Below are 274,470 nucleotides of genomic sequence, written 5' to 3'. Positions count from 1 at the left end.
GGCCCTTACCCACATTTTTTTTGAAACAAATCCCAGACATTATATCCTCCCATCTGTAAATATTTTAGTAGTAATCATTCAATGTTTCATTTTGCTTTTTTCACTTGTAGCCTAAGGAAAACAAAGATAAATAATTCAACTAAAAAGATTTAGCTATTCTGATATTGGCAACGAGGACTGATTGGGAGGGACAAAGGATGCGTGTCTATAATCTACAGCATCTGCCCAGCCAGGGAGGCTCAATGGTTGAGGTTTGACCTATGAACCAGGTCAAACCTCAACCATTGAATGTGGCAAACAAGAAATCCTCAAGGTTCAATTCTTGGTCAGGGCATATGCTTGGGTTGCAAGCTCAGGCGTGCAGGAGGCAACTGATCAATGATTCTCTCTCATCATTGATGTTTCTATCTCTCTCCCTTCCTCTCTGATATCAATAAAAATATATTTTAAAAGTTTTTTTTAAAAGCTACAGCATAAATTAATGAAGAACTTTACTAAACAATCTTTTCATCCCTCCCCCCATCCTTTTTGCGATAAAGTACAATGAACCCAATTAAAATTCCACATGCTATCTATACAAACTGAATTACATATAACACGGACCGGATCACAATGTCTCTGCACATGAAAAATACCCATAAAAACAAATTTTATTTAATATAACTAAATCCCATGGCAGTTATTAATCACCTCCAATATTAGCTTTTTTGTTGTATTTTTTCCATTGATTCTTAGAGAGAGTGGGAGGAAGGGATGCGGGGAGAGAGAGAGAGAGAGAGAGAGAGAGAGAGACTTCCGGACCGGCTGGGACTTGAACCTGCAACCCAAGGTATATGCCTTTGACTGGGAATTGAACCCACGATCCTTCGATGCTCAGGCCAACACTCTAACCAAAGACCAACACTGGCCAGGGCTACAATATTAGCTTTTGTTGTTAATCCTCACCCGAGGATATTTTTCCATTGATTTTTAGAGAGAGTGGAAGGGATGGAGAGAGAGAGAGAGAGAGAGAGAGAGAGAGAGAGAGAGAGAGAGAGAGAGAAACACTGATTGGCTGCCTTCCACATGTGCCCTGACTAGGGCCAGGGATCGAGCCTGCAACTGAGGTACATGCCCTTGACTGGAATTGAACCTGGGACCCTTCAGTCGGTGGCCTGATGCTTTATCCACTGAGCCAAACTGGCTAGGGCTCCAATATTAGCTTTTTAAAAGGATTTTTCTATAAACGCCCTTGGACAGATTTTATTTATTTATTTTTGAGATAGAGTGAGAGAGAGAGAAAGAGAAACCAATAGGGGTTCCTCCTGCACGTGCCCCAACGGGAGATCGAACCCTCAACCTGGGTATGTGCCCTGACTAGGAATTGAATCTGCCACCTTTTGTTGTAGGGAATGATGCCCCAACCAACTGAGCCACAGTGGCCAGGGCGGACATATTTTATTTTTTTTAACTTTCCATCTAATTGTCTATTGGTCCAATATTCCTTGGAAGACAGATTACTTATTTCCTTCCCTCATTACATTAATTTATGCTGCAGTGTCATGAATGGTGTCATCCCCTCTGCCCTTTAGAGAAGAGCAGTATAGAGGAGGCAGCATGAAGCCCAGTCCAAAAAAAGAAATGTGGTAAACAAGAAATCCTCATTATTCCCATGTTTACCATATATGGCATATGACACTCTGGTAGAGAAACTCACATTATAAACTGTAGGGCCAGAGACTGTCCTCATTAGTTTTATTTATTTATTTTAAATCTTATTGTTGAAAGCATTACATATGTCCCCCCTTTTCCCCATTGACCCACTCTCATTCGTTTTATAACCCCTTAGACCAGTGGTCGGCAAACTCATTAGTCAACAGAGCCAAATATCAACAGTACAACGATTGAAATTTCTTTTGAGAGCCAAATTTTTTAAACTTAAACTATATAGGTAGGTACATTGTTATTAACTTAATTAGGGTACTCCTAAGCTGGCCTTTGCTAAAAACTCAAGGGGCCAAAGAGCCGCATGTGGCTCTCGAGCCGCAGTTTGCCGACCACTGCCTTAGACTATTAATTACAATTCTGGTCCAATACACTATATCTTACTCTGGCTCTACCCTGCAAGGTAGATTTTATTGTACTAAATTGCAGGTGAGAAAGCCAAGACTTAGAGATACTTACTCAAGATCATATACTTCAATGTGGTGGAGCCAGCATTAATTAGGGTTATTTGGTTGCAAACAAAAGAAATTGGCTAAGTTTATCAAAATAAAGGGGGGGGGGGCATTAATTAGAGGTATATTGAACAGCTCACAGGATGAATATGGATCTGCAGAAAACAGGGCTGGAACCAGGACAACAAGGATGACTCCATCCTGCAGTGAGAAAGTGTGAACCTTTTTTTCATCCTTCTTTCATTTTGTTCAAAATTCAAAAGTTCATGGAAAGAGACTTCAGTTGATCTTTAACTTCAGAAGGAGGGCAGGACATATAATTTACTATCCCATAAAGAAGGCCCGAGCCCTAGCTGGTTTGGCTCAGTGGATAGAGCTTCGGCCTGCGGACTAAAGGGTCCCAGGTTCTATTCCAGTCAAGGGCACATGCTCGGGTTGTGGTCTCGATCCCCAGTAGGGGGCGTGCAGGAGGCAGCCAATCAATGATTCCCTTTCATCATTGATGTTTCTATCTCTCTCTTCCTTCCTATCTGAAATCAATAAAAATATATTAAAAAAAAAAAAAAAAGAAGAAGAAAGAAGGCCTGGGCTGTGAAAGAAGTAACTTCTCAGAAGGAATTCAGTGTGCAGTTTTGAAGGGTGAAATGGATGCTGGGTAGTAAAGAAAAAAATTTTCTATGGTGAAAACTTAAATGCGAATCTCCTTTCAAGGAAGGACCCGTTGCCCCAGCTGTGGTAGTGTTGCTTGGAGACAGCCTTCAGCTGTCAGCCTTCCAGGAATTGCAGAGCCACCTCATCCATACCCTTCCCAGGGCAGCCCATATCATTGAAGTTGGGGTGTTAAGGCCTGGTCATTTCAGTTTACTGTTGGGACAGTTCTCTAGGGACATTTTCGCTCCAGAGCTCCCTGTGGGGCTGATTGAGGCTGTATCTGAGCCTGCAGTACAACTCAACATTTTTCTGTACCCATTCCCGCTCTCCACCTCTCACTCCCAGAGGTCTTGATGCCAATAGCATTTTAAAAAATAAATGTCCTGAATGCTAAACTCAGTCTGTGTCTGCTTTCTGGAGGTCACAACCTGTGACATCTCCACTCAACAATTCATATGTCCCCAAAGTCCCAACACTCTTACCCCATCCACCAAATATAATTATGCTTCATTATGACTTTTTTTTTTCTATTGTGTGGCACCAAAAACAAACCAACTAGGTCAACTTGTCTCACTGAAGAAAGAAGGATCCACCCTAATACTAGACAAAAAATGGTCTGGGTCAAATTTAATAAAAGATGGGTGTCAGGGACATCTTGAGGCCTTCCTAAGGGATTTTCAAGGGTAATTTTGACTATATTCAACTTTCACCTTTTATGCTACCGTTAAAACCTCACCCATGTGAGACACACCCTTTACATTTGTGTGCATTGCAGTGGTACAGCATTAACTCATACCAAAAATTATGACATTATAAAAAAAATGGTGGATGAAAGTACAGGGGAAAATCACAGAAGTTCTTATTAGAGTACTTTTGGGGTTCTCTGTTCATAGGACTCTGTAGCAGCGCTGTCCAATAGGAATATAATAGACATAAGTAATTTCAAAATTTCTACTTAGTCACATTTTTTAAAAAGTAAAAAGAAACAGGCAAAATTAACATAAATCATTTAACACAACATATATCCAAAATATTGTCATTTCAACATGTAATCTATATAATAATTATCATTGACCTTTTTACATTTTTTTCATACACTGTATCTTACATTTACAATGCATCTCAATTTGAAGTGATCACATTTCAAGTGTCACTTATGGGTTAGTGACTTCCTTATTGGATAGTGCAAGTCTCAAACATTTCTATCTTATATAATAAAGAACTAATATGCTAATTAGACTGGACAGCAAAATGACCTTCCAGAATGACCTGCTGGAATGACCAGTGGGTGGGGGGTGGGGCCAGTGAGCCTGCGCCACCAGGTCAGCCATGGCGGTCCCGGCACAGAGGTGGCAGGAGAGGTGGTGGCGTGGGCCTGTCTGGTCCTGGTGCTGCACCTTCCACAGAGGTGGCCACAGGGGAGCGGGCTTAAGCCACAACTGGACATTCCCCAAGGGCTCCCAGGCTGCCAGAGGAATGTCTGACTGCCAGCTTAGGCCCCATGCCCCAGGGAGTGGGCCTAAGCTGGCAGGTGGACATCCCCCCCCGAGGGGTCCCAGACTGGGAGAGGGCGCAGGCCAGGCTGAGGGACCACCTTAGTGCACGAACGTTCGTGCACCAGGCCTCTAGTTTATATATAAAAGCCTAAGTGACCGTTACGACCAAATGACCAGAATGACCGGAACAACTGGTTGACCAGTCGCTATGATGTGCACTGACCACCAGGGGGCAGACACTCAATGTAGGAGCTGCCCCCTGGTGGTCAGTGCACTTCCACAGCCAACCCTTCCCCCCAAGGCCAGCCAACCTCCCATGGCCCCTCCCCACAGCCACCAGCCTTCCCCCTCCCCAATCGACCCAATCAGGGGGCCAACCTCCCATGGTCTTTCCCCCCCGCCGGCCACGCTCCCCCCACCCCCAATAGGCCTTGATCGCTGGCCAGGCCGAGGGACCCTACCCATGCATGAATTCGTGTACCGGGCCTCTAGTTATCTTATAACAGAGAAATCTCTCATTTCTCTGGAATGTTTGGTCTAATTAGGTAACCTTTGAGGGAAAGATGTGTAAATATATGTAACTCTGTATCAAAACTTTGCCTGCCAGACCTCAGGAAGATTTCCATGCACCCTAGATTAAAAAGTGGGCAATGGTCTGCCTGTTGGCAGAGTGGAAACCCAAACCCAGCCCTCAGCAGAAAGAGGCAACATCTCCTAGGGCAGAACATGAATCAATAGTTTCTAAATCCCCAACAAGCAGTGAATCATTAAAATTTATTCAGGGCAAGGATAATTCACAGTGTTTTCCAATCAAGTCTGTAAATTACAGACAAGAAGTCTATTCTTCAAGTCTCAGTGCCTTTCATCCTGGAGGAGAAAACAGCTACAGCTGATAGAGAAGGCATGAAAAAATTCCCTTAGTATTGAACTGTTGACTTAATTTAAAACAGCACACTCTACTTTTTACAACAAGGTAAATGAATGAAAGTATGAGCTCAGTTTTTACTGCTTTGAAACAAAATTGAAATATGGAACTGAAAACAGCTTTAAGAAAAATGAGACATTTTAAAACCTTGAAGTCCATTCTACTGATTCTGTGTCTATATAACACTAGATGAAAGGCCTAATTTATTAATATACCACACACACACACACACACACACACACACACACACACACAATTTGGCATCTAATACAGAAATCTTGAACTAAAAATACAACATAAAAACTTTCCCATAATTAGTGAAACCTGCATGGTATTGGCAGCAGCAAACTGTCAAACTGACCTATTTGAAAACAACTTCAAAATCCACAGCACACAACCCCATAGGAAACAACACTACTGCAGATAAGCTTGAAGTCAAAAATTACAAATCACATAAGGAAATACATCACTAAGAGGGAGATTAAAACAGGGAGAGGTAGAAACAACAAATGGGAAAAATGTACCTCCAAAATTCAAGATACTAGAACAATGTAAAGAGATTTAAAAATAACTTTCTTTAAAACATCCAAACCTGTAGAGAATTTTTATGAGTTTATTTGAGCCAAACTGATGACATATGCTGGGGAGCAAGATCTCAAATGATCTCCTGGAGATTTCTTTTTTTTTAAAATATATTTTTATTGATTTCAAAGAGGAAGGGAGAGGGAGAGAGAGATAGAAACATCAATGAGAGAGAATCATTGATTGGCTGCCTCCTGCGCGCCCCCTACTGGGGATCAAGCCAGAAACCTGGGTATGTGCCCTGACCAGGAATCCAACCGCAACCTCAACCACTGAGCCACACCGGCCAAGCTCCCCTGGAAATTTCTTGAGTGAGAGAATAGAAGAGCTGATATTCTAGGTCAGCAATTTTAAACATTTTTTTTAATCTCATGACCCAAATAAACTAATAACTAAAATTCTGTGACACACAAAAATATAATTTTTGCTGATCTGACTAAAGAAATAGGTATAATTTTGATTCATTCACACCAGATGGCTATTGTTGTGTTAGCTGCTGTCATTTTTTTTATTTGACAATCTCAGGGAAAAGTAGTCAGTGCTCTTGATGAAACAGTCAGACAGTGACACTGCTCAAACTGCCCTGAGCCCAGGCTCCATGTGGGCCTCTTCTCCTCATCCCTCCATTCAGAAAAAGAAAAAAAAAATTCCAGACATGAAAAGACTGAAAGTTTACTTTTTACAGGTTCTTGCTGAACGAGCTATTAAATGATATACTTAGGAAGAAAGAAACCGAACTCTGAAGGAAGGAGTGGGTGCCAAAAGCAATTGTGAGCAAGGGAACTGGTAAACATATTGGAAAACCTACAAATAGCTTTAAAAAAAACAAACAACTAGCTAAAAACATATCAGGAATTAAAATAAAAAAGAAAAGAGGCAAATATTCTATGTGCAGAGTTGTAAAGTCACTCCATGGTGCCTAGAATATTACAAATACATGAAGATCTAGTTTTTCTTAATTCTTTATTTTAACAAAGTTATTTTCTACCAAATTGTGTGTTTTTTAACATGTCTTTAGATAAATCTGTAGGTATCCACTATTTCCACCCCATCTCCAAAGACCTTTTATTATAAAGGAACAACAACAAAAATCAACAGTCTCATCAAAAGACTAAATTTGAAATGTCATTCTGTATGCTACAAGGCACATTATTTATGTGCAATCCAAATATTTTAGGAAAGGGGAAAAGAATTCCATTCCACTCCCAGGCCAAATTTGTCTCTTATCTTAATTCCATCTAATACACAAAGCAAATGTCAGATGAGATCTAATCTAAATCATAGCATTTGGCTTTAAAAATCTTTATTAGTGATATTGTAAGAACCCACAAGATAGGAATGATTTTCTGGAACCATTTTCTCCTATGGAATGTGACATTCTCTATTTTTTTTAAAGTTTATTGATTTTAGAGAGAGAGAGACATCAATTTGTTACTTATTTATGCATTCATTGGTTGATTCTTGTATGTGCCCAGACAGGGGATCAAACCCCCAACTTTGGTGTATCAGAACAATTCTCTAACCAATTCAGCTACCTGTCCAGGGCTGACATTCTCTATTTCCTAAGAATAACAGTAGAGATTTTTCTAATCAAAATTCAGAAAGATATGACTTGAAAAACATCTGTTTACTTCCCAATTGTTGATAGATATGTATTTATTATCATTTTATTGTTCATATTTTTAATCTTTTTTTCTCCTTTTTCTTAAAGAAGACCTTTTAATGTTTTTTTTTAATGTTTTTTTATTTTAGAGAGTATTGAGATAGAAACATCAGTCGGCTGCGGGAATCAAACCAGTAATCTCTTGGTTCATGGGTTGATGCTCAACCATTGAGCCACACAAGCAGGGCTGCTTTAACATTTCATGTAAAACTGTGTTTGTGGTAATGAACCCTTTTATCCTTTTCTTGTCTGGGAAGCTCTTAATATATCCTTCAATTCTAAATGAGCGCTTGGCTGGGTAATCTTGGTTGTAGGTCCTTGCTTTTCATCACTTTGAATATTTCTTGCCACTCCTCAAAGGCCTCCATTTTTTTTTTCTAAAGGCCTCCATTTTTAAAAGAGGGATGGATATCTTTGTGTAGACATCAGCTTCTGTGTATCTCCCTCTGTGTAAAACTCTAGAAATTGTGTTTGAATTATAAAAAATACATATCTATTTCTGTGCCTTTCTTTCTTTGTATATTTCATGTCTCTATCTTAAGACAAATCAACAAGGGTTTCTTTCTTGGTTCCTCTTTCTGCTTTTCCCTTTTTTGCTTTTTTTTCTGTCTCTCCTCTCATTTTCTTTCTTATCGTCTCTCTATTTCTTTCCCTTAACTTTCCAATATTGAAAAACATTTTTACTTTTTCCATATTTGTTGATTTTTATTTGCAATCTCTTTTTCAACACAATTTACAGACTCATCCCCATTCTGATTATATAAGTGCTAAGTGGCAGAAAGGTCTAGAATAATAACTACATCAAAACAAAGAGGCAAAGCTATGAAAGAAACTAAGTTGCGTGCAACAGTTCTGTCTATGACGATGGGGGATGTGTCAGGAAATAATACAGAGTAAGAAAAAGTAATTGGACAGTTTTAGCTAAAGTTCTTTCGATCATCTTTATCTTTAGCTCCATGTTTAAAGATACTTATGATCTCAATGTAATTGAAACTTCCGTTTTTGTCAATGGGTGCTTCTCTGTACAGCTCCTCCACTTACTTCTCTCTCAACCTACCTCCCACCCCTGTCAGCAGCTCTCTCAGATAATCTTCCTGAGTGGTGCCAGTTGCTTCTTCATCAAAGCAAACAAACGCATTGCTGATGACATCTCCAGGATTTGTGCCATTTAACTTCTCACCAAACATCATGAAGAACATGGTGAAATGTACAGGCGCTGGAGTCCGCTGGATTCTTCCCTAGAAGTATGTGAAACAGTCAACATGAGTAAGTGGCCAATAAACACTGGCTCACCTTCTCACTCAAATAGTTTATGTTCTTTGTTCTTAATTTTGAAAGCAAATAAATGGAATATTTTCTATTTCTCTAAAAAACTTGCTTTATACTTGGCAAACCTGAATTTACTTTTTCTTCCATTAATAATTAGTTGGGGTTTTGATGGAAATGGTTTTCCCACCCATCACTGTCTAGTACCCTATTAGACATTAATAGAAGTCAAATAAGTTTGCATGTAATCTCTTCTTATACATTCAGAGTGCACACTGGCCTATTAAAAGCAATTCTTGCCCTCGCTTGTTTGGCTCAGTGGACAGAATGTCGGCCTTTAGACTGAAGGGTCCCGGGTTTGATTCCGGGCAAGGGCACATGCCCAGGTTGCAGGCTTGATCTCCAGTGTGGGGCCTGTAGGAGGTAGCTGATCAGTGATTCTCTCTCATCATTGATGTTTCTATTTCTCTCTCTCCTCTGTCTTCTTCTCTGAATACAAATATTTTTTTTTTAAAAAAGCAACTCTTTGAGCACTTTCTGGTAGCAACTTTAACTCAGTGTTTTACCTCCTTAGTTGACCATACTTTCATGTAATGGTTATTAACATCCTGCATAAAATTCGAGCAATCCCTTTTACAAATCTAGAGAGATGGATGGACTTCTATAAACTCCAAGCAATTTTCATAAATATAACTTCTTTTAACAGAGAGATAAGAGTTAAATAGCATCCAGTTAAAAGTGTATTCTTGGGCAAGGGCCTAAAGAATTTCAATTTGGTGTTTTGGGTTGTCTTGATGTTGACTGTTTTATTCTTTTTTTAAATGTGGCTATCAGTTAAAGGACACTGGCTGAGTGCTCCCACAGAGTACTAAGAGTACTTTGTCACAAAGACAAATCACACATACTCTTTTTAAAATATATATATGTTTTTATTGATTTCAGAGAAGAAGTGAGAGGGAGAGATAGAAACATCAATGATGAGAGAGAATCTGATCGGCTGCCTCCTGGATGCCCCACATTGGGGATTGAGCCTGCAACCTGACCAGGAATCAAACCATGACTTCCTGGTTCATAGGTCAATGCTCAACACTGAGCCACGCCACCAGGCCACACACTCTTTTTTTAAACCTGTTTTCTTGTCATTAACGTGGGAGATCAGAGGTTTTTTTACAGGCTTGCTCTGAGGACCCAATGAGATTACGTATGTGAAAGTGCAGCCTATACTGGAGCAGCTCAGCCTAGTTACAAAATAATGCCTTTGGGATACTGTCAGTCGAGGGAAGGACAGAAATAATCATCATTGCCCAATTGGACAGGGGGAGATCTTTGAGCTCAGACCCAACCAGGGTTGATTTTTCTTTCCAAAAGAATTTTTAGGGTACACATAGCACTCAGATTAGATGATTTAGGCCTGGAGATATGGGCTAGTGGGAGGAAAGAAAGAAAACACAATATCATAGGGTTGTTATGAGGGCAAGTAAACATACAATAAAGATTAGCTATTATTAGAGAGTAGTAAATACTGTACTGTTTGAGAAAGACATCTAAGTAGCTAATGAAAGGCACTAATGCCCTCTTACAGAACTAAAAGCAGGCAAAATAGCCTCAAAATTATCAGAAAGAAAAAAATACAAAGAAAACACAGAGAATCTACTGAAAGACAGTAAAAATGAAGATATGCCAAGGAAGCATAAAAATAGAAAACAGAAGATTACAGAACTAAAACTCTACATAATAATTAAAATAATAAATGTGAATGAGATGAACTTAATGAAAGAAAAATACTCAAATTAATCAAACAAACGGAGTCTATAAAAAGCCACATATAAAATCAGAAATTAATAAAGCCTAATATTGGTGATAATGGAGCAAAGCTATCCTGGAAAAATAAATTGGTATAACATTTCTGGAAGGAAGTTAGCCTAATTATATCAAAATGTAAAGCATTCATTCCATTGTATTGAGCTAATCCACTCTAGACATTAGCCTGAGGAGAAAATTGCACAAAAGCAAAAACCTGAGCTTAGGATGTTTATCATTGTGCGTTTATGGTGCAAAAAAAAAATGCAAACAACCTAAATGCTCAACAATAGGAGACTGATTGAGTAAAACATGGTTTATAAATATCCTGCATGGTAGGCAAACATTAGCAATCATGGTGTTAGTCTATAGTTATTGGCTTGGATATCCATCCAGTACATTCTGAGTGAAAAAAGTCATTACAGAAGAACATGTAAGTCATGATCTCATGTATGTGAAACTATATATACAATTCTATGTGTATATATTGCATAGAGATATCTAAAGGATGCTCACCAAAATTGTTATGGCTATTGCTCTGGATGGTGGGATTTGGGGGATGATTTTTATTTCCTGTTTTGTACTTTATTTTAGGTAAAAACATTGGTTGTGAGAACACTGTTTTTGTGTACTAGTATGTGTCTAAAAACCTATACCCCTTTAAAGCCACTGGGTCAGCCTATGCTTCATTCCTGTCATCCTCCCAATTATAAGCTTTAGGAAGGGGAACACAATGGGTGGCTAATAGGAAAGTCATGCCCAGGCAGGTTTCCTGCCTGGCGAGACCAACAGGGACTAGTCAAGTAGAACCAGCCATCTCTAGGACAGTAGTTAAAGCAACTCTTGCCCTGGCTGGGTAGCTCAGTTGGTTAAAGCGTTGTCCCCCATACGCCCAGGTTTCGAGTTCAATCCCTCCTCAGGGCACATATAAGAATCAATAAATGGAGAAACCAAGATGGCGGCATAGGTTAAACACCTAACCTACAGCCTGGCACAACAATTTCAAAAACACAACTAAAAGTCAAAACGGACATCATCCAGAACCACAGGAAAGCTGGCTGACTGAAATGCCCACAACTAGAGGGAAAGAGAAAACCACAAAGAAAATCAGAGAAGCCATAAAAGCTTGAGGTATGGAGACACGGGCGGAGACACGAGCCCGCGCGCGTGCGGGGAAGACGGAGCCGGAGAGGAAGGGGCGGCTGACGGCCTGGCTGGCGTTCTCTGGTGGGAAGGAGATAAAAGCGCCAGATTGTGCTGAACCCCAGCTCCAACTGCACTGAACCCCAGTTCCGGGCGAAACCCTGGGAAGCCGGGCTCAGGCTGGGGGAGTCTGGGCTGTGGGGCGGAGGCAGAGGAGTTGCGCCAGAGCCGCGCACGGGAATGTGCGCAGAGGAGGGACTGTTGCCTGTGCCGCTGGATTGCCCTAGCGGGAGGGAGACAAAAGCTCCTGACCATGCTGAACCCCAGTTCCAACTGCACTGAACCCCAGTTCTGGGAGAGACCCGGGGAAGCCAGGCTCATGCTGGGGAAAGCTGGGCTGTGGGGCAGAGGTGCAGAGAGGCGGCGAAGAGCAGAGCACCGGAGGCGCGCACGGGATTGTGCGCGGAGGATGGGCTGTTGACTGTGCCGCTGAGTCGCCCTGGTGGGAAGGAGACAAAAGCGCCAGACAGCGGTGAGCCCCAGTTCCGACTACACGGAAACCCAGCTCCGGGCGAGAATCTGGGAATCCAGATTCATTGGGGGAGAGACTAGACTGTTTGGCAGCGCGCGAAACTCCAGGGCGCTTTTCTCTCAGAGGTGTTTGCTGGGAGTTCAGAGGGACACTGAGACACAGGAACCTCATAGGGCGGGGCTGACGGGAAGCCAAGGCAGTAGGCTCCGCCCTGTAACTCCGCCCCATCCAAGCTGAACACAGAGGCTTTTACAATTTTGCAAGTCTAGTTGAATGGGGCTGTCTCCCGGCATAGACACAGCTGATCCTCACAGCCAATTGGACTGGAGGTCACATCCTCCCAGTGTACCAACAGCATTCAAGGCTTAACAACACCAAGACTTTGCACTCAGCCCACAAAGGGGGGTATCAAGAGCGACCACCTAGGGAGATTGGGGAAGCTGAGCGATAGGGAGGCAGCCAAAAGGGGAAGACACCGAAACAGGTCACGAATATAAGGGATGCTGTAATTCCTGCTGAGGGGCCACAGGCAGTAGCTGACCTACACTCCATTGGAGACCCAGAAACGAGGGCATCTAGTGGTCGGTGTGAGATGACACCAGATTTCAACCACTCGCATAAGGGACACATTCAAGAGGCAGACGCAGGGAGCGCCAAAGCTTTGCTGCACCAAGACCCGGCACATAAACGTGTCTCCCGCACAGCAACTCTTCCTTTATAGACACAGAGGGTCCGCACAGCCAAGTGGCCTGGAGGACAATTCCTCCCAGTGACACCAACAACAATCAAGACTTAACTATACAAACAAGGACCAAGATGGAGGCATAGGGCAGAAGCCTGATTGCTGCCTACCACAACAATTTTGAGACTACGACGGGAGAGCAGAGCAGACACCATCCAGAACCACCGGAGGGCTGACTGAGCAGATGCTCTACAACTAGAATAAAAGAGAGGGGTACGCGGGATGAAGCTGATGCCGGTGACCCAAAGACCACACTTTAAAAACTACGGCTCAGGCGACACAATGGCGGCCTGGAACGTGCTCGGTGCAGTTTCCCCAGCGGTCTCCGGGTGAGGGGAAGGCTCCACTCGCTGCCGAGCACGGACAGACGAGCCCCTGGGAGACATGGGGTGGGAGACTACGCGCTTGCTGACCTCCGAGTCCTTCAAGAATCTCAACGCCCCGGAAGCGGCCAGGTGCGCACGCTCGGCGACCGGCCACCGCTGCAGACCCAAGGGCCGACGCAGCCACCCCGGACCAGCCCGCCGCCGTGCACCGGGCACACCGGAGCTTCGCCGAGCCCGCTGCCCAACGAGTTCTGCAGTGGCTGCCCTGGAGCTCTGAGAAAATGGCCGAAGGAATTGCTGAGAGGGAATTGACCAACAGGAATTGGGATCAAGAAGACGAAACCCCGCTGGGTCCCGGATCTGGGTGAAGCCGCGCGCCCCTGGATCCGGGTGAGCCTGGGTCCCGGGTCCGGGTGAGGCCGTGGGCCCCTGGATCTGGGTGAGGCCACGCGACCCTGGGTCTGGGAGAGGCCACGCGCCCCTGGGTCCGGGTGTGGCCATGCGCCCCTGGGTCCGGGTGAAGCTGAATCCTGGGTTTGGGCGAGGCCGTGTGCCCCTGGATCCGGGTGAGGCTGGGTCCCGGGTCCGGGTGAGGCCGTGGGCCCCTGGATCCGGGTGAAGCCGTGCCCCTGGGTCCGGCCGAGACCAAACCAGAGGGAGTCGGACCTGCATTACCACCATTTGTCCACCATTCAGAGCTGAGGGGTCAGTACCAACATGTACTCATAAGGAACTGGTGGACATTGATATTGGGTCTCAAAAGAACTGTTGGTCCAGAAAGAAACTCACTACAGACTGATTCATTTGCCTGTCAGCATAACTATTATTGCTCCTCGCACATTCAATTCCTATAAGTATATCTCTAGTGACACATGATTTCGCTCATCTAGGGGAAATGATGAACAACATAGACTGATGAACAAGAACAGAACCAGAAACAAGGAGGCATCGATCGGACTATCGGGCCTCAGAGGGAGGATAGGGGAGGGTGGGGGGAGGGGGGAGAGATCAACCAAAGGTCTTGTGTGCACGCATATGAGCCTAACCAATGGTTAAGTTCAACAGGGGGTTGGGGCATCCATGGGGAGGGGTGTGGGAGGGGAATGGGGGGATGAGGACAAATATGTGACACCTTAATCAATAAAGAAATTAAAAAAAAAAGAATCAATAAATGAATGTATAAATAAGTGGAACAACAGTTCTGGCCTGGGGGCTCTGTTGGTTGGAGCATCATCCCATGCACTAAAAGGTTGTGGGTTCGATTCCCGTTCAGGGCACATACCTAGGTTGCAGGTTTGATGCCTGGTCAGGGCACATATGGGAGGCAACCAATCTCCCACATTGATGTTTCTCTCTCCCTCCCTCTCTCTCTCCCCTGACCTTTCCCTTCTCTCTAAAAATCAATAAGCGTGTCCTTGGGTGAGGATTTTTTAAAAAGTGAAAAAAGATTGATATCTCTCTTTCTCTCCTCCTTCCTCTCTAAAATCAATCAATAATTTTTTTTTTTAAAAGGCAACTGTTAGGACAGGAGTCAAAGAGTTGCTGAATGCAGGCCCTTCTCTGTTTGTGTGTTTGTTTATAACAATTTCTTGGCTTCTATGGTGTCTATAATAGAGCAACTAGGATTTTCCCCAAATTAGAAATCTTCAGCGACTAAGTTCTGGGACTTCCTGAGGCTGCTCTGTGCTGTCTGTCGGCTGAGGGTTCCTGCAGCAGTGGCTCCGTCTGTAACAGTGAGACAGGGTGAGTCTAGAAGGAGCCTCCTAATGCTTTTATTTATTGTTTGACTCTTAAAAAAAAAAGCATCAATTACTTTTGTACAAACAACCAAGCTAAGCTATTTTGTAAAGGATAGAGTGGTCAGCTGTGTCCCAGTATGGTAAGTTCTGAGACCAGACGGGTCCACTGGATGCAGCACAGGGAGGTTCGTAAGTGACCTGGTCAAAAACAGTGTCTGTGTGGTGGGGTCAGGGGAATGGCTTAAGAGAGAGAAGGAGTGAGGAAGTGGAGAGAGTAATTTTGGACAACTATTTCTGGAAGTTTGGTCATGACAAGAAGACAGGACACACAGCAATGTGTGACTGAAGAAAGGAATGGGGCGGCAGGAACAGGTATTTAATTTTTTGTTTGTTTTTGTTTATTTTTTAAAATATATTTTTATTGATTTCAGAGAGGAAGGCAGAGGGAGAGAGAGAAAGAAACATCAATGATGAGAGAGAATCATTAATCGGCTGCCTCCCTCTCGCCCCCTACTGGGGATCGAGCCCGCAACCCAGGCACGTGCCCCCGACCAGAATCGAACCCGGGACCCTTTAGTACATAGGCTGATGTTCTATCCACTGAGCCAAACCAGCTAGGGCTGTTTTTGTTTGTTTTTAAGATGGAAAAGAGCCTTAAGGGCCTGGCTGGTGTGGCTCAGTGGTTGAGCGCCAACCCATGAACCAAGAGTTGCTGGTTTGATTCCCAGCCAGGGCACATGAGTATGGGCTCAATCTCCAGTAGCAGGTGTGCAGGAGGCAGCCAATTGATATTTCTATCTCTCTACCCCTCTCCCTTCCTCTCTCTAAAATCAATAAAAACATTTTTTTTAAAAAAAGAGAGAGACACATCGATCTCTCTTTCCTTCCCCTTCCCTCCCTCCTTTCCACTCTCTCTAAAAGTCAATGGGAAAAATATCCTCATGAGAGGATTAAAAAAAGAGAGATAGAGTGTGCCTGTAGATAAGAAGTGGATGATTCAGCAGGGAAAGGGCATGCTTACTCCATAGTGGAAGGACCTGGTAAGAGGGGAGGGGGTGAAAACCAGAGCACCAGGAAAGGAGTTGGCCTTAAACAGAAAGAGGAATGCTGTAACTGTAAAGGAGGAAAAGCCATGTAGAGGTCAAATGGAGAATAGAGATTGGAATAAAGATGGGCCTGCAGGGGCCAGTACCACCATACAGTTTTGAACTGGGAGAGCTCACCCTGTTCGACTCTAAAATGGGAAAGCTGTCTGTGATGGAAATGTTCATTATCTTGACTGTGGTGGTTTCACAGGCACAAACACACATTAGAACTCATCAAATTGTACACTTTAAATCGTGCAATTTATGGTACATCAATTATACCTCCATAAAGTTGTGAAGAATTTCTTTTTGTGCTTTTAAACTGGCATGCCTCCGACAACAGGGGGCGCGGTTGTGCACCACAAGATGGAAAATGGTTTTCCTGTGTTTTCGTTTCGTGGTTTTGTTTTTCCTGATCTTTTCTCGGATAACAGAGCTCTTATTTACAGGCATTAAAAGAAAGCAATTAAGTAATTATAGGCATGAAGATACAGGCAAATGGATGTGCAAAGGTTAGAGTAAAGCCCAGAGCTGCTGAAATATCTCAGTGCCGGAGTAGCAAGCATTTATATAGCAAGACAAAAGCATTTCTTCACAGTCATATGGGAGCCAAGTATAGGATTCTCTGATGGCAAAGATTACAGTTGCTGCCTTCCAGAAAACAGGTTTGCTCCCCGTTTTTGTGAGTAGGCCAATGCCGAGACAGACATCACACTAATGGCTGATTGAAGATGTGAAGGGTACAGAACTGAGTAGAGGCTTTTTGCACACATGCTAGTTTGAGGACTTTCCTGCAGCCTGGACAGAGGAACCCTTGGCTCCTGACCAACAAGATCATTGTTCTCTCCTCTGTTAACTCCTCAGTGTAACATTTTGGGGCAATTAATTGCTTTTCTTTGGGTCTCTGTTTTCTCACCTGCAAAAACAATTTGATAGTCTTTGCCTTTCAGAATTAAAGTGAAAGATTCTATTGAAAAAGTAAAAGGAACTGTCTGTAAATGAGAGATCTTAATGCAACTACAACAATAGACAACACAAGATGTGCAAAGGTTATCCATCCCCTGGGCCTCCTCTGCCTCTTCCAGATACCTGTGGCCAGTTTTGTTCATTGAGGACGTGGTAAATGACTCCTTCCTTCCACCCAAGGCCCAATCCACCTTACCTATCATAACACCACCATGGCATTATTAGCCCCTCTTACAGCTGTGTAAAAAAGAGGTATAGTTTAAGCGTCTCTCCTTGGGTTACAAGCTAATAACACAGAAGAACTGAGATTTGAACCCAAAACTCAAAGATATACATATATTTTTTTATAGATTTCAGAGAGAAAGGGAGAGGGCAAGTGAGATAGAAACATCAATGATGAGAGAGAATCATTGATCAGCTGCCTCATGCATGCCCCCTACTGGTTATCAAGCCCACAACCCCGGCACGTGCCCTGACCAGGAATCGAATTGTGACCTTTTGGTTCATGGGTCGACGCTCAACCACTGAACCACACTGCCTGGGCTGTCTGCTATCTTTTAAAACACTAGTGTCTCGGCAGTGCACTCAGCGGTCCTGCAGATCTTTCTCTTGGGTCAATGGTGTTTGAGCTGAGCAGACCTAGGGATGCTCCTTCTTCCAGCCTCCCACCGCCTGCCAACTTCTCTTCCAGTTGTAACCTTCAGAACCATCTTCTGCCTCCAAGACCAGTCAGCATTATTTATTGAGCTTAACTCCAATTGCCTAGCAACCATGAGCTCCCAGATTCCTTGGAATTTTTCCACCACGGTGGAGGCCACTGTCAACCACCTGGTCAACCTGCATTTGCAGGCCTCTTGCATCTACCTCTCTCTGGGCTATTTCAACCATGACTATGTGGCTCTGGAGGGTATGGGTCACTTTATCTGAGAGTTGGCCAAGGAGGAACTGAAGGGTACCCAGAGTCTCTTGAAAATGCAAAACTAGCATGGTGGCCACACCCTCTTTCAGGACTTGCAGAAACTGTCCAAAGAAGAACCTGAACCTTAGCCCTTTTGTGTGTGTTTTTTTAAACCAAGCCCTTTTGGATCTGCATGCCCTGGGTTCTGTCCACACAGACCCCCCATCTCTGCAACTTTCTGGAGAACAACTTCCTAGATGAGAAGGTAAAAGTCATCAAGAAGAAGGGCAACTACCTAACAACCTCCACAGGCTGACTGGCTCCCAGGCTGGACGACTATCCCTTCGAAAGGCTCACCCTCGAGCATTATTAGAAGTCTTCGGAGCCCAGAGGCCTTGAGGGTTTCCTCTGCGTCCCCTGGCGTCAGGATTGTACCTGAGCCTCTCCCAGTAGCCACTGGGCAGCCTTTTAATCACCCTAGAGCCCTCTCCCATGCTATGGACCAAATGGAAGCAAAAAAACGTTTGCAGCAACAAAACAAAACAAAACACGCTAGCATCTCTACAGTAGTCATTCGTCACATGTGACTATTTAAATTAAATTAATTAAAATGAACCCAAATAAAAATTTCAGTTGCTCACTAGCCACACATCAAGTGCTCAATGGCCGTGTGTTGCTACCATATTGGACGGCACGGATGTAGCATTTCCCATCCTTACAGAAAGTTCTAATGGACAGTGCTGCTGGCATATTACTGTCATGCATCAGGAAGGTACAGTTAGGCAGACGAGACACTTACCTTTACCTGAGTCTGTCCCTCTTTTATCATTATTGTCTAATTCTGAATACGCTTTCTAGTCTCCCTTAAGTCTTCTACCTGAGCATCCACAGGGCATGGCTGTGGCTGGCCTGCTGGCTCTGCCAGGCACCCAGCACACAGGGAAGACGCCAGGATTGTGATGACAAAGACTGATCGTGACGCTTTGCCCAAGCCCCTCTGAAGCAATCTGTAGTGACAGTAACAGTGTAGGAAGTGGACAGCCTGTTTCTGCAAACCTGCTGCATTTTGGCAGATCCGTCAGAAGCAGAAAGGATAAAGGGAGAAAGCAAGAAGCCAAGTGAGGGGGAAGAGAGTAGTAGTCACTAAAAACTTGGTGATCAAATTGTCTTCTTAGTTCTTCCAGGCACAAAAGTTTATCTTTCAAACCATAAAGGAGACAGATTTCACGTATATTCCTACACGTGGGAGGAATTTAATAGTCGCTTACTCTCTTAAAATACGAATCAAGCATGAATTTATACAATTCTGGATCAAATTATGTGTTAAAACTGCATCCTCCTGATGACGAAGACCCTAGAATTAGCGTTAGAACGACATGGCGCTCTAAAAAAGGTGTGTGTGTGTGTGTGTTGTGGGGGAGGCCATGGATGACTCTCACCTTACCTGCTCCTGTCAACACCTATCCTTTTGTCCCCACTTGGTACCCTTCCGCAGAAATCTTGTATACCCATGGGAGAGTTATCTGAGGATCGGTAAAGCCCTTGGCACTCTTTCTGACATCATACCATCTAAGCCACAAACTGTCCACCGTGTAATTGTAACAAGTTTCACCTGCATTGCGTCTCTGGCTAGTTTCTTTCATTCCTTTGTGTAATTTAGGAAGTAGCATTTTCAGAACACGATAAAACACTCCCTAAGTAATTTGGAGGTACTCTTTGGCAAGGGTCTGCCTCCCTCCTGTGAGTGTCATTTAAAAACACTGCCTCTGGATTCTTGGTCCTTAATTCGAAACGTTTGGAGCTGCGTCAGCCCTTCCTTTCCCATCGCGAGCCCGTGGCCTGGCTCCAGAGAACACTAAGTGTCTTCCTCTAAGTATCCAGGCTTGTTTTGGTTTCCTGCGACCGCGCGGTGGCTCTCTGCACTGCTGCAGGCGGAGCCCACGGGGGGGGGGGGGGGGGGGGGCGGGGGGGAAACAGAACCGGGCCTCTGCGCCCCGCACCTGGAGAGCTTGGAAACCACTTGGAGGAGCGCTGGGTGGCAGGCAGCAGGCCTCCCTGGGGTTCCCGGTCCCCCCCCCCCCCCCCCCCCACCCCCCCACCGCCCCGCCGCCATTGGGATACAAATGACACTGGAAGCCTGTGCTATCGTTTCTCAAGGGTCTGGCACCTTGCTCTGTTGTCCCAGTGACTCAGATGATAATTTTCCAGGCTTTCTAACTAGGTCAACAAGCTCTGTTTGTCCAGAGAGCTCCCCTGGAGGCCACGCTAAGAAAAGCAGGCTGATGGGGATGTTTGACCAGGTGATTCTCTTTGCTGGCTTTTAGCCCGAGGAAATATTATCAGTCTTCAGTCCAGGTTTGGAGAGTTAGCAGTTGCCCAGCATCTGGGCTGCATTAACATACGCCAGTGTTATTAAGTGTTAACCACACTGCAAACGGTGGCTCTTGCCATTGGAGAACCGAACAGATGACTTGGGAAGGCCCTAAACCAAGAGGCCCACCTCTTACAGATAAGGAAGACAGCAAGCCTGTGCTCTCAATCTAGTCACAGAAGCTTCCATTCATTTTGTGAGTGTCACCTGATCAATTTCTTTATTTATTAAGCAATGGAGTCACACGGGGTCAGTATTTCTGAAATTTGTGAAGTTACAGACCCCAAGAACATATCTGAAGACTTACAGACCCAAATTTTTATAATTTAGGCTTAAAAGTTTCTCACAGAAGCATTATTCATACTGGCCAGATTGTGGAAACAAACCAAATGTCCATCAACTGGGTAAATGATGGGATGCAATGGAGGAAATATTCAGCCATAAAGAAGAAATGAAGTGCTGCCTGGCCAGTGTGGTTGTGGTTGAGAGTCGACCTATGAACCAGGAGGTCATGGTTTGATTTCCAGTCGGGGTACATGCCCAGGTTGTGGGCTCGATCCCCAGTGGGGGAACGTGCAGGAGGCAGCCAATCGATGACTCTCTTTCATCATTGATGTTTCTATCTCTCCCTCTCCCTTCCTCTCTGGAATCAATAAAAATATATTTTTAAAAAGAAAAAAAATGAAGTGCTAATACATGCTACGACATGGATGAACCTTGGAAACATGCTACATGAAAGAAGCCAGACACAAAAGGCCACATGTCATGTTATTCCATTTATATAAAATGTCCAGAATAGACAACTCCAAAGAAACAGAAAATAGAGTAGTAGTTGCCAGGGTCTGGGGGAGAGAGGAATGGGCATTGGGATTTTTGGGAGGTGATAAAAAGGTTCTGGAATGATATAGTAATGATGGTTGTGAATCATCAACCTTGTGAATATATTAAAACCCACTGAATTGTATATTTTAAAAGGATAAATTTTATGGTATTTGAATTATATTTCGATTTTTAAAGTTACATGATATTATTTTAGTTGACTGTCGGGTACCAAGTAAATTTTTCTGGGACAGTGAATCCCAGATTCACTTATGATGTGGCTAGCCAGGTGGTCCAGTGTTTATGTTAACTTTAGATGATCATGGAAGAATATCTAAAATTAAAAACATTAATAGATCATTTCTGGACCCCAAGAACTCATCAGTGGAACTTCCAAGGGTCCTAAACCCCAGTTTGAGAAACATTGGCCCAGATAATCTCCCAGGATTTGTTACCCTTTTACATGTTGTGTGATGAAGACTTTTCCTAAGGTGCTTTCTGAAGACAAAGCCTGGACAGGGACACCTTGGAATTGGCTAAGCCGTGGTAACAAAAGCAAATTACTCCATCTCCACTCCAGGTCGTTAATTAAATATACTGTGTGTTCTACGAAGATAGAAATGCATAAGCCCCATGATGAGGTGAAAAAGGAGCTTGCTACCAGGTAATTTCATGTGGAAAATTCTGAGGAAGGCCTCCTGCTGGGGCCTCACTTGGGTCCTAGATTGACCACCCCAGATTTAAATACCCGAGACCTTCCAAAAGGGTACCTAGCAACGGAATACACATGGATGTTGCCAACCTAAATCAGAGGGGAGGGCCTGTGGGCATTTATGTAAGCAAGGGGGCTTTCCCACATAGTCTGGGCATGCGCAAAAGTCGAGTACAGGATATGGTTCAAGGTTGGCTCTTCTACTTAATAAACTGCAGGACACTGTCTCGAGTCTTTGATCTGTGGTTTAATCACCTAGAAAAAAAAAATCAGAAACTATCTCACTTCTTGGACTGGTCATTCAGATGAGTTCATTTCATCAAACTCTTACTGAGCACCTGTTTCTCATGCATTAGAGACTGAGATAGTGTTGGGAGGAAACCAGTGTGGCCCCTGCCCTTAGGGAGTCCATAGCCTGGTGGTGGAGACTATTATACTGTTATGGGAAGAAACATTATATTTAAAAGATTTTGAGAACTATTGAGTACTACAAAATAAATAATAATAGTGTATCTTGATTATTGAATACAAGTTAATAGTTGATCTGATTCCTGGCTCTGGTATTTCTCTAATAAGAATATTTTTGTAGAATTAAGCATGAGGCAGTTATTGAATATCATTTACCTGGAAATGATTCACCATCTCCCATTAAGACATGTTCATGCTGTGCCCACTAGGTGTCTCATTATTTTGCAAAAAAAAAAAAAATGGAAAAAGCACATTTCCACCTGTGCCATGAGTCAGCTTGGCCAAATTCTCAGCTACTTTCTAGTAATCATTGTGTAAAATGCCAGTATGTGGCTGCCTCTTATTTGAGAAGGGAAGACATCTTTGTGGATCTTCTCCTTCTCAAAACCCACGAACCTGCAAACTTTTTCCCTATGAAAGCCAGAACTAGGAAGACCAAGTAGGAATTCTTCCACAAAATGGGTACTAAGACCTTATAGGCAACAGCACTGAATCTTCACTGTTTTCCTGGCCTACTGTTTAGCTGTCGTCTGCATATGAACTGACATCCCCAAACCACATAATATACTTACTATCTGTGTGCCAGGCAGAATGTATTCTTCCTTATTCAATTCAAAAAGAGGTCTTTTTCACAATACAATCCAGGGTCTCTTTTAACATTGTGAATTTCAAGTTTGTAAATGATACACAACTGCTTATCCCAATATTTTCATCTTCGTTGTGCATGAGTTTTCTTTAGATGGTCTATGGCAGAACTCTGTCTAGGAGCGACATCAGAGAGGAAGGCACCAGATAACAAACGGGAGACTGATGCCTTTAAAAATCTATTTCAATTTTAAGAGCTCATCACATCAGGCTTTCACACGCTACTAACGGGAATGTAAATTGATTCAAACTTTCTGCAATGCAATTTGGCAGTATCTTTAAAACATGCATCTAAAAGTTTACGTCTGTCAGAATCTCAAACGGAAAGGGATTTCATGCAGGATGACTTTAACAAAGGAACTACTTGCAGGCCAGGTTAAGGGAGTAAACAAGGGATGCTGAGGCACCTGGAGAAGAACAGTGGGAAGCTTTTACCATTCATAGGGATAAAAGGACAAAGGTTGGAAATAATCTTATGAAATCTGTAAGAGCTGGACGGGTAGAGGAGGGACCACCAAGAAAGGGGGCTGGGCAGGAGATGGGGTGGGGCATGCAGCCGCTGCCTCAAATCAGGAAGACAGAGGAGGAGATACCCAAACTTCTCTTTCTTTTGGCCCTCTCATCTCCTCCTGGTGCCACCCATCAAATCCCAAAAGGCAAAGGATCCTGGAAATGCAATCTATAAAAACAGGATGAAGAAAAGCAGAGAAGGGGTAGGGTTAGCAATGGCAAATAACCGGCACAATCCTATAATAACATTTCTAGGAATATATCCCAGGGACATAATCAAAAATGAAAGCAAAGAATTATGCAAGGACATTTTTCATAGTTGTGTGTAAGGCTGAAAAAAGTGAAAACAAGCTAAACATCTATCTATATAATAGAGGAATATGCAAATTAACCCAGACGTGTACCGTCACAACCAGACAGCAGGGACCTGAGGCTGCATGGCGCCAGGCGGGGTAAGGGACCTCAGGCTGCGCCCCCCCCCCCCCCCGTCCCATGGGGCTTGATGGGGGACGTCAGGCCACGCTCCCCCCACCCCAGTGCCAGGCCCGGGGACCTCAGGCTGTGTCCCCTGCCCAGTGGGGCTTGATGGGGCATATCAGGCCGCACCCCCTGCCCAGCAGGGCTTGACAGGAGACCTCAGGCCATGCCACCCCCCCACCTGGTGGGGCTTGACGGGGACTTCAGGCCGTGTCCCCCCACCCCAGTTCCAGTCCGGGGACCTTAGGCCATGCCTCCCGCCTGGCAGGGCTTGACAGGGGACCTGAGGCTGCACCCCCTGCCTGGCTGGGCTTGATGGGGGTGGGGCCGGCCAGGTATGGGTCTCACCTAATGGGGATGGGGTCGGTTGAGTCTGGGTCTCCTGCATTGTTGAAGCACGTGCAGGTGGTGGGCAGAGACTTGACTCTGGGTTCCGCAGCGCTCCCCAGACTCTGACAGGAGGGAGATTTTCATATACATTTTACTAATTTTCTTTCATCTCTGATACTTCTATTATAGAGAAAGGGCAAATAGCAATATTAAAATATTTCCTCTAATTAATTCCCTTTTAATGTGCATGAATTTCATGCACCGAGCCACTAGCTCTGTAATAAGAGACTAGATGGATAAATGATAGTGTATCCCTACTTTGGAATATCATTGTGCCATTATAAACATTTTGGAAGAATCTGTGATGATATGCAGAAATGCTTACAGTGGCTCAGTTGGTTAGAACATCATCCCCATATGCCAAGGTTGTGGGTTCAATCCCCCATTAGGGCACATACAAGAAACAACAAATCAATGCATAAATAAATGGACGAGCAGGTCTCTCTTTCTCTCTCTCTCTCATCAATAAATTGAAAGAAAAAAAGGCCTGGCTGCTGTGGCTCAATGGTTGAGTGTCAACCTATGAATCAGAAGGCCATGGTTCGATTCCTGGTCAGGGCACATGCCCAGATTATAGGCTTGATTCCCAATGGGGGATGTACAGGAGGCAGCCAATCAATCAATAATTTTCTTTCATCGTTGATGTTTCTTTTTTTTTAATTTTATTGATTTTTTTACAGAGAGGAAGGGAGAGGGATAGAGAGTTAGAAACATCTATCAGCTGCCTCCTGCACACCCCCCACTGGGGATGTGCCCGCAACCAAGGTACATACCCTTGACCGGAATCGAACCTGGGACCTTTCAGTCCGCAGGCTGACGCTCTATCCACTGAGCCAAACCGGTTTCGGCTCATCGTTGATGTTTCTATCTCCCTCTCCCTTACTCTCTGAAATCAATAAAAAATATATTTAAAAAGAAAGAAAGAAAGGACACAAATGTGTACGGATAGTATTAACTCAATTCCATGAACACCTATATGCAAAGGGAAAAACACCTAAAAAGTTAAAATATTTATTTTTTTATGATAGAACTACATTTTTCTTCATAACTTTCAATGTTTTTCCTTTTTCTTTAATATTAAATTAAGCATAGGATACTTTTGTGGTCAGAGGGAAAAAAATCAATGCCAAAAGGGAGAGCTTATTTTTCATTGAAATAGATTCTGCTCAATTTAAAATATTAATAAGGACACACAGTTGTTTAAGTAAATTAAAACCAGTGACATGAAGGGTAAACTTCAATCTGTGTCTCTGTTATCTGTGGTGGAAAAATGTCAGTCCATTTCTACATTACATCAAATATCTAGATATTAGATGATTTTTATTTTTGACAACACTTTATACTCTTCACTTGAATGGCAGGTATCATATTAATTTGGCTTTAGTTGGCCTCATCCTTATCTTGAAATTCTGGAAAAGCCAAGAAGTTTTAATAAACCAAATGATGAAATAATAATGTTCTCTCTTTTAAATGTTATAGTATAGTGTTCAGTATAATTATTAAACTATACTTCATTTTTATCAATTAGGCAAGTAATACACAAATACATTCTTGTGTTAAGGATTCAAACAGTTTAAAGAATACAAAAGTTTCCCTGCTCACACTTGGTCTCCTACTCTTAGGTAACCTATTTTCAATTTGTCTGTAACTCTCAAGACATTTGCTTATTATTTACATGCATAGATATGCATATAGAAATATATAGTTTTTTCTAAGTAACTGATGTTATATTGTATATATTATTCTGCAACTTGCTTTTTTCCCCTCATGTTGAAGTTCCACTTTATTTTTTTTCAATGGTTGCATAGTTTTCCATAGTTTGGATATTTCACAATTTATCTGACCACTCCTCATGTTGATGGTTATTTAGGTTATTTAGTTATCTGCTATCAGACAATGCTACAGTGAAAAACCTTGTACATGCTTCTACGTACATGTATATGAGCATTATTTCTCTAAGGGAGCTATTGAAACATGAATTTGTGGTTTGAAGAGGAGATGCACTTAAATTTTTACTTGGTACTGCCTAGAGGCCTTCCATAAAGCTTCATCAATTTACACTTCCAATAAAAAGATGAGAAGATGCCAAGCCTCACTAATAATCAGGAAAATGCAAATTAAAATAACAATAGGACACCATATTTGCCATATTGGTTTCAAATTTTTGAAAGATTGAAAATGCAAAGTATGGAAGAGATTAGAGACATGTCCTCATATAAAGGTTGTTTTTACAATCAACATCTACGTGTTAGGAAAGGTTCCTTGGAGACTTATTAAAAGTGACTACACTAGACTGTTATGATAAATAAAAGACATTTCTGTAATAGGATTGCTGATTTTTATACATGCTAATAGCAGCCCTGCTGTTAACATGTATTCACCCAGAGCATTTTTATCAGGTATTGTTTTGTAATTACTGATTCCTTAATTTCCCAAGTAGATAAGAAAGTCTCCATTTTAATAATCACATTTTGGTTTACAATTTTTACAGCACTTTTCCATAGGTTATTTAAACTGATATCTGCCTCAGTGACCCTGAGGTGCTATTTCAGATGAGAAAACTGAGGCTCAGAGAAGTTTAATAGTTTCCCAGAGTCACATAGCCAGTTATAAGTGGAAGGGCAGAGGTCTTCTGACTCCCAGTTCTATTAGCTTTCCACTTTCTCAACTGCTTTTAAAATGAGACACTGGCCCAGCTGGTGTGGTTCAGTGAGGGGCATGCAGGAGGCAGCCAATCGATGATTCTCTCTCATTATTAATGTTTCTATCTCTCTCTCCCGCTTCCTTCCTCTCTGAAATCAATAAAAATCCATATATTTTTTAAAAGACAGTTTCTTGACTCTAGAATTAAATAAATAAAAATAAAACGAAGGACACTGGAAATCCTCGTCCTCCCTGTCTCTTACTTGGAGTTCAAGTCATCCAAAAGGAACCACAGGGGGCAGCCTCGTGCAATGGAAGACATAATAGGCTGGAAGACTGAGAAGTGGCTTTTTGTCTACTCTGTGTTCCTCCTAGCTCTGTGACCCTAGGCAAGTCATTTGGCCTCACTGGGCCTCAGTTGCCTCTTTAGAAAAATAGATAAGATGCTCACACTTACTAATATTGAAAGAAGAGGTGATACCTACAGTTCCTCCTAGTTGTAAGATTTTATTTTAGCTAAACTTAGACTGGTGCTCCTTCTCTGCTCATACATTTTATGAAATACCATTTTCTGCAATGGGTTTATAATCTGCAAATATAAACCCAAAAAGGAAAAAACGTACCATACAATACTTGCTTTGATTGAACTCTAAAAATGTTTGCTTCTTTCTTTCTTTCTTTCTTTCTTCCTTCCTTCCTTTCTTTCTTTCTTTCTTTCTTTCTTTCTTTCTTTCTTTCTTTCTTTCTTTCTTTCCTTTCTTTCTTTCTTCCTTCCTTCCTTCCTTCCTTCCTTCCTTCCTTCTTCCTTCCTTCCTTCCTTCCTTCCTTCCTTCCTTCCTTTCTTCCTTCCTTTCTTTTCTTTCTTTCTTTCTTTCTTTCTTTCTTTCTTTCTTTCTTTCTTTCTTTCTTTCTTTCTTTCTTTCTTTCTTTCTTTCTTTCTTTCTTCCTTTCCTTCCTTCCTTCCTTCCTTCCTTCCTTCCTTCCTTCCTTCCTTCCTTCCTTCCTTCCTTCCTTCCTTCTTTTCTCCTCCTCCTCCTCCTCCTCCTCCTCCTCCTCCTCCTCCTCCTCCTCCTCCTCCTCCTCCTCCTTCTTCTTCTTCTTCTTCTTCTTCTTCTTCTTCTTCTTCTTCTTCTTCTTCTTCTTCTTCTTCTTCTAGTACTATTAGGTAAACCCCTTGTTGAAGGCTAGGGAAACCCCCAGGGACCAACAGTAAATGGTTTCAGGTAACTGGCTGTATCTGTAAAGATGTTTTCTGCCTGGATTTCTTACCACTTGGCATGATCCAAATCCCACCTACATTTTTTGTTGCCTATTATTACAGATTTTCCCTAATTCCAATAGTGTAAAAGCTTCAACCAGAGTTGTTCCTTGTTGTTCCAACTTCCGTAAGCCAAAGTTTTTAAGAACTGAAAGGAGTCTTAAGAGATCATTTGCTCCTGTTCTCTCTCTTTGAACAGATAAAATATGTTTTCCACTTAACAGGAAGTATCTGATGCCCAGAAAGCCTGTGACTTATTCAAGGTTTCACAGCTAGCAAGTCTCCTCATACAGTACTTATTCCATTCTTAATGCATGACAATTTATTGGTGATCCTGACTCAGAAAGTCACAGTGAACGTCAAAATGAGTAAACCATATGATCATTGGTTGTTTTCATTTTATCACACATCACAAATTCTTCTAGTTCTAACCACATTTTGATGCATTATTTATGAGAGCCATCTGGCAACAGGTTTGAAGATAAAACTGTGGGATTTTAAAGTGTGCTGCATTTTTCCATGAACACACTGTATAACTTGGATCTATCTTTTACCTGCTCATCAGTTATAACATGGAGCGACCCAATTTGTTAGCTGCATTTTTAAAATTGGGGTATAATTTACATATAGTAAAGTGCACAAATCTTAAGTGTACAACTAAAAACATTTTTACATGTGCATACACCATGTAACCACTGCCCAGATCAAGTACAGAGAATTACCAGCACCTCAGAACACCCCTTGCGCCCCAAACCACACTCTAAAGGTAACCACTATTTTAACTTCTATCACCAGAAATTAGTTTCAAAGTTCAAAAAATTCCGATTTTGAACTTCATATTAATGGAATCATACAGAATGAACTGTCTTCTCCTCCTCCTCCTCCTCCTCCTCCTCCTCCTCCTCCTCCTCCTCCTCCTTCTTCTTCTTCTTCTTCTTCTTCTTCCTCTAGAGGAAGGGAGAGAGAGAAAGATCAATGTGAGAGAACATTGATTGGTTGCTGACCAGGGATCAAACCCGCAACCTAGTAGGTATGTGTCCTGACCAGGAGTTGAACTCACAACCTTTTGGTGTACAGGATGATCCTCCAACCAACTGAACCACTGGCCAGGGCTGTCTGCTTTTTTTAATTCAACATTATGTCTGTGAGATGTTTAACTGCATTCTAAAACACAATCCAGCCCTAGCTGATTTGGCTCAGTGGATAGAGCATCAGCCTGTGGACTAAAGGGTCCCAGGTTCAATTCCAGCCGAGGGCACATACTTCAGTTGCAGGCTCGATCCCTGGCCCTGGTCATGGCGGGTGTGGGAGGCAACCAATCGATGTGTCTCTCTCACATCAAAATTTCTCTCTCTCTCTGTCTCTCCCCCTCCCTTCTAATATCTCTAAATAATAATAATAATAATAATAATAATAATAATAATAATAAAACACAATTCAGCCTGGTCAGTGTGGATCAGCAGTTGAGTATCAACCCAGGAACCAAGAAGTCACAGGTTTGATTTCTGGTCAGGGCACATGCCTGGGTTGCAGGCTTGATCCCCAAGCCCCAGTGTGGGTTGTGTAGGAGGCGGCTGATCAATGATGTTCCTTTCTCATCGATGTTTCTCTCTCTCTCTCTCTATTCCTCTCTCTCTAAAAATCAATAAAAACATTTAAAAAATAAAATGCAATTCACTTTCTGGCTCATATACCAACTGTACACAGGTACATGTAGTCTAAAAAAATGCAGTGGAAAAAAGGACTTTTTAAAAATGACTAGAATAGAATGATCTATAATGCTTCTGTCGCTTTCTGCTCTTGCATCATCAATTTCCCTCTTCATCTTTGCTTTTAAATGGGCTCCAATCCATCCAAATATTCTTCTTTTCTTCTTCCATTAATGGATAGGTAGCTTATACAATTTCTTTTTTACTTATTTATATCCAGCATTCACCATCAGTGTTCTACAATCATTGGTTTAAAAGCTGGAAATGACTTCAAGCTACCATCTGACACACATCTCTCTCATCAGAAAAAAAACACACATTATTATCCTTTGTTTTTAGATTTAGCAGATATTTCCTAAACACATAATTGCTAATGTATTTTTCTAGGTATTATATGGGAGAGAGGGTACTACAAAAATATAGCAAGCATGAGACCTATCCTCATGAACTTCCAGCCTAGTACAGATATCTACATGAAAGCTCGTAAGCTATAAAGTATCAAATTACACCATTGAGATAAAAGAGGAAAATGTTCTGTGAGAGCTGAGGGAAAGGTAACTTCTAGCTGGGGTGGTGTTAAAAAGGCTTGGTAGGTGAGTATTTGCATTAGGAGGATTACTAAGAAATAGGATGCCATGGCTAGGTAAGTTTAGTTATGCAGTGAGGTGGGGGGAAGGCATTTTAGATAGAGAACTGTAAGGAGAAGGACATTGAATTGGGAAATCATGTAGCACGACAGGGAGTGGCCGGGCAGTTTGACCCAAGAGTAGGGTAAGTGATGAAGAAATTGGAGCCCAAGATGCTTGTGGATTACCCAAGGCGATAGCACTATTGAAGGTGGGGGAGGGGGAGCTAGAATGGGGACTGAATCCCAGGCATCTTCTTTTTTTACTGTTTTTCCCATAATTTGATCAAAGTAACATTTTAGCCACTGCATGCTTTCCTTACAACAGCCCATTATATATTGTCCACGAATTAATTGACTCAACATTTATTGAATATCTCCTACATGCAAGCACAAATGGACTCTGTGGTCTCCCTGGACGATTTGGTATGTGTTATAAAAAAATTTCTTTTTCCCATTTGGGGACTAGGGCTAATATAATATTGGACTAAAACTGATTTCCTTTCCCTTTAATTGCTAGAGCTTTACTGAGTTATATTTCAGAGCAAATACTATACATAACAGAGAGAATTAAATAAACACACAAAAGGATCCTCTGTATGATGTTTTTCTACATGACATCAGTATACTTAGTCTTAGCATTGATTACACATGGTTTTTCCATAACTACTTTTATTTATGCTTGAGCAATGGGGTAATACAGGAGGATCTGAAACCTTCCATTCTTAGGCGAAAGTTCAAAAACATTCCTAATATTGTAGTACCACAAGGCTCACTTCCTTTTAGCTTATCAACCACCAAAAGACATTTCCCTTGTTATGTTTAACGTAACTATGGGGATGCAACTGACATGCATGATTCTGGCTTAATGTACTCATTTTCTGAGAAACATTAAGAAAATTGTGGTCACGGTTAAACCTTTAAGCGACTTAAGTATTTCAGTGTAAATCTAATATATGCGCTAGTAAAATTCATGAGGGGATAATTAAGTACAGGGACTATAGATTCTTTATAATTCCACTGAACTATTCCTAATAAAGATTTGTGTTAGAAAAAAAAAGGAAATTATTATTTGAATAAATGAGGCTATCAGATACTTTAGAAATTGCTGGGTATATAAAGTTGAGTTTTGAGAGTTCTATTTCCAGGCATATGGCAGGCTAGACATTTAGACTGCCCTTCCCACTGAACACAATTTTTTAACAAGGCTAAATTTTTAAAAATTCCTAAACATTTAAAAATCACTGAAGCATGAACTAGAATGCAAGGAATTATCAGCTCAAAGAGAATAGGAACCCAGACAGGTAAATAGACAACACTGTCCAGATGTATAACAACAGGAGGCACCATTCACAGCTGTTCACCTAAATGATGCCTCTGCAGTTGCTCAATCCTATGGCCTTGAAGTCACTTTGTTCAAGCTGCTGAACTTCAACTTTGGCTTCATTAAGGGGGAAACAGAAGCAAAAGCCTAAGGCTTGAAGAAACCCATGGGAGACAATCTTCCCAATAAAGTTAGGTGGATATAAAAAAACTTACAGCCCTGGCCAGTGTGGCTCAGTTGGTTGAGCATTGTCCCATGCACTGAGAGGTCACTGGTTCGATTCCCAGTCAAGGCACATGCCAGAATAGCAGGCTCGATCCCTTATAGGGGGCATGCAGGAGGCAGCCAACGATGTTTCTTTCTCTCTCCCCCTCTCCTTTCCTCTCTCTCTAAAAATCAATAAAACGTATATTTTAAAAACACATACACACACACACAAAAAAAAAACACCCAAAAACCTACATACCCATTCATCCTCAGACAACTACAAGGAAAATTCCCATGGTGCTAAGCAGAACCAAGGGCCAAAAGATTCTGTCCCTGAAAAAAACGTAACCTTGATCTACAGCCAACAGGTTTTTAAAAAAAGCCTCCAGACATTACAATAAATTAAATAGATCCCAAGTGTATAGAAGAAACAAATGCAAACCTTCTCTAGAGGAATGTACCGAAAAAATCCACAAATTATTTTCCAAGGAAAATGAGTGGCTCACAGTAATAAACACTAAGCACCCAAAGAATAAGTTACTATGGGTGAGAACCAGCAGGAACAATATCCAATAGAAACAAAAGACAACTCTCACAAAAACTTCAGATATTTGAATTATCAGACACAGAAGATGAAATAACTATATTTTGTTTTTTAAAAATACAAAGTGAAAAACACCTATTCAAAACAAGAAACTATAGAAAATAGCCTAGTAGATTAAAAAATTAGAACTTTTGAAAATGGAAAGCACAGAAACTGAAATCAAAACACAATGGGCAAAAAGATTTGAGTATACTTCACCAAAGAAGAGACATAAATGGCAAATAAGCAATGAAGAGTTGTTCCACACCATCAGTCATTAGGGAAATAGAAATTAAAACCATAATGAGATACTACCACATACCTGTTAGAATGACTAAACTAAAACAATCTGAAATACCAAGAACTGGTAAGAACAGGGAGCAACTGAATTCTCTCATACCTTCTCATACATTGCTGGTAGCCAATGCACAATTGATACAGCTGCTCTAGAAAAGAGTTTGGCAGCTGTTGTGTTTGGCTTTTTTATATATATATATAAAGTTAAACAGAATTACTACAGACACAACAATCTCACTCCTAGGTGTTTATCAGAGTGAAGTTAAAATATATTCACTCAAAAACCTGAACACATGTTTAGAGTAGCTTTATTTTTAACTAGAGGCCTGGTGCATGAAATTCTTGCACGGGGGTGGGGTGTCCCTCAGCCCAGCCTGCACCCTATCCAATCTGGGACCCCTCAAGGGATGTTCAACTGCCCATTTAGGCCCGATCCTGGTGGGATCGGGCCTAAACGGGCAGTCAGACATCTCTATCACAATCCAGGACTGCTGGCTCCCAACTGCTCGCCTGCCTGCCTGCCTGATTGCCCCTAACTGCTTCTGCCTGCCAGCCTGACCACCCACGAACCACTCCCCTGCCAGCCTGATCGATGCCTAACCGCTCCCCTGCCAGCCCGATTGCCCCTAACTGCCCTCCCCTGCCAGCCTGGTCACCCCTAACTGCCTTCCCCTGCAGGCCTGATCCTCCCCAACTGCCCTCCCCTGCAGGCCTGGTCCCCCCAACTGCCCTCCTCTGCAGGCCTGGTCCTCCCCAACTGCCCTCCTCTGCAGGCCTGGTCCCCCCCAACTGCCATCCTCTGCAGGCCTGGTCCTCCCCAACTGCCCTCCTCTGCAGGCCTGGTCCCCCCCAACTGCCATCCTCTGCAGGCCTGGTCCTCCCCAACTGCCCTCCTCTGCAGGCCTGGTCCCCCCCAACTGCCATCCTCTGCAGGCCTGGTCCCCCCCAACTGCCCTCCCCTGCAGGCCTGGTCCCCCTCAACTGCCCTCCCCTGCAGGCCCGGTCCCCCTCAACTGCGCTCCCCTGCAGCTCTGGTTGCCCCCAACTGCCCTCCCCTGCTGGCCTGATCGCCCACAACTGCCCTCCCCTACTGGCCATCTTGTGGTGGCCATCTTGTGTCCACATGGGGGCAGCCATCTTTGACCACATGGGGACGGCCATCTTGTGTGTTGGGGTGATGGTCAATTTGCATATTACTCTTTTATTAGATAGGATAACCAAAAGTTGGAAACAGCCCATATGTCCATTGACTGAAGAAATGGATAAACTATAGTACATCCATAAAATGGAATACTACTCAGCAATAAAAAAGGAATAAACTCTTGATACATACAAACAATGGATGAATTCCAATAGCATTTTGCTTAGTGAAAGAAGCCAGGCTCAAAAGACTACATAGTGCATGATTACATTTACATAACACTCTAGAAAAGGCAGAACTATAGGAATATAGAGCAAATTGGTGGTTGTTTAGAGTTAAAAGTGGGGTGATGGTTTGATCACAAAGGGGTAGCACAAGGGAATTTGGGGGTTTGTGTCCCATATCTTGATTGTAGTGGTAGTTTTACCACTCTACACATTTGCCAAACTTATTTAACTGTATGTTAAATAACTAAAAAAAAAACAACAAGATTGTCAGACTGGGTGTAAAACATAGGGTCTGACAATCTCTGTGGGCCTAGAGCAGAGTTTGCTCAAGAAAAAGTTCAGTTCTCATTCTGAAAACTCCTATGAGATTATCTCCCAAACCTCATTAAAAAGTGAACAGTTTTTCTATTTTTAGATTGCTAACATCTAGCAGGAAATAAAAACCAATACACATCAGAGTTAAATATACTTTAATATACCGTAGTTTTGTGTATCTTATACAACTGCAAAACATATGGAAACTAAGAATCAAAGACTCTTTTAGCCCATTGTATTGATTTCAGTTACTGTGTTTTTCATTTCTGGAAGTTCTAATTTTTAAAAAATCTACATGGCAACTTTCTATAGTTTCTTATTTTGAAAAGATGTTTTCTACTTTGTATTCTCTTTTTTAAAAAATCATCTGAAGCAGTAAAATGAGTCCCTGAGTTTTTCACTTTTCATCCAGCTGTTTTGCCATCAGAGAGCTAACTTTAGAAGGCGTAATCTTATAAAATACAGTATAATTAAGAAAAATAGGTTTGGGGTTGTTTGGGTTTTTTTTAGACTTCTAATTCAGAGTTGTACAGGGTACTTGGTTTTCTGAACCAAGCCAGTATCCTGAGAATAATCTGAACCATTAATCTAAGGCTAAGCCACGAAACGTTTAGCTAAAGAATCATAGTTAACTTCTGCAAGAGTTGAATTCCAGCTTCTTTATATTAATGGACTTTAAAATTAAAATAAAATTGCAAATAAAAATTTTTTCTCAATCCATGAAAAACAATGTGGAAATCATAGTGTGTGATGGATTATCCTTCCCTGAAAATTGAATGATTACATTTGCTTTGTTATGCATGCAAGAGGGATATGCTTGCCTACTGTTGCTGAAGACTGTAATAGCTGCTTCCCTTGCTTTCTTTTTCTGACAGGAATAGAATCATCAGCAATATGGAACACATTGCCACATTTTTTGAGCAATGGTCTAACCCAAACCAAATAATTTTGTCCACAAAGTCCAGACTAGTTTTCCCCATTTCTCAAAATTACTAGAATTGAGTGCATACCAAAATCCACTTTTTGTTGTACCATCCATGTATACACAGCCACAAATGCAAGCTATTCTACATTTTTCAGGTCAAAATTAGGCCATCTTTTTTCATTCTGTTACAATGACTTTTCACTTATTAACTATGAAACAAAACAGATTAAGAGAAGACAATTTCATGTAACTCCTCACAGGTCCAAGTGCTGTATGAGGAAGGATTTAAGTGTTGAGAACAGCTTATTCAATGATGAGTTTCCAATAAACTACTTTAAAAAATCTTAATGTATAGAATAATTCAACCAATCCCAAGGCCACCTAAATAAGTTATCTGAATCAGCCAGGAAACCAAGAAACTTCTATAGAAAAAAAAAAAAGACCAAAGGAAATTGGCATCTTATATTGTCCTAGAATCATGCTTTTCTTAGGCTTTTGTGCCACCTAATTTTCATAAAACAATGCTCCAAGTAACACAATAAAGCTGCTAAATAGATCATGAGACCACTGTCTGGCTGAACATAGCTCTTGGTGGTTAGGAAGCCATATTACTGAACTGCTGGCCACTGGCTTGTGACATTTATAAGAACCCTGACAATTTACCCACAAAAACTGAAAAAAAAAATTTTAAACCTTTCTTCAAGCTTCCACATTAAAAATGATCTTACGTGTGTAGGAATGGAGAAAGATGTGAAAAAGTTACTCTTGTTAGGCTGGCTTTGAGTAGACACACCATGTTTACTAAATGTTTTGAGATGGTTAGATTAGCAGTTCTAATGACAACATATTGCACCTTTATCACAAGCCATGTGCAGACTAAGGAGAATTTTCACTCTATCAGAGTGGCCCACATGTTGCTATTTGTCACTTCAATTTCTTATCAGAAATAAAATTGAAAAAAAGAAAACTTTGAAACCCAAGCAAGTCATCTGTGGCCAGAGTAATGAGGCCTCTTGCAAAAAGAAAAAAGATTAATACATTTTTGAGAAACAGGCTTTGGTTTTAGAGAATTAGTGCAGCTGTTTAATTCATTTGCGATTGCAGCTCAAGTATATAGACATTTATAGTAAATTCTTAAAAATTTATGCCCTCAGTGATTTTATCATTTTTAAGAGAAATGAGAAACACTATAGTAGCTACCAAGTAGTAGCATTTATTTTCAGCATTTTAGTGACTAAAGCAGCACTTGTAGATAATAGGGTTATGTCTTAGTCATAGTTCTATACTGAATTTTATAGCAATTAAGAATGCTTTGATATAGACAGGGTACAGGGTCACTTAAAGAATAATATTCTCCTAAAAAGGTGATAGCTTTCCTTATAAGAAGCAACATGTAAAGTCCAGCAGACAGGGTTTCACTTATTCCATTTGATTGCCCAAGTTTTCAACTGGGCAGTATTCTATTTCAAGGCCATTCTGTTGCAAAACTTTGCTGTGTGGTTTTGACATAGCTCTGTCTGTTGTAAACCGGAGAGGACAGGAAAAAAAGAAAAAGAAAAAGAAAAGAGTACTCTACATAACTTTTCACTTGTTCACCTGAAGGTATTATAGTAGGTAACTGATTTTTAAAACAAAAAATTCTAAGTTCTCTGAACTTCTACCCTGAATGAGCCCTGTTTTTACTAATATTTAAGGTGATACTGCAGAGACTCTAAAGTTTAGGAAAAACTGGATTAAGGACAATTAAACCATCTAAATAAATGATTGTCATCTTTATGAGAATTATGAAGACCAATGCAATAACAGTTGATCATCACTTATCAAGTACTGAAAAGGTATGTAATCCTATGCAATTCCTCTCTTGAGGTTTCAGAATTTGAGATGGGGTTGAGGGATAAAAATGGGGGACCAAAAATGTATCATCTAAAATAATTACCTTGTGTTAAGGTTATTTTTGGCTGATGGAAGAAAGGGCTTATGCCTGTGGAATTTCTTTTGTAAATGATTGCTTATGTGGATATATATAGACACTTGAATGTTTTTGATGATGATAATAATTAACAATCATTCTATCCAAATACACAGGTTGTTATAAGCTATGTAATTAAGAACTGGGACAACATATACTCACGAAATAAATGATAGGCAATGTGATGAAAGAGCTAAGAAGTCCTTCAAACAATTATAGCCATGATCATAAAATACTCAAAAAGAGGAAATGATTAAGATGTAGTTGGGGTTGTACTTGGAGTGGAAGGAAGATAGTTAATTGAAAATTAAAGGACAGGGTTTTCCCCCTAGTATTCCCAAATCTGGGCTAGGATTTGCTAATATCTTCATGTCTGGGACTTCTACTCTAGTCTTATCCTATACAAAAATTCCCTTTCTTGGTTCCTGTAAAGTTATGGATGTTTGTTTTTTTTAAAGGACCTTACAAAAGATTCTCAGAGGCATCTACACAGTTCTTGAAAAAATTAGCATCATAACTTTCCATTCTAAGGAATTTAACTAGACCAAAAAGAAAAATATTGAGTGAGGTTTCTTAGGCCCTGGATCTGAAGTTTCCCTGGAACTATAGACTAATAATCAGGGTCCAAAGGCCCCATCTTTTCACAAACAAAACGTATGTCACCGACATCTCTCCTGTTCCAGTTCCAGAAAGTGACAGATCTCACTCTGCAGGTGCTTAACATCTTGTTAAGTACACTGTCTATGAAACCTCGTTCATAGACAGTGTACTCATTCAAGTCATAAGTCTTCTTACAATTCAAAGCAGTGACAAGAGCAAATTATATGAGAAGCTATTTTATTCTAGTTAGTGTAGATGTGTTCAGTCTAGCTCAGCAATTTTCACCTTTTTAAAAAATCTCATGGCACACATAAACTAATTACTAAAATTCTGCAGCACACCCCAAAAAATATTTTTTGCCAATCTGACAAAAAGAAGAGTTTAATTTTCCTTCATTCACACAGGATGACTATTGTTGCTTTTGTTGTTGTCATTTTTTTTTATTTGATATTCTAAGGGAAAAGAGGTCAGTGTCCCTGACTAAATAGTCAGGTATTGCATGTTTTAAAAAATCTTGCATCACACCAGTATGCCTGCTCTGGCACACCAGTTGAAAATTGCTGATCTAGATGAAATTCCAAATCAGCTTCTGATCCAGTTATTCACAATCCTTGAATTTCTTAGTTCTGAGGACCGAGATGGCCATAAGCGATTCTTCTTCAAATTTTCATCTGCAGCTATTTCAAATAGACTCTAACCTCCAAATTTTCTTGTTTCAACTTCCCTGTGGTTTTGGAAATTCCTACATATCATCATTTAGAGTTATTTTACATCATTGTATTTCCTTATAAATAGACTCGCTGTGTTCTCATCTCTAGGTATGAAGATTTGTTTCATATTGGTTGCTTTTATACATGGGATTTACTAATATTCTAAAAGTTTGCTTTTCCTTAAATACATGCACTAGTTGAAATATTAATAAAGATTCTGCATTAAATTTTGTAGATCTCTTAGCACATGTTCTGTAGAAAGATAAAACCCAACCTAAGTAAGTAAAATAGAGGGTCAAGTCAACAATCCAGCAGACTCTCCCAAAGCCGCAACCACTTCTTACCCTAATTTATAGTTTCATGACTTGCCACACTTTTATTTTGCTTACTTTTTTTTTAGTTTCTTCCTTAGGTCTATCCCTTACATATGCTTTTGGATAATAACACTAACCTCTATTGAATTCCTCCTTCTAATGTAAGTTGGCCAGTTTCTCTTGAACTCTAAGTGCCTCATACAAGGTGGGACAAAAACTAGTTTTACAGTTGTTCATATGGAAAATAATACAATACTTAATAAATAATATACAAGAATAAACTGTGTTTCACATACCCACAACTGTAAACCTACTTTTGACCCACCCTGTATGGGTACATGGGTTTCTTTTCTCACTTTTCTATATGTTTAAAATATTTTTAAATTACATTTTATTCAATGAATTATTATTGCAGAAAATCTACACACAAAAGCAAGGCATTTTTAACTTTATCTTACCATCAGGAAGTAGTGAAAGCACAGTTAACAAAGTCACTTCCTCTTATACAAGAAATTTGGTCAAAATTTAATGGCTCATGAAATACAGACATTCCAGTTACAACTGTTTGGTTGATTTCCTGTAAGTTCTTTCTTTTCTTCCCCTATTTTTATTACTACTAAGTTCTATGTAATAAGAACAATACAGGAATCTTTCAGGAGTTCATCAAGTTCTGTTGACATTCTCTTTTAAAAGTGTTGCAGTAATTAAGTATGAGGAAATACAAATCCCTACTTGTGCATATGTGCAAGAGTTTCTCTAGGTACAGGGGTTTTCCAGCTTTTATGGCCAATATACATGATGAGAAATAATTTTACTTTCATATCCTGTACATGCATATATGCATATATCATCACAGGCCAAATTGCCCAGGAAGCAGATCTGAGACAGAAATTTTGTGTGGGGGATGTTTATTGGGGAGTGTACCAGGATCAGCACCTGTGGGGGAGTGAAGGAAACAGAAATGGGCAGGGAGTTTTGGGATCTACTGAAATGACTACAAAGACCTCAGGTGATCCTGCATCGGCTGTGGTGATCCAGGGTAATTTCAAATTGGGGCAAAGGGATCAGGCCTTTATACACCTGCATTGATCAGTTACTGAATACAGCCAACCCAGGAAGAGAGTGTGACCTTGGGCAAGTAGCTCTCTTCCTGGAGGGGGAACCAGCAAAAAGCTGTTGGCAGTCAACTCTCCTAGCATCTGGGTGAATTAACACTTCAGTCCCGGAGAGGGAGAATCTAAGTGGCACACAATCCTTACTCTGATATTTTCTGTTCTATTTCATTTGTTAAAAATGTTTGTTATAACCTTTAAATTGATTTCACAATCCACTAATGGATCATCAATCACAGTTTCAAAAACAAAAAAACAAAAACCCTGCTTTACAGTATATAGCCAGAAATAAAATTGCTGTATCATAAGGTAAATGCATTTTTAATTTTACTAAATACTGCCAAACTGCTTTCTGAAAGGGTTGGGGCATTTGATATTCCTACCAGCAGAGCATGAGAATTCCAGTTATCTACATCCTCAATAACCGTTGGTAATGCCAGACTTTTTAATGTTTGCCCATCTGATAGATGTATTATTGGGTAATACAGCATAGAATCTGAAACCCAACCTTTGGTGAAAGTGAAACATTCTGAATATTGTAGTGCACCAAGACTTACTTCCTGCTAGCTTATCAACCACCAAAAGGCATGTGCATTTCCCTGATAATTAGGTAACGTTCAATTTTTAGTCTTGCAAAATAGAAATCTAGTCTGGCAAAATAAATCTTTCAGTTTTGTAATCTTTGCTATAGCACCTAGCACAATGCATAACAGATAACAGTACAAACTAAAGTACCTGTAGCTTGAATGAGGGAATGTGTGTAGGCCCATGACATTGAAGATTTCACCTATTTTGAATCTCTGAGGTAGTATGGTTGGTAGAAGCCCATTGGCCCAGGAATTGGCCCAGAGGCCTGGACTCTGGTCTAGTCCACCCATGTGATTTGGTAAATTCATTCCACCTTTTTTTTTTTTTTAATTAAAAAAATTGTTTTTTCAATTACAGTTTACACTCAGTATTATTTTGTACTAGTGGCCCAGTGCATGAATTCGTGCACATTGAAAGGAAATTACTTAGAAGAAATATTTTAATATCGCTATTCGCCCTTTCTCTATAATAGAAGTGTCAACCAAATTCACGATCAACAATGACAGATGGAAACACACATGTGTGATTGGTGCCAGCAAGACCTTTATATGTATTACACATATGCAAGTCAACTTAGCCTTTTATATATATAGAATAAACTTGCTTAATTAGACCTGCTTTCTGATTTAGCTAAACTGTTTCCAGCCCAGTGAAGCACCCCAAATTCTCTTTTAGGTAACTGTCAGCAACACGGCAGTAAATATCAACATGAAGCAGATTATTATTGTAGATCATGCAGAGAGGACAAATGGTAAAATATTTCACTGCAGCAGTGTTTGACTATATTCTGCACAGTGAGAAAACCTGAAGTCATTTTCAAGGTCCACCACTTCTTACTTCTTTTCAGTCGGGTCAAGTTTCTAAGCTTTCTAAATCTGTATTTTCCAGCTAATGAAAAGAAAATAGAATTCCACCAAGTCTCCTATCTACCTACTCCAGGACTTCTGTGAGGATCAAATGAGATGAGGCATGGGAAAATGCTTCACAGACATTTGGTTACAGTGTAAAATGTTTCTAACTGGCTATAAAGCAAATTGTGTTCTTGGGCTGAAGAAACTCCAGTAGGCTAGTCACTAGGGAAAGGAAGCCAAGCATTGCTATGTGACATCATACCCAGATGGACACTTAGCATATGGTTTGATGGCTAGTTTCAGGTTTATAGCATAGTGGTGAGACAATCATATATTTTACAAAATGTTCCCCCTGATATTTTCAGTATCCACCTGGCACCACACATAATTATTATAACACTAGAGGCCCAGTGCATGAAATTCGTGCACGGGTGCAGTCCCTAGGCCTGGCCGGAGATCAAAGCGCAAGCATCTGGCAGGGAAGGGCAGGTCCCAGCTGACCTCTGGGCCCTGGATAGCACCTGGGCCCCTGGGCCACCACGCACCCGCCTCCGCCTGAGTCATAGCGCCCGAATCCCCACATGGAGATGCGGTGAGTGCGGCTGGATGCCATGGGCTGGGGCACAGCATGGACCTCTGGGCCCCCCAGTGGCGCCACATGGAAGCTGGGTGGGCAGCACACTCTCTCCTAGCTGGCCTTGCAGACTGGCTCCTGTGTGAACCCACGGGGAGCCTGACCGACCCCTGTGGTCCCTGCAGCTGTGGCCCAGCTCACCCAAAGGAGGCTGCGCAGGTGTGGGGCGTGTTCCTCATGGCCACCCAGTACCTGAGCATGGGGGCTTCCCCAGCACACGAGCCCTGGCATCCCGGGGGAGAGTAGCAGGGGGAGTGAGAGCGAGCTTGGCGGACACCCCGCATTCTCACTGCACCTTTGTTCCCATCACCCCCGCCCCCAGGTAGCTAGCAAGAGGTTGCAGCACTTTGCTGATGTCCACCATGTTCCGTGCCGACCCCTGGTGGTCAGCACACATCATAGCGAGTGGTCGAACTCCCGGTTTCCAGGTTGAATTCCCAGTCGAATGACCGACCGCCTGAGGGGACAATTTGCATATTAGGCTTTTATTATATAGGATTATTGACTGTTTTTCACTTCAACTTTATGATCCCCTGTTTCTTCATCTCCAAAATAAGGATTTCCTTGTGTATTGAGCTTACTTCATGGGAACTTTGGAATTCTGAGTTGTTGGAACTCATAGGTATTTATATAGTCAAGAAATCAAAGAACTGGAAATCTAGAGATATGGATTCCAGTCCTAACTCTCCTCCACTTTTGGATGAATATGACTTTGGAAAAATCACAAGTAGGCAAATGGTCACCTGTGGAAAATAAAATGGTCACTAGATGATGGCTAAATTTCCTTCCTACTCAAAAATCCTTTGTTCTGGGTCAGAGAAACATAAACTCAGTTTATGAAATTGTCATTCCGATAAAGCCATCATGACATGGGTCAGATTGGTACATTTTAAATCCATTCCTAATTGCCTCCCCCATCTCAATGGCTCTATAATGCCATCCACTTACCCCTACCCTTATCCAATTTCCCTACATGTTACCTGAACTCCACTGTTGAGATTTTCCTTTGCAACCAACCACCATTTTTATTACCTTGAGTATTTCAATTCTTGCTCCAGACCTTGTAGCAAACAGAGCCATACACTATGCGATCATCAGGAGAATGTGATAGAAGAATGTTTCTTGTCTCTTTTCATAACTTCACGAATTCTCTTTTATCATAGAGTTTGTTTAAAATGAGTTGTATTGTTATATACTCTCTTCAAACCAACATCAAGGATTCCATGGCTCTCCTTTCTTCACTGTACCCTCCACTGCCTTCCAGACAGCACTGCACAGGCAGGCAGGAGTTTGCCAGCACTGCCTATTGCACCATCTCTAAAAGCCTTTCTTCCATTTCAGTTCCAATACATTCACATAAAAGCCTCATATCAACTTTCTTCTGCTTCCCTTTTAGCAGAATTTTAAACTCCATAGTGACTATTACGAAATCTAACTTCTATTAAATCAATAGGGTGATGTTTATTAAATTTTAAAAATGCTGTTAAAATAATTACAACAAAATATGAAAACATGCAGGGAGGGCTATAAGCAGAGAAGGTAGAGGAAGGATATCTGTTTCTAAGAGATAGTAAAGTGATGCTGACACTAGAGAGCCCTTAGGAGTGGCTTTGAAGATCTTCTTTTTTTTTTTTTTTAATTTAGATCTTTATTACTAACAGTCTATTATTCTCCAAATCCCAAGTAAGCAAATTGTTAGAGTTTTTCCCCTTCTGGATTAACTTTGCCCTTAATATAACTAACTCAATATAACTAACCAATCCATCTCTTTGTACACATCTGTGTGGGAAAGGGAAACACTGTGCTTATGGGTTGCTTAAATCTTTCTCTCAATTAAGAGCCTGGCATCTTGAGTCTGAATGTGTTCGGAATGAGAGGCTGTCTCCAATATATTGGAAAGGGGCAGGGGAGAATGAAGCATAGGCCCTGATGCCCTGCTCTTCTTAGGTAATATCAAGAGCGGACACTGATGAACTTTTCTACTGAGAATAGAATGAAAAGAGAGAAGAAGGCTAGCAGCCTCATACTATATCTAGAACAACTGATCCTATTTCTTCTTTAGAAAGATCAACCTGGCAACAAAGGGAAGGATAGATGTAAGAGAGAGAGAGACAGGAGATGGGGAATCCAATTAGTTGAGTGCAGCAAAGTTTCAGGTTAAATAAAATGTGTGTTTGAACTAGCTCAGTGGAAATGGAGATGGAGAGGTAAGGAAGGACACAATTGATGTTAAGCAGGTGGTATCAATTGGTTTGATGGCTAAGTGTTAAAGAATGAGGGACAAAAGGGGAGTTGATTACTCACAGGTTTTAACTTTTGTGACTGGTGCATTGTGGGTACTATTCAAGAAATTAAAGAATATAGGAGAAACAGGTTTGGGGTAAACATAATGAGTTTACCTTAAAAAATGTTGAGTTGCAGAAATACTTGGTACTAAGATGTCTGGAGACAGTTGAATACACAATCCTGAAGCATAGAAGAGAGGTATGGACTAAAGATGTGTCTGTTCCTAGCCTGAAGGATTATATAGAAAACAGAAGTTGTGGGGGGTTTTTTGTGTGTGTGTTTCAATTGCAGGTGTTTCCCCTTGCCAGCAGGGTTCCTTAAGCCTTGACAATAAAAAGAGTGTTCCTGTTGTCTACCCTTGCAGGATGCATGTCTGGGCCAATCAATAAAAAGAAAAGAATTACGGTGTCTGATTTGTTCAGCTTAATGTTTCCCAAATATCCTTGCTGTAATAACAGCGCTGTGCTGAGTACATGAGAAAAGCTGACTCATATTTCCTGCAAGTCAGCACAGATATCCATCCTTCCAAATTATTTGAACCTTTGGCCATTACAAAGACAGTCAAAGTGCTGAAACAATTTATAAATATCTCTTTCACTTGTTGAGAACAATTCTAAAACATCTGTTATAAAGATTCAGAGTAAAAAAAAAAAAAAAAAGGCTGTTACTGCCTTGTACCACCCCCATACCCCAAATAATGATGCCTTGACATTTCATAGAAAGTCTAGGTTCTCTCAGGACTGGTTCAAAATTCATCTATTTGTCACCTTCAATCCCCACAACCAGAATTAATCACTCAACTCCCTAAGGCTCCCCAGGAACAAGTTCATCCGTCTATTGTAGAACTTCTGATAGTTGCATCTTATTTTAGAGTCACACGCCTGGTGCTTACCTTTGTTTTCCTTCTGTGCCCAACACAGTGCTTTGTGTATAAATACTGACTGAAGTGAATTTATTAAGAGTTATAAAAATGCGTTATCATTTAAAAATGATAGGACAGGGTGCATACTTGACTATGGACAATGACATTTAAAAAGACACACTATATAAAAATAATTTTATTTTGCAGGTTATTGAAAAACTAAAAATGGAATTTAGAAGGAATTGTTGAGAGAGGTAAAAGCATTCACTTGAGGAGGATGTTGAGAGGCGATCATTTTTAAATTTGTGAAAAAGAGCTCAGTCAACTATCTGACTCCTCAGTTGGCCACCAAGAGGGTCGAGACAGCAGCGGCTCACACTGCTGCAGCGCTCCTGTCCCTGGACACTCCTCTCAAGTATCATGTTTAGAGTTTATCAGTTCAACATGACGTTTCTCACTATTATTTTTGCAAGTTGTTCAGATGATTTGTCTTTCAAAAGTATTTCGTCAGATTTGTGTTAAGAAATAAATTGATCATTTGACGGCATTGCTAATAAATTTCAGTTTGTGGATGGACTACACTGGAATGCCATTCTAACACTTTCACAATGAATAGAATTTGTCAATGTGTGTTCTGCTTTGGGACACATCCAAAGTGTTTCTGAAGGACCATAAGTGCCTGGTGGGAAAGCTTTCTCAACCTTAAGGAAGCCCATGGCATAGATATCAAGAACCGCTTTTTGGAAGGCTCCAGGTTTTTATTTAAAGATTAGAGGCCCAGTGCTCAAAATTCATGCACAGGTAGGGTCCCTAGTGGCTTTCCTCTCTTCCCCCCCCCCCCCCGCCGCTCTTCCCCCCCCCCCCGCCCCCGTCAAACTTCCGAACAACTCCCAGTCGAGAGGACAATTTGCATACTATGCTTTTATTATATAGGATGTGGGAAATTTCTGGCATAGCAATTAAGGTGAATAGATTTAACAGGTGGAGAGGATTAGGCTGTACAATAGCTTCCAATGTTGTTACCGGTTTCATAGGTCTTTCTTCCTGCATTGTTCAAACCACAGTGTTTAAAAATAACTTCTAGGAAATAGCCATATAGAGTTCCAGGTGCAAAAAATGACCTAATTTCAGAAATGGCATGGGGCCCAAATTTCTAAGGCATATTTTTCTATCTGGCCTGTATCTGCATTGTTAGACTCAGTTGCCCAAATCTCACTTGAGTTTCAAGTTTGTTTAACTGTGACTGTAGTGACATATCCGTGGGATGTTTAGAGGACTCATGAAATGACTGTTAAGGAGCTTTGAGATTCTTAAAGGCACTTTCTGAGCATGAGGTCAAGTACTGCTTCATGTTTTCTACTGCTTTTTAATATGTTCTTTCAGAAAGTGTTTTCTTTGACTGAGGAAAAAAATACAATTAAAACCTTTTCAACTTTTGAAACTTTTTAGAATACCATTCTGTAAACTGTGCTTGCAACTATGTTTATAATATTTTAATTGGTATGCTGTAATGTAGATGAAAATGTTTGAATCTTTTTGCCAATTAAAAAAGAGAGTGATTTTTCCCTGGCTAGGGTTCTCAGTGGTTAGAGCATCATCCCAGGCACCAAAGGGTCCCAGGTTTGATTCTGGTCAAGGGCGTGTACCTGGGTTGCAGGTTCGATCCCCCCCCCTCACCCCCCCCCCCCCCCCGTCAGGGCGAGTGCAGAAGGCAGCCAATCGATGTGTCTTTTTCACATCAATGTGTGTTTTTTTCTCTCTCTCCCCCTTCCACTCTCTCTCTCTCTCTCTAAAAAAGAAAAAAATATCAATGGAAAAAAATATCCTCGGATGAGGATTAACAAACAAATAAGAGTGTTTTTTGTTGCTAGTCAAATGTTTTGATACAACAAGCTACTTCTCAAAGAGGAATTGACCTGTTAGGTATCCCAACAATTAAAACCAATAAAAAGCTAAGTCTGCATCCAATGGTGAAAGGATGGGAGGTTCTCAATTGGACTTTTACAATTTCTACAGCTTTATAGAGATACTAGAGGCCCGGTGTACGAAATTCATTCATGGGGGGGGGTCCCTCAGCCCAACCTGCACCCTCTCCAATCCAGGACCCTTCGGGGGATGTCCGACTGCTTCTCGAAATCCAGGACAGCTGGCTCCTAACCTGCCTGCCTCCCTGATTGCCCATAATCCCTCTGCATGCCTGCCTGATCACCCCTAACCACCTCTGCCTGCCTGATCACCCCTAACCACCTCTGCCTTGCCCCGCACCTGGGACCCAGGGTTCCCTCCTCTGGCCAGTCACAGGCACCCGGGACCCGGGCTTCCTTCCCTCTGGCCAGCCACAGGCACCCAGGACCAGGGCTGGCTTCACCTGGGCCGGCCGCAGTTGCAGGGGACTGTGGGCAGGCAGCTTTGCCTGGGTCGCAGCCACAGGCACCCAGGACTGTGGGGTGGGCGGCTTGTCCCTCGCCCGGGCCACAGCCTGGCTGGTCCCCATTCCTCTCTCAAAAGCTCAGTTGTGCCTGGCCGGTCCCCATTCCTCTCTCACAAGCTTATTTGTCCCTGGCTGGTCCCCATTCCTCTCTCGCAAGCTTATTTGTCCCTGGCTGGTCCCCATTCCTCTCTCGCAAGCTCAGTTGTGCCTGGCTGGTCCCCATTCCTCTCTGATGTGCTTATTTGTGCCTGGCTGGTCCCCAATCCTCTCTTGCAAGCTCATTTGTGCCTGGCTGGTCCCCTTCCTCTCTCCCCAGTGTTGAGTGTCTGAGCTGTTACAGTGTGATGACCATTTGCATATTAGCTCTTTACTATATAGGAATATAGGATAATTGACTTACAGATGACTACACATGTTTAAAGTATGCAACTTGATAAATTTGACATAGGTCAAATGAAACCATCACTACAATCTTGATAGTGGACATATCCATCATCCTCAAAAGTTCCTTTGTGTCCTTTCATGCTATAACCTCTCTCTTGCAATCTGACTGGCTATAGCCATGTCCTCAGGTTGGGTTTAAAAACACTGTGGATGACATGGGCAAGAGGAGGAAGGGTCCAGCCTGGAAAAGAAATTTAGTTTGAGCCCTGGCTGGGTCACTCAGTTGGTTGGAGCATCGTCCCAATGTGTCAAGGTTTCGGGTTGGATTCCGACCCCCCTCCCCCCCCCGCCACCAACTTCCTCTCTCTCTCTAGAAATCCTTAATCAATAAACATTTTAAAAAATTAAAAAATCCCTGGAAATTTTAACAACAAAAATAAATTTAGTTTGTTTAGTGGAGTTAAAATGCGGCATCTAGGACGTATTTTTAAAAAAAGGCAAAAAGGGAGTAAAAGGGGGTATCTGTAAGAGTGTCAACAATAAGAAATAAATTTTAAAAAGTTATCAACTCAGTGTTTTCAGGTCAAAATCTTGATCTTTTGAAATTCATAACTTAATAGAATGCTTGGTTATTTGAAATGTGGCAAAAAATTCTTTCTTTTTTATATTTTCTATTTTATTATTCACAAAAGTGATTTTTAAAATTAAATTTAGCCAGAGATGAAATTACTTATTTTTTAATGAAAATTAATAGCATTAAAAATATTCATTTAGAGTAGGTGTGTATGAATGGAGGAACAGGTTGTCTGGGTCATTTTGGAGCATACATTTACAAGACCCTAGAGCACATTTTATTGCCATAGAACACAGTTTTTAAGTGCTAACAATTCATCGATCCTATATTAGTATTCCTCATTAGTGTGATGTGTTAGCCATCCAAGCTAACAACTTATTTCTTGGTGGTGGTTTCAAACTTATATGGTATGGTCCATTGAACCCTTCAATGGGAGCCAAGAATTCTGTTACTCACCAAGGCCATTTGCCATTTTGAGGTGGGAAGGGGGGCCTCACCACGTACCTTTAAAAATACATGTTTTAGAAAGTAGAATAGGAGTTATTGGTTACTGAGCAGAGTTTCCGTTTGGGATAATGAAAAGAGTTCTAGAAATGGACAGTGGTTGCACAACAATGTGAATGTACTTAATGTTACTTAACTGTACAATAAAAATATTATATTTTGTTACATATATTTTACAATGATGACATTTTAAAAATTCATGTCTTGATAGCAAATTTTATTAGAAAATGCAGAGCTAAGCACTTAAAAATACAGTTGAAAGTACAAGAAACTACACATTTATAACAGTTCATAATATTTTCCCTTGTAGCACATTGTGCAAAATTTAATAAGACTGACTGGTTTGGGTGATTACTTGTAATCAATAAAAAATGTACTTCTCAAATAGCATTGATTAGGCAATATACCCAACATTAACATAACATACAAAACACTTAGAAACAACTTTAACAATTTTCAGTGACAGTAGTATTTTTCTGTACACACAGTCTCACACATTTCTTTTTAACAATAAGGTAATTGAAGATTGGAGCATATAATTTGACCAACTTAGTATTGAAGAGGCTGTTGTTGTTGTTTGCTTTGTCAGATCTAAAGCATCACTATTCCCAACTCCCTTGCTCTAACAGAGTTGTTCCCTACTCTTCAATAGTTGTTTGTTTTTTTTTTTAAATATATTTTTTATTGATTTCAGAGAAGAAGGGAGAGGGAGAGAGAGAGATAGTAACATCATCGATGAGAGAGAATCATTGATTGGCTGCCTCTTGCATGCCACACACTGGGGATCCATCCCCGGAACTGTGACTTCCTGGTTCGTAGGTCAACGCTCAACCACTGAGCCACACCAGCTGGCCACCCTTCAATAGCTTTTAGTTGCAATTACAATAAAACCCAATCTTGTTTCTCCTATGTCTTCCTAGGCCCTAGGGGAATGGGTCTCTCTCATCTCTCCAGTGTGATGCCAGGTTCCTCTTTGCACTATGCATTCCCCAGCACCATGGTTTCCACTCAGTTCCAACAGCCAAGCTCCTCGTTATCACAGGCCCTTTGCACAGCCATTCCCACTGCCTTAAATATTCACTCTTCATTTCTCACATTACTGGCTCCTTCTCATCCCTCAGATGGTCCTTTCCTCACCACCTTTTTTTGCTTTTAAAGCTATCCTGTTGATAGAATTCTGTTTATAACCTTTGTAACATGTTTCCCCTCCAAATGTGATGGAGTTTTGTTGCCCCTCTTTCTTCCCACTGTCAGTTCCATGAAGGCAGACCTTGTCTGTTTCTCTAGCCGCCTCAAAGCGTTTGTTTCAATGAATGTTTGTTGACGGAATGAGTGAATACTATAATGGAAGCTATGGAGATAGGAAATAGAGCTATAAATTTGGTTAGTAAAAGAGATCAATGCCTATGCTGTGCAATTTAGGAAAACTCACTTGAAACCAGAGGGACATTTAGAGTCCTTTTTCTTCCTCCAGTTGTCCGTGGAATAATATCTAACATTTATTGAGTACTTTCAGGCACTATGCCAAGCGTTTCACATGTGTTACAGAATTTAACCCTCGGAGCAACCCTGTAGCGGTAACCAACCTTTATTATGCTCATTTTTCAGAGGCAACTTGCCAAAAGCTACTTATGGTGGAGCCATAGCCAGGTTTAAGTAGGCCATATCCCATTAATTCAATGTAATCTACACCCCTTCCGCCAACAATAGGTGTTTTATCTACACACTTTTCAGAGAACCCCACTGAAGCTCCCATTTTATCTGACCTTCAGTATCTTGGGACCGAAACCTACTAGGTGGTTGCTAACCCCTGAGCGGGTTTCCTGGGGAATCTAAGCACCCTCGGTGGAGGAGCGGCCGCTCGGATGCACGGAGCTCTGGCTAAGCGCTGCACGGAGCTCTGGCTAAGCGCTGTCAGGACTCCCGGGGCTGCTGCGGAGAAGGGAGCTAACAGGTCCGCGGGTCCCAGGCAGACCCCTGGCCCTCCGGACGGCGAAAAGAGAAGGGAAGGTGTGTCTCGCCCACGCCCGCCTCAGGCTGGGGATCTCCAGACCAGAGGGGGAACCACACGGCGCCTTTCCCCCCAACAACACCGCGCGTCACCGGCTGAGCCCCGCCTACTTTCTCACGCAATCAGTCTCAGGCGCTATGGCCCCGCCCCCTGTGGCCGGACCTGGCCCGCGATTGGCTCTTGCGGGCGGCGATGACATTCCCCCACCCCTTCCGTCACTGCCAAGATGGCGCTGGTCGCAGCGGCGGAGTTAGCGGCGGCTGGAGTCAGAGAAAGAGGCGGAGGCAGCAGCGGCCGCAAGGGGAGGGGGAGTCCCGTCTGACTGAGACAGAGGCAGGCCTGGGCGGGCGGGGGTGCTGCGCAGGGCGGAGCGCTGGGCTGGGGATGAGCTAAGCAGGCTCGGAGCACCGCGGCATTCAACCCCTCGTGTCCCGCGGCCGCTCGTGAGGGGACCGGGCACCGCGTTCCCAGCTCGACCCGCTGCTCGCTCCGGAGCCAGCAGTGAGGTGAGTGCGGGGGCGGCAAGGCGGGCAGCGGCGGCATGTGGAGCTGTCACAGCCCGGAGCGGTGACAGCCGAGGGTGCGGGAGCGGGGCCAGCCGGGCTCGGAGAGGTGGCGCGGCTGATCGCGACCTCCGCCCGGGGGCTTCTCCGAGCCCGCCGTCCTCCGCGGCTCGGTCCGCTCCGGGATGGCGCGGCGGTGCGGAGAGGAGCACTCGCGCCTCTGCCTCGGAAGCGTGGAGGGCTCCGCTGTTTTCATTGGGATTTTCTATTCGCGGCTGGCCTGGGGCTCTTGTTGTTGGGCGGTGGGGGTGGGGACGGGGGCGGTGAGAGGGGAGGTCCCGGAGCTGGGATTTTGACAACCCCGTTACGTAAGACGGAGGTGGCTTCCCGGAATCCCACCTGCTCGGTCTTTTAAACCGGCGGCTGCGGGAGCCTGGCGGGGCCCCAGAGGCCCGGTTTCCTTCCCAGGGGTCTGCTTAGTCGACTCCGACCAGCGTGAGCTGGATCTGCGTCCAAGTTCGCTAGTTTCCACCTCACCCCGCAGTCTTTTATTATTTTTTTTGGGGGGGGGGGTGTTGAAACGATAACTGGTTGCCACCATTCCTTTTGAAGTTTCTCGCATTCGGCCGGGGGGGGGGGGGTGGAATGGGGGGAGGAGAAAAAAATGAAAAAACCTTGTGACCTAAAACTGGGTCGCAGCGACAGCTTTTCATTATCGTGCTTTTAAATGACAGATGTGCTGGAAGATTTTTGTTATTGTCTCAGTGTGCTTTTCATACAAACGCATGGTTACGCCTGCAGCCCGAGAGAAGGGTTTTTGTTTCACAGGACAGTTATTTCTTGTTTGCAACAGCAGGACAGGCATCAGTCAACAGGCATGTATTTATTTAGGGAGAAAACGCGTGCCAGCCATCTAGAGACCCGTGAGGGCACAAATTGTATCACTCCGTTAATATGTTATTCTTGAAAATGTGTTACACGTTAATGAAAATAGTAGCCCAAATGTCAAGAAGCGATTTTATAAGATTACAAGCTGTGGCTTGGTGTTTATAGTCACTATTTTCTGATTGCCCTACTCTCCTCTTGGTGGAAGGAGGCGGAGACACCTGTAAACAGCGTAGCCCAGGTTACACTAATCTATTGAGGTATATTTGAGATTACTGTAAAAAGTAGTCTCTGGGAGACCTACCAGTAAGATTAGGTAATAAGTAAGGACTGTTGGGCAAATTGTTCAGTTTATGTTTAGAGAATGTGGTTCTGGGATTCAGTTTTTGAAATTTAAGTATACAGAATTTCTGAGCTATTTGAACCCTGTTTGAACTTATAACGAAACAAAATATTGTATTTGTCTCCTTTTATAAGAACTTTCATTGGAATTAAACATTTTAGGCAACTTCTACATTATTTTTACAATTTTCCTTTGGAATTAAACATTTTAGGCAACTTCTACATTATTTTTACAATTTTCCTTTGAAAATTGCAGCTCTCAAGTAGGAGTTCAGAATAGCATTTATCATCATCATTGCTATATATACTATATGTTACATAATTTTATTTTTCTGAATGATTAAATATAGATCTACATCATTGTGAAATTTTATAAGAATGTACTTGTTAGGGAAGTTAATTGATCTTGACACAAGTCCATTACTGGGAATAAATGAGTAAATTTTGGCCTGAGTTTTGAATTTGCGTACACAAATTTACACTCTTGAAAATTGGTAAGCGATATAATTTTTTTGTTTGTGCAAGAGAGGCACAAAGCTGATGTTGATTTGTTCTGAACTTTTCCATATGACTTACCACTGGCTTAAATAGTTATTGATTCTTAAGCTTCTGGAGCTGTTGGCCTATCTATTGCAACTTGAATAATATTTGATTAGGAGGCTATAAGAAGGAGGAGCTAGAGTATACGACATTTATTACTTTATTCAAACAATAAGAAATCATGGCAGAATTTTAAATGAAAATTTATTTTCTCATTAAATGATATTAGTTACATTATCTTTTTGTTTGCAGATATTTTCTAAGCAGTCTACTTACTGTGAAAACCTGAATTTAAGCACTGATACACAAAGATTTTTTATATATTACAAATCTGTGATTTTCCTGTTTAAATTGATGGTTTATTATTCTAAGTGGAAAACAAAAGTGGTTCTATCAGGAAAATTGACTTGTTCTTGTCCTCTCTGATGTCAGAGACTTTGTGGGACTTTCTTCTTTCCCACCAGATGTGGAACAAGAGAATGATTCAAGAAAAGTTGACAAAAATGCCTTCCTTTCTTGTTTGTTTGGTTTTTTTTTAATGCCCTAGATTATTGCTCAATAGAATCTGTGGGTTGGGGAGAAGTCAAGCACCACACATTTTATTACTGTATATCAGTTACCACTTTGAATCCTAAAACAGTGATATAGAATTTTATACATAAGAAAGTATTTTTTTGTTGTTGTTAATCCTTACCCTAGGATATTTTTCCATTGATTTTTTTTTTAAGAGAGAGTGGAGGGGACTAGGAGAGACAAAGAGAGAGAAACATTGATGTGGGAGAGCCACATCGATTGGTTGCCTCCCACACTTGCCCAGATCAGGCCTGGAATCTAGCCTGCAACCAAGGTATGATGTGCCCTTCACCGGAATTGAACCCCGGGACTCTTCAGTCTATGGAACAATGCTCTATCCATTGAACCAAACTGGGTAGGGCTACATAAGAAAGTATTATTTTCTATAGTGTGCTACTATAATAGTGAAAAATTTGTAACAGTCAAAATGCACTATAATAGGATAGTGAAATTAATAATAATTCATGTAATATATGAAGTTTTAAAAAGTCATATATTAAAAAATATTTACTGACATGAGAAAGTTCAATTGTTGAGAGAAAAATCAGAATATAAGGAAATATATACAGTGTTATTATTTATAACACTAGAGGCCCGGTGCATGAAATCGTGCACGGGTGGGGTCCAGCCGACCCGCTCCCATCAGGGCCAATTGGGCTGGGCCGGCTGGGGGGAGGGGGCGTGGGAGGTGGGCCGGCTGGCCCCGCCCCCTGGTTGAATTCCTGGTTGAACTCCTGGTCGAGGGGACAATTTGCATATTAGCCTTTTATTATATAGGATGTCACATCGTATATGGCAAAATGAATGGCAAGTATACATAAAATATTAAAAGGTGTTGTCTCTGGATAAGATTATAGATAATTTTTATTTTTGTGTTTATACTTTTCTATGTTCTATCTTTTGAATAATATTACTCTAATAATCATAAAAATGACATTAAAATATTTTCAAGGGTCATAAGAGAAAATCCTGAAAGACCCACATAACCACAGCTCCAACAGAGAAACTATCTTATGGTTCATATTAGAAAAAAAAAACTCTCAAAATGTGCTTATGCAATATACAATAATGGAGACAGCTGATAATTTAGGTGAAGGCATTCTCCTAGTTAATAGCACCAACCTGGTAATAGTTTTAAGTATGTGGATGCTGTTTGGGTCTTACAGTCAAACTGTTCTGTGTTGACAGTGCCACCTATTGATGGACTTCTTGACTTAGTCTTTTTCTCATTGCCTGATCAGTCAGTAGTAGCAGTTTTTGAATGTTTATGAGGTGCCAGGTACAGTTGACTCTTGAACAACATGGGGGTTAGGGGCACAGATCTTCCATGCAGTAAAAAATCTGCATATATCTTTTGACTCCCCAAACTTAACTACTAATAGCCTAATGTTGACCAATAACATAGTCAATAAACACATATTTTGTATGTTATATATATGGTATAGTGTATCCTTACAATAAAATAAGAAAAGAAAATGTTACTTAGAAAATCATAAGGCAGCGAAAATACATTTACACTATGTATTGAAAAAAATCTGTGTGTAAATGGACCCGTACAGTTCACACTCGTGTTGTTCAAGGGTCAGCTGTATTTTGCCAGTCACTGAGGACACAAAGGTTTATGAGACATGATTTCTGTCCTCAAATTGTGGTTGAGAACACTTTCTTTTCTTCTTGGGCTATCAGACCATATTGTGTACTCTGTTTTTCCTGTCTCACTGCTCAAGGCCTGGCACTTCAGGCAGTATCTTTCTCCTGGTGCTCATATAACCTCTTTTAACTTTCTTTATGGGAAAATATGTTCTGAGTTCCAGACAACCAATTTATAAGTAGATTTTTGGGGCATTACTTGATTGTATGTTGGGGAAACTTAATATTCACAAAGGCTGCATATATATTCATCTGTGGATGTTATTGTTATTTGTAAATTGTGTGACAATTTCTTAGTACCTTATTCTTGCATCCTCTTTTATTTTATTTTTTTTTGTATTTTTTTTTATTGAGGTATTATATGTGTACATATCTTACCATTACCCCCCCACCCCACACCCATACATGCCCTCACCCCCCAGAGTTTTGCGTCCATTGTTTATGCTTATATGCATGCATACAAGTCCTTCGTTTGATTTCTTATCTCCCCCACCTCTCCCTAACTTTCCCCCTGTAATTTGAAAGTCTGTTTGTTGCTTTACTGTCTCTGTATCTATCTTTTTGTTCATCAGTTTATAATGTTCTTTTGCATCCTCTTTTTAAAAAGCAAACAAATAGAAAGAACAGAGAAGAGACAGACTATCAAAAAAAATGAGGTGGGCCCTGGCTGGTGGTGTGGCTTGATTGAGAGTCATCCTGTGCACCGAAGGGTTGGGCTGCAACGTATTTTTGAAAAGGAAAGAAAGGAAAACAAAGATATCAAAGGGATTTTCCTGTTAGTACTGTTTTCACTGAGGAATAGTGAGTCATCAAAATATATAATAAGAGATACTGTTTCTGATATACTAGTACTTGTAGTATCTTTTTTAGATCCATGTAAAAAGACATTTTCCATATGTATGCTAGTACACACACACACACACACACACACACACACACACACACATCCTACCTAATAAAATAGTAATATGCAAATTGACTGCACCTCCGCTATGCCAAAACCACGCCCACCAGCCAAAGCCACACCCACCAGCCAATCAGGGCGAGTATGCAAATTACCCAACAAAGATGGCAGCTAATTTGCATACGCTGAGGGAGGGAGGAGTGAAGACTGAAGACAACTTAGAAGGAAGAGGGAGGAAAAGCGGAAAGCAAGGTGGCTGCCAAAGGGAAAGCCCGGGCGGGACGGAGCGGGGCAGAGCGGGGTGGAGCTGGGCGGGCGGCAGTGGCGAGTGGGTGCAGGTGCGGCGGCCCGCAAAGGTGGCGGCAGCGGCAGCGCACGCGGCCCCAACGGCCGCTTGCAGGATTCTTCCTGCAAATGGGCTACTAGTCTATATATATAAAAGCCTAAGAGACTGTCCAACCGGTAGCTATGACACGCAATGACCACCAGGGGGCAGGTACTCAATGGAGGAGTTGCTGAGCTGCAGTGCCTTGGCAACTGTGGTTCTCAGGTGACTCATCCAGAACCAGAGAGCTGGGAGCCCGATTCTGGGGTGCATCACAGGAGAACTGCCCTCTCACAATCTGGGCCCCTCGGGGGATTTCAGAGAGCCAGTTTCTGCCTGATCCCTGCAGGCCACGCCGAGGAACCCAACTGGTGCACAAATCTGTGCACCAAACTCACAGTTTAGCTATTTTCATTTCCAAATACAAGCTGAAGTATGGGGACTGGTAACTTACTAAATTTCTTTTTATTTATGTATAATAGAAATGTACACTTGAAACCTATGTGATCTTATTAATCAGTCACCCCAATAAATTTAATTTTAAAATTTTCTTTTTGCTGTAATATTGTTTTATAGGGAATACATTTTTATTATTTTGAAGTTTTAAAAATACAGAAAATTATAAAAATAGTAAACATGCATATACCCATCATACAAAATCTTAACATTTCCCCATTTTTGCTTCAGATACATGTTTAATATAAAAGAAGTCTGTATATTATAGTTATCACACTGAATTCTAGAAGAGCTCTGTATAATTTTATACTGTTTTTGAACCTTGCTGATCAAGTTAAAGTCACATTTGTTTTCCCCAATTTATCCTTTCTCCTCATATTCCTTCCCAGAGGCAATTGTTATGATAAATTTGATGTGTATCCTTACAGTTTACCTTTTAATAAACTACACTAAGTGGCCAGATTATTATGATCTCTGAATGCATAATAATCTGGCCACTCAGTGTGTGTGAATATATATATATATATATTAGAGGCCCAGTGCATGAATTCGTGCATGGGTGGGGTCCGGCCAGCCTGGCCAGGGGGAGGGGACATGGGCGGTTGGCCGGCCTGCCTGCTGGTCGAACTCCTGGTCGAGGGGACAATTTGCATATTAGCCTTTTAATATATAGGATATACACCAAGTGGCCAGGTTATTATGCGTTCAGAGATCATAATAATCTGGCCACTCAATGTATTTACATAAAAATTACATGGCATTTCTTTGGATGCTTTTTAAAAAAAATTTTTTTTTATTGATTTCAGAGAGGAAGGGAGAGGGAGAGAGATATAGAACCATCAGTGATATGAGAGAATCATTGATCAGCTGCCTCCTGCACGCCCCCTACTGGGATTGAGCCCAAAACCTGGGCATGTGCCCTTGACCAGAATTGAGCCCAGGTCCTTTCAGTCTGCAGGCCAAGGTTCTATCCACTGAGCCAAACCAGCTAGGGCTCTTGGGATGCTTTTGAGGAGTGTGGACTTTGGAGCCATATTTCCTTGGTTTGAATCTTTATTCTGCTTCTTAATAATTTTGTGACCTTAGGAAAGTTTTTAAATCTTTTTCATGCCTCTTTGTCCTCATCTATCAAACAGGGATAATAGAAGTGTCACCCTCATAAGATTGTTGTAAAAAGTAAATGAGTTGATTTACAGAAGGTGCTTAAAACTGTGCCTAGAACTTTTTTTAAAAAAAAAGTGCTGGTAAATTTAAGCATCTATTAATATGATCTGTCATGGTATGCATATTTTGAAACTTGCTTTTTAAATTTTACTTTTTTGTTGTTCTTGTTAATCCTCACCCAGGGATATTTTTTCCATTGATTTTTAGAGTGAGTGGAAGGAATATGGGAGGGAGGAGAGAGAGAGAAACATGATGTGAGAGAGATACATCAATTGGTTGCCTCCTGCTCACGCCCCAACTGACCAGCGCTAGAGATCAAACCTGCAACCCTTTAGTGCCCGGGTCAATGCTCTTACCACTGAACCATGCCGGCCAGGGCTACATGTTTTTTTTTTAATCCTTACCTAGGAATAGGTTTTTATTGATTTGTAGAGACAGGAAGGGAGAGAGAGAAAGAGATACATCAGTTGATTGATTCTAGCACTTGGCCCAACCAGGGATCGAACCCGCAACATAGGTATATGCCCTAAATGGGAATTGAATCCTCAACCTTTTCGTGCATGGGATGATGCTCCAACCAACTGAGCCATCCGGCCAGGGCTAAATTTTACTCCCCGCTTCCTCCAATCCTTGTTGGCCCTACAGGAATAGTTCATTTGTTTTGACTGGTATGCAATGTTCCATTCAATGAATATACTGCAATTTATTATTTCCTATGTTGATGATTCCCCCACCCCCTTAAGTAGTTATTTATTGGCAGTGGGCTGGAAAGGGCATTAGTGTTGGCATACACAGACAGCACCACACAACCAATGTCACAAGGGAGGCAAGAGTGTTGGGAAAGAACAGCCTGTTGATGAGCATTTAGATTGTTTTCATTTCTTATTTATTATAATTATTTATTATAAACAGTGCCTTATGAACATCCTTGAATCTCTGGAAGCAACATGCCAGAGTTTCTCCAGGTCATATACCTATTGTCAAATTTCTGCATTTTAGGATATAAGCATCTTTTATCTTCACAAGCTATTTATAGGATATTGACACACAAGTTCTGTTTCTTCATATCCTTACCAGCAGTTAGTGTTGTCAGACTTTTAATTTTTTTTCCTACCTGATTGGTGTGAAATGGAATTTTATTTCTATTTTCTTTCATCTTATCTATGAACATTTTTTTGTTATCTATGCAATGATTTGCCTATACCTTTCCTTTATACATTGGGCTGTCTTTTTTTGTTTGTTTGTTAATTCTCACCTGAGGACATTTTCCCATTGATTTTTAGATAGAGTATAAGGGAAGGGGGGAGTCAGAGAGAGAGAGAAACATCGATGTGAGAGAGACATATCGATTGGTTGCCTTTTGGACATGCCCTGACAGGCTGGGGATCGAGCTTGCAACTGAGGTACGTGCCCTTAATTGGAATCAAACCCAAGATCCTTCAGTACACGGGCCAACACTCTATCCAGAGGTAAACCAGTGAGGGCTGGGCTGTCTTTTTCTTACTGATATGTAAAAAGTCTGTGTGCCCCACACTTCAAAAGGCCAAAACTCAAAATGTCAGGTTTTGGAGTAAGGAAAAGTTTATTGATTGAGAAGGCACCAACTGAGAAAATGGGAGACTTGGTGGTGCTTCAAATACATCTTAAGGAAGTGCAGAGTTCAGGCTTTTTTTATGTCAAGGGAAGGGGGAAATCTGAGGGGCAAGAGGTGATTGACTACCACAGACATCTGGGCACCAGCAGGGGTCCAAGGAAATTGTGCTTAGTCTACTTGATCCTAGTTGATGTGAGTCTGGTCATGAGGTTCCTGCAAATCTTTGATGAACAGCACATCTCTTATCTCCTTGGAAGAGGCATTTTATGGTAAGGGGCTGTTTTTGTAAAACTCAAGCTGCAGGCAGAATTCCTGTAATGATTAGCATGTCTATATGCAAGAAGCTATTAACCTGATAGCCAGGGTAACAAAGCTGGCTTGAACATGATGGAGTCAGAAAGGCCGAGCATTTATTTCAATGTGTTACAAGAGGTTTTTTGTTGGATAGTTAAAAATGTTAGTGAAGTTTGTTTTTTGAAGTTTCTAAATCTCTTGAACAATGACTATTATGGACCCAAGTTATTGTGAATTTTATGCTATAGTATATTGTTACTAGTGAACTCTCCAATGTGCTTTCTTTAAAAAAAAATATATATATATATATATACACACACATATATACATACATACATACATACATACATACATATATATATGTGTGTGTGTATATATATACACATATATATGTGTATATGTATATATATATATATACATACACACACACACATATATATATATGTATGTATATGTTTCAGAGAGGAAGGGAGAGGGGAGAGGGAGAGAGAGATAGAAACATCTATGATGAGAAAGAATCACTGATTGGCTGCCTCCTGCACGCCCCCTACTAGGGATGGAGCCTGCAACCCCCGCAATGTGTCCTGACTGGAATCCAACTGTGACCTTCCGATTCATTGGTCAATGCTCATCTACTGAGTCACACCGGCCAGCTCCAATGTACCTTCTTAAAATATGTATAGTTACATTCCTCTCCTTCTGAAACTATGAAGAAATGTTTCAGTAATGTTCTGTAAATAGATGTTACCTAAAACTATTCAAACTTTGTGGACTCCAAAAACCAGGTGGAATCTTTATTAATGTAATTAGTGCCACAATTTTGCTTTAGTCCAAAATTTGACTGGCCTCTTGCTGGAGAATTTTCTGCTCCTAAAGTGCTTACAAACTAAGAAATAAAAATGTATACATATGAATGTGTACTTACATGTACAATATTATAAACTGCTCATCAATGTTGAGATTGTTTTGCACAATACTAACTATATTTCTATTTTGGTCCAACCTACTATACATCACTTAAAGGACTAATATCAGTCTAATTAAGGCAATAGCTTTATTCTTATAAACTTAATTTTAGAATTGTCATACATTTACAGAAAAGTTGCAGTGAGTTACCATATAGCCTAGATCCACCTTTCCCTATTGTTAATGTATGACTTTTCTATGTTACATTTGTCACAGCCAAGGAACCAACATTGGAATATTGCTATTAACTGAAACCCATAGCTTATTTGGATTTCATTAGTTTTCACCTAATGTCCTTTTTGGGTTCCAGGATCTCATCCAGAACAACATTTCATGTAGTTGTCATGTTTCCTTTGGCTCCTCTGGGCTATGGCAGCTTCTCTGATTTTCCTTGTTTTGATGACTTTCGCAGTTTCAAGGAGTATAGGTCAAATATTTTGTAGAATGTCCCTCAATTTGGGTTTGTCTAATATTTATTCAGAGTTAGCCTGAGGTTATTGGTTTGGGAGGAGGATGACCACAGAGGTAAAATGCCTTTCTTATTCCATTGCTTCAAGGGTACATACTATCAATATGGTCTATCACTGATTTTTTTATTTATTAATTTTTAGAGAGGAAGGGAGACGGAGAGAGAGAAACATTGATGAGAGAAAAATGTTGATTAGCTGCCTCCTGAACGCCCCCCCCCCCACCACCACCACCACCCCACTGGGGATCAAGCCTGCAACCTGCTTTTCTAACTTCTCCGCCAGCCGGCTCTCCTTCCTTCTCCCCTGGCCCCGCCTCTGCTCCTCCCTTCTCCCCTGGCCCCGCCTCCGCTCCTCCCTTCTCCCCCAGCCCCGCCTCCGCTCCTTCCTTCTCCCCTGGCCCCGCCTCCGCTCCTCCCTTCTCCCCTGGCCCCGCCTCTGCTCCTCCCTTCTCCCCCGGCCCCGCCCCTTCTCCCCCGGCCCCGCCTGCTCAACTTCCTTCTCCCCCGGCCCCGCCTGCTCAACTTCCTTCTCCCCCCGGCTTGCTTCTCTGCAGCTTTGCTCCCTTCTGCAGCTCTTGGCTTCTTTCTACGCTGTCGCGATATACAAATTAGCCGCCATCTTTGTTGGGATAATTTGCATATTCGTCCTGATTGGTTGGTGGGCGTGGCTTGGCTGGTGGGCGTGGCTTGGGCGTAGCGAAGGTGCAGTCAATTTGCATATTTGTCTATTATTAGATTAGATCATTTGTATCAGTATGGACTATGGACACTCATTTTATAGCTTTGGGTTACAATCCTACACTACTTTATTTTGTGGTTCAAATTGTTCCACATCTTTCATGTTTGCTCCTGTGACCAACAGGATGTACCCCATTGTTTTGCATTTTGAATACTTCCTTACTTTTTTTGCTCCAGGCTCATATATTCCTTACCTCCACCCATTTCTCCAAGGGTCCCTGGTTACTTTTATTAGAGAATGATGCTAGAAACCAAGATCTGGGCAGTGGGGCTGCTCATTGCAGCCTGGGTATCATTGCTTCTAGGCCCTATCAGTATACAAATCTAGGAAAGACATACTAACCCACATATTCAAACATGTAACTATTTTTCTATCTATCCATCTTTATCTATATGAAGCTAAACATGAGTTCATACTGTTATCTTTGACTCTACTTCAGTACCACATGTTTCCTTTCAGCCTTACCCCTTCTCTCCAAAAGTGAACGGGTAAGGCTAGCTCTCGCCAGACTGTCTGGGATTGACATCTGACTTTGCTGCTATCCTATATAATAAAAGTCTAATATGCAAATAGACTGAAAGGCAGAACAACTGTACAACCGGTTGCTATGACGTGCGCTGACCACCAGGGGGTGCGCACAGAACATGGCAGGCATCCGCAGCAGGCGGCAGAGCGTGGAACACAGCGGGCGTTGGCTGCAGCGGGATGGTGGAGCAGGTGAGCCGGGGCACCAGACCAAGGCGGGGTGCCGGTCGCTGTCATCGGGGCGAGCCTCTGGTGGTTACTGAAAATTCTTTGCTCCTGTGCACCAAGGTCCCATGCACCACGGTCCCGCCCACCGCTCACACCCGCTGCCAGCACCTGGCACCAGCCCCAATTGCTTGTCGCCATCAGCAGGTGTGAGCAGCAGCTGCTGGCCCCAATTGCCCCTCAGGGCTTCTCCACCTCTCCCTGGTCCTGAGGGATGATTGGGGCCAGTATCCGCCTCTCGCACCCACTGCCAGTGATGGTCCTGCTCGCAACCGCTGCCGGCGCCCAATGCAGGTCCCGATTGCTTGGCGCCATCAGTGAGTGAGAGCGGCGGCTGCAGGCCCCTATCGCCCCTGAGGGCTTCTCCACCTCCCCCTGCTCCTGAAGGGCGATCGGGGCAGCAGCTGCTGCTCACATCTGCTGATGGCGCCAGCCCCACTCGCACCTGCTGCTGGCACAGGCCCCAATCGCTCCACGCCATCAGCGGGTGGGACCGGGGCCGGCGCTGTCAGCACGTGGGAGCAGGGGCAGCAGGAGTGGGGCTGCCAGCAGACAGGGGACCAACAGGGGACCGGGGGCTGCGGCGGGAGGGACCAGATGGGGGCTCGGAGGATGGGCTGAGACCCGCTCCTGTGCCCACCACAGGCTTGTGGCCCACAGTTCCTTTCAAGGTGCACTGGGCCCCTAGTGTCTTCATAAGATTGTTGTGAAGCTTAAATTTGTTAATACAAGTAAAGCACTTAGAACAGTTGCTGACACTTAGTAAATGTTCAATAAATTACCTATTATAGCTACTATTGCCCTTGGAATGCTTTTAAAAAATATTATATGTTTTTTAATTGGTTTTAGAGAGAGGAAGACAAACATCAATGATGAGAGAGAATCATCCATCAGCTGCCTGCTGTGGGCCCCCTACTAGGGACCAAGCCCACACTGAGGCATGTGCCTTGACATGGAATTGAACCGTGACCTCCTGGTTCATGGGTCTACGCTCAACCACTGGGCCACACTGGCTGGGCTGGAATATTGTTGTTTTTTTAAATCCTCATCTGAGGATGTGTTTATTGATTTTAAAGAGAAAGATATGGGGGAAGGGTGGGGGAGAAAAACATCGATGTGAGAGGGAAACATCAATCTGTTGCCTCCTGTACTCACCCCAATTGGGGATTGAACTTGAAACCTAGTTATGTGCCCTGACTGGGAATTGACCCATAACCTTTTTTGGTGTATGGGACCATGCTCCAATTAACTGAGCCACCTAGCCAGGGCACCCTTAGAATGTTTTAATTTATGTATCTGTGTCCCCTGCCCACTAGTCTAGAATTAACAAATGAATGAACAAACCAACTACCCTGGGTTTTAAAATGAAAGATACAGTCCTAGCTTTTGAGACTGTCATGGCAAGTTGACCATTAACCTTTCTCTGTAGTAGCTCCAACATTTGGTGTTCTGTCACAAATTTGAAATTGGCATTCATGGTGATTAGCATTTCTTACTTAATTCGTTATTTAAATTTCAGCACAATTTTTTCATTATTAGCATTGTTTAAACTCTAGGAATGCCCTCTATTTTTAATCTTCATATAGTCTGTACTGTAGCATTTAACTAGCCTTTCCTATTTTGGATTAAGGTGTGAGGGTGATAACTCTATGAAGATTGTACTTGTTATTAATTTGAGAGATAAACTGAAGCATGTTATAGAGAAAGATTGAACAAGGGGGCAAAATGGGGAAATTGGAAAACTTACCAACTACTTCTGAGCCAACCCTGCACAGTACCCCTTCACTGTGGTTCAAAATAAATTCTCAGAAAGGGGGGTTGGGAAGATGGGTGGAAAGATGAAGGTATTAAGAAATACAAATTGATAATTACAAAATAGTCACAAGCGTGTAAAGTATAGCATATGTATTGTAGTCAGTAATCCTATATAATAAAAGCCTAATATGCAAATTGTCCCCTCCACTGGGAGTTCAAGACCAGGGGGTAGGGCTTTCCAGCCAACCACCCACGGCCCCACCCTCAGGTCAGCCTAGCCAGATCGGCCCCTCCCACCCCAATCGGGGTGGGCTGGCCGGACCCCACCTGTGCACGAATTCATGCACTGGGCCTCTAGTATTGTAATAACTATGTATAATGCCAGATGGGTATTAGACTTTTTAGGGGGATTACTTTGTAAATTATATAAATGCCTAACCACTATGCTGTACTCCTGAAACTAATATAAAATAATATTGAATGTCAACTGTAATTGATAAATAAAAGAAATAAAATAAACAAAAATAATCATTAAAAAGTAAAAATAAATAAAATTCTCAGAATATTGGACACTAATAGTCAAACATAATTTCAATATACATTCTAGGGACAATATAAGTCATTAAAAATTATCAATCCCTCTGCCTTCTTTCATTATTATAAACAGTTGAGACATGTTTATTTAAAATCTTTTTTATAGCAATCACTTTAATTTTTCATAAACTTTTCTTTTTACCCTAAATTTAATGTCTTCTTCCTTTTTTTGAATACCAGAATTTGATAGAAATATATTTTGTTTATTTTTATCTCTGAACTTGCTGTTACATTTCTAGATTTTCTGTCTTCCAAAATTTTGATTATGTGAAGCAAACTAGTCAGTTTTTCTTACAAATGTAAGTTTCCCTTGTTTTGAACAAAGGAACTATGCAGTTACTGATATTCATTCTTCTTCAATATCCATATGAAAACTTACTAAAGAAACTTTTTTATAGTTTGGGATGAAAAAGGAAACTTCTTACTAACAAACTATAAAAACAAAATAGAAAACCTAATATGTCAGTCTTATTTTAGAAGCTAAAGTCATCTAATGACTTCTGTTGGGAAATGCATCCTTTTTTATAGGTCACTGCCTTCTACCGCTGAGTATTTTAGTTGAAAATTCTTTGAAGTGGCTTGTTTTTAAGATAAGTGGTGTAGATGGATGGGAAAAACTGTAATGATATTTAGGCTTGTCTGATAGGACTGGCTATTATTACCAGAAAAAACATCCCCAATTACTTTTTGGTCAAAATTGTAGTAAGTACCTAGTATTTTTATTTTTAAAAATAATCTGTTCTAATAAGCTCTAAAAGATTCTCTATCCCTTGTAATCTCTCACTTGTTTCTGAACTTTGAAATAGAATTTAATCATACTGACTCACACTATGCTGAAATTGGATTTATAGGATGTTGTTTGAACCTGTTAGGGTGGTGAGTATTTTTCATTTTCTTATGCTGAAGAATGCCTGAACATACCAATGTAATAGCCATTTTTTTTAACAAGCCCCACCCTCTCCGTGATTAACTGGCCTTTTGCTATTCCTGCATGACCTTTCCTTTTTTGAGATTTTAAAATAAAATTTCTTTGGTTTGTAAGTACTAAAAACCACATTCAAACTAATTAAAAGGGGGGAGGGAATTAATGTTAATGGCAAGGATACTGGGGATTTCACAGTACCTAAAGATAGAAGTACAGCCAAGCTTCATGAGGGGGAGGGGAACCAAGAACTGGAAACTTAACACAGGCAATTCGTTATTTTCTCACCACCCTGGGGCAGCATGGTCTCTCTGCTTCTCCCTGTTTGCCCACTTCATTTTTCTCTCTCCACATGTTGTCTTTTACCACTGTGCATGGCTGAACAAGTTCTCTAACTCTTAAATTCATATATTTACTCATGGTTCTGTGATCACATTTATACCCCTGGGAGAAAATGTCTGGTCCCATCAGCTATGGTTGATGAAATTAAGGTCTTATAGAACATTTCAGGCCCCAATTTTATGGTAGGGGAGTGGATGCAGGGCATACAACTCTCAGAAGGAGAGGTATGTAGCCAAATATATATCCTAAAAGATGGTGATTACAAAGGAATACTGAATAATACAAAATAAAATTAAGGTGTGTTTTTTTAAATAAAAAAGAGACCACTCATTGGATTTTATAAAGTAGTAAAGAACTTAAATTATTTCATCCCTGATCCATAGGTGATTATTGTGAGAGCTGTAAAAATATCTCCTCTTTTCAAATAAAAACCAGTGGAGCTGATTTTTTAGCTTCTACATACAGAATTTGAAGTTTGAGCCATGCTGTTTTATGAACACAAATAACTTTATATTTAATAATACTAGAGGCCCGGTGCACGAAATTGGTGCATGGGGGTCCCTCAGCCCAACCTGCACCCTCTACAATTCAGGAGCTCTCAGAGGATATCCTACTGATGGCTTAGGCCCACTCCCCGTGGTTCTCTGCACTCTGCGGGGCCTGGAGGTTTCCCTGCAGCCATGGAGATGAAGCCCCCATGCCCTGCTGTCGCTCTCTGCCTGCTGCCGCCATGTGCCATGTGAAGGAAGCCCCAATGCCCTGCAGTGTGCTCCGTCTGCCCGGCCTAGGGGCTTCCCAGACACGGACACACTAAGGAAGCCCCCATGCCCTGTTGTCCAGGCTCTGTCTGCGGGACCTGGGGGTGTTCCCACCGCCACAGCGCTAAGGAAGCCCCCAAGCCCTGCTGTCTGGGCTCTGTCTGCCATGTCTGGGGACTTCCCTGCCACTGCCCCACTAAGGAAGCCGCTATGCCCGGCTTTGCAGGGCCTGGCGGCTTCCCAGCTGCCAAGATCAGGAAGCCGCCATGCTCTGCTCTGCTGGCACTGGAGTCTTCCCAATCGCCTAGCGACCATCGGGAAGACTCCCTGCTCTGCTCCTCAGCTGGCTCCTGGCAGCTTCCCGATCTTCACGGCGACGGGCCCTGGTCCTCCGCCGGCTCCTGGCGGCTTCCCGATCGCCACGGCGATGGCCCTGCTCCTCCGCTGGCTTTTGGCGGCTTCCCCATCGTCGGGGCGACGGCCCTGCTCCTCTGCGGGCTCCTGGCGGCTTCCAGATCGCCATGGCAATGGGCCCTGGTCCTCCGCTGGCTCCTGGCGGCTTCCAGATCGCCGCTGCAATGGCCCTGCTCCTCCGCGGGCTCCTGGGCTTCCCGATCGCCACGGCGACGGGCCCTGGTTCTCCGCCGGCTCCTGGCGGCTTCCAGATGGCCGCGCAACAGGCCCAGCTCTTCTGCAGGCTCCTGGGCTTCCCCATCGCCACGCGACGGGCCCTGCTCCTCCGCCGGCTCCTGGCGGCTTCCCCATCTTCCTGGCGACAGCCCTGGTCCTCCGCCGGCTCCTGGCGGCTTCCTGATCGCCACGGTGATGGGCCCTGGTCCTCTGCTGGCTCCTGGCGGCTTCCCCATCTTCCCGGCGACAGCCCTGCCAGCTCCTGGGCTTCCCCATCGCCGCGGCGACGGCCCTGCTCCTCCGCTGGCTCCATGTGTGCAGGGCCTGGCGGCTTCCCGATGCCGCAGCACTAAGGAAGCAACCATGCCCTGCTCTCAGTGCTCTGTTTGCTGGTGGGACAGTCCAGACACTCCAGCAGCGGGGCTGAGGGGACTGGGCACCGCCATCTTGTGGGTATGGGCCACCATTTTGTCGCGGAGTGACGCCTAATTTGCATATTACTCTATTATTAGATAGGATGATTATTAATACATCATGTACTTTTCTATTCAGGAAGCATTTACTGGCTGCTGTCATTTACTATGCTAGGAACTGTGCTAAAACAGGTATTTACAGAGATGGAAATGTAACATTGCCTACTTTCAAAGAAATCCTAATCTAGTTTCAAAGAGTACACATTCACAGAAACAAGTATAGTATTGGTGTTATAATCATAATATAAATATGTATAGGATACTCTTAAAGCATATGAAGAGAGAATGACATTCTGTCCTGGGGAAAGAGGTTAGGGAAGGCATCAAAGAGCAGGTCTCAAATATTGCATAAGAGTGGCCATTTGAACAGGGACATTGTCACAGAATTGAATTTGCATAGGTGGTGTGAAGTTTGGTATGACTGAAGTAAATTTTTACACCATTTAATTTAATGAAACTGAAATGAAAACTTATTTTTCATAACTGTCCTTCACATGATAGTGAACACTACTTTTTTCAAAGGTGGGTTGTAGATTTTAGTTTACTAAAATAATTTTGTTCTATAACTTTTTAAAAAAATGTATGTTTTTATTGATTTTTAGAGAGGAAGGGAGAGGGATAGAGAAATAGAAACATCCATGAGAGAGAAACATCATCGATCGGCCGCCTCCTGCATGCCCCCTACTGGGGATTGAGCCTGCAACCTGGGCATGTGCCATGACCGAGAATCAAACCAGTGACTCTTACTTAGTTCATGGGTCTACACTCAACCACTGAGCAACACTGGCAGGGCTTGTTCTATAACTTTGATGTCATTTTCAAGAATGAGATGTCACTGATCATTTGCTTTCAGTCTCCTTTATCAAATTTTTCAAATAGTGGTTGATTGGAGTGTTGCCCTGATACACCAAGGTTGTGGGTTTGATCCCCAGTCAGAGCCCATACAAGAAGCAATCATTGAAGGTATAAATAAGTGGAGCAACAAATCTCTCTCTCTCTCTCTCTCTTTCTCTCTCTCAAACCGATAAATTAAAAAAACACATATGAAGATCCAAATTTTTATAAAAGTAAGCAATGAAAACCATACATAGTGTAAACCTAATATTAACAGATAAAAATGATCTATATCATATTGAAATCTTTTAATTTTAGGTGAAAGAACATACACTATTTTGTAAAATATTTTACATCAGGTTTTTTTTTCTCCTGTAGAATGGTACCTTCCTTTAAGCAAAACTAGTGTAAGCAGTTGGCAGAATGCTTTGTGCTTCACCACTCTCAGTTAACACTTTCTCTTTTCAATTCCTTTATTCACTCAGTCATGATTCCTACACCACCCCCATTACAAATAACCAACCAACCAAATGAAAAAACTCCCCCAAACCCAGAGCTCCATAGTTGACTGTTTTGAGAAGTGAATGAGGTAGGTGAGGAAAGAGAAAAGGGAGGCAGTTTTGCAGCTGCAGCAGTGGTGGTGGTAGGTGGCTATGTTTCAAACATGAGGCTCATTTTCATATAGCAAGGTCAGAAATACCATCATTATCACTGGTCACAAATTGTGATTGTTTTCTCATCCCCTTCAAATCTATCAGTCTGCTTTTTGTCCTTCAAATATGCTTTTGATATACTGTGTAGGAAAGAGGTAATGAACATAAAAAAGAAAAGGTTATAGTCCTTTTACTTGTTGCTCCTTTTGTTTGGAATGCCCTTTCAACTCTCTTTTATTATTCTACTCATATTTCAAGATTTAGATGGTATCTTTTTCTTTTCCAACTTCTCAAGCCTAAACTATGTGTCCTTGTAATTTCTGTGACCACTCACGTTATATAGACTTATCATTTATTGAAACGTCTTGTTTACTTGTCTGCATTCTCCATTATACTCCTATCAGGCAGGGCTATATCTTATTTGTCATTGTGTTTCCAGTGCCTAGTGCAGCACCTGACACATGGTAGGGTTACCATTTCAGGATTCTTGGATGCAAACAACAGAAATCAACACTGGTTAACTGAAGCAAAAGAAAATGATTTTATTAGAAGGATATTAGTTAGCTTACAGAAATGATTGGAAGACTGGAGAACCAGACTCTGAGAACAAATAGGAAACAAACCAACCAGCCATCCTCAGTGCTAGACCATGGCCAAAGTTATGCCACGGAAATATCCTTTTTCTATTTAAGATACCATTGCTCTTCTGCAGGACATTGGATGCCATTGCTGGAACACTGCCATGGGTGCTGTATGTCACTGTTCTAAAATGAATTTTAAACTGTCTTGTAGGAAGGGAGTTCAGATGTTAGTATTAAAAAAAAAAAGACATGTACTTTTCAAAAAACTTTTGATGAATAATTATTAGATGAATGAATAAGAAAATCAGAGTCATAATTTCTGTCTTTAATTCTTTACATTATCAAGCATTGAAGTGAATATGGTGCCACTTCTGTAATCTAAAACAAAATCAATTCCAAACCATAAAATAAGCAAAAGATAAGCAAAATCAGCAAAATTCTGATTTTTAAAATGATACCTCATTGTTAAATTTAAGAAAATTATTTGAATTAAATTTAAACTTTTGGTGCTCCCTTTTTTTGCAATACCCTAAGCACATGCTTATTTGATTATCTGATATTCTAACACTGGATATAGTCAGGATTTGAATTTGGCCTACCTGATTCCAGAACACTTAACTGCTATTTTTATAGTCTTTGTATAGTTGTATTCAATACTGACTTAATTTAAATAAAAACAATAAAATAATATCTTAGAGACCTCAGAGGAATGATTTTGCCTGAAAAATTTTTTTTTATTTCTAAACCATCTTACCCATCAAATATAAGGTTGTATTAAAACCACTTTGGAACGCTGGCATTATGTACCAGACACATAGGACATATACTCTATATCCTAATATATAGGACATATACTGTATATCCTAGCAGTTTTATTTGTAGGTATTTTTAAAAAATGTATAAACTAGTGCATCATGATATGTATAATACTTTATACATGACTTTGACATTGGAAACAAACCAAATTCTATTAACAATAGAGTGGATAAACAAAATTATGATATATTTTCAAAATGAAAAACTATACAGAAATGAAAATGAATAAACTATGCATATGAGTATAACTAAATCTCAGAAACATTGTAGAGTGAAAAAAGCTAGACCAAAAGAATATATATGAATCCTTCCATGTTCCATGTATATAAAGTTCAGAAATAGACAAAATTAATCTAATGTTAGAAGTCAAGAGAGTGTTCTTTTGGGGAAGGTTAGAGGGGGGTTGGGGACTTCCTGTTACTGGTAACGTTCTATTTGTTCACCTGGGAGGTTTTTTATAATGGATGGTATGTTCACTTAATTAAAATTCCTAGAGTTCACTTTTCTCTAAGTACGTTATACCTTAATTAAAAAGTAAAAAAATAAAATAATCAGACTTGCATATGGATTACACAGCTTGGGGAGCATGTCTCAGCAAAATTCCTAAAGTTTTATGTAAAGTTTTATCTGAATATCTGTATGAGTATTTTAAGGGAGAGACGATGATCCATAGCACAGATCAGATTCTCAAAGGGGGGGAGGGGGGCGCGGGGAGTGCATGACCCAAAAAAGGTTAAGAACCACATGTCAAGGCCTGTATATTCAGAAAAATTGTTAAACATTTTTTTTTATGAAAAGCTTGTTTTTATAATGTGGTATATCCTTGCCTGTGTAATCAGACTGTGTTTTGGGTACCATCTCTCCATTTTCTTAAGGATTTTGCTTTTACAGTCATCCTCTTTTTCTCCTTCATCCCCATTTTCTCTCTCTGATGAATGTTAGTTAATTCCTTTTTTTTAAATTCCTCTGTTGATACCATGTCTTCTACCAACCACTCCATTTCCCTCCCCTTCTTCACATCAAAATTCCTACAGGATATGTATTATCCTTTCTTACCTTACATTCTCTCCTTAGCTCATTCCAGTTAGGCTTTCTTTCTTACTAACACTTTACTGAAATGGATTTTCTCAAAGTCACAGTGATTTGAGTTTTGCTAAAACCAGTGATTAAACATTTCTCTTTGGAAGGAAGTTGAGTGAGAGCACCTCAGGCATAGAGAATTGATTTAATCATATTTCTTATTTCATGGTACACTTTCATCGGCCTGTGTGGGGCCCTGCTTTAATTTTATTTTATCCTCCTTTATTCTCCATCCTCACTCTCATTTCCTTTATCCAAAAAGGTATAAACTTTAATGTGTTTAGCATATCAACCTGAATATATCTTTGAAAACTATAGGGCTGTTTTGAATGTGTTTTTAATTTATATAAATGATATTTTGCTGTAGATACTTTTGTTTCCTATTCGTTAAAAAGTAAATTTTTTTTAAATTATATATATTGTCCTAGCCAGTTTGGCTCAGTGGATAGAGTGTTGACCTGCGGACTGAAGGGTCCCAGTTCGATTCTGGTCAAGGGCATGTACCTCAGCAGGCCCTGGTTGGGGCACGTGCGGGAGGCAACCAATTGATGTGATGTGTCTCTTTCACATCGATGTTTCTCCTGTCTCTCCCCCTCCATTTCACTCTCTCTAAAAATCAGTGGAAGAATATCCTCGGATGAGGATTAACTAAAAACAAATTATGTATGTTGCTGTTTACATCTATTTAATTGTTTCTGACTGTTGCATGGTATTCAAATCATGGTATCTGCCATATAATTATTTCTTTACTTATGGACACTTCAGTTTGTTTACTCATTATTCAACATATATTGGCCACATACTATTTCTAGGCACTGTTGTAGGTGTTGGCAGTGACTAAAACAGAAAAATACCTACCCTCATTGAACTTTCAATCTTGTGGAGAGAGAATAAATAAAATGAACAAGTAGAACATGTAATATGTTAGTGAAAAGTAATAAGGTGAGAAAATTAAAACAAGGAAAGATAATATGAGTGTTGGGTGTGGGAAGTTGTTGAAATTTTAAATAGGGCAGTCATGGAAAGCCTCACTGAGAAGGTAACTTTTTAGAAAGAATGACCTGAAGATGTAGCTGCTGGGCTGGCATAAGGCAAGGCTATTTCAGGGAGACAGAGCAGGAACTATAAAAGGCCCTGAGACTGGAATATGCCTAGTTTGTTCAAGGATCAGTAAGAAGGTATGTTACCTCCATGCGTGCTTTCTAAGAGTTCTTTTAGTATGCTAAACTTTGTCTCTTATTATTTTTTATAAAATATTTTTATTGATTTTTAGAGAGAGAGGAAGGGAGAGGGAGAGAGAAACATCAATCAGCTGCCTTCTGTGTGCCCCCCACCAGGGATCAAGCCCACAACCTGGGCGTGTGCCCCAACTGGGAATCGAACTGGCAACCCTTTGGTGCATGGGATGACACCCAGTTGAGCCACACCAGCAGGGCTTGTCTCTTATTATATTAGGATTTATTTCTGCTATCTTGTGTTTTCTGCTTGCCCTAGACTTTTCCTTTCTTTCTCTTTTACTATTTTCTAAAGATAAATAAAAACGTTGGTGTCAGTTTGAAAGTTACATATTCTTCTGATGGTTATCCTTTACTTAGTCATACTCGTATTTATATTTATTTTTGTCTGTCAATTTATTAAGTATATTGATTATCTGTATCTTCTGCCTGAACAAGACATGTATTTTAGTAGGCTCTCACAGTCTTCTATTCTTCCCTCCTCTCTGCCCCTAGCATGTTAGGTTTCTCTAGCCTTTTGATCTTCAGGATTATTATGGATACTAGAGGCCTAGTGCATGAAAACTCATGCACTGGAGGGGGAGTGGGGTCCCTCAGCCCGGCCTGCCCCATCTCACAGTCTGGGAGCCATCAGGGGCGGGAGGCGACCCAGCGATCAGGGGAAGGCGACGTCCCCATCACACCTCTGCTGCTGCCACTGCCGGCAGCGCAAGCCTCGGCCAGCCCTGGTTACCTGAGCCTCAGGCAGCCCTGGGTGGCCGGGCAGCCGTCATCCGAGGCTTGCCTGCGCCTCAGGCATCAGCTGGGCAGCCACTATCCTTGGCTTGCCTGCACCTCGGGCTGTCCCTGGGGGGCTGAGGGGACTGGGGGACTCTAGAGGCAGGCACGCGGAGCAGCCGGGCCCACCTGGGGGTGGGCCTGGCCTTGCTGTGCACCTGCCGCCCTAGCAGGGCTGAGTGGACTGGGCGCCGCCATCTTGTGTCTGTGGATGCTGCCATCTTTAAGGGTGTGGCAGTCAATTAGCATATTCCCTCCTTATTGGCTGTGGGTGCTGCCATCTTTGAGGGTGTGACAGTCAATTAGCATATTCCCTCTTTATTGGCTGTGGGTGCTGCCATCTTTGAGGGTGTGACAGTCAATTAGCATATTCCCTCCTTATTGGCTGTGGGCACCACCATCTTTGCGACGACGTGAGGGTCAATTAGCATATTCCCTCTTTATTAGATAGGATACTTTTCTTTTTTTTTTCTTCCTTCCTTTCTTCCCCTGACTTCCATTGTTTACTTAGCAACAGTGAACTTTGAAATTATTTACTCATCCTTTCTTGCCATATTTTAGTGTCCCCTAGTTTTGTTTATCTTCCTATTATAATACTAGAGGCCCAGTACATGAAATTCGTGCACGGGTAGGGTCCCTAGTGGCTGCCAGCTGCCGGCTGGGGCCTTTCTTCCCCCAGCCGCCGGCCAGGGCCTCCCTTCCCACAGTTGGCCAGCTGGCCCTGCCCCCTGGTTGAACTCCCGGTAGAACTCTCAGTCAAGGGGACAATTTGCATATTAAGCTTTCATTATATAGGATATTCTCTCACAGTGTTTCACTCTAAAATTCTGAGTCTAAGGTTATAAAATTTAAGTGACCTTTAGACCAAAGTTTGATTTTGTTGTTGTTTAGATGTTTTCTTCGTAAACCATCTGAGTGCTTATATTTCTAATATCTTTATTTCACCCATGCATTTAAATGATAGTTTAAGTTTCCTTTCTTTCAATATTTAAAAATATTACTCCATTATCTTCTTGCATCCAGTGTTAGTGATTAGAAGTCTAGAGTAAGATTTTTTTTTTGAGTGGGTAAACTACTTTTTATATCTAGGAATTTTTAGAATTTTTCACTTTGAGATGTTTTTAGGTGCTTAAGATGTCTAGGTAGTTTTTCTTACCTGTTATACCAAACTGACATATTTTAATTCTTGGAAATTCTTGGTGATTATTTCTGAAGTATTTCCTCATCTCCATTTGTTTTTTTCATTATGTTCTGAAAGTTCTATTATTTAGATATTGACTCTAATTTTCCTACCCCCCATATTTGGGGAGGGTTCAGAGCTAATTCTTTTTATTATTTTTCCTTTTAAATATGCTTTGTTTTCTAGAGCAGTTTTGGATTCACAGAAAAATTGAGCAGAAAAAACAGCAAGTTATCATATATTAGTGGCCTGGTGCATGGATTCATACATATTGAAAGGAAATTCATTAGAAGGTGGCCGGCAGGGCGGGACTGGGCGAGATGGGCCGGACACGCCCTGGAGCCAACCTTCCACAGTCCCTCCCTGGCTGGCCGCACCTGGAGCTGGCTGCACCTGGAGCGGCGCCGTGGCTTAAAGGGTGTGTGCAGAATGAGCAGGGTCCCTCCAGCAGGTGGGGTCCCTCGGCCTGGCCTGCAGGGATCAGGCAAAAAACAGCAGTTTGACATCCCCGAGGGGTCCTCGAGTGCGAGAGGGCATTCTACAAAGTTGCTGTCGCTCAGTGGCTCCTGTGTTGAGCGTCTGCCCCCTGGTGGTCAGTGTGCGTCATACCTACCAGCTAGTCGGCCAGTCAGACGGTTGCTTAGCCTTTTATATATATAGATGGCTGCCCCCACACAGACACAGCTTCCCTCACAATCAACATCCACAACAGAGTGCTACATTTGCTACAGTCAGTGAACCTACACTGAAACACCGTTGTCACCCAAAGTTCATAGTTTCTATTAAAGTTCACTCTGAGTTGTACATTCTGTGTGTTTTGACAAATATGGAACAACATATATCCACCATAATACAGTATTATACAGAGTAGTTACACTGCCCAAAAAATGACTTTGTGCTCATCCTATTTATTCCTCCTCCCTAACCACTGGCAACCCTTAATCTTTTTACTGTCTCCATAGTTTTGCCTTTTCCAGAATGCCATATAGTTGGAATCATATACTATTTTGGATAACAGTCCTATATCAGATATGTATTTTTCAAATATTTCCTTCCAGTCTGTGGGTTGCCTTCTCACTGTCTTAAGCCTCCATATTTTAATACTTTTATAATATACTAGAAGCCCAGGGCACGGATTCGTGCACCAGTGAGGTCCCTCAGCCTGGCCTGCGCCCTCTCTCAATCCAGGACCCCTCGGGGTATGTCGGACTGCCAGTTTCGGACTGATCCCCGATCCCCACAGGCCAGGCTGAAACCAGCAGTCCGACATCCCCTGAGGGATGTAGTCGTGTGTGAAGCAGCAGGCAGCTGAGGAGAAGCCTGCACTACTCCATTTAACCCGGCCCCACTGCACCTGCCACCACCGCTGCTCGCTGCTCGGTAAGTTCACTGAGTGGCGCTCCCGCTGTGGGAGTGCACTGACCACCAGGGGCAGCTCCTGAGTTGAGCATCTGCCTCCTGGTGGTCAGTGCAGTCATAGCGACTGGTTGACTGGTCGTTTTGGTCGTTCAGTCGCTTAGGCTTATATATATACTAGAGTTCCAGTGCACGAAGATTTGTGCAAGAATGGGCCTTCCTTCCCTTGGCTGCTGGCACCACCTTCGCTCCTGCCAGAGCTCCGGCCCGGAGCCGCCTTTCCGCCTTCCCAAGTTAAATGGACAGAGGACCTGAATAGACATTCTTTTAAAGAAGAATACAGATGGACAATAGGTATCTGAAAAGGTGCTCAACATCACTAATCATCAGAGAAATGCAAATCACAACCACGATGAGGTATCACCTCACACCTATTAGAATGGCTCTTATAAAAAAGACAAGAAATAACAAGTGTTGGCAAGGATATGGAAAAAAGCGAACCCTTGTGCACTGTTGATGGGAATGTACTGGTAAATTGGTATAGCCACTATGGAAAACAGTATGGAGACTACTGTATGATCCAGCAATTCCACTTCTGAGTATTTGTCCAAAGGAAATGAAAACACTAATTTGAAAAGATATTTGCACCCTCAAGTTCATTTGCAGCATTATTTACATTAGCCAAGAGATAAAAACAATGTGTCTATTGATGGATGAATGGATAAAGAAAATGTGTGTATACTTTATATTTTGTCCCCAAAAAATGTATACACACTTTAACAGATGATAGCTCAATTTTGAAAATGAAATGTATTTCAATAAACACTGCCTTTATAATTATTCAAAGTGCGTGTATACATTTTTGGGGGACACCCAGTGTGTGTGTGTGTGTGTGTAAATATATACATATATATATCACATTTTCTTTATATGTTTATATGTGCAATATTCAGCTATAAAAAAGAATGAAATCTTGCATTTTGCAACAACATGGATAGAACTTGAGGACATTATGCTAAGTGAAATAAGTCAGAGAAATCAATGATTCTCATCATCAATGTTTCTACTCTCCCTCTTCCTTCCTCTCTGAAATCAATAAAAATATGTATATATTTTTAAAAAGCCCAGCTGGCGTGGCTCAGTGGAATACCGTATGATTTAATTTATATGTGGAATGTAAAAAAAACAAAACAAGTTCATGGATGCAAAGAACAGATTGGTAGTTGCTAGTAGGGGATAAGGAGTGGGAGAAAAATGGGTGAAGGGAGTCAAAGTTACAAACTTGCAGTTATGAAATAAGTCATGAGAATGTAATGTACAGCATGGTGACTATAGTTGATAATACTGTATTGCATAAATGACAGTAACTAAGTTGATCTTAAAGGTTCACATCAGAGAAAAAATTTGTGGGATGGCGACCGGCAGGAAGGTAGGGAGAGAGAGAGTGTGAGTGAGGAACCCATAGAGGAGAGTGTAGATGTGTGTGGTGTGTGTGTGTGTATGAGATAGGGTCAGTTAGATTCTGCAGGTCTTCCTAGGGGCTCCCGAACAGGGCAGCCCTAGACGGCGGAGCCCCGCGCACAAAGCGGACACTTCTCGGCGGCTGGTGCGGACGCAGAGACCACGCCATCTTGGGAAACAGAGCTGCCCGAGACTCGGATCCTGGCTTCTGACACAAACCAGGACCCTGCAGCCACTGGGGACAGAGAACTGCTATCACAGCTTCAGACAAACAAACAAGAATCCAGACTTCCCGGCAGATTTCCGTGAGTCAAAGAGCCTATCCCCCTCCTTGCAGGCGCTGATAGCGCCATAGTAACTGATAGACCCGCCCCTCCCCCAAGCTGCTGAGCGCCCACAGGTGTGCGGAAAGCGCCATAGTAACTGATAGACGCGCCCCTCGCCCAAGCTGCTCACGCGAACAGACAGCATCATAGTAACTGATAGACCCGCCCCTGGCCCAAGCTGCCGAGCTTTGCGCAGGGACACGCTCCCTCTTAGGGAATTTGGCGCGCGCTCGCGCACGGGACAGAAGCAGCTCCCCGTCGGGGAAATCTGTCAGTGCGCACAGAGGGCTCCCCTTCGGGGAATTTGGGGGAATTTGGCTCGCGGGGCACAGCTCCCCCTTCGGAGATTCTTAAAAGCGTGCACAGAGGGGCTTCCCTTTGGGGAATTTGGCGCGCAGGACGGACTCCGCCCCCCTTCTGGGACTTTGGGAGAGTGCACTGAGCCGGCTCACCTTCAGGTTTTTAAGAATGTGCGCTCTAGCCGGTTTGGCTCAGTAGAGAGAGCACACACAGGACTCAGCCCCACTTCAGGGAATTTGGCACGCCGGACACAGCTGCCTGGGATCCCTGACTCACAGCGCATTCACACTAAGAGCCAGCGACCCCAATTGTTGGTGCGTGCACACACAGGGACCCTGATTCTCAACAAGAAACCGCACAAGGCAACAGAGACTTTGACACTCGAGTCTTGGTGCAGACACAGGGAAACTCTGACTCCTGGCACATGCTAAGGATCTCATTCTCGGCACATACCAACAGTGTGGTGCAGACAGGGCCCCTGATTCTAAATGTGCACACGAGACCACACGGAACACTGGGGACACTGATCCTGGGCAAGTCTGGTTCCCACCAACCAAAGACAGTCACACGTCCTAGTGTCAGAGCACTTCAGTGAAACTAGGGTGGAGCGAAGTCCCCACAGCACACGACCCAGGTCCACGCAAACAGAAGCTTGAGCTTTCTGGTAATAGCCAGAATGGGGAAACGAAATAACTCACAGAGGAAAGAAAATGTGGAGTCGCCAAGAAAGGAAATTAGTGAAAATGAAGCTTGCAACATGACCGAAAAGGAGTTCAGAGTAATGGTCATGGAATTTATACATCGGATGGATGAGAAAATCAACAACTTATGCAAGAATCAGGAAGAAATGAAAAGTGATATAGCTACAATCAAAAACACCATGGAAAGTTTCAACAGTAGATTACAAGAAGCAGAGGACCGAATTAGTGAGTTAGAAGATCAGGTACAGAAACAAGCTCAAGCTGAACAGCAATTGGAGAAAAAAATTAAAAAGCAGGAGGAAAGCCTAAGGGAGCTTCGGGACAACATGAAACGAAGTAACATGCGTATAATAGGGCTGCCAGAAGGACAAGAAGAGCAGCAGGGATTAGAAAATCTATTTGAAGAAATAATGACAGAAAACTTCCCGGATATGGGAAAGATAAAAGTTACGCAAGTAAAGAGAGTCCCAAGCAGGATCAACCCCAAAAGACCCACACCAAGACATGTCATAATTTCAATGGCAAATATAAATGATAAAGAGAGAATCCTAAAGGCGGCAAGAGAGAGACAGAGAGTTACCTACAAAGGAACACCCATCAGATTGTCAAATGATTACTCATCAGAAACACAACAAGCTAGAAGTGAATGGAAGGAGGTATACAAAGTGTTGCAAAGCAAAGGACTGAATCCAAGAATACTATATCCAGCAAGACTATCAATCAAAATTGAAGGGGAAATCAGGAGCTTTGCAGACAAAAAAAGCCTCAGGGAGTTTATCACCACCAAACCAGCAATGCAAGAATTGCTAAAGGGAATACTGTAAAAAGAAGAAATAAACAGGTAAGAAGGAATACAGACACAAAAATAGATATGACTGCAAACAAATACCTTTCAGTAATAACTTTAAATGTAAACGGACTAAATGCTGCAATCAAAAGACATCGAGTAGCTGAATGGATAAAAAAACACGACCCATATATATGCTGTCTACAAGAGACCCACCTCAGAACAAGAGACTCACACAGATTGAAAGTGAAGGGATGGAAAAATATCTTTCAGGCAAATGGAAATGAAAAAAAAGCTGGGGTAGCAATACTTATATCTGACAAAATAGACCTCAAAGTAAATGCCATAACAAGAGATAAGGAAGGCCACTTCATAATACTAAAGGGAGAAATCCAACAAGAAGAAATAATTCTGGTAAACGTATACGCTCCCAATATAGGAGCACCCAAATACATAAAAAAACTCCTGGAGGATATCAAGGGAGAGATTAATAGCAACACAATCATAGTAGGAGACTTTAATACCCCACTATCACCACTGGACAAATCCTCTAAACAAAAAATCAGCAAAGAAACAGCAATCCTAAATGACTCACTAGACCAGATGGAATTAATTGACATCTTCAGAACATTTCACCCCAAAGCCACAGAATATACATTCTTCTCAAGTGCACATGGGTCATTTTCAAAGATAGACCATATGCTGGGTCACAGGCAAAGTCTCTTCAAATTCAAGAAGATAGAAATTATATCAAGCATCTTCTCAGATCACAGTGGCATAAAACTGGAAATCAACTACAATAAATACAATCCAAAGAAATCAAACACATGGAGACTAAACAGCATGCTATTAAACAAGGACTGGGTCACCAGAGAGATCAAGGAAGAAATAAAAAACATCATGGCAACAAATGACAATGAAAACACAACAATCCAAAATCTATGGGACACAGCGAAAGCAGTCTTGAGAGGGAAGTTCATAGCTCTACAGGCCTATTGCAAAAAACAAGAAACAATGGTAATAAATTACTTAACCCTACAACTCAAAGAGCTAGAAAAAGAGCAGCAAGAAAAGCCCAGTGTAACCAGAAGGAAGGAAATAACAAAGATCAGAGCGGAGATAAATGACATAGAGACCAAAGAAACAATACATAAGATCAACAAAACCAAGAGCTGGTTCTTTGAAAGGATAAACAAGATTGATGGACCTCTAGCCAGGCTCACCAAGAAGCAAAGAGAGAGGACCCAAATAAACAAAATCAGAAATGAAAGAGGTGAAATAACAACAGACCCCGCTGAGATACAAAGGATTGTTACAAAATACTACGAACAACTCTATTCCAACAAACTGGACAATCTGGAGGAAATGGACATATTCCTAGAAAAATATAACCTTCCAAAAATCAATCAAGAAGAATCTAAACAGCTCAATAGGCCAATAACTATGGACGAAATTGAAGCAGTCATCAAAAAGCTTCCAGCAAACAAAAGCCCGGGGCCAGATGGCTTCACAGGAGAGTTTTACCAAACATTCAAGGAAGAACTAAAACCTATCCTCCTCAGACTATTCCAAAAAATTCAAGTGGAAGGAACACTTCCAAGCTCCTTCTATGAAGCCAGCATCACCCTAATACCAAAACCAGATAAAGACAACACAATGAAAGAGAATTACAGACCAATATCCCTCATGAACATAGATGCCAAAATCCTCAACAAAATTCTAGCAAATCGGCTCCAGCAGTACATCAGAAAGATCATACACCATGACCAAGTAGGATTTATCCCAGGAATGCAAGGATGGTACAATATCCGCAAATCAATAAACGTGATACATCACATAAACAAATTGAAAGATAAAAATCACATAGTCATATCAATTGATGCAGAAAAAGCATTTGACAAAATCCAACACCCTTTCTTGATAAAAGCTCTCAACAAGGTGGGAATAGATGGCTCATACCTCAACATAATAAAAGCTATATATGATAAACCCACAGCAAACATCATACTCAATGGACAAAAACTAAAGACATTTCCCCTAAGAACAGGAACAAGACAGGGATGCCCACTCTCACCACTCCTGTTTGACATAGTACTAGAAGTATTAGCCATTGCAATTAGACAAGAAGAAGAAATAAAAGGCATCCAGATTGGAAAAGAACAAGTAAAGCTGTCTTTATTTGCAGACGACATGATATTGTACATAAAAAATCCGAAAGACTCTGTCAAAAAACTCATAGACTTAATAAATGAATTCGGCAATGTAGCAGGATACAAAATTAACGCCAAGAAATCTATGGCCTTTCTATACACCAATAGTGAACTTACAGACAGAGAGACTAAAAAGGCAATCCCATTTACCATCGCACCAAAAAAATTAAGATACCTAGGAATAAACTTAACTAAGGAGGTAAAAGACCTATACACGGAAAACTACAGGACACTGAAAAAAGAGATAGAGGAAGACGTAAACAGATGGAAGAACATACCATGTTCATGGATTGGTAGAATCAACATCATTAAAATGTCCATACTACCCAAAGCAATCTATAGATTCAATGCACTCCCCATTAAAATACCAACGGCATATTTCACAGACCTTGAAAGAACTCTCCAAAAATTCATCTGGAATAAAAAAAGACCCCGAATAGCCACAGCAATCCTGAGAAAGAAGAATAAAGTAGGAGGGATCTCAATACCAGATTTCAAGCTGTATTACAAAGCCACTGTTCTCAAAACAGCCTGGTACTGGCACAAGAACAGACATATAGATCAATGGAACAGAATAGAGAATCCAGATATTGACCCAAACCACTATGCTCAATTAATATTTGACAAAGGAGGCATGAACATACAATGGAATAAAGACAGTCTCTTCAATAAATGGTGTTGGGAAAATTGGACAGATACATGCAAAAAAATGAAGCTTGATCACCAACTTACGCCATACACAAAAATAAACTCAAAATGGATACAGGACTTAAACATAAGACGGGAAACCATAAAAATACTAGAGCAATCCACAGGCAGCAAAATGTCAGACATATGCCAAAAGAAATTCTTCACTGACACTGCCCCTAGGGCAATGGAAGCTAAAGAGAAAATTAACAAATGGGACTACATCAAAATAAAAAGCTTTTTCACAGCAAAAGAAACCATCAACAAAACAACAAGAAGGCCCACTGCATGGGAGAACATATTTGCAAATGGCATCACTGATAAAGGTTTAATCTCCAACATCTACAGGCAGCTTATACAACTTAATAAAAGGAAGATAAATGATCCAATAAAAAAATGGGCAACAGACCTAAATAGAATCTTTTCAAAAGAAGACAGAAGGAAGGCCAAGAGACACATGAAAACATGCTCAACGTCGCTAATTATCCGAGAGATGCAAATCAAAACAACAATGCGGTACCATCTCACACCTGTCAGAATGGCTATCATCAACAAATCAACAAACGACAAGTGTTGGCGAGGATGCGGAGAAAAAGGAACCCTCGTGCACTGCTGGTGGGATTGCAGACTGGTGCAGCCACTGTGGAGAACAGTATGGAGTTTCCTCAAAAAACTGAAAATGGAACTCCCATTTGACCCAGTAATCCCACTCCTGGGAATATATCCGAAGAAACTAGAAACACCAATTAGAAAGGATATATGCACCCCTATGTTCATAGCAGCGCAATTCACCATAGCTAAGATTTGGAAACAGCCTAGGTGCCCGTCAGCAGATGACTGGATCAGAAAACTGTGGTACATCTACACAATGGAATACTATGCTGCCATAAAAAAGAAGGAATTCTCATCATTTGCAGCAACCTGGGAGGAATTGGAGAACATTATGTTAAGTGAAATAAGTCAGTCAATGAAAGAAAAATACCACATGATCTCACTCATTTATGGATAATAAAGAACATTATAAACTTGAACAAAAAGATAGATACAGAGACAGTAAAGCATCAAACAGACTGTCAAATTACAAGGGGAAGGTTAGGGAGAGGTGGGGGAGATAAGAGATCAATCAAAGGACTTGTATGCATGCATATAAGCATAACCAATGGATGCAAAACTCTGGGGGGTGGGGGCATATATGGGAGTGGGGTGTGGGGAGGGCAATGGTAAGATATGTACACATATAATACCTTAATAAAAAAATTGGAAAAAAAAAAAGGTTCACATCACACACAAAAATTTTTTAATTTCATAATTATGGTGACGAATGTTAACTATACTTATTCTGGTGATCATTTCACAATATGTACAAATATCAAATCACTATGTTGTGTACCTGAAACTAATATATGTTTAAAAAGCAATTTAAAGGAGTCTGTGCTGAAAGATAATTTAACATATGTAGCTTTAGGAAATACACTGATACATTCCATTCCATTTATACCAAAGGATGATCTACTAAATAGATTTTACCCGTTTTTTTATTCCAAGTTTTCTTATGTATGTGTGGAAAGTAGAGCAATAGTTGTGATGTGTTGTCTTAATTAGCAGAACTTTGCACTTAAGTGATGCTGGTTTTATATGTCTCATTCTCATAATAGGAAATCTATTAATTCTAATAATGGGTCAGTTTTTTCTTAAAGTTTATGAAATCAAAGTAAAGGTTTTGGAAGTTTATTTTGTCAAAGGTGAAATATTTGATATTGTAAACGCTACTGTAAATTAATCTAAAATTATCAACATTGAAGAAAATCCTATTTGTTTTTTTATTTAAAATATTAAGTTTAGTGGATCATTGTTTATGGTAAGAAATGTTCTTACTATATTAAGAAAATCATGTAGCAGAAAACGTATTTGGAATTTATTGTAGCATATTCATAATTCATAATTGCAGCTAAATAAGCCTGATAGTCTATGAATAAGCCAGGAGCTATAATTTTCAAAAGTTAAAAGTATTTTTATATACATAGAGTATTTCAGCTGGAAAATTTTTGTGTTTATCTGATGTTGATTTTAAGAAATGTTTCAGCAGGTCACTAATATATATGTCACTCCATATTTATTGACTGGAATTTTTCAGTGAATCTGAGGTAGAATGGTGTCCTAGTTTTTGTTTGTTTGTTTGTTTTGTTTTGTTAATCCTCACCTGAGAATATTTTTTCCATTGATTTTTAGAGAGAGTGGAAGAGAGAGGGAAAGACAGAAAGAAATATCAATGTGAGAGAAACACATTGATTGGTTACCTCCTGCAGGAGCCCTGACCAGGGCCCCGGGTGGGGAGGAGCCTGCAACCAAGGTATAAGCCTTTACTGGAATCGAACCCGGGACATTTTGGTCCGTAGGCTGACGCTTTATTCACTGAGCCAAAATGGCTAGGGCTAGTTTTTAAAACATATATCCATTCTGACCAGTTTTAGCAGTACAAAATGTAATAAGATTGTATTTAACTTTATTTCTCATTCATTCTTTTCACCCATTCCCTTCCAAGACATTTTATCAAATCTTGACTCAAATAATTTTGGCCCTTTCCACCCTTCTCTCCTACTTTTCAAAGACAAACCAAGTTAGGTAAATCTGGTGTCTGTTGCTGCTGCTGTTTCCTTGTCATCTATATATATAAAAGCTTAATATGCAAATTGTCCCCTGGGGAGTTCGACCGGGAGACCGGGGGTTCAATCGCTCGCTATGGCGTGCACTGACCACCAGGGGCAGCGCGGAACGAAGGAAGGCCCCTGCCGGTAGCCGGGGAAGGGAGGCCCCAATTGGCTCTGATCTCTGGCCAGGCCTAGGGACCCTACCCATGCATGAATTTTGTGCACCGAACCTCTAGTTAGTAGATAATCCACATTCGTTAGAGCTGTGGTTTCTTCCTCTTGATGTAATTATGATTACTGCATTTCACCTTGCTTTCCTGCAAAAGCTTTTGACTCTTACTAAAACTCCTGCCTGTGCAAGTCTTCAGCATTATGAAGCTAACCCACAGTGATTTGTACAATGCAGTTGGAATGGTTATACTCTAAGACTTTGTCAGTGGCATCATCTTTCCATTTGGTATTTAAAATTGCTCATAACTACAACTTACTAAATTACTCAACTTTGAAGAAAATATGATAATGGCATATTGAATCCCATAATACAATATCATTTATTATCTTGGATAGAAGTCCTGGGTTCCTTGATGAGATCTCAACCATGTTAAGGATTTGATATAACTGATTTGATTTTAGTATAAATATTTAAAGAATTTGTAATAAAGGGAAAATACTTAGGGTGTTGACTTCTTTTGTATATGGAAGTTATTTGAGTTTATATTTAATTTTCTTAAATGTGTATATTTTTCCTGTAGGAATGAGATACTATATCTAATGCCCCAGAAGTGGTATGTTTTTCTTTCTCACTCACATTGCTTCTGTATATTTACTCATAAAGTCATATTTCTTTTATTTTCTGTTTTTGTCTCCATTATCTGCTCTGTGTGTATGTCTATTCTTGACTGAAATGTGTTTTCTGAAAGAGCTAGTGTTTGAAAATTACTTATTGGCTCTTAACCATATGAAAACAATATATGCAAGAATTTTGTTTGATAATTATTATTGTTAACAGAACTTTAAGACACTGTAGGGGTAATATTTGATTGGAATTAATTTAAGCTCAATTCTTGTTCCTTTCAATACAGTATTTCTCAAACTCTGAGGCTTGCAAAATTCACAAATTGAGATCTGGCATCATTTTCAGAGAAAGACCTTCATAATGAGTAAGTAGTTTTTGTTTTTTATTTTGATTTATTTCTATTAGCTGTCTTCTGTATTAAACACTTAAAGTTTAATTTACCATATTTCTTAACCAAATTTTGGCACATATTCACCACATAATGATTATGAGTAACAAGTGACACAAGAGAACTTATTGAAAGATGTGCCCTTGATCAGTATTAATTACTATTTATTAGAGATAGCAACCTCAAATGTAAAGAACACTTGATTAGGGGACTTGAGTTCTTGTCCAGGTTGCCACTTACTAGATAGGTATCCTTAAGTTAACACCTTTTGTGCTTCAGTTTCTTTGGCTATGAAATGAAGGCTTAGACTATGACTAATAATACATTTCCTTTCCCTCTAAATGTCTATTATTCCTATCTTAACTATTTTTTTCAATAAATCAGGGGTTGCTAATCTTTCATAAGGGTGCTGTCAAATTACAGTTATGTTTTGATTTTTGTTGTTGGTTTTTGCTTGGGAACTGGTATTGAAAGGGGAGGTGCTTCCAAAGTAGATCTAGGAGACAAGTAAGCCTCCCTTGCTCAAGAAGTTTGCTCCATATAGTCCAACAATTTGGATTAATAAAACTTACTTTTAAAAAGTCAAGTTTGCCTTGTGTGGGTTTAACCTTTTCAAAAGAAAGTTAAATATGATATACAAATAAGGTTTCTTTTCTTTCAAAATTTCCAGAGAATGCTGATGCTGAAGGAATGTCAGTTTTCAAGGAAAAGGGACAATAAAATAAGGATCATCATGTTTGTGCATAAGGGACTTTGGGGAGAAAATGGTAGAGAAACTTTGGGCATAGTGGAGGCACACACTTGGAATCTGGAAGGGGGATAGGAAAAAAGATAGCTGGAGGTAAATACAAGTATAGAAAGAGATGTGGAAACGTAGAACTAAATAAAAAATGCCTTGAAGGCAGAGGCTATTGCTTTAATCAGTATCATCACTGGCTCCTCGAATAGTGTTAGATCTTAGTAAGTATTTATGAAAAAATTATTGAATGAATGAATCAATTAATTCTTGAATAAATTTCTAATTTTGCCTAAGGTCCTGATGGTTTTGGTTTTTGGTTACTTGACTCAGATCATCTAGTTTATCTATATCCTACATTTAACAACTATAATATTTAAGGCAATTGAAATTCAGAATATTGATTCTGAATTATAGAAAAAGACATTATGTTTAAGTATAATATGCTTTAGAAGGATTACAAAGTGAACTGTTCATTCATTTAATAAATATTTTTAAGTACCTATCTACCATACTTTGGGACTAGCTGGGAATGGAAAAATAGGGTGTTGGTTACATTGTATACTATTTCTATTTGATGGAATATTATGTAGTCATTTAGTATAATTATAAATATTATAGCAGTTTAGAAGATGCTTATTAAATGAATAAAATATATAAGTATTTGTATTCTATATTATAACTGTGCATGATAAGAGGGATATTTTCTGTTCTCAAAAGAAACTAGGAAACATTGTCATCTATAAGCCATATTTATTATTGTGTATGGGATTATTTAATTTTTCTGCTCTTTTGTATAATTCATAAAGTTTAAATGAAAATCCACATAAATTTAAAATCTTTGAAAAATATCATGAACATATATTGACTGGAAAGAGGAAATACTGTAGTGGATTGTTAAAGAGGAAGAGAGCAAAACTACTTTTGAAGGACAGTAGATAGATTGCCTTGGTTGGAAGAAAAATGAGAGATGAAGTTTAAAAAAGATGAGATTGGTGGTGTCTAGTTTAATTTTGATAATGTAAGGAAAGATGAGCTGAATTAGGTTATTACCTGTGGAATTATGTTTAAAAAAATTTATTCTAGCTTATATAAGTGAACTGGAGTAAGAAGTAATTGAATGGGTCCATTGATTTATAGACCATTTTATATGTATCTTGAATTTGTGACTCTATATCAGGTATATTTGCTCACTTTGCCATTTCAGTAAGAGTTTATAATTTGGTAAAACTTTTATGTACAGATTTTTTTGTTTTTCAAAAATCTTTAAAAGGTTACCTTTGATTTCCACTCTTGCCTTTTTTTATCCTTAGGATTAGTCTAAGTAGCAAATGCTTAACTATTCTGACCTAATGGAACTATATATAAAATAAAAAAGGATTTGAATTGATTGAGCAGAAATTGAAAGGAGGAAAACAAGTCTCCAATAGTTGCTGAATAGGTAAGAGCTTTCTTATAATGATTTCTTAATTTTATTCTGATGAACCTTTAAGGAATAGAGAGGACATCCTTCTTGTTTGCTATTATCAAAGAAAATATATTTAATTTTAAGTGAAATACTAGCTAAGCAGATGTCTGAAATTTTAAGAAGATGCCTATAAAAATTTTTATAAGCTAGTTCTTTAAGTTATCTGTATCATGTTGAACAAAGAAGAATTAAAAACAGTAATTGGTTAATAATGTGATATTACGTATTATTACTTCAGCTTTAGTAAAGTTGTTTCAGGGTTTTATATTATTGTGAATACTTAGTGAACTGTTGGATTAAATGTTTGTTTTGTGTGGCTCCCAGTTTCCAAAATGAACTTAAAGAAATTTACCTTAAAAAAAAAAGAATGAAAGAAACAAAATTATCTTCTAATTGTTTAACAGTTTTTGCTCTGATGTATTGAACTAAAAGTCCAACCACGTTGTGTGTGTGACTAGGAATGCTTTCCTCAAATGCTCTTTCCAAGTCATTTCTGGTCACTTTTGCCACCATTTTGTCATTTTGCCAGCATTTAGTCATATCTATTTAGTATTTTCCATAAAGATCATAAATTTCACATGCTTTAATAAAATTACTAGGAAATAATTATTCATTTCTGTATTAAATATTTTTAGTATTTTCTTTAACTTGTAATTTTTAACAATGTCTTCCACCTAGCTTCTAAATCTCAAATTTACTCTAAAAACAGTTGATTTAAAATAAAAAGTAGAGTTGCATTTTCAGTATTGTAGACTTCCTGAATGAATTAAAAAGCATTCAGGTCTTTTAAGAAGTCACCTGGAAATTCTCCAGTTATGTTTTTGACATTACATACTTTGTCAATTGTGCCTTAAAATATTTTGCAGGCCTTTCTAACCATTCTCCACCCCCAAATGAATAACAATAACAACAACAAGACAAGAGAACTGGAGTGATATAAAATTTACTTTTTTGTTAATAAATGTGTGAGAATTTTATCACCACTTTAAAATTAATTATTCTTATAATGAAGAACAATAACTTGTTCCTTTTTAGTAGTTATTTCCTGTATTCAATTATGAATGAAAACAAGTTACTAAAATTTGTGAGCAGGAAGATCTAACAAAAACAAATTTTTCATACAAATGTCTCCCAAATATCTGCTTATTAGTATAATAGCTATTTATTTTAGTGGCTGAAATAGTAGCTTTCAAAAGACCTTATTAAATATATATGTAAATATGTTTCCATGATAGTACTATTTCCATTCTCTTTCCTTTCTTTCGGAAAGGAAAGAGAATGGAAATAGCAAGACATAAAACTAATATACGCAATAGTGACTATATGCTTTAGTTTAAACAACATGAAGTTGGAAAAAAAGAAAGTATTTGAATCTCTTCATTATGAAGAGAGGAAAGTGCTCCACCAAAGTAATTTTTAAGAATAGTGTCTATCAAAAGCTTATCATTTAAAATTCATGGACACATAAAACCACATAAGCACTTATAGAGAGACTGGTTATGTAACTTTTGACCTAGCCATTCAACTTCAATACAGTAAACCTATGATTTTGTAGACTTTGCTTTAACGGACTTGGATTTAATGGACCAAATTTCAGGTCCTTATGTCATATGTGAAAATTAACACCCTGTTAATTTTAAATGCTTTTAACCAAGATTTACTTATAATTAAATTAACATCTTATTTTTTTGTTATTAATTCACTGTTACTTTTAACACATTTTAGAGAATAGGTCATATATTGGGAAAAAACCCTGTAGTAATTTTTCTGACATAAATAAATATTACATATCTACAACTATAGTCTACATATTTAAATACAAGAATCACCGCTCATAAATAATATTCAACGAATGATTAGCACGTGATCACACCGCATCACGTGAGGTTAATTGTTTCTGTTGTGTGGTTCCCACTACACTAAGCCATGCCCCAGCTGCGTGCATTTGTTTACTCTTGATGACTGGCAAATGCATGCATTTACTAGACCTACTTGTTATAAATTTAAAGTTACTATAATGCATATAGAAAACTTTTCTGTGAAATTAGACTTTTCATACATACTTAATTTTAATTATACAAATGGGTCTACATAAATAAAAACAGGTAAACTATTTTGTCAATTTTAAAACATATTTTTTTTATTGATTTCAGAAAGGAAGGGAGAGGGGAAGAGAGACAGAAATATCAATGATGAGAGAGAATCATTGACCGGCTGCCTCCTGCACACCCCACACTGGGGATAGAGGCCACAACCCAGGCATGTGCCCTGACTGGAAATCGAACCGTGACCTCCTGGTTCATAGATGGATGCTCAGCCACTGAGTCACTCTTGCTGGGCTAATTTGTCAAATTTTTAACATACACATTTGGAAAACCTATTTTATTATATAACAGTCTTTTTGCTCTAATGGACATCCCCTCACCTGAATTAGACCATTATCTAGAGGTTTTACCACAAATTTATCCAGAAGACATAAGAGTTGTAGCCAGAGGTTTATGTTCAAGGTTATTTATCATAGCTTTTAAAAAATATTAGCAAAATAAGTAGAAGTAAAAATGATCAACAATAAGGAAATAGATGTTATGTTCACAAAATAAAATACTATGTAGCCATTAAAAATTATTTCGAAGACTATTTAATGAAATGAAGAAAAAATTAAGTGCAAAGTGCTTTTATTCTACTTTTTGAGAATGAATAGATGGTTAACTGGGTAACACTAGTTGTTTTTTTGTGGAGCACCTGTTATATGCAGTCAGTTGATAGTGACTATTCAAAGTTTAACAGAATCTTCTCTGAAGAACAGGTTTTTACTTTCTCATTACTGTCAGCTTGGAGACATTCCTGAAAAGTTTAAGCCCATTATCTTATGCAAAAATCTTATGTGTAAGGGAATTGCTATATAGGAGCCATATGTATCTAAATAAAATAAGAAGGGATATTTCATCCTCTTTTAGGCTTGTTTCCTAAACAAATAGGGGCATATTTATAGAGTATATTTCAGCATTGAGTACAGATTCCAAGAAATGTGGCATAAATTTTGAAAACTCATAACATTAGGAATATAGAAAACTAAATGAGTTTTGGGATTATGATAAATATGGTGATACTTATATAATAAACAGGTACACTTTGTCCTCAGATGTTTTATATAGTCTATACAAGAAGTTTGTTCCTTACTTTAAAGTAGCATTTTCTAAAGCATGTTCTGAGGATTTTTTTTTTTCTTTCTAGTTTTTAAGTGGAAAAATAGGGCTCATTGTTCAAATAGACTTGGGGCATCCTGGGTTAAACAAAGTTAATCGAGTACCTTTATCAGATGACTGCCGAGACTTTAATATCTTTATGTATTGTAAGTATACAAAAGAGGCATGGAGTATATGTACCTAATTTATTTGTCCACAGAATCCTTTCTTTGCATTTTTTGCAACTAAGTCTGACATGAGACATGTGTTGGGACATTTTTGTTTTAAATTATTTTTCTATAACTGTTATATAAGTAATGACAGTACTGTGGGGTGAAATCTCCTAGTTAAAGAAACAAATTAGATTTAAATGATACTAGACAATGGAAGGAAATTTTACTGTTAGTGTTTACATTACATGATGGATTTTACTTTGTGTATTTTTTCTTTGAATTTGTTATAAGCATGCATTTCTGTTATAATCTCTGCCTTATTTTTATTGTTTGAAGTTCTGTTTGTTGTACCTGCTGAGACTCATTCAGAGTGGATTTTTTCTCTGCGTGTTTTTGTGGTTTTACTAGTAGAATAGGAGGTCAGGTTCAGTTGGGCTTTACCTGTGGAAAATCTGGGTTGAGGGTGTACCCTCTAGAACGGTTTTGCGTTTACTTCCCCAGGGGTATCACTAGCCTGAGAACACAGTTATCATTAATATCTCAGTTTGGAGCTTCCTGGCACCATAGCTTAAGAGCAAACCTCAAATCCAAGTGTGAGTAGGCCTATTGTTATACATGCACAGAGACTTTTTACCCTCCAAAGCAGGGCCCAGATTGAGGCAAACTTAATTATTTCCCTGTACCAGTTGATAGATTTTCAAAATTCACTCTTTAACTGAAGATATAGTTCTTTGACTTTTGACTTTTGACTCTTGACTTTTTACAGATGTCTCAGTTCCAATTCCCTGTGTTATGTGATCTCAGAGTCTTGTCTCCTGTCTCTGTGATACCTTTTAAAACACCAACCTCTTGATAACTGAGGAGGTCAGCAAACTTCCTCCACCAGTATCAGTTTATATACTGCATTCTGGTCTTTGGTTTCCTCACTGTTTTGGGGGCCTTGGAGGTTTTCTTACATTTTTTAATGTTAATCTATGCATTTAAAAGGATATGGGGGCCCTGGCCTACTTGGCTCAGTGGATAGAGGGTCGTCATGCGGACTGAAAGGTCCTGGGTTAGATTCCGATCAAGGGCACATGTCTGATTTGCAAGCTCAATCCCCAGTAGGGAGCGTGCAGGAGGCAGCCAATCAATGATTCTCTGTCATCATTGATGTTTCTCTCTCTCTCTCTCTCACTCTCCCTTCCTCTCTAATATATATATATATTTTAAAGGGTATGGGGGTTTTGTTTTCTGTCTACTTAGGTAATCAAGGCATCCATATTGCCAAAAATGGAAATTCTTACGTTATTTTTATAATCACAAATAATGCCAACTATATTCTCATTTTTTTAAAAAGGCGTACTTTTTATATATGAAAGTGAAATGTATACTAGTGTGTTTATCAAGGAGGTAGTGTTCTTTTTGTAGTTTACTTTTATTTGCACAAAAACCACTTATATTTATTTGGCTTATTATAGGAAAATACTAGTCTTTTTCTTTTAGATGTAACCTTCTGTAATGTAACTTTTCTTTTAGATGTAACCTTCTGTAATGGAAGATGATTGAAGATAAAGGACCTCGTGTTGCTGACTACTTTGTTGTAGCAGGATTAACTGATGTTTCAAAGCCTTTTGAAGAAGAAATTCACTTTAATGATGCCTGCCATAAAGTAGCTAAACCAAAAGAGCCTATCACAGATGTTTCAGTTATTATTAAATCTCTTGGGGAGGAAGTGCCACAGGATTATATGTGTATTGATGTTACCCCATCTGGATTGTCAGCTGACCTCAATAATGGAAGTCTTGTGGGGCCACAGATTTATCTTTGCTATAGAAGAGGAAGAGATAAGCCTCCACTTACAGATCTTGGGTAAGTCTTTTTAAAAAATAATTTTTGCTTCTCTGGCTGGGTGGCGCAGTTGGTTAGAGTGCTGTCCCATGCACCAAAAAAGGTTTCAGGTTTGATTCTCGGTCAGGGCATGAACAGGAGGCAACAAATCAATGTTTCTCTCTCACATTGATGTTTCTCTCTCGTTCTCTTCCTCTCTCGAAAAAAAATCAATAAAACATATTCTCAGGGGAGGATTAAAAAACAATTATTGCCATTATTATTATTGTTATAGATTCTGAAGTTAACTATTTAATATTTTTAATTAATAAATATATGGCAGCTTTAGAAAAAGAAATACATGTGTAATCCAGAATCCTGTATTCTATCACTTTGTTCATTATACCTTTTCAGTGTACCTTTGTCCTACAGGTTCCCAGAACTTTCATCTTCTCTGAATTTCTTTCCATTAAAGGTAGGGGAGATGTCTGGCCAGTGTGGTTCAGTTGGTTGAGCATTATCCCATGCACCCAGAGATTACCAGTTTGATTCCCAGTCAAGGCACATGCCCAGGTTTCAGACTCTATCTCCAGTAGGAGGTGTGCAGGAGGCAGCCAATCCTTCCTTCCTTCTTTCTTTCTTTCTTTCTTTCTTTCTTTCTTTCTTTCTTTCTTTCTTTCTTTCTTTCTTTCTTTCTTTCTTTCTCTCTCTCTCTCTCTCTCTCTCTCTCTCTCTCTCTCTCTCTCTCTCTCTTCCTCCCTCCCTCCCTCCCTCCCTTCCTCTCTCTATAAAATCAATAAAAAGGTATTTTTTAAAAAGGTAGAGAAATTTGAAAAACATTTATAGAAAAGTACAGAAAATTAATGTATTATCCTGATCATAAAATATTAAATTATTTTTAAAGTACAAGAAAAGGGTGGTTTTTAAGCATGTACTATAATGATCATTATAAATGGACTAGAGGCCCAGTGCACAAAATTCGTGCACGGGTAGGGTCCCTAGGCCTGGCCGGCAGATCTGTGGGGCTACCGGCGGGGCAGTCAGGGGGCCCCCACTGGCATCCGCCTTGGCTAGCCTGGCGCCACCTGCTCGCTGGCCCCACTGCTGCCAGTCACCTCTCCCTGTGGGAGGTGACCTGCGATGCAATCGGGGGGGGAGGGGGGGGGTGCGGGCCCCACTGGCACACGCCTTGACTGGCCTGGGGCCTGCGGGCTGGGGGCAGCTCCTGTGTTGAGCGTCTGCCCCCTGGTGGTCAGTGTGCATCATAGCAACTGGTTGTTCCACCAGTCATTCCACCGTTCGGTTGATTTGCATATTAGGCTTTTATTATATAGGATAAGTCTGTATGCAGAAAACAAGGATCTTGAGGTAAATTAGTGCTTTCCTTAGGATACTATATTGAACTTGCGGCTCCTTTTTAATATAACAGATTTATTGAGAATTCACATATCATACAATTCACCCATTTGAGGTGTACAATTCAGTAGTTTTTAGGATATTTATGGAGTTTGTGGAGTGCAACCATCACCACAATAAATTTTAGAACATTTTTATCATGCCAAAAAGACACCCTGTACTCACTTTAGTCACTGTTCAATTCTCCCGAACCCCTTCAGCTCCAGGCAATCACTAGTCTATTTTCTGTTTCTATAGATGTGCCTATTCTGGACATTTTATATAAATGGAATCAGTGTGTGTGTGTGTGTGTGTGTGTGTGTGTGTGTGTGTGTGTGTGTCTGACTGTGTCTGACTTCTTTCACCGTTTTCAAGGTTTATCCATGTTGTAGCATGTGTCAATACTTTTATTCCTTTATACAGCTGAATAATATTCCTCTTGTAGATACACCACAATTTATTCTTTTTTCAGTTGATTGTGGGTTGTTTATATGTTCTGGTTATTATGAATAATGCTGCTGGAAATATTCATGTACAAGTTTTTATATGGACATATGTCTCCATTTCTCTTGTATATTTACTTAGAAGTGGAATTTCTGGGTCATATGGTAACTGTGTTTAACCTTTTGAGAAACTGCCAGACTGTTTTCCAAAGTAGTTGTACCACTTTGTATTCCCACTGGCACTATATGAAACTTCCAATTTCTCCACATCTTAACCAACATTTTGTTTGTCATTTTAATTATAACTGTCTTAATGAGTATGAAGGGGCGTCTCATTGTGGTCTTGATCTGCATTCACCTGGTGGCTGATGATGGTGAGCATCTTTCATGTGTTTATTTGCCATGTGCAAATCTTTGGAGAAATGTCTATTCAGAATCCTTTCCATGTTTTTAATTGGGTTGTCTTTTTATTGTTGAGCTTTGAGAGTTCGTTACATATTCTAGATGCACATTCCTTATCAGATACATGATTTACAAATATTTTCTCCCATTCTGTGGGTTGTTTTTTCACTTTCTTTATGGTATCCTTTGAAGTTGAAAAGTTTTTAATTTTGATAAGGTTTGATTTAACTATTTTTTCTTTTGTAGCTTATGTTTTGGTGTTATATCTAAGAAGCTTTTACTAGTCTATGGTTAAGCAAGAGGTTCAATCTTACCCTTTTGCATATGGATATCCATCTGTCCAGGACCATCTGCTAAAGAGAATATTCTCCCATTTTCAAAAATTAATTGGCCATACATGTATGGGTTTATTTCCGGACTCTCAATTCTATTCCATTTGTCTACATGTCTGTCCTTAGGCCAGTACTAGACAGTTTAGATTACTGTAGCTATGTAGTTAATATTTACATTGGAGTGTAAGTAGTCCAACTTGGTTCCTCTTTCTCAAGATTGTTTTGGCTATTCTGGGCCTTTTAAATTTTAATATGAGTTTTAGGATCAGCTTGTCAATTTCTGCAAAGATTGGGGTTCTTTTAAAAGAGGAGTATATGCATATTTTACATATATGTAAAAGAGGATGATATAAATGTAAAGACATATAATTTTTTGTAGGAAAAGTGGAGCAAAATTTAAAAGGTAGAAAAATAAGATTCCCACAGGAAAACTGAAAGAAAAAGACCAAAGAAAGGCCAGTAGTAGCTCTATGAATGTCTTCAAAATGGGTGAAGAGTTTATAAGGTGTAGGGAGCAGCTATAGGGTCAAGCCTCGGACTGACCTATGGCAGAGCCACATACAAGTCCCAGCTTGGAGGGTAAAGCCTTCCTAGCACAATTAAGCTTGACCTTATAGTCCTCCCTTGTTCCTATGTAGCTAATGGGCTATGGGAGGTGCAGCAAGTGCTGCCAAAAGAAGGCTTGAGTAAGGAAATAGATTTGAAACTCGCAAGAACATTGTAAACATGTTGACCACTCCCCTTGCTTTGCTTTGTGTGATCTGACTATAAAATAAAGCTTCGGCTTACAGGCTGTGTCACTGTTTCCTCATCCAGGCACAGTGATCGTACCTGGCCCCAACTGAATTCTCTTGTCGGTCTTCTTTAATCCTTCACTACCCCTCCTCAGGTTCATGCCTGGCCGTGCTGGACACGGTTCAATAAGGAATGAAGATTAGCCTTCTTGTTTTAATTGCTGTGTTACAAAAAGGGATAGGTTCATAACTTACAGTATTTTTGGTTAAAAATAAGGAAGATATCACCATCTCCACTGATGTTGCCAGAAAGGGCTATAAAAGTTCCATCTCCTAATATATTAAGTTTGAAAGAGGATATGTAGTCATGTTTACTACTTATAAGATAAGATGAGCTCCTGAATTTTCTTCTACTTTTAAAATTCTGTCATTAATGGTTGATATCAAAAAGTTACATTAAAAATCAGTCTTGCCCTAACTGGTTTGGCTCAGTGGATAGACCGTCGGCCTGCGGACTCAAGGGTCCCAGGTTCGATTCCAGTCAAGGGCATGTACCTTGGTTGCGGGCACATCCTCAGTGGGGGGTGTGCAGGAGGCAGCTGATCGATGTTTCTCTCTCATCAATGTTTCTAACTCTCTATCCCTCTTCCTTCCTCTCTGTAAAAAATCAATAAAATATATTTTAAAAATAAATAAATAAAAATCAGCCTTTATTCTGTTAATTCATGAATTAATTGCAATAATTTTAAATTGGTTGCAAAAGAGCTACTATATTGCTTCATATGACATTTACATATTTAGTAAATGGCATAGGCAGGAAAATATCAGACATATGTCATAGCAACATCTTTACTGATACAGATCCTAGGGCAATGGAAACTAAGGAGAAAATAAACAAATGGGACTACATCAAAATTAAAAAGCTTCTGCACAGCAAAAGTAACCATCAACAAAACAAGAAAGCCCACTGCATGAGAGAACATATTTGCAAATGTTATATATGATAAGGGCCTAATCTCTAAAATTTATAGGGAACTCATACATCTGAACAAAAGGAAGATAAACAAGCCAATCAAAAAATGGGTAAAGGATTTAGACACTTTTCGAAAGTGGACGTGCAGAAAGCCAAGAGACATGAAAACATGCTCAAAGTCACTAATCATCTGAGAGATGCAAATCAAAATGACAATGAGGTACCATTTCACACCTGTCAGAATGGCTATCATCAACAAATCAACAAATGACAAGTGCTGGAGAGGATGCGGAGAAAAAGGAACTCTTCTTCACTGCTGGTGGGAATGCAGACTGGTGCATCCACTGTGGAAAACAGTATGGAGTTTCCTCAAAAAGTTAAAAATGGAACTCCCGTTTGACCCAGTAATCCCACTTCTAGGAATATATCCCAAGAAATCAGAACCACCAGTCAGAAAGGACATATACACCCCTATGTTCATAGCAGTACAATTTATAATAGCTAAGACTTGGAAACAGCCTAAGTGCCCATCAGCAGATGAGTGGATTAAAAAACTGTGATACATCTACACAATGAAATACTATGCTGCTATCAAAAAGAAAGAACTCTTACCATTCGCAACAGCATGGATGCACATGGAGAGCATTATGCTAAGTGAAATAAGCAGTCAGAGAAAGATAAATATCACATGATCTCACTCATTTGTGGAATATAATGAACAACATAAACTGATGAACAAAAATAGATCCAGAGACAGAGAAGCATTGAACAGACCATCAAACTTCAGAGGGAAGGCCGGGGGGGGGGGGGGGGGGGGGGCGGTAAGAGATCAACCAAAGGACTTGTATGCATGCATATAAGCATAACCAATGGACTCAGACACTAGGGGGGTGAGGGCATGTGCTAGGGGGTGGGGGTGGCCGGGGAGAGGTCAATGGGGGAAAAAGGAGACATATGTAATACTATATGTAATACTTTAAACAATAAAGAATCTATACTAATAAAAGGGTAATATGCTAATTAGACCGGGAGACCTTCCAGATGTCCTTTCGGACAAAGCCATGGTTGTGGGGCTGAAGCAGTTAGGGGCGATCAGGCCAGGCCAGGAGGGGAGAGCAGTTGGGGGCGAGCAGGCCGGCAGTGGGGGGGCAGTTGGGGGTGATCAGGCTGGCAGTGGGGGGAAGTTGGGGGTGAGCAGGCTGGTGGGCGGGGCAGTTGGGGGCGATCAGGTTGGCGGGGGGGGCAGTTGGGGGCAAGCAGGTCGGCGGGGGGCCAGTTGGGGGCCATCAGGCTGGCAAGAGGGGCAGTTGGGGGCGAGAAGGCTGGCAGGCAGAGTGATTTGGGGCGATCAGGCAGGCAGGCAGGTGAGCGGTTAGGAGCCAGCAGTCCTGGATTGTGAGAGGGATGTCCGACTGTGGGACATCCCCCAAGGTGTCCCAGATTGGAGAGGGTGCAGGCTGGGCCCCGCCATGCATGAATTTCGTGTACCGGGTCACTAGTTAAAAAAAAAAAAAAAAAGTAAACCAGCTGTTAAATCTTGATTAGGTAAGTTGCTCCTATGACCACTGACTATCATTAGAATTTTAGCTTGTGGATAAAATGAAGGCACTGTTGCAGATTCTCATTTGGGTGTTGAAGTTCCCTAGAGCAGAGATGAAGAATTTTCCAAGCATAGGAAGGATTCTGGAATAGGAAAGGACTTGAACTGAAATGAACAAATCAACTACTCTTATAGCTACCCTATATGTTTATCATTGTGAAGAATATGACATCATTCTTGTCTTTTAAATCTTAGTTTATTTTTTATTTTTTCAATTACAGTTTACATCCACTATTATTTTATTTTATTTATTGTCTAAAATTTTACATATGTCTCCTTTTTCCCTGGTTGACCCCCCCTCCCCCAGCCATTCCCATCTCGGGCAAGCCCCCACCACCCCAGTGTCTGTGTCCATTGGTTATACTAATATGCATGTATACAAGTCCTTTGGTTGCTCTCTAACCCCCTCCCCTCCCCTGCCATTTGTCTCTGGATCTATTCTTGTTCATCAAATTATGTTGATTATTATATCCCACATATGAGTGAGATCATGTGATATTTATCTTTCTCCAACTGGCTTATTTCACTTAGAATAATGCTCTCCAGTTCCATCAAGCTGTTGCAAATGGTAAAAGTTCCTTCTTTTTTATAGCGGCGTAGTATTCCATTGTATAAATGTATCACAGTTTTTTAATCCACTCATCTGCTGATTACATCCACTATTATTTTGTATTAGTTTCAGGTGTACAGAATAGTGGTGAGACAATCATATACTTTACAAAGTGTTCCCCCTGATACTTCCAGTACCCATCTGACACCATACATAGTTATTACAATATCATTCCTATATTTTCTATGCTGTGCTTTAACATCCCCATGAATATTTTGTAACTGCCAATCTGTACTTCTCAGTCCCTTGACCTTTTTCACCCAGTCCCTCAACCCTCCTCCCCTCTGGCAACCATCAGTCTGTTCTCTGTATCTGTGGGTCTGTTTCTATTTTGTTTGTTTATATTGTTCTGTGATAGTATAACTAGTAACAAGTAGTAGGAATTTGAATTCAGATGTGTGTAATTCCTCTCTTACAATGCCTTTTTTTAAAATTGAAAAAAACACACACAGAAAAACAAGATCAAAAAGAGAAGGAGGAATAAGCAATTAAGCCAACAATAGGATAAACATAGTCACTATGATTAAGCATCCAAGTTAGCTCTAAATTTTCCAAATAAAATGTTGAAAAAAATCTTTTTGCTGATAGCCAGGACATAAAGGGAAATTAAAAATTATATTAGCCTGGCAGGTGTGGCTCAGTGGTTGAGCATTGACCTATGAAGTAGGAGGTCACGGTTCAATTCCCTATCAGGGTACCTGCCCCTGTTACAGGCTTGCCCCCCAGTAGGGAGTGTGCAGGAGGCAGCCAATCAATGATTCTCTCTCATCATTGATGTTTCTATCTTTCCCTCTTCCTTCATCTCAGAAAGCAATAATTTGACCAATTTCTGGTACTAACTTTTCTTTGTAGAATGGATTTTATAAAAGAGGACACTGATTGCTATTAAGGACATTGCCAGTTGCAACCATTTTTATTATAGCAAAAACACAATATAGTAGACCTTACTTTTTTTTTTTTTTTACTGATGCCAAGGACTTAGCTTTAAAGTCTAATCAGTGAATTTTGTGAAAGAATTAAACTATATTATTTAATCATGACATTTTCTTTGTTTCCCCAAGTACTTTAAGTATAGTATTTTGAAGACTTAAGGAATGGATGTCTAGCCTGCCCATTATGAAAAGCCTATGATTTTTACCACAATAAAGAAGGGAGAAAAAACCCATGTCTTTCCCCTATACTTTTGAGGTTATTTTCTCTTTTGAAAGACTAAAAATATCTCTTAAATCTGAGGGAAGTATTGGAAATAAAAGTGTGCAGGCAGGTCCTTTACCTTCTGGTTAAAGAGCTTTTTGTAAAATTTTAATTTTGGCAACAATACAAAGTTGCTTTTTCTCAAGAAGATGCTTGGGTTTAGAGACAAAAATAAATAAATAAATCCATTAAATGGAACACTAATCAGGTACCTTTGCACTTAATCATTGCTGTCCTGTGGTTTATGTCAACAAAAGTTAATCTGAATTTTTCTTACATTATTTAAATTTTGGTAGGGAAAAGTTATCCTTTCATTTTATATGGGACTATGCAATTCAAATTTGCAATAAGATTGACATCTTGGCTACATTTAAGGACCAGTTCATGATATCTGATAATATTAACTTTCATTTGAGGGTGCTTTGTGTTTGTATATTTATTTATTTTTTATTTTATTTTTAGGGTTTTATATGACTGGAAAGAAAGATTGAAACAGGGGTGTGAAATTATTCAGAGTACTCCCTATGGACGCCCTGCAACTATTAGCGGCAGTACCTCATCACAAAAAATTTATATCACTTACCGAAGAGCCTCTGAAAATATGACTCAGAATACATTGGCTGTCACAGACATATGTATTATTATACCCAGTAAAGGAGAAAGTCCACCACACACATTCTGCAAAGTCGACAAGAATCTCAATAACAGTATGGTAAGTGATTCTTTTGCACTGATAAAATTAGCCACTGATGAAAAGACCAAAATGTAATATCTTTGTTTAGAAAACAGCATAGCACAATTACTGAACTAAAAACATGTTTTTAAAGATATTGAATATTTTATTTTTAGGAAAGTACTTTAGTTGTACTTTCAAAGGGAGCTATGCAAAAAACCTTTTTTAATTGAAAAAAAAAAATTTTCCCCCTATTGCAAAAGTAATGCACTAGCCAAGGTTAACTCCTCCCCCCATTTGTGTACTAGATCCCATATCCTTACCTATTTGAGGACATGACTTCAGCAATTCTCCTTATTTTCTTTGTGAATCATCAATTTTTTATCTTTTGCATGCAAACTATGTTTCTCCCATCTTTATAAAACTTGACCCCTTTATCCCCCCCCCACCATCTATTGCCCCATTTCATTGTTCTTCTTTATAACAAAATGTCTCAAAGATTTAACTATATTTTGTCCCCTTCCTTACCTTAACTCTTCAGTTAGGGTTTTGTCTCCACCATCCCACCAATATTGCTCTTGGTTTTTGTTGTTGTTGTTTGTTTGTTTTAATATTTTTTGTTGTTGATAGTATTACAGATAGCCCCCACTCCCCCCTCTTTACTCCTCTCCTCCCAGCCCCTACTCACTCCCCAACCCCAGGTAACATTGCTCTTATTGAATCTAATGATCAGTTTTTCATCTTATTTTCAGTAGGTTTTGGCATAGATGATCACTTCTTCTTGAAACAGTGGCAGAAAGAGAAGATGTAGTCTTTTTCTATGTACTCTCTTGCTTTTTCCTCCTACTTTACCAATCATTCCTTTTCTGCCTTTGCTGATACCTTCCCATCTCCCTAACCTCTGCACAATGGAATGCTCCAAGGGTTAGTCTGCAGACCATTTATCTTTACCATCTAAACTTATAACCTTGATGATCTAAATACAGGCTATGTGTGGATGACTTCCTAAATGTATGTGTCTACTAGGTTTCTAAACCAGGAAGGAAACACACACACACACGCACACACAATCTGATGTACAGGAGGAAATGTGTGTTGAATTCTTCAAGTTCCTACATGATTTTTATACCTGGCTTACAGCTTTGGCCTAAAAAAAAAACCAAAACCCTCCTCTACTTCCCCACCTCCCATTAAGCTTATATACAGAAAGAATTTTCAAGAATTATAAATATGTGGCGCAGTGGTTGAGTGTTGACCCATGAACCAGGAGGTCAAGGTTCGATTCCCAGTCAGGGCACATGCCCGGGGTTTCAGGCTCAATCCCCAGTAGGGAGCATGCAGGAGGCAGCCGATCAATGATTCTCTCTAATCATTGATGTTTCTATCTCTCTCTCCCTCTCCCTTCCTCTCTGAAATAAATAAAAACATAATTTTACAAAAAGAATTATTAATGTTTAAATTTTGAACTATAAGCCTTGAATGATGTGGACTTGGATTTATTTAGAATGGAATAATAATATTTTAGAGCTGCAAGAGAACTTATGAATAGTGATGTGGTGCAAAAATGCAAAAATTTGTAGTTTAGGATATGTAGTCCAGGAATTTTGAGTCACACAGCTAACTCTTGGCAAATTTGGGACTCTACTCATTTTTGACTCATTGAGAGTATTTTTTCATACTCTATGCAAATGGCTCTTGTTTTACAATCTTTCAAAAATGTCAATATTTGATTTAGCAAGTTTATTTAGAAAAGTGGAGTTATTAAAAAGCAATTAAATCATGTACCTAATTCCTGGGGAAAATAAAAAGCATTGTAAGTTATGCTTTTGCCATATTAACACAATACAGATAGTTTATAGGTTAAACATTTAAAGTATTTTTGGAACAATGGATTCCCTACTTTCTTTTTTTGCTGAACCTTGTATGTGAAAAAATTTAGAAAACCCTCTGTTAGTTTTGATATAATGGTTATTTTCCTCCAGTACCCCATAATTTTTACTGTACCTCTGAGCTTCTATTTTTCATTTTAGAATATTTGTTTTGGTTTCTACCATATCCAAATGGTCATATAGCTTCCTTTTTATCATTACAAAGGTTATCACTGAAGGTTCTTTAATCTTCATGAAATTCGGCTTATTGGGAACTGGAGTTGGGACTTTTCAATAGAAAGCGTTTTATTTATAAAGTTTTTACTCACCTGGTAAACTAAAAGTCCAGTTTGACTTACATTCATAATATCCACCTGACTTTTACACATTCATTCTTTTGATACAAAAATACTAAAACATTTATAAAAACAAAATTCTAACACAAGAATGAGCATAATTTAATATCCTCAGCACAATTTAATAGTTTATCTCCTGGAGACACAGAAAAAATGTTTTATGCCCTGGCTGGGTAGCTCAGTTGTTTAGAGCATTGTCCTGATATGCCAAGGTTGTGGTTCCATCTCGGGTCAGGGCACATACAAGGATCAACCAATGGATGCATGAATAAGTGGAGCAACAAAGCACGATGTTTCTCCCTCTCCCTCTTTTCCTCCCTCTCCCTCTTTTTCCCTCTCCCTCTTTTTCCCTCTTCCCTCTTCCCTCTTCCCTCTCTCTCTCCCTCTCCCTTCTTCCTCTCTCTCAAATCAATAAATTTTAAAAAGTAGGGAAATGTTTAAGAAAGCAAGAAAAATTTCTTAATGAGGAGACAATATATTGCATTGTTTGTAATAGCCAAAAGAAAACAACCTAAGTGACCATCAGTAGAGAAATGGGTAAAATAAAGTGATTCATTTATTAATGAAAAACTATCCAGTAGTTCAGATAAACAAATTAGATCAAATCCACTAATTCTCAAAAACATGTTGATGAGTAAAAAAGTAAGCCATAAAAGTATATATTCAGTATATCATCACTTATGTAAAATTTAAAATGCATAAAACAATAATATATACACATAGATGTGTATATTTGTACAGTAGAATTTTTTTAATGCATGTAAATGAAATGCACTGGCTTTAGGTTAGTAGTTAACTCTGGAGTACACAAAGGAGTGGAAGATGAGGCTTTAGCTAAACCTGTAATTTTTTGTTTTTCTATAAATTAAAATATCTGAAGCATATGCACCCCTATGTTCATAGCAGCACAATTTACAATAGCTGGAAACAGCCCAAGTGCCCATCAGGAGATGAGTGGATAAAAAAGCTGTAGTACATTTATACCATGGAATACTATGGAGGGACCTGGAGGGTATCATGCTAAGTGAAATAAGTCAGTCAGAGAAAGATAAGTATCACATGATCTCACTCATATGTGGAATCTAAGTCACAAAATAAACTGATGAACCGAGTGGATCCAGAGACATGGAAGCTTGGAACAGAGTGAGAAAGCGGGGAAGGGTGAGTGGGTGGGAGGTAATCAACCAAGGATCTTGTATGCATATATGCATGGCCCATGGATACAAACAATGGGGCAGTAACGACCTGGGGTGGGGGGCGGGGGCAGGCTAGAGGGGGTCAATGGGGGGGGGGTAAAGGGATATATATAATACTTTAAACAATTATTCAACAATTATTTAAATATATATATATATGTCTATATATATATACCTGAAGCAAATATGATAAATGGTTAACATTTGTTAAATCTTGGTGGTAAGTGGGTGTTTGTTATAGTAGTCTCTTAATATTTAAAAAATATTTCTTAGCCCTGGCCAGTGCGGCTCAGTTGGTTGAGCATCATACTGTGCACCAAAAGGTTGCTGGTTCGATTCCCGGTCAGAGCACATGCCCAGGTTGTGGGTTCAGTCCCTAGTTGGGATGCGTGCAGGAGGCAATCAGTAGATGTTTCTCACATAGATGTGTGTGTGTTTTTTCTCTCTCCCTTCTTCTCTCTCTAAAAATAAAACATTTAAATATACATTTAAGTTTATTTTCTCCATATATTTGTCTTCAGTGCTATGAATCTGTCCTCATGTACTGGTTTATAGAGGTACTCTATCATGTGTGCACAAACATGTCCTGACTCATTTAACACATATTTATTGAGCATTTCTACATAGTAGGCATGGTTTTAAGTGCTACAGATATAGTAGTGAACAAGACAAAACCCTTGCCATCATAAAACTTATATTTTAGTGGTGAGAGGCAGATAATAACTAAGAAAATATGCAATATGCCAAATGGTAGTGAAGTGCTATGCAGGGAGGAAAAGCAAGAAAGGGGTGATAGGGAGGACTGGGAAGGATAGATGGAGGCTTGTTATTGCATATAAGGTGATGAAATAATAAAGTAGCCTTTGAGTTAAGGCCTAAAGAAAGTAAGGAAGTGTGCTATGTGAATATATCTGTCACTACCTAATGTCAAATGGTGATATTTCCCAAGTTACCTCTCACCTTAGCTCCGTGTGATTCTTCATTTGGATGTCTAATAGATTTTTCAAACTTAATATGTCTAAAACTGAACGCCTTTTCTTCACCCCAAAATTTGCTTTAGCCAATCTTCCTCATCTCAGTTACAGGTGGGACTAGAAAATGGAGACTCCTTTGGGAGTAGCAGTTATTTAAAACCAACGTATGAGATCATTTAGATAAAGGAAAGAACATAAGAGATCACATTTAATGATCAGGAAAAGAGAGAGGATGCTACAAAGGAGACTGAGGGCCATAGCCAGGTGGCTTAGTTGGAGTGTCATCCCATACACCAAAAGGTTGTGGGTTTGATTGCTTTTGGATTTAATCCTGGTCAGGGCGCATATGGGAGGCAACCAATTGGTGTTTCTCTTCCCCTTCCTTTCTCTAAAATCAATAAAAAATATTTATCTTTGGGTGAAGATTTTTTTTTAATATATTTCATTGATTTTTTACAGAGAGGAAAGGAGAGAGATAGAGAGTTAGAAACCTCGATGAGAGAGAAACATCAATCAGCTGCCTCCTGCACACTCCCTACTGGGTATGTGCCCGCAACCAAGGTACATGCCCTTGACCAGAATCGAACCTGGACCCTTGAGTTTACAGGCCAACGCTCTATCCACTGAACCAAACCGGTTAGGGCTGGGTGAAGATTTTAAAAAAGAAGACTGAGGGGTGGCCATAAATTTGATGGAAAGGGACCTGGAGAGTGTGATGCCTGAAAAGCCAAGAAAAGAAAATGTTTCAGGAAGAGAGTCATTAGTGGTATCAAAATCTGCTGAGAGGTTGAATAAAATGAAGACTAGGAATCAACTACTTTATTAGATTTGGCATCATTAAAGTTGTCAAGGTGTTCTTTTAAGGAATGATGAAATTAAAACCTGTTTTGGGATGGATTCAGGAGAGAATGGGGTATAAGGAAATGGATATGACAAATTACTACTCAAGATTGGTATAAAGAGCTGCAGAAAAATCTGGCAGTATCTGAAAGAGGTTATGGAATCAAAAGGAAGGTATACATACTAGTAGATAATTCTTAGTTTATCACTTCTGCTCAAATTTTGGACTTAGCATAAAATCTAATTTTTTGTGGCTTATTTTTGTTTTAAAGGGTAAGAGTTTCATGTTATGCTTTTGCTAGGAAAAAATGTTAAATTTTACTTCTGAGAGAAAAGTGGGCAGTAACTCCAATAAGATGCTCACAAAACAACCAACTAAAAATAGCTTACAGAGAGCAGTCTTTTACATCTTAGATAATACATACTAGAAAGATAAAAGATATTCCATTTTATTAAGTTATTATCTTTTAAAATTAATGATATTTTCTTTTTTAATTCAGTGGGGATCCGCAGTATACTTATGTTATAAAAAATCAGTGGCAAAAACTAACACTATATCTTACAAAGCTGGTAAGTAGAATTTTCATGGGTTACTTAATATATAAATGTATAATTGGGGCCAGTAATATTAAAGTAAACAAAACCCATCTTACAGTGTGTTAGTATCAGGACTGAGACTAACCTATGTCTTTTGATTCTGTTTTGTTTTCATCCATACAGTTAATGGAAGATTAATGTTAAAAGAAAGCATGATTTTTTAAACATTAGGTTTAAATAAATAATTACAAATTCTCTTTAAGTTTTTAAATCAGTAGAAAATGGGAAAAAGTATTTTCTAATTAAATTAGTGTTTCTTTAATATATCAAATTTAGTCAAATCTATAGTTCATATGTAATTGTTTCATAATAATCTGAAATATTATAAGCTAATTTGTGATTCTATAATACATAACTGAAATTTTCAACTGCCAAAAACCTCAAAATAGCAGACATTCTCTCATCTTATTTGCAGAGCAGATTCAGTCTTTTAAATAATACTAGAGGCCCAGTGCATGAAATCATGCACGGGTAGGGTCCCTAGGCCTGGCTGGTGATCAGGGCCAATCGTTCCGTGCCACCCCCTGGTGGTCAGTGCACGTCATAGAGAGCGATCGAACTCCCTGTCTCCTGGTCGAACTCCCGAGGAGACACTTTGCATATTAGTCTTTTTATATATATATAGTTTTAAAATCAAGTCCTAGACTATTACTTTCTGTTCTAACTTTGATTTTTTAAAGATCTATGTACAATTTATCACTATTTCTGAACTACTTAAAGCCCATACTGTAGCCTTATGACCTAAGAGAGTAGTAGACAATTAACTGTAGACCCTCATGGGACCTACTGGTTGGCCAGCATATAATTAGAGAATTTAAGAACTGCCTTGGCCCTTAGTATATCTAGTTCATCTCACTTAATAAATGAGAAAAGCAGAGTCTTACAGGTATATGATTTGTTCAGAATCACATAGATATTAGTGACAAACCAACCACTGGTATTCCTAATTTATCATTTTGCCTTTAAGGTCATATCTAGTGATGGGTTCCACTTGACTTTTACTATTCAAGTTCAGAGAACCTATTTGCTATTTCTAGTTCCACAAAATCCAGTACAAGACTCTGCTGGAGGTTGTGTTCAATAGAAGATTTCTGGACCACTTTCTAGACTAGTCTATTTAATATGAAATCATAGGCCACTTGAAACTCTATCTTCATATAATTTGGGGTTATTCAGAAGCTGAATTTGAGTTGATACTATTCTGAAGACATCGTTAATATGTGACTCTTCTATTTTTATTAGTATTTTTCTTGTATTTGTGCTAGAAGTTATGTATATACTCTTATAGGACATATATTTTAATGTGTAAAGCACCCTGAGGGAAAGTTATTGAGAACTGATGAAATGGATATGTGCAAGTAACCCTATTGAAAAAATTAAAAAATAGTATATTCATGTGCTTTAAGGTGGTAGTTTGACCACAAACTGAATTTTTGAATATGTGTGTACCCTACATAATAAAAGGCTAATATGCAAATGACCGAATGGTGGAATGACCGATCACTATGATGCGCACTGACCACCAGGAGGCAGACACTCAATGCAGGAGCTGCCCCCTGGTGGTCAGTGTGCTCCCACAGCGGGAGCTCTGCTCAGCCAGAAGCCGGGCTCACGGCTGGAGAGCACAGTGGCAGTGGTGGGAGCCTCTCCCACCCCTGTGGCAATGCTAAGGATGTCCAACTGACAGCTTAGGCCCACTAAGCCGTCAGTCGGACATTCCCCCAGGGCTCCCGGACTGCGAGAGGGCGCAGGCCAGGCTGAGGAACCCCTCCCCTAAGTGCACAAATTTCGTGCACCGGGCCTCTAGTTTATGTATATTTCTTTAGAATAATCTTTTCTCGTTTGCCTTACTTGGCCTTTGTGGATGAAGCTTGAGAAATATTAAGCGGTTAATATGAATCATTATATTTGAGGATTAAAATCTATATGAGTCCTGAAGCATTCAATTATTTGATGAACATACAGGATGGAGCCAAAGGAGGTTCACAGTTGTTCATATGGAAAATAATGCATTAATTAATAAATAATAATACAAGAATAAACTCAGTGTTTTGCATACTCACAAACGTAAACCTACTTTTGCCACACCCAGTATATGTAATGTTTTGAACCTTGAAATGTGTTAAATAAAGAATTTCGCATCATTTAAATTACAAGCACCTAATTCAAGAGATGATGACCTAATATTTATTTTTGTTTTTGTAGGTCTAATTTGTAGATATCCTCAAGAAGATTATGAGTCATTCTCACTCCCAGAATCTGTTCCCCTATTTTGTTTACCAATGGGTGCAACTATTGAATGTTGGCCGTCAAATAGCAAATACCCTCTCCCTGTATTTTCTACATTTGTGTTAACTGGAGCCTCAGCTGAAAAGGTACTATGTGTTTTAACAAATTATATCAGGAAATTCTTGTACATTTTAAATTTAAGTTTTATATAGTGCAAGGAACAGTAAGAAAACATAACTGATTAAATTGAATCTATAATACATACCTCTTTCATTTGGTTAAAGTAACTATATCCAGGGACATAGGAAAAGAGAGTTTTCATGCTGTTCCATATACCCAAATGCTTTCTGGTGAATGTGGTGAAAGATTTTTTAATAGTCAAATGATGATCCTTCATTGCTTTATTTTTTGTAATATAGAAGCTTTGAAATAATCAATGTTATTTAGAATCATAGACTGTTATAGTTGGAAGGGACCTTGGAAATTTAGTCTGACACTCTCTTTTTGTAGATTGAGAAATTGAGATCCAGAGAAATTCAGTTAATTGCCTGAAGTTGGAATTTGTATTTCCCTATCTAAAATTGTCCCACTATCTACTAAATAATAGTTCTTAATCATTTTCTTATAGAGAATATTGATACAATTTATTTCACTTTCTATGAAACAAATACAATTTAATTGAAACACCTTTTTGAAAAAATATAGAGATGTTAGAGTAGCACTTGCGTAGTTTTAAATTTTTATTTTATTTTTTAATGTACTTCAAGAAAGCAAAGAGTGATGTTTGTTCACTACAATGTTCCTGGTACCTAGCACCTTGCCTAACTCATAGGCATATAATGGCTCATAGTGGCCTGGCTCACCCATTAAATATTTAATGACGTGATTTGAATAAATGACATAAGGTATATTTAGTAAATATATTACTTGTTTTCCAGGTCTATGGTGCTGCTATTCAGTTTTATGAACCATATCCTGAGGAGAATCTCACAGAAAAACAGAGACTTCTATTGGGTTTAGCATCAGCAGCAGATGGGAAGTCTCACAGTTCCAAAACAGTTCACACTAATAAATGCATCTGTCTTCTTTCTCACTGGCCTTTTTTTGATGCATTCAGGAAGTTTCTGACTTTTTTGTATCGTTATTCCATCTCTGGACCTCATGTCCTTCCAATTGAGAAGTAAGTTAGAAACTTTCTTGGTTCAAAATGTGGCAGATCTTTCTATTATGTGTGGTATATTTGTACTTGTAATTGAATTTTACTGGTAAATTGTATATGGAAACTAGGTTTGTCAGGAGTTATTTGGAAAAAAGAGTTTGGTGGTTTCAATCAGGAATATTTCTCTATTATCCTTTTACAGTCATGCTATTTTAAATAACTTTATCTCTAACAAAATAAGTGTTTCATTTTAAAAATATTTGTATTTTTTATTGATTTCAGAGAGTACAAGAGAGAGAGAGATAGAAACATCAGTGATGAGAGAATCATTGATCAGCTGCCTCCTCCACACCCACTACTGGGAATCAACCTGCATCACAGGCATGTGCCCTGACTGGGAATCAAACCATGACCTCCTGATTCATAGGTTGACATTCAACCACTGAGCCATACTGGCTGGGCAGTGTTTCATTTTTTGATGTTCTTGTGAAGTTTGGAGATCCTAATTGGAATTTTAAAAAATAGTTTTATAATTTTATTTTGCATATAATTTGGGTTTATTATGGACCTTTAAAAATATTCCTCACTATTTTTAGATGTAATGAATTTAAAGGAAAAATTAGACAAGTGCATTCTTTTTAAAATTTTAGTAATTTACTTTAAGGCCATTAAAGTAAATGAATAATTTTTCATGTAGTAGATCTGATATAAATGAGATCTAAATATCTCCAATGTCCAACTATTGTTTATTTTATTTTAAAAATAGATTTTTATTGATTTCAGAGAGGAAGTGAGAGGGAGAGAGAGATAGAAACATCAATGATGAGAAATAATCATTGATTTGCTGCCTCCTGCATGCTCCCCACTGGGAATCTAACCGTGACTTCCTGATTCATAGGTTGACGCTCAACCGCTGAGCTAAACCAGCAGAGAGGACTGTTTGTTTTATACCATCAATCACTTAAGCTCTTTTGTGTTCTTAGGCAGAATTCTCTGAATCGAATGACAGTTGGAAAGAGATAGAATTATCATAAGTACATTGGTGTACAAGGATTATTCTTTAATTTTTCCTTGCACTTTTCTAGTCTCAGTATTCCAGTGCAGTTCTCAGTTTTTTTGGTCTCAGGACCCCTTTATACTCTTAACAACTGAGTACCCCCGAAGAGCTTTATATCTGTTGATATTCACCTTAGTAGAAATTAAAACTGAAAACTTAAAAATATATTAATTTATTTTTAAAAATAATAAACCCAATACATGTTAACATAATTTTAAAAAATAGCTCTTTTCCAAAGCAAAAAAAGTTAGAAGAGTGACATTGTTTTACATTTTTATAAATCTAATGTCTGGATTAATTGAACACAGGTAGATTCTCATGAGTGCTTCTGTATTTAATCTGTTGCAAAATGTTGCTTGGGTCCAAGTACGTGAACCTGGCCTTACGCAGATAAGTAGGTGGGAAAGATAAGTAAGTGGACATTTGAATAGTCTGTTCAGAAAATTGTGGGTTTCCCTTTTTGTTATTGCACCCAGACATGACAAGTAGAGTTTATTATAGGGGTTAGCAGACATTTGGTTCTGTCTAAAACATCCATGGAGAGAGATATTTAGTCCATGTTGACCCATCTACCTACCCCATGTGCCATTACTAGCTGGTTACTGAGACAAGAAGGATTATTATTGGCAATACAGCTATAGCACAGTTATTAGATCAGTAAAATTTGATAGTGTTTCTTATGTATTAATCCTGTAAAACCAAAATTATAAATAACTGTTATGGGCTATCTGAACCCAAAGACATTTTCTAAGTGTGGACATTTTTGACAGGACCAAATATAAAGAACAATTTGTCATGTACCAGATATGCTCATGGATGTTTTTCATAGAACCAAATATTAAGGACCTTTTGGCATGAACTAAATGTTGCTGTGGACTCAGTTGCACAAGTGCTTTTCTTCAAGACAACCATTGTACTGCTATGCACAGCAGAAGTGCTTTATACATACTTCCCCTTCCATCACAGATTATTTTTTATTATTTTTTTTAATATACTTATTGATTTCAAAGAGGAAGGGAGAGGGAGAGAGAGATAGAAACATCAGTGATGAGAGAGAATCATTGATTGGCTGCCTCCTGCATGCCCCTACTAGGGATCAAGCCTGCAACCCGGGCATGTGCCCTTGACCGGAATTGAACCCAGGACACTTTAGTCCGCAGGCCAACACTCTATCCACTGAGCCAAACCAGCTAAGGCCATAGATTTTTTTTTTAAATACACTGGAGCCCTGGCCAGTGTGGCTCAATTGGAGCGTGGTTCCGTACACCAAAAGGTGGTGGGTTCAATCCCCAGTCAGGGTGCCCATACGGGAGGCAATTGATGTTTCTCTCTCACATCAATGCCTGTGTCTCTCAAATTCAATCAACATATCCTACCTTGCGGATTAAAAAAAAAAAAATTAGTTTTGACCTTGCAGATCCTCCATGGATGGGTTTTGGAGATCTTTAGATGTTCATAGAGTACACTTTGTTTTCTGCTGTTCTAACGACTTAAGATAATTCAAGCAAAAGTGTGTTCTGGAACTCGTTCCTCTTATCTTTTTTTCTTAGGTTATGAGTACCTTCATGGTATAAAGTTGTAGTGTAATATGCTTTTTTTATAATTCCCAAAATGTCTGGCAGTGTCTTATACATAGCAAGCAGTCAAAACATGTTTGTAAAAGTAATACATTTCTCTTTTAAAGTCTCTATCCTGTTGAAATTATCCCAGTTCTGAAACAAAGATGATTTTGAAATATTTAAGAGAAAAGTAATGCAGAAATAAAATAACTTTTTCTAAAAAAAAAAAAAAAGGATTTTTCACTAATGTTGCCTTTTTTCTTTTTCATGGTGCTCAAAACAAAACACATCAATCTCACTTTTTATCCATTTCTAGAAAAAAACAAACTCAATAATAGAATTTTTAACCTATTATTAATAGAAAGTACAGGCATTCCTTGGAGATATTGCAATTTCCAACCCAGACCACTGTAATAAAGCAAGTATTGCAATAAAGTGAGTTATAATCTTTTTGCTGGTGGAGAGTCTTGCATTTAGTTTGTAAAAAACACATCTATAAAGTTGTAAAGTGAAATGCAATAAAACAAGGTGTGTCTGTATATTGTTCATCTTTTAGAAATAGTTCAACTCATTTTTCTGGAGCACTCTAAATGGTGTTTCACTTTTAAAATATGAACAGTTGACTAAAGTATATATTACAAATACACTGTCCACATCTCCTATATGTTGTATATTATCTACTTAGGGAGAGATAAAATGGCTTTTGAGATATTCATGACATAAACATTGTTGAATTTGAACAACTATTAATATGAGAAGTTATTGAATTTAGGTAGAAGCAACTTTAATGGGACAAATTATTTTTGGTTGTTTGTTCACTTGTTTTCATAGTATCAGGGATTTCGAAATTATAGGTTCACAGAGCTTTTGACTTAACTTGGACTTATGATGACATGTTGACCTTTGTAGCATATGGTACTCACTTTGGGATCAATTGGTTTTTTTGTTTGTTTGTTTTTAAGGCATATTTCTCATTTTATGCATAAAGTTCCTTTTCCATCTCCTCAGAGACCACGGATTTTAGTTCAGGTAAGATTTTCTTGATGTAAGTGCCCTGCTGAATGAACTATTAGCTCTGTCAAAATGTAACATAAGAATAAAAATTTTAAATGGGAAAAAAATGAGATTGAAAGAGAACAAGATGCTAATTTATTTTGGAGTTTGGGCCCTTATTGACAACTAACTTTTCTTTCTTAAATAAAGGGTTGCAGAGTTAAAGAAGTAGGAGGCAATAGACATATTGAACACAAAAAAGGAACTTATTTTCTTAAATTTGTTCTGTGTTTGAAAGTTTCTCTATGGTTTTGGCATTAGTCCCTAAGATAAGTATATTACAATATACAGAAGGGAAAGTTGTATATTTTCATATATTGCAGGAAGGAATGCTCATATCTTTGTGATGGGGGAAGTTTAAAATGAACATAAATTATTTCCCCATCTCTTTTTCCCAATTGACTTTCTTCTTTTTTTTCCCTTTTAATCTTTATTGTTGAAAGTATTCCATAGATCCTCCTCCCTCCCCCCATTAACCTCTTCCAGCCCACAACTTCTCTTGTTCATATTTTTTGTTTGTACTCTTGATATGTAAATTTCTGCTTATTTAATCATCATTTATGAAGTGATTTACAGTAAGACATTTTCATGTAACATCACTATGTGTGCTGTACTAAATCTATCACAGCCATTATTGGGATATCATTCAAAATTAGAAATCATTTGACAAATAGATATTTACAAATTTGTAAAAATCTGTATAAATTTGAAAATGTGGATAAAAATAACTGCATTATTATATTGATACAGAAAAATATCATTTGATAAGTTTTATCATCAGTCTGCATATGTGCATATCAATTCTGTCTTACTTCTTGGTATTTAGTGCCAGAATATATGTAGCAGTCAGTTTGAATACACATAAAACATTTGTTTTATGGCAAATTTTTTCTGTTGAGGACCAAAAAGGAAATGCCTTAGCGTTTACAAGCCATTTGATCTCAGCGCTGTTGTTATTACACAAACTCAGCTAGAGGTAATACGTAAATGATGAGTTCCTATAAACTGTTTATAAAAACAGGTAGCCTGTGGATTTGCCCTGGAGGCCATGGATTTGCTAACTCTGGTTTTATGGTATTAAATTAATAATTTAGTCTTTCAATACAGATTTGTTAAAATGGCATTAGGGAAACATTGAGGAACAGAAGAAAAGATAGAGGGTTTAGAATGGAAGATTTAGTAGTCAGAAGAGGTCAGTAATCAGGACATATTTTCAGGATCTTAGTAAGTGATTATACTGATGAATGAATATATTGAAATGTCATCATCATTAATCTGTATGTTTTTACCAGAAAGTGGTGTTTAAAGTTTATCTTTATATTTCAAATACTTTATTTTAAATCCTCTTCCAGTTATCACCACATGATAGTCTGATCCTCAGTCAGCCTGTTTCTTCACCTCTTCCACTAAGGCAAGTAAAACTTCATTTCTGTTTATTTCTCTAAAACTAGTGTGAGCTCAAATAACATTCAAATATTTTCTCTCTTTCCTAAGTAAAATTTCAAATGTTGACGTAAATATTTTCATTTAACTGTTTTTCATCTAAATTCCATTTACTTAATATTTAGGTTAACGTTCTTAAAAAAAGAAAGATTTTCAAGGTAGTGTTTGGTGTTTTGTGTATCCGTTTGTTAAGTACTATTACATAAATAGGTACATATGTATGTAGATTATGAAACAATTATTTTTAGCTTTAAATATTCCTTGAAGAACATTCAATGTAATTAACTTACCATTTAATCTCAAAATAAAAAGATACGTATAAATATTAAACCATGGGGTAAAACAATGTATTTCATTGCCTTAAAAATTCAGAGAAATTATGAAATATATTTTTTCTGTGATATCATTTCTTGAAATTTAATTAGCTGTATAATTTTTCTTGCAGAGAAATAGCTACAATATAATTAAGTTATTTTGTAGCACACATCTAAGGGAGACTAGGTGCCATCTTTGACATTAATTTTGTAAAAATTGCAGATTATTTCATCACTAGGTTTTGGCCCAGAGTGATCAGTGTTTTCTTAACCTTTGTTTAAGCCAAAAATAAACTAGAAATACTGACTGAGACTATATTAAAATGATTCTAAATTACCCAAGGACTTTTTTTGTTGTTGTTAACAGCTTTTTTGCTATATATTTCACATATTAAACAATTCACTCAATTAAATTGTACAATCTACTGGTTATGAGTTCTGCAACTGTCCCTATAATCCATTTGAGAACACTTTAATCTCTCTAAAAAGAAGCCCTGTGTGCTTTAGCAGTTTACCTTCACTATTTCTTCCATCCCTACACACACAAACACACGCACCTCCCCAACCCTTAGCAACAGCTAATCTGCTTCTGTCTCTACAGATTTGCCTATTCTAAATATTTCATATAAATGGAATCATATAATATTTGACCTTTTGTGTTTCGTTTCTTTCACTTAGCATAATGTTTCCAAGGTTCATCCATGATGTAGTGTGTATCAGTACTTTATTTCTTTTCAGTTCCAACAAATATTTCAGTATATGAATATACTACATTTATTTATCCATTCATCAGTTGATAGACTTTTTGGCTACTATGAATAATGCTGCTATGAACATGCACAAGATCTTTATGGACATACATTTTCATTTCTCCAAGAGACTTTGGTTACTCATTTTGCTTTATTTAAAAAAAATCCAGTGAAGCCAATTATTTAGCACTAGAGGCCTGATGCACAAAATTCATGCAAGAGTAGGCCCTCCTTCTCCCGGCTGCTGGCACCGGCTTCCCTCTGGCACCCAGGACCCAGGCTTCCCTTGCCGCCCGGCTTTGTCCGGAAGGATGTCCGGTCTAATTAGCATATTACGCTTTTATTATTGTAGATATTACGCTTTTATTATTATAGATAGATTATAGAGACAAAATACTGGTTGGCTTACAGAGTTATTTACTTGTCAGTATTTTGTTACTATACAGATGTATAAGTGTTTTTTTTAAATATATCTTTATTGATTTCAGACAAGAGGGAGAGGGAGAGAGAGATAGAAGCAGCAATGATGAGAGAGAATCATTGATCGGCTGCCCCCTGCACAACCCGCAAGGGGGATCTAGCTGGTAACCTAGGCATGTGCCCTGACCAGGAATCAAACCATAATCTCCTGGTTCATAGGTCTATGCTCAACCACTTAGATGTCTAAGTTTTGGTTATGAATTTGCTTTGTATTTATATCATCACTTGATAGCTCTTGATTTCATATTACTATTATTATTACAATATGAAAGATTATCTATTTGTAATAATATGTGTATTACCTTAAGGGAGGTGGGCCTGTCAGTCATGTAGTTTTTTTTATTATTACAGTGGAAGATGAGCCAAAACTTTCATTGAAGGATTTGCTTTCAATCAAAGCATACCTGTTATAAATTAAATTCTTTATTTGGACATGATCTACATGGTAGATCTTCATATATAAAATAAGGCAGATGATTTTTCATTTTCCATAATAAATACAATGCAGAAGAATTCAATGATTTTGAAACCTCATAAAACGTCATTGTTTTCATAGTGTTTCTGATGCAGTTTTCCCTACATAAGATCAGCAATCACATTTAAAGTTGAATATATAATACAGATTCTACCCTAATCATGAATGTTTTTTCATTATTTTGTGTAATGAGGTTATTGGATCTTTATTTTATTAATTACATATTTTTGTTTGGGTTGACAGTGGTGGCAAGTTTTCAACACTACTTCAGAATTTAGGCCCTGAAAATGCTGTGACACTACTGGTGTTTGCAGTAACAGAACATAAGATTCTCATCCATTCCTTACGGCCTTCTGTGCTTACTAGTGTGACGGAAGCATTAGTGTCTGTGAGTATCACAGTTTCTTATTGTGAAAATATGTGATTTAAAGCTATTTTAATTCAAAGTGTAATGAGTTTTTATGTTGTGAAAATAATTTAAATTTTCTGACCATTGACACTAGTTATAATTATTTAATTCATTTTCAAGCATTAGACTTTAAGTCTAAATATTTAAAATATAATTTTTTGTGCTTGCTGATAAATTATGCTTCAGTGTCAAACAGCTAAATATTCTTCAATCTTTTGTTTATCCAAGATGATATTCCCTTTCCACTGGCCATGCCCGTATGTTCCTCTCTGCCCACTGGCTTTAGCCGATGTCTTGAGTGCACCATGTCCATTCATAGTAGGAATTGATTCAAGATATTTTGATCTCTATGACCCTCCACCAGATGTTAGTTGTGTTGACCTAGATACCAACACCATTTCTCAGTAAGTACATTTTACTGATTCTACACCCACTAATTTTACTTCATAGTCTGTGTGTGTAATTGTTTATTTTATGAATGCTTATTAGAATTTCCCTTAAGCTATATTGTTTTTGTGTTTGGGATTATTACCATCTTTGAATCAGCTCTTACTATATTCAGTGGGATAGATTTAGGGCATTGGAGAAGGTTTTATTGGAAAAAAATGTACCTTTCATCCTTAGCTTTTTAAATATTTAAAAAACATTATAATCTTATGCTTACCTAGAAATTTAGCAGAAGGGAAATTGAGGTTAGAAATTGAAAAAAATTTATTTCCCTTTAGTCAAATGAGTATGGGTGAAACAAATTGAATTGAAATACTATTCCTTGATTAGTATTTCAATCCTATTTATAGTATAGTGTAATACTATTTAGAATACTTATACTTCATATCAAAATTAATGTAATGTTTTTAAATTTTTAAATAACTTTAAAAAAATTTTATTGTTCACGCTATTGCAGATGTCCCCTATTCCCCCCGCCCCCTTTTGTCCACCTTCATTCAGCCCTGCCTTCCCCCCTCCTTTGGCCCTCATCACACTATTGTTTGTGTCCATAGGCTATGTGTATATATATATTTTTAGCTGGTCCCTTCACCTTCCTTTATCCAGTCCTCCTAGCCCCCACCCCTCTGTCATTAAATCACTTTTTAAATTATACTTTTTTTTACTTTTATTTCCTAGGACTGTAAGGATTTTATAAGATTCTCTCTTTTATTGGAATAATATTTAAGTTGTACTACTGGAGCTGTATATTTACAGCTTTTTTATAATTGTTTCTCTTATATCCCTTATTTTCAGTTTAATTATACTTATGCTATTCAGGAAAGAGGAAATTGATGCAGTGACCACATTAAATCCACAGGACATGCTTAAAATAATTATCAGTAAAGCCCAAAAGCTAGTATGCCTTTTATAACTTATGTATATGTGAAATAGGTTTTTCTTCATTTTAAAATATGCATGTGTTATATTAAAGCTTTTTAATTTAATCTTGAAATCTTACATTAATTCTAATTTTGTCATATGTCAAAACTTCAAATACCTAAATCATCAGAAAAAATTTAGCAAAAAAATAATTTTCTAGTATAAAACATGTCTGCTGTCAAAAAGCTTTTATTCAGAGAAAGCCTAACCAAGAAAATATGGGATGTATTTGGTGTGTAAAAGCCATTTTATGTATGGGATCAATAGAGTCAAAGATTATTTACTAGGAATATTTAATTCTTTACCCAGAATATTTAACTCTTTAAATATTAAAATAGTATCTCTTTTCTTTGCCATTTGTTAATGTTACATGATATAATGTTTTTAAAAATTGAAATTAAGGATGGTAAATGAGTATATAGTAGGTTTATTTCGGTGATAAATTACACTTCCCTCTTTTTATACTTTCCCTCAATTTGTTAAAGGAATTTTTTTAATCCTCACCTGAGGATTGATTTTTAGAGAGAAACGAAGGGAGGGAGAAAGAGAGAAATACCTATGTGAGAGAGAGACATGAATTGGTTGTCTCCTGAACGTGCCCGACCTATATATGGACCCTAACTGGGAATCGAACCAGCAACCTTTGGGTGCATGGGAAGATGCTCCAACCAACTGAGCCATACCAGCCAGGGCTAACAGAATTTTTAATTATTATTTTATCTTTCTGTTTTGATCACTAATGAATTAAAGAATCAAAGAAACATGAGTCTTTTGTATTCATTAGCATTCTTCCTTCTTGATATTATCATCCTTTCAAAACTATGGGAGGACTAAACTAGTAAACTAACAGCTTTTTACCTTCCTTCATCCAGAATTTCTGGAGCCTCAACCTGAAATTTGAAAGAAAAACAAATTCTGAGTCTGGAATTTTTGGTTTCCTTTTCCCTCTCTGACTCTTAGGTACATATAATACAGAGTATATTATTAATGTCAAGATTCTGAAGAAAGGGAAATTAGAATCTGATATGTGCTAGTCATAAAGCTGTTTGCATAGCCTTAGTTGTCTCATATTATTCTCTTTATTTTGCGAGGTAGTTTTTATTAACCCTGTGACAGAAGAAAACCAAAGCTTAGATTTTTAAGTTATTTATCAAAAGACACATAACTTATACTGCCAGAACTGGATTTTTGAAACCATCACTGTCTGACTCCAAACTAATACATCTATCACTAATTATTGGCTAACTATTTATGTAATAGTTATCTTGTAAATGATGTTACTATGAATGCAAATGCAGAGGGCTATCATAGAACCAAATTCAAATACTAAATTAACCTGTCCCACTCAGTCAAGTTTTAAAGTGAAGATAATCAAGGGTTAGAGAAGAGAATTAATTATTTGATGTAAGTAATTAGATGTAATGAAGTGATAAGATACTTTTCATTCATTTATGCTACATCTTGAATACCTTTTTTTGCTAGGCACTGGGAATAAAAAGGTAAACCAAGTACACTCCCTTTTCTTAAGTTGCTCATAATCTAGTCTATGGCAGGCATGCATACAGTGAATAGGACACAGTAGGAGTACTGTGTTGCAAAGTTTTATCAAAAAAATAATGTAAATAGTGTTTCTATATTGTGTTCTCACTGTAATGTAGGATTCCATGCTCCTGGTCACATTATCTATAATAATAAAAGCATAATATGCTAATTAGACTGGACAGCCGAACGACTTTCTGGACAAAGCCAGGGATGCAAGGGCCAAGGCAAGCCACCAAGGCTTTGAGGGCCGAGCCCCTTGCACAAATTTCGTGCATCAGGCCTCTAGTAAATGAAATAAATCCTTCACAGCAGGACACTTGCAATTTGACCTTGCCCTATCTATATTTTTATTCTCATTTGTGGAAAGATAGGATAGATTCCAAGACAGTTGTTCTTTGTCTGCTTAAGCTTTCCCATCCACTCTTTTTTCTTCGTTTAGGTTTCAAAGTGATATTTGTCCTTTTGTTCTGTGGGAAGTTTAGGAAACATTGGGGGGAAAAAGTTCAGCAAGTTTCACTGCACACCTGTGCTATATCGTTATCTTTGGTGGTTAAAACATGAGTGATGTACTTTTCTTCTTTTTCTGTACATTTTTCAAGTTTTCTAAAATGAGTATTCATTGCTATTGAAATTTTAAAAAAAAGATTTAATAAAGAGTGGAATAAACAAAGTTATAGTTAAGTCCAAAACCTTTATGGTGTTTTATCACCATGGTTTTTTTTTTCTTCTCCTAGCCCATATGCAGTTTAAAGAGCAACTAACTGTTGCCATAGTGGTACTAAAGGAGATTATAGAAGTTTGTCATAGAAACAAAGATACCACTTTTTTTTTTTTCCCCTAAAGATACCGCTTTCAAGCACATGTCCTCTTTTATAGTTATAAAAGTATTTTGGAATGTTCTAGTTTATTCGATTAAGTTAATATTATAGATTATGTCTTTTCTGAAGGAAACAAAAATATTTTTTTTCTTTTAGGAAACTAAGAAACAGTATTTAAATATGCCAAAGTATTTTGATAAGCTTATTGAAAGTTTTCTAATCCATAACAAAAAAAAAATCCACATAGTAGGATTTTCCCAGTATTTAGGTGTCTAAAGACTCTTAAGTAGAGTTTAAGAGTAATGACCACCACATTAAATTTGGTAGTGATTGGCATGATTCCAATGCACATGCAATGTACTCAATACCAACATAATTACAAATATTTGAGCTATATTTAATGCAAGGTTTCACCCTCATATAAATTACTTTTTAATATTCAACATTCTAATTTACCCCAGTAATATTTTTCTCCTGTTAACTAGAATATTTTGTTAAATGTTTTCTTTTTTGTTCAATGTGTTTTCTCTTTTTCCTTTTTTACATAATTAAGTATATATTTCCCCTTTCCCCCCCAAAAAAAAGGTCCATCTAACAAATATATTATTTTTGCCATTTAATCTCAGAACTGGTGACAAGAAAAATGTAGCCTGGAAGATACTTCCAAAGAAACCATGTAAAAATCTGATGAACACACTGAATAATTTGTACCAGCAATTGGCAAAATGTAAGTGTCTAACTTAATTAAAGGAAGTAATTTAATCTGAGAAAAGAACTCCAGTTACTTTGCTGTACTTATAAAAAGTTTATCTAAAGGAAAGTATTTTTACAGTCTTAAAGGCAAATGAGCATATAGGCAAAATTTGTTAGAAGCTAAATGGGAGATTTATTTTTGATATCACATTTTTATAGAACCATTTTAGAATAATAAAATTCAAAAAGAAGTTAAACTGGTTGTTTTCTTTAATTTTACTGTTACTGAAACACCATGTAAAAAATAAGCATTTACGCTTGTATATTTTCTTCATACATGGAAAAGAAAGTTAGTTTTGGATATATTAGATGGTTTCAGTTACATTAGAAAATGCTAATTTCCAATAGGGTGAGACCTAGGTCATTTGCTTTTCACCTACTGTGCTTTCTTCAAATAATTTGAAAATAGAAACTTGCTACAAGCATTAGGAAATTAATCAAAATGAAAATTGATTAGAATGTGGAATATTTCAGTAAAAAGCTATGTAAGAATATCTTGACAGTGATCCAGAATTACTAAGAAGAATTAAACCTTCATTTATCTAATCCTCTTGGGATTTTATAATAACTGTCTATTCAGGGTCCTTAATTTAATACTTACTGTATGAAAAATGGTCAGTATTGTGTAGCAATATTTGAGGTTCATTTATGTATAGGTGAAATATAAGCATAGGAAAAGGCTTATATCCTGTAGTATACTTGGAAGAGGACATGAAAAACAATGTTTTGTTTTGTTTTTTAAAGTATATTTTTATTGATTTCAAAGAGGAAGGGAGAGGGAGAGAGATATAGAAACATCAACGATGAGAGAGAATCATTGATCGGCTGCCTCCTGCGCGCGCCTTACTGGGGACCAAGCCTGCAACCTAGGCATGTGCCCTTGACAGGAATTGAACCTAGGACCCTTCAGTCTGCAGGCCTATGCTCTATCCACTGAGCCAAACCGGCTAGGGCGAAAGACAATGTTTACAAAGTAAGCCTCACAACAAGTAGATAATTTAGATGTGGTTCATAAATATTGGGATATTAAAAAAATAACATCAAATGAATAAAATTTTATCTTATGGAACAAGTAAATTGTATATGGAATTATATTTGAACTACCTAGTTCATTGCTTTCTAAAAGTACATGCACTTCCTTTGAATAGCTGAAAAGTCCAGCAGTGAATATTTAGCAATACTTAAATATTATTGAAATCAATGAAATAGTTCATTTAGCTCTATTGAAGTACAGAATCTTAAAGCTTAAAACTACAGACTTTTAAGCAATACTGACAGTTCAGGATTGTATAACATTTTATAGCTTCAGAGTACTTTCACATACATTCTTTTATCTTTGCAAATATGAGGTGAGGATAATAAGGTTGAGAGAAGTAAAAAGTACTTTCTTAGGAATCATTCAGTTGACGCTAATGATTAAAACCTTCTGTTCCAATGCCTACATTCTTTCTAATATTTCTACTTTTTTAGACAATAAGAACTCGAAAAAACTTGCTAAGATGATTTATTCCTCGTATTTTAAAAAGTTTTTAAAGTTTTAAGCAATCACAAACTTTTTTCTCCTGACCCTTGGAGAATAGCTGTCCCATCACCTCCAAATGGAATGTATTTCCTACCAACAAGTACATTCTCCTATAGCACTACAATATAACCATATAACCATGAAAATCAGGAAATTAGCATTCCTGCCATCCTTATCCTCAGACCTGATTTGATTTTTTTTAGTTATCATAATATCTAATGTTCTTTATAGCAAAAGAACCCATTTGCATATCAGATGTTGTATTTAGTCTCAGGTCTCTTTTGTGTCCTTTTCTCTAAATAATTCATCAATTTTTCTTCATTTTTTTGATACTTTTGAAGGTTATACTTATTGTAGAATGGTCCATGATATGGGTTTGTCTGAATGTCCTCATGATAAATACAGATCATGCAACTTTGACAGAAGTGACACTGAGTTTCTTGCATAGTATCCTTATCAGATTAAGCACTATATCAATATGTCCCATTATTGATGAAGATGTTAACATTGGTCACTTGATTATGTGGTGTCTACCAGGCTTCTTCTCTACTACAAAGTTATTCTTTCACTACTTAATGGCTTTAGCATTGAATTGTTCAGAAAGAGTAAGAGTTGATTTTCACATTTTAATCCCAGAATGTTCCTCCTATAAGCACTTATATTTAAAAGAAACAAAAGAGGAAAGGAAGGACTATTGCATTTAACCCTGTGTCCAGTTGCTATGGTTGTTATGATCTTCATTTATTAACCTACATATAGTTATTTTATAACATGAACATTTTTTCTGATGGTAGTCGGATAAAAAGGAATTATTTTGTGTTCAATTTTTAAATATATATATATTTTTTAATTGATTCCAGAGATGAAGGGAGAGGAAGAGAGAGATAGAAATATCAATGATGAGAGAGAATCATTGATTAGCTGCCTCCTACACGCCCCCTACTGGAGATCGAGCCTTCAACCTGGGCATGTGCCCTGACCGGAAATCAAACAGTCACCTCCTGTTTCATAGGTTGACGCTCAAACACTGAGTCACACCGGCCAGCTATTTTGTGTTTAATTTGGATAAAATGTACTCAGCAGAGCCTAAAAAAAATTATATGGCAAACTTTTCTAGGATTTCCATATTACAAAGTTATATATAAACAAAAGTTGAGGTAGCTTGAGCCCTTTTGAAAACACAACAAATGTTTATTTTCTTCTTTCAATTTTATTGAGATACTAGAGGCCCGGTGCACAAAATTCGTGCACAGGGTGTGTGTGTGTCCCTCAGCCCAGCCTGCACCCTCTCCAATCTGGGACCCCTCGAGGGATGTCCGACTGCCCATTTAGGCCCGACCCAATGGGATCAGGCCTAAATGGGCAGTTGGACATCCCTCTCACAATCTAGGACTGCTGGCTCCCGACTCTTGCCTGCCTGCCTTCCTGATTGCCCCTAACTGGTTCTGCCTGCCAGCCTGATCACCCCCTAACCACTCCCCTGCCAGCCTTATCTATGCCTAACTGCTCCCCTGCCAGCCCGATTGCCCCTAACTGCCCTCCCCTGCTGGCCCGATCACCCTAACTGCCCTCCCTTGAAGGCCTGATCCCTCCCAACTGCCCTCCCCTGCTGGCCTGATTGCCCACAACTGCCTTTCCCTGCCGGCCATCTTGTGGCGGCCATCTTGTGTTTACATGGGGGCAGTCATCTTTGACCACATGGGGGTGGCCATCTTGTGTGTTGGAGTGACGGTCAATTTGCATATTACCTCTTTATTATATAGGATAATTGATATACAGTTCTAGTAAGTTTAAGGTGTATAGCATAATGACTTGATATACATATGCAACAAATTTATATTGACAATAATAAAACTATTAACATTAGTTTTGACTATTTGGAGGAACATTAAAACTATGTCTTCACAGTGCAGCAGAGACCAAGAGATGATGGACTAATGGACTTAGCAATGAATGACTATGATTTTAATTCTGGAAAGAGGTTACATATGATAGATTTGGAAATCCAAGAGGCATTTTTGTGTTTCATGGCCTCTATTTTAAAAGGTTATAGATCATACTTAACACCAATAACACAAGCCCCATCTGAGACAGCCACCGATGCAAGCTCTCTTTTTGACCTACAAGGTGAGTGATTGCATAGTTTTACAGTTGTCATGTTATTGAGCTTAACCTTGTGTGATTTAATTGCTTTCTGGGTCAATAGCTCATATTTATCAAAATATATAACTATTTTGAGAGTATGTGAATAGCAATTCTGTTGGTAATCCATTTCCATATGACTAGTTATTTCTCAGGCACATTCAGTATAATCCCATTGGCAAAGTATGCATAAAGAAGTATTTGAAAAGTACATAAATTTCTAAACATACACTATTGCACTTGTATCACAGTTGTGTTGATGTTGATGCTTTTAGCTTTCAGGGAAGCCAGACAATGTTGGGCATGCTGAGTAGCCTGTGATGGTCACCTCTAGGCTTGAGTAGCTTCATTTGTTTTACTTCAGTATGCTTTACAAATATTTTCTGTTCATGACACAAAGTAAAAAAAAAAAAAATGTTGGGAAACCCTGGAATGTATTTGTATCATAATGTGTATTTACTTTCTTTTGTGGTATTTAACATTTAAAAGATAAATTTATTTAATAAACATATATTGAGTGCCTCCAAATGATAGGCTTTGGGTATATAGTGGTATGCATAAGATACGTGGTCACACACAAAAAAGAAAAAGAAAAGAGAAACATGGTCACTTCTCCCATAGAGCTTATAGTAAAAAGATAAGCAGTCTATAATAAAAGCGTAATACACTAATTAGACTCTTCTGCCAAACGACCTTCCCGATGACCTTCCGGATGAAGCCGGGGCTGCAAGGGCCAAGGCAAGCCGCCACGGCTGCGAGGGCCAAGCCCCTAGTATATCGGGCCTCTAGTTTAAAAATAATATGAATGAACACCTCAGTTCACAACTTTAGGTCACAGAAAGCCCTTGTGAGGAATTCGATATGAGCTATGTTCAAAAGAAGGAGTAGAAATTAGACAGGCAAAGGGAAAATGGAAGAATGTTTTAGGCAGAGAGAACAGTTTATGCAAAGTCCCTAATGCTGGAAATAGTTTGAGTTCATGCGCCCAAAAGAAAACCCGTGTTGTGTAATTGAGTATAGTGAATGAGGTGGAGTGTGAAATCAGGAAATAAACTTTTACTTTGTTACAGTAAGTATTGACACAAGCATAAATGAATACTAGAGGTGATGTAACTGCTGCTTTGAAAAAACTACATATGTATATGGAGAGAGCATGAGCCACATACACATAAAGGAGGGGGGGAAATTGCAGTTTTAAGATGCTTTCACGTTTACTAGTTTATGTGTAACCTTCAAGGTAGTGAGGGGACAAAGAGACAGTTCTGGTTGAAGATTTGAAAGATCTTGATTCAAGTTTCTTTCCTGTTGCTATCTTTGTCAAATCACTTCTACTTTCAGGGTCTTAGTTTCTTTTTCTGCAAAATGGTGGGTATAGATGACATGGTTGATCAAGTTCTTTCTAGCTTAAAAATTCTGTGAATCTACAAATGATATTCTGACATTGTAAATTTATGTTGAACAGCTTTCTTAAGAAGCCGAGACCGATCACATCAAAAATTCTATAACATGATGACCAAAACACAAATGTTTATTCGCTTCATTGAGGAATGTTCTTTTGTCAGTGATAAAGATGCAAGCCTGGCATTTTTTGATGACTGTGTAGATAAAGTAAGTTTGTCTGAAGTGCTCTACTTATTTTGTGTGACTGTTATAAATGTTAGAAATTATGGTTTCTACTTATAAGTTTTACTAGCTTTTAACAAAATCTAAATTAATTTTATTCCATCATTGACCCTTTATTATGAAAGTTTTGGTGGCCTACCAGATATTATAGAACACAACAACCTCTTGGAAATTTCCTGAAATATTTTACTAAATTGTGGGTTTTATTTTAGCAGTCAGGTCTGTATCTCTGCCTGCCCACTTACGGACAATAGGACTTTTATTCAAGCCTGTGGACCTCTAACTTGAGCATTTTGTTGTTGTTAATTCTCATCCGAGGATATTTTTTCCATTGATTTTTAAAGAGAGAGTAGAAGAGAAAGAGGGTACAGGAGAGAAAGAAAAACATCAATGTGAGAAAGGCACATCAATAGGTTTCCTTCTACATGCACCCCAACTAGGGCCGGCATCAAGCCTGCAAGTGCCCTTGACCGGAATCGAACCTGTGACCCTTTGGTGCTCAGGCCAACACTCTAACCACTGAGCAACACTGGCCAGGGCTAGAACTGAATGCGTTTGATATAACATTATTAAGCTAATCAACAAAATTCAAATGTAGTTTGAGTATTAGACAGTATAAATGTTAATTTCCAGATTCATGTATTGTACTTATATAGAAGAATGTCCTTTTTTGTAGGAAGTATACATTGAAGTATTCAGACATGATGGGTCATCAGGTTAGCAACTTTCTCTCAAAATATTAAGATGAAAAAAGTTATTTGTATTTGAAAAGTTAGTGTACTTGAAACTTTTCTATAAATTTGTGAATATATATATATACATATACATATATACATATATATATTAATTAGAGGCCTGGTGCACAGATTTGTGCACATTGAAAGAAAATTGATTAGAAGGTGGCCAGCAGGGTGGGACTGGGCGAGTTGAGCCGGACGTGCCTTGGAACCAACCTCCCATAGTCCCTCCCCAGCCAGCCGCACCTGGGGCGGCACCGTGGCTCAAAGGGTGTCTGCAGAGTGAGCAGGGTCCCTCCGGCAGGTGGGATCCCTCGGCCTGGCCTGTGGGAATTGGGCCAAAACCAGCTCTTCGACATCCCCCTAGGGGTCCCGGAATGCGAGAGGGCACTCTGCAAAGTTGTCGCTAGGCAGCTCCTGCATTGAGCGTCTGCTCCCTGGTGGTCAGTGCGTGTCATACCTACTGGCCGGTCGCTTAGCCTTTTATATATATAGATGTGTATATATATAGTGTTCATGTTTTTATGCCCATGACAGTAGAAAAAAGAAAGAAATTATTTTCTCAACAATTTATACTGATAAGGTAATTTAAATAAGTCCATCACTTTCCAATTTATGTGACTATGAAAGAAAATCAGTGATTTTGGGAAAGACACAACAGCCAAAATATTCAGAAATTGACTTAGTTCTGAGTTTAACATGAAAATATTATTTATTAATTAAGTACCAAATGTGTCCTATAAAAATGAGAAATTATAGTCACTGTGAAGGGTGTAGTGGGATAAACACCTCATTGGGCATCAGGAGAACTTCCACCCTAGATCTTATACTAGTACTTTAGTCAAGTCCTTTAATGTTTCTGTGTTGTTTTCTTATCTGTGTTTTTTTAAATATTGTGAGGAGAAATTATTATAACTGCATGTCTCACAGTGTTCAGAATAGTATTGTATGAACTAAAAAGTAGAAGACATTGTGACTATTTTTTATTGAATTTATTAGGGTGACATCTATATATATACTGTAAAAGGCTAATATGCAAAGCGTCTCCTCAGGAGTTCGTCCCGGAGACCAAGAGTTTGATCACTCACTATGATGTGCACTGACCACCAGGGGGTGGCATGGAACGAAGAAAGGCCCTGGCCAGCAGCCAGGGAAGGGAGGCCCAAGCCGGCAGCTGGAAGGCCCCAATCGGCCCTGATCACCGGGCCAGGCCTAGGGATCCTACCCATGCACAAATTTTGTGTACCAGGCCTCTACTTGATTAATAAAACCATACAGGTTTTAAGTGTACAGTTCTATAAAACATCATCTGCAACACTGCATCATGCGCTTAACACCCAAAGTAAAATCTCTTTCCATCACCATTTATCCCCCCATGCTGTCTTCCTCCTCCCACACCCCGCTTTCCTTCTGGCAATCACCATACTGTTGTCTGTGTCTGATTTTTGGTGTGTGTGTGTGTGTGTTTTTTGTGGGTTTTTTTGCTTAAGTCCTTCTCCTTTTTCACACAGTTCCCCAACCCCACTCCCCTCTGACAGCTGACAGTCTGTTTTCTGTATCTATGAATCAGTTTCTATTCTGTTTGCTTGTTTATTTTGTTCATTAGATTCCACTAATCTTGCTGGCTTTTATTTAAGTTTATTAGGTTAGTAAAAACCTAATAAGCTCTAGTAAAAACCATCTCGTTTTTTCATCTCATGATAATGTTCAGCTTTTAAATAACATATATGGAGAGCAGGAACAAGTTTGGAGCCTTGTGTAGACATATATATACCCTTTCCTTCACTTTATAAAACTTGAGGGATGGTTGATGTAGAGAAATACTTTCTGGTGTTGATAGAGAGTTAAAAGGCTAAGTTGCTTGAAGTCCTTGAAATGCTTTGGAATAGGGAAACCATGGACACATGCCATTATCTGCTTAGAACTCATAATTCATTTTACCATAAAAACACTGAAATAGAGGGTGATTAGCTATAGTTCAAACAGTGTTGTGCTAGAAATATGTATTAAATTTCTTTTTGATGGAATGGTCCTCTATCTGCCTTTTAGGACAGTTTTTAAAAAATCAAAATTCTGAGATATAATATATCAATACTAGAGGCCCAGTGCACGAATTCGTGCACGGGTGGGGTCCCTCAGCCTGGCTGGCGATCGAGGCCTATCAGAGGGCCAGCTGGCTGGGGGGAGGGGCCCCGGGAGGTTGGCCGGCCAGGGGGAGGGGCTGCAGGAGGTTGGCCAGCTGCGGGAGGTTGGCTGTGGGAGCACACTGACCACCAGGGAGCAGCTCCTGCATTGAGCATCTGCCCCCTGGTGGTCAGTGTGCATTATAGCGACTGGTTGACCGGTCATTCTGGTCATTCCAGTTGTTCGGTTGTAATGGTCGTTTAGGCTTTTATATATAGAGACTAGCGTTCCCATTGCAGGAAAAATCCTGCAATAGGGTTTCCTGCTGCACTCTACCCCACCCCGCCTCCACTCCTCCCTTGTCCCCCGGCCCACCTTCTCCACCAGCCCGCCCCGCCTCCGCTCCTCCCTTGTCCCCCGGCCCACCTTCTCCACCAGCCCGCCCTGCCTCCGCTCCTCCCTTGTCCCCCGGCCCGCCTTCTCCGCCAGCCCGCCCCGCCTCCACTCCTCCCTTGTCCCCTGGCCCGCCTTCTCCGCCAGCCCGCCCCGCTCTCCTTCCTTCTCCCCCAGCCCGGCCTCTGCTCCACCCCCCCCCACCCACCCACCCCCGCCTTGCTTGCTTCTCTGCAGCTTTGCTCCCTTCAGCATCTCTTGGCTTCTTTCTATGCTGTCTTGATATGCAAATTAGCCGCCATCTTTGTTGGGGTAATTTGCATACTCACCTTGATTGGTTGGTGGGCATGACTTGGCTGGTGGGCGTGGCTTGGTCGTAGCGAAGGTGCGGTCAATTTGCATATTTGTCTATTATTAGGTAGGATATGCACCTTTGAAATGTAGAGTTTGATAAGTTTTGGCAAATATAGATTTCCATGCAACTGTGACTCCAAATGTAGAACATTTCTTAGGAAGGATTTTTTTTTGGGGGGGGGTGATTTCTTTTCTATATTTTGAATAACTTATTTACAAATGGACTTTTAGAGCCATGCCTTTTTGTAAGTTGACTCTGCCTATATAGAGCTTTGAAACCTCATTTATTTTGAGAAGTAATGTTATAGATCCTTGACAATTTTGTCTTCATTATAGCATTGTACCAAGAACTTGTCTTAATAGTCTTTATAATACTGAGAATTAGAGCAGTTTTCCTTGTCCACAGGTTTTTCTATGCAAAGTGGCTGGAGAGTAAGAAGTAGGCACAAGTCTGGAGAGGGAGACGATGTTAAAAAAAATAAAATTTTTAAAACACCTGGTGCTCATTGATAAGCACTTCTCTTATAATGTTCCATCATGGATACAGGAGTAGTTTTCAGCTTCCTTTCCAATGACCTTGGGTATCTGTTTAAATCTTTTAGTTCTAGTCCATCTTTTCTATTTCATTATCATTGCTGCCCTTATAATTAGATTAAACCCACTCCCTCTGAATAAAAAAAATGTATGTATATAGAGCTTTTCATTTGTTATTCATTTGATATAATTTATCATTGACAGGTTACCACTATGAGTTATCTCTGACATGTTCCTAATGGTTTTTTTAATACTTTCAGGCTTGCTAATAATGTTCTCTTTTTATTGAAGGTTTAACTTATTAATATTTTTATTAAATTTTGTGGAAAATAAAAGGGAGAAAAACTTTGTAAGCCCAATGCCCTAATATCCAATTTACATTTTCAGTGTTTTTACATAATTATAATATGGTCTCCTAATTTTTTACATAACCAGATCTTATAAGCATATTTTAAAAATATTTTCATTGATATTTTAGAGAGAGAGGAAGGAAGAAGGAGAGAAAGAGAGAAACATCTATGTGAGAGTGAAATCTAGATCGGCTGCCTCCTGCATGCCCGCTATTGGGGATTGAGCCCCACAAGCCAGGCATGTGCCCTGACCAGGAATTGAACCAGCAACCTTTCTGTGCAGGGGACAACATCCAAACAACTGAGTCACACCAGCCAGGGCTAAGCATTCTTAATATTGCTGCCAAATCTCTTAAAAATAAATTTTCATTTTTACCACAGTAAAACATAACATAGTTTAGAAAGTCAATCCTATATAATAAAATTCTAATATGCAAATCTACCAAAAAGCAGAATGACCGGTCGCTATGATGCGCACTGACCACCAGGGGGCAGACGCTCAACGCAGGAGCTTCCCCCAGCCCACAGGCCTCAGGCCAGCCAAGACAGGTGCCAGCAGGGGACCCCCAATTGCCCCACTGGTCACCCCACAGAGGGAGGCAACCAGAGGAAGGTGTCCGGTAGCGGGGGGCTGGGCCGGCAGGCGAGTGGATGGCGGCGGGGGGCAGAGCCAGCGAGCGGGTGGTGCCAGGCCAACCAAGGCAGGTGTCAGCGGGGGGGCCCCGATCGCCCCACCAGTCACCCCACAGATCGGCCCTGATCGCCAGCCAGGCCTAGGGACCTACCCATGCACAAATTTCATGCATTTGGCCTTTAGTACTTTTATAAGGCTAGGTCCCATTCCTTTCTTCCCTAGTTTCTACTCCCCAGAGACCACCACTTTCTCTTTCAGCTGTATCTTCAGTCATTTACCTTAAGATTTCCAAATAATATGTTTTTATTGCTGCTAATTAATGTCTACCATCAACACCACAATTCTCCCAGTGTAGTCATACATTATTTTTGGTCACTTTGTATATAATCACAGCTAAGCCATATATACATTATAACTAAATTGCCTTTCATGTGTGGATTTTGTTTTCCCTGAAGTTAATAATTACTATGTTCCTTCCTTTGTGTCTACTGTTAATTCATCTCCAAAGTCTTCTACAAAAGTGAAAATGTTTAAATCTGTCAATTTTTCTAACATATCTATTTGATTGTTTTAAAATTTTTTGCTGGAGCATTCCATCCTTTTTTTCCAATATGAACTGATTGCTTTTTACTCTGTCATCCTGGATTTTCCTTCACCATCATCATAGAATTTATATTGACCTCTCTCTGGAGTTGTTGCTTTCTGGTTTCAGTAGCTTCTTTCTTGGTTTACCTCTTTGTTATGGTGGAGCACATCTTCCAGCAGCTTAGTGAGAAAGAGTACATTGAAGATATTTTTTTGATGCCCTGCCTGTTTGTATTTTTTTTTTTAATCCTCACCTGATTTGAGAGAGAGAGAGATAGAGAGAGAGAGAAAGAGAAAAACATCAATGTGAGAGATTGATCAGTTGCCTCCTGTACATGCGCCCAACCACTCACCCTGACCCGGGATCAAACCCTCAATCTTTTGGTTCATGGAATAACAATTCCCAATCAACTGAGCTAGACTGGCTAGGGCTATGTCTGCATTTTAAAAATTATTATTTCTTGAATACATTCCCATGATTCAAAATAATATAAAAAGATATACATTGGGAAATCTGGGTCTTGTCCCATCTTGTTCACTCCATTCACCTCCCCTCCTCCATACAGATAATTACTTTTCTTAGTGTTCTTTAGTATTTCATTATGTGCATACAAACAAAAAATCCTATATAATAAAAGCCTAATATGCTAAGTGTCTGACCATTTGACCATTTGACCAGTCGCTATGACACGCACTGACCACCAGCGGGAAGACGCTCTGACTGGTAGGTTAGCTTGCTGCTGGGGTCTGGCTGATCGGGACTGGGCAAGAGCGGCCGGACACGCCCTAGAGCCCTCCCGTGGTCCCTCCCCGACCCGATCAGGACTGGGCAATGCAGCCCCAAGACAAGGCCGAGGGACCCCACCAGTACACGAATCCATGCATTGCGCCTCTAGTGTGTGTGTGTGTGTGTTCTTGTTTTTCCCTCTTTTTTTTTTAATTCTCACCCAAAGAATGAGGATTTTTTTTTCCATTGAATTTTAGAGGGAGTGGAAAGGAGGAGGTAGCGGGACAGAGAGAGAAGAGAGAAAGAGAAATGTTGGTGTAAGAATGATTGGTTGCCTCCCACACCCACCCCAACCGGGGGTGGAAATTAGACCTGCAACCCACATACATGCCTTTGATAGGGAATCGAACCTATGACTCTCTAACCACTGAACCATGCTGGCCAGGGCTCCTTTCTTCCTCAAAAATTAGTTCACTATATACAATGCTCTGCGCCTTGTTACTTTCACTTAATTATCTTGGAGATCTTTCTATAGTCATACATAGACAACTTGCTCATTCTTTTTTTTTTTTTAATAGCTCTATAGTACCCAGTTGTATACATGGTTTATTTAACCATTCCCCTATAGATGAACACTTGGCTAACCATTGTGGTGTGTGTGTTTTTAATATATGCTTTTTTTAAACTCCTTCAGGTGGATATGGACAAAAGTGGTGAAATGCGACTTATAGAACTGGATGAATCTTTCAAAAGTGAACATACTGTTTTTGTAACACCACCTGAGATCCCCCATCTACCCAATGGTGAAGAACCCCCTTTACAGTACAGGTATTCAAGAGGCGAATGTGTGAGATTGAAAGAGAGAAGCAATCCATCATCTGTGACGTAGCTTTCTAAGGACTGTGGTATTTTCAAAAATCCAAACTTTACAGATCCCTAATTTTTAGGTGGTAAGCAAGCTTATCCCACATCCATTATTAAGTTTTGAGGTCTAAAAAGAAAAAAATATATAATTTTGCATAATATAGACTTGGGAATGGGAAGTTCTATATCTGCATAAGTATCTTCTCATAAATGTTGATTACATTCAGTTAGGACTCTACCCCCACCAAAATGCAGCACTTTTATTATAAAATTTTGATTTTTGTTTCTCACTAAAGCTGGTTTCCTCACTCCCCCACCCCCATACACACACACATTGGTTAATGTGTAATTTTTTTAGGTTATTAATTATTCCATGATTTTTTATTTTAATTCAAGGAGATTCAGAACTATTGGAATGATGGTTATTAATTTAGGAAATTTGACCAAACACCACTAAGTGCTTGGTTTTTAGACTTGAATGACACATAGTTCCTGTCTTCAAGTCTAGAGAAAAGTTCTAATATAGGTAGATTTATTATACATCTATCTATCTAGATATATTTTGTATATATACATTTGTTATATACTATAGTTAGTTTCCAGTATATATTTATTTTTACTTAAAGTAGTATTTCCCTTTAGATTTTAAATTATTTCTTCTCTAATAATACTCCTTACTTTAAAGATTCTAAAACCATTTCTCACCTATCATTCATTAAGTCACAGTTTGTTATTTTCATTAAGAAAGGATTTTTCAGGACATCCTTATTTATAACCCAGATTATTAAATTTGAAAAAGTGGTGTAACCGATGTTTGTAAATATTCATCGGCCACTTGATTCCTGCCCTTTACATCTATTGATGATGTTATTCATATCATTTTTAAAAATACATATATTTTTTTTATTGACTTCAGAGAGGAAGGGAGAGGGAGAGAGAGACAGAAAGATCAATGATGAAAGAGAATCGATCGGCTGCCTCCTGCACGCCCCTGCTGGGAATCGAGCCTGAAACCCAGGCATGTGCCCTGACCTGGAATTGAACTGTGACCTCCGGGTTCATAGGTCGACACTTTCAACCACTGAGTCACACTGGCCAGGTTCACTTTTTTTTTTTTAATCCTCACCTGAGGACATTTTTTATTGATTTTATAAAGAGGGAGAGAGAGAAACATCAGTGTGAGAAACATCAATCAGTTGCCTCCCAAACATGCCCTGACCAGTGGCAGGGAGCAAACCCAAAACCCAAGTACGTGCCCTTGATCTAAAATCGAACCTGAGATCCTTTTGTGCGAGGGCTGACACTCTAACCAGCCAGGGCTGTACATGATATTTCTAAGACTTCTTTTGGTATGTTTACTAATGTACTTTTGGGGGATTTGGAGGTTTGGTTTTAACCTTTTAATTAAAATTTTACTTTGAGATTTAGTCCTTTAATAAGAAAATTACTTAGCTTAAAAAGTTCCCCTTTTTTAAAGAATCTAAGTCATTTTCCCCCCCTTGAGACTACCCAGTATAATTTTGGTGTAATCATCCCCATTACTCGAAACAACTTAAATGTCTTCAATGAGCACAGTCTGTTCTCTTAATAAGAGATGATCATATACTTACATTTTCTATATAAAATGATAAGGCAGTAAGTTTCTATAGGATACACAGAATGGTCTTATCACACCATGTACATACAAAGAATTTTTAAGGGTCAGGATTTTCCTGAACTTTGAGATTTTATTGCTATTTAACATTCAGTCATTACCAATATTTTATTACTCAACTGAATTTGCTTTTATATAATTGATATAGTTTGACATCTTTTATTATTGTTTTCTTCTTAATTAATTAAAACTATTTATATGCCTTTAAAAATATTATAAAGTAGGTTACCTTTGCTGTTCAGGGGCTTCTTCTGTTCTTTTCAGTATGTCTTTTTCTTAGCTGCTGCTATCTTTTAAATGCCCAAACACGTTCCACTAGCACCCAAATTAAACCCCCCTCCTTATAGAGCTACCTAGTCTAATCTTTTTCTTCCTCTTCTCCACCCTCTTCAATTTTTTTTCCTCATAAATGAGGCCCTAAACCTGCTAGCTAACCTGATAAACCAATTCACTACAATATGAGAGCTTGTTCTGGTGTGCTAATATGTTACTTACATTTTTTTTTTTTTAATATGGAACACTTCATGAATTTGCATGTCATCCTTACTCAGGAGCCATGCTAATCTTCTCTATATTGTTCCAATTTTAGTATATGTGCTGCCGAAGCGAGCACTGTTATTTACATCTTTTTAAGAGGGACATTCTGCAGTGATTAGTTAATTCAAAGCAATGATATTAATGACTGTCTTTTACCAACTGTCATATTATCTGATAAGTTTGCTATATATTTACACAAATACTACCAAAGTGCTTGAGTTACTTTGTAGTTTAATGTCAATTCAGCAAACCTTTTTCCTCCAAAATATATATTTGAGTTTATGTTTGGCTATTACATTTCTAAATATTATAATAAGAAAAGCAACATTAGCATGAATATTTGTTGAGTATATATCCCAGTCTGATGGAGAAACACAGGATAAGTTGTAAGTTAAGAAGTTATTGGTCATACATTTTTTTTAGCGTGTAACCAGTATGGTATAATCTATGTGTGTTTGAGGTTTTCTTTTTCTTTTCAAAAACAGCTATAATGGATTTCCAGTTCTTAGGAACAGTTTATTTGAGAGACCTGAAGGATTTCTACAAACACGAAAGAGCAAATTGCCTTCAAAATCAAGTAGTCCTAATAGTCCTTCTCCTATGTTCAGAAGAACAAAACAGGTGCTTTGAAATTTTTGCGTATTTCATGTGATCAAATATTAGAACAAAAGTAAATATGACACTCATACTCCCTTAATATACTTTACCACCTCATATATAACTGTGACTAGATTAAGCTCCCTGAAGTATTCTGAAGATAATTTAGAGTAAGCGGACTTCAAAAAATTAACTAGTTCTCTTGTCCTAGAACTTTATTTTATATATGATATAATACAAATTCAAGCAGAGGCTTGAATATATATTAATTATAAGCAGATTTTATTAGGGAAACATTATAAAAGCAAGTGACTTGTACCTGTTCAACATTCAGTTAAATAAGAATGCCATGTGTGTAAATTTATTAATGAGATTCTTACATTTTTCCCTAGGAAATTAAATCAGCCCATAAAATTGCCAAGCGGTATTCTTCCATTCCTCAGATGTGGTCTAGGTGTCTGCTGCGTCACTGTTACGGACTATGGTTTATTTGTCTCCCAGCTTATGTGAAAGTATGTCATTCAAAAGTCAGGGCGCTGAAAACAGCATATGATGTGCTTAAAAAAATGCAGTCAAAAAAGATGGATCCACCTGATGAGGTAACAATTATCTTTAAAATGCATTATTTCTATATTTATGTTCATAGGTGTTTGTTTCTGTACACTTTTGAACTTAACTGTGTTTCAGGTATGCTACCGCATTCTCATGCAGCTCTGTGGACAATATGATCAGCCAGTGCTTGCAGTTCGAGTGCTTTTTGAAATGCGGAAAGCTGGTATTGACCCCAATGCCATTACTTATGGTTATTATAATAAGGTAATTACTTTTATTTCATGGAGAAAGAGTATAACTTTTGTTATTATACAACCTTAATTTAATGGCAGAAGTTGCTGATGCAGGGTTTATTTGACATTTATTTTAGACTATTTAAAATATATTTTGTAAATCAAGTAAAATTTTTGTACTATTTTGTGTTATACAGTCTACTTAGATATTCTTTAGTTTGAATCTAAAGCCAGTGTGTTCATTTATAAAAATTATTATACTAATTATTTTATCTTGTTGAACAAATAGGCTGTTTTAGAAAGTACCTGGCCTTCACGAAGTCATAATGGCTATTATCTTTGGACAAAATTAAGAAACGTTGTTTTAGGAGTAGCACAGTTCAAAAGAACTTTAAAGAAACATGCACACTTATCACAAACAACTCTCTCAGGTAATTAAAGATTTTTAAGGATGTTTATGTTTAAGTTTTTCTTTAAAATTAATTGACATGTTATACTTTACATTTTTTAGAAATTTTAAATACTTTCAAGTTATTGAATGTTTTCTAGTTTTTATTGCCATTAAGCAAATTCTAATTGGAGTATTCTTCACATTTAAAAAACACAAAATTTTACTTTTTTTCTTGTAACTTAAACTATCAACTGTTGGTGGTCTCGTTTTAGTATTTGTTAATAATTCACAATAGGGTTCTTTGTTAACAGTTATATTTTGCTAATTATGTGGCACTTTTTGTATTCAGTATTAGTAGATATTAGCTTGAGCAACAAACTGATGTGTGTTTTTGGTATCTCCCTGAGTAGTAAAATGCTGTCAAATTGTGTTCTTAAGCAGATGGCAGTGACCTGGATGCTGTTAGTCATGGCAGCATGGATAGTGGTCATGGGACACACACTGTGGAGCAGGCACCTTTTAATACGGGTTTAATCAAAGTATATGCTACTGATGATAGATCTAGTACAGGTTTGTTTGTGCTTATGTATACATATATTAAAGTACATTTTAAAAATTAGATTTGCTCTCTGGTCTTTTCAGGATTTTAATTTTCAGTGATGTATTTAACTGTCACTTTTTAATTTTATATGTTAGGTATTTGATTTGATATTGCATTTAATAACTATATGCAATTTTATTCATTCTTTATTTGACTAGAAATAAAAATTTATTCAAGTATTTAGTCCATGATAATCCAATTAACTCTGGAAGGCACACAGATCTCTTCATCATATCAATTTTATAGGATAAGTTCTTCTTTGTAATTATGAAAATTTAATTAAAGTTTTAAATAAAGAAACTTATAGCTCTGATCTGAGTTAATAGTACCATATCAACATCAATTTACTGTTTCATATAAGATATTATTATTGGGGGAAGCTGAGTAAAGGGTACACAGGAACTTTCTCTGTATTGTATTATTTTTGCAATTCCTTGTGAGTCTTAAACTATCCTATATAATAAAAGGCTAATATGCAAATCAACCAAACAGCAGAATGACCAGTTGCTATGACGCACATTGACCATTAGGAGCAGATGCTCAGTGCAGGAGCTGCCCCCTGGTGGTCAGTGCACTCCCACAGGGGGAGCGCTGCTCAGCCAAAAGCCAGGCTCATGGCTGCCGAGCACAACGGCAATGGCAGGAGCCTCTCCTGCCTCTGTGGCAGTGCTAAGGATGTCCTTGAGCGGGCCTAAGCTGTCTGTCGGACATCCCCTGAGGGCTCCCAGACTGCGAGAGGGTGCAGGCTAGGCTGATGGGCGCCCCCCCAGTGCAGAAATTTCGTGCACTGGGCCTCTAGTATTAAAACAAAAAGTTACAAATAAATAATTTAAATATATATAAAATTTGTAGCATTCTAGCACTGAAGATGGCATTAATTTCATTAAAATAGGTTTGTACATATCCTTCGCTAATATCAAAACTGACATTTTAAAAATAAATTACTTGAATAATTCTGTCCTTTTTATTATTACATTAAAACAATTTATATATGCTTTTCAAATATAGAGCTACCTCTTAATAGACAGAAATTTTAAATGTAAAACTCCAACCATTAATAAAATATAAAGGCTTCTATAAAGGCCTAAAATATAAAGTTTTACTATCTCTGCAAACAGTAACATTTTGGCTGGTCTCCTTTTATGCCTGCTTTTAAGAATATACATATAAGCTAATTGTGTTGAAATGTAATTTTCATAGTTGTTTTTTATAGGGCTGGTTTTATTAATTATACAATGTGAATATAATTAGTCATTGCAGTCATCCTCAGGCATTATCTCTTAAAAATGAAGAAGTCTATCTTTTGTTTTTAACTATGGCCTTTTAAAAAAAAAGACTATCTTAAAACAGTACAGGACCTAATAAAAGCATGAGTTTCAAGATTATCTTCACATTTTTAACTTATTTCTTTGGGAATAGAGCTGAAAAATTGATTACTAAAAGTACAAACTCTAAAGTACAACAAATGTATTAAATACCTAGTGATACTTAATAAAGTTTCCTTAGATAGTTCTTTACAAGTATTTAAACCATTTTATATATAGTTTCTCATATAATCATCACAACCGTGTGTATTATAAATCTTGGAATTAGATATCCAAGCAAAAAATGTTATATGGTTTACTTAAAATTATGTCTGCTAGGATAGAGAACTAGGTTTCAAAACCTTATGTCTTGATGCTAATCTAGTGAAAATAATTTGCTGAAAAGTAGAGAATCTCTAACAATACTATAATAGAAGTTTTCTTGTAATAATGCAACTTTTGCATTCCCTAAAAATAACTTTAACATGTTCTTTTTCTCATTCTCATGTATTTGTACTTAAGTGCAATTTAGTATTCAATTGAATTTTCAGAAAAAGTAATTACCTACTTATAAACTTACATAAACCCTTTTTTTTTGTAAAATTATTTAGACTTTCAGCTTCCTGTGTGTGAAGGTTCTGTTATGAATTCCCTGCAAATTTTTCTTCATTGCTTAGTTGGAACTCAGACTTTTACTAGAAAGGTCATGGACTTGTATAAAGAATGTCTGGTTTGTCTTTATCTTTTGGAAACCAGCTAGTAGTGTGCATGTATATGCTTTTGACTGCAGCATGGATCCAAAAATAAATTATTTTGAGATTATCCCTTTCTTACTTTAATAGAGTTGGGGGATGGAATCTAACAAAATAATGCTTCCAATTGAAAGTTATCCTGAAAAATTTCTATAAGTAAATCAGAATAGTAATGTGTTGCTCCTAATTCCAGTTCTCAGTAAAGAAGTTTATGATAAACACCATAGGGATTTTTTTCCCTTTTTTTTCTTCTAGGTGGCCAGTCTGATCTTGGATATAATTCATTATCCAAAGATGAAGTTAGAAGAGGAGATATATCTACTGAAGACATTCAAGAAGAAAAAGATAAGAAAGGGAGTGATTCTAGTTCCTGTAGGTATTAATTTGATATTGTATAAAATTTTGGGCTTATATTAATAATAAATACAACTGGCTTTCAGTATAAAAGTACTAATTTTATTTTTCACTTTCCTATTATAACTCCTCTTTCCTCCCATTACAAGCCCTCTCTACCACCTAATATTCCGACATACAAATCTTCATGTGTTAAGTCTATAGTTTTAGTGGCAAAACCACTCTCCAATTAAATATTATTCTTCTTGTAATAGAAATCTGTTTCTTCAGACAGTGAATCTTTTTTTTTAATCCTCATCTGAGGATATGTTTTTATTGATTTATTTGAGAAAAAGGAAGGAAGGAGAGAGAGAGGAACTTTGATGTGAGAGAGAAACATCAATCAGTTGCCGCCTATATGCACCCTAACCAGGAATCAAACCCACAGCCTAGGTATGTGCCCTGACCAGGTTTGAAACCTGAAACCTTTTGGTCTACGATGCTCCCACCAACTGAACCACACGGCCAGGGCCAAACAGTGGCTCTTTCCTGAGGTTTAACAATATTTTTATTTAATGCTTTTATTAATGGTCTTTTGCTTATATTCTCTCCCTTACCTCTTCCCATTGAAAACAGTGATTTACAACCAAAGAAGTAATATAAAATGTATGCATGGACCTCATTCATAACCAGTACATAGTAATTTGATATATTCCTTGAGGCCTCAGATCAGTGTAATTACTTGTGATTGACAAATTCATACAGAGGTGTTCGATAATTTCTTATTACCTATTTGGAGGAGAAATATTTAGAACTAAAAGCTACTTCTTTTTATGCCTTATATGATGCATATAGTTTTTATCTTACCAATTTCATTTTAATTTTTACAGTGTCAGAGAGTGAGAGTGCAAAAGGAAGTGCTGATTGTCTTCCTAAGCTGAATTATCAAACTTCTTCCAGTATAGTTCGCCTCAGTAGTACAAATAACAACAGTGCTGATAAAATATCAAGAGAAGGCACAGGTGAGTTGAATAGTATACCTCTGTTATGTGCAGTATATCTTGTATCTGTATTTCTAGTAAATATTTATTTTTTTAAGTCTTCATTCTCCAGGATTATTTTTTATATATTTGTGCATCCTCACATAGTATAGTTTAGTAGCTTGAATTCTGTATTTTGTAATATACTTTATTCAAGTTTTTATGATAAGAAAGTATAGGGACAAACTTACGAGCTACATACTATCTTTTGAGTTTGGACTGTTGGGACTTTTGGGATGGGGGAAGTGGGAGCAATTGAGATGATCAGTCTGAGGGTACAGCATACCTAGCCAGTTTTTAAATTAAGCTTATAGGCTTAATGCTTAGGTAACAATACATAATATTTTTTCTTCTTAAAGTGCTTTTTATATATCATTTTATATTTATTAATATAGTAATGCTTGCCTGGCTGATGTAGCTCAGTGGTTGAGCATCGACCTATGAACCAGGGGGGTCTCTGTTAGATTCCCAGCCAGGGCACATGCCCGGGTTGTGGGCTTGATCCCCAGTAGGGACCATGCAGGGGGCAGCTGATCAGTGATTTTTCTCTCATCACTGATGTTTCTATTTCTCTCCCCCTCTCCCTTTAATCAATAAAAACATATTAAATAATTATTATGTTTTGTGGATAAAACTATCACAGCTGCCTTTAATTGGTTTGGTTTTTCATTTTTATAGGCAGAAGACTCAGACTTTTAAGGTCATCTAACAACCACAATTGTAGTAACCATTGTTATTTAATCAATTTAGTGGAATTAACATGAATATTATTATTAACAACTAGAGGCCTAATGCACAAAATTCTTGCACTGGGTAGGGGGGTCCTTTAGCCCGGCCTGCTCCCTCTAGCAGTCTGGGAACCCTCGGGGGTCCTTAGCGCTGCCACAGAGAGGTTCCCACCACCACCACCACCACTGCGCTTGGCAGCCATGAGTCCAACTTCTGGCTGAGTGGTGCTCCCACAAGAGATGCCTGTGTTGAGCATCTGCCCCCTGGTCAGTGCACATCATAGCGACCAGTTGTTCTGCCATTTGGTTGATTTGCATATTAGCCTTTTATTATATAGGGTAATATTATTAAGTATACCATGAGTAAATATTAATTTTAATTTATAAGTTTTAAAAAGCAGTGCAGTCTAACATGTAGGACTATACCTTTTATAGTTCATCAAATCTGGGTTTTAATCCCAGTTCTGTCATTTAAGGACTGGGTAACTTTGGGCTAGATATTTAATCTCTCTTTAGTGTCAGTTTTTTCTCAAGCTATAAGGATGTTGGAATAATTATGGGTAGACAATGTAAATAAAGTACCTAGTATAGTATCAGTCAAATAGCAGACACTTGATGAGTGCTTACTATTATCATTGTCATTATTAGTATTTTAAATATTTAAGACAACTTATAATAGCACATTACATTTTTTATGGCTAAAAACACTTTTCTTGTTTTTCAGAAAGCACATCTGAGCCACTCTTAATATCATCTTTTGAGGATACAAATGAAACAGGAAACATTCAAAGTAGATGCTTCAGGAAAAGAGATAAAAATGGCAGTGAACCTAATTTGCAGCAGCAAATGTCCTGGGGAAATAGAAACCGCAATCATAGTGGAGGAGTAATGATGGGACTTATGCTCAACAGAATTAACCAGGAAGCAAACCCTGGAGATATGGTTGAAAAATTAGGAGCTGATGCAAAAATTCTTTCACATGCTATCTCAAAAAGCAAAAGACCAAATAGTCTTGATATTGGAAGGCCATCTTTACGATCAAAAAGAGACAGTCTAGAAAAGGAATCTAGTGATGATGATACACCTTTTGATGGTTCTAATTGTTTGGCAGATAAAGTGGATTCTCCAGTAATTTTTGACTTAGAAGACTTAGACAATGAAACCTATGGGTCAAAAATGGGATATGTTTCCACACAAAATCCCAAAAGGATTCAGCGTATGAATAGCAGCTTTTCAGTAAAACCTTTTGAAAAAACTGATGTTGCAACAGGATTTGACCCCCTCTCTCTTTTGGTTGCTGAGACTGAGCAGCAGCAAAAAGAAGAGGAGGAAGAAGATGAAGATGACAGCAAAAGCATTTCAACACCGTCTGCTAGGCGTGATTTAGCTGAAGAAATCGTGATGTATATGAATAACATGACCAGTCCTTTGACAAGTCGGACACCAAGCATTGATTTACAACGGGCATATGATGATAAATTAATCGATAAGAAAAGTCCAACATTGGTCAAGGCGTGTAGAAGATCTAGCCTGCCTCCTAATTCTCCTAGGCCAATGAGACTTACCAAATCTAAAAGTTATACAAAAAATGAAGACAGACCAAGGAATAGACTCTGGTCTTCTCCTACATTCTCACCTTCTTGCCCATTTAGGGAAGAAACTCAAGATGCATTAACCCATTCATCACCTTCATTTAATTTAGATACACTACTAGTACCTAAACTAGATGTTCTAAGGAACAGTATGTTCACTGCTGGAAAAGGAGTTGCAGAGAAAGCAAGCAAATGGTATTCAAGATTCACCATGTATACCACATCATCTAAGGTATGTATTGTTAGTATTTTCTACTTATCCTTTTATCTTCCTTTACCACCAAAATTCCCTTATTTGTAGAGATGTCTGGAGGTTGTTTTTTTTTTACATTCTCCTTAAACACAGCTTTTAAAAAGGATTCTTCAGATGTGTAAGGTTTGTAAGTATCAGAATTTAGACTTGAATACAAACTTGAAAAAAATTCACTAACTAAGGTTATGTTTATAGTTAGATTTTTGAAAGGAAGTGATTTGTAGATAGAGTAAAAATTAGTGTTATCTGAAAATGCTCACTTCATTATTTCCTTCAAAATGCAGATTTTTTTTTTCAGACAGTGTCCAGCATGCCTTCAAAAATTACCAGCCAGGCATAGGACTTTTCCTGGTTAGGATGGAGTAGCTTGTGATCTACCTACATACCTCCTAAGAACAAAAAGCTAGATGAAATATAAAAAGTAGCTGTTCAAAGTCATCAGAGAACTGCTGAAGCAATTAGAAAATAGAGGGACAAGATTCTAGAGAGAGGAGACTTGCAGAGGTGAGCTGAAGTTCTGTAGCTACTTTTTCCCTGAGGTCATTTGCTTGTTTTGAGCGCAGAGCAAGGGTTTGCAAATCCAGGCTTTGCCGTATCAGAGGGCTGTGGAGAGGTGAAGGGGGCAGCAGAGCTTTGGAGATCTTATGTAGAGCTGGAGAAACAAAATTGGAGACCTGAGGGTCTTCGAATACACATTTTTTTTCCTTCAAGACATTTTCCAAACACTGAAACTGCATGAGACAGGAGGCTAAAAAAAGGTAAGCAGAAAGTCTCTGACAGATAAGAAGTTTTATGGTACTGGGAATATACTACTAATAGCTAGAGTTCGTGAGCTGCTGGACAAGGGGGTGGGAGTGCTGGTGAATACACTAAGTTGGAAGTCCTGTAGAGCTATACCTTAGGAGCATTGGCAAACTGGAAGTAGACTGGGCCTGACCAAAACTGAAACCCAGGCTTGATTCAGTTCAGTCTGTGGTTAGATTAAAATAATCAGCCTTTATCAGAAAGAGGGAAAAGTGTACCTTTTCTGGAGAAATAGAACATCATCTGGAGTCCATACAATTTTTTTATATTCTGTCGTTCAATTAAAAATAGCTGTGCCAAGAGACAAGACCACAACTAAAAAAAAAAAAAAAGAAAGAAAAACAGATATTGGAAATAGATCTTTAGGAGATCCAAATATTTGAATAGCAGGAGACTTTGAAATAATTGTGCTAAAAAAAAATACAGAAAAGAGGTTTAAAAAATAGCTCCCTAGTTGCAAAATTTCACCAGATAATTATTTATTAAAAAGAATCAAATGTAGCATGGCCAGTGTAGCTCAATGGTTGAGCATCAACTCATGGCCCAGTAGGTCGAGGTTCAATTCCCAGTCAGGGCATATGCCCGGTTGCAAGTTCAATACCCAGTAGGGACATGCAGGAGGCAGACAATCAATGATTCTCTCTCATCATTGATGTTTCTGTCTCTCTCCCTATCCCTTTCCTCCTCTGAAATCAATTAAAAAAAAAAACATATAAAAAAGAATCACGTATAAATTTTAGAACCAGAAAAGATACAAAAATTAAGAGTGCAGTAGTTGGATTTAATAGCAGACAAAACACAGAAAAAATAAAGGCTAGTAAACTAGATGAGAAGTGAGTAGAAAATATCTACACTAAAGCATAGATGAAGGCAGCTGGCAGTCATTTTCTTTCAGCACTCTAAAGATGTCTTTTCAGCATATTATGACATCATAATTTCTGTTTAAAAGTCAACTGTCCTTTTTTTTAATATATTTTATTGATTTTTTACAGAGAGGAAGGGAGAGGAATAGAGAGTTAGAAACATCAATGAGAGAGAAACATTGATCAGCTGCCTCCTGCACACCTCCTACTGGGGATGTGCCCGCAACCAAGGTACATGCCCTTGACAGGAATCGAACCTGGGACCTTTCAGTCCGCAGGCTGACGCTCTATATCCACTGAGCCAAACCAGTTAGGGCATCTGTCAATTTCTTATTGTTGTTTCTTGGAAGTTAATATATCTCTTTTCTCTGGCTCTTTTAAGATTTTTCTTTGCATTTCATTTTCATCTATTTCAAAACTGAAGGATGATATTTTTGTACTTATTCTGCTTGAGATTTGTAGATACTTTAAATATGTACCTTGACATCTTTGATTAGTTTTCTTTTGGAAAATTATTGGCAATTAGCTTTTTAAATGTTCCTGTATCCAATTCTTCTTCTTCTTCTGGAACTCAAATTACCTCAATAAGGTGCTGAAAGAAAATGACTGCCAGCTGCCCTTGGCTGGTGTGGCTCAGTGGTTGGCCTGCACACCCAAGGGTCTCGGGTTCAATTACCAGTCAAGAGTATGACCTAGATTGCAGGTTTGCTCTGGGGCCCTGGTCAGGGCACGTGCAAGAGGCAGCCAGTCAATGTGTATCTCTCATATCAATGTTTCTCTCTGTTTCTCCTCCTCCTTCCCTCCCTCCCACTCTCTCTAGAAATCAATGGAAAAAATATTCCCTGGTGAGGATTAACCAAAAAGAAAAAAAGAAAATGACTGCCAACCTATTTTTCTATATCCAGCAATAATATTCTTTATAAATTAAGATGAGAGTTCTAGTTCCACTGTGGTAACATAAAGCCACTAACACCTGTCCTTCCCATCGATTACAATTAAAAACTCCACACAGAATACAAAAAACAACTAAGGCCCTAGCTGGTTTGGTTCAGTGGATAGAGCATCGGCCTGTGAACTGAAAGTTCCTAGGTTCGATTCTGGTCAAGGGCACATACCTGGGTTGTGGGCTCGATCCCCCGTGGGGGACTTGCAGGAGACAACCGATCCATGATTCTCATCATGGATGTTTCTATCTCTCTCTCCCTCTTCCTTCCTCTCTGAAATCAATAAAAATATATTAAAAAAAAAAACCAACAACAACTAAGGATTCTGAAAAATAAAATCAGGCAGTTTATGAGGAGGAATTCACACAGAAGAATTTCTCATTTTCTTTTTTTACTCATATTTGCCTCTAGAGTAGGTTCCCATCACAACATGACATGGCAACTTTGGAAGCTATAACTTCAAGAGAAACCCCATATTTCCTGGACAAAGGAACCAGGGAAGGGGGCCTCTGTGGGCTGAAACATTTGAGGGGAATCTGAAAGAAGGGGATTCCCTAATTCTGTGTATGGCCCACACAAGTCTCAAAAATTGAAACACAAATTATAATCTGAAATAACTCACTTGACTGCCTGCTAAAACAAAAGCATCAATATTCTCCAAGAGATTATAACAGCATTCAGAACACACAACATAAAATTCACAATGTCTAAAATAAAATCCAAAATTAGTTGATATATAAAGAAATTAGTTGAAATATATAAAGGAAAATATGACCAATTCTCAAGGGAAAGATAACCCTGAGATGGCCCTGACACTGGAATTATAAGACAGAAACTGTAAAGCAGCTATTATAACTAGATTCGCTGAGGTAAAGAAAAATACATGAATTCTCAGAAGGAATAGGATTCATGTTTAAAATTTATAAAAAATACTCTGAAACTCATTGGATGGGTTCAATAGGAGAATGGAGATGGCAAAGGAAGGAGTCTAGAAACTATATAATTGAAGAATAGGGAAAGAATAAAAAAAAAGAATGGAGAAAAAATATTTTTTTATGAAAATGAATAAAACTTCAGATTTTGGGGACAGATATCAAAAGGTATAATATATAATTGGAGTCTCAGAAGAACTGGAAAAAATAGTGGTAGAAAAAATATTTGAAGAAATAATGGCTAAAACTTACTAGAGTTGGTAAGAGATTTAGATTTACAGATAGATACAAGAGATCCAGTGAACTATAGACAGGATAAACTCAAAGAAAACCATACCCACACACACATAAGCAAATTACTCAAAACCAGAGCTATGCATCTGCTAAAGAGAAAGTGATTGCTGAAAAAAGAAACAAGAATAAAAAATATCTTAAAAGCTGTTAAAGAAAAATGGCACATTACCTATAAAAGAATAGGGATTTGAGTGACCTTGTATTTTTCATCACAATCCATGGAGATAAGAATACAGTGGAACAACACCTTTAATGTATTGAAAGAACAGACCTGTCAACAACCCAGAATTCATATCCAGTGGAAATATTCTTCAGGGTAAAGGTGAAATAAAAAACATTTTTCAATAAAGAAAAAGAATTCTTCGCCAGCAGATCTGTTCTAGAAGATGTGCTAAAGGAAGTTCTTCAGGCTGAAAATAAATGATACCACTGGTTAATATAAACACTATTTCTTTACCTCTTAAGTTTCTTAAAATACTTATAATTGTCTAAAACAAATGTTATAACATTATTTCTTGGGATTTTTCAAAATATATATGTGATGTTTTGTAGTGGTAAAGGGACTCATCCTACTGATGTTTATTATACAGAGTGGGGCAAAAGTAGGTTTACAGTTGTGAGTATGTGAAAGTTTATTCTTGTTTTATTATTTATTAATTATTGTATTTTCCATAGGAACAACTGTAAACCTACTTTTGCACTCCCCTAGAGTGATATTATTATATACAAAGTGATACAATACTAACTTAAAGTAGATCAAACATGATTAGGTATGTATATTATAATCCCTTGAGCACCTACTTTAAAAATACAATAAGCCCTGGCTGGTGTTGGCTCAGTTGCCCGGAGCCTCATCCCTTGCATGGAATGGTTGTGAGTTCGATCCCCAGTTAGGAGGCAGCAGATCATTGTTTCTCTCATTAATGTTTCTCTCTCTCTCATTCTCTCCCCACTTCCCTCCTTCCCTCCTTCTCCCTTTCTCTCTATAATCAATGAAAAAAACATATCCTTGGGTGAGGATTAAAAAAACAACAATGAAATGTAGCCAAAAAGCCCATAATAATGTTCAATTAATTTTATAAATAACAATTCAGTAACACATACTCAACTAGAAAAAAAATCAATTGTATTATCTGGGCAGTACAATTATAGATATTAATTTTTTCTGCCTACAAAAATTTGTATCTACCAGATTTTCTTATGGATTATGGTATAACCAGAAAAAAATTAACGTTGGTGTTCTTAAAAGTGAAAACTAGAAATATGTCTTTATAGCCTGGATTATTGTGAAAACGAATAAAATGTAAACATAAATTTTAAAGAATAAAATGTATTTCTAAGGTATCATCCTGGGCTGAGATTCACAGAGAGGAAATTAACAATAAATAGAGATTTATAAAGTCAGCAAGGTTATCTTACTAACAGATACTTATTTTGATCTAATTTTAAAATGCTGTCTTAAAAATAGATCTATATGTATAGTATGTATGTGATATGGGTGTGTATATACATAGCATATATTACATATACACACACACATATATATATATATGTGTATATATATATATACATATATATATATATATATATGAGAGATTTAATGACTTTTGATACGTGTTTGGTGCAGGTGAATTTATTACTGAGCCAAATGAGGCACATACCAAGTCAGTAGTTCGAGTCCAGGGCATTTAAGGGCATTTAATACTTTTTATGATTTCCATATATGTATAGTGCCTATCCCATGCAGTAGCTTCACAAAGACATCTCCAGAACTCATGAATCAGAGCCAGTGATATTTTATTTGTAGACAATCAACTTGAATCTATAAGTTATTATTGGCAGATGATTATAATTCTGAGACCATAGCATTAACAAATGGAAACCCAGAGCATCTTGAGTTCTTTTTTTTTTGTTTTGTTTTGATCCTGGATCAATAGAACAGCTGTGTATGTGGTTATGTTAGTCTCATGATAATTTGCTGACATTATTTCAGAAAAATTTTGTGTATATTTGTGGGAAGGTAAAATAATGCTTTGAGATTTTTATCAAATATGGAGAGTAGTTATTTATGAAAAACAAAGAAATGTCTATTTTTGTTTCTTTGTTCCCAACTAATGTAGATAAATTTTAAAGTGCATTAAAACAATGGTAAAGAAAAAAAATAGATCTATAGCATATGTTGGTCCAAAGTGGTTTGCACTTGTAAAATCGGTTGTTTTTTTCTTGTAATGTTGATTAAGTGATCATCTGAGTAATTAAGTACTTCCTCTGCCTTAGAAGTGACTTTAAATAATACACTTTAAATATGAAGGAAAGTAAGCTTATAATTATGTCCTTAGGATCAAAGTTCTGATCGTACCAGTCTTTCTTCAGTGGGAGCCCAGGATTCTGAATCTACCTCTTTAACGGACGAAGATGCCTGCCCTGAGTTGGAAGGAACCACTTCCTCCCAAGAGTGTAGTGCCACCACAAGGACTAAGAGCATTGATTTCAGCAGAACAAGCCTAGAAAGTTCTGCCTCCCTAGAAGGTTTGTTCAGACGGTGTTGTCATATTTCATTTGATAGGTGGTACCTTTACTTTTTTTTCCCTGTATGTTTTATTTTTGTAAAAGATTTGCATGGCTCCAAAGTCAAAACAATATTGAACCAAGGCATTTTCAGAGAAGTCTAGTATCCATCCCCAACCCCTTCATTTGTTTTCTCCCTGTCACTAGAGGTAACCAACCATTTTTATTCATTTTGGTTTATCCTTCCATTGTTGCTTTTTAAAAAATAATAGGCCCATGTGTGCATGTGTGTGTATTCTTATTACTTCCTTGTCTTGTTATTCAAAAGGTAACCTACTAGAAATACCTTCCCATTCCCTTTTTTTTTTCACTTAACAGTAGATCATTACATATCATCATATAACATTGACTCTCATTCAGTTTTATGGTTGCATAGGTCATCATGTGTCAGTGTATCCTACTTTATTTTAACTACTACTCTGTTGATGGCTATGAAGTTTCCAGCCTTTGACTATTATAAATAATGCTGTGATGCATATATATCATATTATGTTTTTGCCAGGACTTTGAAAGATACTTCAAAATTTTTCCTTGAAGTGATATTGCCAAGTCCCCTTCCTCAGGATTACACTATTTTGCATTCCCTCTGGCAATGGGAATATAAAATACCTATTTCCTCAGAGCCTTGTCAGCAGAATATGTTGGCAAACTTTTGTATTTTTGCCATCTGATAGCTGAGGAATGTATTTCAGTTTAGTTTTCATTTACATACTAAATTGAGGATCTGTTTATATGTTTAAGGACTATTTGTATTTCTTTTTCTATGGACTATCCTTTGCCTACATTTTACTTATTGGTCCTTTATTTAAAACTAGAGGCCCGGTGCATGAAATTCGTGCACGGGGGGGGGGGGGGCGCGGGCGGGTGTCCCTCAGCCCAGCCTGCACCCTCTCCAATCTGGGACCCCTCGAGGGATGTCCGACTGCCCGTTTAGGCCCGATCCCAGTAGGACATCCCTCTCACAATCCAGGACTGCTGGCTCCCAACTGCTCGCCTGCCTGCCTTCTTGACTGCCCCTAACCGCTTCTGCCTGCCAGCCTGATCACCCCCTAACCACTCCCCTGCCAGCCTGATTGATGTCTAACTGCTCCCCTGCCAGCCTGATTGCCCCTAACTGCCCTCCCCTGCAAGCCTGGTCACCCCTAACTGCCCTCCCCTGCAGGCCTGGGTCCCCCCCAACTGCCCTTCTCTGCAGGCCCGGTCGCCCCCAACTTCCCTCCTCTGCCAGCCTGGTCACCCCTAATTGCCCTCCCCTGCAGGCTTGATCGCTCCCAACTGCCCTCCCTTGCAGGCCTGGTCCCTCCCAACTGCCCTCCCCTGCTGGCCATCTTGTGGTAACCATCTTTGACCACATGGGGGCAGCCATCTTGTGTGTTGGGAGTGGCAATCAATTTGCATATTACTCTTTTATTAGATAGAATGTTTTAATAGCTCTTGTTATATTAAGGAATTAATCCTTTATCTCATGTAAATGGCAGGTACTTTTCCTAGTTTGTGAGGGTTTTGTTTTTTTGGGGTTTTTTTTGTCACAAGTAAGGTTTTAATTGTATGTCATCAAATTTATCAGTCTTTCCCCCTCTTGCTTCTGGATTTTGAGTCATTAGGAAGTACTTCCCCTTCCCTAGGTTCACCAGTGTTTTCTTCTGATACTTTTCTGGTTTCCTTTGTAACGTTTTCTGGAGTCAGTATATTTTTCTGTAAAGGGCTGCCATACGTAAATATTTTAGGTTTTGTGGGCACCAAACATCTTTTTTTTTTTATCACATAATTCTTTTTTGTCTTATTCTTTTAAACAATGCTTTAAAATGTAAAAACCATTCTTATGACTATATAAAAATAGATCTGACCCCTGATTTAAATATTCGATCCATTTAAAATTTATCCTGGTATATGATATGAGGAATGGATGAATATCATATTTTTTTCATTTGTACCTTTGCTAATTTAAAAAATTTTAATTGTGGAAATTTTAAAACATACAGAAAAGTAGAAGGAATAGCACAATGAATTCCCCCAACATGTGTCCGTCATCCAATTTCAGTAGTATCTACAAGTGGCCAGTCTTGTTTTATCTTTTCCTCTCTCCCCTCTACTGCCAACATTTTTTCTTCCTCACTGGATTATTTTAAATTAAATCTCAGACAACATATAATTTTATTTATAAGTACTTAAATATGTATCTCTAAAATATAAGAACTTTAATGTTATATATTTTTAACTTATTAAAGTTACTTATTTTTATCTTATTATATGTTATGCATATAATGTATACACTTTCATGTATGTAAATAACATTTTATAAATTGAGGACACCTGAGTAATCAGCACTCAGATCAAGAAACAGAGCATTAACAGTATCCAGAACTTCCTGTCATGCCCAGTTCTTGTCACTACTCCCTTCATAGATAAACATTATTTTCTAATACTGTATGTTAGCATGGCCATTTTTAAGCATTTTATGGACTTATATGGTATGTATCTTTTGTGATGCATTCTTTTTTTGAAAACATAATTGTAATACCATTGTATTTTTAATATGACAATAGTTACAATATCTTAAATTAAATATTTATTTAAATTTTCACAATTATAATGCTCTTTTTTAGGTGATTTATTCACTTTGGGATCCAAACAAGGTCTACTTGTTGCATTCAGTTGATTTCTATTAACTTTCTTTTATCTTTGTTCCCTCTCTTCTTTTTTCCCCTTTGTCATATATTCATAAAGAAATCAGGTGATTAACTCCCCTCCCTCCTTTTTTTTTTTTTTTAACAATAACAGAATAGTTTGGTGTGCTAAGCAAATACAACTTAGCTCACAACCTGATTTATACTTGTTAAAATTAATATTCTTTACTGACGATTCATTAGATACAAAGGTGCCCACATAAATTATTGAATCAGTCAAGGCAAATATTAGAAAGCAACTTTGAACTAGCATTAGCAGAGAGGGATTACAGAAGGTTATTGGGGAGCCATCAAGGAAAGAACTGCAGTTCCTACCAGCTCTAAGCATCTAATGATGATGTGAGGCTTCAGGTCTCTCTCTGCCTCTACATCTCCGTGTGGCAGGGCCTAGGGCCAGTGGTCTCTCTGGAGCAGTCATTCCCCCCCTTCCCCCCATCATCACTTATTTGCTGAAGTAATCAGGTCATTAGTCTGGATTATGCTGATTGCATGCCCATGGTGGTATTTAACAAGTTTTCCTGTCCTCTCTATTTCTTGTAAACTAGTAGTTACTTTTTTTTTTACCTTTATATATATTAAAATACCAGTGCTCATTCATAAAATTTAACAGCTGCTAGGGAAAAACAAAACATATAGATTACCTCTAGTTTTACTAACAAGATAAAATCACTGTGAACAATTGATTTGACCACAGAAATCCCCTTACTTTTTGTTGTTTTAGTACTTATTAATATCCCATTGCTCTTAAGAATATACTTGGAAACTCCTAACTTTTAGAGCCTTTCATGATTTGAAATAAGATTAGCTATTTTATATTTTTTAAACCTTAGAACTAAACATTTTCTTGTATTTTATTTTTTAATATATTTTATTGATTTTTTACAGAGAGGAAGGGAGAGGGATAGAGAGCTAGAAACATCGATGAGAGAGAAACATCGACCAGCTGCCTCCTGCACACCCCCTGCCAGGGATGTGCCCGCAACCAATGTACATGCCCTTGACCGGAATCTAACCTAGGACTCTTCAGTCCGCAGACGGACGCTCTATCCACTGAGCCAAACCGGTTCCGGCCATTTTCTTGTATTTTAAACATGGAAAAACACAAACAGCAAAATAGTAATTACAAACAGCTAGAATACCTTCTACTCTGTACACATAAAGTGCTTAATAGTGAGTGATGAACACACCAAGCATGTGAGAATCAGGAATTAGAGCACATTTCCTTAGGTTTACACTCAAAACAAAAACATATGCATTGAAAAACATTTTTCATTGTTTATTTGTGTGTTTTTTCTTAAATTACCTTTAATATTTTTAGTAGAACAGTTTGAATTTTATCAGAAAATTTAAGAAAGTGAAAGATTCTCATATTCTTTCTCATTAATTTTAATGATTTTGCTCTTTGTTTTTTAATAATGGATAGGATCCCTGTCAAAGTTTGCCTTACCTGGGAAATCAGAGGTGGCATCTTCCTGCAACATGAGTAATACAAATATCTTCCAGAACTATGCAATGGAGGTACAATTTTAATCAAAACATTTTTATGTACTACGTTATAAAATTTACATTTCTTAAGTATTAATGGTCTTAGATAGAGTAATAAAATGGTAAATATGTAGTATCTGAAAATTTCAAAATGTATGTTGCACCTGAATGATCTTAAAATATCTAGTATTTCAGATTGTTGAAGTCATACCATTTTTCCTGTTTAGAAAAGTTCCTTTGAGATTTATCAACATACAAAAGCGTTTTCATTTCAGCATTTATATTTATCCCTTGTTATATGTATGTTCTCTTTGAATTTTTATTTTACATCTTAAACACTTAACAACCAAGTTTGCTGTGCAAGCACACTTGTTTGATGAAGGTACAGGGAGCCATTTTGACATTTGTGTCAACTTTTTCCATCATGTTTTTCATTCTTTGTATCAGTTTGATGTAGCTATCTGCTGGATGTGCTGCTCTATCTCATTTTCTTACAATGAAAAAGTTACTCTTTTACCCTTTAAATTTTTTCCCTAATTTTTAGGTATAATTTACTTTCAAAAACATTTGCATAAAACTGGAGAATAAATTTGCATGCAGTTGGAAATAAATGATGAGCACTGATGTTGCAATTTACAAAGTTTCTGATGACTTCAGGAATTTCTACATTTTATTAATGTAAAGACAGTATTTATGTTTATCCACAGCAACTATCTATAGTGACAGACCAGGGGGTTATTGTTGTTTTAAATCTCCAGTCGGTAATGGCTGATACTCTTGCAAAATACATTGATCACACACTTAGTTGTTACAGCATTGACAAATTACTTTAAAGGTTTCTAAATCGTCCCCTCAATTTCTTTACTTATCTTATTACAAACCAATAAGAATTTGTGGACTAACATTTGTTCGGTGACTGTACTTTGAGTAGCACAAATCTATAATGTGTAATTACAAATACTGATTTGGGGTACTAACAGATTATGCTTGGGTTTACTTTCCCATGGCAGGCTTTTTAGTAATTATAAAGGCTAAAATGCTCACTTAAATGCAAGTTTCCTTTTCAGGCAAAAATTTTGGAATAGATTTAGCTGAAATAGTTAAAGATAAATATATTATATAATGCAATAAATGTAATTCATATTTTGTTTGTAACTTCCAAATCCTTCTGAATTTTAGTTTCCCAGTATATTTATGAATTGAACTGGTTTTTAATTTATAATATGCACTAACCAGCTTACTTTATACAGTGCCGTTTTCTCCCTCAGGTTCTCATCTCAAGTTGCTCTCGGTGTAGAACTTGTGATTGTCTTGTCCATGATGAAGAAATCATGGCTGGCTGGACAGCAGATGATTCAAATCTCAATACTACATGCCCGTTTTGTGGCAATCTTTTCTTGCCCTTTTTGAATATCGAGATAAGAGATTTAAGACGACCTGGAAGGTAATGATTTATGCTTTTTTTTCCTTCATGTTTAAGAGTCACATTTCCTAGAATCTCCTTTCTCAATAAGCTCCTTTGATTCACATTGCAGATACTTTTTGAAGTCAAGTCCATCTATAGAAAATATGCATTTTCCATCCTTTTCAAGTCAGGGCAGGCAGTCTTATATCTCAACATCAGCTTCTGGTCTTGACACATCTGTTATCTCTGTTCAAGGGAATTTTGATTTAAATAGGTGAGTATATTATATGGAACATAAGTTAACAATTTATATTATGCAAGTTTTTGATAATGACAAGAATTAGATGAACATTTTAAGGTTTAAGTTGCTATGTATAATAGATTCATAATCTTAAATTCTAAGTAAAACAATATTGAAATTATCTTAATAACCTAAATGTTTAAACAGTTGTAGTTTGTGCTCTATGAATCCTCATGGTATCAGTTATATAATTCATATAATGTAATGTTTACTAGTATTTTAAAGGTAAAAATTTTGTAGAACACTTGAAATTTATAATGAACACCTTTCTCTTGTGTCTGTCTCTTCAGGAATTAAGTCAGTACTACTATTTTGGAATATTTAATCTTCTACTTAGGAATATTTAATAATCTAAAAAAAATTGGAGCTGATAAAGGAACTGTAAAATTAAGCTAAGATATATACAGTAAGCCTAATATAAATAAATCTATGCTTAAAATTCATTTTGGAGAAGTGCCAAATATAGATAGCTGGCAGATGAAGCCATATTGGTAGCCGCATGTGCAAAAGAAAATGCCTGCATAGTACTGGCAGGCTGGTATGATCTGCTTAATCCTAAATGCTTAGGCAGCAAAATCGCAAATCTTTGTGTGCACTATCTTTCATCACAGGTCTGTTGTAGCCCTTACGTTGACTGCCACTAGCTTATGAATAGGTGGGAATCTCCCTTCCCAAAGCTGAAAGAATAGATGCCTATTTTCTCGGCTTTATTTTATCTGGGCCTGCTGTGGTTCCTGCTGTATAAAAGTTGTCCACTAACTGTTTTTGAATAATTAAATGACTCTTGAATATTTAAAGTGCACTGGATAAAAAGGAAATTTAACATGACTAGACTACTTAAAAATATATTCCTTTTTCCAAGCTGAAGCCTGAGTTCCTTGGATTTACTTTGCTATGTCCAGCACTAATGCTAAAGAGAAGAATATGGTCTTTCTAGAGAAATAAAGTAAATCTAGACAATGATATGCTTTTTTCTTTTTTCAATACCCAAGCAAATCTAAACGGCTGGAAAATACATATGCCCGAAGTATTCAGATCCCTGCTGATAGATCAAAAACAGCTATATCAAAATGTCCAATATTTCCAATGACCAGGAGTGTCAGTACTTCTGGTCCCTTGGATAAGGAAGACACTGGAGGGAAGAAGCTAATTCCTACAGGCAGCCTGCCAACTACTTTACAAGGAGCTACAGTATGTATTTTGGTGTTTTTAAAAATTTGGACATTGATCATTTACATGATTTTGTTCACCTTGTCCAAAACAGCCTTATTAGCTTTAATTTTTTTTAATTCTCATCCGAGGATATATTTATTGATTTTAAAGAGTGAGGAGGGGTGAGAGAGAAAGAAACATCAATGTAAGAGAGAAACATCCATCAATTGCCTCCCATATGTGCCCCTACCGGGAATCGAACTAGCAACCTTTTTGGTGTACCAGACGATGCCCTAACCAACTGAGCCACCTGGCCAGGGCCAGCTTTAACTTTATTATTGTCCAGGGGAGTTTCTTGTTCCATGATACAATTATAGTACCTTTCTACTTACATGGAAAACACTGATAGGAAATTTTTTAATGACTTTGTATCATAAATCTTGTATTTACCATTTATGGTTTTTATTTATTCAACAGGATTCTTTAGGATTAGAATGGCACCTCCCAAGTCCAGATCCTATCACTGTCCCATATCTCAGTCCTTTAGTAGTATGGAAGGAACTTGAAAGCTTATTGGAAAATGAAGGTGATCATGCAATAACAGTGGCAGACTTTGTGGATCATCATCCAATTGTTTTTTGGAACCTGGTGTGGTATTTTAGACGTCTTGACTTGCCCAGTAACTTACCTGGATTGATTCTTTCTTCTGAGCATTGTAACAAGTATTCAAAGGTATGAGAGTAAAAATTAACTAAAAGGCAATGCTATTGTCACCATGGTAATATTTGCATATTCCTAATGACAAAAAAGTAATGTTTATGCTATTTTTAATAACGATCTTAATCATTAGACTAATAAGATTGATCAAATTGTGTTTACAAATAATTTTTCTTCTTACAGTCTAAGTCATGTTTTTTAGCCTTCTTGTAAAATTTATACAAAATGAGCTTGCATTTTAGTTATGGCCTCAAGAATTAACTATAAATGACTCTTATGAGAAGAGTTTGTGAGTTGGCCCCACTCACGTTTCATACCTCCTTCAAAAACAGCCTGACACTTCTTTAAGAGGATCTCTCTAATTCATATTGCAGTCATGTGCTACCATTCCTTCATTCCTTTACTCTGAGTTTTTGCTTAACATTTAGGTAGTCATTTTGTTACATGTTCATTTGTAGTTTTGATACGTTGTTCTATAAAAGTGTTCTTACTTTTCATATGCTATCACCACCACGAAACTGTACAGCCTTTAAGTTCAGAAACCTCGTATTCTCCTTTCTTGTGTTTTATATCTATGACTATGCACACATTTTGGATTTTCAGTGCATGATGAATGAGTGTCTAAAGGTTAAGTCAGTCAGAGTTATCTGGCCTAGGGTCTTGGACTGATGTCGAATGGGGCTGCCTGGTTTATCTTTGTTTGGACCTTCAGTCATAAGCTGGTAGAGATTAGCCCTTCATACTACCCTTTCTCGCAGGTCTCAGTACTTTGTAAAATCTGCTTCAGAGCAGAGATCACTTTACTTTAGAGATCATTAGATTCTCAACTCAGCCCATCTTCCTTCAGTCAATATAAAATGCATACAAACCAGTCATTTTCTGTTCTCTTTATCTCTTGCACACATACATCTGAAAAAATATTTATAAGGTTATTTATAAGATATTTACAAAACATTATGTAAGGATCATTAATGAATGTTTGTTTATTTTTCAACACAGATTCCCCGCCATTGTATGTCTGAAGATAGTAAATATGTTTTAATACAAATGTTATGGGACAATATGAAATTACATCAGGATCCAGGACAGCCCTTGTACATCCTCTGGAACGCCCACAGTAAGTGCTATCATAGAATGCTGGCTTTTTTTATATGAGAGTAATCTCTACTTACTTTAAATAGTCTAAACTAATGTAACTGACTTTTATTTTACTATACTACTTTTTGTCTTACAGGTCAAAATCGTACTCTTTTGTTTGAGAGTGAGTGTTAAGTTTAATGCTTTTAGTGCTTACCTTCTATGGAGGTCAAGGGTTTTTTGTTGTTGTTGTTTTTATTTATTTATTTATTTATTTATTTATTCATTTATTTATTTTTGGTAGTGTTGTATATGTGCTGGAGGGGTTATGTTTTGTAGAGTTCTGCTTTTAGCATATTGCTTGTCCCAATTTCTTCTTTATATTTATTTTTGTTTGTTTGTTTCCATCTGGGCTGCGGATGTAGAACTTCCCCCAGAAGCTATATTAAGGAAAACAGTATTTTTAAGTTTTGTCTTTGAGGCCAAAAAAGCTTTCGGTCTATTTTTATCATTATTTATCTTTTTTATTTTCTTTTTTCTTTCTTCACTTTAAGATTTCTATTGCCCTTAATTTATTTTTAGTGCTTTGTAACTTCTTTGCCAGCTATCAGTTGCTGCTTAATTACATTCTCCTTTCTACAAAGAACATTTTCCTTCAACTGCTCTTTGGTTCTTTTACAGCCCAAAAGTATCCAATGGTCCATTTATTACAAAAAGGTGATAATTCATTTAGCCAGGAACTATTGAAAAATATGGTAAAAAGCATTAAAATGAATGATGTCTATGGACCAATGAGTCAGATTTTAGAGACACTGAATAAATGTCCTCATTTTAAAAGACAGAGGTAAGTCATTATCTTAAATGAACATATTGTTCCTCTAGGCATATTAGTAATTTGTTAGAATATCTCATGCTTATATTAGCATAAAATTTTTTGTAGAAAATGAATAAACTATATGCATAGTAATATCTTCTCCATTCTTCCCTCCAGGAGTTTATATAGAGAAATACTATTTCTCTCACTTGTGGCACTGGGAAGAGAAAACATTGATATAGGTAATTCTGCATAATATTTAACATGTAATACTTATATATCATAAAATATATGTGTGTGTATATACTTTCAATATAGTATTGTTTTATATTGTAGTCTTTATTATTTTAATAATTTATATTCATATAATATACTTTTTCTTTGATTTTTTGGATATGAGATACTTTGATATTTTGCTAATGTTAATAATAATAATAAAGGTAACAATAGAATTTCCATATGATCCATTAATTCCACTTCTGGATATATACCCAAAAGAATTGAAAGCAGGATCTTGCCCTTGCTGGTTTGGCTCAGTGGATAGAGCGTCAGCCTGAGGACTGAAGGGTTCCAAGTTCGATTCCGGTCAAGGGCACATGCCCGGGTTGCGGGCTCGATCCCCAGTGGGGGACATGTAGAAGGCAGCCAATCAATGATTCTCTCTCATGTTGATGTTTTTATTTCTCTCTCTCCCTCTCTCTTCCTCTCCGAAATCAATAAAAATATATATTTTAAAAAAAAAGAAAGCAGGGTCTTAAGGAGACATTTGTGCACCTATGTTCATAGCAGCATTATTCATAATAGCTAAAATGTGGAAACAACTCAAGTGTTCATTGAAGTATGAGTGAATAAACAAGATGTGGTATATACATACAATGGAATATTATTCAGTCTTAAAAAGGAAGGAAATTCTGACATATGCTACAACATGGATGAACCTTGAGGACATTATGTTAAGCGAAATAAGCCAGTCACAACAAGTCAAATTCTATTATGAATCCATTTATAAAGTACTTACAGTAGTCAAATTCATAGAGACAAAAGTAGAATGGTAGTTGCCAGGAGCTGGAGGAGTGGAAAATGGGGAATTATTGTTTAATGTATGTAGTGTTTCCATTTTATAAGATGAAAAGAGTTATGGAGATGGATGATTATAATGGTTGCACATTATGAATTTATGTAATACCACTGAACTGTATAGTTGAAAATGGTTAAGATGGCGGCCCTGGCTGTGTAGCTCAGTTGGTTAGAGCATAGTCCCATTACGTCAAGGTTGAGGTTAAATCCCCGGTCAAGGCACATACAAGAATCAACATAAATAAGTGGAACAACAAATCGATGTTCCCCTCCCCCTCCCCCTTCCCCTTCCCTAACCCTCTCGGTCTCCCTCTCCCTAAAAAAAAAAAAAAAATCAATTAAAAATGGTTAAGATGGTAAATTTTATGTTATATATATTTTACCTCAATTTTAAAATTTGGGGGGAAATCATTTTTAAAAGTTGGTATCTTAAAGCTTTAAATTTCACTGGTCTGTGTAATCTCACTCTAAAGAGCTAAAGAGCTATGGACTCTAAAGTCCCCGTGTTCCAGCTCTGACATAATGTGGTCCTTTAGTTGTCAGAAAAGACCTCAAGATTCCTTCTTGGTCTTTAATTTTGCAGTTCTGTAGTATTACAACACTTGGTTGTTGTCAAAGTCTAATATAAATTTCTTTATGTCTTTGTTTCTTTGTGAATTTTTTCAGATGTATTTGATAAAGAATACAAGATGGCATACGATCGTCTCACACCTAGTCAAGTCAAGAGTACACACAACTGTGATAGACCACCAAGTACAGGAGTGATGGAATGTCGAAAAACCTTTGGAGAACCTTATCTTTAAGATGTGTGTGTGTGTGTGTGTGTGTGTGTGTGTGTGTGTGTGTGTGTGTGTACTTTCAATATGTATTGTATAGTCCGTGTATAAAATAACACTTTTAGACTCTAAACATTTTTTCTTCAATTTTTGAAAATGAATTTGTAAATGGTTCAGAATGTCCATATAGCTTATGTACAGAATATTTTAAGAAGAGAATAGTGACAAATAGGGAGAGAGCCACTCTGTTTCCCCTTTCCTTTTTTTTCTCTTTACTTTTCCTGTAACAATCAATTAGTTTTGTGATGAGAAAATCCCTAAACAAAATTAGTTCCCATAAAATAAAACAACCTTTTCATGGTTTCTCTTGGAAGAGACAGATTGAAAACTCATGTATGGAACTTGAACTAATGTAATATCTCCTGTTTTCATAGACTAGTCAAATGTTTTGACCATGAAGTTGTATTATACATATTTTAAATTGTTTATAGTAAGTTGATATTTTTTTAATTTTTAAACTTAATATAGCAAGCTTAAAATGAACTTAAACTTGTAAAGCAAGCAATTAAGTGCTTATTTTCCTTGTCTGCTCTTTGAAGTAACTAGTACAGCTGCAGATCTCTATATGTATATCTATCTATCTATATTTTTTTTATTACTTGGGGGAATGATTAAAAAAGTTGTCAGTGCTAGTGTCTGTGTTGTCCTGGAATCGCACGTTAGGACTCCTACGCCTGCCTGCAGAGAGTGAGTCATGACCAGGGTGTGCGCTGCCCAGACGGACTCACTGAGCCTTGTGCAAGGAGAGCCCCAGAGGTTCCACGTCTGTCTCTGCAAAGTCAGGGTCAGCATACCACAATTCCAAAATTTCTCTATTGCTAATAGATACACACAGTCCACAGGGAAAATAGCTTACAAAGCCAAATATCAGTTTAAACTTTAATACTCTACATAAATATTTATGTTGGCAAATATGTCAGACAATATACTCTATTCCAGATTTTAACATTAATGTCTAAAATATTGGGTATGATGCAAATTGTACTGTATTTATCGGGAATATGGCCTACTGGAGTATTCAGTTAACATTATATACACATATAAATATTCTTTTTTTTTTTCAAAAGTAGAAAGTAATAACTCTCTAAAAGTAAAGTCAGAGAGAATTTCCCATATTGAGGAAATTGGCTTTTTCAATAAGCCTTCAGGATCTGAAGTTTATGGAATTTAAAGTCCAGAAATCAGACAATAAATTGAATATTTAAGCACCATGAGTAGACTCTAAAATATATTTTTAATCTCATCATTTCTAATTTCACTTTCTTTGGGTAATTCTGATCAAAAGTATTTTTTGGCTGTTAGAATTATTTATAGATTTTCAATTTGTGTGTATGTTTGCATACATTATCATTAAGGAAGGAATTCTCTAGCCAATTTCAAAGAAAAAAATGGGTGGTCCCAATTTATGTATAAAGCCAGTCGCGTCCAGGACATTTGGACTGGAGATGTCATGAATTCCTAAGACTTAGAATCAGTTCAGCTACAGAAAACCACCTTTTGAGTTCACACCGTTAGTGAATATCACCAAGCTGAAACATTTCACAGCTTGCTTCTACTCTGGAAAATAATGGGAAGAATTTGAAAATGTAATATTTTAGTTCAGTTAGTTTGGGGCTGAACTTGCTTACTTGAAAAATCTGGTGCTATGCACATGTGTCTGCCTCTCCTTTGTAAATACCACTCCAATTTTGTCTTACTATTCAAATCCAAGCTTCACATTCTGAGTCTTATGATTTCTAAATCAGCAGCCGCCAACCTTTCGGACCTCACGGACCACCAGGTCCGCGGACCACTGGTTGGCGACCGCTGTTCTGAATCACTTGTAAGTTGTCCAGTGAGAAACATGTGATAGGTGAGGCTTTTGGCATTGCCCACAAATATCCCTCCAAACAGGATCCTGGGGTTCGATTCTGGCTTTTGTTGTTGTTTGTTGGTTGGTTTGTGTCCCTTATAAGAACAGCTTTCACTATTGTTTACCTATCTTTAACACAGTATGAGTCACAGTTTTTTTATTTCAAATCTGACCAAAAACGGTGAGGTAAAGCCCATTCTTCATGGGTCAAACTTATTTGGAAAGTGAATGTAATTTATATCTCCTCTCCCCACACACAGTTTTGTTTCTGCTTTTGGTTGGGTTTTGTTTCCCCTACTTTTAATCCCCAAGGAATATTATTTACACAAATTTAGTCTTAATACTCTGAACCATGAAAAGGAAGTGGTAAACTCTGCTCAAAACAAAATTAAAATATAATCATCCTTTAAAATAACCCTATACATTATTTCCTTCAGTTTTTTCTCTGTTGACCATACATTTTGGAGAATCATGGCCAATTGTGTTGGAGAGAAATACCCTTTGCTACATTATCTGTCTCTAATTTTCTTACTCTTAGTTTTGTTTATATGTTTAATAGTTGCAAATAAATCATTCTGTGTCCTGGTATAACTTTACTATTTCCATTGTGTTTTGAATATCACAGATTTGTATTTTATATCATATTTAGATAATCAGTTTTTCATCCTGTTGTCAGGGAGTTGTGCAGTTTGTTCATTGGAGGGTTTGGTTGTTTTTTTTTGCTTTAAAACCCTAAAATCACCAGCCTGTTTTATTGTAAGACTAGTGGCCCAGTGCACAAAATTCGTGCACATTAAAAGGGAATTAATTAGAGGAAATATTTTAATATTACCATTTGCCCTTTCTCTATAATAGAAGTGTCAGAGATGAAAGAAAATTAGTAAAAATGTATATGAAAATCTCCCTCCTGTCAGAGTCTGGGGTGCACCGTGGACCCAGAGTGAAGTCCCTGCCCACCCACGCACGCCTCGAAATCGCATGAGACCCAGACCTGGCCGGCCCCACCCCCATCAAGCCCCGCAGGGTGGGGGGCCCAGCCTCAGGTCCCCCATCAAGCCCCGCCAGGTGGGGGCTGAGCCTCAAGTCCCCCGGCCCGGCCTCAGGTCCCCTGGCCCCGACGCCAGTGCAGGGGGTGCAGCCTCAGGTCCCCTGGCCCACCAGTTCTCCGGCCCCAGTGGGGGACAGGGCCTCAGGTCCCCTGGCCCGCCGGTTCCCTGGCCCCTGGCAGGGGGCGCGACCTCAGGTCCTCCAGCCCCGGCACAAAGGCACAAGGGTACAAGGGTGTGACAACCATTTGCATATTAGCTCTTTATTATATAGGATTTTCTAATATGTCTTTTCATTTTTGTATATAGAGAAATTATCCCTGAAAATGTTGGTTCAGCATTTCAGGTGATAAATACTAAATTTACTTTACGCTGGTAATTACTATATTTTAGTGCAACTAACAATTGTTAGCCTACTGTACATAGAAGGCTGTTATGGTGAATTTCTAAATACTTTGTAAGTATATGGTAAGAAAATGCCCATTTGTATGGTAAAGTGTGATAGCCCAGCTTTGTTTTTATTTCCCCCTTAGACCTTGAAAGCTGCTTTCAGGCACTTTGTCTCAGAGCAGGAAGGGAAAGAGCAGACTGCACGTGGCCCACCTCGGTGCTCGAGTTTGTATTCTCTGCCCTTTCTGTTTACATACAAGGCTGAGTTTCACTTCAGGATTGAATTCTGTAGCATCTGCATACCAGTTTACCTTCATATCCGCAGTACTTGGTCTCTTCTTTTTAATACCTTCATATTACCCTCTTCCTCTGGCCTCACAGTACATTTGCTGGCTTAATTTTACTTGTTTACAAATTTAACAGTGTACAAATTCACGTAGGCATTTCTGACTCTGATTCAAAAAATCTGTGTGCTTGTGCTTATTCTCTGAGATGTTAACAAACTCATCTGATAAAGTTACTGTGGCCCTTTCCACAGTTGCTGTTCATTTGGATGGCTCCCTCCTTTTGTATTTAATGATTTTCTTTTTTTTTTTTTCTTAAATATATTTTATTGATTTTTTACAGAGAGGAAGGGAGAGGGATAGAGAGTCAGAAACATTGATGAAAGAGAAACATCGATCAGCTGCCTCCTGCACACCCCCCACTGGGGATGTGCCCGCAACCAAGGTACATGCCCTTGACCGGAATCGAACCCGGGACCTTTTAGTCCGCAGGCTGACGCTCTATCCACTGAGCCAAACCGGTTTCGGCGATGATTTTCTTTTTAAACATAGAACTGTGATAGACCACTGGAGCAACTGATAGAATTTTCTTTCAATAAAATTCTCCAGGTTTCACCCGCTCATCACAAGGAAGGGCCTGAAGAGCAGAAGCAGTGCCTTGGGTGTGTGGGCAGCCTTAGGCCAGGGGGTCCTGCTGGTTCTAGTGATCCCCCTTCCCCAGGGATAGACAGCCTGATCAGGAGCTCTTTCCCTGCACCTTTTATAGAGACCAGTCCCACCTGCAGCAGGACCTGCCCACAAAAAAGGGGTCAGAACCAAGGGTATTCTTTGACATATAAGGTCGACCAGTTCTTCATTTGTATCTACCAGGCTTTGCTCAGAATATTACATTCCAATTCTGGCTGCCTTTGGTATTCAATCCTATATAATAAAGAGGTAATATGCAAATTAACCCTTACGCTGTCACAAGATGGCTGCACCCACAACGAAGACGGGGTTCCCATAATACAGGATGGCTGCGCCCACAGTGGAGGTGGGGTTCTTGTAACGAGTGATCAGCAGGGACCTGAGGCTGTGTGGGACCGGGGAGGGGGGACCTGAGACTGCGCCTCCCGCCCAGCAGGGCTTGATGGAGGACCTCAAGCCGCACCCCCGACCCAGCGGAGCTTGACAGGGGACCTCAAGGCGCGCCCCCCGCCCTGGTGCCAGGCCAGGGGACCTCAGGCCACACCCTTCGCCCCAGGCCGGGGGACCTCAGGCCATGCCCCCTACCTGGTGGGGCTTTATGGGGGACCTCAAGGCATGCCCCTCACCCCAGCACCAGGCTGGGGACCTCAGGCTGTGCCCCCCACCTGGCGGGGCTTTATGAGGGACCTCAAGGTGCGCCCCTCGCCCCGGCGCCAGGCCAGGAGACCTCAGGCCGCGCCCCCCACCCCGACACCAGGCCGGGGGACCTGAGGCTGCCCCCCCCAACCCAGCAGGGCTTGATGGGGGACCTGAGGCTGTGCCCCAAGCCTGGTGGGGCTTGACAGGGGTGGGGCCAGCCAGGTCTGGATCTTACCCAATGGGGGTGGGACCGGCTGGGTCTGGGTCTCACGCGATTTAGAGGTGCACGTGGGTGAACAGGGACTTGACTCTGGGTCCCATAGCACACCCCAGACTCTGACAGGAGGAAGATTTTCATATACATTTTACTAATTTTCTTTCATCTCTGACACTTCTATTATAGAGAAAGGGCAAATAGCAATATTAAAATATTTCCTCTAATTAATTCCCTTTTAATGTGCACGAATTTTGTGCACCGGGCCACTAGTCTTTAAATAAATGATAATTATGGTATAGACAGTGTTATAAAAGGCCAAGCTTATAATTTGATAGAAACATTTTCAGATGAGAGTGCAATATATTGTTCACAGTGTATAGTAACAATTTAAACATATACCAATTTTCCTAAGTTTGGAATGTAGCCTTTTTTTCTGGTACTATGTAGAATTTTAACCCGTTAAATTAGAACGAGTTTCACATTATTACAAATTTGGCCTAAGTCCATCAAGAAAATGCAACCTCATGGGGAATGAAGGAGAAACCATCTGTTCAGACAGTCTTCCAATTCAGACACCCTTGTGGGGACAGTTTGGACTTTCTAGACTGAATGAATGATCTAGAATACAGATTATTCTGTATTCTGTCCTGCTATCTTTTCATATCGCATCTGTTCTGCCTATCAGATGAAAGGACCATCTCAACATTATCTTGACATTTTAAGATGGTATTTTATCTCTAAAACAGCACAATTTTAATAAATTATAGATCTGTAAATGTATGACAAAAATTTTAACTTCCAAGCATCTTTTAGAAGTTACATAAGTTTTCCATCTCCCTGAAATCTCTCTCTCCTTTTCCTCTTGAATTCCTACTCACCCATCAAGACCCAGCTTTCATTTTATATGCTTACCCCTTTCTATCATAGTGTAAAGTTATCAGAACTTCCTTTCTAGGCAAAGAGAAGTGCCAAAAATTCAGTACACTGATTAGGAAAAGGTTGTTATATCATTAGAGTTGATTTTAATCATGAAGCAGCTTTATCATTACAGAACATTTCACTGTCCATCACTCCCCACTCAGTCATTCTGTGGAAGAGCGTCAGGTCCCTGGCCATCAGTGGGGAGGAATTCCCCGCGGCTAGCTGGAATTGGCTGCTGAAACCAGGTTGGTGGCCAGAGTTTTGGCATTGGGATCTCCCTCCTTAGGTCTTGGCATGTGGAGACTGGGCACTGCAGGAGCATCACGAATGAGGATAACTAACTTCAGAATATGGAATTTGAATATGATTCCATATTCTTCATCAGTCTTCTCTGGAGCATTCTGACCATGTTTGTAAAATACCAGTGGGACTCACAATTTATTGAAATTGAATAAAAGTCATTTCTAAGGAACATGAATCCTGGGGTAGTGAGGCCATTAATTAAATTAACCCAAACTCAAGATGGATTATGGACTGAAGTACTTTCTTTGAACGCAGCCCATCAACACCAAAATGTTTGATTTTTTTTTTTCATATGACATCTGTCCTGCTATCTTCTAGTCTTCAGTGAATCCTCTCTCGTGTTGTAAATAAAGCTCTATTTACCATCATAATCTACAGTCCCCTCAGCTCCCTTTGCTCTGAAACCGGGGACATAGAACTATTTCATTTCTCATGTGTCCCTTGATGCTAGTAAAAGCAGTAAGCATTGGTGTTTAATATACAAGCACTTCAAATTCCACATGAAATGTTTAAACAACCACACACTTTTTAAAAACAAGTGTCCTTTACACTAGCTATCTTGGAAGTAGAAATACTTTTGTTCTCAACTGTGTTGCCATTGTGCTAAGCATGTTGGGGATTTCTCCTTTGTGGTTGCCTTACTATCCCCTGGTAAGCCACATAAGACACCTATCTTCTTGCGTTATAATCCCATCTAGGTTAACATACAAAAGTGGCATCGCCCCACTGGGTCTCTTACTTTATAAACCAGACTTGGCTCTACTGACTGATCTCTACCTTCTCACTCACTAGGAGCAGCTGTACTGTTGGGTGAGAATATGCTGGAGGGGCAGAGCCAGGACCAACCACTGTGTTATATGTCTAATCCCTCAAGGAGACCACTTGATGGAGACACACTAACCTGGATTTTCTAATAAGTACATATTTTTAAATAGCCCTTAGAGTAGTTTTCCTTCTCTAATATCCAGGCCTTCCAATTCAAAGGCAAATTACAAATTTCAATTTCTTGGGTTACTTTAATTTCACTTTTCAGAAATGCAATAAGAGCTAATGTAATCATTTTAAGCTATGTGTATTGGTACACATCTTACTAATGATAATTGATTCCTGTATATTTCGTTTTTTCCTATAGCCTTAGCTCTTAAACTCACCAGTAACTGAACCAGTGGTGATTACAAACCTGGTTTTGAACCTCATGTTTTGAACAGAAAAAGAGGAGGCAGTGAAGTGCAGCATGTGCTTGGGGCAGGATCCAGGAGGGTCAGGTAGAGACCACATCTGCATCTTCTGGATTAAATAATTTAAGCAGCCCTTAAATAATCAGGAATACGTGAGCTTGGTGGCTTGTCTTATTGTGCCTGTCCCAACCCTCCAGTTAGCTCATGTAGAAAACCCTCTGACTCCAGGGGTCCTTTTACTGGAGTCCATGTGACAGTTGTCTGAGGCAGTAAGGGTTGGAACTCCATATACCCCCCGACCCCAGAAGTGAGGTTCTTAATCCACAAAGAGCTGCAGGTGTTTCCAACGATAACCTTCACTCCTGTATCACATTGACATCAGATGCTCTCCGCCTCTCAGTTCCCTCTCCTGGATCATGTTCATTCATCAATGTACCAAGAGGTACAGTAACTTCTGGCATGGTTTTCTGATCCATGTCCACTTTGAGCAACAGTGACTGACTCAGATAGATACAGGACAGGATATGATTCGATCTTCTAACATCACACTGATTATCAGGAATACAAAGTAAAGGAGGAACATTGTGAAGCCCAGGATCTTGTTCATTCTCCATTTGCACGATGCAATTGAAGAGATCACAAACAGGAGCATGAGCAAAAGCAGGACGATGGCACAGAACAAGCCATTGCTGCTGACTGGAACAGGCTGTAGTCCATTGGTAAGAGAGAACAGCAACCAGGGAACAGGCAGGCTGTGAGATTGAAGAAACAATGAGTATTTTTCATGTTTATAATCATCCCATATACTTAAACTGTATTTTGCAATTTACAAAGCACTCATTTTTACACACACACACACACACACACACACACACACACACACACACACAATCTATGAAATAGAGCAGAAAATATTAGCCCCATTTCACAGAAGAGGATACCAAGGTTCGGGAAAGTTCAATTACATGCCCTTGGGCTTACAGCTAATAACTGGGAGAGCCTGGATTAAAACTGAACTTTTCTAGGTCTGAGTGTTTTTTTCTTCATACTAAATGACTTCTGTATGACTAACCCGATACGTTGATGTGTGACTCTAATCTCTAAATTTTTAGGATAAGGCCCAGCTCAGGATAGCATTCCTTTAAATTACTTAGGGGTCAGGGCTCTCCTATGCCCTTTCCCAGCCCCACCCATACACACAAATTCAAATTAATGGAACCAAAGCCACCACTCAAGCCCAGGACATGACTAGGGAAATGAAAATAGGCCAGGTAAGGGAATGGGTGCAGCAGGATGCAGCATTTGCTTGTTTATACAAAATGCTTTTAGAGGTGGCAGGAACCCAAATGCAAAGGAACAAGAACATCGGGAAGTGAGACTGAGTCATTGTCCCAACCCCACCTCCACCACCTTGCAGGTCAGTGAGCAGAGCATTTGATGGTATTTAGTAATGGAATTTAATGGACTTCATTTTTCAACTCATCTATAAATTCCAGTCAGTTACATTGCAGGCAGCATTTTAGTTCTATTATCTCATCTGTCTGTGATTAATGAAGGGAGAATACTTTGTTGCCTTATAGAAACTAATACTATAAATGCAATTTTATTCCATGCATAATGAATGAAGCAGAAAACCAGTGAACAGAGCCAACACAAGGTTTTCCAGTCTTACTTAATATTCCTTAAAAAGCACCTTTGCCACTCACCCCACGGTGATATCAAATATGTTACTGCCCACAGAGCTTGACACGGCCATGTCTCCCAGGCCTTTCCGAGCAACAATCACACTGGTGATGAGGTCAGGAATTGATGTGCCTGCTGCCAGGATCGTCAAACCCATAATCTCTTCAGAAATCCCTATTGTTTCACCAACCTGGTAAACAGTAACAGTAATAAAAAAAACCACGGCAACAGCAAGTGGAAAATCTGAGGCTCTTCCACATACTAATTTGTGCAAACCCAACACCTCCCATGGAGCTCAGCACACTCCCACGGTCTGAGTAAGGCAAGGTCATGGCAGAACTGACAGCTGGGGAGATGGGGCCCCTGCTCAAGGCTTCAGAGAATGACTCTGCTCTGATCTAAGATGGACTAAAAGTCCATCGATAATACCACCTGCCACTGACATTCAAACAACAGTACATCTACTTCTAAAAGAACTGCCCTCCAAAGATATTAACATGTCACATTTCCATTTCCAGAACCATGGACACCTGCCATGTGCCAGGAACTGAGAGCTGCAGAGAAGAGTATAAGCAGTACAACACTGACCCTACTCTCAGCCTAGTGCAGGGAAAAGATCATAAACAACGATTACAGCTCTGTGCTGGTGCAACACTCCAGGTAGAACAGAAAAGCCATGGGCACTCAGAGGATTAAAATGCCAGAGGCAGGGCAAAACCGTGCTTGCTCTCACGAGTGTGTACAATTCACCAGGTGGGGAAGAGGGGGCGATGCATGGCAGAGAAAGCAGGGAACAGGGCGATGAGCAGATTGTGGAGGGCCTTCTAGGTCCTGCTGCATGTGAATGTAAGGAAAGCCACACTTGAAAAGTACTGCATTCACTGGAATAAAAAGGCTGCCTTTACAAACAATGGAGAAACTACAAATGCACTTGATCCTCACCATTCCCTAAGCACTGGAAATTCACCCTGAAGGAAAAAAAGTGGCCTTTGAACTTGCTGATACAGGATTTAGTTCCTGCTTTTTACTCACCTGATGAGCCCACCACACCATAAGGTATGAGAACATGGCTATCCACATGATGGATCCCAGGAAGGTGAAAACAAAGAACTTTCTAGACTCCTATGTGAAAGTATGAAAAGAAAGAGACGTGAGTTTCAGAGGCTAAAGGTCTTTGGCCCTTTTGAGAGAGCCCAGAATCAGTGACGAGCTCTACTGGAGGGATGATGGAGAGGATCTAAGATGAAATCTGTTTCCAGGGAGGACCCTGACATAGCAGGGAAAGGATGGGGTTGGTGGCCCGCAGGGGAGCTCAGTCAGTAGGTGTTCAGTAGTCTCCAAACGGAAGAGCTATTTGCTTGACCCAGAACCAAGCCAATCAAGGTATTTGATTTGGCTTTTGCAACCTCTCTCTGCCCTACCCATCTCCAGACCCAGAGATAGAATATGGATGGCCTTTGGGTGGGGTATGCTAGTCAGATTTTTCCCTATAAATAGGAATGCTGGGAAGAAATGGCACTTATCACTTTGGGTTTTCACAGTAACCCTGTGAAATATAGAGGGGTGTGGTGACATCATTCCTATATTAACATCAGTCTACTGAAACAGGAGTCAAGGAGGAACTAGTTCACATTGCTTATAGTGGTGGAAATAAGCACATTCTAGGGCCTCACAAGCCCATTGGTATATCCCCCTAGGTGCATGGTCCCCTCCAGAGCTGCAAATTCCAACCCAAATCCTCTCTGTGGTTGAGCCCTGCCAAGCTGGTTGACCCTGTCCTCTCCCTCCTCTTGGGTGGAATGCCTAGAGACCCATAGCCTCTCTGGAGATAGACAGTCTAGGGTATGGCTGGGCAAACTCACCAGCCTCCGGACGTCGGGCACTGTCAGCCACAGTGGGAACACAATGGGCAGGAGGAAGAGGTAAATAGCCTGCTTCTGCCGGGTCTCAGGCCACTCCAGGGACAATGGCTCCTCATTTTCTTCCTCTTCATCCTCCTCTTCCTCATCCTCATCCTCATCCTCCTCTTCCTCTTCCTCTTCACTGTCACCTCCATCACCTCCTCCTTCACTATTTGTACCTTTCTCATCACTTCTGGCTTCACCTTGATTTTCAGCATTGAAGACCTGCTCTTTGGTTTCACCATCACCTTTCATTTTGCCATCTTCTCCTTCTGCTGGGAGTTCACCTTCATCTTCATCATTTTCTTTTATTTCTGCTTGGACTTCACTCTTGTTCTCTTCATGTTCACCATCACCTCCATCACCGCCCCCTTCACCATCTGTACCTTTCTCATCACTACTGGTTTCACCTTGATTTCCAGCATTGAATCCCTGCTCTTCAGTGCCACCTTCCACTTCACCAGCATCTCCTTCTGTTTGCAGTTCACCTTCACTTTCATCATTTCTTTTTCTTTCTGCTTGGATTTCACCTTCACCTTCATTGTCTCCTTTCCCTTCTGCTTCAGTTTCACCTTCACCTTCTAGCTGAGTTTCACCTCCATTTTCACCTTCACCAGGAGCTTCAACCTCTTTGCCTGTCATTACACCTGTGCTCTCAGCTCCAGCCACATCTCCTTCCTGCAATCCAAAGCCAACCGATTAACGTAACTTCTCTGCTTGTTTTCTTCCCCAGTTTCTTCCTATTATTTTTGTTGTTGTTCTCTCAGAATATAACTAAAAACTCTTGTATGAGGAGAAAACCAGTGCAATTACTCAGCAAAATTCCCCTTCATAACATTCCTACCCAGTGGTTGTGTAATCTTTATTTGAGCATTTCCAGGGATGGAAAACTCACCAGAAGAAGCTCCTGCCATCTTTGGCAACTCTGCTTGGTTTGAAGTTCATATTTATACCAAGGAGCTACCCTCTGTGTCTAGGTTTACTCTTTGGAGATGCATAGAACAAAGCAAATCACTCTTCCACAAGACAGCTCTTCCCTGCATTAGAGATACCAAGGTCCTTCTGTCACCCCCCATAATGGCCTACAGCCTCATCCCCAGCTTGGTGAACTCATTCTAATTAGCTTATATCCCGTGAGGAGGCTTCTAAACCTGAACACAGAACACTGCACAGAGTTTAATAGGATTATCGCTCTCCTTGTCTTAGATATTATGTTTCCATTAATATTGCGTGATATCTTTTGGTGATTATATAACATTGCTGTGTCCACTAAACTCCTAAACTATTATATTACATCATATGTATAAATTGATGATAATACCTACTTATTGATGGCTTTTAAGTGCCAGGCACCCTGCTAAGTGATATAATAATAACTAGCAATTACTATGTTTCATGAGCAATTAATTAATGATATAGATAGAATTAACCCATCTGATGGATGGAAAAACTAGGGTACAGAGTAGTTAAATAACTTGCCCATGGTCCACACAGTTTGTGATAAAGTTGGGATTTGAATATGGATAGTTCAACTCTTGGCGTCTTAACCACCAACCTACCCTGTTTTGCAAATGCCAGGGCCAAATGAGATCTTTGGTTCCCAAACCTTACAGTGTAGGAAGCTTATTAGAAATACATATTTCTGCCCTGGCTGGCATGGCTCAGTTGGTTGGGTTATCCCATGCACCAAAATGTTCCTGTTAAGATTCCCGGTCAGGGCACTTGCCTGGGTTGCAGGCTCAGTCCCGGGGAGGATCAATGTTTTGCTTTCAAATTGATGTTTCCCTCTTCCTTTCCCTTCTTCTCTCTTTAAAAATCAATTTTAAAATCTTTAAAAAAAAATAGAAAGAAAGAAATACACATTTCCTTGCCCCACCTGGACCAACTGAATTAGAATATTTGGGACTGGAAGCCAGGAATCTATTTTAACATGCTCACTAGTGCTCCCAACAAGTCCATCTGCAGACCAGTGTTAGGGAACCGTGGACTGATTCCATGCACTCTAAAGCCATTGATTCTGAGGGTCCTCAGATTAGGCTCTCAACTAACTATAACAACATGCCGACCCAAACAAACAAATGGCCTGGACTGTGTGCTCATGGAGTATGTTTTCTATAACAAATTTCGTGACATTGCTAACCCCCAAGGGATGCTCAGTGAGTCTCAAACTCTGCTGCATATTAAAGTCACCTGGAGATTTTTAAAACATTCATGCCCTTAATTGATTGAGGATGAGGCCTGGGCATTTTTTTTAAGCTTCCCCAAATGACTCTATTATGCAACCAGGGTTAAGAACCCCTGATGAAATCAAATATTAGTCTCTGTAAGGCTTTGCTTTGAATTGGGAATGAAGCGTGAGATTTTAGTCTGAAGTTATTCCTGACTCCCTCACAGCCCCATCAGGAGAGGTTTCCTGGAGAAGACGACAAGTCATTTAAATCCATAGGTATGGGAGTGTCTGCCCAGCCTGTACCCTCTTCTCTAAAAACTGCCGCCCCTAATGTCCCTTCTTCCTTGTTGAAGTCAAAGCACCCCACCTTTCCCTGCCACAGCTGATTGGACACTGGATCCCTGCCCCATGACCTGGTTCGAACGAATTTTCTCTCTTCTGTGACTAGTAGCCAATCACTGGTTGATCCCCCTGTAGACTGGAGAACTAGGGTAGTAGTTTAGGGCTGTGTGAGCTAATAAGGAAGCAAATGGAGCCAGGCTACTAGGAAAGCATGCACACAGAGGAGGGCATGTGAGGGAGAGCCACACATGGAGTGAGAAGCCTCCAGGGTCACAGATAGCTTCTCAGGCCTAGGTCCAGCTCCTGGTGACACCAAGCTTCACTTCCTGCCCTGGGGTTCCTCTTAATCCCTTTTAACTGAGCTGGCTGTCCGGGACCTACTCGGGACACTCATGATAGCATGAAGATGTCTTAGACACTGAACCCAAATTGCTGGCTTAAGGATGAGATATATCAGAGTGCTTTTGAGTGTGAAGTTTAAAAAAACACGCACAGCGATGGAACCTCCAAACTGATTGTTAATTGTGCCCTGAGTTTCTCTCTGTGAGGGAAACAGAGACGACTCAGAATTGAATCCTGCCTTCAGGAACCTCACCACCCAGCAGGGGAACCAAGAGAGAGTACAAGGAAGACAGTGGTAAGATCCCTCGGAGAGGAACAATGTACCACAGGCATTCAGATTGGATAGATGGGGAAGCCTTACAGCAAAGGAGGCATGTGCACGTGCCAGGAGGCAGGTTAGAATATCTGAAGAAGAAGGAAAAGGCATTCTAGGGGGAGGAAACCTTCTGGGCCCAGGTAGAAAAGCATGGAGACAAGAAGTCCAGTTTGGCTGTAGCAGGTGGGAGAGGCGGAGGCTGTAAAGACAGCAGTATCAGAACTCAGGAAGTCCAGTGGACAAGGCCAAGATGCCTTGGAAGGTTCCAAGGCCTTTAGCCAGCACCCTCAGCCTGGCATTTTGAGCTGACTGGTCTCACCGTCCCTGAGTTGCTGAGAGACCCCTAACAGTTATTTCTTATGTTTTTACAGCATGTGACAGTCGGCAACACATTCTCATATATGTTCTCTGACTCGCACTCAGGTGAATTAACTGGCCCATGAAGAATCTCATCTTTGCAATGCTTACCCCAGAGGAATGAACCTCAGACCTTCAGGAAGGAAGACTTTTTGGTCAAGTCCTTCCCTGGGCCTCTCACACTCCTCTACCTGGGAAGAGGCTTGTGCCTACCTGACCGCCAGGATCCTCCTCCTGATCTCCCTTGACGTCTGGAGCAGGGGCTGCTGTGACCTTGACCGCAGGGAGCATGGTTGGCTCCTCCTCTTTAAAGGATAAACATGGGATAGGTCAGAAGAGTGCCAGGTGTGGAGGGCAGCTAATAGAGACTGATGTGAGTGGCTACAGGGCTATTGGACTTGTCCACTTCCTTATCTCGGAAGGGGAATTTCTTGTTGATAGAAAAAGTAAACTGATGTGATGTGAACTGCTATTGTCCTTTCCGCAGAGATATGTACAGATGAGAGGGCAGCTGGGAAATGGCAACCCTTGCTCCCTCTGTATTCGCAGACATTTCCATCCGGGCCAGTATAGGCAACTGGAACAGAGAGAGGGTAAAGCCCCAGCCCTAAGGGTCTGACCTCTCCCCCTACCAGCTGCATGGAGAGGACCCTAACGATTTCAAAGACAGCAGCTAGGAAGCACTGACAAGTCTGGAGAGCCGGGTTTAGGTACCGGCTCTTTCACTTCTTGGCTGTGTGGCTTTGGGAAAGTCACGTGACCTCGTTGAGCCTCCGTTGTCTATAGGATGGTGTCTATAGAATGGGAACGACCACTGCGGCTCCACCTCCCTCCAAGGGTCACTGAGTACAACAGGTCGTCCTGGTGTGCAGCAGAGAGCACCAGGGCAGTAGCCGTCCCACGCTCCCTGTCCAGCTGCCACACAGATGCTGGGTTTCTGTGTCCCCAGGCCCCTGGTGGCCTTTCCTCACTGGGGCTGCTGGTCTCAGACCAATCCCTGGCAGAACTATCCTTGTGTAGAAGTGGCAGGAAGAAGAACGAGAGTCCAATATAGTCTAATTTGGGACAAGATTTAGCAAAAACAGAAGTGGGAGTTCAACAACCTTCAGTCTGGCCTTGCCTACCCCCACGTAAGGAGAGTACCGAGGGAACAGTACAGGACTGCCTGGGGACGAGGGACCCTGGACTACAGCGAAGTGCAGGCAGCACCAGCTCACCACTCCAGCTGACTGGCTCAGAGGGGCCAAGAGCCCCGCCTCAGCCCCGTCAGACAGGAGGAAGGAAGGGGCAGGAGAAAACCTGCTGGTCTCACCATCCTCTCACCTTCTGGTTGGCTCTCTGCTTTGGCCTGAGGCTTGGATTTGGCCTCCTGATTCAAGCTCTCCTCGTCCCTGTTCTTGGAGGAGCGTGCTGCAAATGAAAAAGGAAGCATATCTGGGACCAAAGTGTCCCCGCCGCACCCTTCAGTTAGACTGGTGGGCTAGCAGCCAGAGCAGCTCAAGTGCATGGGCAAAGGCTGGCCTGGGAGCTGTGATGTCTGGATTCTAGTCCTACTAGGCTTGTCCAGGTGCCCAGTTCCCAACTTTTGTCTTCCTTTCCCTGCACTGTCACTAACTGGCTGTGACCTTGAGCAAGTCACTGGTAAAATAACATGGTTAGTGTTGGGGGCAACAAATAGGATTTAATTCCTTTGTGAGCCCAAGTGATGGCTGCCTGAGTGCTGAATTGAGGAGAATCCTCATCCAGGTCTGGTAGGAGAGTGCCAGGATTGATCGGGGGTGTCTGCACTGGGCGGGGAATGGAGAAATAATGACAGAGAGATGTTTCTGCCATCCTTGGACTCGATAATGTGTAAGGACCTTTACAGCTTACTGTCTATAAATCTACTAAAAGCTTTGCGATAACTGAGGGGCACTGCTGGTAGCCATATTCCTGAGCCTTCCCTCTCAGTGGCAAGGGGGAAGTAGCTGCTCACCAAGCTCCTTGCCACACCCTTTTTGACCCCAGACACCTGGAATCCAAACAGGGCCCCCTTCAGGTCCCCGTGCACATGCTTTGCTGGAGACCCTCAGAGCACTGTGCTCAGAATGGCGCTGCCCTGGTTTCCAGGCAAGAAAAATGGAGAGGGCAGCTCTTCCAGTGTGACTGTGATCCAGGAAACATGCAAAGTGCTTTCCATGTGTCCTTTCAGGTGGGAGGCACAGAGACTGAGGTGCAGGGGCCATGCAGGTCCCCCTCACAGCCGTGTAGCGTGGGAAGGTGAGGATAATGATACACATGATAGAACAAAGTGGTGCCCTGGAGTCTATTCTGAATCCCATGCTGGCTCTGCCCTGTGAACTCTGGGTGACCTTGGAAAGTCTGCGTATCCTCTCTAAGCCTCAGCGTCCCTACTCTAAAAAGGCAACACCATGATATACATGATGTGGGTATCCATGAGACAAAATAAATAAAAATACTGTAATTGCTGCAATTAAATATTATTATCTCAGCTCAGATTCTGAAACTAGACAACCTCTATTTGAATCCCAATTCTTCCACTTGCTAGCCATGGACCGAGCTGAGTGATTCCTTAACCTCTCTGTCCTTCAGATTCTTCATCTGTAAAATCTGACGGACTTGTTGAAGGAATAAATTGATGTATACATCAACTTGCTTCAAACAGCACCGAGCACCTAGAAAGCACTGCATCAGGTTTAGCTATGACGATAATGATGAACTGACCCAGGAGTTGAGAGCAGCTGTCCCACTGAGTCTGCAGCAATGGGGCACCATGTTCCAGAGGGTTTGGGCAGGTGCGATCTGGAAAACTGGGTGGATCAAGCTCAGCCTTGATGGGCAGGAAACATTAACAGGTCTGGAATTTCCTCCTCTCAGCCTGTGTCCTACAGTCTCACAGTAGGTTCAGCTGCAGCCCCTCTGGCAACGGGCTCCACTGCTCCGGCGTGTGTGGTCTCTCGAAGTTTCCTGGTGGGCCTGCCCAGGAGCTCCTTGTCCGGACTGAGATGTCAGGAAGCGGGCACTCCACTGCCTCCTTCATCCAAACAAATCCAGCGCCCCCTTGGCAGGGATCAAGCACTGGCATCTTCCGTTGAGCGACACGTAGCTGTTGTCAAAGAGGGGCTCCCCTGGTTCCAGTCCTGAGAATATCTGCCAGCTGTTAGTGGGGGGCCTGGCAAGAAAACCAAGTTCCCCTCTTTCCTTTTCACACACCCTACCCTCTCACTTCTCATGCCCCCAAGAAAAGCAGGCCAGCTATGGGGGCCTCTCTCTCTCTCTCTCTCTCTCTCTCTCTCTCTCTCTCACACACACACACACACACACACACACACACACACACCGAAGAGGCATGGGGATCACTGGCTCCTCTTCACGGGGTGAGAGTTCAGACCAGTTCTGTGGAAGAGCTGGAATACCTGACAGGGGTGGAAACATCTGGACAGCCATTGGAAACAGCACATGGAAACACAAACATGCATCTGGAAAGTCTCGGGAACAAAGGCCTTCATCACAGTCCTGGGCGGTCACAGCCCCGCCTGGATGGAATCTCATGGCGTAGAATCAGGGTTGGCTTCCCCGGGCAGGACTGTACTCCAGAGCATGCCAGCAGTCATTCACAGTGAGGGCCCCTCCATGCCACAGGCACACCGTGGACCACGCAGGCCTGTCTTCCCTGGGATGACGGTTGCGGGCTCCCCCAGAGCTGGTTTCCTCACGTGGCCTCTCAGCTCAGCACGGAGGATCATCTCCTTAGTGTCAATCTCCTCTGACCTCGGCCTGGCCTGGGCATCTCATAATCCTGTCGGGACAAGCAAGCCAGCTGGCGGCTGTTAGTGGTGGAAGTGGCCCAGGCGGGGGCTCTGTGGTCCCATGGAGGAGAAGTCTTCATCTTTAAGACGATGCCAGAGTCAGTAGTGCCCAGAGGAGTGGCCCAGCATGGCCCAGAGACTCAGCTTCCTTCATGACACAGCCGCACGGACAACACACAGGCTGCCAGGGGCTGCAGACTCGCTCTCAGAACCCCAGCGGGACTGCTTCTGGAGCTGGCGCTGCGGGAGGACTCGCTCAGTGTCCGCCGGGCTCACCTCGAGGGTTTGCTAAGGAAGGTTTGATCACCTTGTCTTGGACTCTGCTTTCACTGCACAACATGCCCCAAACCCCAATATTGTGTCTGAGGAAGAAACTTAAGGGTCTGAGGAAATGCCGAGCCTCCTAAATGTGTCCCTGAACCAGAAATTTCAGTCAGGGAGCTCCCTGGGGCTCAGGGTCAGTCTCTAGGGTCATATACAGTTCAGGCCTCAGCCCTCCTGCCCAAGTGCCACCACAACCCCGTGGTTTCTGCCCAAGAGCCAACCTTCCCTTGATGGGCCTCCTGCCTGGGCTCCTGAGGCCCAAAGACAGAGGGGCTCAAGGAGAGCAGGTGCAGACCTGAGGGGTGCCTGTGGAGGCCTGAGAATCGTGTTAGGGGCAGCTCTTTGGAGAGGGAGGCCAGAAGGCAGGAACTGGTGAGAAGGATGGTGAGAATCTCAGCTGTCAAATCATCTGTCAAGTTGGACATCAGCTCCCACTGCACTTTGGACCCTCACCACCCCCAGAAGTGGTCCTGGCAGCTCCTAGGGTGTCCTTTGGGATTCCTGGCTGAGGGGGTGGGGGGGGCGGTCTTCCTAGGACACCAGTTTCTAGCACCTACAGGAGCTTCCCCCTGAAGCGACCTTGGCCAGTCAGTCTGAGCCAAGCTGCCTGGCAGGAGACTCTGGTGGGCTGCGCAGAGAAGATACTGAGGGCAGCCCCAGCATAACCCGTGCAGGGCACACAGCATCACGGCCTTACTGTCTGCAGTTGAACCTCCTGATTGTACCAGAGAAGACAGGGAGGCAGGGAACTAGAGGAATGTGGATGCCTAAGGGCTTTGGCTCCTTGGGGCCCTCTCCTCTCCCAGTGAGTTCCGTGTCTTCGTCTCTACCCTGTCTCCCAGACTGACTGCCACCCACTCTCCTCTGCTAACTCTCTCCTCCCACTCCTGCCCTCACCCCACCCACTGCCTCCGTTCTGCAGGTCCCAGTTGTTGTACAGCTGCAGGAGGGAAGGAGTGGACAGGGAGACCACGCAGGTCCGGGGAGGCCTTGCTTACCTTCCCCCAGAGGGTCCAGGCTGTGGAGCATGAGCCGGTACATGGTGCTGCGGATGGTGCTGTTGTGCAGAGAGGCTGAGCTGCTCCCTCGGGTCAGCACGGACGGGAGCTGAGCAGGAGAGAGCAGCACAGGCCTCAGTGGGCCCCTGCCCAAGCCAGGTGGGAAGCCACCCAAGGGCCCCCCTAAACACTGCCTCCCTCCCAGAGAGATCAGAGGGAAAGCACAGGAGCGTTTTCCTGGCCTCACCTTGTCCTTCACGTTAACCAGGAGTTTCACTGCTTTCTCCTCAGCCTCCCTCACCATGACTTTAATTCTACACACTGAGTAATTCCCTAACGTCCCAAAAGGGAGCAGCAGACAATGTGTCCTGAGGACACCACATTGCCAAGGGTTTTTCCATCTCCCCAAGTACACCCCACAGAAGCACACACTCACCCACACACCACACAGCAGACCCTGCACATGGGTACAGCCCTTCGCAGTCCACGAACCGCATCATGGTGCTTTACCACTGCCACACTCCCAGAGATAAGGAAACTGGGATCCCTTCTACAGAAAAGGAAGTGAAAACCCAACATGTTCATGTGGGGTGTAAATGAAAGAGTCAAGACTAGCACCCAGGTCTTCTGATTGCCAATCCAGATTTTTTTTCTACCCATGTGCTCAAGAAGCTTCACAGGCACACACACACACACATCCTCACATCTATAGCTGCAGACAGATGTGACACACACAGATTTACAAGGGAGCATCCAAAGACAAACACTTGCTCAGTCTCTCTGTCCCATCCATTACCCACCCCCTACTTTCACCTTCCCCATCCCTCTGGCCTTGAACTCTTCTGCCATCTAGTGGCTGTGGTAACACAGTACTTTACAACTTCCCTAGGGATTTTCTTTGGATGGGGAGATTTCATTTAGGCCCAGCCTCTCCTCTCTAAGGTACCGATACTTCTTCCCAAATACCCCATAGGCCAAAGGCGGCTAAGACATTTTTTCACAAACCTCAGACTTCCTTGCCCCAGTGCCCTCTGATGGTGCTCTTAGTCCTGGGCATTCCAAAGCCACAGGTAATTAGGCTTTTGATCAATCATGGCATGCTGGGGGCTGTAAAGTTAGACTTGAGTTCCTCTAGTCCAGTCATTTACAGATACAGAATCTGAGGCCCAAGCTCACACAGCGAGCTAGTGGCAAAGCAAGCAGTGACATCCAGCTCCCAAACCAGCACCTCCTCCAAGGCCACCTGAGGCCAAGAGTCCCTCAGGAGCTTCCCAGAAGCTTCCCAGGCCTGAGCCCAGCCCAAGATCCTCAGCATCAGGGCCACCGTGCCCTGAGTCTGTGGCTGTCCTTTGAGACCCTGCAGTGTCCTCACTGGGCAGACTCTACATGGCACCCACCTTCAGCTTCTTGTTATCCTGTAGCTCATCCATCGCAACTGCCCCATCACCTGGCTGCAAACAGGGACAGGAGTCAGAAGATGTTTGGAAAGACCGTTACTCTTTTTGCCTATTTCCCTCTCTCCAGGAAGCCCGCAGGTTGGAACACAGAAACTCAGCAGAGATAACATGGCCTTCCACAGCCTGGCTTCAGCCTGCATACACCATTCCCAGTCAGACGGTCCAGGAACACCACCTGTCTTCTGGTCCCTCAAATGTGCCATCCTTTTTACCCAACTTGAAACCTTCATTATGGGGTGCCCATCTAATTCTCTTTTACAGACTTCTATTATTTTCCTTCATAGCACTCTCCCCACTTTGTGTTATATGTATGTGTTATTTGTGTTATATATATATATGTTAGCAAACATGCAAATAAATCTACTGCCCCACTAGCATCTAGAAGATAGACTGTCTATTTCATTTACCATGTGTGTCCAGCACAAAAACTCTGCAAGCATTCAATAAATAATTGATAAATTAATGAATGAACTGTCTTCTAATATACCGAATCTATTCCAACTCCTATTCCCTTGTTCATGCCTTCTCCGTCCCTCTGTATGCCAAATTTTCAGATATAAAACTTTCCCAAATGTCCCCATCCACCTCACCCTCACTTCAGCTCACTCTGCTACATCTCTCCTCCAAAGCTTTATAACAACAGTGAGCACATTTTGTGATAACAAAATCTGGCTCTGTAGACAAGTAAGTGCTAGTGTCCTGGTGAAGCTGCAGGGCAGCCTGCTGGGAACCAGCCCTAGAAAATCAAGTTGAAGGCTCTTTAAGCCCACGGTGTGTACTATCTGGACCCCTAGCTTGCCATTTTGCATTTGCTGTCATTTTAACTTTTTTTAAATCACTGTTTAAATTTTCACATATATTTTTTGGCCATGCAATGAACTTATGATACAGCCATCTATGTTCCCCTGAACTGTATCTTGTACACAGTAGGTGCTCACTACAGATGAGTCAGTAGCTATTCCTAACTGGCTTCAGGCAGCAGGGTCACCTATGGCTGCCCCCAGTAACTGTTTACGTCTTCCCGTTGCCTCTCCCACCCCACCAACCTCCATGGCCAGAACTAGAACTGGACTTACTACACTCCCTTCTCTGTCCAGCTCAGAAAATATGGAAAATACTGCCTAATCCAGGGCTACCCACTTATCCATCCACCCAATATGTTCATTCACTCAGTTCTTATTTCCTGAGCACCTGCTTGTTTATATGGTGCTGTGCTAGCACTGTAGAGATACACAGATGTTTAGGACATGGAATCTATGTCCAGAAAGGAATCAAGACACATGATAACACAAGCACATGACCAAGCAAAATATGTTCCAAGAAATTAGAGGGATTGATAAAGGCGCTGTGCTGGGATGGACAAAGAAGGCTTCCTGAAATAGGTAGAATTTGGGTAAGCTCTGAAGGATGAGGGGTGGGGGAAGTTTGAATGCTTGGATACAGGCTGAGTGAATGAATCAATGAATCAATGAACAAATGAATTAATGAGTCTTGTTTCCATAGTGTAGTGGTTATCACGTTTGTCTCACAAATGAATGTAACAGAATAGAAATAACCAATCTGAATATGAAGGGGAGCACTGTGGATTTTCTGAACAATACCCCTGACTCTTTCACGACATACCTGTAAGATTACTGGGATACTGGAGTCTACCGCACCAACCCCACTGGCTCAGCCATCTCCCTATTTATCATAACCTTCATTCAATGAGTTCTTGGAGGCAAAGAATGAGGAGGGACCAGGCTACCCTTTGGGGTGGCTGGATCTGTCCACAGAGGGGCAGGAGAGACCCACTTTTGTCTCGTGATGCCCACGCCTACTGATTTCTCTGTAATTCAGATTTATTCAAGACAAAACACTTTTCTATGGGATCATTGTATATATATCTTCTAACCTCAGTACGGGCTTCTAACTTTCTAAAGCCTTTCACAGCCAGTTCCTCATTCGATACTACTAACTCTGTGAAATAAACAAGACTGGTGTTATTACTGCTATTTTGATAGATGAGAAAACAGATGCAGAAAGATTCTGTGACTTGCCTGTACTCACAAAGATAGTGACAATCCCAATCTCCTGATCTCCATTCAAGGTTTTTTGTTGTTGTTTAGTTTTTTACTAAATTACTTTTCTTTTCCCAAGCATAAGAAAATGAGGTCAGCCAAAACCGGTTTGGCTCAGTGGATAGAGCGTCGGCCTGCGGACTGAAGGGTCCCAGGTTCGATTCCGGTCAAGGGCATGTACCTTGGTTGTGGGCACATCCCCAGTGGGGGTTGTGCAGGAGGCAGCTGATCGATGTTTCTCTATCATCGATGTTTCTGGCTCTCTGTCCCTCTCTCTTCCTCTCTGTGAAAAATCAATAAAATATATATATATTTTAAAAAAAAAAAAGAAAATGAGGTCACCGTGCGCCCCTGGGTCTGGGTGAAGCTGGATCCCGGGTCCGGGTGAGGCCGTGCGCCCCTGGATCCAAGTGAGGCTGGGTCCCGGGTCTGGGTGAGGCCGCGTCCCTGCATCCGGGTGAGGCTGGATCCCGGGACCAGGTGAGGCCGCGTGCACCTGGGTCCGGGTGAGGCCACGCGCCCCGGGGCCCGGGTGATGCTGGGTCCCAGGTCCTGGTGAGACCGCGCGCCCCTGAGTCCGGGTGAAGCCGTGCCCCTGGGTCTGGGCGAGACCAAACCAGAGGGAGTCGGACCTGCATTACCACCATTTGTCCACCATCCAGAGCTGAAAAGTCAGTGCCGACATGTACACATAAGGGACTGGTGGACATTGAAATTGGGTCTCAAAAGAACTGTTGGTCCAGAAATAAACTCACTACAGACTGATTCATTTGCCTGTCAGCATAACTATTATTGCTCGTCTCACATTCAGTTCTTATAAGTATATTTCTAGTAACACATGATCTCACTCATCTAGGGGAAATGATGAACAACATAGACTGATGAACAAGAACAGACCCAGAAACAAGGAGGCATCGATCGGACTGTCGGGCCTCAGAGGGAGGGTAGGGGAAGGTGGGGGTAGGGGGGAGAGATCAACCAAAGGACTTGTGTGCATGCATACGAGCCTAACCAATGGTTAAGCACAACAGGGGGGTGGGGGCATCCATGGGGAGGGGTGTGGGATGGGAATGGGGGGATGAGGACAAATATGTGACACCTTAATCAATAAAGAAATTTTAAAAAAGAAAAGAAAAAGAAAATGAGGTCAAATCTATATTCCCTAGTGGCTCAGTTTCAAATTATTGAAGTAAATGGAATGTTTGTCTACATTTGGGTATGGCTGATGGGTCCATTTATGGGTACAGTACCAGCAAGCAGGTGTTCTCAGTATATGCCTTATTATAAACACATTCCCACATCCACCTCTCACACCACACCATTTTCCCTCTTCTTTTTTCAGCAACATCACCCCACCTTTTCCTTCTCATGAAAATTAGCAAAGGGGATAAGGAAACTGAAGAAGATGTCTCTGTGCCAGCCAAGCCCCCAGGGATGCATCTTGCTGAGAATGAGCAATGTGATCCCTTGCAACTGTTCATGGTAGCCCCTCAGGGGGCTTGTCCTCCGGATTTTCAAGTTCTATCTCCCACTAATGTAGCAGTTAGCTAATCATTTACCTCTCCCCTCTAGACACAATCCCTGACACATTTCCTGAACCACACATTTTAGTCTGATTTTTAAAAAAAACATTCTTCAACAAATATTTATTGAACCCCTGGTCTGAGTCCTTCACCCAGGTTAAACTCTAGTTGTGGACACTTCACTTTATCCCTTCATTGAGTATAGGCTTGCACCCTGATCCACTCATTTGTCTAGGCTGGACACCCACAAGTCCTCCCTCTCCCTCACAGCTCATATCCAACTAGTTGTCAGACCTAGTTCATGCAAGTCCTCAAATTTGGCCTCATCTTTCCACTCTCCTGCCTACAGTTCTGCAACAGCTTCTGATTTCTGATCTGTTCTCCTTCTAGTTCATTCTCCACCCCTTAGCCAGTGATTTTCAGAGCAAAGCACATCATTTCACTCCACTGCATCCTGGGAGCCCACTGTCCTTAAAGGGAGCACAGACTCCTAAGCTGAGCACACACCAGCCTCCTGATACCTCCAGTACAGATCAGTCCAATAGAAATAGAATGCAAGCCACATACATAATTTTATTTTTTTAAAGTAAAAACAAAAGTAAAATTAATTTTAATAATATACTTTAAACTAACATATCAAAAATATAATTCGAGGAACCAAGATGGCGGCATAGGAAAACACCTGAACTTGCGGCCTCGCACAACTACTTCAAAACTACAACTAAAAGACAAAACAGATATCATACAGAACCACGGGATGGCTGGCTGAGTGGAATTTATACAACTAGAAGGAAAGAGAAAAGAACACTGAGACTGGGAGGAGGTGAGGAGGTGCAGAAGTGAAGGGCAGAGGTACAGAGGCCTGCGAGGAAAAGGGCTGGCAACTGGGTACACTGTTGTCTTTTTCAATCAGGAGGGAGATACAAGCTCCCGACTGCTCTGAACTCCAGTTCCGGGCGAGACTCTGAGGACCCAGACTCATACGGGAAGAAACTGGACTGGCAGCGGGCGAAACTTGAGGACAGCTTTCTCTCAGAGGTGCTTGCAGCGATTGCCACCCCTATTAATTTTTTTAAAAAAAGTTAATAGAGGTGACCAGGCCAGCAAGGGCGGGCAGTTAGGGGTGACCAGGCTGGCAGGGGCCATCACCTTTCAAATACAGCCCTGCTAGTTTGGCTCAATGGATAGAGCATCAGCCTCCCGCTGAAGGGTCCTGGGTTCGATTCTGGTCAAGGACACATGCCCAGGTTGTGTGCTCGATCCCCAGTAGGGGCATGCAAGAGGCAGCTGATCAATGATTCTCTCTCATCACTGATGTTTCTCTCTCTCTCTCCCTTCCTCTCTGAAATCAATAAAAATATATTTTTTTAAAAAGGACCATCAGCCTTCAAATACAAATAAGACTTTTCAGCCAGGCTAATGCCTCAGTTTTGCTGTTTGTTTGCTTTCTGTGAGTATGCATAGTCAAGGCAACATACTTGCCATTTTTGGACAGAACAAATACATTGAGAGCTTCAAAATCAGGTCTAAAGTTTCAGAGCAAGCTAAGTTAGATTATGTTGATAAACAAACATTTACTATTTCCTTATTGGGGTCATTCCTCAAACCATACTTTAGGATTTGATTTTTTTTTTTTCAGCCAGTGTCAAAAGAGAGATTCTAAAATAGTTGTTATATATCTGATGATACATCATTTATTTTTTTCTGAAAATACTCAATTAAATTCTGATTAGAATCATCCCCCAAAACTTTTATCCTGGTTCTAGATTAGCAGAGCAGAATAAAAAGTAAAGTGAAAGGCCCACCAGCTTAGAAACTCCACAGGTATCAGTTGTGAACATATGCAGTTCTTCAGAAAGGAAAAACCTGTGAGTTTGTTGCTCTTAGTAAAACACCACTTGGCCATTTTATTCATTTACATATTGTCTGTGGCTGCTTTCACACAACAGAATAGTTGTGACAGACTGTAGGTAGGGCCTACAAAGGCTAAAATATTTAGTATCTGGCTCCTTACAAGTCTGCCAACTCATGCACTAGCTAAAATATTTAGTACCTGGCTCTTTATAAGTCTGCCAATCCCTGCACTAGTTCATCCCACTTACTTTTCAGATAAGCGATCTTAGGCCTGGATGAAAAACAAAGTGACTTTGTAGCACTTTGCAGTGTCCCCTTTATTACAAATACTCTTGTCTTTGCCTGTCCCCTCTACTGGATGGGGCACAATCTTTTTATTTTCCACACTGATTTTCATTTCAATGCTTAATAATAAAGATTTGTTGATTTGCATTATCTTGCCCAGGGTAACAGGGATAATTAGCAGTGGAACCTGGGTTAAAACCCAGATGAACCAGTGGAAAGGACAGTCAACTAGCCATGTAACTTTGGCTGAGATAATTATCTTATCTGAGCCTCTCAGTTTCTTCATCTGCAAAATGGGTATTACAATCTATTCCTTGTGGAGTTTTTATGAAAAGTTGTTGAGATAATCTATGTATGGAATAGGCCCTCCATAAGTATAGATTCCCTTCCCCACTCCTTTCTTTCACAAAACTGTTAGGGTTCCCTGAGGAAATTGAACCAAATACTAGTCGTTACGGAGCTTTAGCTAGGGACGAGACCCTGGGCTCAGCCCTTTGGTAGATACAAAGATTGTTACCCACTTAGTGGCAATGATGAGCCTGATGGTGTGGCTACCCCCTCCACACTTCACCCTAGGCTGGCAACAGAGGAAGGGGGGTGTCTTTTCTGTTCCTGTTTCTCTCCAAGAAGGAGCCGATCCCACCGCCCTCCGCTTCTCTTCTGACTCCTTAAACTTCTAAACAGCTGACCTCCCCTCCCCAGCCAGCCTCCTTGGCTCCCTAGCACCCTGTCTGGCCTTGCCCCACTTCCCTCTGACTTCCTCACCTTTGGAGCACAGCTGATTAAGTGAGCCCCATTCCCCTGGCTCCCTGCCTTCCTGAGGTGATGCTCAAAGAAGGGACCCATTAGTCAGGGAGAGGGGTGAACCAATAAGTCAGTAAAAGTGAGGAAGAAGGCAAGGCATATTCGTTTTTATACTTAAAGTAAAATAATTTACAGGGATAAGTACATACGCTTGCATAAACCACCAAAATGAATTCCAACCAAGGTTACTAGAACAAAACTGGACTTTTCAGAGAATTGCTTCATGAATTCAAAACAGAATGGCTTCTCCCTAGCTGTCAGTGAAATGCAGGATAACTGATCTCCCTCTAACCAGATCATAGGTCTTAGCCAGCCAAACACAGACATAATAATACAAGCAAAGGCAATTCCCTCTTTCTCTGGCTATAAGAAACCTGGGGTGAAACTCTAAATCCAGACAGTTTTTTTTCTTGTTTTTTTTCAATTTAATAAATCTTTATTGTTCAGATTATTACAATTGTTTCTCCTTTTTTCCCCCCATAGCTCCCCTCCACCCGGTTCCCACCTCCCTCCCTGCCCTTACCTCCCTCCCGCTGTCCTCATCCATAGGTGTATGATTTTTGTCCAGTCTCTTTCCGTACCCCCCACACAGACACCCCTTTCCCCCTGAGTAAATCCAGACAGTTTTAAAAACCATTTCAAAACAGGTATAATTCTTGAGTTATTTGGACTAATTTTTAGCAGGCGGTAGTTAGTGCTGTGAAGTCTAAACTATAGGTTTTTAATTTTAAATAAATATAGATTTGCTTTCAAATATAGCCAGTAATTCAACCTGCTTTTAAAAACATAATTCTATTCATTAAAAATCATACTGGATCTGTTTTGACAAATAGCTAAGAACAGAGTTGTAATAGCACCACTCTCACTGGTTGGCAAACAGGTGCGATGAAGCCCTTGAAAAGTCTTGGAAGGAGGTTACAAATTCTCTTTTGAAATCATGATTATGCTTCACATCATTGGAAAGCTTTGCTTTGTTGGTGCTCTGACAAAATGACAAGTTCAGAAATTGCAGAGTTTCAATCAAAACAGAATTACTGTGAAGGACTGGGAGGCAAGTCCAAGGCCTTTTGAAAACTGCTGGCTGGTGTTACCAGGCAGTAAATGCTTTCCTCAGAGGCGAGTACCAGGCTCCATGGCCACCCCCAGCACGGCCTTCCCTGAGAACTGCATCAGAGGCAGGCCCCTGCTTCTTCATAGTGAGTGATGGGACACTCTGAGCCTCCCCTTCTTTTCTTAAGTCTCTGCCTTCATGAAGCAGCAGTCTTACGGAAAATAGTGCCGAATGGGAGGTTAGGATACTGGATCCCAGTTCTGATACCTGCCAGCTGTATGACCTTGAGGAGAACATTTCTCCTTTTGGGGCAATCTTCAAATATCTTCAAATACGGCAATTGGAGCTCAGTTGATCAGATCAGACAAATAACCATTGTGCTGGGCCTGCCCGAACTGAATTCACTTGGACACAGGACATTGTCAATGACTATCAGAACTAAACAGGACCTTTTGGTGATTAGCTGGACTTTTTCATTTTCCCCTAAACAAGTGAAGGGACCTGCCCAAGGTCACATAATTAGTTAGAGGCAGAATCAGATTAGAACCCAGGTTTCCTAACTCTCAGTTCCCTGTCCCGGCCAGAACACCACATTATCTCCAAAATCCTAAAGGAAGTACATTTTATCTCCTTTGCATCATGTATCTCCCAGACATGTTGCTGAGTTTTGTCTCCATCCTGACCACTCATCAAAACTGCACTGGATTAAGTAGCTAAGTCCTTCCACTCTTTGCACGCAAAATTCTGTTCACACCAGTGGCTTCACTGAGACCTGACGCAGGCAGGCTCTGAGCCAACCTTTGCCCAAACTCTAGCTTTAGGAGCAGGAGATAAATGGGGTCTGTGTTCCCTAGGGTGCCCTCACTTGGGAGTCTCAAGGAATAAACAACTTTAAGATGAATTTTCAGAAATCACTTCCCCAATGTAATCTTCCAGGTCATTGAATCATGCAGTGGATTTAGTAGGAAGCCTCCTCGTGGGGCCAGAGGATTTCTTGGAAAGGAACAGGAGAAAGCCCCAGGGTTAGCACACCCGGTATCTGGTCTCCAGGTAGCACGGCGAGAGGGGTCTGCACCTAGCACTGGCTTGTCAGTGGCTAAATGGAGCTCTCATCTTCACTATTTTAAAAACCAAACAAAACCAAAAACAGTTCCCCGCCCCCTTCTTTCTTGGACCCCACCCAAGACACCATTCCCTCCAAGTCTGGAATGTGAACAAATAAGATTAAAAGAAACTGAGGGTACTAGATAAACCCTAAACACCATGCACATGGAAGCGATTATCATTTTTCCCTGCCTGATATCTCCTTGGACATTTTCCAAAGCCCAGCTCAAATATCGTTTCCAAAGATCCAGCCAGACCAACCTGGTTCAAATCCTGACTCCACCCCCTATTTGCTGTGTGACATTGAACAAGTGGTTTGATTTCATTAGGCCTCAGTTCCTTCTCCTGCCAATGGGGGGGTCATAATAATAACAATTTTATAGGATGATTTGAGGGGGGGGAGGGTGAACCAAGGTCACTCTAGACTAAGACCCCAGAATAGTGCCTGGCAGAGACCAGGCCTCTAAAAGCTGAATGAATAGCAAGGGAACCAGAGCACCCGCCTCTTGAAGTCTGACCCAGCACTTCCACTCTTTAGTCCCAGTCTTCGCTCCTTCTTTTGCCCCAAAGTGGCTAGAAAAACCTGAGCTACCCTGTTCTTACCTTGCTGAAGTCCCCCAGGGCCATGACCTTGGCCACTGGCCTCCTGCTGAGCTGCTCCTTCACCCAGAGCTCAAGCTTCTTGTTCCACTTCATGGTGAACACATAGGAGGCATAGGCCAGCAGCAGCAGCAGGCTCTCCCACCAGACAATGAGGCTGTCCAGGAAGAAGAGAATGAGCATCATCAGGTCAAGGATGTAGAAGGAGACGTCACGGAACAAGGGCCACCAAGTAAGGTGGAGGATCTCCCGGGAGAATAGGGCACAGGTGCCGATGACAAAGAGGATGTTGAACACAGCAGAGCCCACAATTGTGCCGATGCCCACATTGCTGTGGGAGATGAAGACGCCGATGAGGGAGGTGAAGAGCTCGGGGGCAGAGCCTCCAGCAGCCATGAACGTGGCACCTGCCACATCCTCAGAGATCTGCAGCTTGTCTGTGATGACACCCAGGGCTGGGACAAAGTACTCATCACACACGATGGCCAAGGCCACAAACACGTACATCATGCCAAAGATGTGCAGGACTACCCAGCCCTGCCTCCGCTCCTCCACGCTGAACAGGTCTGGGGGGTACTCGGACTGAGGGTAGTCTGGCCAGCTGGGGGGCAGCGCTGAGGGACTGGGACTGGGTGCCTCTGAGAGCGGGGCCATTGTCAGGCTGGGGGAGGGGGTAGTGGGCAAGGCTGGAGCAGGCTCCACATAGTGACGAACCTGGGTGGTCGGATTTGCCCTGATGCTGAGGGTTGCTGAGGTGCTTGGTGCTGTGGGAGGTTTCTTCGCCAGCCCCCAGAAGGTGGCTAAGGATAATCCAGCGGTTGGTGTACTGGTTCTGGACGAGGGATTCCTAACCCTGGTGCTAATTGTCACTTGCCCATCAGAGGTGGCTGCAGTGTGCTCTAAAACTATTCCCTGGGAAGTCGTCAGGTTGTTCTTTCCCACTAACCTCCGAGGATTGGTTGAGCTGTTATTGTCCACTCTTTCGGGGGTAGTCAGGGTGTCCTTATCCACTGTACTCCTAGGAGAAGTCAAGATGTTTGTTTCTATGTAGTTTATCAGGGAAGTTGGAGTATTATCAGCTATTCTCTTAGCAGTTGGGGTGGTTTCCTCCACTACTCCCTTGGAGGGGCTGGTCTCCAATATTTTGTAGGTTGCCACAGTTTCCGTGTCTTTCACTGTTGTTCTGGGAGTGACCCCATGGCTCCTTGTCATTGCCATGAATGTGGATGGGGCAGAGTTCACTCTTCTACCATGTGGGGATTGGGTGTGTTTTTTCACCTTTCCCCTGGCTCGAGTTGGGCGGTAGTGCTTCATTTCTCCCCTGGGTGTTGCTGGGGTATAACTCTTTATTGTTGATATGCTTGAAGTTGGGGTGTAGTGATTCAGTACTCCACTTGGTCTGGTTGGGGTGTTTTCCTTCATTCTTTCTGTGCCTGCTGCAGTTGGGCTGTAGTTGGTCTTAGGCACTGTTGGAGAGATGTTGGCTATTCTTCCGGGTGTATTGAGAGCGTTCTCCATTGTTATGCCAGGTGTTGCTTCCTCCTTGCCCACTGTGCCTTGGGGTTCCAGTGTCTCACCCTCCATTTCAGAACTAGCGCTTGGAGGGTCACTGCTCACCGTCATCATCTCATTGTTGGGAAGGTCCCGGCTGGCCAGTTTTACAGGGTATTGGGAAGAGACTGCTGCCCACAGTGAGGGGAGGCCCAGAGGGCTCCTCAGGTGCTGGTAGGCGGAACCAATGATCAACATTCCCATTAGGAAGAGGAAGCGACTCCACTGAAGCCGTTTTGGAAGGAGTAACCGCCTTTCCAGCGTCCCCATCCTGACCAGTTTCCCCATGATGGCTAGTTATGCCAGGTTACAGAAGGCCTCTCATTCTGTTCACTGAAAGATGGGGGTTGTTCTGGGATTGAGGTTGGTGATCAGGGAAGATTTCTCCATGAAGCCCAGCTAAGAGATATCCACAAACCTAGAGAGAGGGGGGGAAATTAAATAAAAGAGATTATCTGTCCCTAAGAGGAATGCTGGGGTCCACCAAACCCTCATCTGGAAAGAGTAACAATTCATTCAGGGGCCATTGTGATGGAAGATAGTTGTTTCTGTTAGAACAAAACTACCTCTGCCCCCTGCTCAAGGGGGCAATGCCTGCTCGGGGGGGAAAAGAGCATCTAGAGGTCCTCTGTGTCGTGCAGGCATGCCAGCAGCCTGAGCTGGTTCCTGAGCTGGGTCCACCCAAGATCTGCCAGCACTCCTAAGTCCAAGCCTGAATTGCTGGGAGCTCATACGTAGTTGGTGTCCCAGGCCACAGATCTCACCTTATGAAAGGCACAAGGGAAGTAAAAAGACATGGTTTTAAGCTCTGGACAAAAAGAGGCAGCAGTAGAAGACAGTGACAACTCTGCATGTGTTTGTTTGTTTGTTTTTCAGACTTACTTAAAACAATTCCACCATATCATCCAGAGAGGATAAAGCTTAAAAGTTAATGTCATGTTACTTTCAACAATAAAGATTAAAAAAAGAAAATAAAATGTTAATGTCATGAAGGTTCTCAGACAGTGTGATGTGGTAGGAGGAATATTTAGAGTGGAGTCAAAGGCCTGGATTCCCAGCTCTGCTGCTTGCCATCTGTGTCACCCTGGACAAGCTGAGCCTCAGTGCCTCATCTGTGAAATGGGCATAATATATATATTGATTATGCAAAAATTATCTCTGGAAGGACATCTAGAGAAGGGAAACTTAAAGGCCAGGGGTCAGTATAACTCACTGTTCAGTTTAACCAGTTAACTTTTTATTATATAGATAGTATCTTTTAAATTTAAATTATTTAATTCAATATAATATAAATGACAATAGTAATAATAATATCTAGCTATGTAAATAGTAATAACAATACCTATGCCATAGGAATGTTGGGAGAGTAAACATAAGATCAGTGAAAAGCACTGTATACTGGTAGAATCAAATGCTACATAAGGGCTATTTTACATAAGGACACAGGAGGAAAGAACATGAAAGGCCCTCAGAGAATCCTCAATTTATCAAGGGCACTGAGGCCCAGCCCAAGTAAATATTTGTTAAATCTCCAATCAATGTCCTCAGATTATTACAAAATAGTACCTAGAAATGATCAGTTTTGCATATGAGGTAAGGGAGATGAGTAACCCATAGAATCTTAGGTGGTTAAAGGTAGAAGACGTTACTAACACAGTTTAGTGTAACTCCCCATTTGAGACATGAGGAAACTGAGATCCAGCCCTGACCTGGTTGCTCAGTTGGTTAGAGCATCATCTCAATTCGCCAGGGCTGTGGGTTCCATCCCTGATTAGAGCACATAAAAGAATCAATCAAAGAATGCATAAATAAGTGGAACAATAGCCGAAACAGGTTTGGCTCAGTGGATAGAACGTCGGTCTGCGGACTGAAGGGTCCCAGGTTCGATTCCGGTCAAGGGCATGTGCCTTGGTTGCGGGCACATCCCGGTGGGGGGGGGGGTGCAGGAGGCAGCTGGTCGATGTTTCTCTCTCATCGATGTTTCTAGCTCTCTATCCCTCTCCCTTCCTCTCTGTAAAAAATCAATGAAATACATATTTTAAAAAAAAATAAGTGGAACAACAAATCAATGTTTCTTTCTCTCAAATCAATAAATTTAAAAAAGAAGAAAGAAACTGAGGTCCAGAGAGATGTGACTTGCTCAGTGTCACACAGCTAGTGAGCAGCAGTGCAAAGGAGGCTTCTAGTGCCCCAGTCTTTCCAGCAGACCCCACTAGAGATGCAAAGGCAATTGTCTTAAAAAGCACAAGAGGGGCAAACAAAGAATTACGAAATTAGTGATTCTCCTTCTTTGTTCTTCACTCCTATAATTATCTTTCCGTCCCTTACCATAAATTCAACACTTTGAATCTCCTAAAGTAACTTCGGAGGGTCTCTCTCTTTCTGGTGTGCCTGTGTTATATAACAGAGTTGAGCCGGCACCGTCCTACTTAATCACCTACCTTCAAACCTGGACATCTGGGTGTCTTCTCAGTTCTGGAAACTTGTCAAAATCCAGGATCTCAGAGAGTGGGTCTGAAGCTAGACAGCAGGGACTACCCCATTCTCCTGTACCCCGCTCTTATGGAATCCTAGTTGAAGACAGGTCGGGAGTGAAGGGCATCTCAGGGGAAGAATATCCAATCCCTGCTAATACCCCTTCTAAGAAGCTTATCAGGGCCTTGTACAAGTTCTGGGTCTTGGTGCCTCTGCCAGAGACTAAGAGGGTGCCCCTTTATCAGGGACCCAGATGGGCTTGCCTGGGCCTCTGCAGTGGAGGGGGAAGCTCTGGGAACTTCTCAAACTTGCTTCTAACTTCTGGGAATGAGAGGTGGTCTGGGGTTTCTAAGCTTATGGGAGGGAAAGATTCAGAATTCGATCTGTAAGAACCAAGAGAAAGTGCCTGGGGCTTAAGAGATCAAAAGACCTCAGTTAGCAACATGCTCCATTTGCTACTGTGTGATTCTAAATGTAATCTAAATGTAAATGTGGAGGTAATAATAGCCACTTACCTATTTGTAGGGTAGATGTGAGAATCAAAATTTTAGATGAGGGAATATCAGCTCAATTTTGCTGTGAACCTAAAACTGCTCTAAGAAATAGTCTATTTTTTAAAAGATATGTTTTTATTGATTTTAGAGAGAGAGGAAGGGAGAGGGAAAAGAGAGAGGCAGAGAGAGAGAGAGAGAGAGAGAGAGAGAGAGAGAAATATCAATGTGAGAAATATGGATCAGTTGCCTCCCGTACACACCCCAATCAGGGATGGAACACACAACCTGGGTATGTGCCCTGACTGGGAATGAACTGGCAACCGGTCGGTGCATGGGACAACACTCAACCAACTGAGCCACACCAGCCAGGGCAGAAATAGTCTATTTTTTTTTTTTTTAATGAAGGAATGTGGGGAAGATACTTTATAAAACTTTAAAGCATTTCACACATGCAAAATATTTTATTAGCCTAAGGGCAATCCTTGGGGAAGAGGGCACTGACAGATCTCCCTAGAGCAGACTGGAACTTCCCAAGATACCCCAGAAGCTGTGTCTCTCCAACTCAGGGCTGGGGGTGAATGAAGTGGGAGTGAAGTGAGGCAATTGGGGGGGTCTCATAATCCTGCCCATGGACCTGGCAGCCTTTTCAATCTTTCAGCTAACTCTGCCTGATAGTTATTGGTTACTCCTTTTTCCCTGCCCTGTTTCCCCCAAGGTACATGCATAGCATGCCGCTTTGATTACTTTCACTGGAAAGAGCAGGTAATCCCTGAGAGCCTCCCCACTGCCCTACTCCCTCCCCCCCCCCCCCCCCCACTGGCCTATGACAGTGAGGAGGTTCCCAGCTTCCTCTCCAGAGCACACAGAGGTGCCCACCCACCGTGGAAGAGCTCTCTTCATCTCTGGGTGTCCTGAAGTCACTCTGAATGTTGGAAGCCTGGGTAGAGGGGCTGACCTCTGCTAGTTACATCCTTGCCTTTAGACTCCTGCAGGCAGAACCGGATCCAGTTACTTCCCTTCTCACACAAACCATATAACACCGTCTCAGTCTGGTCCGGAAAGATGGAAAAAGGAACCCAATTCACAAGGTGGAATAATTTAGTACTAAAAACAAATGAGCTATCAAGCCATGAGCAGATGTGGAGGAAACTTAAATGCATATTACTAAGCAAAAAAAAACAATCTCAAAAGGTTACACACTGTATGACATTCTGAAAAAGGCAAAACTATGGAGACAATAAAAAGATCTGTGGTTGTCGCCGAAACCGGTTTGGCTCAGTGGATAGAGCGTCGGCCTGCGGACTGAAGGGTCCAAGGTTTGATTCCGGTCAAGGCCATGTGCCTTGGTTGCGGGCACATCCCCAGTGGGGAGTGTGCAGGAGGCAGCTGATCGATGTTTCTCTCTCATCGACGTTTCTCTCTCTCTCCCTTCCTCTCTGTAAAAAATCAATAAAATATATATTTTTTTAAAAGATCTGTGGTTGTCAGAAGTCAGGGGAGAGAGAGGGATAAAAAGGCAGAGTACAAAGGATTTTTAGAGCAGTGAAACTACTCTGGTATAATACTATAATGGTGGATACATGTCATCATAAACTTGTCAAATCTACAGAATGTATAACACCAAGTGTGAACCCTAAGGTAAACCAAGGGCTTTGGGTTATAATGTGTCAATGTAGGTTCATGGATTTATAACAAGTATATCACTTTGGTGTGAGATGTTGATAGTGCAGAAGACGGTGTGTGTGTGTGTGTGTGTGTGTGTGTGTGTGTGTGTGTGTGTAGTATATGGAACTCTCCGTACTTTCCACTCCATTTTGCTATGAACCTAAAAATGCTCTAAAAATAAAGTTCATTAGTTAAAAAAATAAGCCCTTGTCTTTTAGAGCTACATACTGAAATATTTATGGACAAAATGTTATCCAATCTAGAATCTGCATCAAAATAGTATGTTGGGGAAAGCGGGTAGAGGTATAAATGAAATAAGATTGAGAATTGAGTTGATAGTAGAAGCTGAGTGAAGGGTACATGAGGATTTATTATGCTATTTCCCCTATTTGTGTCTATGGTTGAAAATTTCCAGTAACAAAATATTTTAAGAAGAGAGAGGTGTTACAACTATTTCTTTAGACATCCGTTTTGGTGAAAAGAGTGGGATGTGGTTTAGGGATGGGGGAAGGGGACAGCCTGGAACTTGGAAGAACGATTTGGGAGTGGGCAGGGTCTAGCTAGAGGAGGCAGGAAGGAAGACACGGGGCAAAGGATAGTACAGGAGAGTGAACGGGGAGGAAGAACAGAAAAGAGAGATGGGCTTACTGCTCCCCCCCCCCACTCTCTTCCTTCCCCTTTTCTTCACTTCCTCATTCCTTACCCTTCACCTCTGCGGATGAAAAACCATCTCGGGACTTAACAATGAAGATTCCAGGCACCAAATCATGAAATTCTAATTCAGTCAGCATGGCCTGGGAGTCCACATTTTCAATACGGGCCCCAGCAGGATTGAATATATGAGCCTCCCTTGAGCCCAGTACCTGGCCCTGTGAGCAGGCTGGTATTTCTGTCACTAACCTCTACTCTGCCGGACTGAAGACCAAACCACTCTGCCTTTCAAAGCTTCCGGGGCAATGCCCACTGTTTCAAAGCAGAAAAAAAGAAAAAAGAAAAAGAAAGGGGATGGTAGATTTTGTAAAGTTGTTTCTTGATTTCCTTTAATGTGTGTGCAAAAATATGCAAATGATGAGGGTCTCTTGAGTGGGGGAAAAAAAGAAATGCATTAGCCAGCTAAGGCTTGAAAGACCTTCCAGCCAGGCCAGTGTGGCTCAGTGGCTGAGCATGGACCTAGGAACCAGGAGGTCAGTTGGATTCCCAGTCAGGGCAAGTGCCTGAGTGGCATCTCAATCACCAACAGGGGGCGTACAGGATGCAGCCGATTGATGATTCTCTCTCATCATGGATGTTGCTATCTCTCCTCTCTCTGAAATCAATAAAAAACACATTTTAAAAATTAAAAAATAATAAGGCCTTCTCTTTGTGCTGATGTTCTCTGATTTTATATTCACTGAACAACCTTCTGATTTCAATGGGATTCTACTAAGAATTTTAAAGCAAAAGCACTCACTAGTTGCCCTAAGTGACACAGTCCTCTTGGTCGTGCTACCTTTTATTGTCAGATTTAATACATTGCCCTTGACTTCCCTAGCCTCCCCAAAGCCTGTACGCAGAAGAACTAGGTCACCAAGACCTCACCACCCATCAGCAAACCAGAAAACTTAAGCTTTAGGACGAAGATAACAAATCAGTCCACGGAAATGAGCGGAAACTACCAGAACAGCGACCTGATGGCTGAATCATTAAAAGAAAACCAGGACTATAGGCTTTATTTTTTTTTAATATATATATATATATATATATATATATATATATATATATATATACTAGAGGCCCAGTGCATGAAGATTCATGCACTCAGGGGCGTCCCTCAGCCCAACCACCCTCTCACAATCCGGGACCCCTCGGGTAGGGTCTCTAGGCCTGGCCTGAGATCAGGGCCTATCGGGTCTTTCCTTCCCCGGTCTGCAGGAAGCTGGACCCACCCCCGCCGCTGCCACTGCTTGCCATCTGTGCAGCACTGCCTCCCCTCCCCTGCCACTGGTGGCCTCCCTCTGCAGGTGACAGGCTGGGGTGCAATGGATTGGCTGGCCTGGGCCTCCCTCTTTCTTTGCTGGGGGGTGGGGCCAGCCATGCAAGGGGCTGTCTGCCTACCTGATTGCCCCTAACCGCTCGCCAACCTGCCTGATCACCCCTAACCACTGGTCTGCCTACCTGATCACCCCTATCCACTCTGCCTGCCTGCCTGATTGCCCCTAACAGCTTGCTTGGGGCCGGGGCCAGCACTGACTTCCAGTTGGTCAGCCTCTGGTTGTCGCAGGAGCCGACCACCAGTTGCCTGCCATCCGTCGCAGGCTCTCCGCTTTTGCCCAAGGCCACACCCCAGCGTCGCCAATCGGCCACCCCGGCCACCCCGAGTCCCGCCCCCCCATGCCTCCTGGCCAATCATGGGCATAGCAAAGGTACGGTCAATTTGCATATTACTCTATTATTAGGTAGGATTATTAGGTAGGATTTTATTGATTTTTTACAGAGAGGAAGGGAGAGGGATAGAGAGTTAGAAACATCGATGAGAGAGAAACATCGATCAGCTGCCTCCAGCACACCCTCTACTGGGGATGTGCCTGCAACCAAGGTACATGCCCTTGACCGGAATCGAACCTGGGACCTTTCAGTCCACAGGCCGACGCTCTATCCACTGAGCCAAACCAGTTAGGGCGGACTATAGGCTTTATTAGAGGAGAAGGACCCTGCCGGGCTGCCTTGCAAAGGAAGAGAGCCCATGTGCAGGGGTGAAGGCGCCTTTTGAGGGGAGGAAAGGGAAGGGATGGGGCTTAGGGTACTCGGCGTGCACTGATTGGTGGTTTCATATAAGGCACATGATTAGGCACTTAGGGACTTAGGAATTGGGGGCTTAGGGTATTTGGCAGGTGCTGATGGGTGGTTCAATGTACTGTCCATGTAAGGTGCCCGGTTAGGTGCTCAGGAATGTCCAGGCTGCAGGTGCAGTTGACGTCATTCTCCGTCCATCAGTTGGGGGAAGGGAGGATCTATCAGTCATCATCACATTATGGGGAGCGAGACCATTCCCTTGCCCACAAGTCCTTGGCCACATCCCTTCCCTTAGGGAAATAATTAGAAATTCTGAACTCTCCCTCTGCTTCCCTGAAAGGAGGGGCTGGGGATAAAGAGAGCCACGTGCTGAGGAGACCAAGAGGAAAAGTCTTGCCATGAAAACCGGCTCAGGTCAGCTAAGAAAAATGCACAGCGTGCTTAGTGTGAGCACTCCCCGGCAGCAATTACCGTTTAAAGGGGTATGAAGAGGACGCTGTCACCTGGTTCGGAGGATCTGAGGGCGGAGAGGAGGGCAGATATCAGAGCGGGTTGGGTCGGTGGCACCAACGGGGCCGGGTGAGGAGGAGACACAAGTGTGAAGGGGTCACAGGGTTTCAGGAACCAGGGGAAGGTGGTAAGTGGGGGAAGAGCCCGAGAATGGACAGGGAGGGAGGGAAGGGGCGGACACAGCTCAGCCTCGGCGAAATTGGAGTTTTCCGAGGCGAGGGGTCGTCACGCACGCAGCACCGAGGACAGAGGACCGCGCTGAGGAGAACGCGCCCCCTAGCGGCCTCGGAGCCGGCGCCGCGCCGCGCGGCCCTTGAAGCCCCGCCCCCGCCCCGCGCATAGTCCCGCTCCGGGTTCCCTTGGTCGCGCGGCCCTATAGTTCCGGCTGCGGCGCGCGGGCGGATACTTTATGCGGCCGGACTGCGCCGGCGTTGGGCGCCGGGTGAGTGGGGAGGCTGCGGGGGGCGGGGGTGTCTTCGTTGCTTGGAGGACCTGTAGGAGCAGGGGTCAAGGGTGGGGAACCATGCGGGGCCGGCGCCCGGCTTTCCCGCCGTTCCGGCTGTCGCTCCGCGCGGTCTCTGCGGCGCCGGTTCCGGGGCCCTGCCCCCGGCCTCCCCCTTTCTGGGGCTCGGGGTCGCCTACTCCGCACAAACACGAGGGTTTCGGACCTCGGCTCAGGCCCTGGCGCCCCCTCTCCCCCTAAGAGACTTCCAGATCTCTCTCTCACTCTCCCGCGCTTTCTCACGCTTTGAGAGCTACACTGCTGAGAATCAATTCTTTATAAATAAGCAGATTGTCACCTTAAGGGAAGAATTATAAATGTGTCCTGATGGAGGCCTGGCATTGAGGCCAGATGGGCGGCTAGGGTCTGTTCTCAGGAGTAGACTGTTCTTGAGAAGGAGACCCCTGCTTGTCTGGCGCGTTGTATGGAAACACTGCTTTGGGAACAGGTGTGGGGCTGGGGGGGGGGGGGGGGGGAGGCTTGCAGGTGAGACTCACCCACGAGAGAAAGCCATCAGGCTCACAACAATGCCGGACTGTGGTGGGCAGGGGTTTTCTCTTATCAGGCCTAAACTGCTTGAGTGAACCATCCTTCAAAAACACTCCGTTCTTTTACTTCTATGCTACAACCCGAGTTACTAAATTGGCTTCCCACGACGTGGCCATTGTTAAGGAGGTGTGTTTGCTGGTGGACACAGCCGCATGGGTCAGGAGAAGGGCATCTCTAGAGGTGTGTGCAGAGAAGGCAAGACTGCCTGTGATGGGCACCCACTCCAGTGTTGAGCAGATTTCCTGGGCCAGAAGTGCTTTCTCATACCTGATCTAACTCTGTCCTGCCTCCCGTTCTCCTAAGAGGCAAGGGTATTACTCCCTGTGATCCCCACCTTTCAATAACATAAAGGCCTCTTATGCGTGAATGGGACCCCCATGGATCTGCATAAACTCTGGAAGTGGGCAGAGACATAGGAGTCGCCGGTGCTTCTGCTTGACTGAGGAGGAAGAAATGTGTTTCTGGTGTCCGAATTCATCAGGTGCTTGGCCAAAGAATTAATGTTATAAATGGCAATTAAGGGGTAGTTCATTAGTCATCAGACATTTGCCAAGTGCTGACTATGTGCCACAGACTGTGATAGACTCAGAGGAGACATTGGTGGGCAAAATCTGACTCGGTCCCTGCCCTTACTGGGTGTATTCTCTGATGTAATGTAGTTGAACCATCATTGTACAGGGCCTCACTTGAACGACACAGCTGAGACCCAGAAAGGAAATTTAAAAAGAACAGTACCAGTGTGACACACCGAAGCTGATGCGTTTGACCCTAGAAGAAACCTCAAGATCTCAGAATTGGTGACTTCGACTTTGGACACAGTTTTAAACAAACTTGGTTATCTGGCTCTCCAGCATTGTGGCCAAGAAGCAGCAAATTAGAGGGAGGATGATTATGGAGGATTACTGAGAAAAAAGTGGAATGCAAGCTGATTATAAAGAGGAGGCACCAAAACAGAGCACAACAGCCTGGATTTCTTGAACACAAGGCAGTGTTTCCATGTATGGTCTATACCAGTGGTTCCCAGCGAGGGGCACATGCCCCACGGGGGCCGGGGGGGGGGGGACAACTTTATTTTTAAGGGGGGCAATTCAAGAATGAGTTATTAACTGAATTTTTTGCATTTCTTATGGTTCTAGGGGCCTCCTATATAGTATATAAATATATATTGCACATATTTATGCATTTCAGTTCTCTGTTATATGTTTTGAAAGTTTATTTGCTATTTTTTCATATTACTTATTATTTTTTAACAATTTCTTAGTGATTTCTTCCTCAGTACTTAAACTGTCTTTTCCTTCTTTTACTTTTCTTTTTCATGGATGCCACGTTCTTTGGAAGCTTGTTTAGACCAAGTTAATGGGCTTTTAGGCTTCCTCCATGTGAATAGGAGTTCACTTTTTGAATAATAAAAATTATATGTCACAGGGGGCGCATCAGGATTTTAGAGATGCTTAGGTGGGACATGGCCAAAAAAAAAGGTTGGGAACCACTATACTATTCTGTGGGACCTTAACAGTAATTACATAAAGAAGGGTTAAATGGGAAACACAGGGTTAGCAAATTAAATTGGATTCTTTGCTCTAGTACTCAGCTTCTATAATAAGGCCTGAGCTCATTTTTCTTGAAAGACCCTTCCAGAACAGTGTTCTGCATCACACACTTGGGGGAATGCTATTATAAGTAAAACATCAGGGTGGCAATTGGTTGGGCAATTGTTGGTGTTTAGAGTGGTGATGTCAAGTCATCACAAGACGTGAATTATACGTTTAGCACACAGTGTTTAAGAGGAATACACAATTTAATTTTTTCTATCAAAATGGTTAAATATTTTAGAATTCTAAAGTCTGGAAATGTACTGTATATCTCTAGTTTAGACTATTGATATTGGATACATGAGGCATTATTGTATTTGAAATGTATCTCAGGGCCATTCATTATGTGCTACAGAGGTTTTTCCTACCTGACTCAGTCCCTGGCCCTCATTTATAACATTGTTTCCATGAACCAATATATTCTGAGTCCATGCCCGCCCCCCTACCCCTTGCAGCCTATTTACACATGGACTTTTAAAATATCACACATTTGCAGTTGGAAATTGTACCAAAACAAGCAGTCTGGCCACTGTTAGGTGTTTTTGAAGTAAGTTCCAAAAAAGAAATTAGTGAACATTAAATGTCTAACCTGTTTATGTCCATTCAGAGTCTTCCCTAATTGTATATTACAATATGATTTTTATGAAGTTATAATCAGTGTATACATACAATCCTGTGACCTGCTTTTCTCAGTTACTAATACTTTATATAAATATTTCTGATATCTACATGTGTCATTTATTTATATGATATTTTATTGTGTCATTAGACTGTAGTTTGCTTAATAATAGAGTAACAGCAAGCTGTCTTCCCAAGAGTAGGTCTGTGTATCTGTGAACTTTTTTCTTTATTTTTGAGACCAGACATGTTTTCTTTGTGCTAATTCTCAATCCATAATTCTAAAGAACTCTTTGTTTTCTCCATTTCTTCTGCATTTTGACTCATGCACAGTTTCATGAGATAATGCCAGCTGTCATACATACTCTTTAACTTTGTTCTTTTCCTTCCCAGTTAAATAAAGCCTTGTTGCCTGTTTACATTCAATGAATACTACTGAGGCTAATAGTCTTGCTTTTGTCATGCTTAATGATTTCCAGCTTTGTCTATTTTGGATTATGATTTTACTGGCCCTTTCATTTTTATATTTTGCATTCGTTTTAATTAAAAGATGGGGGGTGACACCAAGTAACAAGATAATTAAACATTTGCACTGTACTGTTGTATCAATTAAGATAGTGATGGTGCCCAAAAAGACTGGTTGGTTGTCAAAAAGTGCCACAATGTGACAAATAGAAATGTCCTTTAATAAATTAAGTGTTGGAGAGGAGATGTAGGAGTGTTTGTTATATTAAGTTTTATAAAATATGGAACTGTGAAAGTCCAGGACTACCTGAATTTAATGTGTTTGTGTGTGTTTTTAATAGAAATACTTAAGGCCATTCTTGATTTATAGCCATTTAGTGGGTGATTGCTTGCTCGCTTCTCTCCCACTGAATTCTCTAGATTTGCCCTCACCTCAACTTCAATGGAGTTCGCCTTCACTCATTTCTGGAAAGTTTGGTTAAAAATTATGGTGGGGGGAAAAAAGACTTTGTGCTCTCCATGACATATAACCTAACCATATTTATTTTCTACAGCATTTTTCTATTTATAGCTGTTTGTCTGCCTTCTGATTGGGAACGTTGGGCTCGTTTTCATCATGCCAACAGTGGTGGTGATGGACGTATCCCTGTCCATGACCCGACCTGTGTCTGTTGAGGGGTCTGAGGAATATCAGCGCAAGCACCTAGCAGCCCACGGTTTGACAATGCTGTTTGAGCACATGGCCACGAATTACAAGCTTGAGTTTACAGCCCTGGTGGTTTTTTCATCACTCTGGGAGCTGATGGTTCCCTTCACAAGAGATTATAACACCCTACAGGTATGAAAAGGAATGAGTTATTGTATGTACAAGGTCCAAATTGATAGGGAGCAAAAAGTGTTATTATATTGTACTGAATATTTAGAACTTGGAATTATTGAATGATAAGTCTATGGTTATAATATCTAAGTATAGCTATAAAACAAGGATTCACAACCAATAGGTTTTATGTCTTTGGTAGGGTTATGAGTTAGAGCTATGAGTGGTTGCCTTTTCTCCTCTTAGTTTCCTGGAATTCTCAGGATGTAGTGGCCCATTCCCTAACGTTCATTAATATTTCCAACAAAGCCTAGCACAGTGCCTTTCCCATAGTGAACAGCCAATCAGTGTTTGTGAAATTAAATTGAATAGTTTAATAATTGCTAGGCAGTTTAGAAATCCAGGATCAGTGTAGTTTGATTTTTAAAGTGTAAGAATAAAATTTTGTTAAATCATTCTTTTTTATCTAACTTTTTCTAAGTGACTCAAAAGCTTTCTAGGCATGAGACCTGGGAAAGTTACCTAATTATTCTGTACCTTAGTTTCCTCGTTTTAAAAAATAGGTTAAGCCCTGGCCAGTGTAGGTCAGTTTGTTGGGAGTCATTCCATGCACTAGGAAGTTGCCAGTTAGATTCCTGGTCAAGGGCACATGCCCAGGTTATGGACTTAATCCCCAGTGGGGAGCATGCAGGAGGCAGCCTATCGATGTTGCTCTCTCACATTGATGTTTCTCTCTCCCTCTCCCTCCCTCTCTAAAAATAAATTATTTTTTAAAAAATGGATAGGGTGTTATAATGAGTAAATGCATGTAAAGTGCCTAGAATGGTATTTAGGATATAGTTAGTTCTCAATAAATGTTGGTATTTTTGTAATGTATTTAAAAGTCCTTCACTTTAATTATTTCCTTCAAGGTCCACTTAGAAAGATATGAACTTGGTGGGCTGTTCACTCTCACCTGATAAAGAGGACAGAATGAAGGGAACCTCTTTTCATTATCCTTTATAGCTGAGGAAGTCTGTTTACTGTTTTTAAGAACCTATGCTTTGGGACTCTTAGAGACAATGTCCCCTATGTAACATGCATGCTTTTAACAGTTTATGTTGTTTTCTGATAACAAATTAAAATGAGCAATTTTATCTTCTATTTGATTAGGAAGCACTAAGTAATATGGATGATTATGATAAAACCTGCTTGGAGTCTGCATTAGTTGGTGTTTGCAACATTGTTCAGCAAGAATGGGGTGGTGCAATTCCTTGCCAGGTAATTATCAATTCTTTTTCATTGCTCTAAGTTAAAAATGTTAACCACTGAGGTGCTTTGATTTTCTTTAAGCTCTAACACAGCATGCAATGTAATTTCTACAAACTGTGTTATGTGCTAGTCTTTTTAAAAGAAGGCACTAATCAACACTAATATGCTCAGAAAGCAGCACAATTGTGCCTTAAGGAAAGCATCCTCCTAGTAAATTGACTTCTTGAAAACTAGTATTAGTTGTGTAAAATACAAAGGGTCCACAGTGAAATTTTAGAACACTCTCTAGAAGGGGTAATTTTAATTTTTTGAGTGATAGAATTTTAAACATCAACACAATGTCCTCTATCTTTGTTATCTCAATGTAGCATTTACTCAGCCAACTTTTAACCATCTTAACTATCTGTTATCTAAAAAGTGAGGAGTATTAATGTCAGAAAAATCAGTTGCCCTTAGAGTCTATAGTAGGTCCATATTAGCATCAAATCAGAGCAGAATAGTAGCTGAAAAAGAGAATTGGAAGTTTGCTATACACAGATGCTTTAAGAAGTGGTAGCATATTTTAAGGAGAAAAAAAGGTGCTAAGAGGAAAACCATAATACTGTAGTCTGCAACAGAAGTCAGCAAACTTTTCCTGTATTAGGCTTTGCAGGTGTCCGTGGCAACTCCTCAACTTCACTGTCATAGCATGAAAGCAGCCATAGGTAATAAGTAAATAAACGGGCATGCTGTGTTCCCGTAAAACTTTATTTACAAAAACAGGCAGTGGGCCATAGCGTATGATTTGTATTTTAGGGTCAAACACAGGATTCCTCAGTAGTGTCAGTGGCATCACTGGTATTTATGCCTGTGGATAAGGGAAAGGTAGGGGTTGACTTATTCTTCCTAAATGAAGGACAAAGAAATATGGGAAATGATGGAACTGGTCTTTATCTTGATTGCAGAAGTGGTTACATCACTAAAAGCATTTTTCAGAACTGTATACTAAAAAGGGTGAATTTTATTGCGTGTAAATTATATCTCAATATACCCAACTTTTTAAAAATTGTGGGGGTTTTTTTGTTGCAAAACCACCCTGTTTTATAGAGTATGAAATAATGGGTTAATGAAGACCCTGAGCTACTACTAAAAGGTTAAATCAAATCAGTTTAATGGACCCTTGCTAAAAAAAAAAAAAGCTGGTAAATGTCTTTTAATTAATTTCTTTTCAGAAATAAAAATGTTTGGCACCTTACTTCATAAACATTATTTATTTGGTAAATCCATGCATACAGAATATCTAGTTTCCTAACAATATTCTAAATAAAGTTTTATTGTCAGTATCTTCTGAACTAGAAGCTAGCAAGTAGCACAATTTCATTTGCTATTTCTTCAGTAGTTTTATTTTTTTAATTAAATATATTTGGGTGACATTGGTTAATAAAATTATATAGGTTTCAAGTGTACAATTCTATGATACCTCATCTGTATATTGTGTGCCCTATCACACAAAGTCAAGTCTCCTCCGTATGATAGTCTTCAGTAGTTTTAGAGAAGAAACTCAGAGAATTTGTGAACCAGAAAGACTTCTGCCTTTTAATGTTTTTTCTTCCTCTGCAGAAAGGAAGAATCTGAATTAGAGAGGTATTGTACTGAGGGTAAGGGCTGGGCCTGAATCCACTTTAACTTATTTGATGAGATTTGGGGTGAACAATTCAAAACACTGGACTAGAGGTGGAAGTTATTAGTGATTATTTTTATAATCAATTACTGTCAAATATTTATTTTAATGTGGAATTTTTTTAACCAACCTTTGAGATAGCTGGGCTGTGTCTTTATTATTTGAGTAAAATCTGTCTCATTTTGACATTCCATGAAATATTTCATTATCATACAGTATCTGAAGAAACTAATGGCAGAAGTAAATCATTAAATAGCAATTATTGGTACCTAGAAGAGAAAATTACTTTGTAGTCAATTGACTATCTTCCCTAAAGATTACATTGCTCCAAGGGACCTCTTTGAAGTAAGGGTTCTTGGGTTTTAGAAGTAGGTGCCAATCTTGGTACTTCACATGGTGCAACAACCTAATACTTGCTTATTAGCCTGTGTTATCAAGTTACTAGGATAGACTAGGAAGAGCTAAGATAATTCTTCTCTGAAATGCTTGGAAAAGTCTGCCCCCCATAGGATTGCTTTTTAGCAATGAAGAAAAGAAAAATGATTTGTAATTGTTGTCTCTTGTTAGGATATTTTGAAGGGTTTTTCAAATTACAAGTTGATTAAATGTATTTTAAAGGTCTTATACACATGTGGTTAAATGGTTTTTAATAGCCCGGCCAGTGTGGTTCGGTGGTTGAATCAGGAGGTCACGTTTCAATTCCATGTCAGGGCACATGTCCAGGTTACAGGCTGCATCCCCAGTACGGGTCCTGCAGGAGGCAGCCAATCACTGATTCTCTTTCTCATCATTGATGTTTCTCTCTCTCTCTTCCTCTTCCTTCCTCTCTGAAATCAATAAAAATGTGTTTAAGTGGTTTTAATAAACACATTTTCAAAGCAGTTGTTATTCTAGTTGACCAAGGGTAGAGTTTGTCATCTTTAAAAATAAAGTGTCAAGGTTCACACTTCTGTGCTGCTCATCTCTAGGGAAACATAAAATAAGTCCTCATGCCATTTTTCACATCGGTGCCTTAGGTGCCACCTCCTTATCTAAGAGATAGGATTCTAGTTTTAGTACAATTGACTAAGAGCTAGTTTTGAATGTTTTTGTCCTTTTTAAAGTTTTCATAGGTAGGTGCTTTTTTAAAGGTTTAATTACATAAAATACAGTAAATTGCATAGATCTTAAGTGCATAGTTCACTAAGTTTTGACACATGCATATACCTATGTAACCACTACTCCAGTAAAAAACATAGAACATTTCCATTTCCCCCCAAACTTTTCTTATGCCTCTTTCTAGTCAGTATCCCCCCATGCCCACAACCCCTGTTTGGTTTTTCCTAGCTTTAATTTACCTGTTCTAGAACTTATCCTACCTAATAAAAGAGTAATATGCAAATTAACCATCACTCCACTACACCCACAAGCCATGCCCACCAGCCAATCAGAGCGAGTATGCACATAAACCCAACCAAGATGGCTACAGCCACAGAGAGCAGGAGGGAGGCTTGGGTTTCCCAGGCAATGGAGGAAGCCAAGCTTTCTGCCTGCCCTTGCTGGCCTAGGCCTCCACTCAAGGCTACAAAGTTTCAATTATAGAAGGTAAACAAATCCAAACAGAAATGGCTGCCCGCCATGGAGCGAGCAGGAGGCTTGCCTCCGCTCCAGGCTACAAAGTTTCAATTGTAGAAGGTAAATAAATTCCAGATACCAGGGCCTTCGCTTGGGTCGCCAGGGGGCGTGGCTGGCCTGCAAACCACCACAGGCCCCTTGCTCGGGCCGCCCCACGCCCCAAGGGAACCACCACCCTGATCCAGGACACCCTTCAGAGCAAACCAGCTGGCCCCCACCCGTGCACCAGGCCTCTATCCTATCTAATAAGAGAGTAATATGCAGATTGACCATCACTCCAACACAATATGGCTGCCCCCATGTGGTCAAAGATCCTGCCCCCATGTGGACACAAGATGGCCACCACAAGATGGCCAGCAGGGGAGGGCAGTTGGGAGACACCCGGCCTGCAAGGAAGGGCAGTTGGAGGCGATCAACCCTGCAGGGGAGGGCAGTTAGCGGTGACCAGGCCGGCAGAGGAGGGAAGTTGGGGGCAAACAGGCTGGCAGGGGAGCAGTTAGACATCAATCAGTCTGGCATGGGAGTGGTTAGGGGGTGATTAGGCTGGCAGGCAGAAGCGGTTTGGTGCAATCAGGAAGGCAGGCAGGCGAGCAGTTGGGAGCCAGCAGTCCTGGATTGTGAGAGGGATGTCCGACTGCCCGTTTAGACCCGATCTCGGGCAGTCGGACATCCCTCGAGGGGTCCCAGATTGGAGAGGGTGCAGGCTGGGCTGAGGAACACCCCCCAAAGCTCCCATGCACAAATTTCGTGCACCGGGTCTCTAGTATAAATAGAATTATACAATGTATCTGTCATCTTTCACTTGACAGAATGTTTTTGAGATTTATTCACATACCGTGGTCGGCAAACTGCGGCTCGTGAGCCACATGCGGCTCTTTGGTCCCTTGAGTGTGACTCTTCCACAAAATACCACGGCCTGGGCGAGTCTATTTTGAAGAAGTGACATTAGAAGAAGTTTAAGTTTGCCGAAACCGGTTTGGCTCAGTGGATAGAGAGTCGGCCTGCGGACTGGAAGGTCCCGGGTTCGATTCCGGTCGAGGGCATGTACCTTGGTTGCGGGCACATCCCCGGTGGGGTGTGTGCAGGAGGCAGCTGGTCGATGTTTCTCTCTCATCGATGTTTCTAGCTCTCTATCCCTCTCCCTTCCTCCCTGTAAAAATCAATAAAATATATTAAAAAAAAAAGAAGAAGAAGTTTAAGTTTAAAAAATTTGGCTCTCAAGAAATTTCAGTCGTACTGTTGATATTTGGCTCTGTTGACTAATGAGTTTGCCGACCACTGTTCACGTAGTTGCATATATCTTTGCAGAGGTGGATTTTTCAGTATATATGCAATTAGGGAGAAATGAAATTGCTAAATGAGGCTGCTTTAAATGAGCATGTTATTTTATATATAAACCTTCTCTCACTTTTTGCAAACAGGTTGTTCTGGTGACAGATGGCTGTCTTGGCATTGGTAGAGGGTCACTGCGGCATTCCCTAGCTACACACAATCAACGAAGTGAGAGCAACAGGTTCCCACTACCTTTCCCCTTCCCATCTAAGTTATACATCATGTGTATGGCAAATTTGGAAGAGGTAATGCTTTTTACTAAGTTCTTTCCAGTTTGATTAGATACATTTTAGGACTCGGTTTATTTTTTAGTATGTATATCCCCTTAATATTATATTGCAGATACTATAACATTGAACTTCATTGGTTTCAACTGAAGCTGGTCAGTTATCTTTGAAAAGACCCTAGAGCTCAAATGCTCTTTGAAAGTTAAAAGCACTGCCCCATTTTAGGAAATTTAGCTAGAGTTGTTATCCATCCTACTGCCCATCAAGATCCTTCAGATGCTGAAATATTCTTTTAAATGTTGGATATTTCCATCATTTAGGAATTCTTAAGTCCATGCCACCAGAAATATTGACAGAAGTGTGCTTTGATTTTTTTGGTAAAGTAACATTACTCTGATGTATGTTTTATTAAACTCTATTTCCTGGTTATGCTATTTTCATCAGGAAAGCTATTTTCATCTCAGATTTTTATCTGTAAAATGTAGATGATAATGGTACTTACCAAAGAGTTAGAAATACTTTGGAGGAAAGATACTATGTCAATACCAACCGTGGTCATCTCTGAGAATCTTTGCAAAACTACATCTGAATGAAATAGCTCTACTGGTATCATTTTTATATGACATTTCCTCTTTGGTAACTTTGAATCAAAATTGTTATAGCTGTTTTCCTGTTCACATTGTTAAATTGTTACCAGACAGTATCTGGTCACCCCTTCCCTCCCCCGCCCCCACAAGTCTGGCCTAGGGCCTGCTGGTAAAGTGCAGGTTCTTGACTTTGAATAGGAAAGATGTCACAGTGCGAGTCCAGGTGTTTTTGAGAGTGTGTTTATTAAAGCTGAGGACAGTGAAACAAAGGGCGGGCTTAAGGTAGGAAAAGCAATAGGAGAGGAAAAGTCAGAGAAAAGGGGTCCTTGGAGACAGGTCCAGGGGGTTAGCCTGGGTCTAGCTGCCACTGCCCACTGCTCTCCTGGTTGCAAGTGTCATGGGGTCCCTTAGAGTTTAGGAGAAAAACAGCAAAGATACAAGGCCACAGCATGCTCTTGTGAGAGCACACTCTTACCCCTTTTTGTTGAGGCTTTTATTCTCTCTAGCCTGCAAGAATCCTAGGGAAGGTCTCAGGGGAGGTCTTAACAGAATATTCATTAGCTTTTCAGGTGTGTCCTTCAATTAGTTGATTCATCAAAATGAGCATAAAGAGGAGTCAGGGGTTATTTTCTAGTTAGTTTCATTTTTTAAAAATGTCATCAAGAACGTCATTGAAGAGGGACCTGACCAAGGCCATTCTGTCCCAGGACAGTCTGGAATATGTAAACTATTTGCTCCTTAGTGTCCTTGGTAAGGGAAGATAAAACCTTGTGATTCATTAGCTAGCTGTAAGTTGCTCAGATTTTTTGGCCTTGCTTAATTATATTGTCTCAGTTTTCCATATTCTCCTTGCCAAGGAATTTCTCTAGCATCTTACTCTTCTGCCTCAAAATCATCTCCATTATATTTATTGCCTGTGTTATTGTGATGGGTATGACCTTGTGTGCTGTTAATAATCTGGCATTTTGTGCTGCTTTAAACAACTCAACTGTTTTGCTTTGTAGCTTCAGAGCACTGACTCCTTGGATTGCCTTGAACGTCTCATAGATTTAAATAATGGCGAAGGGCAGATTTTTACTATCGATGGCCCCTTGTGCTTGAAAAATGTTCAGTCTATGTTTGGGTGAGTATGTACTTAGAGCTTTGTTTTGCCTTCTTACAATCCATTATAATTTGATATTCAGCAATAATATGTATTTTACTACTTCTAATTGTGTCATTTCATTTCCCCCAAGTTTCACATTTTTTCAGATAAAATGCTTGGTAGAAGTGATTTTTAAAAGTTTATTCCCTTTTGAATTAAACATGACTAAATCTATATTGACTTCCTTACAATGACTCAGCAATTTCAAAGATTAACTTGCCTTAGGACTTTTCAGAATTGAAATTGCTTCACCAAAAATGTCAGATTTTGTTCTGTTTCAAAATGGTCACATCGTTTTGGAGTCAACTCAAAGGGAAAACAGCTTAGCATCTTGAAAAAATGACTTGAAAAAAATTATATGTATCATCTTACTCTTCCTATAATAATTAATCATCATATTCTAGAAAACTGATAGATCTGGCATACACGCCTTTCCATGCTGTTCTCAAGTGTGGCCACCTGACGGCAGATGTGCAAGTCTTCCCCAGGCCAGAACCTTTTGTTGTAGATGAGGAAATCGATCCTATCCCTAAAGTCATTAACACAGGTAACTCTTTTTAAAACGTCCTTCTTAGTTCTTCTATTACCCTGACTTTTTCCTAACTTTTGACTTTTACTCCTCTCTATCCAAGATAGTTGAAAAGAAATGTAAATTCTGATACGAGGATGCTGTCATCTTCAGTTACACACTTTGGATGGGAGGATGCATTGCCTAAGGCGTAGCAGATTAGTAGTCCTTTGTGGTGATGGTGAGGTCATGAATTAATCTCCAATTCTAGATAATAACCCCAAATTCTAGAGTTGGAAATCATGGCCAGATTCACTAGCATTGAAATCCTTGAGGTATTTCTTAATAGATACTAAGGTTATTTAGCATCATAATTGAGGTCAGATATGAAGGGCTAGCTTCTAGATTTGGCTGAGTGACTCTTCCTGCGTGACCCGGGACAAATCACTTCCTCCAGTTCTTACTGGCTGGGTGAGTGGAATCTGTAGGTGATGGTCTCCAAAATCTCAGCTCTGTGCCTCTCCAGCCCTGCTGCTTATATTATGACTGAAAGAAAGTGAAGTGCCACTGCTTGTACCGGGTGTACTGGTTAATAAGGCGGATTTTTTTCAATAGATGGAGTTACACATATGTTGATATATATATGCGATTTGATATGTATGCTGTTTTGTTGTATTAACAGCAAGCTCCAAAACTTCATATGTCAAATTTTCTGAAGGTGTTAACATCATAGATATTTTTACGCTTAAAAATGTCAAATTTCGTGTCAAAAAAAAGAGCATTTGCGGGAAGTTTTAATTCATTACTATATTTTGAAGAAAAGTGCTGCTGAAAGTTATTGTACCTGGTTCATGTTGCCAGTGCTGGGCTTAGCTAAGATTGGCAAAGCGAAGAGTCAAAAGTAACAAGGAACAGTGGAGAGGAGAGTTGTCTCCTGTTGGAGGGTGAACTCCTTGAGCTGTGGGTACACATTAAACCATCCCTGTGTCAGTCACCATTGCACCCTCAGTGCCTAGCATAGTGTCAGATGCTTAGTAGATGTTGACTAGGTAACCATTCAATCAACAGATGTCTAAAACTTAAAATTAAGTGCACAGTAAATGTTCATTTCATTCTTGGCTGTGCAGGTGGTGTGTTTTTTTTGTTAATCCTCACCCGAGGATATTTTTTCATTGATCTTTTAGAGAGAGTGGAAGAGAGAGGAAAAGACAGAGAGAAACACTGATGTGAGAGAAGCACATCAATTGGTTGCCTCATGCACACCAGGGCCTCTACACCCTGACCAGGGCCTGAGCTGGGGAGGAGCCTGCAACCAAGATATGTGCTCTTGATCAGAATCAAACCTGGGACCCGTTGGTCCGTAAGCCGACACGCTGTCCACTGAGCCAAACCAGCCAGGGCTTGGCTGTACAGTTTTAAGGAGTTTTAGAGTGAAGCACGGGCTTTTTATTTTTTGTGCATTTAGCTCCTGGCTAACTAGCAGTAGGGCATCCATCTCTCATTGTGACTAGACAACCATGTATTAAGCTATGTCAAACCTTCAATTAGATTCCTTCCCATCTGTTTTTGATGAGTAACTTTGAATAGGTCTTTTCTTTCCTATATAAATAAACTTTTTGTCCATGATCTTTGTAATAGCTTATACTTAAACCCTTTTCTACTCAAATGAAAAATATGTAGCTGCTTTTGCTGATTCATTTGTTATTCAGCTAAAGAAGGTAATGAAGGCAAATCTCCAGAAAAGCAGTTTCCTGAGTCTTATAAGAACAGTATACTTACCACAAGCCTGATTTTTTAAAATTGTTTTGAAAATATGAGTGTATATATATGCCTAGAAAACTGAAAAGCAATTCAGTAAAATATATGTGTGTGTGTGTGTATGTATGTATGTGTGTGTGTGTATGTATATATATATATATATATATATATATATATATATATTTGTTGTTGTTGTTAATTCTCATTGATTCTTTTAGAGATAGTGGACAGGAGGGAGGGAAGAGGAGAGAGAGAGAAACATCAATGTGAGAGAGACACATCGATTAGTTGTCTCCTGCATGTACCCTCACTAGGGCCAGAGATGAACCTGCAACTCAGGTATGTGCCCTTGACTGGGAATGGAACCGAAGGCCCTGGTCCCCTGACTGACTGTCTAACCACTGACCAACACTGGACAGGGCCAATAAAATATTAATAGAGGTTTCCTTTGATGATAAATAATGAGTAATGTTAGTTTTCTTCTTTAGAATTTTTAGTGTTTTCCAGGCTTTTATACTATTTATGTTTCCAACAAATACTTTTGGTCTTTAATAGGCTTCTCTAAAACAAAGAAACCATTGTCATAGTTAGACTGCTAGCTTCATTTTGTAAAGAATGTATTTCTTTCTCAGAATAGCTTTACCCTCCAAGGATGCTTGCTTAGAGTTGTTGTGGAAGTGTTTGACCATGAGGCCTGGTAGTCTTGAAAAATCCCTGATGATATAGAGGGATTTGGCCTTTACCTGTTGCTTTGGTTGGGGATCTACCCTCATAAAAATAAAGTTTAGCTGATTTGTCATATAACTTAAATTCATTAAATAAGGATAATTATTCTTATTTTCTGAGCTACGTAAATGAAAATGTGTTAGTTATCTACGAAGACTTCTAATAACCTTCCTATCCATCATATTTGAATTCCATACCTAAATTAAACATTGTGTTTATGAAATCTAGTACATAGAAAATAGTGTACTTTCCTGTAGAACTAATTAATTCTATGTTGATTTATCCTTTTCAGATTTGGAAATAGTGGGATTTATTGATATAGCTGATATTTCCAGTCCTCCAGTTCTGTCCAGACATCTGGTCCTACCTATAGCACTTAACAAAGGTGAGTTCTCTTCCTGTTCAGTGATACATATGAAGCATCTTATTGTCTAAAGTTGTTCTTAAGCGTCAGATAATAGAGTAGCCCATTTTGCAGAGTTTTGGGGAAAGGAATAGTTATTGGTTTGGATTGAATTTTTAAAAAATGGAATATTGCCTCTTCTACTAGAAAACTAATTCTGCAGCCTTACACTGTGGAAAGCATATTGACACATATTTATTGTGTATTGCTTTATTAATTTACAGTGGAGGTCCTCTTTAGAGATGAGAATGCTTTGTCCCTAATCCAAGTTTCCTGGTAGGAGCATGGCGAGGAAGCCAAAGTGATTCTTAGAGGTGGCCTGATAAATACGGAGTCAAATACAGCTCCATAAGGGGAGAAACTACACCTGTTCTCTACCAGTGATACTCGGTAAATACTGTAGAATAAAATGGAAGAATCCAGTCCCTTGTGAGGCTTCATTACTACAGAATAAAGCTCTCCAGGAACTGTAAAGTCATGTCCCCCAAATTAAACATCTCTATGGAGAATGTTAGTCTCTAGCACTTGAAACTTCTCTTTTCTCTGTTGTAGGCTGACCATCCACTTTATGTTCACCAGCTTTCTCCAAGAAGCATATGTAGTCAGTCAGGTTTCTACTCACTGAGTTATGATTACATTCTGTTGATGGCAGTTGTCTCAGTTGTAAAATTGGGTATTCCATAACCCTCAATCACACATGCATAGACAGAATCTTGAAATGTGCCCAAAGATGGCTTATAGTGATTATTGTTCATAATTTATCTTATTGTTCTTGATACTAATATTGATAACCAAGTTTTCCTTACTTCTAAGGTCTGGAGATGGCGGGAAAGGAGGCAGGGATTCTGCATGCCCATGTAAATTGCCAAGAAAGTGAGAAAAATGAAGAGTTTATGTAGGGGAACAGTGGAAAGAAAAGTGTGGGAAAGCAGAATGGGGCCATGTCTTAAGGGCTTTTGAATGTCAAGCTAAACTGGGCAAATTCTTGCTATTTAATTAAAAAGTCTTTGCATAAGATTGAGCGGGCAGATAGTTTCAAAGGGAAGTTAATTGTAGGAAGATTCATTTGTCAGCAGAGTGCATGAGAGAACCTGGTGTTGGAGAGTCAGATCAAGAAGTTTATGGAGTAACACTCTTCATCTTGGGTGGGGTGGGGGGAGGGCTCCCATCCAGGTGCTGCCTGAAGGCTGTCAGTTGCGAATACTCTTGCTATCTCTGAATATTGTGGTTCTGTTTAGAAGGTACTTGAAACCCCCAGAGAGCACCTAGCTGAGTGTCCTAATAAAAGCTGAGGAAAGCTAATTTTTGCGTGTATCAATTTCACTAAAATGTAATTCACATACCATACATTTCACCCATTTAAAGTATACGAATCAGTACATTTTAGTATAGTTACAGAATTGTGCAACCATCACCACAGTTCATTTTAGAATCAGAATTTTAAAATTCCTAAGCCCTTCATCTTCCTCAGGTAACCACTAATGTCCTTTCTGTCTCTATAGAGTTGCCTCTTCTGGGTGTTTCATATAAATGGAATTCATAAAACATGTGAAAAATGATTTTTAAAAAAAATACATTTTATTGATTTTTTACAGAGAGGAAGGGAGAGTGATAGAGAGATAGAAACATTGATGAGAGAGAAACATCGATCAGCTGCCTTCTGCACACTCCCTACTGGGTATGTGCCCTCAACCAAGGTACATGCCCTTGACCGGAATCGAACCTAGGACCCTTGAGTCCGCAGGCCGACACTCTATCCACTGAGCCAAACCAGCCAGGGCTGATTTTTATATGGACATAGGAACACCAGAATATGAGTTTTCCTTTTATAAATCCATTTACTTTCCTTCCAAGGCTAGAAACAGCCAACAGTATAATTGGGGTTTGGGATTTTTGTAGCAAATCTCAGTCTGACCTGTTTTCTCTTCTTTTCACAGAAGGTGACGAGGTGGGTACTGGCATAACTGATGATAATGAAGATGAAAATTCAGCTAATCAGATTGCAGGCAAAATACCCAACTTCTGTGTCCTGCTCCATGGCAGCCTAAAAGTGGAAGGAATGGTAGCAATAGTTCAGCTAGGGTAAGAAATGTTGTTTTCCTTTGGTTGAGTGAAAGGGAGAATCAGTTAACAAAGTGAAGTATTTCCCAGACTTTCCTAAAAAAAATAGAAAGGTCCTTGTCTCCTTTTCCCTCTCCCTGCCATACCCTTCCCACCTACCATCATCTTCTAATTTGTTCTTTAATTATTCCCTAGAGCAGGGATGGGGAACCTTTTTTCTGCCGAGGGCCATTAAGATATTTATAACATCATTCGAGGGCCATACAAAATTATCATCTTAAAAATTAGCCTGCTGTATTTGGTCAAACATTTCATTAACTCACTCCTCATGCCTTGGCAGGGCCAGACCAAATGATTTCGAGGGCTTTACACAACCCTTGGGCCAGACATTTCCCACTCCAACCCTCGATTAAGTAAGAAAGCCTTTTAATTATATTGCTTTTAGATTATAGAAGTTTTCTTCTATTTTATCTAGGAACCTAGATCCAGTTATAGCAATGCTACCAACTTGCTATTAGGATCTTATGCAGTGTTCACAGACTCCTCAGCTACAAAATGAGGAGGTAGAATTAAATGAAAAAAAGATGCTGATAAAATTGATTGAACATTTACCATATGCCAAGCACTCCTGTAGGCTCCTACATACATTAACATATTTAATCTCTCACAAACACTACATAGGAGGTATTGCTATTCCCATTCTGTAGATGAGAAACTGAGGCTTAAGAGGTCAAGGAACTTGCTCCAGGTCACATGGCTAGTAAATTGAAGAGCCAGGATTCTTACCTATGCATTTTTACTCCAGAGTCCATGCTTATAACCACTCTGCTGTATTCCTTCCCTAAGAGGAAAGACCTTCTAGCTTCTACATTCACTGCAGTCTCGAAATTTGCAAAGCTACCTGCTTCCCTTTCTATAATACCTGTGTTGTTAGGAAAGGAGAGGTGACTGAGCATTTTCTGGCCATTGCCTGGGATCGAGTGATATGAGATGAGAGGAAGCATGGCTCCATTTCTGCTTGAGTTAAAATTAGTACAAAAAGAAGAATGCAATTCTTTTTAGGTATTGGTTTGCTGTATTTCTTGGTACCTAAACTTACTTACACTGGCTCTGAAAATGAGAATCACCTGGGCCCTTTGTGAATTGGGAGCAGAGCTGGGTGATGGCTTTGTGCCTTTTGTTACAAGGTCTTCTCTGTGTTGGTGCTGCTGTGAATGACTCATGGAGGCAGCTGAAAAGACCAATAGATCACAGCCCTTACTCCTCACCACCCCTGCAGCTGCCTCCTGCCCTTGTGATTTTTTTCTCTTTTAAGATTGCTTTGCCCTAGCCAGTTTGGCTCAGTGGATAGAGTGTCGGCCTGCTGACTGAAGGGTCCCAGGTTCAATTCCAGTCAAGGGCACATAACCTCAGTTGCAAGCTTCTCCCTGGCTGGGGCCCTGGTCGGGGCACATGAGGAGGCAACCAATCGATATATTTCACATTGTTATTTCTCGGTCTTTCACTCTCTCTCTAAAAACCAATGGAAAAATATCCTTGGGTGAGGCTTAAAAATAAATAAACAAATAAATAACTGCTTTTGAGTTCCATATCTACATAATTGAATAAAAATTCATGTCCCAGAGGAATGGTGATATTAGGGGGCAGCAGTATGCATTTTCAGGTTTAGGATTTGGCTTTAGTAAAAGTAATATACCTGATTTCAAAGCTGAAGCTAATGCCACTCAAGAGAAAAACACAGGTTAGACTTATTTAACTTGAAAGTCACAGGCTTGATATTCTTCTGATTTTCCATCTTCTCTCCATCTAGTCCTGAATGGCATGGAATGCTCTACTCCCAAGCTGACAGCAAGAAGAAATCAAACCTCATGATGTCCCTCTTTGAGCCTGGCCCAGAACCTCTCCCATGGCTAGGGAAAATGGGACAGTTGGGTCCTATTTCAGGTATAACGCAGATCAGATTTTATTGATCTTGACTTTGTTTTCCTCTCCGCTGTTCTGAATGGTTCTGACTGTGTAGTCAGAGAGCTGTGTGATATCCCTATGGGTGTGCTGTTGTCTCTGATGCTGGATATGTAAATGGAGAACTCCAAGAGAGTTTGATGTTTGAACTTTTTAACTTTATAACTCAGGGGAAACCATCATTTAGGTTGCTTTAATTACATATAAATGCTCTAACTGCTTAGAATAAAAAGCAACTCTCCATAAACTTGTTTTTCTTTAATGTAAAATTTCCTTAGTGTAATTTTCAACCCAGATAATCCCCAGTCATTTCTAGATAATTTAATCCCCTTCCTTCTTGTTTTCCTTGGCTTTCTAACATTGCATTTTCCTGGTACTTAGCCTTTTTCTTCAGCGACTTTTCTTTGTCTGGCATCTTTTCTTCTTGCCTCATGATATTCTTTGCCTTTTTCTCTTGCATTAATATACTCTCCTGGGGCCGAAACCGGTTTGGCTCAGTGGATAGAGCATCGGCCTGCGGACTCAAGGGTCCCAGGTTCGATTCCGGTCAAGGGCATGTACCTTGGTTGCAGGCACATCCCCAGTAGGGGGTGTGCAGGAGGCAGCTGATCGATGTTTCTCTCTCATCGATGTTTCTAACTCTCTGTCCCTCTCTCTTCCTCTCTGTAAAAAATCAATAAAATATATATATATATATATATATATATATATATATATATATATATATATATTCTCCTGGTTATTAAATCAGCCATTATAGCTTCAGAGTCCCCCAAATCTATAACTCTAGTCCTGCTTGATCTTTCCCTGGAATTTGCATATTGTATTTCCACTTCCCATTGAACTTCTCCACCTGGATATTCTGCCACAGTCCCAAGCTCAGTATGTCTGTTATAGAAACCATTGTCTCACCCCTTCCCTCTTGAACTGTTCCTTCTTCTGATTTTCCTACTTCTTCTGATGGAGGCCTTTTACCTTTGTACTCCTAGGTACTCAGGTTCCAACTATAGAGTCATCCTTATCTCATTTGGGCCCATTTCACTCAGGAACATCTACCAAGCAACATATTTTGTGCTAGGTCTAGGGGATAAAAGAGTTAGCAAGAGTTACTCAAAGTCCAGTGGAAAGTTGAATAATAAACACAGGCTGACACAAGGTCAGAGTTGGCCTGCAGGAGAGGATGATCACCTCTGCCTAGAGGACTCAGGAAAATCTCACAGGACCCTGGCCAACTTTTGGGGGAAAAAAGACAGAGGAATTTGGTGAGCCAGTGAAGGAAGAAAGGGCATCCTGGACAAATGGAACCCCTATAGAAAAGAAAGGAGCACAAACTGTGGGGGAGGGGTTGGGAGGCCAGAGGGTAGGTTAGAGGTTGGCAGTGGCTGGAGCAGGGCAGGCCTCATCTGAAATGTGAAGAGCTGGAACTTTATTCTGCTGATATTGGAAAGCCACCAAAGGGGAGTAATATATCAGATCCTTCTGGCTATAATGAGAAGAGTGGAGGTACCAGTTAGAAAACTTTGTAGTCTAGGTACTAGTGCCCCCTGGTATTGTGCAATATGACAGAAATCCAAGTGAGTGATAGTAAATTTGCATTTAGAAAGGTAACTGAAATGTGGATTTGAAAAGGTAAGGGCATCCTGCAGTAAGAAGTCGACTATGATAGTCCTGGAGATGTGAAGGTGAGAGCCAGAACAAGGGGTAGTGGGTGGGATCCAGGCAAGTCATACTAGTATTTATAAAAAAGAATAAAGGAAAGATAAGAATTAAGAATGATCCCAGGTTTCTGACCTGAGCTGCAGGGTGAAAGGTGGTACTATTAATTAAAACAGAGAACAGAGGAGGAAGAGTAGATTTGGTAAGAATAACTTTTGTGCATGTTGAGTTTATGCCTATGAGATTATATATATATATATATATATATATATATATATATATATATATATATATAGATTTCAGAGAGGAAGGGAGAGGGAAAGAGAGAAAAAAAATCAATGATATGAGAGAATATTTGATTGGCTGCCTCTTTGTATGCCCCTTACTGGGAATCAAGCCTGCAATCCTGGCATGTGCCCTGACCGAGAATTGAACCATGACCTCCCGGTTCGTAGGTCGATGCTCAACCACTGAGTCACACCAGCTGTTCTTATGTAGATATTCTTTACAGCTTATCTGCAAAGAAGATAGATTTTATTTTATTTTATTTTATTTTATTTTATTTTATTTTATTTTGGTTAATACTCACCTGAGGATATTTTTTCCATTGCTTTTCAGAGTGGAAGGGAGGAAGGGAGAGAGAAACATCAATGTGAGAGAGACACATCAACTGGTTGCCACCCCACCCACCACCCACATGCACTCTGACCGGGGTGGGGATCAAACCTGCAACCCAGGTACAAGCCCTTGACCAGGAATTGAACCCATGAGCCTTAAGTGCTTGGGCCATCGTTCCAACCACTGAGAAACACTGGCCAGTGCAGAAGATCAATTTTGCAAAGCAATGGAAAGACATGGTATCTTAGGAATTAGTACTTCTCTCTCTAAAGTCATTTTATCTTAAATGCCTAATTTAAAAATTAGATTTCTCATTTGCTTTAGCAAGTGCTTTTTAAAAAATGTTTCTGCGACTTCTTTTCCTCAGTCACTCTGTTAAAAAATTCTGCTTCCAGTGTTTTAAATACATATATCAGTTCATTTGGGTAAGGAAAACTAATTTCTTCAGCATACACATTAGTATTTGTCTGGAGTTGAAAAATATTTCAATGAAATGTTTATTTTGACTTTGGGCAACACCCATACTAACCGTTAGTGTATCATGTGACAATTCTATAATAGGTATGTCAGGTTCCCTCCAATAGACTTGAGAAACATGATTATCATCTTAGAGCAGCTTTTGAAGAATCTTACCTTCAGAAATTCTCTCTCTCTCCCTTCCTCTCTCCCTTTTTTTTCTCTTTCTCTCTCTATATACATATACATACATCATACATACATACTTTTAGGTGATTATAGTTTGAGTCTATAGTAAGAGCTAACATTTTTATTGAACTTAACTTTGTGCCTGGCACTGTGCTAGGCACAATGAAATGTATAATCTCATTTAATTCTCATAATAGTCTTATGAGATTGGAATTGTCATTATGGTAACAAGTAATCATTGATAATAAAACCTACCTTAGAGGTTTGTTGAGAGAATTATTGAGGGGAATAAGTATAAAGTTTCTGCCATAGTAGACACATAATAATGGGCAAAGGATTTAAGCTCCCTGCCTGGTTGGGAGAATGATTCCTGCTCTGTCTACCCCAGAAGGTGGTAACAATAATGACAAGCCAGTAGATGTAGGTATGCCCTGTAAGTTTGTGGCAGTTTCATTGGCTCAGGAAACAGGTAGAAAAACAAGAACCCTTGTTTATTCACATAGCTGTAAAACCTATATGGCTTTAATCCTTTGGAAACAATAAACTAATAAACCATAATAAAGTGGGGTATGTTTCACCAAAAAGTACTTCTTTTCTTACCCCTTTTCTTAATTTGGCTATATAATCACTATGCTCTCTAATCCAGTAGCCACTAGCCACATGAGGTTATTTAATTAAACAAAAGTTAAAATTCAGTACCTCAGTCACATTAGCTACGCAAAAGTGTTCTGTGGCCCCATGGGCTAGTGGCTGTCATTCTGTCATTGCAGAAAGTTCTGTTGGAGAATGCTAGACTAAGCTATACTGAGCCATTTGTATGTGTGTTTTTTATCTTCTCTGACTTGAATTCATAAGGCAAATAATAAGTAAAGCTTGTTTCTTTAAAAACATCAAGCTATATTTCACTTACAGGGGCCTTAGTTGATTGTTTGGTCTCTTACATCAGTGGCATTTTATTGAGAACAAGATCCCCAACCTGACTGAAGTTAATAGATTTTCTTAATTAGGGAAGTAACAGGATATAGAAGATTGAATGATTTCGAAGAGCTTCTAGCCTAATTGTAAATGTAATTGATTGTGTTCTGCCAGATGTCATTTCAAGAATGTCTTTTTCTTTTAAGATGCTAAAGAAAACCCTTATGGTGAGGATGACAATAAGAGCCCATTCCCCCTGCAGCCCAAAAACAAACGCAGTTATGCCCAGAATGTGACTGTCTGGATCAAACCCAGTGGCCTGCAGGTAATATTACCATTCACATTGCTTTCCACTGGGGACAGGAGGAGGGATTCTGGCAGGCAGGCAGACATTTGATCTGATTTTCCTTCCATTTGATACTTACTAATTCATTTACTTCTAATGTTTGTCATTATTTCCAAAAAGGATTTGAGGTGGCCTACGGTAAAAAGTGTATACAGCAAAATCATTTTTTACAAAATTTAGAGCAATACAAAACCTAGAGGAAGAGGGGAGACAATTGTTCCAGGAACCCAAGACAAAATAATTGTATTGAACAATTTGGCTCTGAGCTACCAAAGTCAAAAAAGAAACAGGTAGGGTTTATGTTATATAGGGTTATATGTCTGATTAAAGGAAGTATGTCAGTTTTTCTAGAGACACACATTTCCCTGGCATGGAATTTTAATGTGAAATTTTGGACATGCTGAGACGTTGAATAATATAATGGGTGTTATCTTTAACAACAATTTTGAGAAAGACGTGAAAATCTTCATGTGGTTATTTCTTCCATCCCCACAGTAGAGCCCAAACCATAGCATTACACTGTAATTCCACAAAAACCCTTTCATGGGAAGCTGCGAGTAGATTATTACCAAGATATGCTACTTTCAGGCAAGGTACTGAGTGACATTTCTTCTTCCAAAAAGTCCTTTGTACCTATTTTTTAAAATCACTTTTGACCTTTGTTCTCATTTAAGTGCCTTTTTTTCCTTTGTTCCTCCAATGAATCCAGCTTAAGCCAGAAGAGAAGAGATAGTCAGGTCACCCGACAACAGAAGTGGCTTCTGTTGATGGCATACTCCCCTTTTCACGGAGACTGACACATCCTGCCATGGCTAAGGGAAGGGAGGTCTCTTCTCTTTGTTGGGAAATCAGGTTTTCCCTCTTTCCTATCACCCCTGACCTGAGCACTTCCCTATTGGAAGGATAGCTGATTTTTTTCCCCCTAATTTTTCTAAAATTATTTAAAATTTTTTATTTTAGACTAGGTGTATTTTTTATTGTGATGAAATACACATAACATTTACCATTTCAACCACTTTTAAATATACCATTCAGTGGCATTTTATATAATCACAATGTTATTCAACCACCACTATTATCTCGTTCCAGAATATTTTATCACCCCAAAAGGAAACCCTGTACCCATTAAGCAAGTCACTCTATTTTCCCATCTTCCCCCAGCCCTTGGCAACCACTAATCTGCTTTCTGTCTCTTTGGATTTGCCTATTCTGGGTATTTCATATAAATGGAGTCATATAACATGTGGCCTTTTTGGTTTGGTTTCCTTCCACTAAGCACAATGTCAGTGTTCATTCATACATCAGTACTTTTCCCTTTGGTGGTTGAATAACCCATTGTATAACCATGCCACATTTTGTTTATCCATTCATTCAGTTGATGGCATTTGGATCGTTTCTACCTTTTTGCTATTCGGAATAATGCTGCTATGAAAATTCATCAAATTAATTTTTTTCTTAAGGTGCTGTACTGTTGTAACTAAAAAACCATAGCCAAATCCAAGGTCATGCCCTGACCGGTTTGGCTCAGTGGATAGAGCATCGACCTGCAGACTGAAGGGTCCCGGGTTCGATTCCAGTCAAGGGCATGTACCTTGGTTACGGACACATCCCCAGTGGGGGGGGGGGGGTGCAGGAGGCAGCTGATCGATATTTCTGACTCTATCCCTTTCCCTTCCTCTCTGTAAAAAAATCAATAAAATATATATATATATTTTTTTTTTAATTCAAGGTCATGAAGATTTGCCCTATGTTTTCTTTTAAGAGTCTGACATGTAAGAGTTTTAGCTCTTGCATTTAGGTCTCTGATACATTTTTATTTTTTTGGTGTGAAGTAAGGGTCCAACTTCATTCTTTTCTATGTGTCTATCTAGTTGTTCTAGCACCATTTGTAGAAGAAACTATTCTTACCCCATTAAATGGTCTTGGCAACCTTGTCAAAAAAGCAGTTGGCCATATATATAATGATTTGGTATGTTTTTGTGAGACAAGTTAATTTCTGTCACCAAGGGATTTATTATCAAGCACTTTGCAGGAGGGAGGTGGTGTACTAATATTGAACAGAACAGTGACATTAATTCAGAAGGGATCCTCATTTTGACACTGTAGCTCTATTCGTATTTTCATTTCTTTATAAACATTTAGAGCCATCCTTTTGAATTCTTTCCCCTTTACCACAGAAATCTAATGTTGAATTTGTTTTATCCTTGATAGACAGATGTACAGAAGATTTTAAGAAATGCAAGGAAATTACCTGAAAAAACACAGACGTTCTATAAGGTGAGACTATCAGAATTACAATGGAAGAGGGTGAGCCCTGGGATGGGTGCCAAAAATAAATGGTTTACCATAGTTAGCGTGGGGTCATAGAGTGAACATGGACAGGTGTTAGAAATACTATATGGCTCATGCTTCAGTTTTTTCATCAGTAAAGTCAGTAGAAGTGATAGGTCCATTTTTGCCCTAAAATCCAAGAATTGGAATGCTTAAATGGCCTGGTTCTGTGCAGGAGGGCTTCTCTGTGTTGGTGCTGCTATGACTGGCTAAAGGAAGGAGCGGAAAGGACCTTAACCCTCATAGCCCTTAACCCTTTTCACCATTCCCATGTGGGTATCCAGCCTAACCCCAGGCTACCATTGTATGTGATTTCCTGGGATGGTGATTGCCCAGGACATTCTTACTGTACCAGGAAAGCTGCTTCCAGGATTGACTTCTAAAATTGCACATTTATGAATTGCAAAAGGAGAGCCTTCAGGAATCATACCTAGCTAATCCAGAACCTTTGGTGGAAGGAATAAAGTTAAAGGGGTGAGGTGGAGTGTGTGGCCTTTAAGCTCACTCATTTCTCCCCTGTCCTTCTGGTGTTTGGCTGAAATCAAATTAAGTAGCAGTGTGAGGTATGCTGTTGTCAGTTGTATCCTAGTTTGCTAAGTTTAAAATGTGGACACACAGACAGCCCTAGGCTAGCATTTTTTCCAGAGAACATACATGCTACTTTGTCTGGATGTTATTTCATTACCTTTCTGTCACTATTGTCTTCAAACCTAATTATGTAGTGAGCTGGTGAAATTAAGTAAGAACAACCTTAATCAGAGTTCAACACCAGAGAGCTGGCCAGCCTGCCATGCCCCTAACTGAAAGCCAGCTCACACAAGCCCGTGGTGACCATTCTGGCTGTGGTCCTTCTCCCTGCAGAGCTTTCTACACACCATCATCAGCTTCTATTCAAGATGACACACTTGTACTTTGGCCTTTTGAACTTTTCATTTATTTAACAGATGACAGAGAAGTGGTCAGAAAGCCCATTTATCTTTTCTGGATTTATATAACCCCACATATCAGAGCTGGAAAGGGCCTCTACCAGGCAATTGCTTCAGTCCCCGCAGTGGGCAGGGAAGAGGTTATCCTTCTCATGTTGTAAATGAGGCCACTGAGACCCAGAGAGGCTATACACATTGCCCAGATCACACTGCTAAGTGTGCTGAGTGGTTGATGGGGCACTTCCTTTTCTCTGCTTCCATTCACTACCCCACTTTTTTTTTTTTTTTTTTTTTAGAGAGAGAGAGAGAGAAACATCGATGTGAGAAACAAGTATCTATTGGCTGCCTTCTGCACACTCCCCACAGGGGATCAAGGCCCAAACCCATTGCCCTGACCAGGAATCACACTGGCAACCTTTTGGTGCATGGGTCAATGCCCACCCAACTGAACCACACCAGCCCGGGTCCACCTTTCTTTTTGTGGCTGTCTTGTGGGTCAGGCTTCTGACTCCTCCAGAGCCTCCTCCAATGTGTTCATTGTCATTCAGCAGGAGAGGCTAAGAGCCCTCTGAGGTTTGGGACAAGCCTTTTCCATACCTGAGTAACAGGAAAAGTAAAGCCTCCTTAGAGTTATGAGTAAATGAAATGATGTATGCAAAGTGCCTCACAACATTTGCATGAGTGCTCATTAACTGTGGTGGTGATAACCTGTCTCAGTCAGTGTCTTTCTTACCCAGCTTTCTCATCACCTGTAGAGGAACTGCTTCTCAGTTATGTCATCCCACTCTCATTATAGGGTCCCTAGGCCTGGCTGGCAATCAGGGCTGATCGGGGCCTTCTGGCTGCCGGCCAGGGCCTCCCTCCCCTGGTTGCCGGCTGGGGCCCTCCTTCGTTCTGCGCCACCCCCTGGTGGTCAGCGCACGTCATTGTGAACGATCGCACTCCCGGTCAAACTCCTGAGGGGACACTTTGCATATTATTAGCCTTTTATATAGAGAGATAGAGATGCTCACTTAAGTTTGGGGGTCAATGAGAACTTATTCTAAACTGAGCACTTAGAAAGTATGTGATCGTTCCAGACAGAGAAATGGCTGGACTGGCTCGGTCAGGTAGACAGAATAGGCAGGGGAGTCAGTCAGGAAGTCAGCAAGATGGAAGAAGATGAAGTGGGAATAGAAATCAGTCAAGAAGTGGGGCCAGGCCAGTGTGGCTCAGTGGTTGAGCATCCATCTATGAACCAGGAGGTCATGGATTCCCAGTCAGGGCACACTGAGGTTGTGGGCTCAACCCCCAATAAGGAGGGTGCAGGAGGCAGCTGACTGATGATTCTCACTCATTGTTGATGTTTCTCTCTCTTCCTCTCTGAAATCAATAAAAATGTAAGTATTTTTAAAGTGGGGACCACAAATGGAGCTTTGAGAATTTGATAGTCTACCAGTGTACATAATTTCTGCCTAGTTATGTACATTATTCACCAAAAATTAGGTCATCATAGTTGAGGTATGTGTATGCTACTTGCAGATAAGAAAAGGTGGTTGTATTTTCTTAAAAAGTATTTCGCAAGAATGGTTTTAAACAAATCTACTTATCCAGTTATACCTTTGAATAAAAAACCTGCTTTTAGCCAGAAAGTTTTGCTCAGTGGTTAGAGCGTCGGTTCTCAAGACTGAAGGATATTGGGTTTAATTCCCAGTCGAGGGCATGTACCTCAGTTGCAGATTCGATCCCCACCTGGCAGGGCGCATGTGGGAGGCAACCAGTCGATGTGTCCCTCTCACATGGATGTTTCTCTCTAACCGCCTCACCCCCCCCCCATCACTTTCACTCTCTCTAAAAGTCAATGGGAAAAGTATCCTTGGGTGAGAATAAAAAAAAGTTGTGTTTTTTTAAGTATGTGATAAGGAAATTGCATTTTAGGAACATTCATGGTTTTTTATCTTACTTCAGGAACTGAACCGTTTACGAAAGGCTGCCCTGGCCTTTGGTTTCCTGGACCTGCTCAAAGGGGTGGCTGACATGCTGGAAAGGGAGTGCACGCTGCTGCCCGACACAGCCCACCCCGATGCAGCGTTCCAGCTGACCCACGCTGCCCAGCAGCTCAAGCTGGCCAGTACTGGCACCTCCGAGTACGCTGGCTATGACCACAACATCACACCTTTGCAGACAGACTTCTCTGGGAGCAGCACTGAACGAATGTAAAGCTGACTTTGGGGGCCTTCCTTCTTTTTCATTTAAGTCCAAATGATTTAGGGTAAAAACTTCTCCAGAGTGTCCACCCCTGCAACAGCCACCGGAGGCTGCCTCAGAAGCACCACTGCAACAGTCTAGGGCTTTGACCTTAGCTTTCTAAGCTCAGTCTTTCAGCCAAGACACCTGTTGCTCCCGTGATGGGTACATCTTCTGAGAAGCCTGAAGGTGTGATGGGTACAGAGCTCTTCCCCTTCCTCAGGAAACCTAACCCACAGGGGTCCTCTGGCTTTCTGAAAGGCATCTTCTCTTCTCTCAATCATAAGGACATTTTCAAGATTCTGCCTTTGGAATGAGCAACCCAGACTGTCTGGGTCTAGCTAAGGACAAGCCCTGCACCACTAAGGTTTGGAACTTTTCTTAGAACTTGGGCAAAACTTTCTTTCACTTAGGTGCTTTTGGTATGTCTTGAGATACAGACTTTTAAATAGCAACCATAAATGTATAAAATTATTCCCATTTCTTCAAGGTTTGTTTTTTAATGAAAAAGTATTTGATTTTCTATAAAAGGTTTCACTGGTAAATTAATGTCTCTGTCTTTTGGTCTGTCCTATCTGGATATAATTTCAGCTTTCTATGTGGCAGATTCATAAATCATGAGGGTTCCTTGGGTTCCATACTGACTTCCTTGTTTCTGACACCTGTTAGGTCTCATTGCCTACACCAAGTTCCATTCAGGTAGATTCTGACAGGTCACTGCAGTCAGCTCCCCTTCCAATTCATCCCCTAGCTTCATGCCATTGGGCAAGTCCTGTAGCTTCTCTAGGTTTTTATATTACCAGTGCTTTTCAAATTGCTCTGTGGACCGTCTAAAGCAACGGTCGCCAACTGGTGGTCCGCAGACCACTGGTGGTCCATGAGGTCCGAAAGGTTGGCGACCGCTGGCCTAAAGTATTACTTCCTCAGGCTTCAACCTGAGCATCCACTTTTGGTTTAACAATATTTTGTCTGGAGAAAGGACTTTATCACTAACAATTTGAAGACCATTAGAGTAAATAAGTGATCTTTAAACACAAGTTAGGCTTTTGACTGTAAATGTTTAATAGAAATACACAATCTTTTGCTTTCTCAGACAGCAACAAAAAGGCTTGTAAGAATGTAAGATTCTGCCACAGATGCAGCATAATCTGCTGCAAAGCTGATCTGCTTAATTACACACAAACTCAGGTGAAAGAATATCAGAAATTAATACAAACAAGTATTGACAGAAGATACAGACATGCAAAATATCCTTCAGTGCAATGAACTTGTAAAAAAATCAGCCAGCCTATGCTAATCATGTTTTTAGGTCAAACCAAGTTTCCATCTTGGGCTCAGAGAAACAGCATAGCTCATTTAGTCCCCTTTTCCCCAGGAACAATGGGAATAGCACAATTGAGCAATCGTTCCTTAAATTCTTTCATACAAGCATTACTTCTAACACATTTTGCTTGGAATGTGGAAGAAATTGATGTTTTTGACAATGGCCAAACTTCATAATGCCTAGATTTTTTTCAGTTCCTCTGTTGGTGGGTTTCCTGCCAGGACCTGTGTTAATGGACCAGCTGGTGGTTCTCTAGCCAGTGTTCTCTGTTCACTGTCCAACTTCAGAAGTGAAACAGCAGAATAAAAGCAGGTGTTTTGAGGTCTACTAAAAAACAGACACCCCACCACTTACTCTGACAGGTACACAAATGGACTTACCCAGGTCAGGGGAAAGAAGCTTGAGTTTTTTATGTTTGGGCACAGCCTAAGGCAGTTTTGCAGGTGTGTTTAGACTGGCCTACTCTAGTGTTTCCAGTTCGCTACAGGCTGCATTGCAGACAGCTGTCTTATGGCCAGTTTGACCCTTCTGACCCCTTTAACCATTTGGTGTTGGAACTCTTATAATCTCATTATTTTCTAACTAGTATTTCATCTTTCTTTAAAGTTGAAAATAGTTCTGATTTATCTTGGAATGAAGTAAGTGATCATGGTGTTCCAAGGTTCTGACTGGTTTCTCTCAAATCATTCTGTGTCCACACAGGTAAGTACTGTATAGTAACAGATATCGTTAGAGAGGCCAAAAAATTCAGAGGTAATATGGATGCTTGAGGCCCACTTGGACTCAAATGTTTTATCAGTGACTGAGTCAAACAGATTTTCAAAAAATCAATGCCACTACACTTAAGTAACCTTTTGGGTACAGAATATATTAGGTCCTGCCTAGGTCACTTTCATAGCCTCCGATAAAGCAAAAACAGTCTTGTTTTTCTTCCACAATCAATAGCTGAAAAGAACACATTCCAGCTGTAAGAAAGGCCAGTACCTAGTAGGTTCAGGGCACTGATGAAATCTCTGGCTTGTGTGAAACAGACTGACTGGACATGGAGTGGGTGGGGACAGGGCTGAGTCTGATGTCACTAATAGATTACAAAAGAACAAACCTGTCATCAGATATCATGCAAGTACTACACTAAGATAATACAATAAATTCAGGATGTAACTGGGGAAAAGGGAAGATAGCCTTACTGAGAATTTAATCATTTAACTTTAAAAAAACTTTTACATCAGTATAAGAAGGTAAAACTGTAAGAATTATAGATTAGGCTCAAAAGTCTACATGTTAAGAAGTCTTCTAAATCTCTTTTCAATGGATCTTTTTCTTTTTTTGTCCATAGTGCCGCCTGCGCTGTTTATAAAGGTGACGGAAATTTATGTATAACCCTGAAAAAGAAAAGAGGCCAATTAGACATGAGAATTTTTGTCCTGTTTATAACCAGAAGCTCTTGGACAGGGACACTCTAGTTGGCTGTTTTTCATACCCCTCTGTACTTACTGCAGCTGCTCAGGAAGTACGATTCAATAATAAGTTAGTAACAATGCACCAGAGACCACTCAATTTTCTCCCAGTGGGTTTACAATTTCACTTTCTCCCATATTTTATTGTGAAAATTATCAAACATACAAAAAAGATTAAATTGTTGTACAGTAAATACCATCTAGATTTAAACTTTAACTCTATTACATTTTTTTATCACATACCCATTCCCATCTCATTTTTTGTGTTTTTCAGTGAGTTACAGACATCAATATCCCTAAACATTTCCTTAATTGGAGTTCACAATATTTTTCCCAATTTCTTTTCAAGTAAGACTTACATAAAATACACAAATCTGAAGTATAGAAACAACCCGATTTCTAATTCAAGGCTATGCAATAACCTGTATTAAGCAATAGTTTAAAAGGTGTGGGATACTTTTCTAGGAAGCACGATCTTCTCAATTAGAAAATACAGGATTTCAGCCCGGCCAGCATGGCTCAGTGGTTGAGCATCAACCTATGAACCAGAAGGTCACGGTTCAATTCCTAGTCAGGGCACATGCCCAGGTTGTGGGCTCGATCCCCAGTGTGGAGCATGCAGGAGGCAGCCAATCAATGATTCTCTCTCATCTTTGATGTTTCTATTTCTCTCTCCCTTTCCCTTCCTCTCTGAAATCAATAAAAATATATATTTTTTAAAAACAACACAGGATTTCAGTCAGAAAGAACAAATTTCAGTTCTACTTGATCACTGTGGCTTAGCCTCACTTCAGTTTCCTCATTGTGCAGCAGAGTTAAAAACACTTATTTTACAGACTGATTGTGAGAACATAGGTTTAGAAAAGCACTTTGATCTATATACAAATGTAACTGGTTGTTATTACTGCTTCTAAATTATGCAGATTTAGGATTTATTTCATTGTGAAGAATAAGAACAACTGCATATTCATTGTAGGCAAACTAGATATGAGTATAAAACCTTGAAAATTAGAGTGTACAACATAAGCAACATGAAAAAAGCCACTACTGTTAATGCACATTAAAATACTTCTACCCTTATTTTTCAGTAAAATATTTTAAGGCCTTTCCAGTATGTATTCCTCTTTAACCCTTTCAGTATGCCCACCTCGTGGAGCCTAATTACAGTAACAGTAGGTTTATCCAGTAACAGGTGAAGAGCTCTTAATGAGTGCATTTTCCAAACTGAAGCTTAGTCCCTTCAACTGCCCAACTATTTTAACACTTTTGGTTAGAAATCTTTCTGAAATGTATTATACCTGTTCTGAAATAGAAAATAAGAAATGGAATAAAATTTAATCTTTAGCAAATGACCTACACCCGTAAGTTGTACTATTAACTGTGCTTCTGCCATGTGCGCTATCCCAAAGTGTAGGTCTCTTCTCCCTGATACTAAGTGACCAAGGCCGCTGGCTTTCTGGCTTCTTGGGTTTACTTTTTGTGGTCTTCCTCTCAGTGACTGTGGTAGCCAGCCTCCAAGATGGTCCCCAGTGGTCCCTACACCTCTTAGTATTTCATACCCTGTGTAGTCCCCTCCCACACTTTACTAGGTAGGTCTCATGTAACCAACAGAATATGGAAAAAGTGACGGTATGTCACTTCTGCGATTAGGTTATAAAAGTGTGGAGATAGAGGTGCTATTATCACCGCAATGGCAATCATATTACAATGTATAGATGTATCAAATCAATATGTTGTACACTTTAAATTTATACAGTATGTCAAGCACATTACAATCAAAAATTAAATCAATAGATAAATTTTTTAAAAGGCAGTGTGGCTTCTGTCTCTCCATCACTTGCTCTGGGGGAAGCCATGTCATGAGCAGCCACAGGGAGAAGCTAGAAAGCAGCTAGAAACAAGCTTTCTGTCCACAACTACGTGAGTGAGCTTGGCACAGACCCTCCAGCCCCAGTCAAGTCCGCAGAAACTAGCACCAGCTGAGCTGACCACTTGACTGAAACCTCATGAGGGACCCTGAGCCGGGTCACCCGACTGGGCTGCTTCCTGACCCTCAGAAACCATGTGAGAGAATAAATGTTGTGGTCTCAGACTGCTAAATTCTGGGGTAATTTGTCACACAACAATAGATACCTAATATACTATCTTGCTGTCACATCCTCTGTTACTAGGACACCAGAGAGCCATACTTATTTAGGGCCACCTCAAGACTTTTGTGAACTAAAGCAAGAATAAATACATAAATTATGTTAAAATGTATTAGAACTTTACCTAAATAGTCTTTATAGTTAGGAAGGCTTATAAATCTCTCATAATTTGCAATTTAGGTTTACATATTTTCCCTTCTTTTAGTTTTTATGAATTAAGGCAACAATTTCTAATTTATGTAAAAGTAAATTAATAAATAAGCAAGCAGGTTTTACATGAGGAGCAGGGAAGCCTCCTATTGTTAGGTAGAAAGCTTTATGACATCTCGGCTGTTCTTCCTTCTTGCTACCAGTTGTATTACCACTCCTGTAAACTCTGGATAAGGAATGTGCTAATGAAATTAGTAAAAGCAAAATGAGCTGCTTATTCTATTTTAAAAGAGCTTCTGACATTGTTTTAAACATAAAATATGTTACAGTCAGTTCCCAATAACCAAGAGTACTTCAAGAAGATAATCACTGGAGATATGGGAAGAAATACTTCCCATACAGAGCATATTCTCCTAGGGCGTCTGTTCTGCAAAGCAATCTTTCTCTAACTCTATACTACTCTTTTGGAAATAAGGTTCCTAAGGACTTAAAAGTTTGAATCATTTAGCTCTACACTCTAATGAAGTGAGAGGAAAAAGTCTATTACAGAACCAATACTTACCTAAAAATAACATTATAAGATAAATCTGAAGAAAAAAGGAAAATCTAACTTTGATTTCCATGGGATATGGCAATGTGAAACTGAATCTCCCTGTTTCGTTGAACACTGGAATGGACTGGATCACTGAGACAGCTGAAAGCAGAAACAAGAACTTGTTAGAAGCAAAGCACAGTCACATCTAGCAACAGCACCTTCTAACTCCTCCAAGTTTCAGTTATGGGTTTGTTGAAAATGCTTCCTCCTTTTGCACAGAGGGCTTATGCCTCTTCTTTTCCCCCTAATTTTCCTAAGAGATTAGCCTCCAAGCTGACACCGAAGTTGAATGAGGAACAACCATTTGCTAACACAGCTTCAGTTTCCTATTCTATAAAATGGAGAGAAAAATCCCTACCACTAGTTGTTGGTCAGAATAAAATTAAGTCATAAATATGAACCTGCTCTACCCAGTGTGGCTCAGTGGTTGAGCATTGACCTATGAACCAGGATGTCACAGTTTGATGCCTGATCAGGGCACATGCCCAGATTTCAGGCTCAATCCCCAGCAGGGGGGTGTAGGAGGCAGCTGGTCAATGATTCTCTCTCAACACTGGTGTTTCTATCTCTCCCTCTCACTTCCTCTCTAAAGTCAATAAAAACAAACAAACAGTAAAATAAAAATATGAACCTGCTTTGGAAAATTAAAACTACCATAGAAATAGGAAGCATGACCACCAGCTCCCAAATGTGCCACATCCCTGGAACAGTCTGGATACCAGGAGTATTATGGAAGGAAGCCACTAGAAAGATAATCTTGAAAAGTCCAACTTCCACAGATTGACTAAGGCTGGCAGAGGGAAGAAGAAAGAGCTGGCCTATTGGCGAAGCTATGCCCTGGAGCTAAGCTATAAAACAGAGTTCCTGAAAGTACCTTCTGCCAAACATCCCAGCGGATATACAGGAATCCACACAGTGTAACGAAGCCATGTGAGCACCTTCCAATCCATGTCAATGCAGGAAAGCATGTAGTAGGGGTACCTATTGGAAATAAGGAATTCAGATATTGAAAGCCACTTCAGGTTCTGAATGTAACCCTAGAACATCATTCAAACAGAACCATTTCACAATTAGCCACACATCTTCTTCAGAACAGAAGTATAATCCTGGGCTATCTACCCACAAACTCCCATCATGCTCCTCCCACCTTCAAAGGATGTGAACTCTCTTTAAAGACAGACTAAGTGTAGGTCTCAAAGGAACCCTCTCTGAAATAGTTGAGTATGTGGAATGGATGATAAGAAGTTTTTTGGCTTTATTCCTAGTTCTGATCGACATTCCAAGTAGGTAAGGCTGACAGACACATTGACGGCACTTTATCTCTGGATAAACAAATGCTATCAAAATTAACTATACTTAAGCATACCACCAAAGACCTTTAGCCTCAAATCACTTATAGAATATATATGGTCTGGTAGAGAAGAATACACCTACTTTAATTGGGTTTTTAAAAAATATTATTTTATTGATAACTGGGGATGGAAGAAGCAGGTAAGAGGTCAATTTAAACTTCAGAAATCTTATAGTAACAGATTCATTTTTACCATCCCTTTTAGAAGGCTAGTCTTCACTAGTCCCATCCAACCTGGATTGCTCCTTCAACCCCAGGTTTTTTCAGCCCTTTCATGGATTTTTCTCTTCCCACCAAGACAGCAAGATCCTGAAGGGTAAGATGGGTCTTTTCATTTCTCTGGGTCTCTCCTGCTCCCCAGGGCCCAGGCTGGCACTACGATCCAATGACGGCTTAAAACAACAACAACTCTGCCTCACTTTTGCAGAGCACATAGCTGCAGCTATACTCTCCACAGGTGGATCCTTAATCCCAAACCAAATGAGACTCTGGGTAAGACAGCCACTCTCTCAAGAAGAGAGGTGATCCAAAGGAGAAGCATTCAAACACCTAGCATTTCTACCCACCTGAAAATTTCAATTGTGCTCCACATATAAAACACAAAGAAAACCACGGCTTTGTTTTGCATTTCTTCCATAGTGCCAAAGATGATAAACAAAATGAAATTTCTTCCAAAAAGCTATTAAAAGGACTCAAAAGAGAGAAAAAAATTTAAAAATATATTTTAAAAAACCATATACATGTGTTATCTGAAACCTAACCCCACTAAGTTCAAAGTAAATAGAAAAAGATTGAGCTCAACTGGTTTAATCCTTTGCTCCAGTTTTGGAACAAGTTAAATGTCCAAACCAGTCTTTCTGGATAAGTGAGTATGTGTGTGTATGTAAATGTATGTGTGTGTGTGTAAAAATACACAAACAGTTTAAAGGATACTGACGAATGAACACTTATGTCTGCATAACCCAAGTTAAGAAATAGAACATTACCAGTATGGCATTCCCTCTCCCGCCCAGTAAGAAACTACTGTCTTGTGTTAACCATTCCACTGTTTTTCTTTATAGGCTCACTACTTATGTATGTATTCCTATGCAGTATACTGTTTCACTCTGCCTGTTTTTTAATGTGCTGAAATTATTCTACGTATATTATTCTGTAACTTACTTCTTACTCGATGTTAAGTTCTCAAGATTCATCCACATAGAATCACGTGGCACTGCCCAGCTCCGGGAGGCTTCATTCACATTGTATCCTATGTGAATGGAACCTGCTGGACCCATGCAATGGGATACTGAACCTGTCCCATCCATCTTGCCCTAGAAATTCTACCCTAATGCTTATGTGTACTAGTCACTGATATACAAAAAATATTATTCCATATTAGTAAGTCAATCACTATCCCCTTTCTATTTTTTAAACTAAACCAAGCAGACTCTTTCCAAGGGCAGAAAACCTAGAAATAACAAGGCTACTGTATTAACACCTTTTACCATGCAACTGATACTATTAGCATGCCAGAGTTGCTATACCACAAAAGGGTAGAATCATAAAAACTACTCCAGAAAAGACTAACCAATAATCACCTGGTCCCCCGTGTCTGGGTAGGTGGTATTTAATGGTACGTGATTGCACAATTAGGAAACAGAAAGAATGAAGAAAGGCTTTGCTGCTCCATTCCTGGTAACAATCTTCCAAATATTGGAAATTACATAGATGTATTAGGAGGAGGGATCTCCATACAAGTCAGAAGAGCCACCTTCATATATGAGAGAAAGTCCAAAGTAAAAAGAGTTCCAAGGTACTATATTGCCTTTATTCACGCAAGCTGGGAGGAGACCAAGCATGTCACTATCTAAGAAGATTGAGGGTAGGATTTTCTGCTGCTGCCTGAGAATCAAGTTTCCCTAGTGTTACAGCTCTTTGTATAACTGTGATTTCATAAAGATGTTATAATGAAATCGACCTAAAATGGCAAAAGTTTACTTTGGAAAATATTCCTGCCCTAACTGGTTTGGCTCAGTGGATAGAGCGTCGGCCTGTGGACTGAAGGGTCCCAGGTTCGATTCCAGTAAAGGGCATGTACCCTGGTTGCGGGCACATCCCCAGCAGGCGGTGTGCAGGAAGTAGCTGATCGATGTTTCTCTCTCATAGATGTTTCTAACTCTCTCTCTCTCTCCCTTCCTCTCTGTAAATAAATAAATAAATAAATATATTTTTAAAAAATATTCCTGAGGCTTAAATTTTTCCTCCTTGTTCAGATAAAACAATGCTTTTCCTATGCCAATAGGTATTTTTACTAATTGAGACTTCTCAGTGGCATAACTACTAAATAAACACTGAACTCTTTCATTCCCCACCCTAGAGATCAACTATTTAATACCTGGATAACAGAAGGTATCACTGGTGACTTAGTGACTCCAATTGCTGCATTGATAGACTCCACAACGGCCAACATCTGGCAGAAATACATCATGTCAGCTATGGTGTGAAATGTGTCATAGAAGGACTCTATGGAACAAAAATACATTAAGGGCAAATGAGCTGGAAAATTACAACAGGATTATTTCTCAAACTATATAACGCCTTAAATGAAAGGAATTTTAAGAAAGGTAAAATAAATATCCAGTCAGATTCAAGTTTAATAACCATCTATGCTGAAAGAAAGAAGGCCTGCAGAATCATGGAAGTCAACTCTATTGGTTTCCACAAAGTCAACACATAAACCTGTATGCACTTCTCAAAAAGCAAGGGAAAGAAGCACACCTAGACTTCATTCAGTTATTATATTCTGAAAGATCTATGTATCAAGCACGCAATAATTCTTTTCAGATCCATTATCTAATTTAATTTAAAGCTAAAACTGTATCTCATTGAATGCAATCCAGCCTTTTAAAATCTCAAAAATTGTATAATCATACATAGAAGTACAAGAATACTGAATAAAATTAACTTTCAAAAACTTTAATTGTGCTTATATATTTAATCCTAATTATTCTTATTCTGAGAATCTATCCTAACTAAAAAAAAGTCTAAAATGAAGAGAGAAAAAAACTTTAGAAACAGGTTGCTCTCTGAAACATTTCTAAGTACATTAAAGTAGAAGCTGTCTGAATGTTTAAGAGTATGGGGAGTTTGAGTAAACTATAGGATATTACTTCATGGATATTATATAATAATTTAAAATAACAGTTATTGCTTATATGGGGTCAGCAAATGTGGTATCAATTCTGAGTGGTCCATAATATAAAATCCTTCACTTCTCAAACTGATCCTCATCTCACACCCTGCATTCCCACATTCCTCTTTGCAGTGTGTCTCAGCCAGGCCACCCAGGACATTTTGGCGAGGACAATTGTTTGTCCTACACATTGCAGAGAGTTTAGGATTCTTGGCTGCTTATTAAATCCAAGTAGTGCTTCCGAGGATCTAGCAGAGTTAGGACAGCTACCAACAAAGAGGACACTGTAGGAGCCTCAAAGAGAGTGATTTAAATAATGATGAATAAAAGAGGTCCTTGCCAAAATTGAAGAAAACCTCTGAAGTATTTTTGCAGAAATGAATCATTTTACAATCTTGCTGCAAAGTCAAATGTGAAATGAAGAATGGTATATATATTGCTGATACATAATTTTACCAGAAAAATTCCATCAATATGCAGTTCAAAATCTGACTAATTCTTTTCTTTGAAAAAAATTAATGCAAAATTATAATTTAAATTTTGCTACATATAAAATAAATTATTTTCATAATTTTAAATGCCCCTTTTTCAAGACAAAATCCCCATCAAATCTTTTTGTTACATTTACAATGTAAATTCTGGTATCGTTGAGAAGGGGATTCACTTTAAGTGGCATTTCTCCTTTATAAAATGAGAAATTTAAAGCTAAAACTTAGAAAGTTAAAACTCATACTTAGAAAGTTGTGACTTAAGACTTGGCATATGGTAAATGAAAATTAGGTCTTCTGGGCTTTGCCTCTGATTTTATGGGAAATTGATCTTTTTTTTTTAATATATTTTATTGATTTTTTACAGAGAGGAAGGGAGAGGGATAGAGAGTCAGAAACATCGATGAGAGAGAAACATCAATCAGCTGCCTCCTGCACACCTCCCACTGGGGATGTGCCCGCAACCAAGGTGCATGCCCTTGACTGGAATCGAACCCGGGACCCTTGAGTCTGCAGGCTGACGCTCTATCCACTGAGCCAAACCGGTCAGGGCAGGAAATTGATCTTTGATTCAATTCAGGAATAGAAATCTGATTTCTAAAATGATAGTTATAAAGAATATTAGTAACATTAAAATGCTTATAATATTGTTTTTAAAAATAAGATGCAAAATTGTATATACATACATTATGATGATTATTTTTAACTGTAGGAAGAAAAAAGACTAAAAGGCATTGTATGGTAATATTAATAATGATAGACAATGGCTTATTAACCTCCCTTTCCTTCTCCTACACCTTTACTCCTGTTTTCCCCCATTTTACAAACTTTTTAAAATCAGCACATTTAATTTTATAATTTGAAAAAAATTTTTGAAAATAGGAAAAGTCTCTCATATGTGAGTAGAATATGGATTTAAACAGTGGTAGTATTAAATAGTATATACTCTTTCTGGGCATTAGACATCAAAATCCCTAAAAACAATTTGTCCTTCAAACTCACAATTCCATTTTAGGAATTGTTCCCAAGGAAGCTTTGTGGGAAAGGTGACAAGAACCAAGGAGCCAAGAATCTGCTGCCCTCATAGTTGGGATTATGGTAGAGTTTTTGTTTTAAGTCTTTATTTTCTGATTTCTTCTGTAATTAACACATTTTTATAATTAGAAAAAAAAGTAAAAATTGATTTAATAAAAAAGTATTACTTAATAGAGAGCTAGGCAAGCTCAAACAAGTTTCTACATAAGCCCAAGAGTCTACTGCTGTTTCCTGAGCATATGAAGTTTAGCAAATACATGATTACATGAAAAAACAAGTACATGTGTGGAATCTGCCATTCATCAACATCCTTTATTCAAAAGGAGAAAATTGCAAAAGGCAAGTTAGGACTCTGGGTGCTAGGCCCCAACTCTTCTCTGAGAACTGATAAGGGAAGAATTAAACCAGCAGGTGGTTAGGAAGAGGCTCAGAGCCAAAATAGAAATTACAAATCCACGCAGCTTACTTTAACACATGACCCAGATACTTAGCAGCTTTGACCTGCATCAGGCCAGCAGGCTTGCACAGCAACACTCAGAATCAATCCAACTATGTTGGTTTGACCTGTGATTTGCAGAATTCCAAGGTGTTAAGAAGGCTGGAACAACATGCACTTCTTTCAAATGACTCTAGACGCAACTACAATACATCTTCTACAAACCTCGGATGAAAAAATTTAGGAGTAAAGAAGGAAACAGTCGACAGGACTTTTTTTTCTCCTTAAACAGAGTTTATATTTTTCCATTGTACTTATATTTATACTCCTTTTTATTTTGCAAAATGAAGAAATTTTTTAAATTATCCACATTCAAACGATTTGAAAATGGTGCATTTCCTCCCAATCTTTTTGTGTGCATTGGTTCATTTTCACCTTTTTATACGGGTGTGAACTAATTGGAAGATTAAATTTATGTTATTTATTTAGGCCATTATCAGTATTTTTACATGTTATTACAAACTCTTCAAATACTTTATATTTGTTTCACAACATTCCAATGAGGAAATATTCTAAACCAATTCCTCACTGAACATTTAGGTAGCTTCTAATCTGTCACTAATATAAATAATGCCATGATGTCTGTCTATCTTTTTGAAAAAGCTTCTCTTGCAGTTTCAGTTCTTTCTTTAGAGCATAGTTCTAGAAGTGAAATTACCAGGTTCCAAGGATATGAACAGTTAAGGCTCCTGATTCACTTTGCCAAATTATTTCCCAAGAGTTGTAATTATGTACCTTCACAGTAGCCATTGTTGTGTCTATTTTAGCATATGTCCTCTTGATTTAGGTATTTTTTAAAACTTTGTAAATTTATAATAAAAAGTATTTTCTTCATCATTACTGTTAAAAAAATTTTTCTGTATATTAAATTAGTTTTAGTTCCTCTTATGACTTTTGTATACATACTTTATAGTTTATCTATTCGGTGGAGTTTTCACATATTTAAAGTAATTTGTACAAGTTCTTTATATGTAAAGAAATAGATCTTTATTGGTATTTTGTTGCAATTTTCCACCACCCTCTATCCCCATGCTGCTAATCTCAATATACTTTTAATCTTTAATGCTATCTTGGCTGGGGTGTTATCAGATATACAGGAATTTAGGTATTTTATTGTAGTCAAATATATTGACCTTTTCCTTTATGATTCTTTCAACACTTTTAAGCTTAGAAAGGCCTAACATTCCACATGAGATTTTTATAAATATTTACTTACATCTTCAATTATGGTTTAACTTTTTGATAAATAATTCTTAAGTCCTTTGAGTGAATTTATTTTTCAGTGTGAAGGAGAAGAGTCAGCGTCCTTGTTCCTTCATGTGCCCAAAACTAATCAATTTTCCTTGGAAATATTTATCCAATAAAAAAGTATTGGATAATATTTCCCTTTCCATTGATTTATGATTCCTTAATCATATATAATTGAGGTGTGTATATAATGTAAGAACTATTCCTAGGCCACCTAGTCTGCTCTGCTGATTAGTCTGTTCTTACACTAAGACCGTACTATTTTAATTATCACTAGTGCCCCAGTGCACAGATTCGTGCACATTGAAAGGACATTAATTAGAAGGTGGCTGGAGGGGCAGGACTGGGTGAGAGGGGCTGGACACACCCTGGAGCCAACCTCCCACAGTCCCTCCCTGGCCAGCTGTACCTGGGGTGGCGCAGCAGCTCGAAGGGCATCTGCAGAGTGAGCAGGGTCCCTCCAGCAGATGAGGTCCCTCGGCCTGGCCTTCAGAGATCGGGCTGAAACGGGCTCTCCAACATCCCCCAAGGGGTCCCCAATTGAGAGAGGGCAGTTCTCAGGTGATGCACCCCGGAACTGGGCTCCCTCCTCTCTGATTCCAGGGTGTGTCACCTGAGAACCGCCGCTGCCAAGTCACTGCAGCTCGTCAGCTCCTGCCTTGAGCATCTACCCCTGGCAGTCAGTGTGTGTCATAGCTACCAGTAGGATGGTCGGACGCTCGCTTAGCCTTTTATATTTATAGATTCTTTTATATCAGGTGGAGAAAGTCCTCTCCATTACCTTTCTTCCCCTAAATTTTATTATCTATTATTCACAATAAAATTTCATAATACTTTAGATCACATTCTCAAATATTTTCTACAAGAGGCCCAGTGCATGATTGAATCATGCATGTGTAGGGTCCCCTACACGCTTTCGCTTTTCACGGTGGAGCTGGGTGCCTGTCCGCTGGTGCACCAGGCCTTTCAGAAGCATCCGGCTCGGCGGAGGCTTCTGAAAGGCCTGGTGCCGGAGCAGACAGGCACCCAGCTCCCCCACTTTTGATGGTCCGTGGCCGCTGAGGGGGGCTACCCTGCTGTTGAGAGGCGCTGCCCCAGACACCTGGCTACCCTGCCGTTGAGAGGCGCAGCTGGGTGTCTGCGGCAGGCCCCCTCAGCGGCCGCGGATCTGGCCGTTGAGAGGCGCAGGGGGCGGGAGTCCCGCCCCCTGCGCCTCTCAACAGCAGGGTAGCCCCCCTCAGTGGCAGCAGATCCGTGCCTCGCAATGGCCTGATAGGCCACCCCGAGTCCCACCCCCCAGCCTCCCGCCGCCCAATCGTGGGCGTAGCGGAGTGATGGTAATTTACATGTTACTCTATTATTAGATAGGATTGTCATTTACTTTGGCCAGAATTCTGTTAAACATGCAAACTAATTTATCAAGAACCAATCCTACCTAATAATAGACAAATATGCAAATTGACCATACCTCCAACACACCCACAAACCACACCCACCATCCAATCAGAGTGAGTATGCAAATTAACCCATCCAAGATGGCTACAGCCACAGAGAGCAAGGTTTCCCAGGCAACAGAGGGAAACAAGCTTTCCTCAAGCCATTGCAGGCCTAAGCCTCCACTCAAGCTACAAAGTTTCAATTATAGAAGGTAAATTCAAACAGAAATGGCGTCAGAATGGAGCTTGAGAGAGCAGGCCAGGGTTGCCACTGGCAACAGGGGAAGCAAAGCTTTCTGCACACCCTGGCCGGGACCACCCGCTTAAGGCAACAAAGTTTCAATTATAACCCCAACAGAAATGGCTGCCACCGCGGAGGGAGCCCCAGGCTTGGCTCCGTTCCAGGCTACAAAGTTTCAATTGTAGAAGGAAAATAAATTCCAGATACCAGGGCCTCCGCTTGGGTTGCCAGGAGGCGTGGCCAGCCTGCAAACCACCACAGGCCTCTCGCTCAGGCCGCCCCACGCCCCAAGGGAACCCCACCCTGATCAGGGACACACTTCAGGGCAAACCAGCTGGCCCCCACCCCTGTACCAGGCCTCTATCCTACCTAATAAAATGGTAATATGTAAATTACCATCACTCCGCTACGCCCAGAATTGGGCCAGAGGGAGGCGCAGGGGGCGGGACTCGGGGTGGCCGGGGTAGCCGATTGGGCCGGCGGGACGCTGAGCTTGCGTCGCCAGCGGCGGCGCGAGCTCAGCATCTGCGCCATGGCTGTGCTGCGGAACAGAAGGGGCCTCTGGGGCAGCGAGCTCACGTTCCGCCGCGGACCATCAGAAGTGGGGGAGCTGGGTGCCTGTCTGCTCCGGCACCAGGCCTTTCGGAAGCTCCGCTGAGCCGGAGGCTTCTGAAAGGCCTGGTGCACCAGCGGACAGGCACCCAGCTCCCCCGCGATCGAAAGCGAAAGCGTGGGAGCTGGGTGCCTGTCCGCTCCGGCACCAGGCCTTTCGGAAGCTCCGCTGAGCCGGAGGCTTCTGAAAGGCCTGGTGCACCAGCAGACAGGCACCCAGCTCCACTGCGATCGAAAGCGAAAGCGTGTAGGGGACCCTACACGTGCATGATTCAATCATGCACTGGGCCTCTAGTATCTTTATAATAGTCTTTTCATTCATTTTTAGAACAGTTCAGTTGAGAATCTATTTAGACTCCAAAAGGATAAGATCCCTTTTGGACTTGCATAACTCTGGCATTAGAAGTACCACATCAATTTCTTCAGTTATAAACTATCATGTAGTGAATAGAGAAAGGGATGGTAGCTGTGTGGACAGGGACCATTTCTTTGGCCATCTCTAAACCTGTTTCCTCACCAGCTAACGAGATGGAATATTAGCCCATCTGTTTCAGAGACCATGGGAAATAGAAGATATGAAAATACAATGAAAAGCATGGAGTACTATACAAATATGGGGGTTTAATATTAATACCAAAGGCAAAGAGTATTACCTTTGATGAGTAGTGGGCCAATCTACTAAAAAAAGAAAACTAGTGTTAAAATTTGGTACTTGCCTTTTCCCAGGATAAAGAACCGCACAGTCATGTTGACAAACATCCACGAGAATCCCAAGAATTGCACAAGATTATACATGAACAGGTATCCTTTCTTCAAGTTTATAAGAGCTGAAAAGCAAAGCAAGGCAGTAAACTGTTACAAGCAGCACAGCAGGAGAGGGGTATGTAGGGCATCCTATAATAACTTCATCCCTCTTTCCTGTTTGGGTGCTCTAAGCTCCCACACAAATACCTGGCCCAGGTCTGTACCAGCCTGGCTCCTGGTCCCATAGACAGAAAGAAAAAATATGAGGAACACTGCACTCCAAGGTATGTTTTCAGCAGTCTTTCCCCTCAGAGCCTTGAAGGGTAAGTATACTAGTACAGACATAACAAATCCAAGAAGAGAATATATCTTAGGAGGTATTAAAGTATGGGGGGAAAGCTATACTCAGCTCCTATTCTTGTTATCTACACTAATAAAAGAGAAATATGTAAATTGACTGTCACTTCACGATGCCCACCAGCCAATCAGGAGTGAGTATGCAAATTAGCGGGACAAATATGGCAGCAGCCATGGAATCAGCCAGAGCGGGCAGGAGGCTTGGGTTGCCCCTGGTGACGGAGGAGGCCAAGCTTCCCACCCGCCTGGGCCGGCTGCCAAAGGAGGGGCCTGTGGGCGGTGGCCATGGAGCCGGCCTGAGCGTGGAAGGCTTGGGTAGCCCAGGCTGGCTGCTGAGGGAGGGGCCTGCAAACAGCCCTCATCCCCTCACCCAGGCTGGCAATGCCTCCATGGGGTGAGGGTCTCTGATGGGGGGCGTGGCCAGCCTGAAAACGGCCCTCAGCCCCATACCCAAGCTGGCCACGCCCCCCCAGCAGGGACCCTCACCCCATGGGGGCGTGGCTGGCCTGCAAACTGCCCCAGTCCCTTGCCTAGGCTGGCACCATCCCCAGTGGGGACCCCCACCCCAATGGGAGCGTGGCCGGCCTGCAAATCACCACAGGCCCCTCGCCCAGGCCGCCCCCGCCCCCCAAGGAAACCCTCACCCTGATCCGGGACACCCTTCAGGGCAAACCAGCCAGCCCCCACCAATGCACCACACCTCAATCTATGCTAGTAAGAGGGTAATATGATAGACTGGGAGACCTTCCAGGAGACCTTCCGGACATTCTTATGGACAAAGCCATGGTGGCGGGGCCAAGGTAGAGGCGGTTAGGGGCCAAGAGGGGAGGGCAGTTGTGGGTGATCATGCCGTTGGGGGTGAGCAGGCCAGCAGGGGGGCAGTTTGGGGTGAGCAGGCCAGCGGGGGGAAGGCAGGTGGGGGCGAGCCAGCCAGTGGGGGGGGGGGCAGTTGGAGGCGAGCAGGCTGGCAAGGGGGGCAGTTGCGGGCGAGCAGGCCAGTGGGGGGGCAGTTGGGGGCGAGCAGGCTGGCAGGCAGAGTGGTTAGGGGCAATCAGGCAGGCAGGCAGATGAGTGGTTAGGAGCCAGCAGTCCCGGATTGCGAGAGGGATCCCAGATTGGAGAGGGTGCAGGCTGGGCTGAGGGACACACACACACACACACACACACACACACACCGTGCATGAATTTCATGCACTGGGCCACTAGTCTTAATATAATCTACAGTTACTTCTTTTCTGGAATTTTTTAAGGTCATGGAGGTCAAACTAGCTCAAAGAGAGAGAATGAATAATGAAAAAAATTCTGATATTTGATCATATATTCATTTAACCAAGCATTAACTGAACACCTACAATGTCCAAGGTATGGAGGGGCACTATTGGGATTCAAAGAACTTACAATCTAAAACCATAATACAAGATAGAATGGCAGGTAACATCTTGTGAAAATTTCAAGGTGAGAAAATTACCTTAGGCTGGGAAGTGGGAATCAAGCAAGTAACTGATCTGGGCTTTGGAGGATGGGTAGAATGAGGATATAACCAAAGGAGGAAAGTTACAATCTGAGAGGCAAGAGAATAAGGGACATTAATTTTGTCTGCAGCCTAAGGTTTGTGAAACAGCTAATTACAGACTTAAGGAAGGAGTGAGAAACTTAGGGTCATAGTTGAGTCAAAGGAGTAGGGTAAAGGAAAGACTTCTCAAGAGAAGAGCTATGGAGTGCAGGTTCTGCTGCCACAAATTTATTTCTAGACTACAGACATTCTGCATATACCCTTGGATGATGCTCCAAGCAAAAGCAACCTTATTCTAAGAGGCCAAAAAAGCTAGACAAATTAAAATTTTTTCTTCAAAACTATAAAAGTTTATTATACTTCCCAATCATAAAAAACTTCTTTCATTAGGGACCTTTATGAATTTAGATAAAACTGTTAAAGTTTTATCTAACATCCTAAAAATCAATATATAAGTATTTTCATATATTTTTGAAGTTTATCCCTCTAAACACAAAAAATTAATTTAAATCTCAGGTGTCCTTTTATGTTGCTATTCTTTACTTCCACTAATTATCTCCCCTCCATTGCTTTTCTAAGGGAATATTTCTCTAAATTAGTAGTTATTCAAATCTCTTTTTTTTAGAGCAATGAAATCTTCTTTTCAAGAGAAACTTTATTAACAATGCCATGAAACACAAAAGCACAGTTGCTTTGACTAAAGTGGAAATGCTTGGTTGGCCTATCCCTCCAAAGCATCTCTGGGAACCCTTGGGGTACCATGGAACATAGTTTGAAAACCACTGCTCTACAACTTTCCACTCCCTTATTTATGGCATGCCAAACATGCACCACTAAAACTTGAAAAAGTGAACAAATGAGGAACTCTTATATTATTTGGGTTTTTAGCATTAGTTTTAACTTATAGACTTCATAGTCCTCCCTCTAGAAAGCAAGCTCTTAGAGCACAGGTGCTATGATGAATTCATTGATCACACCTCAAGGGACTAGTATAATGCTTTCAGTGCCACAAGAATTTAATAGATCGCTGCTGAATTTCATCTATGTCACCCAGAAGATAATACACTTACAGAACTTATTGCTTACTAGAGGCCCGGTGCACGAAATTCGTGCACGGAGGGGGGTTGTCCCTCAGCCCAGCCTGTACCCTCTCCAATCTGGGAACCCTCGAGGGATGTCCGACTGCCCGTTTAGGCCCGATCCCACCTAAACGGGCAGTCGGACATCCCTCTCACAATCCAGGACTGCTGGCTCCCAACTGCTTGCCTGCCTGCCTTCCTGATTGCCCCTAACCACTCTGCTGCCAGCCTGTTTGCCCCCAACTTCCCTCCTCTGCTGGCCTGGTTACCCCTAACTGCCCTCTCCTGCAGGATTGATCACCTCCAACTGCCCTCCCTTACAGGCCTGGTCCTTCTCAACTGCCCTCCCTTGCAGGCCAGGTGCCTCCCAACTGCCCTCTCCTGCTGGCCATCTTGTGGTGGCCATCTTGTGTCCACATGGGGGCAGGATCTTTGACCACATGGGGGCAGCTATATTGTGTGTTGCAGTGATGATCAATCTGCATATTACTCTTTTATTAGATAGGATAGAGGCCTGGTACAGGGGTGGGGGCCAGCTGGTTTGCCCTGAAGGGCGTCCTGGATCAGGTGGGGGTTCCCTTGGGGTGTGGGGCGGCCTCAGCGAGGGGCCTGTGGTGGTTTGCAGGCGGGCCACGCTCCCTGGCAACGCAAGCGGAGGCCCTGGTATCTGGAATTTATTTTCCTTCTACAATTGAAACTTTGTAGCCTGGAGCGGAGCCAAGCCTGGGGCTCCCTCCGAGGCCGGTAGCCATTTGTGTTGGGGTTATAATTGAAACTTTGTTGCCTTAAGTGGGTGGGCCCGGCCAGGGTGTGCGGAAAGCTTTGCTTCCCCTGTTGCCGGCGGCAACCCTGGCCTGCTCTCTCAAGCTCCATTCTGCCGCCATTTGTTTGAATTTGTTTACCTTCTATAATTGAAACTTTATAGCTTGAGTGGAGGCTTAGGCCTGGCAAGGGCAGGCGGAAAGCTTGTTTCCCTCTGTTGCCTGGGAAACCTTGCTCTCTGTGGCTGTAGCCATCTTGGTTTGGGTTAATTTGCATGCTCGCACTGATTGGATGGTGGGCGTGGTTTGTGGGCGTGGCTTGTGGGTGTGTTTGAGGTGCGGTCAATTTGCATATTTGTCTATTATTAGATAGGATAAGTGGTTGGACAGACAGAAATAGAGATGGATTTTTTTCAAGGTTGACAACCACACTTATCTGTAGCATAGCCCTTAAGATCGCGGCTGGGAGAAAAACACCAGATTGGAAGGAGTGTAGCCTTGGACCTCCATCACATTTCCACATGTCCATGCAGTACATGCTGCCATCTGACATTAGGCCAGTCCAAGAGACTAAGGTTCTTCCATACTATATACCAGATGGTAAGCTCCAAATAGAAGGAAAATATTACCCAACCAGCTTGGCTCACTGGTTGAGCGTCAATCTATGAACCAGGAGGTCAAGGTTCAATTCCCAGTCAGGGCACATGCCCGAGTTGTGGGCTCGATTCCTAGTGTGGGGCGTACAGGAGGCAGCCGATCAAAGATTCTCTCTCATCATTGAGGTTTCTATCTCTCTCTGCTTCTTCCTTCCTCTCTGAAATCAATAAAAAAAATTTTTTTAAAGGGAAACATTAAAAGTAAGGCTTCTAATGTGGATGTGCAGAGCGTAAGCACTGGACATTAAAGACTGCTCATCCATTCACCCGCACAATATTAGCTCTCCTACCACATCACACTCATCCATACCCTCATCTCTACACAAATTAAATGGTAACTACCATAGCAGCAAGGGCAACTTACTTTCAGGGGAGCCTTCGCTTTCCATTCTGAGTTTATTTAGGCGTTCTTCTTCCTAGAATTTGGACAGAAGTTTTTCAAGAAGAAAAGTTAGAATGCCCAGATGCTTGCAAAAGTCCACATGTTGGATAAGTGATCTGACTCCCTGAAAGCCTCTTCCAATTGTCCTCATACTTCATTGGGGAAAATGTCCTAGCTCAGGGTGCCAAAAAGCCTGACTCCCCCTCCTTACTGAGCAGCATTAACATCACAGAATGCCATCCAGTACTCACAGAACTGAGCCAGTCAGCTGGCTTCTAATCTATAAAGTGGGTAGTCTTGACATCTGAGAGCTGGAGAGACATTCAGATTTGTCATGGTCATAGAAACAAACAGAAATTTAAGGCAGAAAATAGATTGCTATTTTTTTTAACACCTCTAGAATTTTAGTATAATTTTTCCAGAATCTAAAACCATGTCTCCACATCAGTATGAACTCATATTAGGTTAATATATAGGTGGTTACATATAGAAATATTTATAGATAGATGTATATGCATAGGCTAGTATGCACACACATAGTTTGTTGTTCAGTCAGCTGAGAGGACCTAGAAGCGATGATATCCCAGCAGCAACAAGCATACCAAAACCCAGATGTTGGTTTCCACTACCATTCTCCACTAAAAAGAAGAGAGCTCCTTGAAGAATGGCTGATTCTAGGGCTGAGCAGGGAACATACAAGATAAGCCAGGAGCAGCTTACAGTGCCAGAAATTAAAGAAGTGCACACAAAAAGGAAAGAAGAAAGCCCCATAGTGAAGTGAAGGAGCTATGAGCTTTGTCAAAAGGACACAAGAGCCAACTGAAAGAGTTCTATTGACCAAACCTGAAACAATCTGAGCAACAAAATAAATAACACATACTGAATTATAACTCAAACTATAAAACAAACATTAATGAGTCTACTGATATTTTTTAATGACTGAATAAACTAGAGTGGGAGAGAATAATCTCCAATGCAGAATAATTTCAAATAAAATATGTAGATACTCCACCCTGAAGATGGGAAGCATAACTCCCCACTCCTTAAGTGTGAGCTATGCATAGTAACTTCCTTCCCAAGAGTACAGTAAGGAAAGGGGAGGAAGTAACATTACAATGAAGAGACCTGACCAACATTACCTCAGCCACATGAGCAAGATCAATATCAACAGTGATAAGTCATATTGATAGCATGTGCCCGTGATATGGCATGATAAGGATAAAACCTCTGTGGTCTTCCTCCCAAAACCAATCATGAAAAACACACCAAGCACACCCACTGAGGAACAGTCTGCAAAATATGACCAGTACTTCTATAAAACCATGTCTCCAGGTCGTTAACTTGATGTCTAACTTTGTATTTATTCTATCAGACCCGGATAAGTATCTGAGGCGGCCCAAATAACTTGGTCTCCGCCCGATTTCTGTCTAGGTCGTAGGGTCCTTACTGACCTTGGCTCGGAGCTCCATTTCCGCATCAGACTCGTCCAGCCAGCGATCAAAGTCAGGGGCCAAAAACAGTGGGCGCTTCTCCTGCTTGGTGAGTCTCTCCCACCACTGGCTCACCTTCTTCTGTACCGTAATGTTTACCTGCCTCTGGGTCAGTTTGTAAACCGGCTAAGAGAGAAAATGAGAATGTGAGAATGCTCTCTCCTTCCTATCCCCCTCTTCTTCCTCTGAAACTGCCCCAAGCCAGTGTGACTATACAGAGAAACTAAAGAGTAGGCTTATTTCCCTTCCTTCTCTGTTCCTACACATCCTGATGCAAAGAGAACATCTAGACCACGAGCTGGTATAGGGAAAATCTGCTTAAGAACAGCTCTGTCTTTCTGATGCACCCAATGAATGACACAGGAGGAGATCAGGATCAGAAAGGCAGCGTTCCTGGTTACCGGTATACTAGAAGAAACTAAATGAACCTCCTGCCAGATCTACATCATGCAAGGCACTACATCCAATCACTCTTTCAAGTGCATCCTCACCTTCCAAATTTTCCTCCCATGACGATGGTCCTGGCATAGAGAGTCCTTATTTTAGAAAGGTCTAATCGAGGCTAGAACTGTACTGGATCAGATACAACTTTTTCACACGGGTCAGCCTAGGGAGTCTTCCCAACTAAACTCAAATTCTTAGTGGCTGTTGCAGTTCATTATTCTACATGTCTTCCCCCTTTGCCTCCAAAGCAAGACCCATGACAAGTTCTCCACTCCTTAAATCACTGCTGTCTATTAAAACAACCAAAGCAACAGAAACCTCCTGCAGACAGAGAGCAATATGCTCAAACCCTCATAGATAAGAGTGTAATTCCAGAAACTGAAATACACCATGTGCTGGATTCCCTCCCTTCCAGTTACATAAGCTTCCTCAAGCTTTGAGAGAAGGGACACTTCAATATACGTCCCACATTCTTCCTAAAGATCAACTGCCTCAGCATTTTCTGATTTCTACTGCCCCTCCGGCAAAGTCACAGGAAAGCAGCGCCTGTGTGGGCTTCTCCTGCCCTCCGTAACTGCTCTCTGTGGGTACCATACTCCTCCTCTGTCATTGTTAAAAAACAGAATATCGGAGCTGGAAAACACCAGATTGGATAAGAGATCATTATCCAATTCTTCATTTAACACATAAGGAAATAGGAACTCAAAAAGGTGAAAGGACTTGTTCAACCACTAAATAAGTGGCAGAGCCAGAATCACCTCAGGTTCTCCGACTTCCACATTCCTCTGCAGCTAAAACTATATTCTCCTTTGGTTTTTATCTTCTTTCCCACAACTGTTCCTCCCATTTCACTAAATTACTAGTATTTATTTCCTAAAATATAAAGAAAAGCCCTAACTGGTTTGGCTCAGTGGATAAAGCATTGGCCTATGGACTGAAGGGCCCCGGGTTCCATTCTGGTCAAGGGCATGTACCTTGATTGCGGGCACATCCCCACTGAGGGGTGTGCAGGAGGCAGCTGATGGGTGTTTCTCTCTCATCAGTGTTTCTAACTCTTTATCCCTCTCCCTTCCTCTCTGTAAAAAGTCAATAAAATATATTTTTAAAAAAAGAAAAAGCAAGAACATACCTCTGGCTTCACAAGGTCCAAGAACTCCAGGTGAAACTCATAGACATTATCTCCTTTGGCACCATGTCCTTGAGCTATAAAGAAAGAAATGTGGGTTACTGTGAACTTGAGCAGAGAGAGGCCATCCAAAAGCTTAATGCAGTTCTTTCAGAAGTATACAAATGTCAATGGGTCCTGCCAAAGCAAGTCGGGGCGTGTGAGAAGAGCTACTCAACAGCTAGATAAGCTGAATCCTGGACAAAAGTTTATTTCCATATGTCCTTCTGATGGCCAGTTCCAGAGTAGTTAATTAATCTTCCAACATGGCCCTCACGATGCCCAGAACAAATAATAGGCAGGGGAAAGATTACAGAAAGCAAAGCCAAAGGTATCACATAGATATAAATTTAACTCTCACATGCACTTTGGCGCTGAATCCAGAGCAGAGAAAAATCAGGTTAAGGAAAGTTGCTGGTTACATGGAAATGCTGGATTGCCTCAGAGAAAGCTCTGAACCTAATACTTTTCAACCAGGGGTAGAAAATGGAGAAGCTGACTTTCCTTCAGCACATCCCAAATGGAACAAAAAAGAGAAAAATCACTCTCTCAGCTCAATCCGAGAGGACAAATGGCACTGGCAGGAAAGCCCTGGGTTGACCTGTGCCTTGACACGGCTCCTCTCCCCAGATCCAGCCACGCCTCAGTGCCAGGGGCTGCTGCACATCACTTCCCCTCTCACTCTCGGACTTGTGTATCAATTCGGTTCCATTTCTTCATCTGGCCCTATGTAGCATAACCTGCCTAATATTTGCTACAGGTGGCTAATGTTCCCGAAAACCATACATTCCTTAAGATAGGACAGTCTATAAGCTCCAAGTGGCAAGACGCACTGTTATCACTTTAACTTCCATTCAAATGTGTAACTCCTAAAATAAACGGGAGCTGCTGCCCCGACTGCTCTCATCTTGAGAAGCAGATACAAAAGTCAGGCTGAGATTTCATGCAAGCATATTAAGGCAGACGGAATCTCATGTAAAGCAGAAACTCTTCACTGTCCCATAACCCTAGTCACTTACTAATGACATTCCAAGGAACTGGCACAGAAAGCAATTAGGGAGAATTCCACCCCATGGGGTGACAGTAACTCCAGACCTACCATCGGAGGAGATGATCAACGGAGGAGAAAGGAGATGGAGGCAGATTCACAGAACTGAGACCGTCAGAGCTAGAAAAGCTTTAGGTGTCATCTAGAATAAGTATTTCTTAAACTGGTCTGTAAGTGTAATATCAGGGAGCCACACAGCCTCATTAAGAAAATTTCTATTTTTTTTTTGTTTCATTATAATCTTAAAAAATAAAAATAAAAGGTCATCTTGATGACTACCTTATAGTCATCACAAGTTCAGGGGCTGTGTTCACAGCTGCAATGAAGCCATATATCACTTAAAGGAACCATACTTAACTCCTGACATGTTTTTCAATCTGGGTCTATGACCCTGGAGGATGCTGAGGACATATTCTCAGATGCTGTGGGTCCTCAAGTTTGAGAAACACAACTTATAACCCAATACCCCTTTTTATAGGCCCAGAGAAGTCAATAGTTGTCTCAGGTAGCAGCAGAATTAATTTCCGTATTTCTAGCCCACACTTCTATTTTTGCCTCTCCAACGGGAAAGCAAGATTTTAAACAAATTCTTTGACTTCCTTAATCAAGTATTTCAAAACAACCTAGTTTACCTCAAGAGTATCAGAGAAAGTGAATAGAAAGTGAATAAAACAAATAGATAAAAATAAAAAGAAACCACCACTATACCTCTTTAACTGTTTAGAGAGCTGGGAGCATTTGCCCGAATACTGACCTTTGAAATGCAGTACATTTTCAGCGATGCTGATGGCAGGATTCTGTGAAAAGAGACCAAGGATGCGAGAAGGCATTTTAATGAAGAGAAAAATGGAATTAAAACCCTCCTTCCCCCTTGGGGACTCAACCTCCTACCCTGTGCCTCCCCCAGAGAATATATTTAGTCATTTATTCACATATCTGCATAGGGTTTCTCTATGTCTAGCTGTACCCATCTGAGATTGTAGGCTCCTGCAAGAAGGACCCTAACTACACAGAACAATCAGACACTGAGCCAGTTCATTCTGATGACTGCAAATAGTGCAAGGTGCTACACGAGGTGTTATGGGGGATACACAAATCTCTAAGACTCTGTCCCTGAGCTGTGGAGGCAGAGAATCTAATGGAACAGATGAGTCATTTCCTATGAGAAGATATCAAAGAGTATCAAATAACATACGCTCAAGACCAAAAGAGTAGTAAAAGCAGTAATTGTACAGTTAAGTCAGCAAGCGCAATGGGAACAGAATGGTTGGGGAAAGCTTCACCAAATTTAAGGCCTGCGTTGTAACATGAAGAATAAATTAATTCAAGAAGAGAGGGATTAAGAGTGGTTGGATGAAAATGAAACATGCATTGCCTTAACCTGAGGCTCCACATTCCCTTAACCCCCATCCCAAGGAAGACTAGAAGAGATCAGAGACGCAAATTCTCCAAATTGTTCCTTTATTCCCAGAGATTGCTACATGCCTTTAGCAGCGTAATTTAAAATGAAACTATTGAACACTTTTCCCGGTAAATGAAAAACAACTCACCTCCTACCTCTCAGCTCAAAGTTAATAAGGAAGAAGCAGCATGTTCCCAGTGCCCTAACTAGTTTATTTTCCTCCTGTAGGCTCAGCTCTCTGTGCTCTATCATGCATCAAAGGAAACCAACAAGACAGAAGGTTTTGAGAGGCAGTGGGAGCCTAGATGCTCTATTCATAGCCAAGAATGTTAGGAAAAGGGGAATAAGGAAGGCTTGGGGTGGGGACAGCATTTGAGCCAAATTTTATATTAAGAACCTCCCAGTGGGAGTAAAGATTTCAGGCTGAGAAGCTCAACCAAAGAGGATAACAATCAAGATGATCTCTGTGGCAGGAAGAGGGAGTTTAATTTAAAAAAAAAGGGGGGGGGCTACAAGTCCAGGGGCATGGTTCCTCAGCAAGGGAAACATGGTTTTGATGTAAATATTATCGTGAAAGCTAGAGTTCTGGGATGTCTTGGAAGTAAGTCTCCTACCTAGGTCACTTCTTGCCCAACTCTGTTCCCCATACCCTAATTCATGTGGAAGGAAAATGGAGTTTTGGGGGCCCAGTTTACTCTCCTCAGACAGACAGATGTGTGTAAAGGTCTAAGTGGTTAGCCACAGCCCAAGTCCAGAGGCTCATTAAGCAATTTTGTGGGCCAGATTTCAGATGCTAACTCAGCAATAACGGGGCAGCTCCTAACCAGCAGTGCACTGGGCATTTCAGGTTTAGCTTCTCCAAAGGTGGTGGCAGTGGAGGGATAATTCAGTTAAAAATACTTATGCTAGCCCGGCCAGCATGGCTCAGTGTTTGAGCATCAACCTATGAACCAGGAGGTGACAATTCGATTTCCGGTAGGTGCACATGCCAGGTTACAGGGCTTGATCCCATGTGGGACATGCAGGAAGCAGCCAATCAATGATTCTTTCTCATCATTGATGTTTCTATCTCTTTCCCTCTCCCTTCCTCTCTGAAATCAATAAAAATATATTTTTTTAATGCTTATGCCAGACACAAGTTCAAAATTGGGAAGAAACCTGAAGCAATATAAAAATTATATCTGTCTATATTTATAAGTGAGATTGGCCTATAATTTCCCTTTCTTATATCTGCCTCATAAAAGAGTTGGAGAGAGGTCTATCTTCTCTGGAAATGTAAGTACAAGGCTAGTGTGGTAGCCAGCCTTCAAGATGGCCCCAGTGAGCCTCTTCCCCTGGTATTTACACCCTGTGTGTCCCCTGCTAGCTGGCGTCAGGTATGATCTGAATAACCAACAGAATACAGTGGAAACAACAATGTGACTTTTGAGGTTAGGTCATAAAAGCCATCGCAGCTTTCATATAGGTCTCTGACTGTTCACTCTGGGCAAAGACAGACATCAATGTCACATTAATATGCAAGCAGTCCTGTGTAGAGGACTACATGGAAAACTAACCTGTGCACACGAATTTGCCAACAAGGTGAGTGAGACACCCTTGAAGTGAACACCCCAGGCTATAATACTGCTAACATCTGACTACAACTTCATGAAGAGATCCTAAGCCACAACAACCCTAATCCTTTCTGAAGCACCCACAGAGAGATGATAACGGATTATTATTGTTTTAAATCACTACATTTTGGGGTGATTTGTTATGCAGCAATAGATAACTAATAAAACTAGAATTATGTCTATAAATGTTTGATAGAACTCAATGGTGAAGCCACTCAAATCTGGAAATTTCCTTATGGGAAGATTTCTGAATACTGATGTATTTAATGGTTATGTGCTATTTAGGTTTTCTATCCCTTTGATAGAAACTGTCTTTACTTTTGAAGAACTTACCCATTTTATCTGACAAATTCAATATCCTCTTTGCTTTTTAATGTCTGTAGCATCTATGTATAGTTAAGCCTTTTTTTTTAAGCCTTTTTCATTATTACTAACATTTTTGTCTTAATCTTATCCAAAGATCTGTCCATTTTGTCTTTTCAAGAACTTTTAGCTTTATTGATTCTCTCTATCTCTGCTTTCTATTTCTGTTCTTTATTTCCTTCTTCAACTTTGAGAGAATTTGCTATTTTTTTCTAACTTCTTGTAATGGACTCATAATTAATTTTCAGACTTCATTATTTTATTTTAATTAATACTTTAAATATAAACATTTAAAAATATAAATTTCCTACTAATTCCTATTTTGGTAGCATCTCTCAAGCTCTGAATATATTATTTTCATTATCATACTCTAAAATATTTCCATTATCATTTTTTCCCCTTATAACATGGGTTACTGAGAAGTGTTTCTTAATTACCAAACACAAGAGACTTTCTACTTATTAATTTCTACCTCAATTACACTGTGATGAGAGAACATTCTCTGTATGATTTTAATCCTTTCAAATTTATGGGGACTTGCTTGAGGAAGCAGTATATAGTTAAAGTTTATAAAAGGTCTAAGTAAACTTGAAAATTATTAGATTCAGTATTCTATATACATATATATATATATACATATATATATATATATATATATATATATATATATATATATATATTCATTAGGTTTACTGTTAATTAATTGTTCACATTTATCTATCTTTTTTGGAATTTTGTCTTCTAGCAATTAGTGAAAAATCATGGTATTTTAAAATATATATTTTTTTTATTTTCAGAGAGGAAGGGAGAGGGAGAGAAAGACAGAAACATCAATGATCAGAGAGAATCATTGATCAGCTGCCTCCTGCACGCCCCACACTGGGAATCGAGCCCACAACCTGGGCATGTACCCTGACCAGGAATCAAACAGTGACCTCCTGGTTCACATAGGTCATTGCTCAACCACTGAGCCATGCAGGCCAGACTGAAAAATCACAATATTTTAAACTTGTCTATTTCTCCTTATACCTGCTAATTTCCATATTATAAAGGCCATGGTACTAGTTATATAAAAGTTTAATATTGTTATATCTTCCTGGTGAATTGAAACCTCTGTCATTATGTACTGACCTCTTTATTTCTAAAAAATACATTTGACCTAAACCTCTTATCTGATATCAACATAGCTACACCACAAAGATCTGCTTCTGCCAGGCACCTATCAGTTTAGACCACTTTAAACTAAATTCATGGCTTGAGGGTTTTTAGATCTCCAAAATTCTGTAAATTTGGGCTGCATAATCTTTTGAGAGCCAACTAACAGTTTTGGACCTTTTCCCTCTACTCTGTTCAGGGTCAAGGCATGTGGGGATAGGAAGATGGGGTGTGTTTACCTCTAGTTCATCCTTCCTCTACAAGTGTGTAGTCCTCTGATGTAGAGTTAATGGGGAGAAGGGTTTCCTATTACATATTGCATCTCTGGTGAGATTTGATCTTACTTCTATCCCGGTACTCTGTCAGGCTGTCAAAACCAAAGTTCAAGTTCATGCAGTTGAGCAAATGTTCTCAAGGCAAAAGCAATTTCAGACTTCAGCTTACCTCTCTGAGTTCCCACTTTATTTCATAACTTGTTGAATCTTTGATGATTTATATTGAACACTTATATTGAAACTTTCTGTTTTTAGCAGAAAGATTGATCTGCTCAATTTAGCCCATCTTTTACCAGAGATGGAATTGTGCCTTTGCTTATGAAAAAAATGAATAAATAAGGAAAAGGGTACTAGGTGGCTTTTTTAAAAATATATTTTATTGATTTTTCACAGAGAGGAAGGGAGAGGGAGAGAGAATTAGAAACATCGATGAGGGAGAAACATCGATCACCTGCCTCCCAAGTGGGGTTGTGCCTGCAACCAAGGTACATGCCCTTGACCGGAATCGAACCCGGGACCCTTCAGTCCGCAGGCCGACACTCTATCCACTGAGCCAAATCAGTCAGGGCATAGGTGGCTTTGAAGTCAAATAGACCTGGGTACAAATCCTAGTCATATCATACTTATTTCTATCATTCACTTTCAAATCCACAGCAACTATCATAATTTAAAAAAAACAAAACAACAATAAAACCCCTTATTTCACAAGATTGTTGCGAGAACTACAATAATCTACAAAGAGTCTGGCATCTAGTAAGCACTCATATTACAGATGCTTTTCTTCCTCTGACTAGAATGGTCTTCTAAGCTTCCAAATCTATTCATCTTTAAAAGTCCAGGTCAAATGTTAATTCCTTTTCCAAACTACTCACTTCCAACATCAAAATTAATAGCTTCCTTACTACCTCCTCTTCACCTTTATTATAATACTTACCACACTGTTCTGTAATTATTGTTTATTGAAATAAGTATGATATGACTAGGATTTGTACCCAGGTTTATCTGCCCCTCTAGAATTGAGTTCCCTAATAGCAGGCACTGTGTCTTATTAAAGCTCTGAATCCCTAATGCCTCAATAACTAATAAATTGAAATCAAATCAATTTTCCCCTTTTCATAATTTCTGACAGAACTACAGAGTTCAATGAACTATCTGCTACCTAACTCTTTAGAAAATAGTCTCCTTTTTAGTTTAAATTGTTGGCATTTACTTTTGCTGCATGTGTGATTAATACATGCGCAGAAAAGAGTTATACAAATTATTTCATTACTTTACTGCTTTATGAGTGTTTTTGTACTGTGTTTCTGAACAGCTCAGACTTATTTAACCTTTATTATGAAATATTTCAAGCAATCAGTATACACAGAAAAATACAGCAAACACCATTGTAGCTATCAGATCTACCTAATACACAGACACAAACCCAAACAGGCAGCCAAGATGGGGAGACAAAAAAACAAGCCCCAAATGAAAGAACAAGAGAATTTTCCAGAAGACCTAAATGAAAATGACATAAAAAATTCATCAGACATAGAGTTCATAATAATGATGGCAAGGATACTCATCCATTAGCTTTTTGGTTTACTTGCATCAGCTTTTTTTTTTTTTTCCAAAGAAATAAAGTAGATATGGGTACAATTATACAATTACTCAATCCCACCACGCTCTCCCTCTCAAACACATCCCATCCTCACAGGTAACCACTATCCAGAATTGGAGCTTATCATTCCCATTGTATTTCTTCTTTTTTTTTAAAAAAAAAAAATGTTTTTGTTGATTTTAGAAAGAGAGAAAGGGAGAGGGAGACAAAGAGAGAAATATTGATTGGTTGCCTCCCATACACATCCAGACCAGGAACCGAAACTGCAACCTGGGCACGTGTCCTGACCTGAATGGGTGCACAGGACAATGAGTTGAGCCACAACAGCCAGGGCACCCACTGTATTTCTTTACTTACTTTTAACATGTTGGGTATTTATTATTATACAAAGTATTATTTTACATGTTACAGAAATGGTTTCATACTGTCTATATAACTCTTGAACTTGCTTTTTAGTTTATATTTCTAAATTCTATCTTTATCGATATAGGCAGTTCTGTTTCATTTATTTTAGCTCTTGTACAGTGTGCCATTGTATAAACATATCACAATCTATCCATTCTTCTGTTGATAAGAATTAAGATTGTTTTTATTTTATTTTATTTATTTACTTATTGCTGCTATGAACAAGCTGTCTTTATGCATGAAAGGAAGAGCTTCTCCAAGGAGCAAAACTTCCAAGGCATAAGATTATGCACATCTTCAGCTTGACTAGACAGTGCCAAACTGTTCTCCAAACCAGTTGTACCAATTAATACTCCCACACACTGGATAAGAATGTCCCACCATTGAACAATCTTTGCCAACAGTTGGTAATGTTGAACTTTTCATTTTTCACAACCTAAAGTGAGAAATAATGACCTATCATTTTAATTTAAATGTCCCTGATTATAAGTGAGGTCAAGTATCTTTTCATTTTATTGGCCATTCTTGTTTCCTTTTACTCTAAGCTTGTCAAGTTTGTCTTACATTTGTCAATCTTTTTCTTTAAGGTTTATGTTTTCTGTGTCTAGATTAATGCATTCATCCCTGTTTCAATACCATATAGTCTTCTATATTTTCTTTTAGTTTTGCTTTATAAATTTATGTTATTAACCCACCTAGAATTTACTTCTGTGTGTGCACGTTAAGATCTTATTTTATCTTTTTTGCCATTTGGATGACCAATTGTCCCAATACAATTTCCTGAATGGTTCATCCTTTCCCATATTAATTTGTAAAGCCACACTGTTGTACAGTAAGTTTTCTTATATGAGTAAATTTCCTAATAGACTCTATTCTGTTCTACTGCTCTCATCTAAGGTTTACTATCACAATAATAATCCCTTACACTTGAATAGCACACTAGAATTCACAAAGCACTTTCAAATCTAATATCCAATTCAAACCTCAAACAATCCTGTGAATTAGGTGTTATTATTCATTTTGAGGCCAATGCTCACAAAAGTTAAGTGAATTATCCATGGCTACCAGACAGTAAACAAACAAGCAAGGACCCAGTCTCTTATCTTCAGTTATCACTCTTTCCATCAGACTCTATTGGGTAAGGACAAGAACCATATCTTTCAAACAGCTCCCAAACAGAGCTATGCACTTTGTCCACACACAACTAAAACAAACAAACAAACACAAGCCTTGATAACTGAACAACAGCTTTGACAACTAAGGTTGCTGACACAAATCTGTCCATTAGGCTTATCTTGAAAATAAAGTCTACTCAGAAAGTAACCCTGTCCTGGCCCCAACAGACTCCTAGCTAGCTTCTTTGCTACAGCTCACCTCAAACACAGACAACGCTGCTGTTGAAGTCTTTATTGCACACCATTTCTCATCAGCCACTAACCCTGCATCTCCAAACACAGAATAGAGACGAGAGTTTTTGTAAGTTGCATTTTTAAACAAATTGATCTGTCTTTCAAAAAAACCAAATAACAACAACAAAACCCGATGGTTCTCTGTCTCAGAGGTAGAGAGGAGCAAAGCTGATGTTCCCAATTGGAATTCAACACTGAAATTTACACATAAACTATGGGACATGCTAGAGAGAGCAGGGGGCGACAGAGAGCTAACAACCCAGCACCTAGATTAAGGATAAGAGTAGGTACTCCACAAATGGTTTTCATTGAACAAATAAATGAATTGCTTCATCCTGAGCCAGAATCACCGGTTTCACAGGCCCTACATAGAGCAATGAATTAAGAAATTTAAATTAAAAAAAAATAGCCCTAGCTGGTTTGGCTCAGAGCATAGAGCGTTTGCCTGTGGACTGAAGGTCCCGGGTTCGATTCTAGTCAAGGGCACATGCCCGGGTTTCTGGCTCAATCCCCAGTAGGGGGCGTGCAGGAGGCAGCCAATCCATGATTCTCATCATTGATGTTTCTAGCTCTCTCTTCCTCTCCTTCCTCTCTGAAATCAATAAAAATATATTTATTTTTGTCTGCATAGGCAGACAAAAATTTGGCCAATATGTCACTCATAAGATACCAGACACCCTTCCTCTCTGGGCCAAAATATGTGACTGCTACTTCCCTACCAATTATCGACGGTTTTGTTCTCATGCTAGTCTCTCTTCCCTATAGATAAGATTTATTTTTTAAAGAAAGATTTATTCAGATAACCAATCATTTTATGACAGCCTTTAAAGCACATCCCACTTCCTTAGACCATCCTTGAGTCACCAAAGTCCACAACCTATAATCAGTTCTCTCTAATACCCTCTTAAAACTCCCCATGATTGTATGAGGTAGGCCTTCCCTTGCTGAAGAGAGCAATAAACCCAACTTGTTTAAGTAGTGTGTTCCTGGCAGTCTTTGGCTGGATGGTGTTCACACAGCACAAGTCAGAAGATCTAAAAGTCTATGCCTTTCTCTTTCTAGAATTTTCTCCCAATCTCAGTTTGACAAGAATTCTTCATCTTATTTCTGGAAGTCATCTCTAACTAAACAAAAGAAAAGTAACAAATTCCTTTAACACCAGGAACCTGGTTCAATATTCAACTCCAATTTTACCAATAAACATATTCATGCACAAAACTTTTTGTTTGTATAATATGCTTTCTTCTAGATAACATACCATTAGAAAGCCAAATCTGTCTGATCATTGCAAATCTGTAGTATCTCACATGTGGTAGAGGATTTATTTTATCAATGGTATGAACATGTTGCTTTTAAAATAATGGTAGCTGAAATGGATGTCTCAGAATTACACATAGGAAATCCCAGAAAAGAAAAGAAAAAAAAAAACTCAATTGGAGAAAAAAAGATTTATTTTTTCCCAAAAAGTTAAAAAAGGATTTCTCGCTCTAAAACAAAATTTCACTTTTTCTCCACCTTTACATTTATTTTAACTATATTTCAAACCTATACCTTTATATTTTAAATATAGCAAATGATTGATGTGTTCATGCTTAACTAAAAGGTTTAAATCTCTTAGAAAATATATAAGTATGATACATTCTTTCATTTGTCTAATTTCCACTTCTTTCCACCATCACTACTCCCTTCCCCTTAAAAACACCTTTTCTGTTTGTACCTTCAAAAGTATCCCAGAATATTATATGCTTATTACATGATACACATCTAGAGAGGACAGGGTCTAAGTTTATTTAATTGGTCTACAATCAGGCGTCCTCAAACTACGGCCCGCGGGCCACATGCGGGTGTTTTTGCCGTTTTGTTTTTTTACTTCAAAATAAGATATGTGCAGTGTGTATAGGAATTTGTTCATAGTTTTTTTAAAACTATAGTCCGGCCCTCCAACGGTCTGAGGGACAGTGAACTGGCCCCCTGTTTAAAAAGTTTGAGGACCCCTGGTCTACATAATACTCAATATACTTAAAGAGAGAGACTGTTGTAACAGACCAGACTTTTCTTGCGGCTGGAAAAAGTCCTCTCTAGATAGAGGCTTCGATCCCCATCTACAAAAACTTTTTCTTCCTTTTTTAATTAAGACATCATGAAGCAGAGAAGAGCCAGCACAAAACATGTATTCACTCTCTGAGGCCAAAGTATAATTGGACCTGGTTTAACACATTAAATGACACACCATGCAATGCCACAGCCTACTTAAAGGCATTCTGGCTAGTATTGTCTTTTCTCTTTCAATGGGAAAACAGGTTTATATTCGATGTAAAGATTAAATTCAACAAATTCAAGTTCACACTCAAAGAGCGCCCTCACTTTGCAAGACAATATGCCAGACAGGCTGACAGATCCAAACATAACCTCAGAGAGGATTTAAGTGTCAGAGAGTAGGGGGTAAGGATGACTATAGAAAAGAACATTCCAGACTGAAATTTCAGTTCCTCAAAGACTGGAATCCTGAACGGTTTGGACAGAAACATGGGGGTACTCAGGTCCAGAGACCTCCAACATTGAGGAGGCCTCAGCTTGTTCACTCGGGGAGCAAATGAGATCAAACATAAATGCTCGGTGCAACTTAAGATGATTTTTAAGTTCTGTATGCAACTCAGCAAACCTGAGCTCACAGCCTTCAGAATAAAGGATAAAAATCATTTCTTCGAGGTCTTCTGGACTTTCAAGTTAACATGCATGGTTTCCATCCCTGAACGGTTGGGGGGTGGGTGTGGCCCCTCTGAGACAGCGGCTGGCCTCCCGAAGGTCCGAAGGGACCGGCTGGACCTCTCAGGCCGGCTCTAGACGTCCAGCCACGGCCCATCAAGCCACTGTCCCTCTGCGCCCCCCACCCAACGTGCTCATCCCACCCCTCCAACGGCCTCAGCAACCCCAACCCTAACTGCCAGGCCTCCGGGGCCGGGCTCGGGCTCCCTCAGGCCGAAGACTACGAACAAAGAGGAGGCCGGGGTCAGCCTCCGAGGCCCCCGCGAGACTCGCGCAGCCCCCGAAGGGACCTACACCCCTCGGGGGGGGGGGGGGGGTCGTGACCCGGACCTGCGGGTTTTCCCCGACAAGGGCCATCCTACCCGGGGCTGGACCCCGCTGGTGCACTGCAGCCTCTCCTGCGTGCACCGTAACAAAGGAGCAGGGGATCCGGGCAGGTCTCGGCGAGTCCTCGGAGCCCCGGGAGCCCCGGGAGCCCCGGCTCTGCGCGCGTCCCGCCGCCCGGACCCGGCCTTTACCTGCACGTCACTCAGCTCCACGCGCAAGTACAGCTCGCGGTGCCGCTGAGCCCAGTAGACGTGCGGCGTCAGCACCTGGTTCTCCATGGCCACAGCCCAGGGCGCGGGGGGAATCCGCTCGCTGGCCTCGCTGCCTCGGGCAGGGCGCGGCTGGAGCCGGTGATCGCAGGCCCAAACCCCGCGCTCCTGAGGGCCCGCCGCCCGCAGCCTCCAGACGCCCCACGCTCTCCGGCCGCACTTGCGCAGTGAGGAGCCGGAGTGGCGGCGCGGGCTCCGGCGCTCAGCACCCGCCGCGTGAGGGCGGGGCGGGGCGGGGCGAGGGCGGGAAGGGGCGGGCCCAGGAGTGCGGGACGCCTGGCTGCGACCCCCTCGGGAGGTGCGCCCAGCAGGTGCACCGGGCTTTTCTCTGTTCTTTAGGGCGATGCTTATAAGTAAGCGTAAGCCCTAGCCGGTTTGCTCAGTGGGTAGAGCGTCGGCCTGTGGACTGAAGGGTCCCGGGTTGGATTCCGGCCAAGGGCACATGCTGGGGTTGCCGGCTTGATCCCCAGGGTGGAGTGTGTAGGAGGGCAGCCCATCAATGATTCTCTCTCAATCCTTGATGTTTCTATCTCTCCCTCCCTCTCCCTTCCTCTCTCTGAAATCAATAAAAAAATATTTAAATAAATAAGTTTAAAATAAAAAACGCTGCTCAGGACTGGTCCCTCCCATTCTATCACTCATTAATTAAACATGTACTGAACGCCCACTCCACTGAAGTGCCGGGGCTGCAAAGCTAAACACTGGAGCCACAGCAGTAAGAAACAGCCCCTGACGACCTGGAAACCTCGGTCTTTTTGAAGACACAATGAGGATGATGGTTATAAGGGAAGCGGTGTGGGATCAGGATGGAAGAGTGTTCTCAGAGGGGAGAGTTAAGAGTCAAGGTTAGAGATTTACAGCGCTGATGGAAATAGTATTTCATTCTGAGCTGCCCAATTACGGTAGCCACATGAAACTTTTGTGTACTTGAAATGTGACTAGTGAGAATAAGAAACTGAATGTTTTATTTTATATGCTTCTAATTAATTAAATATCCACATATTAGTACTATCCTATTGGGTAGAGCATACTTGCCTGTCTTGAAATAGGAAACCCAAACTAGCAAAACCACTAATCTATGTCTAATTTAAGCTATCTCATCTGCATCCACTTTCATCTCTACGTCTGCCACCGTGAGAAAGCAACATTACTGTGAGAACCAGAAGCCTGGGACCAAAATGGAACTTCTACTTCAGTTCTATTAGCACTCGTTGACTTACCAAAGTGCTGAGCACAGGGATATAGAGAAGAAAGAGAAATGATGCCAGCTCTCAGGAAACATTTAGCTCAGGGGGGATGGAATGTATAAAATATAGAGGGTTTTAATGTGGAGAATGTGCTGAGTTCACAAAGGGGCAGGAAGAAGGTGGGAACTGAGGGCTGTAGAAACCATGGCAGCCTTTGCAGAGGGAACCCTGGACAATGGAATGTGAGGAGGAGTTTGGTAGAGGAGGAAGCAGAGGCAGGGCAGTGGAAGCACAGAGCAGGAGTCCAAAGGTGAAGGGATGTGGAAGGTCTGGCTGCTGGGGGTTAAGGACCTGGAGAAGAGAGGTCGCCCTGGATCTGGAAACCCAGGTAGAGAGCGGATTAGGAAAGTCTTTATTTGCTTCAGTGAGGTGTTTGTTCTGGATCCCACAGACACGTGGGAGCCAAGGAAGTTTGTTAAGCAAAATCAAATATGTGCTCAGCAGGATGCCCTGTCAGTGAGGAGGAGTTGGTAGTAGGCATACCAGCTGAAGGTGATATAATCTGCCAGGTATGAGATGATGAATTTTAAAAATGAAAAGAAAAAGTAAATGATAAAAGTGCCCTGGCTGGGTGGCTCATTCGATTGGAGCATAGTCCTGTACACCAAAAGGTTGCGGGTTTGATTCCCAGTTTGGCACATACATATGTTGCGGGTTCAATCCCTGGTCAGGGCACAAACAGAAGGCAACTGAAAGATATTTCTCTCTAACATCGATGTTTCAAGCTCTCTCTCCCTTTTCCTTCCTCTGAAATCAATAAAAAAAAAATATATATATATATTTAAAATATATTTTATTGAATTTTTACAGAGAGGAAGGGAGAGGAATAGGGAGCTAGAAACATCGATGAGAGAGAAACATCGACCAGCTGCCT

The 274,470-nt window shown here is 40.4% G+C and overlaps 4 protein-coding genes across 14 annotated transcripts; 2 read left to right on the top strand and 2 right to left on the bottom strand.

The window, feature by feature from the left end:
- Nucleotides 1–51,691: 51,691 nt before the first annotated feature.
- DENND4A (DENN domain containing 4A) lies at nucleotides 51,692–168,377 on the top strand. Of its 7 annotated transcripts, XM_079768673.1 has the most exons (36): nucleotides 51,692–51,952; nucleotides 87,789–87,866; nucleotides 89,940–90,067; nucleotides 93,329–93,446; nucleotides 94,971–95,303; nucleotides 103,407–103,656; nucleotides 109,352–109,421; nucleotides 111,654–111,823; nucleotides 112,616–112,857; nucleotides 116,415–116,481; nucleotides 117,858–117,916; nucleotides 120,210–120,354; nucleotides 120,604–120,779; nucleotides 124,730–124,830; nucleotides 128,287–128,505; nucleotides 129,983–130,128; nucleotides 137,276–137,409; nucleotides 140,122–140,257; nucleotides 140,626–140,832; nucleotides 140,921–141,049; nucleotides 141,308–141,449; nucleotides 141,848–141,979; nucleotides 144,322–144,438; nucleotides 145,290–145,421; nucleotides 146,892–147,991; nucleotides 154,189–154,378; nucleotides 158,528–158,622; nucleotides 159,858–160,033; nucleotides 160,125–160,268; nucleotides 161,288–161,486; nucleotides 161,925–162,179; nucleotides 163,164–163,281; nucleotides 163,399–163,425; nucleotides 163,923–164,085; nucleotides 164,233–164,297; nucleotides 165,799–168,377. In XM_079768673.1, the coding sequence occupies exons 5-36, from the start codon at nucleotides 94,993–94,995 to the stop codon at nucleotides 165,933–165,935; spliced, it is 5,754 nt and encodes a 1,917-aa protein (XP_079624799.1). In that variant the 5' UTR covers nucleotides 51,692–51,952; nucleotides 87,789–87,866; nucleotides 89,940–90,067; nucleotides 93,329–93,446; nucleotides 94,971–94,992; the 3' UTR covers nucleotides 165,936–168,377. The 7 variants fall into 7 exon arrangements, with proteins under 7 accessions (XP_079624799.1, XP_079624800.1, XP_079624798.1 ...); XM_079768674.1 differs by lacking the exon at nucleotides 93,329–93,446 and having other exon boundaries at nucleotides 141,851–141,979; XM_079768672.1 differs by lacking the exon at nucleotides 93,329–93,446.
- A 3,709-nt stretch (nucleotides 168,378–172,086) lies between these two features.
- SLC24A1 (solute carrier family 24 member 1) lies at nucleotides 172,087–198,304 on the bottom strand (the record flags this gene model as incomplete). Of its 3 annotated transcripts, XM_079769527.1 has the most annotated exons (10): nucleotides 172,087–174,237; nucleotides 175,192–175,358; nucleotides 176,201–176,290; nucleotides 177,031–177,362; nucleotides 177,558–177,747; nucleotides 180,810–180,901; nucleotides 181,920–182,006; nucleotides 185,728–185,836; nucleotides 187,125–187,178; nucleotides 196,469–198,304. In XM_079769527.1, the coding sequence occupies 10 exons, from the start codon at nucleotides 198,302–198,304 to the stop codon at nucleotides 173,988–173,990; spliced, it is 3,207 nt and encodes a 1,068-aa protein (XP_079625653.1). In that variant the 3' UTR covers nucleotides 172,087–173,987. The 3 variants fall into 3 exon arrangements, with proteins under 3 accessions (XP_079625653.1, XP_079625652.1, XP_079625654.1); XM_079769526.1 differs by having other exon boundaries at nucleotides 177,031–177,747; XM_079769528.1 differs by lacking the exon at nucleotides 176,201–176,290.
- Nucleotides 198,305–205,814: 7,510 nt separating this feature from the next.
- Nucleotides 205,815–236,141, top strand: INTS14 (integrator complex subunit 14). Of its 3 annotated transcripts, none has more exons than XM_079767937.1 (12): nucleotides 205,815–205,836; nucleotides 210,213–210,496; nucleotides 211,628–211,735; nucleotides 216,422–216,577; nucleotides 218,151–218,269; nucleotides 218,695–218,837; nucleotides 221,575–221,667; nucleotides 223,623–223,767; nucleotides 225,557–225,690; nucleotides 229,749–229,867; nucleotides 232,100–232,165; nucleotides 235,093–236,141. In XM_079767937.1, the coding sequence occupies exons 2-12, from the start codon at nucleotides 210,275–210,277 to the stop codon at nucleotides 235,342–235,344; spliced, it is 1,557 nt and encodes a 518-aa protein (XP_079624063.1). In that variant the 5' UTR covers nucleotides 205,815–205,836; nucleotides 210,213–210,274; the 3' UTR covers nucleotides 235,345–236,141. The 3 variants fall into 3 exon arrangements, with proteins under 3 accessions (XP_079624063.1, XP_079624061.1, XP_079624062.1); XM_079767935.1 differs by lacking the exon at nucleotides 205,815–205,836 and adding an exon at nucleotides 206,284–206,374; XM_079767936.1 differs by lacking the exon at nucleotides 205,815–205,836 and adding an exon at nucleotides 207,086–207,780.
- A 268-nt stretch (nucleotides 236,142–236,409) lies between these two features.
- On the bottom strand, nucleotides 236,410–272,534 carry HACD3 (3-hydroxyacyl-CoA dehydratase 3). The gene is made up of 11 exons (XM_079767938.1): nucleotides 272,272–272,534; nucleotides 261,520–261,562; nucleotides 259,682–259,755; nucleotides 258,070–258,234; nucleotides 256,601–256,652; nucleotides 251,843–251,953; nucleotides 244,773–244,900; nucleotides 242,962–243,074; nucleotides 241,919–242,025; nucleotides 241,012–241,143; nucleotides 236,410–238,077 (listed from the first exon to the last, which is right to left on the bottom strand). Exons 1-11 carry the CDS (start codon nucleotides 272,356–272,358, stop codon nucleotides 238,001–238,003), a joined length of 1,089 nt encoding a protein of 362 aa, XP_079624064.1. The 5' UTR covers nucleotides 272,359–272,534; the 3' UTR covers nucleotides 236,410–238,000.
- Nucleotides 272,535–274,470: the final 1,936 nt, after the last annotated feature.

This window comes from Cnephaeus nilssonii, assembly GCF_951640355.1.
Source record: "Cnephaeus nilssonii genome assembly, chromosome: 4".
Lineage (NCBI taxonomy): Eukaryota > Metazoa > Chordata > Mammalia > Chiroptera > Vespertilionidae > Cnephaeus > Cnephaeus nilssonii.
This window is presented reverse-complemented; position numbering and strand designations above follow the sequence as displayed.

Bases quoted from the DNA above. Each gene is read 5' to 3' on its own strand.
- DENND4A (XM_079768672.1), top strand. From the start codon at position 94,993: ATGATTGAAGATAAAGGACCTCGTGTTGCTGACTACTTTGTTGTAGCA. The intron at 109,422-111,653 runs GTAAGTAGAATT...TTGTTTTTGTAG, and splicing joins CACTATATCTTACAAAGCTG to GTCTAATTTGTAGATATCCT. The intron at 141,050-141,307 runs GTAATTACTTTT...TTGAACAAATAG, and splicing joins CTTATGGTTATTATAATAAG to GCTGTTTTAGAAAGTACCTG.
- INTS14 (XM_079767937.1), top strand. From the start codon at position 210,275: ATGCCAACAGTGGTGGTGATGGACGTATCCCTGTCCATGACCCGACCT. The intron at 216,578-218,150 runs GTAATGCTTTTT...TTTGCTTTGTAG, and splicing joins GTATGGCAAATTTGGAAGAG to CTTCAGAGCACTGACTCCTT. The intron at 232,166-235,092 runs GTGAGACTATCA...ATCTTACTTCAG, and splicing joins AAACACAGACGTTCTATAAG to GAACTGAACCGTTTACGAAA.
- HACD3 (XM_079767938.1), bottom strand. From the start codon at position 272,358: ATGGAGAACCAGGTGCTGACGCCGCACGTCTACTGGGCTCAGCGGCAC. The intron at 259,756-261,519 runs GTCAGTATTCGG...CTTTCTTTATAG, and splicing joins AAATGTACTGCATTTCAAAG to CTCAAGGACATGGTGCCAAA. The intron at 238,078-241,011 runs GTAAGTATTGGT...TTTCTTTTTCAG, and splicing joins TCTTATAATGTTATTTTTAG to GGTTATACATAAATTTCCGT.